The sequence below is a fragment of the Miniopterus schreibersii genome, assembly GCF_964146895.1.
Source record: "Miniopterus schreibersii genome assembly, chromosome: 3".
In the NCBI taxonomy this organism is placed as follows: domain Eukaryota; kingdom Metazoa; phylum Chordata; class Mammalia; order Chiroptera; family Miniopteridae; genus Miniopterus; species Miniopterus schreibersii.
The window spans coordinates 96,241,613-96,510,099 of record NC_138103.1 but is presented as its reverse complement, the minus strand read 5'-3'; the positions used below and the strand labels follow the sequence as shown (position 1 = coordinate 96,510,099).

At 36.5% G+C, this 268,487-nt stretch overlaps 2 protein-coding genes and 1 long non-coding RNA gene across 9 annotated transcripts; 2 read left to right on the top strand and 1 right to left on the bottom strand.

Annotated features, from left to right (window-relative positions):
* Positions 1-4,196: 4,196 nt before the first annotated feature.
* On the top strand, positions 4,197-77,357 carry CPLANE1 (ciliogenesis and planar polarity effector complex subunit 1). 5 transcript variants are annotated; one of them, XM_081133019.1, is made up of 55 exons: positions 4,197-4,336; positions 5,332-5,472; positions 7,757-7,885; positions 9,049-9,184; positions 9,299-9,418; positions 9,798-10,030; positions 10,792-10,898; positions 12,050-12,206; positions 12,621-12,724; positions 13,855-14,037; positions 16,037-16,286; positions 16,462-16,617; positions 16,785-17,554; positions 18,326-18,534; positions 18,730-18,810; positions 19,308-19,472; positions 22,825-22,983; positions 24,144-24,372; positions 25,600-25,739; positions 26,566-26,783; positions 28,326-28,490; positions 29,239-29,377; positions 30,004-30,113; positions 30,269-30,427; positions 30,772-30,880; positions 31,994-32,285; positions 33,840-34,749; positions 36,969-37,117; positions 37,714-37,877; positions 38,383-38,462; positions 39,167-39,246; positions 40,262-40,339; positions 41,788-41,980; positions 44,561-44,851; positions 45,024-45,785; positions 47,109-47,275; positions 48,509-48,641; positions 49,486-49,540; positions 51,679-51,780; positions 53,073-53,144; positions 54,225-54,334; positions 54,663-54,843; positions 55,096-55,206; positions 56,561-56,829; positions 58,530-58,617; positions 63,177-63,350; positions 64,536-64,566; positions 65,022-65,153; positions 67,886-68,051; positions 69,833-69,891; positions 70,343-70,510; positions 71,971-72,089; positions 74,758-74,844; positions 76,240-76,403; positions 76,842-77,357. In XM_081133019.1, the coding sequence occupies exons 3-55, from the start codon at positions 7,805-7,807 to the stop codon at positions 77,013-77,015; spliced, it is 9,741 nt and encodes a 3,246-aa protein (XP_080989145.1). In that variant the 5' UTR covers positions 4,197-4,336; positions 5,332-5,472; positions 7,757-7,804; the 3' UTR covers positions 77,016-77,357. The 5 variants fall into 5 exon arrangements, with proteins under 5 accessions (XP_080989145.1, XP_080989144.1, XP_080989146.1 ...); XM_081133018.1 differs by having other exon boundaries at positions 55,054-55,206; XM_081133020.1 differs by lacking the exon at positions 40,262-40,339 and having other exon boundaries at positions 55,054-55,206.
* Positions 77,358-95,976: 18,619 nt separating this feature from the next.
* On the bottom strand, positions 95,977-266,209 carry NIPBL (NIPBL cohesin loading factor). 3 transcript variants are annotated; one of them, XM_081131107.1, is made up of 47 exons: positions 265,644-266,209; positions 196,271-196,413; positions 194,234-194,399; positions 191,823-191,950; positions 188,977-189,076; positions 188,295-188,446; positions 184,303-184,463; positions 183,269-183,365; positions 179,405-180,031; positions 171,370-172,995; positions 158,414-158,596; positions 153,371-153,568; positions 153,054-153,125; positions 152,870-152,959; positions 150,363-150,466; positions 147,296-147,382; positions 144,584-144,815; positions 143,664-143,815; positions 143,025-143,105; positions 142,514-142,614; positions 140,988-141,126; positions 139,393-139,475; positions 138,680-138,812; positions 137,703-137,846; positions 134,185-134,274; positions 132,232-132,446; positions 132,023-132,125; positions 131,654-131,752; positions 131,410-131,556; positions 129,499-129,633; positions 128,537-128,635; positions 127,411-127,464; positions 117,601-117,709; positions 115,941-116,077; positions 110,815-110,955; positions 110,609-110,702; positions 110,020-110,174; positions 109,455-109,545; positions 107,159-107,332; positions 106,550-106,740; positions 104,558-104,665; positions 102,801-103,001; positions 102,178-102,324; positions 100,633-100,907; positions 99,263-99,437; positions 97,199-97,428; positions 95,977-96,683 (listed from the first exon to the last, which is right to left on the bottom strand). In XM_081131107.1, the coding sequence occupies exons 2-47, from the start codon at positions 196,332-196,334 to the stop codon at positions 96,677-96,679; spliced, it is 8,097 nt and encodes a 2,698-aa protein (XP_080987233.1). In that variant the 5' UTR covers positions 196,335-196,413; positions 265,644-266,209; the 3' UTR covers positions 95,977-96,676. The 3 variants fall into 3 exon arrangements, with proteins under 3 accessions (XP_080987233.1, XP_080987232.1, XP_080987234.1); XM_081131106.1 differs by having other exon boundaries at positions 97,240-97,428; XM_081131108.1 differs by lacking the exons at positions 184,303-184,463; positions 188,295-188,446; positions 188,977-189,076; ... (2 more) ...; positions 196,271-196,413; positions 265,644-266,209 and adding an exon at positions 183,458-183,600 and having other exon boundaries at positions 97,240-97,428.
* Positions 266,210-267,077: 868 nt separating this feature from the next.
* Positions 267,078-268,020, top strand: LOC308554183. The gene is made up of 3 exons (XR_013998362.1): positions 267,078-267,168; positions 267,575-267,687; positions 267,931-268,020. It is a non-coding gene; the product is annotated as an uncharacterized lncRNA (long non-coding RNA).
* Positions 268,021-268,487: the final 467 nt, after the last annotated feature.

Sequence of the window (268,487 nt, the reverse complement as noted above, 5' to 3'; positions counted from 1 at the left end):
AGCCTGCATGGGCACTGCAGCATCATCAAGGGGGACATCAGAGACTAGCTGTACCACATTTGACGCCAGTGCAACAGACGGCGGAGCAAGCAGCAGACAAGCAGTGATGGGTAAACATTCAGGAAACAGTTGAGTAAAACCGCTCTCCACCACTGTTAAGGCACAAAACCTCCTTCCACTCCCGATAAATCTGCTCTGCAGACTAAGTACAATGGTAATAAGAAAACCCACAAGATAGAGCATTTGTTAGAGACTTTACCAAAGGAGAAATGGAAGTGGAACTGTCAAGATAGACTTTCCTTGCTACACAATGAAGTAGAGGCTCATTGAAAATGTTTCATTATAGGAAAAAATTTTAAACTACATGTTCTTTGTAAAATGGGTGTAAATTTGCCATCTTTTCACTTTATCACAAAAGAAGCCAGTCTGAAAAGGGCAGCGTGAAAAGAATTAGGGAAAAATGGAACAAAAATTGATCAAAACTTGTAAGAAATCTACTGAATCCCTATGTTAATGAGCCAATCAAGTTATTTTATTGTTAAATCCAGTAGTGTTTGCTGAATCTGAAATCACTTGCTACTTAAAAGTATGGTCCAAGGACCAGCAGCACTGGCATCACCTGGGCGCTTGTGAAGAAAGATCTCAAAATGCTGAACTCCCTCCCCACTCCCTGAATCAGAGTCGACATTTTAACAAGCTTTCCAGGTGATTTAAATATACATTAAAGTAAGAAATACTGCTTTAAGCCATTCTTTGAGTTCTTACAGCATGTTCCTTATTCATTGCTAGTTAAATACTCATCTCTCCCCTCACCAAACCTGTGACATCTTTAAAGGCAGGAACTATGTATTATTGTTATTTTTATTCTAACCATGTGTGCTAAAAACTACTAACTGGCCAGCCGGCGTGGCTCGGCAGTTGAGCATCAACCTAGGATCCAGGAGATCAAGGTTCAATTCCTGGTCAGGGCACATGCCCAGGCTCGACCCCCAGTAAGGGGCACGCAGGAGGCAGCCTATCAATGACTCTCATCATTGATGTTTCTATCTCTCTCTCTCCTCCTCCCTTCCTCTCTCTGAAATCAATAAAGACATAAAAAAAAACCACACACAAAAAAAACGATTGCCCATCAAAATCATTTTTTTCAGTCTTACTGGGTACATTGCTAACCTACATTTCCCAACCTCCTTTGCAGTTAGGTGTGACCACAGGATTAAGTTCTCTCCACTGCAACATAAGCTGAAATTCTGTGTCATTTCTGGGCCTAGGTCTTGACACTGTGGCCATGCTCTCTTTTCCCCCTTTCCCTTGACCATCTTGATTATGCAACAAGACTCAGAAACACAGATGAGCCCTCAGCAGCCATTTCTGTACTGTGATCCTAGCCATAGCTGACTGATCCAGGAGTGAATCTCTTACCCAGACTGCATCATTTGCATGTTCCCTCCAAGAGATATGCAATTTTGAACTGAGACAGAAGCTGAGAGTAACTGCAGCTGAGTCATGTTGATGGCAAAGCTTTGAAGCTGCACTGTGCAATATAGGAACCACTAGCCACATTTGGCTATTTAAATTTCATGACAACAAAATTAAAAATTCAGTGTCTCAGTTGCACTAGCTACCTGTCAGGTGCTCAGTATCATTTGTAGCTCATGCCTCCGGTACTGGACAGAGCAGACGTAGAACATTTTCATCAGCACAGACGTTCCTACCCGACAGCACTGCTCTAGAGAGCGCGACTATAGTCTCTCCTCGTTCCCATCCCTCCCAAAGACTGGTTGTTCAAACCATTCCTTAGACTCTGTGGGACACACCAGAATCTCTGCAATACATTCCCTCTCTTGCTCAGACTAGTCAGATGTGATTTTACTACCTGCTACCAAAGGACCTCAGTTCTTAGATGCCTGGCACTGTAACTGTAACCACAGAACACCAAATCTGCTGGGGGAATTCTCGGGCTTCTTTTTATTTGCGCTTAACTTGATTTTCACAGGGCTCTCCTGCATCCCTCTCACATTCTCATGAGTTGGCCCTGTCCACTAAACTCTTACCCATCAGCACATATTAAAGAGAGGCGGGGCTTTCAAAAGTGCAGGGCCGGCTGAAGGAGAGGCTGACAATGTTCAGGTTACATATTCTGTATCTAGTCCTCCCACAGGGCTTCTGAACCGTGGATCTAATTGTTCAGCGGGTCGTTCCAGCTGGACGTCGGAAGGCACCACCAGATGCACCTGCTTCAAACTGAACGGCTCTCTGTCTAAAGCCCAGCTTAGCTATTTCTGACTTCCAACCTCTCCGACAGAGAAAATGCTGACTGCGTACTGCTGCCGTGGAATTTAAGGGTCAATAACTCTTTTAAAAACAGGGACAACATTGTCTTCCCCTCTTTATACCTAGCATAGTGTCTCACGCATTATAGACATTTGATGATTTTAGCAAACCGTAGCCATTCCCACAAAATTTAAAGAATAAATGAATGCGACAGTCAGCTCTGGAAGGGCACTGACGCCTCTACAGCAAGTCAGCCAGTAGTGGTTATCCCACTACTATCTCATCAGGACCCAGAAAGGGGAACACAGAAAACTGGAAAGCTGTTAGGATTTCTTAATTCCTGGATTTTTTTTCTGCTTGAGACGTTTTATGCGGACTCTAATAAGATTTATGTAAGCTGTTCATGACTTTGGGTGAACTTGAAGCATCTCAGTTCTCCAACCTTTGAGATAAGTGGTGCCCAGTTGCCAGTATCCGCAGCCCGTTATCCCGCACGCAGGGATGGGTGTAGCTGCTTAGGTCTGGACAAAAGCTTAATGTTCCTGAGGCTCCCCCCACCCCATGCATGGGGATGTAAACCTTAGGTACACTCATTTCGGTAAACTCCCTTCTGTTCCTTATGCCCTGCCTGAGAGGGTATCTCAAGCAACCACCTGTTCCTTCCATTCCCCGGCTTTCTACTCCTGCTAGGGAAAGCCGGGCGGGAGGGCCAAGAAGTTCCCTCCAGACACCCCATAAAAAGGCTTCTTCCCGACCACTGGGAGCCCAGGCCGCGTGTACTCAGACGCCCCAATGAAACCGCCCTGACCCTCCCACCTGGCCCGGGGGTTCCTCCTCCCCGAGCCTCACGCGGCCCCCGAGGCTGGGGGGAGGTCTCCGGCCCCGCCTCCTCCGCTGGCCGAGAAAAACCGCGCGGAGGGCTGCTCCTCCGAGAGCGCTGGGCGACGCGCCCCGACAACGCCCTCACCCCAGCCACGGGGCACGAGCCCGACGCCTCCGACCCCCGGGCCCGGGGCACCAACACGCGAGGCGGAGGGACGCGAGCGCGCCGCGCCGGGGCCGCGAACTCGAGGGCCCGCCAAGCGCTTCTCGGGGCGCGCTCGGCCCGGGGCTGCGAGTCCCCGACCCGCTCGCAGGGGCGCGGCTGCGCCAGGACCCGGGCGAAGCGGGGGCCGCGGCGCGGTGACCACGCGCCCCCGGGGCTGCGAGGACCGACGCGCCTGCCCACCTGGCCTGCGGAGCGCCGGGTTCAAGCCCCTGCCTTTCGGGTCTGTGGCGGTCTTCGCTGGCGGGGTGCCCCCGCGAGCTCGTGGCACGGCAGACGGTTGTTAGACGGTTTCCCGGGAAGCGCTGCACAGGCCCAAGGCGCTCAGAAACCCAGAGGCGGCCGGGCGGCGAGGGAAAACCGGGACGCGCCCGGGCCCTGGAGACGCGGGAGGGCGGGGGGCGAGAGCGGGAGGAGACGCGGGAGGGCGGGGAGTCCCCGGGACCTGGGGGGCAGGGGGCGAGAGCGGGAGGAGACGCGGGAGGGCGGGGAGCGCCCGGGACCTGGGGCGGCGGGGGGAGAGGCGGCGGGGGGAGGGGGCGAGAGCGGGAGGAGACGCGGAGGGCGGGGAGCCCCCGGGACCTGGGGGGCGGGGGGCGAGAGCGGGAGGAGACGCGGGAGGGCGGGGAGCGCCCGGGACCTGGGGGGCGGGGGGCGAGAGCGGGAGGAGACTGGGGGAGGCTGAGACTGGGGGAGGCTGAGACTGGGGGAGGCTGAGACTGGGGGAGGCTGAGACTGGGGGAGGCTGAGACTGGGGGAGGCTGAGACTGGGGGAGGCTGAGGCTGGGCGGGCGGCCGGGCGGGGCGTTGAAGAGGCCGCGCGGGCTCGGAGCAGGCGCCCTGGCGGCGCTCGAGGCCCCGCCCCCGCCCCGCCCCCCGCGGTCTCTGGGGCTCGAGCTCGCGTCTGGGCGGCGGGCTCGGCCAGCTGCCGTCTCCCTCCCGCGTCCCCGGCCCCGCCGCCTGCTGGGCCCTGGGCATCGCCGCGCCGTTCCCGCCCGGAGGAGCCGGGCCCTGACGGAGGTAACTGCCCCGGGTTCCCGCCCGCACGGCCTCCCCGTCCCCCCGCCGCGCCCTGGGCCGCCGGCGTTCTCCGGCTCCTCGGTCCCCACTCACGCCCCGTCCTGCAGGCCCACGACCTCCCGCCCGCAGCTCCCGGCCTCCCGCGCCGCCCCCTGCCCCGCGCTTGGCCCTCCTCTCCCTGGGCCTGCCCCGCTGCGGCCGTCCCGCCGGCCCCGCTCCTCAGGCCGCGGGGGCGCGGGCTCCGAGGGCCGGTCCTGCGGCTCCAGTCGCGCCCCGGGCGCCGCCGCCGTGGCACCTCGCCCAGCCCGGCCCCCGCCGCAGGGTCGGGAGAAACCCCGCAGGGACCCCTGCGTGACTCGCGCTTTCACCTTCGTTGGTGGGTGGTTGGTTGAACGTGGAGGGCGGCCCGCGGTTTCTCAGACTCCTGCGTGGTGGGAACCGCAGAACTTGGAAACTGTCTTTAAGTGGCGTTGGCCCCGGTGTTTTAAATGAAGGTACCGTTTCGGGTCGACTTACTCCACCCCACCTCACGTGTCTAGTGAGTGTCACGGGGCCAACTCTTCTCCTTCCATCCGTGATCGTTGCGCGTTTGGTGCCGTCTCCCGTCGGGAGCGCTGCTGCTTTGAGCGTGGCTGCGGCGGCTCCGCGGGGCGCCCCTCACGCCCTGAACCGCGTAACATTTTAGATGCAAAGCTGACCTCAGAGTACACACCTGGAGTATTTTAAAGCTAAGTCCCTGGTATAAATACTTAGTATATACTGCATCCCACATCTAGGGGAGGTGAGGACCCTTAAAACCAGACCTGCAGGCGGCCGGAGCGGCCCTGGCCGGGCATCTGCGCCGAAAGCCCCGGTGGGGCTCGAGCCCTGGCCGCGGGCTCCATCCCCAGTGGGAGGCGGCAGTTAGATGCTGGGCTCTCGCATCTCACGACATCTCCTTCTCTCTCCCTTCCTCTCTAAAAAATAAAAATTATTATTATTATTTTTTTAAACAGCAAAACTCCAGCCCAACCCAAGTGGCTCAGTTGGCTGAGCGTTGCCCTGTGCACTGGCTCTGTCCCCACTCGGGGCACGGAGGGAAAGCAGCCGAAGGACGTTTCTTTCTCTCTCTCTTCTCTCTCTCAGCATGTCCTTGGGTAAGGATTAAAAAAATAAAACTGGTGAAATCTGAATAAGCACTGTCAGAATTTCCTGGTTTAAAATAAAAGCCATAGTAGAATTACCACCTACCACCAAAAATAACATTAATTCCTTTACGTCATCAAATACCCAGTCTTGTTTTATTTTCCTGTTGTCTTTTTTGAATTCAAAATAATTTCAAGTTTACCGAAAAGGTGCAAGAAAAATATAAAGAACTCCTATACCGTTACCAAGGTTGACCGCTTGCTTGTATATATAGTTGTGTATACACACACACACATTTAAATATACTTAATTTTTTTTCTATTAACCACTTGTTTATATTTTGCTGAGCTTTATCTTTGAGGGTGGGTTGCATACATCATACCCCTTACATCTTAATACTTAGTACCATATACATTTCCGAAGAGCAGTGATACTCTTTTACATAAACAAGTACAGTTACCAAGTTCAGGAAATTTAGCATTGACACTTTTATCTATGCTATATAGTTCATTTTCCGTTTATGTCAACTGTCACAATAATATCCTTTATAGCCAATTTTCTGGTAAGGATATAGTTCAGGATATCATACTGCACTCACTTGTCTTATATCATTAATCTTTTATTTTTTGAGAATTTTTACGAGAGTTATTTGAGCCAAACTGACAACATATGCCGGAGAGCAAGATCTCAGATGCTCCTCATTAATCTTCTTTAACTTGGAAGAACTCTTAAAACTTTGTTTCTCGTGGTATGGACATTTTTAAGGAATAGTATAGACTCATTATTTTATATCATTTTCTTCTATGTGGAATAGTTTCCTTATAAATAAGACAGGTTTGCATTTTGGGGTTGGAATGATATATAAATAACATTAAGTCTTCAAGTTATATGCAACCAGAGGAGCATATTGTCTGCATCTTATAGGTTAAGGTGTTATTTCCTCCACTATCACTAGTATTTTTTTTTTTTTTTTGCAAATTAAGTAATTTATGGGGCGATACCTCTAGATTATGTTAATACCCTGTTTCTCATCCTCTCCCTCTGCCTGCTTTCTGCCTGCTTTAGCATCTATTGATGATGCTTTCCTGAATCAGTTTTACTGTGATGGTTGCAGCGTGGCGATTTTTCACATCTGCCACCATACAGCTGTGGTCTCATGTGTTCTTACTTTATTTAATAGATTGTAACCTATTGCTCATCTTACTTATTTTGATGCTCAGAGTGTCAGATTTTTCTCATTTGACTATTAAGTGGCACATGATTTTCATTTTCTCCTTTGTAATTAATGAGTATTTTGTAGGGAGATACTTTGAAACAATGTAAATATGCCATTTTTCATCAAATGTTCAATTTATTTTTAAAAATTATAGGGAGTCACAGTTTCCTATTTTGTTTCATGGATTTTAATTCCATTACTATACTCTGTTTTGATGCTAAAATTGTCCTCAGTTGGGTCAGTGGGATCCCTTTCAGTATGGCTTCTGTGTCCTCACTCAGCTTAAGCTCCAACACTCTGTACCAGGATGTCCCACAGTGTGAACATCCTCCCAGGATTCTCCCAAGAATGGACCATGCACCCGGGATTATGCTCTCTACCCCCTGCTTGGGCTCTGATGGACTGTCCTTGGCCTCCTGTGGCTCTCCCCACACTGAGCATGGGGACTGGCCAGGCGTCTTCACACCCCTTTCTCTCAGGGCTTCATTTTTACATGGGCTACTTTGGACTTTCTTACAGCTCAAGTGGTGACTGCTGAAGTGGTAACTAAAGGCTTCAAGAGTGATTATTCCTGGGAGTGAGGTAGAAGCTGTATTGCCTTTTGTGATCTAGCCTTGGGAAATGCACAACATCAAATCCATTTTATTCTTGGTTAAAATAGTCAAGATCTAGTCCAGTTTCAAGGGGTAAGGCATAGACCTGAGAGGGGGTCTATGAAGGAAGTATCACAGTCACAGTATCAGAAGAACATGTGGGACGGGAGCTTCCGTGTGGCCAACTTTGAAAACACAGCCTGCCACACTGAGAAAGGCCAGTCACGTAGAAACTGTGTTTTCAAGATCGTTTCCTAGTTCTTGTTTACCTTCATCGCCTGAGAAAGAACTTGTCAAACAGCAAATACAATTTGCCTGACTGTTCAAGATATAAGATGAGAGACTGAATGCATTGTCAGTACCTTACCTTAAAAAGATAATTGAGCTGATAAAAAAGTAAAACTCCAAATCTTTATGAAAATTCTAAACTAAGACCCTCAGTAAATATTATGGGCTACTTATTATCATTATTTTTGCTTTTCACAGCGTCTTGTGACTGTTTTTACTTAATTGGGCATTGCTGTCTCAACAAGCATGGAGATAAGATTAGAAGTTTTGACATCAACAAGTATCAAGCAGAAGAGACCCTGGCCACGAGTCTCCTGGTTGGGACAGGTAGAGCTTTATTCATACAATACCAGATGTAATATGTATTAAATGTATGCTTTTCCTCTAAAATTGAAGAATGTTTTATGGCATTTAAAAATTAAATCCATCTTTAGAAGGATCACCTGCCCACTGAACAGGGTTTTGTGTCTGTGTTTTGTTTTTATTATCGTGAGCAAGTTAGCTTTTCCAGAAAGTTAATAGTCTATCAAGAAGAAATATTTTACTTTCAAAAAAATTGTTTTTTCATATTATGTTTAAGAAGGTGGAGATGGCATATATCAGAAGGCACTATTTAATCTTCTGAAACTTTTCCTACTGGAACAATCAGTGGAGTGCTTCTTCCCAGTGTGGTTTTCATGAGTGTGCAATGACCCGGAGTACAGATAGGTCACAATACACTAACCATCCAGGAACACTTTCACAATGGCTGGAATAGAGTCCTCACCTCAGGGAAAGTGGGAAAACCTAGAAAATCCTCTTAAAATTTATTATGATTATTGAGAAATTTGGTGTTCTCATTTCCTGTGAGAAATTGTCAACTTACCTTCTCTAGAACAGTGTCTCTTGAACTTTGTGTTGGCTCAGTATCATCTGGAGAGCTTGTGAAAACAAGTGCTGGGCCCTTTCAGAGTTTCTGATTCAGTGGGTCTCCAGTAGAAGAATATGCATTTCTAACAGGGTCTCAGGTGTTGTTGATGCTGCTGGTTAGATGGTACTTTGAAAACCACTGCCCTAGAATACATGGAGACAAAGTTCATTCAAAACAGTGTACTTTTTCTAGGTAATAAAAATTATCAGAGTTGGGGCTGCAGAAGCCATATCTATTTTAATCTAAATAAACAATTTTAAAACTTGTACGTACTAGTGTTCAAATTGATAACCCGGTTTTGGCTAGCAGAATTGAAAGACACTACTGTAATTTTAAATTTTAAAGAAATCTAAATTGCAATCATTAGGTCATTTTACCAAGTAATTTTAAATGAGGTATTTTAAGATAGAATGAAAAATCCTTCAGGTTACCTAATCAACCTTATTGTTCATTTTATGATTTGTGGTACAAATGTATAATCTTCCTTAAATGTCACTTTGTGTTCTTTTCTGGGATAATTTGGATAAGAGTTTGAGTGAACTTCTGCACCTCTTAAGTCTCACATTTTTCTTCTCTTAAGGAAAATGAAGCTGTTTTTCTTTTGGATTATAAACTTATAAATGAAATTAATTTGCTATCGGGAAGGACGAAGAAGAAAATTCCTCGTCTGCAGCCGTTCTTGAAGGATGTTATTGTCCTAGCAACGTCCAGTAATGGTTAAGTAGTGCTGATATATTCAAAAGACTAGGTTAACTGCAATTTTTTAAAATGTGGGACAGTATTAAGGGAAATATTAGATTGTAAGTATTGCATTTCCTTTTTGGGAACAGATGCCTGGCTGGCTGGGGTACTTACTACGGGGGAGCTTTTCCTTTGGAACAAAGATCAAGATTGTTTGAAAACTATCCAAGCAACTGAAAAGCCTAAGGAGATGATTAGAGCTGCAGTAGGTGAGAATTTATTTGTTTAAATTGGCTGAACTTGATAAACAGGGAAGGAGGAGGAAACATTTTCCTATTACTATTTAAAAAACCTATGTGTGTATACATATATATTTCCTTAAATATGTATGTATTTTTTTGGTGGTGTTTATTTGTGATACTTAGATTCATCTTGGAGGAGTCTGGTATGCCTAACATCTGATAATGGTGGCTTTCTAATATCACATAAATACATGATAAATGTTACTATTATTTGTACTTTTAATTTATTACTACTGCCTTAGTTTTCCATCATTCAGGTTTCTTCGTCAGAATAGATAAATTATGTAGCCTCTGAAGGGAATTCAGACTTCAAGGTTTAATTATTTTCTTTACTTTTTTTTTTTAGCAAGCTCTTTGAGACTCTATTTGTATGTATCTGGAGATGGAAAAAGAATTCTGATTTTAACTCCTTCTGGATGCATATTTCTTTGGGAGTATTTGGAGTTCAAGAATATCTTTTCTTCTAAAACCCCTTCATTGATGGGCCGGTGGTCCCAGATCACACCTGAAGAAGCAGTTCATTTGCCTTCCACTGAAGAGAAAGAAGCTGTAGTGCACGCTGTGTTCATAAAAAATGAGGTAAAATCCCAATCAGACAAGGTGTTCCAGAAGTTGAGATCTTGGACTCTGAGAACAGACACTGTCTGCAGCTATGAGCAGAGTGGGCAGTGGCATAGCTATAGATCTCTAGTCATCATTGTCACAGTAATTGTGAAATTATTATGGAAAAAATATTTTTATTATATCTCGGTCACATTTTAAGAAATGTTTATTAAAAATGGTTTGAAATTAGAGCTTCCTTTCTCTTTCCCTAGTTTTACTTTTCCGTAGTTTTAAAATAGAACTAGTTTTGTAGTTTAAAATCTAAAATTGGTGATATTAAATAAGCCATTTAATTCCCAGGGAAGTAATACCTCCATGAACTAAAAGACAATTCACATAGCAGCATAGTGCTCTTTGTTTGTATGGACCAACATTTTATACCCAACCCACTATGGTTACAAGTTGCGTTTTGAAGTTTTATTGTTTTCCTCTCCCTCACCCCACCTCCAGGGGCAGCCCACTAATTGTAAAAGAAGAGAAGCATTACTATGTAAGAATCTTTTTAGTTATAGCCCCAGTAAATGGCAGTGGTTTTTTTAGGAGCATTGTGATTTCCCATTTGGGATATGCCTCTGGCTCACATGTAAATTACTTAGTCTTTAACTTAATGTTAAGAATGAAAATACAAGCAGGATCTTGATGTTTCGTTTATTTATGATGAGAATATATGTATGTTTTATATATCTTGATTTGCTTTAGATTAATGATATACTAACATGTATTAAATTTATCTACAGTTATTTGGAGACTGCTGCTTGTGTTCATTTACGTTTTATTCTGGGGAATGTCTGAGGTTGACATTTCTAGCAATTCGGTGGCATGAGAATGTGTTTACACCTATGAGGTGAGGTAAATGTTTCCTTCTTTCTTATTGTCTCTCCCTTTTAAAACATGATCATCTTGCCCTGGCTGGGTGGCTCAGCTGGTTAGAGCGTCATCCTGATGCACCAAGGTTGCAGGTTCAATCCCCAGTCAGGGCACGTGTGAGAATCAACTAGTGCACGCATGAATGGGTGGAGCCACAAATCAGTGTTTCTCTCTCTCTCTCTAAAAAATAAAATCAATCAATAAAAATTTTTAAAAAATCATCTTTGCATTATAAATGCATAACAAGATTAGTAAACAAATTGTGACCTGCAGCTTCTAAGACCTTACAAATCCTTTCTTCCCCTAAGTATTGCTTTGCTTCTTTAGTTTTCATTTTTAAATGTTTAACTAGAAAGTTTTTTTGCTTTTGTTTCCTTTCCTAGAAGTGAAAACATTCAAAAAATAAGGCAGAATATGGTGGTTTGACTTGTTTCAAGACTATAAAAAAATATTTTGGAAAGTAATTTAATTGGATTTAAAAGGGACATAACTTACTTGAATTTAGTGTACCTTTTAAATGTTTGAGAATTTTTTTATTTGAAAATAGTTTTATTCTCAAAAGCCCAATAAAATAGAAAGAATGCATTAAAAACATATACTGCCTAAATAAGCTTTACTAAAATAGTGTGATTTTTTTTTTGCTTGTTTTTCTTTGTTTATTCTCTTTATTTTTTATGCTAACAGTACCTTATTAAGGTGTGATTTATATAAAGTAAAATGAATAAATCTCAAGTGTGCACCTGGACTTTAATGAATATACATGTATGTAGCCATCCTCATATCAAATATAGAACACTATCCGGAAAACACCTTCTCTACCTACTTAATCCCTTTAAAAATGTTAGCAGTAGTATAGAAATGTGTGTAACTAAACTGCTAGTGGAAGCAGATGTATTTGGGGTTGGCTATGGGACATGCTATTACTAACAGAACTCTGATGTTGAGCTTTTTTAACTGGTGACCACTCTTCTGTTACCTGGACAAAATTGCCAAACGGTTGCTAAGAGGTCCCCTGATATATGTGCACATGTAGGAACTTAGTTGGACCCTGTGATTTTTTGTAATGAACTACATGTTTATTTGAAATTTACTGTACTTCCTGTTTTCAGTTATTTCATTACTTCTTAGATCATTACCATATGGTGTCCATTGGGCACAGCAAGATTGCCTTCTGTCCAGTCTGATCCCCTCGTGTGAATCAGTGAAGTCAAGAGGAGCTCTAATTGCTGCCTTTTCAAGAGATGGCCTGACCCTGGCAGTAACTCTTAATCAGAAAGACCCAAAGGTCAGTAAACAGAAACTGTCTTGGAAGTAACCTATAAAAGAGTTTAATCCAGTTTTGAAATGCCCCCCCAAGATAGTTCTTTATGTTCTTTAAATTGGTGTTTTCTGATCCAACTTAACATTGTGGATTAGTAAAGTTATTTAAATTAGCAGCCATAGTTTTCAAAATTTGACCTTCAGAGGCGAAAAGCGGTTAAGGGAAAAGGAAGAAAGAAGGGCAGCGTGGTAACTGATGTTCTTAAAACATAGAATGAGAGAGGAGAGAGAAATAGGTGGTAAGTATTGTTTTGCCAGTTGGGAAAGGACCCTAGATAGTTTACTGAAACAGTAATAGATCTCTGGGTTTCCAGAATTATAAGTAATGATTAAAGTAAAATAATTTGAATGGTTTGTCATCTTTTTTTATTCTTTCTAGGCAACTCAGGTACTATTTATAAACACACTGAATTTTGTTACTCTCTGTGGTAGCCTAAAAGGATGTAGCAATAAGAATCCTGTGGTTCCAGCCACACTTGTCAGGTAAGAACGCTTGTATTTCTAAACAGTGTTTTTGTTTTCTTTTCCAAGAGTTTGATAAGTTTAAGTCTCTGATAACTTCAGTGGGTGTCTAAGTAGGTATTTAGATAGGTAGGTAGTGCTACTTTCAGCATTTGTGTTTGACAGATTCTGAAATTGCTTTATATAAGGAAAGCTGTAAGACTTTAAGGAAGGGTCTGGTTGGGTAGAAAATACATGGGCATATTTTTTCTGTCCTTTCTCTCTTTCTACGTGGTCTGAGGAGGACTGGAATCGTGACTGCATAGAAATATACTGGGCTTAACTGGAGAGGCTGAACTGGAAAAATCTGGTTGGAAGACCATCATGTACACAGAGGCTGAGGTTTTGTAGCCTTTTAAACAAAGTTGGCATTCTTTGCACATGGGTCATTAGCAACATAAGTGGCAATTTTGGATGGCATGTGAGCTACCACTAGGACCTAGGTAGGATTACAGACTAGGAAGACTTCTTGCACCTCCTAATTTCCCTTTATGAACACTTCTGTGCTATTCTCTGAATTTTCAAAGTTTTAGGCCAATCCAGCCTTGCCTCTTCATTTTCTTCCCCCCCTAGAAGTTCCCTTTTGAAAGTATTACTGCTCTCAGTTCAGTCTTTTTGGCTTAGGGTGTCTGTAATTTACATGAGGGGGAACTACCTTTTGTCTCCATGAAACAAGATTATCAGACAGTTAAGGAGTAGTAAAAATGGCTTTGTGAAGAGGGAGTCTGCGGCTGGGTGGAAGGAGCTCCAGCAGGATGCAGACAGCACAGGATGGTGTTGACCTTTAAATCTATCAGGAGATCTTGGTTGTGGACCCCAACAGGATTAAAAATTATTCTGATTAAAATGTGAGTGATTTAAAAAGCTTAACTCTTATAGGGAGTATTTTTATTTTATGATTTGCTTGTGAATCTAAATTCCTATTTGGTATGTTGTATGGATTAGATGTTTATGAGTCAACTCTTTTTCTCTGGGAAACTGTATGTGGCAGTTATCTACTTTCCATTCTTTTGCCCTTGTTTTTTGAAGTGTTTCACCCCTGCTTGACCATTATGAATTGTCAAAGACACTGTCTAGAATCCTTTCTAAACATACTGTCTTATTCTTTCTAGATCCTACTGGGTAGGTGACATCAGCTGGACTCATGACAGTCTTTTTCTGGCTTGTGTGTTAAAACGTGGCTCCCTGGTCTTACTGACTTGCCAGGGTGAATTGCTAACATTAATTACACGTGGCTGCTCTATAGAATTTGGGCCAGCAGAATTCATTCCTCTTCACCCTCTCATAACATACAGGTGAGACATTTGAATTGTTTTAATTTATTTACCGAAGTTTTTCTCTATTGGTATTACTTTACTGTGTTTTTGTTCTGTTTTTATAATTTTATCTTTCAAATTGTCTTAATTTTTTCTTTGAGTGTGTCATCTCAGTATCTGTTTCTTATTTATAGTTTTTTTTTTCTATTTCTTTTTGTGGCTTAATCCTGGTGAAAATTTGACACTGTGACTATGTAAGTATAAGTTATTTAAATATTCAGTAGCACTAAACATCTTATTTTCTTTGATATAAAAGTTAAGAAAAGTGTGTCCTTTATTTTAAAAGGAGAGCACTTAGATAAATTAATAACTCAATATAACTTGGCACATGGATATATCTACTTTTTTCCCAATTGGAAACAATTGTTGGAAATGGATAGAACACTTTAGAAGTTAGCCACATTTAAATTTTTCATTGTGAGATGGGGTAGCAGTTGGCTTTGCAGTCAGATCAAAATTCAAATCTTGGTTCTACTTGTTGTGACTTTGGTTAAGTTATTCTTTGAGCCTCTATTTCTTTTGTTGTGAAATGATAATAATTGGTTGAGGAAATGAAGGAAGATAGCAAAAAACCTAGAAAAGGCCTTTGAAATAAATTCACTCCCCTTGCTTTACAGAGGAGGAGTGTATCTTTGATTATATTTAGCAAAAACTGATGCTTAATTTTTAGCAGTAGAAATTCTAATGGAAAAAGTTGTCATTTCCTTCAGTGAGAGTATTTTTCTTATTTCTTATGGTCTGCTTCATAACTGATTTTAATTTCCTCACATTCTTCTTTAAAATTAATATTTGGGGCCTTTCAAAATGTATTGCTTTTTTTTTTTTTTTTTAAATATATATTGATTTCAGAGAGAGGAAAGGAGAGGGAGAAAGAGATAGAAATATCAACGAGGAGAGAGTCATTGATCAAGCCCGCAACCGGGTATGTGCCCTGACCGGGAATCGAACCCCGATCACCTGGATCCTAGGTTGACGCTTATCCTCTGAGCCACGCCCGGCCGGTCAAAATGTATTGCTTTTTTATTACAAAAGTAATATATATTCATTATTTTTTAAAAACTTAAAAATCAAATGTTACAAAACTAAATAATGTAGAAAGCCAAAGACTCTTGTACTCCTGTTTCTCAGAGATAACAATTAACATTTTATTAGTGTGTTATCCTCCAAATTAAAAGTTATATAATTTATAATAATATTCAATCCTTTTTAAAAACAAAATAAGTGATATATGCTGTTTTCTGTTTTGCTTTTTTGGTTTAACAGTATATCTTATACATATTTCCATGAAGTCATTTTTAATGGTTCTATAGATTTGTGATGTGATGTACATTCTGTAATTAACAGATCTTTTATTGTTGACCATTTGGCCAATGAAACTCTATAGTTGAATACTCTCCTGACCCCCTAAAATCATAATGTATTTTTATTTTCCTCTGTATATTTATAAAGCCCTGAAGTTCATAAGCAACAGTATTAAGTAATCGTAATCAAGTACATCACCTCAACAGTAAATAAGTACAGTTAAGTGGAAATTCAACTGATAAAACTTACTGGTCACCATTCTCTCTAAATATTCTTCTCAGTTTCTTTTTTTCTCCTCAATAACACATATATGCATAGCTCATAGTTATAGTCTTACAAGTATATTCAAGTGCATGGTAAGAAGGAAAGTTAAATATTTAACTCACTTCAATAGTATAAATGAACCGTGCCAATTCTTTTCTGAAATAGTTTCTATAAACTAGATTAGAAACAAAATAGAGTAAATACTACAATTCAGGGAAAATTAAAAAAAAAACATGTAATCACTTATGTTTTCCTTACAGATATTACACACTTAACATTTCTGTGTTTAACTTGCTCGCCTTTTCATCATTCGGCAGCTTTTCATTGTTTTGCTCTTCCTTTGGAATAATATGGCTGTTTTGTGTAGGGTTTTTCTCTTCCTAATTCCTGAATGTTGATGTTTGTTTGCTAGACCACCGCAGTTTACATTTCAAGATTCAAACAACTCTGTAGATTCGTCAGCGTCTGACGGTGACCCGATGAGACAGAGGTTTTCTGTGAAAGCACACTCACGGCTGCCCTACCTCGTAGTTTCTGATGGATACATGGTCACAACCCTTCGATTTCTTGATGGCTTGTCCCCGTCAGTGCTCATGAGATCCCTTCTGCTCGATTCCTCCCAGCGGCTTGAGAAAATATACCAAAGCCTGGTCTTGTCTAAGGTAGAGTGCTTTTTGGTATCATTAGTAAAGGCTGACTTCTTGTTTTCGCAGACTTAAAACTATACTGACATTAATGTCCTTGGATTGTATGCAACTGTCTATAGAATTTTTAACTGCTTGTAATAGAATAGAATTATGGATAAAATTTTGCTCTTGGAAATCTTTTCTTCTGTAGCCAAAAGACAAAGGGCTGAACTTGCGATCACTGGATTCCCTAAGGTCGAGCCTGTTAAAACACCAGGGAAACGAATGTTCAGTTGATTCTACTGTCCCCAGATTCTTGCAGGAAGAAGAAACAATGAAATTACATGAAAAAGCAGCAGATTTGCAGGTACTGAGTGGTAGTGTTCTTGTCATTTTGAACAATTCCATGTTGACTTTATTCCAAGAGAAGTATTTGTTTTTACCTTGTTAAAGGGAAATTTGAGAATCCCACATGATTCTACTTATAAGGTATTAAAACGGTAATAAGTATAATTTTTTTCACTCATGTTTTAGGATTTTGAAGCAGAAGACACTAGCAAAAGCACATACTTTACAAACAACTTATTCTCTTCTTGGAAACAAAGAAATGATCCTTTGTTCAGTAGTGCCAAGGAGGGAAGATTGGAATTTGCATGTATGTTTGATACAATACATGCGAAGGATACTACTGAGGAGACAGACAGAACCATTACAGAACTGCACTCTGTCCAGAGAAACCTCCTTGCAGCATGGACCATAGGAGTTTCAAAAAACGTGACAGAAAAAAATGTAATGTTGAATTACACAGTAGTTTGTATTACTCATTTTTTCTACATTCTTAAATTTATAAAATGTCCTTTCCCAAAACTTGATCTTTTCTTAAGCAAGAGACCAAGACATGATGCATGGGTACTTTGTATCTTTCAACTCTTTCATCAGTGTTTATCAGTCCAGCATTGGGACATGAGATACAGACAAGGCTTGGGACACCTGGTAAAGCTGACCTCAGGCACTGTACAGCTCCTGCTGACTCAGCAACAACAGGGTCAGTCATTCTCAGAGAGGCTTGTAGCCTGTTTCCATTTACTCAGAATGGTAGCCGATAATTTAAATGGCATATATCATCTTCAACCTGAAGTTATCTCAGCATCAACTGATGGAAGTAGAACAGCAAATCAAGACTCATTGGTGGTACCCATTTTTCAAATATTTCAAGACAGTGCTTCTCGGGAAGACTGGTCTTGGAACTCATCTTTCAAGATTCGTCCTCAAGTAGTAAATCTTGTTCAACAGCCAGGACACAGGTATAGTTACTTTAATATTAGGATACCATCAGCATTATAGATTTTTTTCCTTTTTAAGCAATTGAGCTATAGTTCTCATACTATAAATTTCATCGTTTTAAGGTTTACAATTCAGTGATTTTTATTTTTTTTTAATTTTTATATATCTTTATTGATTTCAGAGAGAGGAAGGGAGAGGGAAAGGGGGAGAGAGAGATAGAAACATCAATGATGAGAGAGTCATTGATCAGCTGCAGCCCGCAACCCTGGCATGTGACCTGACTGGGAATCGAATCCCAATCTCCTGGATCCTAGGTCGATGCTCAACCGCTGAGCCAAGCCTGGCTGGGCTCAGTGATTTTTAGTATAGTCACAAGGTCGTAGAACTATTAGCACTAATTCCAGAATATTTTTATCACCCCAGAAAGAACCCTTGTGGATATCCATCAGAACTCAGCATTATAGATTTATTTTACCTAAAAGTATTTTAGGACTTATGCCAAATGTTACTCCACACACATATTTTATTAGTCTTGGGTAACCAGATATTGTTGAGAGATTTTGGTTTAGGTAAACACTATAGAAAAATGACCACAGGTACATAAAGCATTTATGAAGATTTAAAAGATATGCATTTTTTTTAATCAGTGCACTTTGTGCTGTACATAAATCTGATCAGCTGTAAGTATGTTATTACATCAGTGAAGAACGCAAGGCTGAGCAGGAGGGTGTACTGATTCTTAGGATCCTCATCTGAAATTTGGTTTGATGATTGTCTAATTTTGTGCGCAGATTGACGGTTCTCTGGAGAGTGCTATATAGAAAAACTTTATGGTATCAGACACAGTTAAGTAGAAGAGCTCCTAAAAGTGACAGACCGTTAACTGCAAAGATGACACATGAAGCATCTACTGTCCAGTCCCTGTTATGTCACATCCAGGCCAACTTACAAGCTGCCGGAGTCCGCTTGAACCAAACCTTAGAGCTCAAATTTATCAATGGTCAGTACCTTATAAACAACTTCTCACCCCAGGAATAAGCAATATAGCTAACTTGGCTTTGATTTTATTAATTGGTTAGTTATTTGTTTTTAAAAATTTCTGGCTGAGCTATATCCACTGAGTTATAAAACAAAGTACATTTTTATAAAGTAACGCAATTAACTATAACTAATTGTTGGTTAAAAAACTTTGTAGGTGAAGAGTGTTTCCTGTTAGGATCATATGAAAAGTCTGGTCAAGTGTGGAAGAAAGCTCTACGAGAAACCCAAGAGAATGGTAGGGGATTATTAAAAAATGATGTTTGCTATAATATTGGTAGGAATGAATTGTAGCGTGCTCTAGAGCTTAAAAATAATTCCAAATTTGAGTGCCCATAATTTCTTAATGCTTAAATAGAAAAACACATATTGTCGGAACCTTGACTGTCAGAAATATTTAAAATCAGTTTTATTTAAAATTAGTCTTAGTCTTGGAATTTGTAGAAACAATGATTTTTGTTGTCTACAGATAAGGCTTTTTCAGTCCTTTTTTTGGTTAGTGATAGAACCTGCGATTGCTTGTTGATGGGGGCAAAATGAGATTTAGATCATAATAAGATCATGTGTTTTTTTGTCAAGAATGAAACAGACACAGAAAGGTTCACACAATGAGAGTATACAGCTTGATGGATTTTCATAAACTGAACACCCCCAGAATGTCTACCTAGTAAGTTACCCAGGCCAAGAACTGACCTTGCTGATGTTTTTCACGAGTTCAATTCTTTCTGCTTTAAGGAGGAAGGAGGACTTGTTTTCTTCAGATACGCTATTACCTTTCTCTTCTGTACTGCCACCTGTATAGCTATAATTTAAACGACGCTCAAGGATTGTGTGATCAGCTGGTAAGAGAAATTCTGAGATGGTCCCACCTACCTGTAAAAGAAAATGAAGATAGTTCAGGTATGTTTTTCAGAAATCAATATGTTTCACCTTACTAATTTGTAGGTTTAGATATGAAATTGCTTGTACATAAAAGTTGGTTTTTCTACCCTGTTAGGGTCAGTTTTGCACTGGCAGCTTCTCAACAGCAAGAACCTTTTTTTTTTTTTTTAAATCTTTGGATTTCCTGGGCTAAGCAGTGTCTTCCTGTTGAAAGGATCTAATTGTTAGATATAATATTAGCTATTCGAGTATCCTTCCCTAATGTATTTATATTTAACTGTTGTTTAAGCTGGTTTGGTAAAGTGGTGAAAATCACTTACTGAGGAATTGTTTTTTAAAAAAATCTGTTTAAGAGGCTGCAGAGTATTTGGATTGACATTGCTAAAAGGGGTATATTAAGCAACAACCAGAGTGAAAGATATATTTGAAGGAACACACAGTATATTTACAACAGTTATAAGAACACAGACCATTAGATGTTACTGTGCAGATCAGTGTGTCTCAAAAGGTCCATACAGTCCAGGCCAACTTAGTTTTATATGGTTTCAGCCTCTGTTCCTAGATTTCTATTCTTAGTGATTTTTATCTTTTTAAGTTTTGTGTTCATTATGGAAGTAATGCATGTTCATTTTAGACAATTTTGAAAATATGGAAAAATACAAAGAAAATAAAATCACATAATTCTTTCACTTTGTCTGTATACATTTGTACATCTATATTATTAGAGCTGTATATTCTGATTTGTAACCTTTTATTTTTTTTATTGTTATTTTTAAATTTATCTTTATTGTTGAAAGTATTACAGGTGTCCCCTTTTTCATGTTATGATGAATATTTCCAATGTAAATACTCTTTTATCAGACCCATTTACTGTTTTCCCTGTTATTGCACGTTTTAGGTTGTTGCCACCTGTTTGCTGTTTTAAATAGTGCTGCAGTGTCCACAACTTCATGTGAGCGCTACTCATAATTTCTTTAGGATAAGTTTCTAGACATGAGGTTACTGGATTAAAGAGAATCCATTGTCTTAAGACTTTTGATGCTTAATGGCAAATTGACATCCAGAAAGTTCTCCTAGCTGTGTGTGAGCAAAAGGCTTTTATGTGTGATTTTTTTTTTTTTTTTTTAATCCTTGCCCGAGGATAATTTTTTCCCATTGCATTTCAGAGAGAGAAAGGGGGAGGGGGGGAGAGAGACAAACATCAATGTGAGAGAGACACATTGATTGGTTGCCTCCCACACATGCCCCGAGCAGGGCCCAGGATCGAGCCTTCTCCTAAGGTATGTGCCCTTGGTTGGAATCGAACCCGGGACCTTTCAGTCCGCAGGCCGATGCTTCTAACCACTGAGCAAACTGACCAGGGCTATGTGTGATTTTTTTAATTGATTGGATATTCACCTTTTTAGCAGCATTGTCATTACAGAATTTAACTTTCAAGGTAAGCTGAACCTATAATAATTATTTAAGTTCTTGGGGGGGGGTTGTTTTAGTTTTTACTGATTGTTTACCATATGTTAGGTGTATCCCTACTGGGTTGGGGTCCCCAAAACCAGCCCCCCAAGTTCAGTGAATTCACAGGGAGGACTCACAGAACCCAGTACATGGTTGTACACTTGGCTGTGATTTATGACAATGAAAGGATACAAAGCAAACTCAGCACAGGGAAAAGGTGCATGGGGTAGAGTCCAGAGGAAACCAGGCAGGAGCTTCCAAGAATCCTCTCCTGGTAGAGTCACACAGACCACACTTCATTCCTCCAGCCCCAAGTTGTGACAACACGTGTGAGATGCTGTCTACCAGGGAAGCTTGTAGAGACAGTGCCCAGCGTTTTTCCTGGGGCTGGTCAGGTAGGCCTCTCTCCCTTAGCCTACACCAGCTCTTAGAGGGAAAGCAGGTGCTCAGCATAAACCACATTGTTTGTACAGTTAGGCTTACAGTTAGGTCCAGGAGCCACTGTCATCAGTGAAGGTGGTGGGAATCCTCCCCACATCCAAGTCCCCAGGTGCCAGCCATGGGTCAGCCTTACGAGCAGGCCTTTCAAGTAGTCAGGCCCTGTATGTAGCCTCTTTACTGCACACTTCCCCTTACTGAATCATTGTATGTGGTTATAATTTAATTTTTATTGCAGAAGTTTGTCATTATTAACACCATCACTGTACCATACATAGAATTACCCTTTCAGGTTTTTTGTTTTTTTTTAACTCAATTGATAGTTTCATTCTGTGACCATATCTTTTAGAAACAGGTTGTTCCCTGTTTAAGGGGCTTACTCCTTGGATTTTCATGATTAAGATTATTAGAAATCTTGCCTTTGTGTAATTCCTACAGTAAGTTTTACCTGGGAGAAAAGCTCCTTACCCAGGTATGTTTAATTTTAATGTAAAAAAATAGTATGACTTTCTAAAGTTATAGTGACCAAATGAAAAATACTGCTTCAAGGCTAATAAACTTTTCTCAAGATCCCCTTTAAATATAAAAAAAATTTACAATTCTTTTGAGTGCCTGCTATAAGAGTGGAGGAGTGGAGGTGCTGGGGATACAGTGATAAGGGAGAAATGGCCCCCACTCGTGTAGCACTTCCTGTTCTTGTGACTGTGTACCAAGTGACTTCCAGGAGGAAGGGCTTTTGCTATTGTTGGGGCCATAAATTTCATAAAAGGTAACATTAACTTAGTATTTATACATATATATACACACACATATATATACACACACACAATAGTTTTTAACTACCTCAAATTCCTGAATGCCTGTTTGTATTTTGAGTTTTGATTCTCAAATAGGGATGACACATGTTGGCTCCTGTTGGTTTATATCAGAATCACCCCAGGAATCCTGACCTAAGTCCCTCTCCCTGTAGCCCCACCTCCGCCGCAAACCTTTCTTTTCTCCCTGACCCCCAAAAGAATCTTATAGGAGTATATCAGATTCCCAGAGCTAATGGTACAGACAGAAGCATTAAGAATCACTGTTCTGGTGCCTTTCAGATGACCTTTGTAATAAGCCTTGCAGCCTTCATCAAAGAAAACAAAACTGGAAAGGGAAGGAAAAAGGAAAAATAATGAAATGCCAGGCGTGCACGTGCACTGTGGCTGGGTTTTTTGCATAGATCCTCCATGTTTTAAAATAAAACTAATAACTAAAAGTCATAACAAGTTCCTAAGTATATGGGCTTATACTTAGGAGCTAATTATTTTTGTTCCACTGTCTTCAAGAAGTATAGATACCTATCAAAAATTAATTGTACAGGCCATGGGTGTTCATCTAAACAAGATTATAATTTTCTTCCTGTATAATCTTGGGAACTTAAATATTGTTACTTTTTGATGATTTGATCAGAACCTCTGTTGTCCTTTGCTGTGTTCCTTAGTTCCTGAGTTGGGAATGCCTGGGCCAGTTCACCCTGAGGCGGCGCTGAGGGTCATCCAGTCCATGGCCCGGTTCATGGCCGCCTATTTCACCAACCAGCGACTCTTCATTTTGCCACCTCACAATGTGAATATTCTTCCTCCCCTTCATATTAAAACAGGTAATATAGTAAATAAATAATTTTCTCACCTTGTTTCTGCTCATAATATTTAAAATAATAATATGGTAGCAATCATTATTCTATGAAATAACACTGTTACAGCTTAGTGCCTGACACACAGGAAATGCTCAGTGACTGTGAATGAATAAAGTCTGAGAAAGGTAATTGCTGGGGTTTGTTTTTATTGAATATGGATTTTTTTAATCACAAATTTTGGACAAGTTTGTATTTATAAAGTTTTCATTTTTAAAGTAAAAGGGCTGCCACCTTCATTTATATAAAAATTAAATTTTGAGTATGCTAATTTAGAACTTAATTTTATTTGGATAGTTTACTTTTTTTAAAAAATATGTTTTTATTTATTTTAGAGGGAAAGGAAGGGGGAGGGGAAGAGAGAGAAACATCGATTGGCTGCCCACATTTACCAGTTTTACTGTGAGGGAGTGAAAATCTTAGGTATATGCATTTTTACAAAAATAATAGTTCTGTCATCGTATTTTGAAGTTGCTGATTCAAGTTACTTTAGTTAGGGAAAGGTACAGAAAGCCTGGGAGACGGATGTTACCCTTTGTATTTAATCCCAGGCCAGATATGTAATTGGTCAGGAGTATTGAAAACTGTACTTCTCAACTTTCTTAGACAACACTGATATATTAAACAATATGCTCAAGTATTACCTCAAATATGTTTTTTATTGCATGACGTTATGAGCAATACAGGGTCAGATGAAATTCCCTCTCTGCCTTCCAGAGTTCATAGTCTACTAGGAGAAATAGAAACAGTAATAAATTGTACACTGTGACCCAGGACATTTAAATGTGTGTACCTCTGTTTATATCATCTGACACAAAAGTGTTCTTAAACTCTTTACCTTGATTTTGTGTAATGCACTCTCCGTGTCTGTTTCTGCTTCTACTCTGTTCTGTTTCATGCTTTAAGGGTGCTGGCACTTGCTCCGTGACCCACTAAGAGCACATTCTTCCGTGTTAAAAGCAACTATCTAGAGTATGTGAGGTAGTAGTTCAGCCCATTTTGTATGCATCTTCCTTTTTGGGGTTTTGCTTAGAAAATACTGGCTGAAGAGTTAGGTGTATCTATGGAAGGAGTGTGGGTTCTGATACGTGTAGCTGTAATAGCCATTTTCCTTCATTCCCTCACAGAGCATTCCCTGAGATTTATTCCTCTGCAGCACTCTAAGGTGGCCAGGGTTGTTAGAGATCAGAACCTTTCCAATGTGTGGACTGTGGAATATGCCCTGGAATTGTTACTTATTGGCGGCCTCGTTCCGGAAGCAGTATGGCTGGCCCATAAACTCGGAGACTGGAAGATCTCCGTGTCCATTGGCGTGGCCTTCCAGCTGTTCTGCAGACTGGACAGCAGTTCCACAAGGTAGGCATTTTCAGGCAGATGTAAGAAATAGAGTAATAGTGTCATCTAAAGAATTTTCTGTTCCTCTCTTACCCATTCTGTGGAATTCCATTCAGCGTTGTCCAGTAGAACTTCTCTCAGTGATGGAAATGTTCTGTGTGCTCTTCAGCGTGCTCTTGCAGCCACGCACAGCCACTGAGCACTTCGATGTGGCAGTAAGGCCAAGGAGCTGAATTTCCAATCTAATTTTAATTAATTTAAATTTAAATAGCTATATACAGCTAGTGGGTACTGTGTTGGACAGCTCAGTGGCTTACTTATTTGTATTAAAACGTTTCTTTAGAACATTTAATTTGTTAGTAATGCCCTCAAAGAGCTTATAGTCAATGGGAGAGTTTGTCCATCCCAAATAGGATTTGAGTCTTAAGCTAATCAAACTAATTTCTATATTTTAACTTTTCTGGATGCTATGATGTGTCTTTTATATTCTTCAATAATTAAACATGCATTTACTTATTAAGTAACCTCTCTGTACCTATCTATATACCAGGTATATTTGTGGACATAAACTTAAATGGTTCATAGTTTCTATGCTTAAGGTATTTATAATTTTATAGAGAAAACAGGGCACCACGTTGTTATAATTTACAGGCCATGGTAAGAAAGGCCAGCGGTACGGTGGGGAGAGTAGCATCCCACATGGGGGAAGGTCGGAAATATTCCGTGTGGGAGCTGTAATTTGAGATGGGCACTGAAGGGAAGGTTTGGCAAAAACCAAGTCTGGTTCAGTTTGGATAGAGCACATTTGTATGGCAGCAGAGGGAAGTGAGGGTGGGAGATGGTTTAGTGCCGTGATCATGGAGCTTTAATCCTCTCCTTTACTGCAGTGTTTCCTGATTATTTCTATCTTAAATATAGGATGAGCCCTAACCGGTTGCTCAGTGGTTATAGCATTGGCCCACAGATTGAAGAGTCTCAGGTTCAATTCCAGTCAAGGGCAAGTACCATGGTTCCAGGCTCGATCCCGTGTGCAGGAGGCAACCAATCCATGTGTCTCACTCACATCAGTGTTTCTCTCTCTCTCTCTCTGAAAAGCAGTGGGAAATATAGCCTCCAGTGAGGATTAAAAAAGATGAATAAAGAAAGCGAATTTTACTGTTCCTCAAACTTCATGTTTAGTTCTTGATATGCAAATATTTGCTTTTTTCAAAATTTGGAATCATTTCTCCTAATTTGATATGATTTCAGGTTGAAGAAAAAGGGTCAGAATCTGCCATTCAGTGTGACTCCAGTGCAGATTTTCCAGGAAAAGCTCCAGTGTTTTCTAGGTCGGCCAGCCTCTTTGGAAGCCAAAACGGAAATGGGTTCAAAATACAAACAATTCACAGGTGCGTTCCCCACACAGGTCTAATACATGTCTCTGCTTAATGAGTACAAACCTTATGGGATTTCAAAAAGCTTGTAAATACTCACAAATATATTGACACTTTGAAGTAAGCTTATTGAAAATAGAAGTCTGCTATTTATTCTTAATCATGGGAGTGCCCAGAACTGATGCCACTCGAAATGCAAGGTCAGTAACTGAATGATAGTCTGGTTTCCATGAACACCCTATGCTAGTTGTGCTCCTGCATTCACATTATTTCCTTCTGCAGTCACAGCATCGCAGAATCTCCGGCTCAGAAGGGTACTTACAAGTATTTAGCTCAACGCTTGCCTTGCACATAAATCATAGAGATGGTTTTGTTTTTAATCTGAAAAGTTTAATGTGGTATTGAAAAATTAACAATAATGCAATAATGCATATGGTACATATATTTACCCAGGAGCCCTATAAAATTTGTCTTTTATAGATGGAGAAATGTAGACAAAAGTAATGAAGTCAGTTCTTTAAAGTTGTATATTTAGTGATAAAACCAAGTCTACAGTGGACCCTCTGGTTTTATTAGAACTTGTCTGCATTGAGGAGCAACACTTCTAGCTCTGGATCCCTAGAACGTATAACTTCTCTTTCTGGAAAGAACTCATAATACCTGGAGTTCTGACTGAAAACTTTCCAGTGCATGGGACGATGCTCCGACCAACTGAACCACGTCAGCCAGGGCAATATAGTTATTTTTGATGATCAGCTTTTTTAGATACGAAATTTTATCCTACAAAACAGAACGAGAAGTGTAATCAATTTTAATTATTTTACCTAATTTGTGTTTGTAGATCCCATTGAAGAGGAAGATGCAAACCTGCTGTTGGGTTCAGTGCAGGAAGTACTGAGAGCAGCGGTGATGGCTGAAGCGGACGTTCTCTCCGAGACATTTCAGCTTCTGATAAGCTCTGCCAAGGACTTCAGCAGGAGGCTCTGGGGCTTGGTGCCCGTCGGCTTGTATCTTCCAGCTCCTCCACTGTATTGTCCTCAGCCAGCTCTTCTCAGTGAAGTAAGCTTACCCTTTTAATTTAAAGTTGACTTTGTCCAATTTTTAAAGCAATCAACTTGATAATAAAGTTAAAATGCAAGTTCTGAAGACAAACTTCTGGATCCCAGCTTTGCTGTTGATTAATTGTATAATTTCACACAATGTACTTACCTGTTGGTTTCCTTATCTGTAAAATGCAGATGATGATAAGACTTCCAGTAGCATCATTGTGAGGATTAAGTGTAAAAGCTTTTACCTTAGGCCCTAGGACATAGCATTCAACAAAGGTTAAAATTATTGCAATAATAAAACAAAATTAAGAGACATTTCTCTATATCCAGACTTTAAAAGCATAGACATTTATTTAGGGTAACAAAATGATGAATGATTTAAAGTGTTAAGGTACATTATTTGCACTTTAATTATTTTAATATTTGATTTTTTTTTTTTTTTACAATTCTCTTTTCTTTTTAATATGTCTTTATTGATTTCAGAGAGAGGAAAAGAGAGGGAGAGAGAGAGATAGAAACATCAATGATGAGAGAGTCGTCATTGATCGGCTGCCTCCTGCATGCCCCCGACTGGGGATCGAGCCCACAACCTGGTCGTGTGCCCTGACCGGGAATCGAACAGCGACCTCCTAGATCCTAGGTCGATGCTCAACCACTGAGCCACACCTGGCAGGGCTTGATTACTATTTTGAAGTGATTCTGCTATTGTTTCTTTATTACTCATTATTTCAGTATTAGCAGTTTGTATCTGGATCTAGTTTTTTCTTTTTTTAGAGTTACATTCTCGTTTGCTATATTTAGAGTTATGTTTCAGTAGGTTAAAATATTTCATTTCTTGATATTTCAAATGTAATATATTACAAGTAGAAGGAATAAATAGTCTTGGGTATTTCTCAGTAATTCCTCTTTGCTCTCCTGTCTGAGTCTTCCACATATTGGCTTGGAAATTAGAAGTCAGGTTTAAGATATTTTTGGATATGCCCTGCTGATATTAATTTGAGTGGTTACTATCCTTAGTAGTTCTTCATTTTATTATTTTTTGTTAAAAATAATCCTCAGTGGTAGGATTTCTCCTAATCATCACTCTGTATCAGTAAGAACCCTTTGGGTTAGAAGCAAGCAATGGAAAAAATATCCTCAGGTGAAGATTAAAAACAAAACAAAACTTAGTAGCACAGTGGGAGGGCCTCACAGAGGAGGTGACATGAAATATGAGAGTGATTTTTCCAGACAGGTAGGAAAAGGCATCCTCCTTGAAAGGAGCTCTCTCTGTAACGCTCTACTGATGGATTCAGGAGTGGTGGCCTTTAACTGTTATAGGGGAAGAGGTGGGATTAGGGTCGAGTTAGCTGTTACCTTGTTTGAGGGGAGAGAGATGTTTCCTTCATACTAGAAGTAGCTATAGCTGAAATCTCTGAGGACAAGCCTCACAATTTTCCTTATAAATCTCTAGGAATGTTCTAGTTTGAGAAGCACTATGTTTATTTTCACTTTAACACTTTAAATTTTCATATTACTGGCTACGAATCCTGATAGTTTTATTTTTCTTCAGGAAGATGGTGATGATCTTCTTTTAAAAGCTGAGAAGGATAATCGCCAGAAGGTGTCTGGCATCCTTCAGCGGCTCCTCCTGCTCTTCCGGGCAGCGCGCTGCTCCTTCCCTGCAGCGCAGTGGTACATCCTGCAGCTGAGGTGGGCCAGAAAGGTCATGCAGAAGGTGCGCAGAAGTCTGTTATTTATGTGCTGTGAGCCTGCTTAAACATACTAACATGAATTAGTATTGGTAACTGGGACGTTTTTCCAAGGAGTCCTGCCCTATAAGTCCATAGTCAGATTTATTTATAACAAGCAACCTAGACAGACCAAGTTCCCTATGCTGGACTTTACATCCCCAATTAGTCTTGCGAGGTGGGTCAGTGAGTTTGTGTCTTGTCCCACGCACTGTCACGCTCTCCATCAACCATCAGCTTTTTACTAAATTTAGCATTTATTGGTGATCCTTGCGAGAGGTCTTACTTTATTAAGGGTTGCCAGTGGTGACTTTCTAATTCTGTCATTTATGGATTAGTTTTTCAAAAGTTATGCATCTAGGTCCACCTTTTCTTGTATTTGTTTTTAGATACTACACATCATTTTGTTTTAGGTGAAAGATACTTGAATTTCTTTCTTTGGAGAAAGGACAAAAAACATTAAATTCTTTTTATACAGACATAACTGAGTGACAAGAGGGTCATTTGATTAAACCATTTTTTCTCTTTTGAGATTGAACCTAATGAATTACTTCAAATTAATTTGTGAGCTAAGTTTCTGAAAGTACAGCTGACTTCAGGGCTGTTTTCCTCATAGTATAGAAACCATGCTGTGTTTTTCATTCTCTGTGGTTTATCTGCTGCTTGTTGCTTTATAGTTTCCTCAAAAATTGACTTATGCAACTGACAACATATTCTGTCGATCTTCACTTTCAGATTCGGATGAAAGGGTCCCTTCCTTCACTAAGTCCCTTCCCTCAGTCATTGCTGAATTACTGCATAGGGGGAATAGCATTCTTTCGACCTGGAGCAACTGGAGACAACAAGCTTGATGAAGTTTCCATTCAAGCAATAGGTTTGTCCACAATGAACTGCTTGCTTAGAAATTAATAGTGATCTATTTTACACTTGATTTCGGGAAGTTTCCTTACAACAGAATACTGGCAATGAAAAGACTATGTAACCACCATGGAAAGACAGGTGAAGAAAGAAGAAAACAGCATAATATGATTTTATATGCCTTTATATACTTGTATTGCCTTTAAGAAAGAAAATTGTTTGATGTTGGAAATTATGTTTTAGTATTGAAAATTTTTAAACTTATAAGTGATTTTCCAAATAAATTAAGTATACAGTATTAAGTACAACTGTGTGTTGGCTTGAAAAGTATCTACAATATACTATAGAGTTTAAAGCAAGTAAACTACCAGTAAATAGAGTAAGTCATGTACTCTTTACCAATGTGTTTTTGAATATTTTCATGCAACTGGCATGCATGAAATATTCTAGAATAATATACATAAAAATTCTGGAAGGTCCTCTGTGACTTTTATGTAAGGCGTTGATAATGAGCATATGTTTCTTTTATAATCAACAAAATACGTTTATCTTGACAAAAAGGTAGCAAGCAGAGAGAGGTGGCATTGTTGTACCATCAGCTTACATCCTCACAGTCGTCTTTCCCATTTGTTCCTGATCCAGAGTGCTTCCGAGAGCTCTGTGCTCTGTGTTGGATGCTGCATGTCCGTGATAAGTTATCCTATAGTTGCAGGCAGTATCAGAGAGCAAGAGAGAATGTGGAGGGGAAGAAGGTATGTGTCTTGCAGAAGAAGGAAAATGAACATGCATTACTTACGAAATTATTGCTTGATAGATTTTACTGTTGGTAGCACAATTTTCCTTTGAATTTATTCTGGCCTGCCCCTCTGAAGTGAAGAGGACATGAATTTTTTCAATATCCACGTAGGACCCCAAAGTGGAGTTTGATTCTTGCATGGTTGAGCACTGCCTCTGCGCAGCGGAATGGGCTTGCCGAATGCTGCCGTTCTCTCGGTTTTCTAATATTGAAGAACTCATTCAGGACCTAATTTTGAGCCTTATCGGAGAGCTGCCACCAATCAGAAAGGTAATGTGAGTGTAGGTGAGCATTAACTAAATCATAGCCTCTACTTTAAAAGATTTTTATTTTGCCCAGCCGGGCGTGGCTCGGTGATTGAGCGTTGACCTAGGATCCAGGCGATCAGGGTTCGATTCCCGGTCAGGGCGCATGCCCGGGTTGCGGGCTACAGCCGATCAATGACTCTCTCATCATTGATGTTTCTATCTCTCTCTCTCCCTCTCCCTTCCTCTCTCTGAAATCAATAAAGATATATTTTAAAAAATAAATAAATAAAAAAATAATAATAAAAGATTTTTATTTTAATCAAGAATGATGTTGCTCATCAAACTCACTTTTTCATTTTTCTAAAGGCAGCAGAAATTTTTGTGAAAGCATTTCCTAATCCTGAGGACGTAAGGGTTCCTTTGAGAGAAAAGTATCACTCCCTTCAACAGCGACTCAGACACTGTGTCGTGAAAGGTATTGTTTGTCTTTTCTTCAGTATCCAATGGGAAAGTTGCTGAAGAGCCTCGTTTGTTTTGAAAGCGCTAGTTTCCCAGTGCTGTGCATGTTCCTTTCCTGGGGGACAGGAGTAGGAGCAGGCGGAGGCTCTTCCCCACACAGGAGCACCTGTTGCTTTGGAACCAGACAAGAGCTGGCCTACTGGCCTGGCTTTGTCACTTGGTAGCTATGGGACCACAGGCAGGCTGCTCAGCCTCTCCTCCTCATTGCCTTGTTTGTAAAATGACTGTTAATGCCAACTCTACGAGTGTGTATTGAGAGAGGGTTAAATGAGATAAAATATGTAAAGTGAGCCTAAAGGGCTTTGCATAATGTAAATACTTTATTGAAAATGAGTATTCTTCCTTTCATATCTTTATGGTTATTTATGCTTTTACTTTTATCCTGTACATTCAAGATGACCTTGGGGAAATTATTTTTTATTGTGGTAAAACGGTATATTTTATATATGTTTAAGTGTAGAGTTCAGTGGCATTAAGTGCCTTGACCATGTTGTGGAAATAGTTATGTCCTATGATTGCCTATTATTGCATTAATATCCTTATATTGTGTTTGTGATTTATGCTTTTCTTAAGACTTTTTTGACATCCTCTAAAATGTCTTGTTTATGTATTAATGTCTAAAATTTTTTTATAGGCAGCCTCATAAAACTTCCCTTCCTGTTGTTTCCCATTAGCTGAAGTCAGAAGGTGTCCTTTTTCTTTGGCTAAAATTATACTCACTTTCTCTTATTTACCACTCTGTGGGAATAGAAGAAATATTAGTTTCTTTTTATAATCATCCTTCTGATTTCTGAGATGCTTAAATTACTTAATTTTTTTTTCCCAAGTTACACTTTTTTAGTCTGGGTTCTGCCCTTTTATTTTTCAATGGACCTTCTCTGGTTTCTGCTGTTCTACCTTAAAGTATGGACCGCAGCTTTCTAACAAGTGCTGATGAAAGCTGATCTGTAAGAACGGAAATAAGCCTTCTTGTCAGTGGATTTTATGTCCCCAGGAGGGACAGAATTGGGCCCCTTGTCTTGAGCTGAGACATTTAATGAACTGGAAGCCTTTCCTCTTTTCTTCCCAGGCCCCCAAACAGAGGAAATGATGTCTGTTGTCATGCATTCTTTCCACAAAGTGAGGGTCAAAGCCCTCAAACGTGTACAGAGAAACATCGGTTCTTTTGAGGTGAATATATGGGAACCGGCTGAAGAAGACAAACCTGCTGAGGGTCCCGGGTTCGACAGGCTTTCCCTGGGGACGAGTCTGAGCAGGAGCACACTCACAGACCTGGGGATGTCCCTGGTCCACAGCGATGCTGACACCGCCTCGGAGGCTCTGTCGGTCGAAGAAAAAAGTAGGACATGTTTCTATCAAAGGTACAGTTGAGATCTCTGAATGGCAAGTGTTCCCTTCCTTTGAAAAATGTTTTCAATATGTTCATGCAACCGATGAACTGATCCAATCCCAGCGACCTCACTGGTGGTACTTTTAGCAATGTGAATAAGTTAATAGTGCTACCCTTCCTCCGTCCTCAAGGATTCCAGGACTATCAGAGAGACTGAACATTTGAAAATCCATTGAAACTGTTACTGAGATAGGAAATTATCTGTCCCCTGAAAGTATAAAATCAAGTGAGCAGATTAAATTCTAGAGTTTACTGAAGGACTTTTAGTTCTTTTAGTAATCTTTAGACTTAAATAGTTGAGGATTACTGAGTTAGCAATATTATTTTTTCAGTTTTCAAGGAAGGACATTGCACATTCACTTTTGAAACTGCCCCTAAATTGTTGAAAGATTCTTGCCTATCATTTAAACCTCTGTTACTCTCATTTAAGCAGACTTTTTTCTTTCTAATTCTGGTATCTGAAATGTAATTTATCCTTCTGACTGAAAGACTACATAATCAACCCTAATCTTGCTTAAGTGAAGTAATCCCGTCTTCAGACATCTGCCTGAACCATAGTGTAAGTGGTGGGCTTGTTCTACCAAATGGCGTCTGTGTCAGCAGAGCAGAACCCCAGAGGCTGCGTGCTGTGCATTTTCTGTAAGGAGAGACACAGACATGGCGACTTTAGCCTAGTGCTCAGCAGGATCCTTTGATTTCTCGTCCAGGAACTAGGGTCTATGTTCTGCCCTAAGGACCATGTTGAAAGAAAACAAGTTTAAAATAATTATGGTTGGCAGTTAAGGTGCCTGCCCCACAGGTTTAATAGCAGTAGAGAGTGTTTAAAACTTCCCACCTTTTGCCTGGCTGGTGTGGCTCAGTGGTTGAGCATCAACCTATGATCCAGGCGATCAAGGTTCGATTCCCAGTCAGGGCACACACTCAGGTTGCGGGCTCAATCCCCCGTAGGGGACGTGCAGGAGGCAGCCAATCAGTGACTCTCGTCATTGATGTTTCTCTCTCTCTCCCTCTCCCTCCCTTTTTCTGAAATGAATAGACATATTTTAAAATACACACACACAAAAACTTCCCACCTCTTGTGTGGACAGGAGTCTTGAGGGCAGCCCTGCCTGTTCCAGCACATTGTACAGGCCCTGAGGGGCAGATGCAAGAGAAACAAGAAACCACAGACCAAGGGGTGTATTGGTGCCGGGTGATTTTTACTGTCTTTGTAGTCTGACCTATTAGAGGGCTCTCCCTCTGCCCAGAAAATATTTTCTAATCGGGAGATTTTCTGTGAATACGTTTTAACACAGATTTTCCTTTTTAATGTTAATGTGTGGTATTTTTTTAGATTCAGAGTGTTCGGCTCTCGTGAACACTCAGAGATCGTTTAGCCCAACCCCCTCATTGGAAAGATAGGTAATCAAGGCATTAAAAAAAGACATACGAGTTAGTGGAGAGAATTTTTATTGTCAATTTTAAGATAAGTTTTAGTGATTCAGTGATCCTTAATTTTGTCTTTTCTAATTTTGTTTTGCTGTAGAAATGCTCCAAATCACATGGAATCCACATCGATTGCTAAGGCCCATGATAAAAAGAAAACAGGTGATCAGAAAGAAAACCCTAAAAGAAGAGAAGATCATGGGAAGTTACTACAAAACGTGTGTCCTGTAGTAGGTGCCTGGGAATTTGAACGTGATGATGATGAATATGTGAAGTTCCTTGATCTCTTCCTGAGTTATGTTCTCGAAAGAGACCTGCTTGGTTCCAAGGATCCTGGCATCCCATTTCTGACGAGTTTTTCTGGGCATTTTAGAGAACAGGAACTTAACCCTTTACTTTCTGATGTACACACAACTTTGCAACGATGCCAGGGCAAAAGCCTTGGCCGGAGTGTGTTCAGAGCAGGCTCCTGCTTTGTGGCCGCTCCAGAGCCACCCGAGTCTGAAAAATCGGAAAGCCCTGCGCTCTCAGCTTCAGGACTGGCCAGTCAAGGGACCAGACCTCCTTCAGAGAACCCTGTGAATGATATTGATAAAAATGAGGGGAGGAGTGGATTGTTTGGTTTAAAACAAAAGTCAGTTTACAGGACACAAGATGACAACGCAGACAAACTTTTCATGCAGAGATTGTCGAACCATAGTCTGTGGGCTCCCAAGTCCATTAAAAGTAGAAGATGTATTTTCAGAGCAATTCAGTGCAGTGATGTTAACCCTCAAGAAGAGCTCCCCCCAGCGCTGAGTCACACACTGGGCGGCCTGAGAAGGCTGCTGGAGTGGATGGTAAGATGGGCCGATCGCAGGCTGCCCTGCGATCCCGGTCTCACCGAGCTGGCCTCTGAGTCCTGTCCCGTCATTCGTGTGAGGACCTCTGCGGCTGCCATTCTGACATCACTGTGGCTTTTGGAACAACCCTATTTTGCTACATATAAGGCAAAAAATGCCATTATTAAAGTAAGTGCTTGAGTGGTTTATTACATACAAATAAGAATTCTCTTCTTAGATTAAAACTGTATTTACATTTCCCCTTGTACTGAAGGACCACTAAGAAACTAAGTTAATGACAAGATTGTTTGTAATCTGATTATTGATTATAATCACCTAATTTTTTTTCTTCAAGTGGTTCCTTTAAGTCTTAAAAGTCATTACTTGGTGTAAAAGTACTTTCATAGAGGCTGTGAGATTTTGAGGTCTGTGTGTTTATAAAAAGAAGGAAGCAGGCTCGATCAATGACTCATCATTGATGTTTCTACCTCTCTCTCCCTCTCCTTTCCTCTCTCTGAAATCAATAAAGATATATTTAAAAAAAAAAAAGGAAGATGAAAGTAACTCTAAGTGGTGTCACACAATCTGTCTCTGGAGGTCGACCTTGCTTACTCTTGAGAGCACGTTCCTGTGTTTCTTCGCTTTCCTTGCCTCTATTGGTTTCCAAACATGAGATGAAACAGTGCCTCTCCCTTCAGAACAGAGTGGGCTTGTGTAGGAGACTCATCTTGTCAGTCCACCCTGCTCAAGCCTCTGGTTGTCTGAAACCTCTGTGGCGGTCTGAGCCGCCTCCTTTGTTCTAGTGGCTCTAAGTTGAGGGTCTACCGAGACCCTTCAGTGTGAGACCCCTCAGTGTCCCATGGAGTGGGTCACATTTATCACTGAGATGCTGGTTGACTGGGAGGCAGGCCCTCAGACAGCGTGTGTCAGTCTGTGGTTAAGGCCCTTCTGTGGAGAAGCTGGGAGATGGGTGGGTGTCTGCCTGCTCCCCTGGACTGGGCCCGGTATATGGCGACAGTAGAAGTGCTTCACCCTCAGGTGCAGCTTTCAAAGTGTACAGTGGGCTCCTTCCAGGAGCAGATGGGGAGGTAGGGGCCTGCCTGCCTCTGGGTTGAGCCCTGGGGGGGGTAGCTGCAGCGAGGGCTCCCGCAATTGCTGAATCTGCTGCTCCCTTTGCTATGGGTCCATGGGTGCAGTTCTCATTGACATGCACAGAGAGGTGTTCTAGGGTCCAGTTCCTCAAGTGGGAGTCTTAAATGTTGGGATGTTAAGTGTGGGGTCCAAACTGTGCCTAGAGAGAAGCTGGGAGGAAGGCCTGAGCCTGGGCGGGTGCATGATGAGTGTCTCAGCCTTTCCTGCCTGTCAGGGTGGGTATTTTCTCCTTTGCCTCAGGTACAGGAGTTGGCTGGTTTCTGAGTTTCTTTCAGAGGTAGTTGCTGTGTGTGTAGTCATACATTTCGTGTCCGTGGGAGAAGGGGAGCTCAGGAGTCTCCCATCACCATCTTGGTTGACCCCCCTCCATAGTCTCATTCTACATTTGTTCTATTTTAAAGTATATTCATTCAAAAATAATTTATTCTGCCTGGCCGGCGTGTCTCAGTGATTGAGCATCAACCTATGATCCAGGAGATCTTGATTCGATTCCCTGTCAGGGCACATGCCCGGGTTGCAGGCTTGATCCCCAGCAGGGGGCGTGCAGGAGGCAGCCGATCAATGACTTTCTCACCATTGATGTTTATCTCTCTTTCCCTCTCCCTTCCTCTCTGAAATCAATAAAGATATATTTTTAAAAAAAGTTTATCCTAGGATGAAGGGAGTGTGAGTGTATGTGTGAGTGTGTGTGGGTTATTTTTTATGAGGTGGTGTGTTTGTTTGTTTATGTAGTTTTTTTTTTTAGATCCATTTTTGTAATCCTAAGGTCATTTATAAGATACTGTGATATTTGTTGTCACTGAAATTTGTGTTTGTAGGTAGTGGGTACCTAACTATCTAAGAGATGAAAGATTTTCATCCATTGTATTTTTAGCTGTATATATTTTTGCCTACTATGTCATTTTGCAGTAATTACTAGATGTCTTTATCATAGCAAAAAGAATGATGTAAAAGCAACTTTGTGTTTTTATTGCTCTTGTCCGGTGGCCTAACACCATTGGTGATACACCTCACACATTTGTAAGGCTGGTTTCTTGTGAATACTACTTAGGGAGTCAGGTTTGTTCCAGGTAGAATAGAGACTTGATCATTGCTTCAGCATCGGATTCTGAGCTGGAGATGTGCACTCTGTACCTGACAAAGGACTAAGAAACTTAACCAGGAGAGGCTCTGGAGGAAGAATTAACAGTGTAAAGACATAGTGAAAAGCATGGGATTCAATAATGAAATCTAACTACCACAAATGGCTGTTTCAGGTGCGAGAACATCCTCACACTGGGCCTCAGAGTGGACCTCACGTGGAGGGTGAGTGCAGGACAGGTGCCGGCTGCTCGGAGGCAGGATCCACGCCAGGTGGGCCTGAGGAGGGAGATGACCACAGTGAGTCTGGTCAGAGTGTCTTGAAGTAAGTGCTGATTAGATTACTGCCTTCTTTTCAGTGGACGATACCATGTTTGATAGGTTTGGGCTTAAAGGGAAAACTTGAAGGGAGTTAAAGGAGGAAGCCTTTCTTTGCATTAGAGAACCAGGCAGTGAGCACTTTCCGAAGTGCTTTAACAATTCATTGCAGATTATGCTTCTTCTCTGTTAGTCTACCTCTTACCTTCTGAGAGAGGAGCTAATTCATCCGAGCGGTCCATCGTTGTATCAATTGATTTCCTATGTCAGAGGAAGTTGAATGAATCATCCATGTTCACATGTGAAGCCGTGTGATGAGTGATCTATCTTTAAATCCCAAGGCTGAAGCCTTTAGAGCAGGGAGACCTGCAAATTTAGATAAGTTGAAATTAGTCCAATCTTTTGAGTAAATAAAAACAGGGATGTTTAGTCATTCATTGAACAATTTTTTATTAAGCTTTTACTGTGGACCAGACAAGGTTAAAAAACAAAAGACTTTATAAAAACTAAGTTTGTTCTTTTTCAATAAATCAAATCAGTTGCGAGCAAGCTCTTTGTTTCCATGATTGAGTTATAACTGAGCTGCTTCATTTTTGTCAATAGAAAGCCACCTGAAGCCAAAACTCCTGAAATAAAAGAAACCAATGATGAGGTCATTTCTGTCACTGATGATACTGGAAAAGAATTTATAGACATCGATGAGGATCTTCTAGGAGTAGAAATGTTTACCCAGAAGGTGATAGATACATGCCTGTCAGACCATGAAGGTCAGTTTATTGGGCTAATCGTTTTGTTTGGCTTTATTAATTTGAAATTGGTGAATGCTTATCTGTGGTAACTTATTGAGTCTTACCTAAATTAGTATTTTTATAGTAGCCTAAAACCAAAAATGAAAACAATTCAATATTTATGAAAAGTTGAACACATTAACCTATAACCTGGATTTATTAGGCCATATGCCTTGCTTTTGTAATTGCTGTGGGCCTTTCTTTTTCTCTGAACCAGTTCTGTGAACTTTTCCTTGGCCATCTTAACCCAGAAATCTTGGTGCTTTCTGAGGAGTTGTACACACCGAATGAGGCCTCTTAGGGCTTATCTCAGATCACTTGATGAAGAGAGGTTGTCTCCAGGTGTTTTTAAAAATGCTTCTATAAGGAGTCTATAAAATATTCCTGCCATTATATTTTTCCTGTAATACTCCTGAACCATCTAAAAAGTAAAGTGATAATTTTTCAAATGGTCAGTTTTCTCTCCCTCTTTGTTTCCCTATAGAAGAAGCCAGAGGACCTGCTGGAAGTCCCCAAAGTCCCAATGTTGCCATTCACATGCAGACGTTACCAGAGCATTTAGAAGTAAGTCAACAAAGAGTGGATAAAAGTACTTAAATTATACTTACGTGTTTTTACTTAACACACCCAACCAAGGCCATTGTCTCCTAGAAGCACACTGTGGTTTGTAGTGTCATGTGTCCTGCAGCGTTTTCTTTCACTGAAATTCTGTCACTAGCAAGATGTCTTCTAATTTCAGGCATTGAAAGGTGCATTTCATAAACTGTGTAGCAAATTAACATAGTCAGGAGTGATGAAGATATTCTTTACTCAAAATATATAATTCTGCTGTAGTGTGCAGTTTTTGCACAGATGTGCACTTTTATGTACTATTTGTTTTCTCAAAACTGTAGACACTGGATTTCAGGTGAAATGCAGACATTTCTAATTATTGAAATAGTTCCTTTAAAAAGGATTAGTTTTTCCTGACTTGATCGTTGCTCTCACAGTGTACTTATGCAGTGATGGCTGTATATACACGTATTTGTAAAGACACTGTACTTTAATATGCTCAGTGGCTCGGGGACGGGCCAGGAAGCAGCTCAGCCAGAAGCAGTGTAAGATCTGGTCAGAGCAGGACCCGGCCTACGTGTACTGTTTTGGTTTCTCACCGGCTTTGAAACTGTTATTGCTCTGGCTGAGTGGCTAATGTCAAACTCAAGATACCTAAGACAGTAATACCTGTTTGTTTCCCCTCTTTTCTTTTTGGATGCTGTTAATTTTAAAAGCATGCCACGGGGGAGGTTCAGCGTCCCCGGGAAGAACCGCTGGAGACAGGCATTGAGGAAAAATCAGCGGAACAGGACGGGTAAGGGGGTCAAGATGAAGGCCATGGTAACTGCCTTGCTTACCCGCAGTGAGCAGGGCATAAGGCTCTCAAGGCTCATCCGGGTTTCAGCTGATGAAAAGATTTTGTTTCTTGTCATTTACAATATATACTTTATAGTAATATTGTGTTCCTGGTGAAATTGTAACTTCAGTTTATAGCAGTGGTAAATGATTTTTAATAAACGCTATATTCTTAAATCTCAGTAGAGGGAAATAATAAAGATATGTAGCCTTTTGTTCTCTTATCACTCTCAGCCTTATCAAAATAAAATTTAGCTGTACATAGACCAGGGTTTATTTGCAGCTAATTAGAGAGCCACCCTTCCATACTGATTCCATTTTCATTGGATCAAATGAACCATTATGAATCATTTTATATGTAGTCTGTCACCATCATGGTTTAATTATTGTACACTGTTCATAAGGCTGTGGTGTACTTATACTCTGCTTGCCAGTTTGTTGTATAAAGGAGAGCCCAATTTTTGAAATTTTAGAATTACTATGCATAAGAGAGGCAACATAGATTTTCTTTCTCTTCTCAACATACAGATTAACAAAAATATATTTCATGTCATGTACCTTTACAAGTCATATAGATATTTGCATTAATAATGATCCAGTCTTTACAGTTTCGAATGTGAGGATGGCTCTAGTGTTCTGAGCAAAGGGCCAGCCTCTTGCGTAAGTGAAACTTGAGGTCCCAGCTAACCTTATCTCTCCACCCTCATTGGAGATTTTTTTATTTCTGCTGCTGAGCAGTCAACAATGTCCAGGTCGTTATGTTAAGCCATCCAGACATATTCTTTGCTTTTGTTTGACTCTGTTACTAATTGCCATGGCGACAAATGTAAATAGATTGTAATTATGAGCTAACATTACAGAGGATTAATTAGAGGATGTTTAGACTCTGAGATGGCTGTGCAGTAAGTGACCTATCTCTTAGATAATGTGAAGAATATCTTGGTTCCTAATCGACTATTAATCTTTAATTGTAGTATGATCGAAGCCTTTTCAAATCCTGAGCACACCATTCCTCATTCACTTTGTGTAGACACAAGTTCAGAAATTTCTAGGTAAGTATTTGTGCATAGTATACCGTTTTATCCTGTTTTATAAATAGACAAGAGAATGAAATGATGACTACTGTACCATTTTGAAATAATTACTAAACGTATTCACCAAAAACTAAGAGACTAAAATGAAAGCAACATGAGCATTGAAAAAGTGACACAGGTACACATTTCTGACACCTTGAAGTTTATTATTGAAAGATTTGCCTCTAACAGGTGTGTTTTAAAGACATACAGGAACTATTTTAGAACAGGCTCTTCTGAAAATGGTGGTGGCTATATTATCGAAAGATGTGGTTGTTCATTTTCAGCCTCTAACAGATTTCTAGTAGTACATAAAATGCTTTTAACTCTTGTCGAACAGACTCATCCAGCTCTGCCGTTTGAATCTTCGTGGAGGTTGAGCAGTGTTCAGCATTTACAAATTTTTCTGGAAAGGAGGACAGTATCACAGCTTTACTTTAGAAAAATTCTCCATAATTAGAATTTATCTCTTTGCTACTTGTTGAAAGCAGGAGCTAGCGATGTTGCCTTAAAACAGGCAAGTCAGTTGTAATGCCTGTTTTTTGTGGATTTGCCAAATAAAGTTTTGTCTCTGAGTACCTTAGATGTTTGATAAAAGGCAAATACTGCTGAAAGGAAATGAGAGGAAGCCCAAATAAATCTAAATGCAACTGAATACGTTGTTTTCTTTTAAGAGACAATGACCAATTTATTTGGATAAGATAATGCCTGCTCCCTTATTTACTTTATGAAATTGATTTGCTTAGAAAACATTGAGTACCTGCTATGTTTAAGAAGTCATCCCCAAATAATCGTTTTACTTAAAAAAGTAAAAAACATACTTTGATCTTTTGTTGGTTAGGGTTTAATTATAAAGATAAACTCTGTGATTTGTTTGAAAATGAAAAGTTCATAATACTGTTGTTTGACATTTGATGATAATCAGTGGAAGTTTGCTGTAGCCATCTTAGAATTACACATTTTTTAACCCATACATTCCCTATTTTCTTAACTCCATTCTGGGTCATTAAATCTAGTAAAAAATAAAAACAACAAACCACATCTTTTTAAACCAAATTAATATAGTATGTACAGCTTATTAGAATGATTGCACAGGTTTCAAATTCACATGCCTGCAGGGACCAGGCAAGTAAGACACCTGTGTGAACTGTCTGGGTTGCAGGGCCAGGGGAGGGGCCATGGCTGACCAGACAGCACAGATTCTCTTAAAGAAGGCACTGAGTTGGATAACTGCCGATGACCAATGTGTCTGGTGGGTGAAAGATGTTAGGGTACAGAGAGACAGGCATGAAGGATTAAATTCTCTGAAAACTTTCAGAAAGCCCTTAAAGTAGAAGAAAAAAGTAGGATCCAAATATTCAGATTATAGACATCTCATTTGTTTATTGATTAATGTGTGAATTGTATTGATATGCTTCCACGTGTAGTGCTCAGATCTCTGCAGTTAAAGAGAAATCGCCCTCAGATCCGCCTTTGGTGTCAAATGGAATCAATGTTGCTTCACAGACCCCTCTACCAGCCGCCCAGCAGACGCAGAGCAACGAGCCCAGGGCACAGTTACCAGACTCTGTCGACTCTGTTAGGCAGATGCTCCAAGATGAAATGTTTAAATTAGTTCAGGTAAGCACGTCTCCATACAAATATGTAAATCTACACGAGCTGTATGTAAGGTTTTTAAATATGAGCAAACTTCCAGAAGTGGACACATTGAAATTAAACTGCCTGGTTTCTCTGCTTTGGGCACCATGTCATTCAGAAGTTCAGAACTGTAGGGCCGAGAATCTCACGTGACTTCTCTTTACTGAGCATTTTGCGAGCAGAGGTGCGATGATCAGACTTGCAGAGCAGACTCCTGCTCAGAGGTATCCCGAGTTTATTTTCTCACACAGCCTGCCACGTTGTCATTCCCATCCGCAAACCGAATCCTGGCTGGTTTTGGAACTGCCAGCTGCGTTTGGAAGTACTTTTCACCTTGACTTCCATCGTCTTGTTCTTGCCCAAGCATCCTTTTATCTGTCTGCCAACATTTAAAAATCGTCTTCCTTTCCTGCTTATTCCTTGAACGCTCATTTCCCTCATATCTAATCCTCTACTCATGCGATATAATATAATGTACCTTTTTTATTGTTGATTCTTGATGTCTTTGAACTTAGGGGCCCTGATAATACTTTTTCTGCATGTTCCACGGTCCCATGAAACTACTGACTTTGATTTAATTCTTATTCTCCTAGTTCCTTTTCCTTTTCCATTTAATAACATCCCTGTTTTAACAGCTTAAAGTTTTAGAAGCTTTTCTCAAACTTGTCTTTTGGATTATGTAGGGACTTTGCTGGTCACTGCCCTATAGATTTAACCAATTCTGCAAATAATTTGGATGCTTACAAGGGTTAAGAACCACTGTCCCCAAGAGTCATCCCTGCCTGCCTTCTCCACCTGTAGCAGTGTTTTGGGTGGTGCCCTCTTGATATCTTTGCCCTCATGTCAGTACAGCTACCTGCTATTTCTGTAGCTGTCACCAGCCTTAGAGAGAGTCTAGCACTTCATGCTTCTAGTATCTTATATGTGCATTTTCTAGGACATTCTTCTTCAGATGCGGTTTTACTACTACATTTTCCTGTTTAAATTTCAGGTACAAAATTGTATAGTAGTTGATTTTAAAATACAAATAGTGAAATACACAAAAACTGTCAGTACCGGTTGTCTCTGGGGATAGGATGATGAATGATTTTTACTTTTCTGTGTTTTTTTTCCTGTACTAAGCATGCATGCATTTTACAATTGAAGGGAACTACATGTTTTTAACCTGCAGTGCTTCTCTGTTGGTTTGTTTTACGAAGTGCAAATTCTTCTGTTGGGCTTGAAAAGACCCACAACCAGCTTTTACCTTCCCTCTTTTCCTTCTATCCTCTCACAGGCCTGTTGGTTCTCCTAGTGTGGTCCCTGCACCAGTAACATCAGCATCACTTAGATGTTAGAAATACAAATTCCGAGGCCCCCATCCCAGACCTGTTGAATTAGCGACTCTGGGGATGGGGCCCGAGCAGAGTCTGTGACAGGTTCCAGGTGATTCTGGCGCCGTTTGAGAGCCACTGCACTAACCTGCCTCTCACCGCGGCGGCTGTGGATTTCCTGGTCCATCTCAGCCTGTGTGCCAGTGGGTCCCAGGCCTTTCTGCACATTGAAATCACTTGGTGATCTTTCCTTTAAACAACTGGATTGAGCAATGAGCAGTTCTAGTCCACATTCACTGCCTGGTGACTTTTGAAAGTGGTGGAGGGCATGTGAGTGATCAATAGATAGAGCACGTTTGGTGAATCGTCATCATGTTGTCTGGACACCCACACCTGGGTACCGTATGGGACATTCCTTATTCCTCTGGCCCAGGCAGCTCTGTTGAGCCTGGTGTCACTGCGCACATCTGGAGTCCCATCTCCTTCCTGGCAAATCCTGGAGCTCTGAGTGCCCAAGGGGCACGCTTCTTAAACCCCACTCGATGGATGTGCCTGTTGATGTTGATGGTGTGTCCTCTGGTCACAACCTGGTCCATGGCAGAACGGTCCTTCTTCTCACCACCCTCTTCGCTGCAGCCACTCTGCTGGGCCCAGGTTGGAAAAAGCCACCTGGCCATCCTAAAGCATATAATCCTGGCTCTCACCCCCAGATATCCTGATTCTATTGGGTGGGGTGTGGCCTGGCCATTGGGATTTAATGCTGCTCAGGTGATTCTCAGGTGCAGCGAGGTTTATCAGCCAGTGGTGTGCTCTCACCTTTTGCCCAGCCAGCCCTTCCTCTGGGACTCCTCATCCTTTACCTGTCTGCTGACTGCTGCTATTTTCTTTCCTGAAAACCTGCTCTCACACACCCATTTTAGGAATTCTTCTTTTAATTACCCTTGCCTGCCCCATTAGATAGCTCCTTTATGGTCCCTGGGATATTTATGCAAACTGCTTTACAAGTAGTCCCAAATCCCATTCATGAGTTCACAGTCCCAGCTGACAGCGCCTTGAAGACAGGAAGCTAGTCCTTTCCTCTTTTTACAAAAACCTCTCCCAGCTGTGCTTCCTACTTCAGCACTCATGGGTTTCACAGATACTGAGACGAAGGTATGACTGGGGTGGACAACTCAGCTGATCGCTGTTGATTCTTCAAATTTTTTTTATTATATTCTCAGATGTTTCTTTAATTGTTATTTTATTGTAGCTGCAACAGATCAACTTCCTCAGTCTAATGCAAATAGTAGGGTTGCCTTTTACTAACCTCCCGGACATACATCGACTTGCACAGCAGCCTCAGTCTGTGCATTTGGTGGGAAGCCAAGTATCAAACCCCACAGAAGGGACTGGTGGTGTTGAAGACACCAGGGGAGATCCGAAGGAGACGTTGCTCATTAAACCACAGTCCACAGGAGAGCAAGCCAGAGAGCCCAGCAAGAAGAGCGCCCCCTGCCTAACAGGAGCTTTGCAATCCGATCAGAGTCATGAAAATTCACAGGTAACACATTCACAATACCATGAAAGGTGTCTTAGGAGTTCCGTTATTTGAGTAATAACATTTTTGGCAGTTACTACATCCCACCCCCTCCAAAAACATATTGAACATCATTTACAAAATAAGAAGTTTGTAAAACATTCTCAACTTACATAATACCTTTTTTCTCTTCCAGAGTGTTCCGCATGGGAGTATTCCTTCCGTATTAGAAGGTCAACCCCAGAATAGCGGACTGCTCACAGCATCTGCAAGCTTCCCAGCTGCTTTATTTCCCCCAGCCCCTGCTGGAAGTACTCACCTCCACCCCCTGTCCACTTCTTCTGCCCTTCCGAAGATACCTAGACTTCTCCCGGCTATGACTTCCAGGCCTGGTGACGGTTTTCATTTGCTTCATTTCCAGCCTAGGCATGGATTTAAGCCCCTCTTTTTCCAGGGAGAAAGAGCTCCGCCAGTTCCCCACAGGTGTCTGCCACAGCCCAGAGAGGCGTGGGGACCTGACTCCTGTCAGCCTCCTTTGCCGGCAAGAGTGATGCACACAACTTCAGTGTCCCCTTCGAATTTGAGCCACTGTAATACCGAGGCCGAGCAAAAGGCAGTTGATCAGAAGAAAGGGGTGGAAACTGTAATGACAGAAACCCCTAAGCACCTGAACTTGGATCAGTATGTTGGACAAGAAACTGTGACACCTCAGCAGGACTCTTCCATATTTATAAAACCAGAAAAAGCATTTGATGTTAAGCCAGAGCCCCTTGAGTTGTCCCCTCAGAATTCCTTTGGATTTCCTTTGTTGCAACTGCAACTGAGACCTCCTTTTACATTTTCCTCTGTCTCAAGAGCATCGGTTACAGTTCCCTCAATATCTGTCAGAGCTGTAGCAGAAGAAAGAAAATACCCAGGTGTCTCACTACTGCCTTCCCATATGTCTCAGGAAAATATGGTAATTATTTTCCAGAGTGATGCAGAAGCACAGTCCTGCGTTTCTTATAAGTACTGCGCACTCAGCGAAAAGCTTTTATATATTTCCTTTGTTAAAACGATGCTTCTGTTATTGACAACATAAAAATCCAGTTTAAAATAATAATTATTTCAAAGGTTTTAGGTCTTTCTTCTCCATCAATACCAGAATTTGCTAAACTCTTTCACACATATTTCTTCTATTCACAGAAGAAATAAGTGGCAAAATAAAATGACTAGCATTTTTGTTCGTGTGTGTATGGAGAGAGCAAGTGAGCATTGTTTGAGGCTCCTAGCAATTGCAATGTGACTGCCTTCAAATCTGTTAAATAGACCCAGGTCTGTAAAGTTGCACATATAAAAAAAAGGTATCATTTTAAAGTACTTAAAACACAAAGATTGAATCTTAATAAACCCACCAAAACCTTCGATTTATGAAATTCAAATTGTTTAGGTTCTCGTTTTGTAAGTTAGTACCATTGTAGGAAGGTAAGTGAGTAATTCATTCTCCGCTGCACTTCTAAGATTTGAAGATGGGGGAAAGCAGGGTGGGGAGAGGGTAGAAGAGAGTAAAGGGCATAAATGGCGATGTAAGGAGACTTGACTTGGGGTGGTGAACACACAATATACAGATGATGTATTATAGAACTGTACACCTGAAACCTATATCATTTTATTAACCAATGTCAGCCCGATAAATTCAATTAAAAAAAAAATCTAAAGATGGTACTGGGAAAAGAAATGATCATTTCCTTAGAAAAAGTACTTATCATGCCTCTTCTTCTGAACATCTGAACAGAAAAAGTATTAGTAGACATTTCTACTTTGTCTAGAAAAGCAGGCATTCTGAGGAGGGTTTAAAGACAGTTTTTATTAGAATAGTGTCATGAACCCCAAGGCCCCGTCCGCAGCATTGGCCATTACCCACATACTGCTTGTGTCTCAACCGTAGTCTCCACCCCTCTGTACCCTCCCTCTTACAAGGCATTTTAAATCAAATGCTAGACAGATAATTCCATTTATAAGAAGGAAGATTTTTAATACGAAAAAGAAATTAAGAAGATGAGCACTTCTAACTTACTTTTTGAAACAGGCCAGTTGAAATTTCCAGCACTCCAATACCACTCATTCTTGCAGGTCCGGATATTCGTCTTACTCGTCCCAATCAATTTGTTCTATTTGACATGTTACATCTCTTACACATCTCAGTTTAATTTAAGCAAATGTTTTTCCAAAAATTTTATTTACTTACTGCATAACTGAGGTATGTGGTTTTAAATTAACATGCTCTATTTCTTTCTTACAGTACAAATCCCTACAACTTATTCCAGTTGAAAACTTCACTGCCTTTAAGCAAAGCCAACAGAGACCAACACGTGATTTATTTGAACGAGGTGATCCCGGGTACCTTCAGCTTATGAAGGGCAAAACAGACCCTCCCGAAGTAAGACAAGGGAAGGACAGCAAGAAAAGGTAAGTTTTCAGTGAAATTGGATTTGAGAATGTCACGTACCTGCACATTTTTTAGTTACAGTAATAGTTATAAAGTGGGAGTTAACCGGCTCACCTCCTACCCAAACGCGATTGCACACTCAGTTTCTGTCAGGTGTCGTGCATTGGAACACATCTTGTGACGGGGAAATTCCTGTGTTGTGAGACAAATACTATTATTTTTTTCCATTTTACTAAGAAATTCTTTCCTGGCATTCATAGGCTGGAGGACTCCTTTATATTTTCCTGCAACGGGACAAGCAGTCATCTTTGCAGCACAAAACATTTGCTACCTCATGCATTATTCCATGTACTCCCCAATACACTGGACGAATACTGGGTGTCCCCCAAAAGTGTATACACGCTTTCACAGCTGCTAGCTCCATTGGTGTTTCTTTTCAGATTTAACCCATTGGAATTAATAATGGGTTAAAACTGTGAATACATTTTTTTGGGACACCCTGTATTTACTGTTCCCTATCTTACCGTGTCCTCCAGGCTCTTATCTGGGAAGCAGGAGGGTAAGTGATGTGACTGTCAGGACACTGAGAATTTGTGTGAAAAGGAGGCTGTGACTTAGGATGAAGAGCATCTGTGGTGTGGTACTCATAATGGATGTTCAGTACGCGTACTGACTACCAATTACTGAGTCTGGAAAGTACTTTACGATTTTTACATTTAGGATCCTGAATTGTTACCAGTGTTCTCTCCAGAAATGGTCCCGTCCTCCCATCTTTCCCAGGATTCCCCCTTCAGAGCTAGTCTCTCCTTGGCGCTTTGAGCCCTCTTCCCCGCTCCACCCCCTTGCTGGGAAGAGGGGACTAAGTGCACTTAACTTGTTCAAATAGGTGAATGCAGGTCTTCGGCAGGGCTCCTGGGCCAGCTTCAAATCTGCAGAGAAGGGAGTTTGAAAATTACCTACAAGGGTATAATTCTGGCCTGAGATTCCAGTGATTTACACAGAAAGTCAGCTCACTAGTACAGGAGCTAGAAATAGCTCTCATGTGTCCCTGACTTTGGCTTGTATTGTAGCAGAGTGTCTGGCTAATTAAATTAGGTGCCACTGAAAATAATTTATTGACATAAATTTATGACATAATCATAAATTATAATTATTATCATAAATCATAATGGTCTCCCTATATAGCATGATACAAATGAAAAACTGATGTTACTAAAATAGTAAAAATATATTTGATACTGTTGTTTTCACAGGCAAAGACGACGAACTAAGAAAGAGCTGCAAGAAGAAAGATCAGAGAAACTAAGGCGAAAACCAAGTGTGACTTTGCAACCAGAGGGTGCCATCGTTAATGACCATGATTCAGAAATAGCTGTGAAGCCCCAGGTATATAAAACTGTACACTCTCCCCAGTCTGCAGGTATAGAGTTTAGAGTGTCTGTGGTTTATCTAGTCTGCTTGCTGGAGCTTCCAACTGTGACTAGGGCACTTTGCATCATTAGCACAGAGCTCCTGCCATGTGCCGCCATGGAGCAGTGGACACACAGTTGAGAGGTGGAAGCACCTTGGTGGTAAATTAGTCTGTAGTTTAGAGCATCCGTCTGTGACTTTTTTTATTTGACATCACTCTTTGCTTTTTTTCTACGACATCTTAATGCACATTCTATGTTACTTGGTTTCTCCTATTTCAGTTTCCCTTATTTCCTTTAGGTACCTCTAAATATCCCCAATACAGGTTTATTGTGTAACCTATATTTTAAATCAGATCTTTTCAAACATTCCTACTAAATTTGGTGACCCTATTTACCTATTTTTGCAACAACAGATTAAACTGAAACAGTTTCATGTGAACGTTTAAAAGGCACACTTTTTCATGAAGTCCTCAAGAGCATGTCTGGAGGCTTAGTTAAGTCCATGAATAGTTCTGATTCGATGGGGGTATTATCTGAGTGTTAGACTACTCTGCAGGAGAGAATTGTACACCGTAATTTAGTAATTGCATTAAATGCTGCTTTTTTTATTGTTTGACTTGTGACTTTCCTGAACTCCTTTGTAGAGTTACTTTGATAGAGTAAATAATTTGATAGAATAAATAAATATTTCTAGAATTAGGGGATTTGAACCTATTCCTCAGAATTAACAATTCTCATAGCTATTTTATATACATATTTTTTCAAATAATAAATGTCATTGAGTTAATCTTAGATTGATCATTTGGGGATCCATTTAGGAGCAACGAGAGCATCGTGGTTCCCAGACTTTGGATGAATTTGAAATTCCTCTTGGTATGTATGTGCATGATTGATGTAATGTCTAAGTTCAGAGTTAAAATTAGCTTTATCGACTAGATATCTAGAAATATGTACATAAAAATGAGACTGAATTATTTTCACATGATCTTTGACAAGATGTGTGTGTTTGTGTGTGTTGGGAAGGGTGTGTATGTTGTGTGTGTGTGTGTTGGGGGTGTGTGTGTGCATGTGTGTGTGTTGATATCCAATAGAGCACTCCTGAAAAATGGCCCACAGGCCACATCCAGTCCATGCCTGTTTCTGTGAATCAGTTGCTGAAACACAGCTGTGCCCTGTGTTTGCAAATTGTGATGGCTTTCTCACTGCAGCCGGGTCCAGTTGTTGCAAAATGGGACCATATGGTTCACAAAGCCTAAAGTATTTACTGTCTGGTCCTTTACAGAACAAGCTTGCTAACCACTATATAGAGCAATGCAGCTAATTAGAATTTCAAATAACATACTGATATTTAAGGTCTAAAAGGAAATTATGGAAGAACATGCCTAGGGTAGAATTCACCACAGAAGATACATGCACATTAAAGTAAAGGACTCAGTTCAGAAAAGAGTACTTGCTTATAGATAGTAAATTATTTTCTTTCTTCAGTTGGTCAGTTTCTTTCTTGCCACTGAATGTGTGTGTTCCCAGGGCTTTCTCCTCAGTGATTTTCATACAGACACAAACACTCCTGTGCATGGAAAGCCACTCACTCACATGATGTCAGCTCTTAAATTATTGTAAAGACACTTGGGTCTACATCTACCCTCTCTCATCTCTCTTTTCTCCTTTCACTGTAGATTGGACGTGTCCAAATTCTAAACTGGCATCTTCCTGTTAGTGGTATCACCAATCTCCTGACATGTCAAGATTTTTACCTTGAAAAGACCCTTGACTCATCTTTCACCTCTGTCATCCCACTTCTTCATTCAGTCCTTGGCCTGGTCCCTCTGCCCCGTTCTTGATGACCCCACCCTGCATCTGGCCTCTGCATCTAAACCAAGCACTTGTCTCCTGACTGACCTACTTAGCTTCCACCTCTTAATAGCATTTTCTTCCTTCTTTTTTTTTTTTTTTTTTGCTTCTTAAAAGTAATCCATGTTCACTGGAGAAAATATAGAAAATACAAACGGAATAAGAATATTAAAATCTCCCATAATCTTTCTGTCTAGAGATAACTAATGTTATATTCTTTTAAGGTTTATTTTATGAATATCCCTACACACACACAGACACACACATACATAGCATGCTAACCATGTCACTGGACTCGTGTGTGTGTGTGTGTGTGTGTGTATATATATACACACACACACACACACACTACATACATACTTGTTTATGACTTACTTGTTTTTACAGACTAGCATTCAGGTAGATGTCTTTCTGTATCACCAGATATCCTACAATGTCATTTTTAATGACTGCATAGTACTCCAGGAGTGTATATTGTATAATTCCAAACAATAGTAATTCTCCAATTCTCTGACACCAGCTGAATGTCATACAATTCAATTCAATTCTAACACTAATAAGCTAGAGTTAACACAGACTCCACAGGTTAATGGCTCAATCCTAAAAGACTCCCCACTTCAGATGCCAGCTGTAAATGGGGTCCCCAGACACCTGCATTTCTGCCTGGTCAACTGCAAATTTGGGGGTTCTCATGACTGCCCCTTCCAGCTTTGCTAATTTTCTAGAACAACTCCAGAACTCACAAAAGCGCTTTATTTATGGTTACAGTTCTATTCTAAAGGAGTGACCCAGGAATAGCCAAATGGAAGACGTACATAGGGCAAGGTCTAGAGGTTAGGGGCAGAGAGCTCCCACACCGTCTCTGGGTGCACCACCCTCCCAGCACATCCACTGGGATTGCTCATCAACCCAGAGGCCCCCTTAGCCTCGTTGTTTCAGGAGTCTAGGCTGGACACACGAGTCCTCCACAGTTTGGTTTTGATTCCACTGAACTGCCTCTGAGAGTCAGACACCACCTCATTCAGAAAGTCCCTTTTGGTAACATCTTGACACCTCATATCTCACCCCCCTTGAGGTAGCTACTCCACTTCTGCTTCTGGGTTCCTAGTAATATATTGGCTTCTTATAGAGTGCTTCCAATGTTTGTTGTTATATTTAAGAAATGCTACAGGATGATACTACTTCAGCTGGATTGCATTTCATGGCCTCTGTTAGAAAGAAAGCTATAGAATGTCACGATGCAAGTACAAATACAGATCCAGGTAATGTGGTATTTTACTTTAATTTTAAAAATTCATATATTTTGCAACATTTAATATACTTCATTTTTTTCTCAAAAATGATTTAAAGGGAATTTTAAGTTACGTGGTGTTAGTTACTCACCCAGGCTCTTGTCCCCAATCCTGGTATATGCTTTACAAATTTTAAACTTAAAATCAAATTTCAATTTGAATTTATGGTAACTTAAAACATAATAGAGATTTTTGTTCAAAAATGCTGTGGGTTGCATCCTAAGTTGGTAGAAAGAATGTTTTGAATTGGAGTCTTTGTCATTCATGGCCTTCGCTGGAAGGTCATGCCTGCGATTGAGAGGCCAGGTGTGCGGCTGGTAAAGCTGAGGTGGGGAGAGCACCAGGCTGCCTCAGTTCGGGAGGCCGTGTGCAGCTGTGCCCGAGAGCGAGCAGGTGGTGGAGAAGCATTGTTTGGATTGTTGCCTAACTGACACCCTGGTAAATACAAGTTCTCGGCCCTTTGTGTTGTAGTAATTCTTTTACAGGATGTTTGGGAAACGGTTTCTCTTACCTGTGTATGGAACCACATAAGTGCCTTTTTAAAAAACCTCTTAATTATCCACGTATCTACTGATGGGCTTCCATACTTGGATGGCTTCCAGGTCTTGGCTATTGTACATAATGCTGGAGTAAACACGGGTGCACATATTCTTTTGAATTAGTGTTTCGGGTTTCTTTGGATACATTCCCAGAAGTGGAATTGCTGGGTCATAAGGCAGTTCCATTGTTAATTCTTTGATGAACCTCCACACTTTTCTTTAGTGGCTTCCCCAGTCTGCATTCCCACCAACAGTGCACAAAGGTGCCCTTTCCTCCGCACCCTCGCCAGCACCTGTTGTTTGTTGATGGAGCCATCCTGACAGGCGTGAGGTGATAGCTCATGTGGTTTTAATTTGCATCTCTCTGATGATTACTGACATTGAACATCTTTCTTTCCATGTCTGTTGGCATCTGTGAGACATTCTTAAATGTAACTTTGAGAAAGCCCTGGGGGGTTCTTTGCTGCTGGGTAGTCTTCAAAGTCTGCAGCCTGTTTGCTAGGAGTCTGTTATTTATCCTGGTAGTCAGGCCCAGAATATAAATAATAATAAAATACGAAATTATCGTTAATTTTTAAAAATTAAAAATTTAAGCTGTAGTCTACTTTTCTACCTTTTCTACCCAATAATCTAAAAATCTGCATTTATATATTTAATTATTTCTGTGTTTGTGAAATCCTTTTTCTTTGTTTTCTTTTTGCCTCAACTCTCCTAATTGACAAGATAAAGAAGCTGCTTCTCAGGAAGTTGTTTCTGAATGTCGGAAAAATGAACAGGTCATTTCCTCCACATCAGGTGTGATTTCTTTTTTCTGAGAAAGCACAACTATTAAAGATTGTCTGCATGGTGTCAAAACAGGAGTCACCACGCCCATGAAAAAGCTTTTACACCAATCGATTGATTTAATAGAGACAATGCTAATTTAAGTATTTCCACTTCCTATTTTCTGGTTTTATGGTGGTCGGATGGTGTAAATTCAAGCCCTGGTACCAAGTTTCCAACACTCAGTTTGACAGTGAGTTATAGTTTGCATATGAAATTCAAAGTAATGTTCTATTAAAAATAAAATGCTAGGAAATAAGATTGGCGCCTAGGACAGAAGACACCGAGTTAAATTGCCTGCTGACCTATGGTGACAGGTTTCTTTATTTTACTTTTGAATAAGAAGCTAATGAGTTTTATGAAATTTAGATGTTAACTATTTTAGTGGTAAAATTCAGCTATGGACTCTGTGAGTTTACCAAAAACCATTGAATTGTACCCTTTTAAAGGATGTGAATTATATCTCAGTAAAGCTATTAAACAGATAAGGCCCGGCTGGGCGTGGCTCAGTGGTTGAGCATTCGATTCCTGGTCAGGGCACATGCCCGGGTTGCGGACTCGATCCCTAGTCGGGGGCGTGCAGGAGGCAGCCAATCAATGACTCTCTCATCATTGATGTTTCTATCTCTCCCTCTCCTTCCCTCTCTCTCAAATCAATAAAGATATATTTAAAAAATAAATAAAATAAACAGATAAGCAATGTTGAAATAAATTTGTGACTGGTTAATTTCCCAAAATCTGATTTTATTGAAATTCTCCTAAATAAACAAACATGACTTAATATGGTCTGAACTGGGAAATAGGGAACACAGCCTTTTCTTGACATGACTGACTTTTATTCATGTGAATCATTTGTGTGAGAAAAGCAGTAGTCAGTCTCCATTCGGTTAAGAATTACTCTGGAGTAAGTGGTACCTGTGAAACTTCTACTTAGATTTTCAGCAAATACATGTTACGCTATTCATTGCCAACTTGTTCTTACAAAGTTAATAACTTAGAGCTACTTACAGATTTTTTTTTATATTCCCTATTTTCCTTTTTTTTTATTTTCAGAATGTGAACCTTTGGCTGTCCCTCAGGCAGTGGCTCCAGATGTGCATCTGAATCTCAGGCTTCCCACCAGAAGGGCAGAGAGGCCTTCGCCACCTCCAGCCTCTGACATGGTATGAGGTTGGGTTTGGGTCTTATTGGGAGGTTTTAGTGACAGCTTTGTGCTAAAGCCTACTATGGCCCTCAGTATGCAGCCGAATGAATGAAATGAGGCTACAAATACTTGACCTTTCCAGCAAAAAGTAAAAAAATTAAGGTTTAAATATTATGCCCCAAAATATTGTAAACTAAGATTATAACATGTACTTGCTGCAGCTTTCCCTAAAGCAGGCTCATGTGAGCTCTTCTTGCCTTCAGTAGACCTTTTTATGGGGCGGAGGTGGGCAGAGTGGTCACATAGAGTAAAAGAATGTAACCCTCTGATGTCATGTTTCTGCTCAGGTGGGACACACTTACATAAATGTGATTGACATCGAAGCTGATGACCTACAGGAATTACCTGTCAGAGAGCCTTCAGGTGACAATGTCAGACAGCAGGTAGAAGTCCCGTCTTCTGCAGAGTTACATTACATGGCAGCTTCAGTTACTAGTGCTGTTCCCCTGTGCAGTTTTAAGAGTCAAGGTAATAATTTTTGCCTACTTTTTAAATACATTTTAATTTGAAACATTTTTAATATAGCATTGCTAACCCTACTTACATCTCCTAGCTCCCCTGAAACCCCACTGTACTTTTGGATGTTTATATTCCCATTTAGAACGATCTGTTAATCTTCTGAGTGCCTCGTTTAGAAGTTTAGGATCAATCTTTGTATGCCTTTCGTATTCATGATAGAATCTGCCGGCTCTGTGGTAGACTTTCTTCTTAAACCTGCAGAAGTATCATCTCCCTCCTGTCTGGATGGAGGAAGCTGGAGAGCAGGCATTGCAGACATGAAGGAGCCTGATATCCCTTCACCTCCATCATCAGACAAAGAGCAGGACAGAGGTGAGTGCCCTAGACACATGGCATGACTCTCCCCTTCCCTGGATTACTGCTCTATTAGAAACAAGCACTGAAACTTGGTCATTGCGAAATAAACCAGAAGGCAGCTTTTCCCCAGCTGAGAATGGGGACAGACGGGTAAATGGTTCCAAGCTCAGGAACCATGGATATTTTACAAGGAGACTGCAGGTCTACTTGTGCATATGTCTTTTCTTGATTAATGAGGTTAGCAATCAATACCCTGTGGGACTTCATAAGGTTTTTGTGTTAAAAAGGAAGTCTCATATTTAATATTTAAAAGGATGGGAAATTCTGGGATAGCATAGACACAAAATTGTATGTGCTATCTCAGAAATGCACAAGTGTGGTAGCCAATAGCACTTTATTAGTAAAATACTGAGTTTTATAGTCATAAATCAGGGTGCATTATTATAAAATATTTACAAGATTAAGAAGATGATTTCTTCAAAACCTAGTTATTACATCATGTGAATGATTAGCTGAATTGAATATGCACAGTCAGCAGAGACCCAGAGCCTCTTCTGGGCTCCACAGCTGTTAGGAGGTTGGAGGTCAGAGTGATGAGTTCAGTTTAATGTGCTTCTGGGATGACCGAGATGAAATGTCCAGGACAGGTGGGTTTAAGGGCTGGAGCTCAGAAAGTCTGAGAATAAACTCGAGAGTCTCCTGTGCCTCAGGGACGGCACTCGGAGGGAGCAGGCATCGGGAGAAGAAAGGTGAGCTGAGACTGGCACCCAGGAAGGGATGGGGAAAGGAGCAGGTGGCAGAAGAGACGACCATGACGATGTCTAAGGAGGAAGAAAGGTAGAGGGCCGGGGAGACCCAGAAGCCAGAAGAACACATTTAAGGAAGTATTTCAAATTTGGGACAAGAATCAATTGAGTTTAAGAGTGTGACAGTCACTGGCTTTGATACTGGTCTTGGGAGGTTTAATGTTTGCCTGAGATCCCCTGTAGAGTCAGTAATGGCCAGCATTGGGTCTAGCTTTCACTGTGTGGCATCGTTGGTTTTCAAGTAAAGATTTAAAGTCATACAGATATTAAAGTTGCTTTTTGGTGAAGTATAGTTTTGTAGCAGAGGAGAAAAGTAACGCTCAGACCGCCCTATAGGGGGAGGCTTGTGGTCACAGTAACACAGTTTTCTATTCTTATCTCAGGACAGAGACAAATCTCAGAAGTCAGGAAGCTAAAAGGGTATTTCTAAGTATACAGCTAAAACTGATTTGGAAAGGAACATTATGTTGACTTAAATTGAGATCTTCCAAAAAATTAGGTCATCAGCATTTACCTCTCCCTGAATTATAATCAGTTCTTTTATTGCCCTCATTAATATTCAGACATGCCGAAGCCAGATTTTCAATTCAAAGAACAGAGCTCACAGCCAGATGCTGCAGAAAGGGATGGGCTGCGGGATTGCCTGCTGCAGGAGCTGCTGCAGGCTGTCTCTGCTCCATGCGCAGCGCCCAGCCCTGCAGCCTGCCGACTGCAGCACCTCACCTCTCAGCTGCAGAAAATCGACGCACAGCTGCTGGCGATACAGCACATTGCTGACCACATCGAGCAGGACTTCCCCAGGCACGGAATGGAGCCCCAGCACTGTGGCAAGGTAGGCTGATTTTATTTAGTATTCTTGTTTATTACCTAGTTATCAGATTTGTAGTGTGATATAATTTTATAAACATTTGATTTTTCAGAAGAGTGGGAAGCTTAGTTTCTTTAGTTTCTAGGGTCTCTCAACCTCAGCATTCTGACGCTTGGGCCGGATGACTGTATCGCGGGAGGCTGTCCATGCATTGTAGGCTGTTTGGTAGCATCCCTGGTCTCTACTCACTAGCTGTCAGCTTCCCTCAACTGTGGTAATAGAATGTCTCCAGACATTGCCAAATGTCCTCTGGGGGCAAAACTGCCTCCCATTGAGAACTACCGCATTAAGCTTGTAAGAAGTGAATTTATGCCTCTACCAGGAAAAGAAATACCTGAATTTTAAAACTGGAATGTGGTTCGAAACAAACCCTGTTCCTAATTATCATTTTCTTCAGCAAGATTTTTATAACTTTATAATTATTGTTGTCCTTCTATTTGGAATTCTTAGTTTCTTTTAAGTATTTTATATGATGGGTTAGTATTCCTTAGAAGGTTTCTGTATCTTTAAAAAATATTTGTAATACAAAGATTAATATTTATGTATATTGGTATATATGGTAGTTGGACAACTAAAAAGAAGTCTCAAACATTAATTTATGTTCTTTTTTTAGGAAGTGAAATTTATATAAAATAAAGATTAAAGAATAGTGAAAATATTTATGTGTTGAAGCCTATATTGGGAAATGCAGATTGTTTTGCAGGGTAAGAATGCCATCATCCACCATACCTAGCAAGTATTCCAGGTTCCAGCATGTTGACATTTTAAAGATGTATTTATTAGGTTTACAGTGTTTCTTTTTTTTTTTTTAACCTCATCTGAGGATACTTTTTTCCATTGCTTTTAAGAGATGGTGGAAGGGTAGAAAGAGAGAAACATCAATGTGAGAGAGACATATCTATTGGTTGCTTCCCGCATGCGTCCCAACCAGGGCCCGGGAGTGAGCCTGCAACCAAGGTCCATGCCCTTGGCCGGAACTAAACCCAGGACCCTTCATTCTGTGGCTGACGCTCTAACCACTAAGCCAAACTGGCTAGGGCTACAGTGTTTCTTTAATCCAAATATTTAACACATGTTAAATAGTTAAGATTAACCATATGTGCAACTACACTGAAAAAACTATATGAGGTAAGATAGTATACTATTAGGTAATAATACCAAGTACTTTCAAGGAAAGTAATATTGATTTAAATGAAAGGTTTGACTTATTGGTTTAAGATGTTCTCATCTTATTATAAAGCGCACATAAATGCTAAGATTCAGACTTGCCCCTTTTAGTAAAGACAGCAGCTTGTAGGCCTGGAGGAGGCGGAGGTGCACAGTGAACAATCACCAACTAGGAGCCTTGAGGACCTGGGTTCAAGTCCATGTTCTGCCTCTGAGAAAGTCACTGAATGTCTCTGGGCCTTGTCCTCTCATCATTAAAAGGTTTTGTCTAGATGGTAGTCAACATTGCTCCCTGTCTAAAATTAGATGGTGCTCTTTTCCTGAGCCTCTTACAAGGTTAAATCAGTTAAGCTACAAATAAGTAAAAATTCCCATTTATTTCCTTTGTTATATTAATGCAAAGGTTTAACTTAAAACCTACATAAAATTGTTTATGATATTTTGAAATTACCACACTATAAAATTTATAAGTTGTTTTGTGGTGTGTTTCTCTACAGGTGCAATCCGTGCATCACACTGAATTGTCTAATGGCCCTGAATCTGAAAAAACACTGGCTTCAAAAACCATTACCCTTTCCAAAGAAGGTTGGTGGGGAGCCGGGGGTTGGGGGGATGAAGCCTTGCTTGGGAAGAATAAGCATTGCCTTTGGGAATGTCAGAAATATAGATGGTTTTCATGTGGCTCTGGCGCCATCAGCTCCCAGTTTTTAGACTGGGATTATTTGTGTGATGATGTGAGTGGCTCCCACATCAGGCCACTTTTTGTCTGAGCTTTTGTACCAGAGCTGGGCCATGGGGGCTGGGTCTCAGTTCTCGTGCCTGCACCCCCAGCCACACGCTGCTGGGGAATCACAGAGCTTGGCGCTGGGGTTGCTGTTTGTGTCCATCAGCCGAGCTGGAATTTGGGGTTCTGGTTGAATGGCTGGAAAATAGTGAAATGTTAAGTTTCTGCATTTCTTATTGAAAGGAAGAAATTAGGGTAGTTATTTTTAAAATTTATGCTGCATCTATAGTTGTTTATATCTACACTCTCTCATTCAGTCTTGTCAGCCATTTAATGTGTTCAAAAAGCCAGGCTTCGGTGTTCTCTCTACTGTTAATGTTCTTTTTCATAAATTTCTATTCTTAGCTTTATCATTTTTTCTGTGTTAGGGCCTTGTTTTCTCCTAACCTCTTTCTTTTTTTAATACATGCATTTGAGGTTGAGCATATTCCTGCGAGGACCCAGGCAGGGTGTTGATGTATAGCATCTTTTGGTATTGCTCAGGTCTGAGTAGCTTGTAATTTGTATTACAATTTCTTCTTAGCTCATAAAATGGTTTTTTAGCTTCTAAATATTATGAAGTTTGAGCTGCATTTTTGTAATTTATTCCCAATTTTATTGTATTATGAGGAGTATGATATCAGTTCTTAGATACTTATTAAAATGTCCTTTGTGGCCTAGTATATATAGTCAGCTTTTGTAAATGTTCTATGTTTATTTGAAAAGAATAAGCATTTTTTGTTGGTTTATGTAGGATATATCTATAGGTGTAAATATACAGCTAACCCTTAAACAACACAGGTTTGAACTGTGTGGGTCCACCTATATGCGGATTTTTTCAATAAATACTTGTACTGTTTTTGATGCACAGTGGAGAGTGCGCAGATGCAGGGGCTGACCGCAGGCATTATCCACGCCAGTGTACGCGGACTTGAGCGACTGCAGATTTTGTTATCTGCGGGGAGGAGGGGTCCTGGAACCAATCCCCACAGATACCGAGGGACAGCTAAGGTCTGGGAAGTCAGAAGTTATACATGAATTTTTTTACTGTGTGGGGGCTGGTGTCTCTATACCCCGTTGCTGTTCAAAGGTCAGCTGTGTGTGTAGACACGCACGCACACACAGGTTCTCTGTATTCCTGAATTTGTTTGGTCGTCTTGAGCTATTTATTTCTCAGAAGGGTGCAAAGAATTTGCCCACAGTGATTGTGGAAGTGTTTATTTCTCTTTGTAATTCTGTTAAATGTTGCTTTATGTAGTTGAGGCTGTGTTATAAAATGAATAGTATTCATGATTACATTTTTTGTTGAAGTTTGTTCCTTTTATCATTAAGTAATGACACTGTATCCCTAATAATGCTTTTAGATTCAAAGTCAATTTTGTCTAATATTAACATTTCCATTTCTGCTTTCCTCTACCTGGTATATCTTTTTTGCTTCCTTTTTGTTTTTTAAAAACTTACGGAAAATGTCAAACCTATTTCAACAGAAGACAGAATAGTATAATTAACATTCATGTACCCAACCACCAGCTTTAACAGTTATCAACTCATGGCCAGTCCTGTTTCATGCCTTTACCCACCCACTCTTCCCGTTTCTTGGGTTATTTCAAAGCAAATCCCAGACAGCACATTATATTTAATCAGGGTTCGAAAGTCGCCAGTTGTCTCATTTTCAAAAATAGTTTTTTTGTTCTAGTTGGAATCCAAGTAAGATATATTTATGGCAACTGGTTGATGGCGTGTGAGTCTCCTTTGACTTCTGCCTTCCTCCATCCCTCTTTTCCCCCTTGCAGTTTACTTGTTGAAGAAACATGGATGTTTGTGCTCAAGTGTCTTTCAGAGCCTGGTTTTGTTAACTGAGTTTCTGTGATGTTATTCTGTGATGTTCCTTTGTCCCTGTATTTTCTGTAAGTAAGACATCCCTTTAATTTGAAACGGAGGGATTATCTTGTGGCTGTGTTCAGCGTATCACTAGACTTCATTTTTTAAAATAGACAACTTGTGTTTTAATCACCGAGTGTAATCAGTTTCCATTAGTTGTGATCAACACAGGGCGGGAGAAGCAGGTTTGCAGCTGTGAGCACTCCGACAGCTTGCTCCTACGTGGCTGCTGCTGCTCCCTGGTGGTTCCCGCGCTGTGGGCCGCTCCTGCCGCCGTTCTCTGCTGGTCGCTGCAGCCTTACCCTGGCTTCCTGTTGACTGCGCGCTCCTTCTCCTGCTGGGTTGAATTTCCTGTATGTTCTCTCCTCCCTGCAATTATACATTATATTTTAATCTCTTAGTGATTATTCTTGAATTCCCAACACTCAGTTGATTTAAAATTCAAGGTGAATGTGTTGACCTCCCCGACAGTGTCAGCTGTGAACACTGACCTGCCCCTCCCGCGTCTGACGGTTTTGTTTTACTTCCACCTTTAAGTCAATATTTACTTGAATTTATCAGCATGTTTGCCATTTCTTTATCTTCAGTTGCTTCTTTTTCAAAAAATTACGATTCAAGTAATGCAAATGTGCAAAACCAGAACACAGGCCCCGCGCCTGAGCGCCCGCCCTGCCCGCGGCGGGCCTGGTGGTTCACTATGAGCAGTTGGTGCGTGTGCGGTGGGCGCGGTCCCGGCACTGCTCCCTCTTCCTCCTCACGCGTTCTCGGTCGAGCCTCTCAGTGGTAGATTCTCCCAGACTTTGAAAACAGCTTTCATTTTACCACCCTCCCGAGACGGCGCACAGAGAGGGCAGTATCCTGTGCTGAAGCTTACTGTCCTCAGCTTTTTAAACATACTAGTCCATTACTACTAACATTTCTAATTGCGGAGTTTATACGACCTGTCTGCTGTCTTTTTGCTGTTCTTTTAGCTCTGATTTTTTTTAAAAGCTTTTTAAAAGTTTGTTTTTTACTTATTTTGCATTTTTGATAGTGTTTCTAGGTGTATATTTCTTTTTCTTTATTCTCTAAGGGAGTAGGAAGGATTCTTTAATTTGCAGGTTTAACACTGAGAATTTTTCAGCTGGTACTTTTTGGAGTGTTGGTTCCTCCGCATTCTTTCTGTTCTGTTTTCTGAAACACCTGTTTAGAGGTCCGTCGGACCTTCTCCCTCTACTCCGTCTCGTAGCCACTTCGTAATTCCCACCTCTCTCTCTCTCAGGGCTCTCCTCGGTGATTCCCTCAGGTCCCCTAGTCTGCTGTCCTCTCTTCTGCCATCTCTGCTGTAGGACGTTAATCTTGGCGACTACGTTATTGGCGTCTAGAAGTTCTGCTTCCTTTTCAAATCTCTCTGTCCTTTGGGTATACTGTCCTGTTCTTTTATAGTGGTTTCTGTGCCTTTTTAATCTATTTAATGACTAGTCGTTTTTTATGCCCTCTAAGATTGCTTTATTTCATGCACGCATGTTCTCGGTTTTCCATTCTGCACACTGACTCTTCTCTTCCATGCTGTCTTTCTTCGTGTGACCTGTCACTTACCATCTTTAGGGGGTTCTGCTGAGTTGTGTATGCTTGTCTTTAGAGTGGTGAGGTAGAAAATGTTAGGACGGGTTTTTTTAAATGTTTTTTATTGATTTTTAGAGAGAGGAAGGGAAAGGGAGAAACATCTATATTCATCAGCTGCCTCCTGCATGCCCTCAACCGGGGATTGAACCGGTGACCCCTTGGTGCATGGGTCGATGCTCAGCCACCGAGCCACACCGGCTCGGCTAAGATAGGTTTTGTGTACAGTTCTTGGGTTGGAGTTGCTGTGCTATAAATTCAGATTCCACACCTACTTGTGGCAACACAGGGGTTTTGATTCCTCAGAGTTGACTTTTCTTTTTCTTTCGTCCACTATCCAGGCAGATAGAAAACTTCTTTGCTGCTTCTCCAGGGCAGGGTTTTCTTATCCCCATTTTAAGGACAGAGCTGACCTTCAACGCTCTAGGCCACGTGAAGTGGCTCGGTTCCCTCCTTGCAGTCTGCAGAAGCCACACCTCCTATCCTCTGTTGACTCTGCCCCACATCACTGTTCATTTATAACACAGCTTTGCAACTCCTTTCCTTTTCTGGCACCAGGGGATCTTTTTATTTACAGGGTTTTGTTCTGTATTAATCAATTTTTTTAAATTTAGCATTTCTTCTGTGTTTTTATAACAGTCAGGCAGGCGCCTGTCCACTTTAGCCCAGTCTACCATGTTTTCTGAAGTTGGTGATAAATTTAGTAGTTTTTTTCTTTTTTACTATTGGAAAATGTCAATTTTAAATGTCATGTTAAATTATTTCAGTATACAGTAGAAAGCTATCAGAATATGTTGCAAACTTCTGACATATCTGTTGCCATGTGGAAGTGTCCGCTACGTGTTACATCTTTTCCCTGTGGGTCTTCCCTCTACCGTTCTCTTCAATTGTAACACAGGCTCTGGATTAGTGCCCTTCCTGACTCATATGAATAAGGAAGACCAAAGTGACAAAGAGCAGACTTTCAAAGCTGAACTTTCAGAAACAGAAGCTCATTCTCCGAAAACCTATGTGTTCCCTTCTGTCAGTTCGGCCCTCAGCCTCTCCAGTGACCGGAATACAAGTTTCCTTGGTACTGGTCTCCACTTTTTTCACTTACACCCTTATTTTCCAATATACTAAAAGATGTTCTGTAACTGTATGTTCTTGTTACTGAGTAGTATTTATTGGGAATGTAGTTATGAAGGATTTGTGAAGCCACTTTGCAATACTTACAAATTTGGGGGGAAGGGAGTTAAAAAACTGCACCATTCACATAAAGACTATGTTATCTTCCTAGGATACACAGCAGGCAAGCATTGTATCTCTGTAGCTTATTACTGTTAAATATACAACTGGAATTACTACAATATTTTATCTTTACAAAAACTGAGAAATTCAAACACTGCCCATTATGAGAACTTGCAGTTTAATTTGAAAACAAAATAATAGCTGTGATTTACGGAGCCTCTGCCATGGGCCAGACAGGCTGTTTCACATGCATGGCCGCCTGCAAACCTGACAGTGAGGTCGGCATCATTAATGTCCACATTTTACAGTTAAGGATATTGAGACTTAGAAAACTTCATGCTACTTTCACTCCATTTCATTTGGAGCTGGCAATTAAATGCTGGTCTTTAGTCCTAACAAGTAGATTTGGCACATGAATAAAATCATACTAAATGCAGTGGTTGAACCATTGACAGTGGGTTTGAAATGGTTTTTTTGCCCTAGTTATTGATGGTCATTAATGATGATTTTACCGAGTGTTTAGTATTTTATTACCATTATTAAGTAATGTGAGCAGTAGAAAATGCTGTTTTTAAATGGTATTGCTGTCATTTAGATAAAAGAAAGGCTATAAAGAAGCTGTCGTTAAATCTGTAATTTTTTCTCTTAGTAAAGGCTTCTTGGATTTAAATTAGATATTTTCCCAAATGTACCACTTTTAGGTCTCATAGGTTTTTGTTTTTTGTGATTGTTTTAATAAATTGCACTCCAGTATTCTAAACTGTACTAAGAAAAGAAAGTGTGCCTGCTAAAGTGTGTTATTCAGAGTATGATGCATACAAAACTAGTAATCTTAAAGTGTGGACAATATTTACCACCAGAGAGCATATTCAGGGGGATACATATGCTACACACACAGACCTTTAAGCCAGTGTGGAGCTTTAAAGTATTTTAATTTCTGCTCATATCATTTCTAAGTCAGGTTAATAACTAAAAGTAGAAAAATAACTGAGCTGAAATTTTTATTAATAATGTTTCTTTTTTTAAGGTGTGAATAACAGTGATGAGTTATTTGAGAGGTAAATATCTTAAGAATTAATTCACAATTTTACTTAAAGTTGGGTATAAATTATGCATTCTGGAAATTGGGCTGTTCATGTATATGTGAATGTCTGTGCTACATTTTTTCGTGGATTAAAGAAATATAATAAATTCCCACTGGGAACAGGGTGTTAAGAAACTGAGAACTGTTACATCCCTCACTATGTTAGCACAGGCAGTAAGGACACCATAGGCTACATTTTCTTTTACTGCATATGTATTAAATTTCAGGCAGGACAGGTAGAAGTTGTCTCCTGCGCCTTATGTTGCTTTTTTAAAAGCACATACAAAATAACCAATTATTGATGATCAAGTTTTTCCACTGAGGGTTACTATGATCTTGGAGGGCAAAGTTTTATATGTTCGTTTTGCTCACTGTAATACAAGTTGTAGATACTGACTTACATTTCTCAAATTGCATTTGCAAATGAAGCGTCTCAGCAGATCCACTCCAGGTGACAGGGCTGACTGATATTGCAGACATCATTGATGACCTTATCACAAAAGATGGAGTTTCCAGTGAGGAGCTGGGCCTAACAGAACAACAGGCTAGGGCTATCTCCAGGTAAGCATTAAATCATTAACTTTTAACCATTTAAAATGTTTATAGTTCAAGAATATTCAAAATTGGCCATATTTTAATTATTTTATGAAACAAATTCAAAGCTTATAATAGATTTTTTTTTCCATAAATACATTTTGTGGTGTTTATCATTCCTTCCCCTCCCCAGAACATAGACTAGTTTATTTCACTTACAGGGCACACCTGTATTGTGTGAGTTTTCCCAAAGTCTCATTATATTCTGAGTAAAATATAAATTTAATCCTATTTTTTCTTAGAGGTAATTAATGATTTAGTTCATAGTACCTTATTCTAAATATTAAGCCTTGGAATTCATTTTAAGTAGTCTTTCCTTAGAACATTAGGTTAAAATGTTTTCCCTTGCAACCTTTTCTGGGCCAAGAACTGGTTCCTGAGAGAATAAAGGCTGGCACTCCTCCCAGAGCTCCCCTGCAGTCCATACACCCTTTGGCTTGTTTGTGGAAGACAGTCAACATTATGGACAGCAGCCGTCCTTCCGTATTTCCTAGTTCAATTCCACTTACTACCTCAATGGACATGCAGTGTGTTATCGTCGAACTTACAAGGCTATTAATTACCAGGAAATAGTGTATAAAAAACCTGCTAATTTCTATTTATTAGTGGAATTATCTGCTATAGTATGACCTCATATCAAGATCATGTAAACCCTAACTTCCGTTTAGTGACCTTCAGTTGTTTTTTTAAGTTAATGATCATGTTATAAATTGTATTAAGTGTCAAAAATTGGAATGATAATATAGTTTCTACTCTTGAATGGAGACAGAACTATAAAAAAGAGTATGATGTAAGATCAGATTACAGTAGTGTGCCCTGGGGGCTTCGGGTAGGGAAGAGAGTCATTCACTAAGGATCACTAGGAATTCATGTTGCTTGTCACTAGAAGAAAGGATCTTATAGGCAGCAAGAATACAATATGCAAAGGTGTGATGGTCAGTGGAGGTAAGGGTTAGATGTGACTGGAGTTTCTGCATTGGAAGGAGAGAGGGTGTGTTGATTGCTACTGGGGACCAGAGGCACTCTGAGTTACCCTATCTGCAAGCAGTGGGGAAGGGGGGTCAGCAAAGGGCTTTAAACTAGAAACGGGAGCCAGTTAGCAGCCTGCCTTAGTAGTCTCGGCGTGAGATAGCTCAGAATGGACAGCATAGGATACCAAGCTTGAGTAAACTTGGAGACGTCAGGAGGAAGTGGGAATGACCCTCTGCCTGGGTAACAGAGTTGATGGTGATTTCTTTAGCAAGACAGAAAATGTAGTTTTAGATATAAGATGCCGGGAGAATATTCAGTTAGTAATGTTCATTGGTACTTAGTCCTCCCAGAAGCAGATGCCTGAATAAGATGAGCAAGAGACTTATGTGGGGAAACACCTGTGAGGGGAGGAGCTGTAGGAGGTGGGGACAGGCTGCCAGACGTCAGCACTGGTGTGGATCTGACCCTGGGTAAAGGGTCCCCAGGATCAGCCCAGATTCAGTGATTTGCTGGGAGGACTCTGGGAACTCCGCTGGTCATACACACGACTCTTTAACTCATTACAGCAAAAGGAAACTAAGCAAAGGGAGTAGATACATGGAGTAAATTCCAGGGGAAACCAGGCACAAGCTTCCAAGATTCCTCCCAGTGGAGACACTTAATTCCTCCAGCAACAGCTTATGACAGCGGGTGTGAACTGCTGTGTCCCAGGGAGGCTTGTCTAGAGACCCAGTGCCTGGAGTGTTCACCGGGGGCCGGGCAGTAGGCATGCTCTGCCTGGGACACATCGAGCCCAGACTCCCAGGAGGAAAGCTGTGTTCAGTGTGAAGTACATGGTTCGCGTCTGTGACCCACCTTCCACTTAGGGTGCTGCCCTCTGCACCCTGGTGATGAGTCTGCCCTAGATCCCCACCTCACACCACTGTTTTCTTGGACCACTCTCTCTGCTACTTGAGTGAGTTCTGACCCTCTGAGAAGCAGAAGCCAGGATGGGACTAGATGTGCATGAGATTTACTGGGAGAAATGCACATGGGGGATACCGCCAGCAGGAGAGGCGTCAGACCACAGGCAGCACTGACCCCGCCTGTGACACAGGGAAGGTAAGAGGATGGGGCAGGCAGAATCTCAGGGTCTAGTGCAGGTCTAAGAAAGTTTCACCTGGGTCAGGGGGGAGACATTAAGCCAGAGTGACCCATCTGAGGCACCCCGTGTCTCTCATTAGCTTGGGCGGCTGCTAGAAGTGTGGCACAGCAGGAACAGGGGGCTGGATCCAGAGGGCAGCGGACCAGAGCTATCTCTGTCGTCCACGTTTTGGAAATGACTGAGATAATCCAGAAGTAGATTATAGATAAAGTCCAAAGTAGAACCTTTAAAGACATTAGTGGTGAGGGTGGTGAGCACAGAAGAAAGGGGCCAATGTAAGATGCTATGTAGACTTCTTAGAAAAAGACCCAGGTAAGAGAGTTTAAAGCAGAAAGGAAAAGCCAAATTGTATCAGTTCTTCCAGAGAAGTCCAGTGGGATAGACTGGAGAGGCCCCTGGTAACCTTCCTGAGATCATTTCCAGTGGATTTCAGGGGACAGGTTGGAGCAAGCTGACGAGGGATCATAAGTGTATTCTACTTTTTGAGATGGGACAAAATCTTTCCAAATAAACAGTATTTAGTTGTGATACTTGTCTCCACAAATTTCAAATCAAGTGATACCCTGCCTGTTAAATTTCTCAGGATTCAGCATTCTTCTGACAGACGTCCTGGAAGGACTGCAAAGGAGAGAAGAGAGATCCAAGTCTGGATGAAAAGGAAACAAAAAGAAAGGATGGCAGAGTACTTACGTCAGCTGGCGGAGAAGAGGGGGCAGGAGCACGACCCTTTCTGCCCCAGGAGCAATCCAGTGAGTCTGCAGTGCCGGGGTAACGGGATTATCACAGAATGTGTGTGGTTTTTCCCTAGCAAAGTTCAAGAAGAGGAATAACATAATTTGGATGCATTTATTTGACAGGTAGAAAAGTCAGCATTTTACTTAAGAAGTTACCTTAACGGAAGTAAGGGTATTGTATAAACCATGTCCCATTGAACTACCTTAAGTGTTTTTTTCTCCCCCAGGCTAACTATGGCGCTAGCATTTTAAACAAATGAAGAATGTGCGTGGTTGGGTGACAGCTGGAGTTGTTCCCTTAATTTTCAGAGTCAGTGGCAGCTGAACATCTGTGTGTGTGAGAAAGCCATTTAAAAAATCAATTTTCTATCCATACATTACTGACCAAAATTTTTAAAAAAGTATGGTCCAGTCATGTGCCAGCAGAACAGTGGCACTGTGTGTGTGTGCCAGCTGCCCTTCACACTGTCAACATCTATTTACTGAGCTGACTGGACATTACCGTGGCTAGGTCAGAAGTATTTCTTCTAAAGATGGAACAGAGCAATGTTCCCTTAGTAATCACAGTACTATGAAAATCCCATTTAGATTACACTTCTATTACAGTTTACCTTTTACTTTCTAATCTGAAATAAAATAAAATAGTACTTCTTTTTTTTCCCCCAGCATCAGTAGGGGAACACATTCTATAAGTGAACTTCCCAGATAAGATTGTCACATTTAATCACCAGATGGTGCAAAAGTAGGTGAACTGTTGTTTAAAGTGTGGAATTTACTTACCTGTGTCTGGAGAGAGCATGTGATGTCAACATATTTTGTCAGTAGCTCTAGGGGCATGGTGATGACCTTCAGGCTGCTGAGGTACATGACCAGAATCTTCAATTGCACATGTGTATGTGTGTGTTGCTCCATCCCATGGGGGCATCTGACATCACCCTCCCTGTCAGCCAAGCAAATACCAAGAGGGTTAGAGTTGTGTTCAAATTCAGAATCAATTAACTCTTCCGGCATTGGGACTGCTTGGTGTATAAATTTGGTGACATGTCCTTCAAGATCACAGTCCTCATTTTTTTATTTTTAGCTTGTATTTGGGTAAAGGTATGGGATTAGTGAGGTGTTAATGTAATTAAAAGCTCATCATTTGTTACTGACTGCTACTATATAGGATCTTGAGAAAGTATGCCCACAATCTGTGTAAAAAAACTTAACCTCATTAGCAACTTGACAGTAACTCTGAATGTTCTAGAATAAGATGCCTATGGCTGACTGTTTGCTATTTTGCTTCATGGTGCACAAGTTTTGAAGAGTTTAAAAATCACAATGAACTCACTTCAGTAAGTCTCTGGTAAACATTTTGAAACATCAAAAGAACGGTTTTAAAAATCTGGCTCATTTCTGCTCTATCAGCCAAGCTCCTGGTGAGATTAATCACAAGAGAGAGTATGAAGCATAGCTGTCTCCATCCTTAAAATGTTCTTATTTTCCCTTTTAAATGCAGCTGATAAGGTTCTCTCCTTTTTAGAAAATATATTAATTTAGCTACTGAAATAGATTTTGCATCCCATTTATTAAACTGGATTTTACTTAATTACACGATGCTTTTAGTTTTCATGTTTTGCACAGGGGTCAGAAGTTTCAGCAAATATAAGAGTATTTTGCACTATCTCTTAAATAACAAAATTATATTTTAACCTCCAGTTAAAATCAACTAGTGGAATTTTCATGTTTTCCATGGGTCATATGGTTTAGTTATTTGTACTGTACAGTAATGAGCTAACTGGATACTTCTTGTGCAGTTTTACATGACTTCACGGGAAATCAGGCTGAGACAGAAGATGAAGCACGAAAAAGACAGGTGGGTGGTAGCTGTACCCTGAGCATTCTCGCGCTTGCTCACCGGAGGTGTAGAAAGTGCCTAAGGAATTCCGGTTTCCACAGTAGGCCCTTTTGTCACTTGCGGGAGGTAGCTGCAAGGAGAAGAACTAGACTTCACTAGCCTACTTAGGAATTTGCTTTCAAATATTACTTACTCCATTCAGTTTTTATGACTTTTATTTCTGCTATTGCCCTCCCTCTCCCAACCCAGATATGTGTATATTTTGAAACTACCCAAAGGCCATAGCTACAGGCACCTTTAATAATACTGCCTAATGGTCTTTGGACATATGGACTTCGATATTACATTCGAAGTGCATTTGAAAAGCATTGAAAAAAACACACTCGGTGGTCTTGGAACACTGTGTTCCTTCCAGAAATATGAACTGAAAGTGACTCTTATTAAATGTTGTTTAATTCTTTCTCTAAAGATTGCTACTCTCTGACCACTACAGTCGTCGGATCTCACAAGCATACAGTCTGATGAATGAACTATTGTCTGAGTCTGTACAGCTACCAGCCGCTGCACGGAAACCATCGCCTGACAAACCCAGAACTGCTCACACTTCCAGACTGCAGCGCTCCCTCTCTCCAAGAAGGTGAGATAAGGTCTGTTACATCACCTGGCAAGGTAATGTCAGGTGTGATAAGAAATGTAGCGCTTTTGTGACCCAAGTTTACTGTATTTGCATCTACCCTGCTCAGAATTATGATAAAGTGAAGGCAAAAAGGACCCTAATTATGAGGTCTTTATAAATTCGTAGAATTATTAAGGAGAAAGATAATGGCATTAAACATCTAGTAAGATATAAAGCCTTCAGCTTGCCTAATGCAGTTTTGACATCCACTCAGTCCTTTTTCCTGTCGTTTTGTTAATATTTGCCTCTTAACTGCTCTCCACTTGGCTCCACTCTTGCAGAAACAGTCCCACCAGCTTGCCCCTTCTTCCTGTGCCATCTCTTCCTACCCGCCTCGTTGTTGCTGACTGAGCTGTAGATACTGTTACATATTTCTTCTTACAATAATGGCCTACAGTGGGTTTGGATATGAGTTCATTAGGCAGGAATTAAACAGGATGCTAAAGAAAAGTACCCAGGTGTAGTTTCTTACACATGGCAAACAAACATGAAATTATACTTGTTGGCCCCAGCCGGTTTGGCACAGTGGTTAGAGTGTTGGTCCATGGACTGAAGGGTCTTGGGTTCAGTTCCGGTCAAGGGCACACACCTCAGTTGCAGGCTCCATCCCTGGCTCCGGTCAGGAGGCAACCAATCGATGAGTATCTCTCCCATCAATGTTTCTCTCTCTCTCTCCCCCTTCCACTCTCTCTGAAAAGCAATGGAAAAAATATCCTTGGGTGAGAATTAAAAAAAAAAAAATTATACTTGTTGGTGATTTATAAGGTAAACAATTAGCATTACAGTGTTGTTAAAAATTACTACCTTTTGACAAAATAAATAAGATTATAAACATAATCACATAATTTAAGAGGCTAGAGGAAATGTACCCAACGCAAACCTAGATGCAGTCAGATCACTACTGTGTGTAATTTGGAATGTACTCAAAATAACAGATGCCCCTTGAATCTTTTCTAGAATAAAGAGGGGTCTTAAATACACAGGTAACTGCAAAATACATATAGAATTTTTTTTTTTTAATGATTTTAGAGAGAGAGAGAAACATTGATTGGTTGCATCCCACATGCACCCCAACCAGGGATTGAACCTATAACCTGGGTATGTGTCCTGGCCGGGAATTGAACCTGCCACCTTTTGGTTTATGGGACAACACCCCAACCAATTGAGCCACACTGGCCAGGGCGATACATAGAGAATTTGAAATGGATAGAGAACAACAATAGTTTCTTTGAAAGATATGAAGTTTGAAATATGAAATATAAAGAATAACTTGTTGAGAGCTATTACACATTAAATATGTCAGTGAGGTGCAGAGTAAGTGAATATTCATCTGAGGTAGAATCTGGGCCTTTTGGAACACAGTTTTATCACTGATATGAGATTCTAGGAATATTATAATAATAATGTAATTTCTACTCTAGAGAGACTCGACACAGCTTTCCAGTAAATCGACCTGGAAAAGTCAGATATATATCCAAACCAAGTTCCATCCCCAAAGGGAAACCTTTTGGGCAACTGCAAGGCTCACCTTGGCCACATGGTAAGACTTAAGGCTTCTGTATAAATGCTTTTGTATCTTGTGTAACTTGAACCTATTCTTTCTTGTCTCCAAAGTTGTATTTTCATTAGTAAAAGCTGTAAATCTTAGTGGAAAGCAATTCTCATTTCAGCAGAATGCAATGCAAGACATTGATTGATAAAACTTGGCTGTACTGGGATTTTGTTCTTGCTTTGAAATAAGACCCTAGGAATTTTTTTAAACAAATGACCTTTTTGTAATAGAATTTGAATGGTCAGTAAATTAAATACGACTTATTTGAGAATCTGTTTCTTTTGTTTGTTTTGCTAAAGAACTTGATTTTTACAAATCAAGTTTTGCAGAGATGTAAACTACAGCATAGGGAATATAGTTAATATTGTATGGTGTCAGGTGGGTACTAGACCTATTGGGGGGAATCACTTTGTAAATTATATAAATGTCTAACCACTATCTGTTTACCTGAAACCAATATAAAATAATGTTGGGTGTCAACTGTAATTGACAAAAAAAAGTTCTGGTAGATTTCAGGATGGATATAAACCAAGAGGAATTTAAGAGGCTCGGACTGAAATAATACCGTGTTTTTACCCTTTGATTGCCCTTTCCACATTTAAAGACATAATCTCTTACCGCTAATCTTCCTTTTAGTTAGTTTTGCCATAGTTGAGTTTTGATTACACAGTAAAATGTGTAATCATAGCTAAGGTGGTATAAATTTATACAGCTAATAACTAATGTGGCAGGTTCTGATTAAGCTCTCAAGTACAACCCTGTTAGGTAGGTATTATGATGTTCCTATTTTAAAGATGAGAAAACCAGGGTAGAGAAAGTTGAAATAAAATGCTTAAGATCAGACAGGTAGGAAGTGGCAGAACCAAGATTTAAATGCAGTCTGGGTCTAGAGCCTACACGTTAGAACCCACAATTCATTACGCTGCCTCAATTTAGAAAATGGAAATCTCCATAAATTCTAATCCTTTTGATAAATTTTCATAGTTTACTCTTGGTTTTGCTTGACAAATTACAATAAGATACTGCTCTTTTTAAACTAAAATTTCAATAATAACTGTTTTCTTTTTAAAAATTTTACTTTATACCTGATACATATCCCAAAATTCCAAAATATTCAAAAGTGACAAGGATTTCTTAGTATCAGATGGAAGAGTCTTGGGCTATATGGAAATGTCTCTCTCGGACCTGTCCCACATCAGACGTGTTGTTACCTGGCACTTACTGGGTTGAGGCCTTGGCTCTCCTCTGGCCCCTCCCTTGCTGGACTGTGCTCGCTGAGGTGCTCCTGCTGCTGCTGGCCTCAGACGCTCTCAGTGGCCCCACGCGGGCCGATAAGTCCAGACCCTCTCCTTGGCCTTCAGGTGTCCTTCCCTTCTGCTTCCTCAGCCCCTCCCCGTATAACCCGCATAGGCTCATTTTCCAAACACGTGCTGTGCTTCTTGCTCCCATTCCTTCCTCAGAACTCTCCCTTACACCTTGAATGCCTCACCTCCGTGTCTTGGAAGACATCCCTAATCTTAATTCTTTAGTTCTTCCATCCTTGATATAATGAATTTTAACATCCATATTTTCGTTTTTAAATTGGGGCTGATGCTTAACTCGCATAGTAGCTGTGAATATTAAGAGGCAAATGGTACCTGAAATAGTTATGCTTTTGTCCTCTGAACCCCCGGTCACATATTATGTTCCTCTTGGGGTGCTACTGCAGGTCTTAGGTTGTAGTTACTTGTAAACGTGTGCCCCATGCTTCTTTATCTTAGTCCCAGGGATTTGTGAACACATCGACTGTCTAGAAGTGCCTAGACATGGCCTCGGGCACACCCAGAACCCAGCCGTTTCCCCTGGCTAATTCAGAGGCTGTAGGTCCCCAGAGTTGTGGGGAGTGGAGAGAAACCCAGGTCCTCCCCTAGTCAGTGATGCAGACGACCTGAGCACAGATGGGTAAGGGCCCATCAGGACTTTAAACTTCACTACAACTCATCTGTAAAAGAAGAGCTATTTTGAAGATACTTGTGACTTCGACAATATGTTGCTATCTATCTTGTAAAACAGTAGGCAGCTTTCCTGCTAATTTCTTCAGCCCTGCTTACAAACTATTATACTTTGGAGTCCTTTTTGTTTTGTGTTTGGTTCTATGATAAGTAACAGAGGCATCCTAGGCATAGAAAAAGGTCTAGCTTTTGGAGTCATCTAGGCCTCTGTCCCAGCTCTGTTGCTTACTTCGTGCCCTCAGATATGTTATTTAAAACCTACCTTGTAGAGTTATAATCCTTAGTAAGTAAAACATTTTGCATTGCAAACATTAAACAGTTTCTATTAGTTCTGGAATTGAAGAAACCATAGTTAAAATGCAAAGTTGAATTTTATCAAGAGAATGAATGTTTGGGTGTCCACAGCTTGTAGACTCTTGTGCCTGACTTCCAGTCACAAGAGCAGCTGTCACAGAACATGTGCCATTTGGAAAAAGATCACGGTTGTGCTCTAACGAAACCAAGTCTCAAACGAGAGTTTTCCTTCCTTCATCTGCACTTTTGTTTTGCTTTCTTGGTTCAAATCAAGTCCACCTCTCAGATGGTTTCTGCCCTCAAAGGTCTTACAGTATGTCTGTGAATTATCACACACATAGAAGGTTAAAGACAGCTGCCGGTGTTTGCAGGAACTGCCACTTTTACCCAGAAGAAAGGTGGTGGAGCCAGAGTGGGGGCGAGAAACGCCGTGTACTCTCCAGTCACCTTCCAAGAAGGTAGGAGTAAAGAAAGAATAGGAGGTTCTTGAATTTTATACTAAATCTTTAAAAACCAGAAATCACTCTCAGGAATGTCACAAAAAGGTTTCAGAATGAAAAGTGGAGCTTTGTGGTTCAGAGAAGAGGCTGTGGAGTCAGCTAGGAATCCTAGTTCATCACTTACTCCTTAGCGCGAGGCAGTTCCCGATCCATTTGTATGAGCCTCCATTTTCTCACCTGCAAAGTATGGATTGTAATAGTGAGAACGTATGTAATGGGTTTACCACAGTGTGAGCATCACAAGTGCTCAGGAAGGTGCTATGATCACATAGGCATGGAACATACAGGCCTGTAAGTTTGGTATTTCAGGCCTGATTTTGCTCCATCTTTGGATACTTGCTCAAATTAGCTGTGCTCTGATCAACGAGAGGGAAATTATACCTAATGATCTTAATTCCTAATGTCTCCCTCTAGCCCACCCTTGCCCCCATGTTACCCTTCACAATTTGAAAGTACTTTCACATTCCTTCTCCTGTCGGCTGTCTATAACCCCGGTAGACAGAGCCAGGCCAAGTTCAAGGGACTGAATGTAGGTAAAGCACGTAGCCCTCAGTAAATGTCAAAATGTGTGCTCGTTATTGCTTTGAGGGTCCCACTTCTTGGAGGGAGCCTTACTTCTAAGTATATGAGGCTGGTAAAACTTCACCACTGTTACCTCTTCTTCCCCTCTTCAGGGAGCCACATGCCTGCTTGTCAGGGTGTTTACTTCCCATCATACCCCATGTCTTGGGTGTTTCTTCAGGTCACCTTGGTGAGGGGCAGATGTGCTGTAACACAGGCTGTGGATCATAAGTGTGTTAGTGGGCAAGCTCCGCTAGGGCTTGTGCAGAGAGCGCTGTGGGTAATGGATGTGCTAAGCTGCCTCTGGGCACTGACTGGGGTAAGTTGCTTTTCTACAAGTGCTGATGTTCGGTAAGGAGGAAGAGGGCCATGCTGTGTCGTCACTGACCTTACCCTGACACCTGTGCCAAAGGCAGACAGGAGGCATGAAGCCCGAGTGAAGATGCCTAAACATCACTCCTAGGAGCGTCCACAAGGCCCCGCTGCTCAAATTCACCGACTTTGAAGTTGGAACGTCTCCGCAGCTCTGTTCTGTGGCCTCTCCTCCCTGTACTCCTGTCCTGGAGGTTACCGTTTCATTTAAAATCAAAAGAGGTGTCCAGAATTCAATTCCCATCTCTCGCACTGACAAAACAGGAACGGTTAGAACACTAAAGCGAACTATATCCAGAACTTGTGGTTCAAATATTAGGTAAAATGTGACTGCCTTGGATTTGATGACGGAAGTCACAATCAGTGAATAAACTTACAAAGGAATCAGTCCCAATGTACACTGTTCTTTTGCCTTGACAGGCTCTACGGCTCCATGTCTACAGCACACAGGACAGCGTGGACGTGCATCTCAGACCGAGCAGCTGTGTGCAGAGGACGAGAGAGAAGAGGCTGTGGTGAGTCCCTGGCTGGTGCCCTCAGACATCCGCAAGATTCTTCAGGAAAGTCACAGCTCCCTTCTACAAGTAAGCCTCGCTCCAGAGTTCAGTTTGCCTAGTGATTTCTCTCTGTGCTTCAATTTTTTGGTGTTTTTGTTGGGGGGGGGTGGTGGTGGTATTTTTTTTGTGTTTCTCTGGGATGTAGAGATACAGAAAAATTGTTAGGTCAGTTTGAAGTAGTGATTCAAAGCAACTAATATTCAGTGTTTATCTTTCAGAATTTTCCTTGATTTTGTATTTTATTTTTAACTAAAAAAACCCACCAAGATGTAAGAACAATACTTGGTGTAAACACCCATTCTGTCCTGCTCAGCTCATGGCCAATCCAGACATGCGGGGCAACCACAGCCCTGGTTCCCTCCATATTTCCCTCACCATTTGGATGAGCAACTCTAGAATCTTTGGTTCACGTTCCACTTATTCTCAGGCTAGGACTGCCACTTACTGTCCTCCTCAATTTGATAGGACTTGTCACCCACTGAAGATGAGCCGGTGTGCCCTGATGGGGGAGGTGGCATGGACAGCGTGTCTGAGAGCACTGGCAGCATCCTCAGCAAGCTCGACTGGAATGCCATCGAAGACATGGTTGCCAGCGTGGAAGACAAGAGCCTGTCTGTCCACTGGGCCCTGGATCTGTAAGCCTCAATGTCATCCTGTTCCTGGAGCCAGCACCTCAGTGGTGTAGTTCTGAAAGGTGTGTGGGTTTAAGGGAAAGAAGCAGTGAAAGAAGTGATGTGAATTTACCACCTGCAGCAATATTACTACCTGGATAAGCCATTTCAAGAGGGAAAATAAACATTTCTCAGTAATTTTGTCTTCATTAGGAAAGGGTTGTTTAACTGTAGATGTATTATGTTTTTGCATTTGACTTATCTTTAGGTGTAATTTTTTAAATAATGAAAAAATAAAATGTACCTTTCAAGCCAAGTTTGCATCATGTTTAAGCTCTTTTCAATAAAAATCTTCTATCTTGCCTCCTCCTTTACTACCCCCCGAGTTTGAGAGAAAAACCTTATATGGGTAAACCTGATAGGAAGAGGGGGGTGAGCTCCATTTTAGAACACTAAAACTTACCTGTGCAGGGCTTAGCCTCGGAGTGAAAAGACAGCAACCACCTGCCACCAGTCCTGAACGTGTAGAGAAGACTGTCCTCTGCCCTGTGGCCTGAAGGCCTTGGAGGAGGAAGTCGGGTTGGATGCTTTGGGTGTGAAAGGAAGGGAACATCACCCCTGACTGCAGAAGGATCATGTTAACTGTAAACCCACGGGCCAAAGGACTCCGGGTCAAGACGGCGGACGAGGTACACTCTGTCCTCGCCTCCTCCCACAACCTCAATTATAAACCATCATGGAGAACCACCTAAAGACTAGCTGAACACAAGTCCTGTAACTAAGGATATAAACAGCCCTTGAGGCTGGTAGGAGGGGGGAGATTTGGCTGCAGAGGTCCCCCTGAGGAGCAAGGGGGTCCCAGTCCCACACTGCTCCCCCCAGCCCTTGGTGCTCAGACCAGGAAGGGGTTTCCCCATAACATCTGGCTGTGAAAACCAGCAGGGTCTGAAAGGGCCCACACAGACTCACTGGGCGCCTGCTCTGGGCTCCTGTGCGGAGGCAGTGGCTCAGTGAGCGCCAGGGACATAGGGAAGAACTAAACTGACTAGCTCCAGGGAAGGGCTGGAAAGGAAGGCGTTGGGACAGCTTTCTCTGGGGAGGAAGTAGTGGCAGGTGCCATTGTTTCTTTGTTGAACCCTCCCCTCACCCACCCAGCCAGCCCAGCCCGCCCAGCCCAGTCAGGCACCAAATCTGAGCTCTCCATAACCTGGCTGGCTAACCAGCGTCCGCTGGCCTTGGTGTGCCATGTACCTCTTGCCAAACTACTCCAAGCCTGACATAAGCTGTGACTGGTTTCAACTTACATTTTAAGTCCCATCAGGTAGCCCCACACGGGGCATAAAGCAGTGGCCAGTCTTGGCTTGGGATGTAGCATCAACTAAGTGGTCACAAACCTGGCACAAATGGCAGCTGGCCTCAGCTCACGTTCTGGGGCCCACCAAAGGGTGCCCAGCCCGTACTTGTGGCAGCCAGCCTTAGTTCACAGAACAGGCTCCTCTGAGCACAGCAAACCTCAGATTACTTTGTAGCACCTACCAAACAGCCCCAAGCTGGGCACAAGTGATGGCTGACTTGACCTGCACTGGAGCCCCTCTGAAGAGGCTCCAGAACCAATAACCCTAGCGGCCAACTTCAGACCACGCCAGAGCACCACCCATCTAGCTCCACAAACCATACATCCAGAGGGCAGACTTGGCTGGCACGAGCGCCCCACTAAAGCAACGCCTGCTCCATGGCGCCAGCCCTCATAGCCAGTCAGCCTAAGGGTCACTCCCACCCACTGATGTGCCAAAGGCAATCAAGGCTCAGCCACACAGGAGGGTACACACAACCTACATGGAGGGAAGGGGGTTGCACCTGAAGTGCACAGCTTGGGTGATTGTGGAGACTGTGCCACTGGGCCCTACAGGACACCTACTACATAAGGCCACTCAGTCAACACCAGGAGGTATAGCAGGTCCACCTAAAACATACAAACAGGGAGTCACCCAGAATGAGGAGACAAAGGAATATGTCCCAAAATGAAAGAACAGGACAAAACTCCAGAAAATGAACTACACAAAATGGAAACAAGCAGTCTATTAGATACACAGTTCAAAAGATTGGTGATTAGAATGAAATAAACCAATTAAAGACTAGTAAGATCTGAAACGATAAAACTAGAAAACACAGGCAGTAAACTCTAACATTGCTCTCAGTAATATTTTTTTGGATATGTCTCCTAGGTTAAGGGAAACAAAAGAAAACAAACAGTATGACTACATCAAACAAAAGTTTTTGCACAGCAAAGGAAACCATCAAGAAAACGAAAATACAACCTACTGAACTGGGGAACATATTCACAGGTGACATACATGATAAGGGGTTAATATCCAAAATTTATAAAGAACTCCTACAACTCAACACCAACCTCCAGACAATCCAATTAAAAAATGGGTAGAGGACCTGAATAGGCACTTCTCCAAAGAGGACATACAGATGGCAAATACAAAAGATAGATGCTCATCGTCATTAATCATCAGATGTGAAAAGCCACAATGAGATGTCATCTCACACCCGTCAGAATGGCTATCCTCAATAAAGCAACAAACAAGTGTTGGCAAGGATGTGGAGAGAAGGGAACCCTCGTGAGCTGTGGTGGGATTGCAAACTGGTGTAGCCACTAAGGGAAACAGTTTGAAGGTTCCTAAAAAAATTAAAAATAGAATTATCATATGACCCTGCAATCCCACTTCTGGGTATTTATCCGAAGAAATCCAAAACACTAACTCAAAAAGATATATACGTCCCTATGTTCACTGCAGCATTATTTACAATAGCCAACATACGGGAGCAATGTAAGTGTCCATAAATAGACAACTGGATAAAGATGTGGTACTTAGTGAGAACAAGATGGCGGCCTAGATCACAGCTGCACCCGCATCTCCCACAACCACATCAAAATGACAACTAAAATACAGAACCACCGTCACTCAGAGCCTCCTGAGAGCTGGCTGCACAGAAGCCCCACAACCAGGGAGCTGAGGAAGCACGGAGACTGGCAGGAGGGGCGGAGACACGGGCGGATCGGGGCTGAATCTCGGAGACTCGGCCTCGGGCCCACACCTGGTGCCGTGGGTAAAACCCGGTGGGGGAGGTTTCCCGGAGGAGTGAGGGGTCCCAGCCCCACGGCAGGCCCCCAGCCCAGGGCTCCAGGCTGGGAAGAGACGTCCCCACAACTCCGGGCTGTGAAACCAGCGGGGACTGTCCCTGAGGGTCGCGGAGGCTGCGGGAGCCCCAGCAGCTCCTCTCAAAGGGCGGCGCACGGACTCACTCAGACGCTCCCTCTGAGCCCAGCGCCGGGCAGCAGCCTGAAAGGACCTGGGACACTCAGGGAGGAACTAACCTGCTTGGAATCCAGGCGAGAGGCGGAGGGCGGCTTCCTCCCGGGCAGAAGGGCTGGCGGAGGCCATGGCTCCCGTGGCGAGTCCTCCCCGCACAGCCGGCAGGCGGGCGCCATGTTTGAGTCGCCAGCACCTGACTCACCTTTGGCCCCGCCCCGTGATTCCCGGAGGCCCCGCCCCTCCCCACCTGCAGCTCATCCAGGCCATTTCCAGGGGCTTTTCTGTGCAAGTGGCCTCTCGAGCCTCATGCTTAGGTCTTTCCTAAAATCTCTCAAACAAGCAGCAGCGTGTCCCTTACGGTTTGATAAGCGGCCCCAGGCCTGGCACTAGCAGCAGCCTGCATTGGCTCATAGCTTGGCCTCTCCTGGGCACCTCCAAGCCCAGCACAAGGAGCAGCCAACTACGGTTTGCTGAGTAGCTCATGCTGGGTGGCCCTGGGCAAGGCACTGGCACAGGCTGATTTTGCACCTCCCAGGAGGCCCCAGAGACAGTCCACCTGGTGGTCAGACTTGACCACACTGGATTACAACCCTACCACATCCACGAGTGACACTCAAGGGGCACACTTGGTGAACACCAAAGCTCCACTGAAGTAAATCCTGCTCCATAAGGGTGTCTCCAACACAGCAGCTCTTTGGCTGTAGTTGCAGCTGGTTCTCACAGCTGATTGGCCTGGGGGTCAGTTCCTCCCAGGGACGCCAACAGCAACCAAGGCTCAACTACAACAGGACAGTGCACACAGCCCACACAGGGGAGCACCTAGAAGGCCCAGCTCAGGTGACTGGACCCTACAGGACACCTACTACACAAAGCCACTCGACAAATTCCAGGAGACAGAGCAGCTCTACCTAATACATAGAAGCAAACACCAGGAAGCAGCCAAAATGTGGAGGCAAAGAAACATGTCACAAAGGAAAGAACAGAAAAAATCTCTATAAGAGGAACTGACTGAAATAGATCCAAGTGAGCTAACAGATACAGAGTTCAGAATAATGGTTATAAGGATGTTTAAGCAGACTGTTAGGGAAATAACTGAGAAAATCGATAACATAATAAAGTACCAATTTGAAATGAAGGCTACAGGAACTGAAATGAAGAATAACTTACAGGGAATCAACAGTAGAGTAGAGGACACTGAGAATCAAATCAGCAATTTGGAACATGAGGGAACAAAAAACACCCAACCAGAAGAGCAAAAAGAAAAAAGAATCCAGAAATATGAAAATAATATAAGAAGCCTCTGAGACAACTTCAAGAAGCCCAACATTCTTATTATTGGGGTGCCAGAAGGGGAAGAAAGAGACCAAGAAATTGAAAACCTATTTGAAAAAGTAATTACAGAAAACTTCCCCTATTTGGGGAAAGAAATAGACTTACAAGTCCAGGAAGTACAGAGGGTCCCAAACAAGAGGAACCCAAAGAGGCCACAGCAAGACACATCATCATTAAAATGCCAAAGGTTAAAGACAAAGAGAGAATCTTAAGAGCAGCAGGAAAAAAGCAGTTAGTTACCTACAAGGGGGCACCCATACCACTGTCAGCTGATTTCTCAACAGAAACCTTGCAGGCCAGAAGGGAGTGGCAAGAAATATTCAAAGTGATGAAAAACATGGAACTACAACCAAGATTGCTCTACCCAGCAAAGCTATCATTTAGAATCGAAGGTCAGTTAAAGAGCTTCTCAGACAAGGAAAAGCTAAAGGAGTTCATCACCACCAGACCAGCACTACAGGAAAAGTTGAAGGGTCTTCCTTAAGAAGAAGCTAATGAACAAAAGAATCTGATGAACTAAATAGATCCAGAGACACTGACGCAGGCAACAGTCGATCATATTTCAGAGGAAAGAGGGAAGGGGGGTGGAGGGTGGGAAGAGATTAACCAAAGAAGTTATGTGCATAACCCATGGACACAGTTAATAACGGGGTGAAGGCCTGGAAAAGGGGTGGGAGGGAAGTGGAGGGGATCAATTGGGGGGAAAAATGGGATACCTGTAATACTCTCAACAATAAAGATAAATTTAAAAGGTTAAAAAAAAAAAAAAAAGATGTGGTACTTGCCCAGTCAGTGTGGCAATATGCACCGGAAGGTCACTGGTTCGATTCCCAGTCAGGGCACATGCCCTCCCTCTCTCTGACATCAATAAAAACATATTAAGAGAAGAAAGTAAGATGTGGTACATATATACGATGCAATGAAAAGAATGAAGTCTTACCATTTGTGACAGCATGGATGGACCTAGAGGGTGTTATGCTAAGTGAAACAAGTCAGTCAGAGAAAGATAAGTATCATATGATTTCACTTACCTGTGGAATCTAGAAAACAAAACAAACGATCTCATACATATAGAGAACAGGCTGATGGTTGCCAGATGGGAGGGCGGTTGGGGGATTGGGTGAAAAAGGTGAAGGGATTAACAAATACAGATTGGCAATTATAAAAGTCAACAGGGATGTAAAGTACAGCACAGGGAATATAGTCAATAATATTGCAAGAACTATGTATGGTAATAGGTGGGTACCAGACTTATCGGGGTATCACCTCAGTACTAAATTATATAAATGTCTAAGCACTATGCTGTACACCTGAAACTAATATAATATTGTATGTCAACTGTAATAAAAGAAATTGTTTAAAAACTGGTGCCGGAGCTCTGGGTAGTTTCTGGTACTGCATCAAAACAATGTCTCATAATTTTGGAGATAATTTTTATGAGAAGAAACTAGAAACCTTCACCCACTTATCAATTTTTGGCATAGTATCAAAGGATGTTATTATTTGAAAAGAATATTCCTCCTTTTCCAACTGCATACCTGTATAATGCCAGGTTTTTCCTAATACTTTGACCAAAACAACATACACAACAGTTTGAATACAGAAGCTGGTATGAGAATTAAGCTGTCTTCTCAAACATTAAAGAGATTTGTAAAACTATAAAGCAATGCTACTCTTTTCATTAAACTTTTTGGAAAATAGATACATTTATCAAAATGTGTTTGTTATATGTTAACATAAAAAGAGTCACTCACTGCCCTGGCCAGTGTGGCTCAGTCGGTTGAGCACTGTCCCATGAACATCAAGGCTGCTGGTTCTATTACTGGTAAGGGCACATGGCCTGGGTTGCAGGCTGGATACCCAGTAGGGGCATGCAGAAGGCAGCTGATCGGTGTTTCTCTCTCCCTCACCCTTCCTCTCTCTCTAAAATCAATAAAAACATATTTTAAAAATAAATTTTTTAAAGAGTCACTGTAATTTAAAATAAATATTTAAACATTTTTCTCAGCTTTAATTTCTAACGTGATAAATATTAACAGATATACCCACATAAACAAAAGCTCTCCGGGATCCTCAACAATTTTACGAGTATAAAGAGAACAAGAATTTGAGGACTGCTACTTCAGGGCCAACAATATGAACCTTATCAGACCAACATTCTCCCACCTTACACTGTGTAACAGCTCACTCTCAACACTTCACAAAGTGGTTTTACAATAGTATCGTTCCTTTTACCTGCCCACTCCTGATAAAAACATTCCATTGTCTTTTAAGGATGTTACCATTCCTAGTATTTTTTCATTTTTTCTCGTAGACCCAAAACTCTATCGAGGATTTCCCTTCAGCCTGAAGATTATTAGCATTTCTTTCTTTTCTTTTTTCTTTTTAAAAAATATATCTTTATTGATTTCAGAGAGAGGAAGGGAGAGGAAGATAGAAAGAAACATCAATGATGAGAGAGTCACTGATCAGCTGCCCCCCTGCACACCCCCGACTGGGGATCGAGCCCACAACCTGGGCCTGTGCCCTGACCAGGAATCGAACCCCGGTTGCCTGGTTCCTAGGCTGACACTCAACCGCTGAGCCATGGGGGCCGGGCCGTTAGCATTTCTTATGGTGCAGATCTGGCAATCCATTCTCTCGGGTCTCATTGACCAAACATCTCTTTCTTTCGCCCTCATTTTTGAAGGGTATTTTTGTATCCCTTATTCTCAGGCAAGGTCTTTACTTCTAAGACCATCCCTTCTGGTGTTGGACCCGGATGCCTGGAGTGCTGATGAGGCGTCAGCAAGCTCTCTCCACTCCTCTAGCTGGGTGGGGCCGCCAGCATTCCCTGGCTTGCTCGGCCTCTCCTAGCCCTTCTCTCTCAGCCTTGGAGTAACTGCTCCTCTAGGGAGCCTCAAGTACTCATTCTTGTACTGACTATGACCAGCTCAGCTCTTGTCCAGGGACTCACAGGGAACCCCCCCACAGGCATTTGGGGGTCCTCTCTGTACAGCTTCCTTTCCTTTTTGTTCTATTCTGCAGATTCCAGCCAGTGACTACCCTCAACTCTGACCTCTGCCTCCTCAGCTCAGTAGGACCACTGTGGTCTGCTTGGCTCTAGCTCATAATTCTAGTCAGGACCATATCCTTAAGCAGAGAGGTAGGCACTCATGACACTCACCTCCTGAGCTTCCCTTCTCTTGGGGACCTCCGCCTTATGCTGCACATTGTCCAGTGTCTAAAAGTGGTTGCCTCACATATAGTTTGTCCACTTTTATGGTTAAGGCAGGCAGGCAAGTCAGGTACCAGTGACTGTCATAGCTTGAAGCAGAAGTCTTCTCTTAGCCTCAGTGAACTGTACATCCATACAACAAACCTGAAATTGAGGAATGCAGGAGGGCAGAAAATCAGAAGAGCACTGACAATCCTAGGCAGTCTCTGCCCTTAGCTTGGATATGTTCTCATACTCTTTAAAAACTGCAATGTGACAATTTTGCCTAGTGTGTCTGAACACAGAGGAAACACCAAATGAGTGTGCTTCTGACTCTTCTACTTATAAGGAAGGGTCTAGATTTCAGGCCTCCATACATGGATTGAGAGAAGTAGTTTCTGTATATAAATTTTAAGGAGACCATGCTCAGGAATACTGATTATTAAAAGGGTTCCCCCATTTCTCAAAACAATCTTACTTTGCTCACATTTTTATGAGAAAATACATATTTAGCATAGTTTACCACTAATGCAAAGCCATGTCTGCGTGACCTACTCTTTATTCTAGGGAGTCTGGAATCTGTCAGGAAGGAAGCTCATACATAAAGCTCCAGCCAAGAGGTTTTCTCTCCCAACCTGGGTTAAAAACACGGCCTTCAGTCTCACTAACTTCCTCACTTCAGCACCCACGGCTCATAGCCTATAGTATATGCTTGATGTACTCATGACAAACCATTATAGCTCATACCATTTTCTATTTCAAAAATTCAAATGATTACACACATGCTTTGTGTCCTGCTCAGCCTTCCTGTAAGGAAGCAAACCTTGCTGATGAAACAGGAGAAAGGAAGATGCACTTGATAACTGCAGAAGCCACACTGGGAGCCCTCCGGAGCTCCCCTTTCCTGCAAGCACTGCTTATACTCTGATGACCTGTGTCTTGCACATCTGGACTGTGGCCCTGTGCCATTAAAGAGATCTTGATGGAAATGAATGCTTTTATTTTCATAAACTTATTGAATCTAGGGAACACCTAAGGAAAAAATCCTGTTAGCTAGGATTGGTTTATAAGTTAGGAATGAATAGCCCAGCCTGTTCAGATAGATAGATGATAGATAGATGATGATAGATAGATAGATAGATAGATAGATAGATAGATAGATAGATGATAGATAGACAGACAGACAGACAGACAGGTGTGTGTGTGTAAAAAAGGATATCCCAAAAAAATGTGTACACATTTTGAATTATTAATTCCAATGGATTAAATCTGAAAAGAAACATCAATTGAGCTATCAAAACATGTATGTGTATACATTTTTGGAAGCCATCCTACGTGTGGGCCTGAAGCCAACTTCTGTGGCGAGTTGCCTAGCTGAAGGGAAAGGTTTTCATAGTATTTTAAAAACAATAATGCTAATTTTAGAAGTATTTAAAATATATTCAAAGCCAGTAAATGTAAAAACAAACAAATTAAAGTCACCTCAGTACTAAGAGTTTGAAAATGGTTCCTACATAATAGTGTATTGATAAACTATTCCTTCTCTCTTTTTTAAAATATATCTTTATTGATTTCAGAGAGAGGAAAGGAGAGGGAGAGATAGAAACCTCAATGATGAGAGAGTCATTGATCGGCTGCAGCCTGCAACCCGGGCATGTGCCCTGACCAGGAATCGAACCCTGATCTCCTGGATCCTAGGTCGATGCTCAACCACTGAGCCACGCCCGGCCGGGCTCCTTTTCTCTCTTAAGACCCAGGTGAAAGGATAATAAAGAAAATTTTTAAATGTGTAATTCAACATGAATAGAGAAGTGGAGAGGAGATATTACTGGATAAGAGAAGTAGCAATAGGTATATGAGGGCAGAGGAAGCTATAATTTGTGCAAAAGAGGACAGTGATGAATAATAAACTTAAGACCCAGAGCTAAGGAGGCCAAAAAGGGGGCATGGCAAGACAATTGTTGTTGTAGGTCTTACCTAGGACAGTTGAAACTCTTCATCTCTGCACCCTTGTACAAAGAACTCCCAGCAGCCATGTCCCAGGTAAGACTCCAGCTTCCCATCTGATCACCTTAGAGCAAAGCTGGTCCACTCTCTGTTCTTGTAAATAAAGCTTTACTGAAACACAATCTGCCCATCCATTTACATACTACATAGACCTATGAGCTGCAAAGCCTAAAATACTTGTTTTCTGGCCCTTTCCAGAAAAAGCTTGCCAACCACTGACCTAGAGCGGGGCCCACCAGATGAAATTCACCTATATACTCAGAGTTTCAATAAACTTGTAGTTTTGGCATCACCTGACACTTGGAGAAAATCCAAATTAAATGGGCAAAATGAAAGAGAAGACAGGTCAAGCAGGAAATAGAGGAAATGGTATTTTGCCCGGCTGGGCGTGGCTCAGCGGTTAAGTGTCGACCTAGGATCCAGGCGATCAGGGTTCGATTCCCGGTCAGGGCACATGCCCGGGTTGCGGGCTGCAGCCGATCAATGACTCTCTCATCATTGAGGTTTCTCTCTCTCTCTCTCCCTCTCCTTTCCTCTCTCTGAAATCAATAAAGATATATTTTTAAAAAAGAAAAAAAAAAGAAAAAAAGAGGAAATGGTATTTTAAAACTAAAACAAACTGGAATGCTCAATGACAGAGAAGACTATTCTCACATTTCCATGAGGCTATTTGTGTTAAAGAGGATTATATTTTGGGTGAGTTGTAAGAGTTCATCCAACACCAATGAATTTCCATTTTTTAAATGAGTGCAATCCATGTATTAATGTATTAAAAACCAAGTAGATGGGTGACTTCATTCTCTGTCCCCACTGCTGGTGCCTGGTGAGTGAGGGGCCACAGTTTCTCTTTCGGGAGGCTAATTACTTACTTGCCTTGCAGAACACGCCACACAACAGATGGATCTCCAGGCCCAGGTTTGGGACAGACAGCAAGCTTGACTGTAGTCACAGATCCAGGCTACAGTGTTTCCTACTCCAGCTCTTCTGACAATAAAGCTGTTAATTTTGTCTCCATCTGTCTGACTCTAGTATATCATTCTAGTCAGAACTCAAGAGTGAGGAATGTGATTTACAGCCTCCTTAAGTCTGAACACGTGACGACTCGAGAGCTCAGGCCTAACCGGCCAGTGAGAATTCTACTTTTCAATCTGACAGATAAGAGATGCTGCATTCACAAAATAAGACCAAGTTCCTATATGAGAAGAACAACAGGGAACAGGAAGAAACTCTCTGAAAGTCAAATACAGCTGAAATAGGAATTTAATAGAAGAGTTAGAAGATAACGTTGAAACACTTGAAGATAGAGCCAAAGGACCAAACAAACAAGCAAAAAATACAGCTGAGATCAGTCTAGGAAGATAGAATCTGACTAACAGAAAACTTAGAGAATAAAGAAACTGAAGAAGAAATTACCAAAGAAAATTCTTCATAGCTAAGGACACAGATTAAAAGTCTGTAACAAGCCCTGAAGGATGAATTTTACAGAGATCCATTAAGGGACATCATAGTGCAATTTCAGAATGAGAGAAATCCTGAAAATACCTGAAAAAGCTTCCAGGGAGGTAAAACTCAGGCCACAAAGGAACAACAATCAGCACAGCAACAGCCCTCTCAACAGCACCGCAGGCTAGGTTATGGGGAAAATGCTCCCCAAGGGAAAAGTTTCAGCTTAGAATTCTAGACCCAGCTATTGATCAATTATGAGGTGAGAATAAAGACATTTTTAGACATCTGATGATTCAAAAGTTTTGTTCCTATGTGTCCATTCTTAGGAAGCTACTGCAGGATATACTCGAGCAAACGGAACATTTTTTAGCTAAAAGAATGAAGGCATGAGTTCCAGGCACAGGTTCTGGCTCCAACCAAGAGAGGGAAAAGAAAGGCCTGGTTCAGCACCTTCACCGCAGTCCTGGAAAATGAGCCCAGATTGGTGCAGAGGTAAGAACAGCTTCAGGAAGCAGTATCTTGATGGAGGAATTAGAGAGTTGGTTGGAAGTGGGGGACACTCAAATGAATGAATGATACCCTAAAGAATTAAAGATTTCTATGTGGAAATTGTGTGAGTAAAAAAGCAAAGCAATTTCACTAAAGGAAATGCAAGAGTGTATGAGAAAGGTAGTGTATTCATAGGACACGAAATGTTGGCTCTCCCTGAACAATATTTACATAGTTTTATAGACATAAGCGCTTGTTAAATACAATAATCTCCATATTGAAGGAGAGGGGAACAGTATAAGAGCCAAGTCCTTGTCTGTCAAAAAAAAGGTCAATTGGTCATTAATGTAATTCAATACATAAGGCCTTGAATAAATTATAACAGTACATTCTTTAGAAATATGGATATAAGTACCCAAAGAAAGAGCTAAAAGAGTTCAAGTGGTTTCCTTTGTGAACAAGGGATTATTTCTTTAAATAAGAAGTTAAAGTGTTAAATAATAGAAACTTTATTATTGGGTTAATAGCCTGTCCCATTAAAATTTTTAACTTGGAGTTACTTTGTATAAAAGGCAGGATTTTAAAGGTGCGGCTGATATGACAGTCTTACGCTATGCAGAAATCCACCAAGACTACTTTCCCCCTTTTGGGATAATGTCCTATCTTCTGATCCCTTTTCTCACTTCAAACCATGGTTATTCCTCATGGGCCATTCTCCAGATGAGCCAAAGAGTAAGTCATGACTCCTTCCATGTGAATACCCACCCAGAAGACTTTTCTCATGCACCAAATCTTACTAAGGAAACTCACACCTGCTCTTTCCTAATTACCATTTAAACATCTTAATCAGTTCTACAAATGAGGCTACTTCTTTCCTTCCGCTACCATCGCCCTGGCCCAAGTTACCACCTTTCACATGGACCATTCCACCCCCTCCAATCACTGTATAAATTGTAGCCTGTGATCTTTTAAATATGCAAATCTGATGCCACAAATGCAAACCCTTATTCCACTCGCACCCACCTTAATTCCTTTAATGGCTCTCTCTTGCTCCCAGGACACTCTTGCCGTGGCCTACGAAAGCATGATTTGGCCCATCTGTTTCACCAGCTTCCTCATTCCAGTCACAGGACCTATGAAGCTTCTAAAGGTGACATGCTGTTTACTTCAGGGCCTCTGCATATGCTGTGTCACCAATTTCCCATTCTCCTTGCATCTGTCATCTATTTTTTCCCCTCAGACTTCAGAGCTCAACCACCATGTCCCTACAGAATAAACTGCCGGGAGTAATTAAAAAATTATTTTCCATTTCTCATTGGTTCAACCAACATTGTTTGGTATCTATTATATCTGTTCCATGTCAGGCTTTATCTGAGGACTAGTTTCACTTGGAGAAGGAAGGCTTGCTGCTCTGCCCCAACCCTCCAGACTACTTCAGTGCTACATACTCTCATGATGTTACTTTTACTTTCAGGCACTCATTTCAACTCTAATTTAATAACTGAATAATTGCGTACTTTGTGGTTCCTATCCTTACTCTCCCACTAGAACACAAGCTTTATTGCCAATGGGTCCAACACAGTTCACTGCTCATAGTAGGCACCCAACCATTACTTGTCAAATGATTAAATCTGCAAACACTAAAAAACTAATAGAACCACTGTCAAATAATACCAACTGTTCTACAAGACAAATTGTTAGTATGAGAGGAAAGAATCCAATGTTTTAAGTTCAGGAAAGCAGTACAGACTATAGCCTGTGATTTTGTGACCTCTCCAATGCCAAGCTCAACCTCTTCACTTTACTAATTCATTCCTATAGTCACGCTCTGCACCTTGTGTCCAGAACTTCAGAAACCCACATATTCCTTCATCATCCCATTACTCCACTTCTGCTACTCGCATTACACTTGTCTTCTACTTCATGGAGACTCTGAACCTTGATCCTTCCATTTTTTCTTAATCTAGCTCTTCAACGATACCCCCAATCTACTCCCAGTGCTGGATCAATGCCAAATTACTGTTTTTCTCATGCAGCTGAGCCCTATGGAGAAAAATAATACAATCATGCAGTTTGGCATCATCACAATTTTCTACATCGTAGAGAGTGAGTGATCTTTCTGACCATAGCCCTGAGCTTAGTATACCCTATTTAATGCCCCTCCAAACTCTTGAAGGTGGCTTTTTAGGCCCTTTACCATCTGCTTTTCTCTCCAGCTTCAATACCCAGCATTTTAGTTTTCTGTTGTCTCTCTTCCCACTTTCTGGACATCACCTAAACAGCCCCCAGGTACTCATTTTTAACATGTTTAAAATTGAGCCTAGTCACCCAAAGTAGAGAAACCTGATAGTTATCCTGAAGCCTGTTTTCCTTTACAAAATTCGGTCAACTGTGAAGTCCTGCTATTTTAATTTCCTAAGTACACCTGCAATCTCTCCAATCTCTCTCTACCATCATTCTCCTCCTAGTTCAGGTTCTCAGCGTCTCTGAGGCCACTGCATGTGTCCTCTTCTTGATACCCTCAGATCCTCTGCAGAGCAGCCAGAGTGAGCTCTCAATAGTCCCTTGCTTACGTCCTCTCCTGTCTACACATTAAAAAGTAAGTTCTCAAAGATGCATACTTCTCTCTCCTTACTTTCTGTAGCTTCATCTTTTGATACTGCACCACCCACACCCTGGTTCTTCCCCACTGTGCTACTTTCAGAATTCTACCCCCCAACTCCCCACTTAACCAAACATTTTGATGACCTACATATACACAAAAGATAATTACGAATTTTTAAAAATAAGTTCCCGCAAAACATGCTAAGTGGTTTTATTTACCAAACTTCCTATTACACTTATTTCAAAAACATGTCTTCAGACTGTGTCTTCTGACTTCAAAGTTAATACTCTTCACCAATCCAAGTTTGTTTTCTACATCAAGCCAGGTAAAATAGGAGATAATTAAAATGAGAAATAGAACACACAAAATATCACATTTTACCTCTCCATTTGTCAAACAGGAGAGTAGGCCTCTCAAAATCTGAGGATATAAAAGTGGATCTTTTTAAAAGGTGTAAAAGAAAGACAACATTTAGTCATTACATAGTCTATATCCATTCAGATCTTAACAGGTGACTGAATAAGGACTTTCTAGATGAAACCTTCCTAAATAAGAGCAACTGCTCTGGGAGATAAGATCCCATGGCACTGGTACTAAGTAGGTATGTAGTTTGTTGGAGCTTCAATTTCACCTTCTTAAAAAGGGTTCGGCGCTATACTGTACACCTTAAACTAATACAAAATAATATTGAATGTAAACTCTAATTGAAAAAAAAATTCTTTTAAAAGGGTTTGGATTAGAAGGATCACTTAACCTATAGTCCATGGATTTCCAAGTTAAGTTATACATGGAACTGAGGTGTGACCATGAATTCCTTGGAATCGTATGCACAGTTCTGGGTATAGATTTGTTCAGGTATTTTTTGTTTTGGGTTTTAGAGAGGAAGGAGGTGGAGGGAGGGAGGAAGGGAGGAATTTGTTCCGTTCTTTAAGGAGAGATTTCATGGTTTTCATTAGGTTCTCAAAGAGGTTCATGAAATTTGGTGGTTAAGGGCATCTGGTAAAATTTCTCAGCTCCCTCATATTATGATTCTATAAATACAGGGTGGACAAAAGTAGGTTTATAATTGTGAGTACACAAAAGATACTTTATTATTGTATTATTATTTATTGATTATTGTATTATTGTCCATTCAGAAAACTGTCAGACTACTTTTTGCCCCACCTTATATTTTTTTAATCTATGGAGTATGGAGATCCACTACTGGTTTAACTTTTATGACAAACATATAATAATTACTTTTTCCTGTTTTTTGTTCCAGGTCTAAATCTATTAAGTTAAGCCCTAAATTATAAGCACATTACGATCAAGACAAACTTACACTGCGATTTCTCAGCAGAAGAAAGGCTAGTGTCAAGGGTGAAGACACTAGGACTATTTGACAAAGTACCAATTAAACAGTGAAAAAAGTCACAAACATAAACACAAAATTCCATTTTTAAAAAAACCTGTAATGCCTACCAACTATAATCATAGCCTGCAGTCCACTTATTTTAAGCAGTAAACATAAATTTCTGACTAACAGATCTCTAATCACAGGGTAACCTTTTAAGCTTGTTTCCTTACTTTAGTTCATCTCCAATTGCCTGTGTAGCATTTGCCGACTAAAATCATAGGATTAAATGTTTATCACCATCTTTCTGAAAACTGAACCTACCTCACTTCATTATGTCCGTATTGGTACCTCTGTCCTAGTTAATGCAGGCTCAAGAATACATGAGTTTGGAAGAGAGACGATGTCTCTCACACCTACAATAAATTAAGGTAAGAATAAGGATTACAAACCAGAAAATAACTATTGTTCCTCTATTTAAAATCAACCATTTTCTTAAGAATCCAAGGACAAAACAATTCAGTTCATGAAAAATTTGCAGATAAAAGGCAGAAGCAGCCGCCTATGGATTAAGACCCCCCCAAAAAAGACATTTTGACAAAATTGAAAATTTGAACACTTACTGTTTATTTGATGTCAAGTACTAATATTTAAAGATGTATTTATAGATGAAATGCGTCTGGGATTTGTTTCCGAAAAACGTGAGGGAGAAGAGTGTAGAGCTCAGACAAGTTTGGTCAGAGGTTCAGAATGACTGAAACTTCGTGACAGATATGTGGTGGTTCCGTAATAAAAAGCTGAAGTAGTTTAAAAACTTCTAATGAGTTAAAATATAATTGTATGCATACTGCCTCATTCTGAGCAATGAAGCCATATACAACGGAGTCTTACAAAGGAAGGGTGGGTGGTATGCAAAACACATGGCGTAGCATGACCACTTGGCATCAACTCTGTGAACTGGACTCTGTTCGGTCAGTGACCTCTCTATCACACCAAATTAACATTCAAAACTGTTTCTCAGATAGAACCAAGAGGACAGGAAGTGCATTTAGAAAAGTCTTCAAATAAATGAAAATGATATAAATTTGTGTAATAAATATGCTTCCTACGACAAAAACTAGCTAAGGGGTTAAACAAACTTTAGTTTTAAAATGAGTAAGGCAAACGGTGAAAGGTTCGAGCAAGTAGGATTTTTGTAGAATGAAAGTTACTACTGTTTCAAATTACATTGTTTCAAAATGGATGATATGATGGGTTTTATATTTGCAAAAGTAGTGTTTTTTCCAGTTTATAGCAATAGTTCTGAAGATGCAGACCACCTGGACATCAGTATAGTATAGAGAATGAGTTCTTTGTACAACTGGAAGTGGTATGTGGGGAACTAGTTTACTTCCTAAATGAACATGATAAATCTGCTTGCTGTTTATAAAATCTACATTGCACAAAAAAACTTGACTTACCTGTATTCATGATAGACTATAGTCATCAAAAATTGTCTGTGTGCTTCAGTTACCTGCTAACAATTGAAATACTCAACATTTGTACAGAGTAAGCTATATATTATTTGTCTCTAAAATGTCATTTTTCTTCTTCTAGAGGTTAATAAATTCTGTTTCCTACATTTGTATTTTGGTATGAATTTTTTAAACTTCTCACTCTTTCTCAAAATAATTTAAATAAGAAAATACTAAACTTTCATATTAATATATTAAAGAGGTACTTGAAAATTTTTATATCAAATATATCTTCTTTTCAATATCAGTCAATAAAGATGATACGGCTTACTACAGTATCAACAAGCTATACAGTAAGATTGAACTTTGTAAATCTCAAATATGCTTGAATGGCTCAATTTTTTATATTTGATGGCCAAAGCCCTAACTTAATTTTGTGTTAAGACCCAAAAAATCTATTTGAGAAATCCGTTTTTTGAAAACTTTGGTTTGTATATTTAAAGGTTAAGGCTTGTGAGTTATACCAACATTTGGCTTATATAAATAGCTAAAATATTGAAACTTAGAATAGATGGCAAATGTTAAACACAGCAAATCATCTGTGACCATCATCTGTGACATAGCCTTACTACAGTTGTGTGCATACTTCCTAATGCTCACTCTAAGCAGGATCCCCAAGTACATATACTTCCAAGATCCTTCAGGAACTGGTTTCCTTTCAATAAGGATCATCTCCTTTACACCTGATGTTCAATTAGCTTAAGGGTAGTGAGATGTGATTACGCCAACCCCAAATTTAAATCTCTATTATAACATTTACAAGCAAATTACTGAATCCTTCTGAGCCTCAGTTTTCCTTATCTACAAAACAGGGATACAATATTTAACCAGCAGAATTTTTGTAAGAATTAAATGACAGGAAGCATCATTACATGTTAGGCTCACGGCGTTCAAAATTGGCTTTACCCACATCTTTATTCTTTAGTATTCTATATGCTGGACTTTATATTCTTATATTTTTTCTAACTGCTATTTTACTTTTTGATAAATCATATTGTTTCCATAAGCCACTTCAAATCCTTTGCTAATAAAACAAACTCCAAGGGGGAAAAACCCAATCTAGTTTTGTCCCACAGAGTTCACAGTTAAAAAAAATAAATATTATCATCATGACATCACTAGAAAGAAATTGAAGCATACAAGGAATAAACTATAGTTTCTTTTTATATCAAAATGTACTCTTGAAAATGTGTTTGGCACAGTGCTAAATCATATATAGTTAATACTAAATATTGCAGGATACAATAAAACCCTGGAGTTAATTGTTTACACCCTTTTATGGGAATGAAAATAATAGATACCAATTATTCAGAAATCAGCCTATACAAACTGTATAAACAATATTTTATGTTTCGCTTTGAAAACCAGTGATATAATAAACTTTACATAAAAGACTGCAAAATAATATAAATGGATTTAAACAGATCTTTACAATAAGAAATTCAAATGGAAACAGACAAGTAACAAAGAGAAGTAAAAAAATTTATTGCAGTATTCGCTCCACCAGATTGCCTGGGGATCCCTTTTCTTGTATTGTTTTCAGGGTGACCTAATACATCAAAATCTACATTTACAAAAACTCCTTCTGCAGATAGGTCATAGATACTGCATGCTTTTTTTTTTTTTGCTTTTTTTTTCAACAGAATAAATTATATATCCAGGAGATTCTGCCATTTTACAGCCTGGAAAAAACAATGCTTCCCTGGAAACTGGGCTAAGCTAAAGAAAGCCATCCGCTGCTAGGTTAAACTCCAAGAACACTTTATTAAGAACATTAACAGACTAATTTCCAACATTCACTTGTTTATTTTTTAAACAGAAAGTTTTTTCCAAGATATAAACAATTTTTGTTAAACTATAATACAGTGGGAGTAAAAATGAACTGAGAATCTGTTTCTGCTGCACAACAGCGAAGGGAGCTCCCACAAAAATGTTTGCCCAACATTTCCTTCTTTTGTTCCTGCATCCCAGGTTCCATTCTTACTCTTCATAAAACTGATTTTTTTTTTTGCCAGAATGTTGATATTTCAAGTTTTTCTGCCTTTTAAAAAAATTCCTGTAAATTTGGCTGCATGTACAAATTCATTAGCTGGAAGTCCCATCCTTGGCGGCATACAGGGATCGTAAAGTCTGAACAACTTTATTAGTCAGCTTATTAGCACTCGTTAGAGCAATTTTTTTGTAAATAATGTCTGACTCTTTAATAGTGTCTACCCAAGGCACCAGTTTGCGGCCATCACGGCGCTTAGCCTCAGTCCAGGAGCCACTGTAGGAGCCTGCCATCCACTGAACACTGAAGCCATTGCTGGTTTTCTGTACTACTCTTGCAATTTGTGGTCGATCTTTGTACTTTGGACAGCAAATAGCGATGACATCCATGACGTCAACACTTTCATTCATCTGTGCTGCCAACTCCGTAGAGTCTGAATTTCGTTTTGACCTTCTCAATGACTAAAACATTGGGAGGGGGGAAAAAAGACCAAGTGTTATACAAAATAATTTTAGTGAAATTATTGTTTTTATTGCTTTTAATCCCTTGACGCCGGGAGTTGGGATTTCCCGGCACACTTCCATTGCCGGCAATGAGACGCACCGTGACCGCCAGCGCCAAGGGGTTAACATATATTTGTAAAACCATAAAACTCTTAATTTGTACCCGTGTCTTTACTCTTATTGATATATAAAATTATATATACATATAAACCATAAAGCTACATAAAACTTAGCAACAATAAAAAAGGATAACACACATTAATACAATCGAAAGAAAAATTAATAATCTTTTATGCTGAATAAATCTCATTTCTGCTTTTTTTTATTGTCTTTATGTTAAACTTTCTACAAAAGGATGTATAAATGGTTAAGTAGAGAATCTCTATCTACAAAATGTTTTCTCTCGTAAGTATTACATTACTTGATGTACATGTAAAAGACTGACACATATAAGCACATAAAAATCGTTTTACGTAATACGCTGCGAAATACGTTGACTCCTCCTCCGCCTCACCCCTGAAGTGCCTCCTCCTCTATCCTCCCCATCACTCTCATCATCTTCTGTCTCTGCTGCTGCGTTATTTTTAGGGCTGCCTCCTCCAAGCAGCGAGGTAATTGCTTTGTTCCGAGCATTTGTGCTGGCTGACACCTCCCCTTCTTCTTCCTCTTCGTCAGGGTCCAGATGTTCCATGAGAAGTTTGAACTATAAAAATAAGGTATTAATTTCGAATTTTAAGTAAACATTTCAAACAAGACTGTCAAATCCCTAAATGTGTCCTTTTCCTTTAAAATTTTCCCCCCTAAATATGTTTTATGGCCATAGTTTGCTGTGGGTGAAGTATACTTTGGCTACTGTCAAAGTCAGGGGCTGGCAAACATTTTCTGTAAAGAGCCAGAAAATAAATATTTTCGGCTTTGCAGGATATACAGTCTCCTTCACAAGCACACAACTCAGCCATCGTAATGTGAATGTAGCCATAGACAATACATAATGAATGGGCATGCTGTTTCAACAAAACTTTATTTACAAAAACAGGCAGAGGGCCAGATTTGGCCCGTAAGTCGGAGGTTGCCGATCCTGGTCCAAGTCACCAAGCAACCAGGTGATTAACTAATAATGACAGCCATTTTAAAATCTCTGCCCCCTGTGTGCTCTGCTAAGATAAGAGGATACCAGAGGGAGCAAAGGATGAAGAATATTAAATGAGAACTAAAATAATTTTCTACCTTAGAGTATAAGCTTTGCAGTCTATAAATAATATGAAAACTTGTGCAGGTTTCATTCTTGGTAAAAAAAAAAAAAAATTAGTAGTAGTTATGTTCAGCTATCTGCTTTAAGTAGACTAAAATAAAAGCTTTATTTTCATTTTTAAAAAGTCTCTAAGAACATTTTTTAAACATTAAAAATTTTTATTGTGAAAAATGCAGAACATAAAATTTACAATCTTAATCATTTTAATGTATTCAATTAATTGACTGGCATTAAGTATATTACAATGTTGTGCAACCATTACCACCATCATTTCCAAAACCTTTTCAGCAACAGAAACTCATTCTGTGTCCGTTCAATAATTCCCCATTTCTCCCGCCTCAGCCCTGCTAAACTCTATTCTATTTTCTGTCATAAATTTTCCTATTCTTAAAGACAATATAAAAGCACATTTAATAAACACATACATACTTGTTGAGTATATATAAGAGACATACAAACATATATATATGAACTTCTGGTAAGAACACATGAAAAAGTAGTGATCCTGGCTGACAGAAAGGAGAGAAGCAGAATTGTTAAAGCTAAAGAGTGGAGGAAGCCGACTTTCACCGTTTATCTTTTTATGAAATTTAAATCATGTAATAATCCATTGAATTAAAAAAAAATACATAAATGCACGTGGTTTTTTCCTAAAACTTGCCCCAAAACTTTCATTTTCACTAAAATTAGTGGTGAGCTGGCATTTTCTAAGAAAAAATAATTAGGATGCAGTGGGTGAAATGGGAAAGCAAGCTTATAGCAACTCTTTAAAACCAGATAGAAAAATAATCTTGACAGTTCATGAAGCTTATCTTCAATGCAATGGATAGCTAAGTCACTCCCAAAATGTACTTTTAAAAAAAGCCATGCCCAGCCAGGTGTGGCTCAGCGGCTGAGCATCAACCTAGGATCCAGGAGATCGTGGTTTGATTCCTGGTCAGGGCACATGCGGGCTCGCTCCCCAGTCGGGGGCGTGCAGAAGGCAACTCTCTCATCATTGATGTTTCGCTCTCTCTCTCCCTCTCCCTTAAATCAATAAAGATATATTAAAAAAAACCAACAACAAGCCATTATTGCCCTGGCTGGATAGTTCAGTTGGTTAGAGTGTTGTCCTGATACACCAAAGTTGTGGGTTCGGTCAGGGCACATACAAGAATCAACCAATGAATGCATAAATAAGTGGAGCAAATCTCTCAATCAATCTCTCTCTCCCCCCCCTTTCTCTCTCTAAAAAATAAATAAAAGCCATTATTAGACGACAGCACATTTTGGTTTTACTACTCACATCTAGATACTGTTTCACTATACTCCTCTTCACATCTTCAGTGATTTTGGAATTAGCCATATCACTCCGCAGGAAGTCCAGTGTTTGTTTGGGATGAAAATGAACTCCTGTTTTTCGGTTTATCGCTTTATCGTATACTTTTGCAGATTCAGATGGAGAGTATTTCTGAATTTTACTGTTTGGGAAAACAAAATCATTAACTAAAACATTTTCAGGCTTTTACATTTAAATTGCTTCGAGTTAAAGTTTATTTACTAATAATTAAACTTATCCTCACAGAAATTTTAACCAGTGAACTTGTACACAAAATAAATATAATTTTACAAAAGGAAGTAAATACATAAGGGCAAAGATGAAAAAGAATAATATTCTCTTGCTTCTCTCAGTATGTCTTGAATAGAGGCATCATTTAAATGAAAGTAGTATCTCATGCCTACTTTTTAATACCATGATTGTAATAATAGTACAATTTTAATGTAATTTACTCGATACCACCTAACTGGTTTACCTCCTTCTACCTTTTTGCCCCCTACCTATTTATTCCCTACACAGCAGCCAAAACGATTGTTTACAAACCTGTTTCATATTAACAACTTTGCTTAAAAATCTTTCAACTACTTAGCACTGCCCCAAGACCTTATAAGGCTTTAAGTTGCTTTTTCAACACTTAACATCAAAATACTTGTCACAAAAATCTGGATTATATAGCTTCTCTTGAAAAGCTTCTCTTGTTCGTGGAAACAAGGTGATGAATATCTGAGTCCTTTGGATGAAACATGCTCTTTCCAGTTTGCCTCTGACCTTCTACCAGGTCCACTTAACTCATTTCATTATCTGTACCCTATTAACATCTGATGTAGGGTTTCAATGAATGTGGTAAATGACCATGGGTGCAGGCAGAGAAGAGATACCTACAGTGACTAATAGTGAATAAAATTACAGGGCATTCACAATAGTTAGTACTTTTCTCTATCTTACTTTCTAGAGTCCATTAAAGACTATTTGGTTGTGTTAGAGCTTAGTCTAGTTGGGCTGTATCTATTGTTTATTCAAAGCTCTTTAAAAATTTAAAAATTGCAATCTATTTTAAGATTAGCCTAATTCTCTAATAAGATCTTTTTAAGGAAATCAACAAAGTAAGTCCTTAATTCATAATGCATTATTACCAAGTAAAAATACGTTTTTCCTCTGATAATATAATGGACAAATTATGGTATATTACACAACAAAACATTATATAGTAATAAATTAAAAAAACTCCTTTTATAAAAGGGGCATTTTTAATATTAAAGTAAGCATACAATCAAAACTGGATTTCATAGTTTATTATTTGAACAAAGGTTTTTCTCTCCCTGCTTATGTAAGCTTACCTATCAGAAAATCCACAGAGATTCTTCAAATGTTGTTTTAACATCAAAAGCAATAAAATACCCTGGGAGACATTTGCAAACTCAATTAAGGGAGCTGAATTTTCTGGCAAACATTTCATCACCGAATTTATATCATCTTCTGAATCTGAGTCTGAATCTGAATCTACACGTTTCCGGGACTTTCGAGGCCTGGGAACTTCTTCTTCACTCTCACTGGATTCATTTTCCTTACTAGGTGATGATTTTCTCTCTTTCCTTTTGTCTTTTACCATAGACTGAAAAAAAAAAGAGGGGGGGATTATTCTGTTTAAAAACAATAAAAACAAAATACCACTAACAAATACACATATGCTGCATTCAACAGATTCAAAAGGCATCTTCACGTTAATATTTTATATATTGAAACCTTTGCCTTTCCATAATGACTGGAGGTGTAACCTTTGGGAGAAACACTAGGTTCGAAGACTAAATCAAATCATATAATCCACTCCTCCAACAACACCTTACTCTGAAAAAAACTCCTTCTAAAATATCATTCAAAAGGAAACAATTAATAGGAAAGTAATGAAATAAATTAGTTATAGAAGTATGAGTCTGGTATATAGATAGGTGAGCCAACATAGAGGAAAAGCAGTAATTATAAATTTAACTGGGTGGATACAACAGGCTTGAACACCCCAGCTTTTATTAAAGTCTCTCTTTCCACACCCTGGCTGGTGTGGCTCAGTTGGCTGAGTGTTGCCCCATGCATCAAAAGGTAGAAAAAGGCTTGATCCCCAATAGGGGACATGTAGGAGGCAGCTGATCGATTTCTTTCTCTCTCAACCCTTTCCTCTCTCTAAAATCAATAAAAACATATTTTAAAAAATTTTCAGCAATAGGCAATTTTTCTTAAATACTTGAATTCCATTTCTTTGTGTTTTATGAAACTATTATCTCTTAAAAAGAAGGAAAGTCAGCTGGGGTTAAGAGGGGGAAAACGACTAGATTACAAAGCAATTATTCAAAATACAAATGTTAAATAAAACAGGAGAAACAGTTACAAGTATATGCACAACAATAAGTGAATTAAAATAAGATAACGTGATAGCTAAAGTTCCTGGGAAATTATTAAATTCTCAAACTTCAATGTACATATTAAACACCTAGGGATTTTATTAAAAACTGTAGACTGTTTCAGCAGGTCTAGGGCGGGGCCTAAAGTTCTACAATTCTAATCCCTAGGTATTTAAATAATTTTCCTCATTTACTAGTTTGACCAGGCTGAGTTTGAGCAATGTGATTTTGTAATATGAGATCTACTTGTATCATCAGGAATATTAAAATATTCCAATTAATTTATAAAAAACTTACTGGGCACCAACTATGTGCCCAGTGCTATACCAGTGCTTTTACAATTCAAGCAGTGAGCAGATTTCAATTAAGTTCATTCAGAAAGATTTTATATACCTGTGAAAAGAATAAAAAGAACAGGAAACAAAACAGTGAAAATAGTATGCCTGCACTTCAACAGATACACGATAAAGAGTAATGTAGGTAACTTACCTCCTTGAATGACTGCAGGAGGTTACTACCAGAAACTGAGAGTGTAATGTCTATATGATGCATTATAAACAACGGCTCTTCCTGTGTCTGGTATGGAAAACAGGCGAGATTGTCTGCTATATACAAGAGCATATTCACTTCTGTTTTCTGTAAATTTTAAAAAAAGGTACACATTCAGTGGATAATCCAGAAATGCATCCAAAAAGCTTTTTAGAAAAAATATTACAGGGCACTTTGATCTCAGATAATGTTTCAGAGAAAGAGGGGGTTGGGGATGGGTGGGAAGGGAGGTAAGAAAAAGGGAGGGGGAATGGAAATGGATTTTATAAAATAATCTTATACTCATTTTAAGAGATTTCATAATGACTTATACCATAGTACTTCAAGAAGAAAGCAGGTGAAATTTTTTTAGTGCACATAAGTGGAATTCCCTTTATGTTCTTATGGAATTTTCAAAATAAATCTATACCACATCAGAAATTATACACAGAGGACTCAAAGAAACACACATTTAATAGTCACTATTATGTACTAAAACTGTAATATTTAAAAACTGGTAACTACTTTAGGAATAAAATGCATAAAACACTTATTTTCTTAAAATAGTAAGTTTTTGTGCTTACTGCTGTGTCATCAAAGAGGTTGAGTAAAGAAATTAGAAAGGCTCGTCTGTGCTGGCGGTTTCCACGGATCATGGAGTAAAGGTGTGAACACAAAGCACTAGAGGACTCATCTTGTCTGAAACCCCTTACAGGATCTTTTAGGCATGTGTTGATTGCCTGTTGTACCTGGTAAGACATCTTCATACCAGCCACTGCTTTCATCTGAAATAAATAAAAGCCTCATTTTTGTCATGGAAATTAAAAGTCAGATTAAAAATGTACTTTGAGCATTACAGTCTGAGGCTAACTTCATTATTTGGTTTTGCTATATACATAATAAGATCATAGAATGCAAGTGCTGGAAGAACATCAGATAGCATCTATTGAAATCCCCTCATTTTACAGAAGAAAAAGTCGAGACCCAGATGAGCCATTACTCCCAAGGTCACACAATAAGGACTAGAACCCATCCATGCCATTGTGCCTCTGGCTCAATCTTAAGAGTTAATTTTAGCCATTCTGACAGGTGTGAAGTGATACATCATTGTGGTTTTAATTTGTATCTCTCTGATGTTTAGTGACTTTGAGCATTGTGTCTCTTGGCTATCTATATGTCTTCTTTGGAGAAGTGTCTATTTAGGTCCTTTTTAAAATTGGATTGTTTGTCTTCCTTTTGTTAAGTTGTATGAGTTCCTTATATATTTTGGATATTAACCCTTTATCAGATTTGTCATTGGCAAATATGTTGTCCCATACAGTGGACCCCCTGTTCGTTTTGTTGATGGTTTCTTTTGCTGTGCGGAAGCTTTTTATTTTGATGTAGTCCCATTTGTTTATTTTCTCCTTTGTTTCTTTTGCCCTAGGAGATGTATCAACAAACATATTGCTAGTGCTGGCGAGGATGTAGAGAAAAGGGAACCCTAGTACACTGCTGGTGGGAATGCAGACTGGTGTAGTCACTATGGAAAGCAGTATGGAGTTTCCTCAAAAAATTAAAAATTGGCCTGCCATTTGACCCAGTGATCCCACTTCTAGGAATATATCCTAAGGAATCTGAAACACCAATCAGAAAGAACTTATGCACCCCTATGCCCATAGCAGTGCAATTTACAATAGCCAAGATGTGGAAACAGCCCAAGTGCCCATCAATAGATGAGTGGATAAAAAAGCTGCAGGACATTTACACCATGGAATACTCTGCAGCTGTAAAGAAGAAGGATCTCTTACCCTTTGGGACAGCATGGATGGAACTGGAGAGTATTATGCTAAGCAAAATAAGCCAGTCAGAGAAAGACAAGTACCACATGATCTCACTCATATGTGGAATGTAATAAACAAAACAAACTGATGAACAAAATAGATCCAGAAACACAGACACATGGAACAGACTGAGGGATTTCAAAGGGAAGATGGGAGTGGGGGAGTGGGCGGGGAGAGATTAATCAAAGAACTTACATGTTTATAAGCATAACCTATGGACACAGACATTGGTATGAGGAAGGCCTGGGGGTGGGGTGGATGGGGGTGGAGGGGATCAATGGGGAGGAAATGTGGGCATCTGTAATACTTTCAACAATAAAGATTAAAAAAATAAAATTAAAAATTAAAAGAAAAAGTTAATTTTATACAAGAATAAACACTTTGGGGGACAAACTTAGTTGCATGTTTAAGTACTAAGCAAAATATTTTATTCTAATAGGAATATGGGCAGGACAGTCACCAAATAAATGGTTTACTAAAGAAAGATGTCTAAATTTATATAATTTAAAAATACATACATGAATGAATCCAGCATATTTTTTGTCTATTTCCACAAGCTGCTGATCAGCCTTGTTCCGCATAGCTGGCTCTGGGTCTGTGCCCATAGCAATTAAATATGGTACACACTGGAAATAAGAACACAGGATTTATAAGATATAAATATATCAGTATTTATCAGTAAATATATCAGTAGCAAAAGCTCTATATGTACCTTTACATATGTTAAAACTTGATGTATATCTGGGATATATGAATTTAGTTTTATAGGCCCTTAAATGCCTTGTTTTAGTGTTCTTTTAAAAATTAATCTTCCTTAAATTTAGCTTAAAGCAAAACACACTGGAGCACAAGCAAAAGTACTGACGTGGTGAAATTTAAACGATTTCAATGTGAATTTAAGGTGCTTTAAACACAAAGCCCCCCCCAAGAATATCCAATTAAGACTATGATATATACTATAAGACTATGATATATACTATGGTATATATATAATTATATATATTATATATAAATATAATTATATATACTATAATTAATAATCCAATAATTTTTCAAGCTTGACTGCATTTACTATATAAAGATAAATATGGCAAAAAGTATTGTCTTCCATACTCAAAACTATGAAAATATGTTTTTCTATGAAGTTGATTTTATATACTGCTTCAATGATTGGATAGCTAGTATTTTGCTAATAGCCACATTTATTGTACTTCTAAAGTCAAGAAACACCACTACTAAGTTAGGTGAGTATGAATTAGACACAGCAATGAGGACAGAAAAACAACAAACAAACAAATAACTTAAAAAAAGTAGACGTGACACTAACTGAAATGGGCGATCATGAATTAAACCCCAAATCAATGAGAAAAAAAGTCCATTAAAGAATATTATTGGGTAAACTGGTAAAATTTGAAAATAGACTATAAATTAGATAATCATGTTTGAATGTTAAATTTCCTGAATTTGATTACTGCATTATGGTTTTATAATAGAATGCCCTTATTCTTAGACAATATATACTAAAGTGTTTACAGGTAAAGAATTGCAATATCTGAAAAAATTATCTGAATTGTAATTCAGAAAAAATTCTACGTATGAAGAGCAAGAGATAAAGCAAATGTGGCAATAAAAAGGACAACCAGCTGAGGCCACTTAGAATATTAGTTAAAAAGCTATAAGTATCTCAAAAATTCTAGTCTCAATATACCATTGTATATTTTATTAGGTGATATTGATGATGAGAACCCTGAGTCATGAAATACAGGCTAAATATTGTTTAGCATGCTTCATTAGTGTGCATTGTTTCAGGATACAGGGAAGACCATAGCATATTTACATATAGCATATTTTAGAAAAAGTTCCACAAAAAATAGCCAAAATAAAAATGTTGAAGGGTGACAGGTTTTGTTTACTTAATAAATTCACTTCTGTAGCCTATGGCACTCTCCTGAACATGTCAGATGGACACTACTACATCAGCATTTGCTGCCATCAGCATTTGCTGCCAATCCTTAGTAAGACTAGTATGTCTGCATTACATTATTTAGACCTCACATCAATGTTTTGAGGTGTGGGTAGATGATATTACCTCTAATTTACAGATGAAGGAACTGAGCTCAGATTACATAATTTACTTTTCTGTGGACTAAAATCCACCATTTAACAGTGATATTATACTCTTATCCCAGTTAACTCTCTTGACATTACATGTTGTTGGTTCTTTGGGATGAGTCAACATGGATTAAAACAAATCATCCCTACTTAGAAAATCATTCTGAGTACATATTCTGCCATTATGAACTGGAAGCTTGTTTAATAGAGACATTATAAATAATGAGTATTTTGCAGTAATGATAATCATACTAAAACTTTAAATCAAGAGCTTAGGACCAAAAAAAAAAAAAACCACCCAAGAGGAATAAAGAACTACTTATTCTCTCATTACAATGTCATTAAATGCCAACAGATCTGGCTCTTTTAATAAGTTCTGCTTACTAAAACACACTTACCTGAACTGGATGAATAAGACCTTGGTTTAGAGTCAATGCAATGACATTTAGGGCAAAGTGGCGTACACTTGATTGGGTGTGAAAAAACGCCTCAAGCACCTGTTTGAGGTAAAGCTGCATGATGGAACTACTCATCCCTGAGGAAACATCACCCATTTCTTTTAAATCTTCCTGTTTTGCAACTTTCTTCCCTACAAAAGGAAGTAAACATATTAAGAACATGTATACTAAGCTTTACTTAAATACATCAAATTAGACCACAACCAAAAGCACAAAATGTTATAGCTAGTGCTCTGGCTCAATGGCTCCTAATCTATCTTTCTTTCTTTTTTTTTTTTTTGGTCTCTGTCAGAGGTCCCTTTGAGAACCGAATGAGAACTACAATCCATCTTCTCCCTCAAAATGTTAACATCTACACCTGTATTAAATTTTACAAACTATTTTAGGGAGTTTATGAATACCCTTAAGCCTAGCTATGGACTTAAGGACTCCTTCTGAACTGAATTCCTTCATCTAATAGATAAGAAAATTTAGTACCTGGATTAAAAATGAGTCAGAGTATCCTAATTGTAGCCACACTGTGACATTAAAAAATACATTTGCACTTACAGTCTCTATCTGCCTGCTGCATACGTGTATCCTCTTCTTGTAGGTAGGTCTGGAGGTTTTTTAACACTTGTATTTTCAAATTAACTGAGGAGTTCTTATCAGATAAGATACTATTATATAGATTTTTCACCTCTTGCTCAAACATTAGACTTGGATGTTGAATAAAGGCAAATCCTAAAGAAGAAAGAAAAAAATCTCTTGATATATTCATATTAAAATTAAATATAACATTTAATGACAATGTTGATAAATTACATAAAGAGATCCTTATTTCAAAAATCAAAACTTAAAATGACTGGAAGAATATGCTGGTGGCCTTACCTAGAGAAGTATTAGAGCAGGTACTTCTTTCCCCATGAATTAAAAACAAGAAATTGCATTTCAAAGGAGAATTTCACACAAGAGGAAACCTTGAGGAGGGAGCAGGGCCTAGTGGCTAGGGGAGTGGATTAGGAGTCAGGAGTCTTGGATTCTATTCCTGGCTCCACCACTGACTTGTAGTGTGACCTTGGGTGTGTCACATAATCTCTCTGTGCCTCAATTCTCCATCTGTAAAATGGGGACAATAATATTTACCACCCACCTACCTGAAAGGGATGTTCTCAGGATTTAAGAGGTAATGTCTGCAAACATTTTTTAGATCCCTAGCAGAATGTACTCTACTGGCATTATTTTTAAAAAATATATTGAATTATATCCATTTGATGAAACAGAATACTTTTAAAATAAACTAAAGCTAAAAATATCTTCCATTTATTTCTCATATGGCATTACAATGAAGCCACAAAGCTAAATTCTATAACCACAAGTTAATAAGTAGCAAAATACTATTATCCATATTTATATAAAATACATATTTATGTGAAATAAAATGAAGATCCTTGATGATAGCAAGTATTATTGATGCCAAACAACAAACTAAACTCAAAGCATAGAGTGATCAGATAACTAGCCCAAGGTCACACAGGATAACTATGGCCCAGGCAAGATTTCTTTCATTAACTGGCCTAGAGGCACTATTTCCTAAATGGTACTGCTTCTTGAAGTTAAAATGTACATATAGTTGACCCTTGGATAACATGGGTTTGAACTACGTGGGTCCACTTATACACCCATTTCCCCTCAGTAAATATATAGTGGGCCCTGTGAATCCCTGGGTTTCACATCCATGAATTCAACCAATCAAAGGTCAAAAACAGTATTTTCAATCCACAGTTGGGAAATCTGCGGATGTAGAGGGCTGACTGTATGCACTGTTCTATGCCATTTCATATAAGTGACGGGCATCCGTGAATTTTGGTGTCCATGAGGAGTCCTAGAGCTAACCCCCATGGATACTAAGGGACAACTAAGTTTTTTGCGAGTCAAAAGTTATATGTATTTTTGAATGCATGGAAGTGGGTGCCCCTAACCTCCATGTTGATCAAGGGTCAACTGTATTTGTTCTCTGAATCAGATGTAACACTCTTATTTTTGCCACTTTATATACCTATGTCCAGACTAAATATTCAAAGGTACACATCTGGCTTGAAGTTATCAATATAACTTCCTAATAAGCGGTATCTGAATTTTTACTATATTTGCTATATGTAATTTTCTGAAAGCGAAGGAGAAATACAATAATAAAATTTAAATTTATTTAAAGAATCAGTACACATTTAATGAGATTTGAATAACTTAGAATCTTTTATTACTCTATTTTAGTTTAAAAGATTAATATAAATGATTACCCTAACCTCCTGCAAAGGCAAGCATTTACTACATGAATGTTCCTAAAAAAAAATAATATGGGACAGATATACATCCAAATTGTTTCTTTTGGGTTGGTTACCATGTACTTCTATATGAATAAAAGTTTGTGTAGAATGCCCACTATCTTAACTAGAAGTGGCAGGCACATATCATGACAAAGCTTTGTAAAAAAAAAAGAACGTTTTAAAAAATATGCCGCAGCACAAAACTCTTCTAAATCATCTTTCTGAATCAAAGTGCTTTAACGAATGTTCTATGAAACCCTATAAAGTAAGGGAAGGAGACAGTATTGTCATTTCTATTATATTAATGAGGAAATTGATTAACAGAAGTTATGTGACTTGTTCAAGGTCAACAAGAAATCACTGGCTGAGCCAGGAATGAAATCCAGGTGTTTTAACGCCCACTCCTATATTCTATACACCAGATCCTACCGTGAAAAGAAACATACTTAAATAAACCAATAGTTTAGATTCACATTATTTTAAAACTTGCTCAACCTCTCAAACAACTAAAACTAAGATGAAATTTAGACTTAACTTACCTAGACCAATGATGGCTTTTGTTTGTACTTCTTCATCTGAATGTTTTGTAAAATACATCAATAGTTCAAGTACTTTATCCTTTATGTTAACCTATGGGGAAAACCAGTATTATAAACAAAGGTAATTTAGATCAGTTTTCAACTATAAAAGAAAAAAATACTAAAAGCAAACAATGAGAATTTCCACATGCAAACTCGACTAAAGAATAAGTCACCAAAAGTCAATATTTTTTAGAATAGTGACATTCAAAATAAAGGTCTGTGACAAAGAAGCTTGCGCCAGAATGTAAACAATGTACTGCTCCCTCACTGAGAAAGTGAAAAAAATAAAGTCAGCTGCTGACCTAAACAGTGTGCCTATTTATCTTATTTTAGACCAGTAACAAACAGTTCATAGGTCAGAAGCCAGTCTGAGAACCATATTTTGAGCAGCACCGGCCAGACTGCTCATTAAACCAGACTGAGGCTACCTTCATCCTGGATCATTAAAGTCACTTTCCGTTCACAGGGTCACAAAATTCTATTCCATTACAACATACTAAGTAATTAATATTAAGATCTTTACCTTACTGTTGCCCTTAAAATCTTCCAGATCAAAATCAAAATGCCGACATAGTGCTCCAACAGTGAAAAGGGATCTAAGAAGTGCTGGTTTGTTTGTTAGAAGTGAAGTGTTATTTGGATCCTCTTGGTGCTGACTTTTTAATTTTGAAATGGCACCTGATAAAGTTAAGTAATATTATTTATAATAAACCCTTGATCCTTAAATTATTATGTTCAAATAATTATTGCTAATGAATTACAACTAAATTTTACTAATGGTTCTAAGTATTAAATATGTCTCGAATTACGAGGACACTCCTTAGAGCCTAAAAGAATTAATGTAGAAAAAATATTTAAATTTTATTTTACATAGGAGGAAGAAAACTTACCAACATTTACTTATGAGGAGACAAATTTCTGAAGTAATCATATTGGGTAATTAAGAGAATACAAAAGATACTAGAAAATACTCCCCCTGAAAGTGCACCATAGAGGACAATCAAACCTCTTACAATTCCGTAGATGCTACACTTTATCAGATGTATTAAAAAGGAGTTGGACACACTGCAAAATCTAGAATAATAATTTTAAAGCCCAGGCATTGAACTTACCATAGTATCTATTGAAACAGGCCCATACAAACTTAAAATTTTGTGTCACTTTATTTACAACTGCCCCAAGACAGCTCACACAATGTTGCACTACCTAAAAGATACAGAAAAGGTCACCAATTAGACAAAAGCTAGAGAGAAAGGTAAAAACACATGATTAAGTTATAATTTGTGAACTGTATACTAATTAATACAGAGATGCTTACAGTCATGCCATATTTGATGATCAGCTTCATTAGATCTTCTTCAATAGTGGCAAGAAAAGTTTCACTTGGATGCTCCATCAGTGGTACCACCAGCTCTAGGATTTTTGCGACATTGCAGATAACCATGAAATCATTTTGTGTCTACAAGGATAAAATTAGTGCTTTATGAATATCAAAATCTAAAAGGAAACTATATACAGGGGGATTGAAGTATTAGGTATGTAAAATTTCAGTTAAAAAAAAAAAACCACTGGAAAAGAGCTTTTTTAAGGTATGAAGGGAAGAGCCTCAGTGTCAGGAACCTGGACTTTAGCTATGCCACTAACTTACCATGTGATCTTTGGATCACTCAATCACAATGTTACAGTTACTGTCCCCCCCCCCCCAAAAAAAAATGCAATAAAAGAAATTCTGAACAAAGGTATTTAAATATTAACAGAGAGTTTTACCAAGACTGGTACAGTTTTTAAGATTAGTATTTTTCAAACTGGGGTATGTACGTTAATCTAGTAGTTCTCAATTAGGGGTTAAGTGTTTGTCCCCCAAGGAATATTTGACAATATCTGGACACATTTTTGGATGTCACAAAAAGGGCATTGGGGGGTGGGGAGAATACTACTGGCATCCAGTGGATATGGGATGCTGCCAAACATCCTACAATGCTCAGAACAGTTCTTGCCAACAAAAAATAATCTGGCCCTAAATGCCAATAGTGCTGAGGTTGAAAAGCCCTGTATTATCCTTTTGATGATAGATGAAAATGTAGTCTAAGGATTTTTTATTTTAAAATTTAAAATATTGTATTAAAATTAAAAAAAAATTTTTTTTTAAACTTTGATGAAAAAACTAACCAGTTTTTAAAAAAATAGGTAAAGCATTTTTAAAAAATATAAAGGTATTATATGATTTACAATAAAAAGTCTCCCACATCTGTCCTCTAGTAACCCAATTTCCCTATCCAAAGACAATTACAGTTACTTTTTTTTGGTAGAGTAAGGCTTTGAACACATGTTTTTATCTAGCCATGTTACCATTCCATATCCTTAGCCACAGGTTATCCACACTCATTTTGGACTCTCTGAGCTTATTATCTCACTGGTTAAAAACTTTCCCACCTTACATTCATCTTTGCTTTCAGCATACTCACAGGATTAAATTTTTAAAAATAGGTAAGAGGAATACTTCTAAGCAACAAGAAATCCTGTTGTCCCCTGCCGCCTCACACTCCCCACCCCCTTTAAGCAACAGGGGATGGATGAGTTAACGTGGGTCTAGGGATAGAAGAGGTTTTGTCAAATAAGATAAATTCATTTGAATGGGGGGGAAAAAGGGGACATCTGTAATACTTTCAACAATAAATATAAATTTAAAAAAGATCAATTCATTTGAGAATCACTGCTAAAACTTTACTTTTTAAAACAATATAGTAACATTTTTGGAAACTACTCTTCAAATTACTGGCCTGGAAAATCAAGTAAGAGAAGTGCATTAAAATCTAGGAGAAAAATTTAAAGAGACGGAAATCATGAAGGAAAAGAGCAGGAGAATATAATACTAAGAAGAAATATTTGCAATGAATATAACATAAGATGGTTTAATATCTAAAACATTTAAAGAGTTATTTTTTTTAAAGGCCTACAATTCAAAGGTAAAATGGGCAAATGAGATGAACAGTCAAATCACAGAAAATCAAGTCCAAATGGTTAATATTATAAAAAAGATATTCAACCTCCTTGGAAATCAGGGAAGGGAAACTGAGGCAACAATAAATCATATCTCTATACCTGAACAATAAATCATATCTTTATACCTGTTAGACAAAGAGTTCAAAAATGACAGATTGTCATGTACTGGTTTCCAGAGAGGCTATAAAATATGTCCACCACCAATCTGTAGTGGCTATTTAAAACCAAAACTAAAACCTATTCTCTCAACTTAGCAAATCCATTCCTCAGACTCTACCCCCACCCCTACCCCCCAAATAGCTCCAGTATTTAAAGGTACAGTTGATCTTGAAACAACGCAGGGGTTAGGGGCACCAAACCTCACATAGTTAAAAATCTGCATACAGTTTTGACTCTCCAAAAACTTTACAGTTGGTCCTTCACATCTGTGAATTCAATGAGAAAATAGTGTTTTTGATCCGTGGTTGGTGAACAGAGAGAGGCAAAATCCATGGAAACTAAGAGCTGACTATTTATTTATTTATATATTTATTTATTGTTAATCTTCACTAGGGGATCTTTTTTCCACTGATATTTTAGAGAGTGGAAGCAGAGAGACAGAGAGACAGACACATCGATAGGTTGCCTCTGCAACCAAGGTACATGCCCTTGGCAGGAACCAAACCTGAGGAATCAGTCCGAGGGCTGATGCTCTAACCATTGAGCTAACCAGCCAGGGCTATTTTATTTATTGAAAAAAATCCGTGTATAAGTGAACCTATGCAGTTCACACCTGTGTTGTTCAAGGGTCAACTATCTATGAACAGGAATGTTTATTAAGGAATTATTTGTTATCAATAGGAATCAATGTAAATACCTGCAAAAATAAGAAATGGTTAAATAAATCATAGGACATCCATAACACGGCTACAATGTATTCAAAAGAATGAATCAGATATATGTATCAGGTGATCTGAGATTAGTAAATATGCCTAACAGAAATGTATATAACATGACCTAATTTTTTAAAAAACTAGGTCAATCATTTATATATATGTGTCCACAATTATAGAAATATGGATAAATTATGTACGGTACTACAGGTTGCTTATCAAGAGACTAGGAGGAATAAAGATGGGGTTAGGATATTAAAAAAAAAAATCGAAACAGGTATTTATCATATGTAAGGCAGGCTTACAGTAGTCCCCCTTATATGTAGTTTCACTTTCCATGGTTTCAGTTACCTGGGGTCACCTACAATCCAAAAATATTAAATGGCCCTAGCCAGTTTGGCTCTGTAGTTGGAGCATCGGCCTGTGGTCTGAAGGGTCCTGGGTTCAATTTCCACCAAGGGCACGGACCTCCATTGCTGACTCAGTCCCCAGCCCCGGTGACGGCAGGTGCAGGAGGCAGCCAGTCAAAGTTCCTTTCTCTCTCCTCCCTCCCTCCCTCCCTCCCTCCCTCCCTCCCTCCCTCCCTCCCTCCCTCCCTCCCTCCCTCCCTCCCTCCCTCCCTCCCTCCCTCCGCCTTCCACTCTCTGAGGAGCAATGGAAAAAACATCCTAGGGTGATAAAAAAAAAAAAAAAAAATTAAAAGGGAAATTCCAGAAATAGACAGTACGTAAGTTTTCAACAGCATGCTGTTCTAAGTAGAGAGATGAAATCTTGAAATCTTGTGCTGTCTAGGACATGAATCATTCCTCTGTCCAGCACCGTCATGATGTATACATTCCCTGCCCATTTGGCACTTAGCCACCTTGATTAATCACACTGACTCTCCCAGGACCGCAGTGCCTATGTTCAAGTAACCCTTATTATTATTTTTTCATCTTCACCTGAGGATATTTTTTCCACTGCTTCTCAGAGAATGGAAGGGGAGAGAGAGGGGAGAGAGAGGGGAGGAGGGGATGACATTGATGTGAGAGACACACATCAGCTAGTTGCCTCCTGCACAGGCCCAACTTGGGCCAGGGATGGAGCCTGCCCCAGGTACATGGCCTTGGTGGAACTGAACCAGGGACCCTTCAGTCCAAGGACTGACACCTTAACCACTGAGCCATTATTTTACAAGAGTAGCGATGTGATGCTGGAAATTTGGGTATGCCAAAGAGAAGCCATAAAGTGCTTCCTTTCAGTAAGAAGATATGTATGTACAGGAAAAAGCATAGTATATAGGGTTTGGTACTATCTGTGGTTTCAGATATCTACTGGGGGGGTCTTAGAAAGTATCCCCCACAAATATGGGGGACTACTGTACTTAGGTAAAACTTTATATTTGTGTGTGTGTGTGTGTATATATGCATATAAAGTTGTATACCATGTTTTCAAAGTAACCCTGCTTTCAAAAAATGTTGGACCAAATGAGGACTATTTATACAAGTTACATTACAGTCCAGATTCTAGAAGCAAATGTGGTTGAATTTTAGTTTTGGGACTGGTTAGCCATGTGATATTGGGCAAGTTATTTATATTCTCTAAGCTTTAGTTTCCTTATCTGTAAAAGAGACAATAATGGTACCTACTTCACAAAGTAAGTCAGATAATGTATGTAAAATTCTTCACAGTGCTTGACATTATGCTGAGTAAATATTAGCTGTTATTATTACCCAAAAGATTACATATTAATCAATTTATTTCTGGATGTAATACAAGCCCTAAACAGAATTAGGGTCTCAGAGTATTATATGTTGATTTTATTTATTTACCTTCTGCTACATTCCTCAGTTCTTAACATTTCTCAGGACACCCTGAGATTTTCATCTAGAACTTATTTAGAGCACCCAAAAATCTGACCATAGCAGCAAAACAAATTTAGTAGAGAAAACAGTTACAATTAGCTCCTTAGGAACACTGAGAAAACAGTTAAGTGAAAAACTATTTACATTTTAAAGTTTTCAAAGCATGTATTTGTAAAAAGCCACTTAACTCACCATGTTGTCATATAAACTGCTGGATTAGTTTACTTAAGCAATGTTTTATTTAATTCTCACATTTGATTTTAGGAAAACTTGTATGTGTAATATTAACTTAAAGTAATAGCCTAACACCTCTGACATAATACTAGATGATATCCATATTCAATATATTGGTGTATTGTAAAAATAAATGTTTAAAAGAAAATATACTAAAATTGACAAATTAAAAGCAAATTCAGAATCCAAAAGACAGTAAGTTTCTAAATGACAGGAACTCTGCCTCATTCACCTTTGAGGTCTTAACAATAGTTACAACGTTTATTAAGCATATACGGAGAGTTTGGCTTAAGGAGCTTAATAAGAAATGGTGCCTGGACTTAATACATCAGAAAAATGTTACAGCTTGCCATAAATATTAGAACAGAAATTTGAGTACATGACACAGTTGATCTGTCAGTGAAAATGTGAATGACACAATGTGAATTCTAAAGTTAAAATACTCAGTACATGGCTCGTATAAGAGAGAATGAGGACAGTTCTATACTTACACTACATTTAGTGGTAAGGTATGGCTGCATAGTCATGGCATGTTTAACCATGAGCTGGGGTCTTATTTTGCTGAATAAGAACAAAGTGGTTATGCAAGCTACCAATCTTCCAGAGTTCACACCTTTATTGTCAGAGTCTGGAAAAAAACCAAAACAAGAAATAAGATGCTAAAATGATAATGCAGTGGAAATTATACAGACTATTATTTAAATTCCTCAATATTATCCCCTGAATAGATTTAGTACATGCCTCAGTAGAACTGATTAACATTTCTTATGAGAGCAGACTTCCTGCATTTCATTTCTGTCTTTATTATATAAATTACATATATTAAGAATAAAGGACAAAGAGGTTGCACTAGAGCAGGCAAGTTTTACCCTGAGCAGTGAGGGATCGAAGTTAAAAAGCAGAATGGAAGCTGGGAAGTTTAGGGATGGGCTTTTGGGAATAAACATGGTGTTGGTTATATCTAAAAATCGATGAAAGCCAATATGGGAAAGAAAGTTAGCAAAAGGGGACAAAACCAATTTAGCTGAGGTGATACTGTGTTTAAAGACACTGGGGGGGGGGGAATGATGCTGTAGTAGAAGAATGTTAAAAGATGGGAGTGAGAAATTAAGAAGTTGGACTAGTGCTACATTAGAAAAGAAAACAAAATACTGTTCAGGTGAGAGGAAAATGTTGCTAGTTAGAAGATACAATGGTTCTTGGGTGGCAAATTAGTTTTTAGAGGAAATTAGCAGCTTTTTAATATTAAGAGACAACAGTATCACCCTTAAAATCTAGGATAGGGAAAACAGAACAAGGAGATAAAAAGAAAAAGAGGTATACATGGGAAATGAAAAAAAAAAACAAACAAAAACAAAAACATTAAAAAATAAAACTGTATAAAAATATAAAGAGTATCAACAATTTCTTTAGGTGCCATACATGTACCTCTGCAAGAGGCAACTGGCCCCAATACTGGAGAATAACTGAGGCTTACTACTGTTCCTCATTCATAATGTACATCAGGCGAAGGGAAGTAATGTTAGTCTTGTGTACTTTAAGCCATAGATATCAATTTTGATTTTATAGTTTTATATAATTATTTATATTTTGATTAATAATTTCAGACTTGTCATTGATAATGTGACAAATATAACATTAAGTATTTAAGATTTTTTAAAATTAAAAATATTAATAGCTTTCTAGCACAAGAAAGATTAAGCACGTTTTTATATAACAATTAAAAATGATATTAGGAATGTACTACAAATCTTTTAAAAACACTTTAGTTAAAACAATTTCATTTTGAGAGAAAGTTTTATAAGGTTTAAAAGATATCAAACAGTTTTGGATAAGTACAATTAGCTAAGTATGTATTAGCCCTGGACTTCCTTTTATTCCTGTTCAATATGACATCTAAAATTATATGCTATTGAAAGATATGTGAAAGAGATGAGGCCCATACTTTTATTAAACTGCTCTAGATAATCTTAGAGAACTTTAACAATATAATAAAGGCTGCAACATCAAACAAAAAACAGATTTCATTTAAAAGTGAAGTAGTTCAGTATTAGGCTAAGCAGAGCCAGAGGCAAAAATGAGAAATGTGCCCAAACTATTTTAAAATATCTTATAAAATCAACTTAATGACCAATATATAAAATGTCTTACCAGCTAGAGATTCCTCATATTTAAGAATGTGCTCAACTAGGTTATCAACAAGTTGAGTACAAGCTTTCTTCACAGGTTTATATGAGGAATCCTCTTCGGACTTCAACAACTATATATGTATATATATAAAAAAAAAGATCCCAGTATAATTATTCATTAGGCAATAATAATAAAAACGCATTTAATGTGTCCATAACAAGATTTTCAATTTGTTATTTACAATTTAATACTAAAAATGCAAATTAATAAACAAAAATATAAAACAAATGTTTTAAAATAACTTATAAACCAGTAATTTATAAATACTTCCAAATAATTTTAGTATGAAGTATTTAAATTGCTGAATGTAGAAACTGAGATAGAATATGAGAAAAATAAGAAAGGTGACCTTCTTTTAAGAGTACCAACTCAATGCTAGTTGAACTATTTTAAAGAATTAGAATTCTATTCCTCATTATTCCAAGTCCTTTAATGTCTCAAAAACTATATTATGGATTAATTACATGTTTTATATAATCATAACTATATCTGAATTGCACCTTAAATCTTGGAATTATAAAATATAAGGGTAGATTTCGTCTGTGTTATCCTTTGCCAAATTATTAATAAACAATGTTAGAAAAGTGTTATGAATAATGAGACAAGGAAAAAAGATCAGTCTAACTACAGTCAATCCTCCCTAGCCTCCACCAAAGCCTCTAACTAATCCAATCTTTCATAATCATAGCTCAATGCAATGGGAAAGTCATCTGAGGCATATCTATTTTGTTAATAAAGATCAGCTAATAGAACTCTGGGAATATTAAAGTTGAAATGTGTATTTGATTTCTGTGAAGAGCTCCAATGTTGTCTTATATAACTTTCTGCAATCATGGAAATGTTCTATATCTGTGCTGCCCAATATGGTTGCCGTGAGCCACATGCAACTACTTAAACACTTCAAATGTGGCTAGTATAACTGAGAAATTAAAATTAAATAAAAATTAATTTAAATTAAAAAACCACGTGTGGCTAGTACTGGAAAACATACATTTAAACTTTCACTGCAAGATGCATGGATTATTAAACCAACCTAAAGCAATCAGAATAACACAGCAAATACATTAAAAATCATATTAAGAATGTACTACAAACTTAAACTTAAAGCAGTAAATCAAAGCAAAAGACTTCAATTTACCCAGTTTCAACTCTGAACAGTAAATTCTCTTTGTCCTGCTCCATAACTTAATTTCTTAAACAGCTATTAAAATCACATGCTGGCCTGTTCTTTTTCAGGCAGGAGTATAAATCAATCCCCTTATCCCTGGTTTTTCTTTTTCTTCTCCAAGATATTAAGTATACACAAAAGTATTAATCATAAATTTTGGTTCATGACATACCATCAATATTGCTATGTGTCCCTTTAATTTACATCTGACAATACACTGTGAACCCAACTCAAGAACAAGGATATTTCCAGTAATTTACATTTCCCAATGTGCTCCTTCCCTTATGCCATCTTCCTTTTTTACTTTCAAGGTAACCACTATGAGGAATTTGTTAATTTCTTTGCTTTAAAAAAACTGTCTAAGATGTGCACTGTTTATAGTTTTCTACATCTTTTTGCCTTTTTCATTAAACATTATGTCACTAACTGTAATCCAGGCTGTTGCATGTAACTGTATTTTATTTGTTTTCACTACTATACAACTTTAATTTGTCTTCTGGCACACATATGCAAGATTCTATTGGGTACCTACCTCATAGCGAAATTGTTGGGCCATAGGACATATGAATGTTCAACTTTATGAAATCATGCTATTTTGAAAAATTGGTTGTAATATTTTCTAGGTTAGTAGCAGTATTTAAGAGAAACTATTTAATCCATCTCTTCCCCATCATTTATCATCTGACTTCTCGTTTTGCCAATGAAGTGGGTGAAAAACGTGGTCTTCATTTGTATTTCCTGTATTTACTAATGAGGCTGAGCGCCATTTAGGCCATATGTGTTATTTCCTCTATAAAATGCCTATTCGCGACTTTTACCCATTTTTCTACCAGGACTCTTGCCTTATATTGGCTCGTAGGTGAGGAGTTCTTTATATCTTCTTAATAGCAATCATTTCTCAGTTACATATATGTCAAGTATCTTTTCTCGGTGACTTGTGTTTTCACTTTCTTTAAGATGTCTTTTGATTCCTAAAAGTTCTTCATATTAAGGTAGTAAAATTTATCAATCTCTTTTTAAGGTTAATGATTTCTGTTCCCTCCAAAAATTCAAAAATATATTTACATATAATTTTCTTCTAAAAGTTTTTAAGATTTCCTTTAATCTATATTGTGTTGATTGTTGAGCTGAAGTAGGAATCAATAAAAAAAAATTCCTTAAAAATAGATAGCTAATGGTCCCAGCCTCGTTTACTGAAAATCCTTTCCCTATTAACTGCGGTGCCATTTGTTTTATAGTAATTATATCTTATATATGCGGAGGATTATTTCTGGGCTCTCTATTGAGCTTGGGAGTCTTCCCTCTAGAATTTTTTGGAATAGTTTGAGAAGGATAAGTGTTAGTTCTTTAGCACTATACAGTATTATGTACTATATCTTTAAAAATTACTTCGGATGTTTGGTAAGGCAAATCAATATTCCTGCATTTTTTAGAAGTAACAATTATTCTGAGCTGTTTGCTTTTCCACACATATTTTACAACTACCTTGACATGTTTGATGAATATTTTTTGTTCTTGATTTTGATGAGATCTCTTTTGACATTCTCTCATTTAGCATAACTTTCATTTTAGGTTTTGCAGTTCATTCTGTCAGATTTTACTTTTTTTTTTTTTTTAGAAGTTATCATTCAAGGGTATTAAATTTTATTTAAAAATGTCCTGTATCCTCTGAAATGATTATTGAAATATTTCTTCTTTAATGTTAAATCACACACACTGATGTTAAACCATGAGTATGTAAATATGTATGCTTATGAATATGTATACATACACACATCTTATTTGGATGCATTTCAAAGTAAATCGTAGGTATCAGTATACCCTCCATTTTTCTGTTTGAGATAAATTTACATGAAATGTACAAATCTTCAGTGTACATTTGCTCAGTTTTATGAAATGCATTCAGCATTGTAACTCAAACTCCAACTAAGACATAGAACAGTGGTTCTCCATCTTTAGCTTATCAGAATCATCTGCAGAGACAGTTAAAATATAGAATGATGGGCCCCACCTTCAGAGTTACTGTTTCATGAAGTCTGGAATAAAGCCTTAGCATGTGCATTTCTAACAAATCCCAGGTAATCTTGGTAACTGTTAGAACTATTGACAGACTATTACCATTACCCCAAAAGTTCCTTCATATTTCTTCCAAATCAATCCCTGGCCCACTGTAACCACTCTTCTGATTTTTTTTCCAATATAGATTAGTTAGCCTCTCCTAGAACTTCACATAAATGGAATCTGAATATGTACTCTTCTGTGTAAGGCTTCCTTTACTCTGCATAAATGTCTTTATTGTTCATCTATGTTGCTGTATATATCAATAGTTTATTCCTTTATGATGTAGAGTACTATTAAATTGTATGGATATATCAGTTGTTTTTTTAGCCCATTCACTGGTTGATGGAAACAGAGATAGTATTTAATTGTAAAATCAGGCAGGAGAAACCAAGCTGCTCCTTCCACACTTTGCTTAGAAGTCTCCTCAGCTAAATACACAATTTCATTACTTGAAGGCCTACCTTCCACAAAATACTGAAACAAGAACACAGTTCAGCCAAGTTCTTTGCCACTTTATAACCAGGACTACTCTTTCTCCAATAGCAAGTTCCTCATTTCTATCTGAGACCTCACCAGAATGGCCTTTACCATCTACAGTTCTACCAACATACTGTATGTGATATGTATTCTCAAAGACAACAAAGATTTTCTCTACAGCTCTCCTTTTTTCCCTCTGAGACGTCACCAGAACTGCTTTTAAATGTCTTTCCAGAGCAATATCAGCTTTTTCTAGTATGCACCTCAAAATCTTCCAGTCTCTACCGATTACCAAATTCCAAAGCTGTTTCCACATTTTTAGGCATTTGTTTTAGCAGCAACCCACCTCTTTGTATCAATTTCTGTCTTAGCGTGGGCTGCTATAACAAATAAAATATTCCAAGTGTCTTAAAGAACAGAAATTTATTTCTTATAGCTCTGGAGATTGGGAAGCCCTAGATCAAGTTGCCAGCATGATTGGTTTCTGGTGAAGATCCTCTTGCAGCCAGCTTACAGAGAGTTATTGTCTTACTGTGTCCTCACACAGCAGAGAGCAGAGAGATCATCTTTCTCATGTCTCTTTTTTGAAGGGCACTAATCTGATTGATGAGGGCTCCACCCTCATGACCCAATTATCCTCCAAAGGTCCCATCTCCTAATATCACATTGGTGATGAGGCTTCAACATAAGAACTTTGGAAAAACAAAAATATTCAATCCATAGCATTCTTCGAGGAATCCTTTTGAAAATGAAGACCCATAGACTACTGAAAGCTTTTACTATTAATTCCACCCCCACCCCTCAATCTTCCCTAAAGGAACCTACAACATTTTACCAGGTTAACTGTTACTTAGGGAAAAGGAAATTATCAGATCTTTTAGGGATTACTGAAAAGTAGCTCTGAAATGAAGCTAATTCCAGGAGACCCAAAACATCGCTGTACCCCACCAATCAGAGTAGGTATGGAGGTCAAGTGATCCAAGGAAGTATAGCTCAGATCAGGTCTATTTCACAATGAGGTCAGTGGGTCCCCAAACCCATTCTATGATTATTTTCCCCAGTTCTTAAATACGTAACTGGAATAGATGTACGCAGATGACAGAATCTCCACCTTGGCCCTTTGATTTGTGGAGTGAGAGCTATCGCAGGGAGAAAAGCGAAGTGGAAGCCACTATGACTGCTTCTATCTAGAAAAATAGTAAATCAAAAGCAATATTGCATTATTCAAGAGATTGTCGAGATTAGTGCTACCATCAAAGACTTGAAGGATGTACCTATGGCTTCATGGGGAGTTCCCTATGATCAGTTGACAGATGAAGAGAAGACTTGGGCCTGGTTTACAGAGGGGTCTGCCCAATATGCAGGAACCACCTGAAAGTGGAGAGCTGTACCAATTCTGTACCTTTCTGGGACATCCCTGAAGGACAGTGTTGAAGGGAAATTCTCCCACTAAGCAGAACTCTGAGCAGTGCATTTGGTTGTTCACTTTCCTTGGAAGAAGGAAAGTGTAATTATATGCTGATTCATGGGCTGTGGCCAACGGTTTGACTAGATGGTCAGGGACTTAGAAAGAACATGATTGGAAAGTTGGTGACAAAGAACTCTGGGGAAGAGGCATGTGGATAGACATCTCTGAATGGGCAAAAAAGAGACAATATTTTTCACTTGAGTGTCGACTGTTCACGAAAGGGTGACCTTGGCAGAGGAGGATTTTAATAATCAAGTGCATAGAATGACCTATTCTGCAGATAACTTCTCTGAGGATATCAGCCGCTTCCCCCAGCCACTCCTTTCATCACCGAATAGGCTCATGAATAAATTGTCCAGGGTAGCAGGGATAAAGCAGGTTATGTATGGGCTCAGCAACTGGACTTCTATTCATCAAGGCCAACCTGGCTATGGCCACCTCTGAATGCCCAATCTCCCAGCAGTAGAGAACAAGACAGTCCCTGATATAAAACCATTCTCTGGGGGATCAGCTAGCTACCTGGTGGCAGGCTTATCACACTGGACTGCTTCCATCATGGAAGAAAAGCATTTTGTTCTTACTGAAATAAACACTGATACTGGATACAGATTTGCTTTCCTTACAAGCAATGTTTCTGCCAAAACCACCACCTATATGTGCATGTATATATGTATGTATTCACATACACATACTAACAAAATTATTAAGTCAGTGAACAGTTTGGTACATGTATAAATTTGAAGCTATTTCATGTAGTACTTGAATTTTCCTTAGGAAACCACATTCTATGAATTGTAAATCATTGATCTATAAGAAACTGACCCAAGAAGGAAATAGTAAAAAGGAGAAATATCTGAAATTGGATGGAATGAAAAGTGTGTATATGAACTCATGTGGAAATAGTGTGCTTATTTTTGACTCAATTCCAATAACTTCAGTAGTCCATTCTCCATATCCTTCCTAGCTTCTCTTAAAATGTATGTATACATCTTGTTATAACTGCTAAATAGTAATGTCTCTGTCACATGTATTTGTATAAGTATTTTTGAGCTTTCTTTCTTACATTAAATTAAACTCTGCTAGTCTAATGATTATATCACAAAGTCACAATGTCACTGGTAAACTAAATTGTTGACAGGAACTAAAGTAGGAAAGCATAAAATATTGAGAAAAAATTGAATGGATAAAGTAACAAAAGAGAACTACAGAGTCAAGATATAAAAAATATAAAACTACTACTGCTTAGAGATTAAAATCTAGTCATCTCTTTTCTGCTTCTAACTTGTCAATAATGCATAGGAATATTATCTTAAATTCTTACACACACACACACACACACATATTTTAAATTGATTTAAGAGAGAGAGGAAGAGAGAGGGAGAGAGAGAAAAGTCAATGATGAGAAAGTCATTGATCGGCTGCCTCCCATGTGCCCCGAGGGGGACTGACCCAGGTTAAGTGCCCTAACCAGGAATCGAACCTTGATCTCCTGGATCATAGATCGATGTTTAACCTCTGAGCCATGCCAGTCGGGCTAGATTCTTTTTAGTAATACTAAATAATAACATTTCTGGCAGTTACTTTTATTTCTTAATCATTTATTCTAATTATCAGATGAAACATGGATATACTGCCTTCTAGAAATTACAATGTCCCCTTTAGAATAGCAGAGATAAATATAATGAAAGTAGTAATAAAGGTATATAATATAGTTAATTATTTGATTTAGAAGGGAAATGATGCCAAATACAGCACGTAAAATCATGAAATGGTTCATGAAGAGAATCTAAGATATAGATTGAATAATATAAGGACTCATCATGAAGGTGTTTAAAAAGACATCTTAAAATTTTTTTTTAAAGCAACATACTGCTACACACCACCAGAATGGCTAAAGTTAAAAAGACTGACAATACCAAGTACTGGTGAGGATGTGGAGCAAGAGAAACATTGCTGGTTCAGCCATTTTAGAAAAGCAGTTTTGGCAGTTTCTCATTTACCACATGACTCAGCAATGGCACTCACAGAAATTTACTTATGAGATATGAAAACACACATCCACACAACTTGCACACAAATATTCATAGCAGCATTTTTCATAATAGGCCAAAAAGGAAGTAATCCAAGGGTCTATGTATTTATGAATTAATAAAGACATTATGATACTACTGATACCATTTAGCAATAAAAAGGAAAAATATTAATATACCAGCAACATTCTTCTAATTAAGAAAGTCAAACACCAAAGACTACAAGCTATATGATTCCACTGAAACAAAATTCTACAAAAGGTACAACTATAGTGACAAAAAGTAGACGAGTGGTTTCTCAGGGTCAGGGAAAGGGGCTCCACTACAAAGAGGAACAAGGAAGCTTTTAAGGGTGATATTCTATATCTTCATTGTGCTAGAGGATACATCACTATATATATAATTATTAAAATTAATCAAGATGTATACCTAAAATTAGTGAGTATTTTTGCATGTAAATTATGCCTCAATAAAAAAATTTTAGTTGTTAAGATATCATTAAATACTGTTTCATTACTAAAAGTATTGCTAAAAATTTTAAAGCTAAAAATTTTAAAGTAAACAGAAAGAAATGAACTTCACTAGATAGTAAATTGCTGACATAACCAAACAGGAAAAAGTTATTTCAAGACAAGCTTCTAATGGTATATCTTTAGTGAGCTATAGATAAAAAGAAATGCAAAAAAAATCTTACACTGTATCTAGTAATCTTACTGTTAATATAGTAGGGCAAAGCAGATAAAAATTATGTTCACTTCCTTTGGTACCAATTTTTACCCTTAAAGGAAAGAATAAAATAAAAAAAGGAGAATCTCATAATCTTAAATTTGAATTATAAATATCAATATAAGTTCTTGATTTATTTTTCTTTTTCTAAAAAAATACATATTTTAAAAAGGCCCAAAGCTATGATAACTCTTAACAAACAGCCACAGCACCCAGATAATTCCCATTGAAGGGAATTAGGGCTCCTTGGAAAAATGGCTAATTTCAGGTTTGGGCAGGAAATGCACAATATGAGTCTGGGGCATCTTGTAGAGGCAGGAGTTACTCAGGTTACAAAAGAATAACGAGGTTACATCAAAAGGATAAAAGACCAACTTGAAGGGACTAACAATGGGCAAAGATGGTACAATCTGAGCTTCAAAATGAATTACGATTGTAAAAAATTAAAATACATCAAAACACAAAAATCTGTTAGTTCATACTGATATTAAAAAATGAAAAAACTGATTAGTGATCTTTGGAGGATGACATGGAAACTCATTATTCAGAAAAACGATAAGTAATGGAAATGAATCAAGCATTTCCTCTGCCTTTCCTGTACAAACTATATTTCACAGTAATAAATAATCAGGACAAAATTCCTCTTTAAAAAAGAACCCCAGATAATTAATACGAAACAAATAAAATAATTAGGAAAAAAAACACATTTTTTGGACCTTTCTAATGAAAATAATGAATCTAAGTAATCATTTAAAATCAATCCTAAAAAACTTTGTAATAGATGCATCAGGCTGACAACACCTTAACTCAGAGATTACTTAAAATGGGACAACCAAATATTATATGCCTCCTGATGTGATGCAATGATATTCAGCATCGCCTATAAGTATTGTCCCTTACTCTCAAAACTGAACTTAAATATTATTAAGCCTCTAGATCTAAGAGGTACAGGAAAAAAATGGTGAGTAGAGAAACAACTTAAATGACATCAGAAGGAAGAGATCTTTGAAATCCAGAATGTAGGACATTCTACAGAAAAACATGTAAGTGGCATGAAAAAGGAGGTGTAAGGGGTCAACTATTATAGATTATGAGACTTAAGAGCCATACCAACCAAAACAACTGCAAACCAACTATAAAAAAATATTTTTGAGACAATCAGGGAAATGTGAACAATAAGTATTAGATATTAGGAAATAATTTATTAATATTTATTTTGATATAGATGACAATGATATTGTTTTTTTTGAAGCAATTTCTGTTAGAGACAGATACTAAAGTATTTATGGGTGAAATGATATAAAGTATGGGAATTGCTTTAAAAATATTACAGAAAAAAAAGGATGGGCGAGAGATAGATTAAACAAGATTGGGAAAATGTTGATAATTTTTGAAGCTGGGTGATAGGTACTTATATTTATTCAAAAACTTCTGAATAAAAAAATTTATAGGGTGATAAACATTTCTACTTATGAAATTTTATAGGAAATCCTGTATGTTTTATAATATATCAGATAATGTAAGTATATATTTAATGCAATCTGTATATCTATTTATAGATCTCATGTCTATCATCTAGATTAAAGTCATAAGGAAAAAATAATTATCTGGAAGGGAAGACAAAATTTCAATTACTGATTAAAAAAATTTATTTGTAATAAGTAATTGAATAATGGATTAAATAGGGGTATTAACCAAAACAGTCTAATATATTGAAATAAATTGTCCCTACCAAAAGGCAAATATCTAAAAAATAACTAAAAATGTTATATCACAAAGTCTACAAAGAACTTCTATTAAATTTCATGTTATATGTTATCAGGAGTCAAAATAACACTCACGTTTTGAAGTAGTTGCTCAAACCAGTCATATCCAGTATCTCTGCATGCTGCAACCTATGGGGTAAAATATGGTGAAACTATCAAAACTAGAAATTTACTTATTCTAAATAAAATACTATTTTATGCTTTAGCCTTAAGTATATAAATGCCTCATCAATGTCCTCAATGAAAAATTTTATTTATTTTTATTTTTATTTATTCTTTTTATTTTCTAAGTCTTTGAAATCTGGTGTAAATAAACTATTATTTTCAGTAAGCTGATACTTTACCAATGTTGAAGAATTTTATTCTAAAAATATTTTAGAATACATTAAAATTAGAGTAATGTATTGAAATTAAATGTGGTATTACATTTTGAACAATAACTTGAATCTCATGGTGTGAGAAATAACTGTAAGGTCTAAAACAATAAAAGTGGAAATGTTTGCTTCCTATTTTCCTTCTAGATAGCAGATCTAAAGACATCAGTGAAACAGAGATAATCACGTAATTGATAATATAAAAATTCTTATGTTAAAACTGTGAAAAGTATCATGAGTTAAAAAATTTATAGCTTGAGTATAATTAAACATAATGATCCAAGTACCAATCTAACAAAGAATGTAATATCAACACTGTTTACAAGGAATTCTTTCTAAACCCTTTGAAATTGAATTCCTAGGGCTTCTCATGTTTCTAGAGTTAATATTAAGATTTTATATTTCTGACTTCAATATATTGTTAAATGTCTTTAAAGTTTTAATAAATTTATGCATCTTTTTTAAAATATAAATTAAACATAAAGAAACTAATCTTACTTTATGTTTTCTGAAAAAGATAGGAATTACTATCTCATTTCAAATTGCTATCCTTGGACTACTAGTGTACCTATTCATCATTCACTTCTTTCCCTCTCAGGTTTCAATGATTGGAGAAATTTGAAGAATTTCAATATCGGTGCTTAAGTCAATGAATGCCAAAATACGGGGCTATGTAGCAACACCAATCTCATTTTACTTGCATCCCTTGAATATCTCCAGAAATATAAAATAAGGGAAGTAGTATTAAATGTCAAGGTTAACCAAATATCTCAATATTGCCCCTCCCTTTGTAAAATGGACCATCCCCTTGTTGCTGTCCTTCTTACCACATCAGTGATGTTTAAAATTTTCCTTGTCATTGCTTCTTTGTCATTGTGTGGAGTTGGAGTAAACCAGAGTTTTTGGAATGTTTCATTTACTAATTTCTAGAAGAAAGAAAAATTTCAAACTAAGTAATTCTAGGAAAAATATGGCAAAATGCTCTATCCCAAATTCTTATTGAAGCCTAACAGAAAGCTACAAATAACTAATCAAAACACAAGCTACTGGGAAATTTTTTATATGAATTTCTCAGTTTTTAGAAAATCAGGTTTCTCAAAATTCTAATTTTTAAATTTGGTAAATATTTTAAATGGGTGACACTATGCCTAGCCTAGAACTTCTGCATAGTACACACTTACATGTTTTAAATCAACCTAAAAATATATTTTTATTAGATTTGGGGGAGAAGTTATTTAAAACAAATGAACAAAAATATTGGGATAATCATACACACACACATATATGTAAATTCACTAATAAACTCAGGATAAAACTTTCAACAAACTATTTACTAATTCAGAAAACCAAGCATATATCATGCAAAAATATCAAAGTAACTTTTATTTGATAATACATTTCTTAAATATAATGCAATCCCTACAATGCCATTAAATATTATAATTGCTGAATCTGTTGGGAAAGAATCCGCTTTTATTAATTAATACAAGATCTAGAAATAAATATGTATTAAGGTAAGTCTTTTTCTTGAATTTATAATCTTAAAATATTGATTCACTTAACAAAGTTTTATATACATGGATGGGCAAAAGTAGTTTTACAACTGTGAGTATGTGAAACAGTTTATTCTTGTATCCTTATTAATTATTGCATTATTTAGCATACAAACTGTAAACCTACTTTTGTCTACCCCTTATAGTTAAAGCAACATCTAGATATAATAAACATTTAAATTATTTTAACACATTAATGAAAAATGAATTTTAAAGTAGTCAGTGTTTTATCTTACCTTAATGCCCTCTTCATCATTAACTCTGCGAATCATTTTTACACACATTTCTGTAATTTTTGGAAATGTTGGTTGTTCAATACAGATGTCTCTTAGAATCTTTATTACTCTTTTCCTGACACTGATGCCAGTATCCTAAGGACAGAAAGGTATTTTTAAATGCTAAAAAAAAAAAAATCAATAAGCCTAGGTGTATAAAATTTCATATAATAAAATTAGAAAATAAATACCAACAAGCAGGAGAGTCACTATAGAGTGATAAACATGGCCTACACAGTTCTTCTTTATATGCTTTCTTATGTTACTATAAAATATGGGTTATTTTATTATATTGTCATCATTTGAAAGTGTGATATCCAATACATGAAAAAATATTAGTTAGCACTGAACACAATACTAGAGTATCAGCTTGCGAAAATTAAATGGTATAACTAACATGAAGCTTTCAGAATAGCGCCCAGCAATTAAAACAGCATATGAAACACTTTTAGCAAAAATGTCTAACCTAAGTCTAATCGAACCATTGTCACTATCTTGTGGTTTATAGAAAACACAAGAAACAGAAGAACCATTTAAACAAAACAATAAGGAATAATAAGACTCACGTGGTCAGTAAATGTGTAAAAAAGAGTTAGAGAATACCTTAATTTACAAACATGACCAGCAAATGCAAGGTATGATCTTTGATTAGATTGTTTAAAAAAAAAAAAGGGTAAAAAAGAATTTCTGGGTCCAATTTTTGGGACAACTGAAGAATTTGAATATGAACTGGTTATTAGATAATATTTTGGTTGGGTGAGATAATGGTTTTTATTAGCAAGGGCAGTATCCTTAATTTTTGGAGAGTTAAACTCAAACATCTATGGAAGTAGTAAAATGTTTTAGACTAATTTAGCAAAAAATATAGATGACATATGGTGGTGGATACATGGGTGTTCACTGTACTATTTTTCTTTAACATTACAAATTTTCATAAAGCACTGAACACTTAGTGTGTAAAATTATTTTCATTATGCAGTTTAGCAATTGTGAAAATATTGTAGAATATATTCCCAGGGCAGATGCTGTCAGAGTTCATTAGCTCTGAGAATACTGTAGGTTTTGCCCTTCATTCTTGAAAAGACTGAGGCACTAAAATTCCTTTGTTTCAATCAAGATTTTATGATAGTTGAAGCTGAAATTATCTATAATTCTCAATCACACAGTATTCTGGTATTAGGCTAAAGGTGAAAACTCCTGCTACTGCACGTGTCTAATGCATCTCTGTCAATATGCCTGCAATGTGTGGTATGTAGATTCTGCAGATATCTAGTAATGCCGATGTTTCCTTTTATATTCCAGGAAAATGCTTGAGGGCCAGAGAAATCCATGACATACAAGAAAATTAAGTATCTTAGAACAGTATTTAAGTTTGCACTTAAGACACAAATGACTTTCTGGTTAAACTTGCTTATCATAATTCAACTTTAAGGAAACATCATGCAAACAATACACATAAATAATTCAAAAATACTGTCAAATATCAAAGTTTTGTACTTAGCTCTCACTGAAATAATTCTTCCTATTTATATACATACATACATATACACATATAATTACTCCAGATTCCTGTCCAAAATATTTAACTATGCCATGTAGTTCCTAACATTTACTCATCATAAACTGATACAATCAAAAGGCAATGGTAACTGAAAAAAGGAATCCAATTTTCACCAATGATTTGTTTTACAATATTGAGCAGCCCTCCTGAAATACGTCCTTCTTTAGAAACTGCTATAATTCACAGATTGGGCAATATAAATATATAACTGATATTTACTTTTCTAGCTTAACATTAAAAAAAAGATGTGATAGTACTAGGAATACCAAGTTATATTCATGAATCAAATAAAAATGACAAAATAAACAAACCAATATTCTTTCAATCAGCATATCATAATACTGCTCAGCAAGCTGAGGTCGACAAAGGACAAATCGACCTAGTAATTCTACTGCTGCTTCTCGGACACTAGTGGAGTTATCCATCAATCGTCCATGAACTCCACGCTGCATATCAAGCTGAAGAAAAATAAAGAAAATATGCAATTTACACGTAGAGCTAATATTTTAATTTGCATAGAAAGCTCAATTAAGAATAATGTGTGCTCCTCTTTACCCTTGCTAGGATACTGGGGTCCACAGCAACAACCTCAGATAAACACTTCATGGCCTTTGTTCGAACAGCAATTGCATTTTCACCAAGAACTCGAAGTATCTGCCAAAAAAAAAATGGACATTTTCATAAATTTTAGAATACATAACATTTAACAAAATATAGCATGCTAACAAGCAAAAGAACAAAAATAAAAATCGTATTTCTCTCTCTTAATTTTTATATGTGAGTAAAAGACCTATTGTCAACATAGAAACAAATGCTACTTTCATTTTTATCTGTTTTCAATAATGAACAGATATCATATACTACCCAAGTATCTAGAATTAGATAAATTAATATCACTGTATAAGAAATTCTGGTCCAGTTTACCTGTGTCAAATAAATATCAAAGCTCTGGGCAAACGGCCTCATAGAGGCCAAGTATCGAACAATCAAACAAGCATCATCATAGTCCACAGTATCAGAGTTCATCCTGCAACAAAAAGTCATTAAATTTTTATTTATTTTCTTGTAAAGCAGGTAAATAGATTTCAGAGAGAAAACTAAGAAAGTAAAGATGTCTTCTCTCTGGATCTTACTTTAATGTGCTGAACTGAGAAGGCGTGGTTTTGATAATGCTTCTAAGAAACTTTTTCCGGTTTTCAGCTCGATGCATAATTTGACCAGTTGTCTCAACTTCCTTTGCATGATGTGTACCTTCAGATGATTCCTCATCTTTTTGTGATTTCATTGCTTTTTCTGTTTCCAGAGTTGTGTCACGGAACCACTGGGCTATATAGAATTTACGAGAAAACTATAAAGAAATTAGATAAGATGTGAGTTTGATGAAATTGGTACACAAAATCAGGAATACAAATATTAAGATTTATTTTAAAACAACTTCCATTAGATAAAACCAGATTCTAAGAAAGTTGGAATGTTCAGAATATCTAAATAATAGAAAACATTATTTTACTTTTTCCCATTATAATGGTGTCAAAAGATAATTTGATAAACACAATTGTATTAAATCTAGAATACTACTATAGACTACTTTAAGGACAGTATCACATGAGTCAGTAAAATTAGATAGATAATGGGTCAACTAAAAAAGTTCAGAGCAAATGGATAAAATGCTGAAGGCCAGAGACTAGTTATTTTCAAAATTTCAACTTCTTAAAGAAATACACAGCCAATTAGTATTGAAATATTTTAATGCTGAGTCATACCTATAATCTGTTCATTTCAATGACTGAAAACCTTCAGTAGTTGGCTAAATAGCTTAGTTATCTTCAATATCTTTAGATTCCATCAGTTAAAAAAATATTTAAAAGTATCCCAATATATGCATTCTGTTCCCTAATATAGTTATAAATTTTAGAGAAGGAACCATTATACTAATGTTTTTGATACTTAATATAGTATACACAAAAATGAATTAAGGATTATATTAAAAATAAATATACATATAAAATTCTAATTGTTTCTTTTTATATGCTAACAGATCACCTCTTGCACCACCTGGGCCATGACCACTTTGAGGACCAATGATCCAGCCTTGTCTCAAAGATAACCTACAGAAGATTTGCAAATATTTCCCATGTCACACAATTTCAGTGCAGCAAAACCTCAATATAATGGACTAATTCAGGTGAGGGTGTGTCCATTAAAGCCAAAAGTCCGTTATATAATAAAGTAAGTTTTCTGAATGTAAATGTTAAAAAATTGACAAATGAGTTTACCTGTTTTTACTTATGTAGACAGGTTTATTAAAATTAAGTATGTATTAAAGGTTTCATTTCACAGAAAAGTTTTCTATATGTATTACTGTAATTTTAAATTTATACTGAATAGGTCTAGGAAATGCATGAATTCACCAGTCACCAAGAGAAAACAAATGCAACACATCTGCGGCTTGCCTTAGTGCACATCGGAACACTGGCCAGCAGCATTAAAACTGCTGCACACAGTCACAGACCACCCGACAATTAGTAAATGGAACCAATTACTTCTTGAGATGTGGCTAATCATTCCCAGAACATTGTTTATGAGTAGTGACTCTTGGATTTAAATATGGAGACTATAGTTGTAGATATGTAATATTTATTTATGTTGGCGAAATCACTACAGCGTTTTTCCAACATGTGGTCTATTTGCTAATGTTGGTTAAAAATAATGGTGAACTAATAAAAAAAAATAAGCTGTTAATTTAATTATAAGCAAATCTTGGTTAAAGGCATTTTAAAATTAACAGGGTGTTAATTTTCACATATGACACACAGACTGGAAATTTTGTCCATTAAATCTGAAGTCTGTTAAATCAAGGTCAGCAAAATCGAGGTTTTGCTGTACACTATAATATCTGTACCAGAATTCAATATAAGACAAGTCAATCCATAATCATTCTTTGCTGTTTAGATTAGCAACTATCCTTTTGTTTCAAAAACAGATATTCCAAACAATTTTCCTCTTCATGATAATTCCCAAGTTTCTTTCAGACCCAATTTGAATAAACATGGCATAAAAAAAAAAAAAGATTGATAGAATCCTACCACTAGTGAAGGATCTGTCTCAGTGTTTTCTTCCAAGTAATCAAGCAACGCTTTTTGCAACTGCTGGATTTCATCTTCTCCTCCTGAAACCTATAAAATAAGCCAAATAAGAAAAAAAATTACTAATGTACTTTAATAAATTCCATAGTTGTAAATATAAATCTGAGGAAAAAAATGATAAAAATGAAAATATAAATATAGCAAGTAAATGGAAGAAATAGAATAATTTTTTTGAATATATCGATAGCTGAGGTTGGGCTTTTTTCTATGAACTTCATGTCATCTTTCTTTGAGGAAGCTCCTAAGTAGCTGACATAAAATTTATCAGAACAATGTGTTAAATCCTCAGAGGTAGAAAGGTCCTAGCACTGGTTTCCTGTTTGGAAAAAGAAACAACTCCAAACTTTTAATCTAGTAAATGGAAACTGTTATTATCTGTACTATTATGTGTTATAGGTTTCTTTGGGATGTTATTTTAAAAAAGGACATTCTGGAAGGGGTATATTTTTATTTATAATTAATATAAAAATAGTAATTCACTTCATGTAGGATATTAAATATACAGTGGGTGAGCTGTTCACTTGATAAAGGAGCAAAAAGGTACTGAATGATTAGGTCCTGTCAAAAATAATATAGAGAAGAAATTAACTGTGAGTTGACATTCATGTCTATAGCTTATACTATAGCTTTGCCTCAAGAAATGCCAAATGTATGGTTTAGAATACATCTAAGTAGAAAACAAGGATTACAATACACCATGTTCTAGGAGAGTGATGAAATGGATACCTTCAGAAATTCATCATAGAACTTTAAACTAGTACACTGCAAACTTTCAAAAGCAATTTGAAGTATGCCAAGAGCCATAAAAATATTTACAAATGACTCCTCCTACTACTACCATTGTAATTAGGTAGTTTATTAATAGTAAAATAGGAACAGAGCAAAGGGGAAGACAGACATTATAAGCATATGGTCATCTGGGCAGCTTTGCCAGGAAGCTGCAACTTTATACTCCCCAGGGAACCACTGGTCCATTCCCAAAAAATCACTGGGGGAAGGGGTCCAACAAAGGAGAAGATGGGCACATGTGCAGTGAAGTCGGGGTGACGTAGGGAAGGTGCTTGCCTATCAGTCTAGCCTGGGGAACAAAGCAATTGGCTAGGAAGGAAGAGCCACTGTAAGCACATAAAATCCTGACTTAATTGATTAAGCTCCTAGTTATAACCCTGAGACAAAGAGTTCTCACTCTCTTGTTTCTTTTGCTTTGTCAATGCTTCCTTGAACTTGCTTGCTCTGTGACCCATGATAGTCCACCATGTGGCCTTAGAAGCCGCATGGTCATCCCACACACAATGGGCTACAGCTGGGAACACAAGCTAAGCAAGCCAGATGCTGGACTGAACTATGTATTAATATGGAGCGAAGACTCTGGGCAGTGGCTTTAATTCTAGCCCTAGTGAAGACAAGGCTGGACTTCTTCCATGGTGGAACGGAAGGAGATGGGACTTTGGAGGGGAACTCCCTTAATGTTACTTCATCAATAAAGCTTTCCAGTATACCTCATCTTCCCCTGGGGGCCTCATGAAATTCTTATTCCTGTGGCATCCCAAGAGCGCCACTTCCACCAGCAACAGGTGGAGACACAGAGAGCACCCCACTGATAACACTATCCCTACTTTTATAGTGTACTATCTACACAGCCATAGGTGACAAATAAAAGGTCCTAGGTCCACTCTAAGAAACAAGGAAAGTCACCTAGTACCTAGACCTTGATTTCTAAATAACCATTTCCAATAAAAAGAACCAGCAGTACTTGGAGAAATGGCTGAATTTAGGGTTGTGGCAAGGAAAGTTAAAGATGAGCCTGAAACATCTCATTGTGCCAAAAAGTAAGAAAGTCAAGAAAGAAAGAAATATGTCAAAAAGATACAAAAGCCAGGTTACAGGGGCTCTTACTGGTCAAATCTTGGACAACTTGAGCATTAAAATAATAACAAGTTATAACCTATTAAAAAGAACAGGAATGGTAGTATTATATTAATGGTAATGTCTTGTTTTTGATAATTGTACTGTAAATATTAAGAATTATTTGTAGAAAATATACATCAAGTAGTGGTTCTCAAACTTCAGCTTAATCATTAAAATCACAAGGAGAATATAGTATACCACAGATGGCTGCGCCCCACTCCCAGAGTTTCTGATTCAACAGGTCCCAGGAGAGTCCTGAGAATTTGCATTTTAACAACTTCCTAGGTGATGTTAATGGTGCTACCTGTTTAAGGAATTGTGCATTTTGAAATCCAGTGGTAATGGGGGCTTTGTGTCTGCTCAAATAGTTCAGAAAAAAATGCTTAAACAAATGTCAGTTGTCAACAATTAAGGAATTTGGGTAAAACGTTTATGGAAGTTCTTTGTACTTAGTATAATTTTTCTATGAGTTTAAAATTATTTCAAAATACGAAGTATAGTAAAAAAAAAATTAGAGGTATTTTTTTTTTTTAAATATATCTTTATTGATTTCAGAGCGAGGAAAGGAGGGGGAGAGAGAGATAGAAACATCAATGATGAGAGAGTCATTGATCAGCTGCAGCCCGCAACGCGGGCATGTGCCCTGACCGGGAATAGAACCTCGATCGCCTGGATCCTAGGTCGACGCTTAACCGCTGAGCCACACCCGGCCGGGCTAGAGGTATTTTTAATGGTCAACATGGATAAGATTATGGACATTAAAAAAAAAAAAAAAAAAAAAAAGAGTAGAAAAAAATGAAAACAGCAGTATGCGATAGGATTAGAGATCATTTACCTACCAATTTTCTTAAGTAACTTATACTATTACTACCATATCACCCATATTTAAAATAAGCACACTTTTTCCCTCCAAACATTAAAGCTCTCTAATACAATAAAATCAAAACAAGTCTTCCTCACCTTTCCCCACTATAAAAAGATACACAACATTCAAAGGTAGAAAACAATTTGATTGGGTGTGACAAATCATCATCTCAGTAAACTAAAGATTTAAATAAAACTTATGTTAAACCAAACAGAAAATAACATCATACATTCATAACAATCATTTGTAAAAAGAAAGCAAACTAAAGATTTACATAAATCATTTCAATGTTGGACATTATAATTCACCCTATGGTGTTAACTTTCTCTGGTAGGGCTTTTGAAAAATCCACTTTTAAAAGTATAGATCTGGCCCGGCCGGGCGTGGCTCAGCGGTTGAGTGTCGACCTAGGATCCAGGCAATCAGGGTTCGATTCCTGGTCAGGGATCATGCCCAGGTTGTGGGCTCGAGGCAGCCCATCAATGACACTCTCATCATTGATGTTTCTATCTCTCTCCCCCTCTCCTTTCCTCTCTCTGAAATCAATAAAGATATATTAAAAAAAAAAAAAAGTATAGATCTGATTTTGAATCTACAAAATGAAATGCAACACTGACACAAGAATATCTAAAGAAAATACTTAACTATTATTTATTCCCATAATTTTAATCCTTTATCTGAATACCTGTTTTAAAATTCTCTCTATAGATCCTTGATCCATTTTGCTTGTGACGGCATCTTTCCTCAATCGGGCAGCAACAGTTCCAAGGTAATCAAGAGATGCCACTCTTAAAGCCATCTCTGTTGACTTGTTGCTGAACTGATGAACCTAAATATCAAAATAAGGCAATTTTGATATAATTTAATCAGTTTATGACAGTATATTTTTAATAGCAATTTATCATATAAATTCCAAATCCATGTTGTATTCTCTAAAATATACTTTTTTCTTATGATATTTTTCCATAAAGTAATTACCTTGAGTTTCTGAAATCTGATTGAAAAAAAAAATATATATATATAAACTCCTGAAGAATACAGTACATTTCTTTAAATAGGCTCAACTGTTTGTTAAAAATGAGATATCACTAAGAATTTCTTAGGCTGGAATTCTGATGCCTATGAAACATTATCTTGGTTCCAGAATAGTATTAATATATTTTCTAGTTCACAGAAAGTAAAGTCCCATCAGCTTTCTAACAGTCTATATTGCACATGTCCAAATACAGTTTAAAAATAAAAACAAATCACAATACTTTTTTGTATTTCCCTATTGTTACTAATGAGAACTAAAAAGTGTCTTGTTTTTAGAAATACTCTTAAAGATGACCAAGTTTCACGTTAATCAGTTTCATGCTTTGAAATGAATTAACTACAGTAAGTTATGACTCAGTGTTGAGATGCTTTTAACTAACAATATAAGAGTTCCAAACAAACAAAGTACTATTATCTTACGTAATAAAATGAAAGCACCAAAAGTCACATTTCACTTTTCTATAAAGTACTGACAATATTGTGTACAGTTATGCACATGCAAAAATAGAGATGCAATGGTCATATTTCCTTACACATTTTAAAAGAATTCATCATCTGTGAATCAGAGTATATCCTCATTATGTTGTCTTCTAGTAATCTAATAATCTTTAAATGCTATACTCTTACCAACAGTCTCCCTAACAAACTAAGGAGTAGTTCAGCAGCTGGCCATTCAGGCTTATTGACTGTTGAAAGAAGGTCTTGAACAAAATTTTCAAATAGTGGTCTGTAATCTTCTTCACCTTGCTTACTACCACATCTGTTCAAAGATAAATAATGAAAAGGCTGTGAATTTAGGTGACATGTCCACCAATATGACTGAAATTTTGCTAAGTTTTCTCTATATCTAATAACAGGATATCAGGAGAGTATATGAAAACATAGTTTAAAATAAATCTATTTCTCAAACTTAATTTCCCCCCTACTATAGGGAATTCATTTATTGACTAATATTTACATTACTTTCTGACAAGTATAACACATTTTAAAATAACCACTGTTTTTCTCTCTATGAGATTACTATACATTTTTATGAAGGCTAAGTAACCATCTTTCCACAAGTTTCCTATTCAATTAGAATGCCCCAAAATTTACTGAAAAAAATTATAGAATTTCAATCTAGTACTTTCACTTTTGGAGTTCAAAATATAAGTAAGTTCACAAAATTTAAAATTTTTAATATTCCAAGTACCTCATTTTAAAGATCAGGAAATCAAGAGCCAGGGAGATCTACAAAGGTTCCGATTATGGCAGAAAATTGGATTAATCTTTTACTTAAAATAAATAAACTATTCTCTATACTGGGGAAAATAAAAATCTAATTATGTTACTATACTCACTTTTTAAGGAAGATGGAAAGGAAGTTTTGGGCTGTTCGCATGGCTGTTTCGTAAGAGTTGGTAATGACAACATCTTGGTCAACCTGGATGAGAAAAATAAATTTATACAAACATAAGAAATAACCAGCAAATAAAAAGTTAAGCTGCTAATGCTATGTTATTACTGAATATGTGTAATACATTCAAATACTAAAATGCTTAACTATTCTTTTGTATAAAAAGAGAAAAGCTACAATTAGCATATTAAACATATTTCAATACTTTATATAAAAACTTAATACTTAATAGAGTTCATATTAATTTCTTAAAATATGTAAGAGTGACAAATGTGGTTAACAAATACAATATTTAATAACTGCTTATCAAGATCTAGAGATTGAAAGCACAAAAACACTGCAAGCTCAAACTTTATGAAACATGAATGTAATACAAAAGAAAATTCAATTCCTTCATTAGAAATTTAAAAGCTAGGATATAAACAGTCAGTTCAAAGTCTGGAAACCAAAAGGTGAACAATATACGAAAAAACTCATTATTAATCAGGAAAACACAAAATAAAACATGGTATCATTTCACACTGACCAGACTAGGTCAAATCAAAAGGCAAGAATGTAAACTAAAACTAGATCACCGCTTGGTTGCGCAAACTGACAAGTTCCAGTAAAGTTGTATGTACACTGTGATTTAATATTCTACTTCTAAGTATATCTAGAGAAACCCTTGCTCTAAGTTTTGATATAGTTATATGATGTTTAATCAAGTCAAAAAGAATCCAGTATTATTCAGTTACATCTATTAAAACAATGCTGAGTGAAAAAATTAGCTGTAAATGTCAGTATACAATTTATTTAAATTAAAAAAAAAAAATTCTGTATCAAATTTATGCAGATAAATACATAAATGGAACAGTAAACACTCTCATGATACAGGTCACTGATGGTAAGGAAGAGAAGATTGGAGAACAATGGGATTAGGAAAGAATGGAGAAATGAGAGGGAACTAACTTTGTCGATATGCATTTTTTACTTAATTAAAATTTATTACATGTTTCTGAATATAACATAATAAAGATATAAAATTGTCCCTGTTTCTTTTGACCTTTTTTGAAGCAGTACTATAAAAACTTAGAAAAATTATACGCATTAGTGTGTAAAAGCTACAAACCAAAAGCATATCTTAGTTATGATTTATTTAACACTGAGGGCATAAACTTATTTTATTCATGAGTTAATTATAATTACATATGTTATGCATTAATATATTACATATTATAACTGTAACATTGTTTCACATTCAGTATCTCACTGGAGGTTTTCAACTTGGTATGGTAGGCTTGTTAGGTGCTACCACCTTACTTCAGAGCTGAAGTAACAAACTCAGGTCTAAGTGATCTGTGTGGTTCACCACTGGCAGATATAACAGTCAGAACCAGAACTCAAGTCTCCTTAAACTTAGTTTAGTGCTCTACAAGGACCCTAAAAAGCCTAGCCATGAAGCCCTAAATAAGAACCTTCAGTTTTATAAGATTGGCAGAGAATATATGTGCTTTTTCCTATAAAAGTACAAAGTTATAAAACTTATGAAAGAGTTCTTACTTTTTTATTTGAATCCTCTTCTGAATTAGAGTCCTTCTCTGATGATGGTAAGTGTACTACACACTGAATTAATTGTAAAACCAGTGCTGTAACCATCTGAATATACATAGGCTCTCCATCCATATCACTACTGTTTAACCTTTAATGGAGAAGAAAATATTTATTCATATAGAGTATAAAGAGAATTTCATTTTTCATGTCACCTATCATCTGAGTTTCAGGATGCTTTCTTTACTAATACTTCTAGGAATTATCTTTAGTGTTTACAGTAGTATCATGTCTAATTATTTTTAATAAATTAGAAAAATACCAACTAAATCCCTGTGCATACTTATATAATTAAAATAGTCAAAGGAAAATGTAATATTTAATACAAATTTCCATATTCTATGTGTACTACAGATAAAAAATTTGTAATAATAACTATATTTTTCAAAATGATTTTTGAAATGAGAAGTCTTCAAGATTTCTAAATGTCCATGCATCCTGGCATTCATTATTATTAAAATCTGCTACACAGTCAGCTCTATGATCATCTATCTGTGCAGGAGTATAAGGTCAATCTTAAAGAATATAAAAAAAATGAAATTCTAAATCTTTTGTTCTAAAGATACTATAAAAACATAGGAATTCTTATATGCTGATAGCTTTTCTTCAGGTTTAATAGATGTTTATCAATATACAATTACTCTAAAAAATTAAGATTAATATAATTATTTTACAGCAGACAGCCTTGAAAGCAACCTAATTCTATACACCAGATCAACACACTTAATTACTCAGGAATATTATGATAGTTATGATAATGATTAACTATGACAACAAAGACAATAATGCTGACCATGGCAGTGGATAACATTCCTTAATTACTCTGTGTTTAGGATTTAAGAGCATTTAACCTTCATGTCTATTCTCTATACTGCTGTTAGGGCAATCTTTCGACTCTCTTTTAAAAACAGTCTTTAGTGGCTTCCTACTATATAAAGGATTAAGTCCAAGTTCCTTATAGTATGGCTTATAAAATCCTTGAACTGGTCTGACTCCTTAGAGCCAATTTCCTATGGCTCTTCTCACAGACCAGTGGTTCTTAACCAGGGATGATTTTGCTTCTCAGGGGACATTTGTCATTGTCTGGATAAAATTTTGGTTGTCATTCATTGGAAGGAGGGGTGTTGCTCTTGGCATCTAGTAAGCAGAAGTAAGGGATGCTGCTAAGTATGTCACAATGTACAGGACAACCCCACCCCCTCCCTGCACAACAAAGTATTATCTGGCCCAAAATGTCAATAGCACCAAGACTGAAAAATCTTGCAATAGATCTTTACACTTGAGAATCACTGAACTTCTTTAAGTTCCCCAAATGTTCACTGTTATTTCACACATCTAAGCTATTCTTCATGCTATTCTGATGGAACTGCCTCTCTTTTGTTTGATCATTAAAATAAAAAAATTAGAAATGATGAAGAATATATAATGGCTACAATATAATGGAATTCTTTACTATACTTGGCCTTTGCTATAATTACCTGAAGTTCCTTAAACTCCTCTTGCTAGTTGGTAGTCTTGCAAGTGAAGTAAAAATTTCTTCCAAAATTAACTGCCTATGTTTTTCATATCTTGAGAATACCTGTTTAGTAATTAGAAGATTCCAAATTAAGTTTGTTACAATTATTTGAAAACAGAAATACTATAATGTGATAAAAAAAACATAACCTGCCATTTAAATTGAAAATGTTTTCAACATTTTAACTTTCCTTTCATTAATAACATTCTTACAGAAGTCAGAGTATGAAAAGTAAGACAAAATTCAAATGAATTTAAACAATTCTGCTTTCATAATAAGTATCATAGAATTACTAACTGGAATTTTTTTAAGTATTCAGAAGTGCTTAAAATCTAAGGCACACTAAAATAGTCCTAATATTGAAATGAATCTATGGAAAACTCAAATCTGCATTAATTTTTGCAAGTTTGGATGAAATGATATCAATATTTTCCTGGGGGGATAAACTAAAAATACCAACTGATTATACTTACTGCAGTGACTAACTTAATGGCACACAATTGTAGTTCACTGACATTTTCCACAAAAAATGGTGTTATTCCCATTGATGATACCTGCACACATATATAAAAAGAGTAATAATTAGTATACATATCTAGTTGATTTCAGTAACATCCTATCTTACTAAATTCTAAAACATTCACAAACTGACTGGACACTGAGAGGCCATTTACTTCCCCCTCATTAATCAGCATCTAGTTCTTTCTCTGATCCCTTTCATCCTCAAACACATTAGCACATACCTTCCTTCACAGCTGCCATTCCTCTAATCTCTACCTTTTGGATTGATAAATGTCACAATATAAAGAAACAAAAAGACATTGCCACCATTCTGGATGAAAATATCCTAACATATTTTTAAGAAAATAATTTATCTTTCAAAGAATTTAGAGTTTAGAATTTATACTATATTCGTTCACCTGTCTCCTGCACTAAATGTTTCTTTTTAAAACTTCCCTGGAATTTATTTCAACTTAAGATATACTCTGCATGAAAAAACTAACACAATGCTGGTATTACTAACAAGTGAGCAAGGTTATATTGAACTCAGTTAGACCTTCCAGTTTAAATCATTTGGTCTATAAATGTAAAAATGTTTCAAAAAAACTTACCTGAAGAATTGTTGTGTCTGTGAGGAGTTGTATCTCTAGCAATTCTGATAAGCTGCTAACAATGTCACAAACTTTATTATAAAGCATTACTATTACTCTCTGCTTATGTGTAGAACACTTTGCCCGTTTTGCCTTTGAACTTAATAAGCCTCCTAAAAAATTCAAAACAAGGAATATATTTTTAATAAGCAGTAATAAAACTGTTTTATTACTGAATTAAAAGGACTTATTTTCCCTTACATAAAAATACAAGCTGGCAAATAAAGCTGGTTATTTATTAAGAAAGAGGATTACTCTCTAGGTATTTAGTTAGAAAGTAAACATTCTTTTAACAATACTGTATGGCACATTTTAGTGGCTATTCAATTCTTGTATCTAAAATATTCATCTTTATTTCTGTTTTTTTAATTGTAAGATTATAAGATAGTAAGATTATATTACCCTTTAAGTTAATTTGCAATTATTCAATAGGTAACTAAATGTAGGCTATTCATGAACCAAGTTTAACATCTTTTCAACTATATACATGTTAACTATTTCACTGCTCATTTATAAAGGTTAGAAATAAAAGAATATATATTTTAAATTAATCCATTTGTAGATAATTAATATTTTGGGAAAACTTAAGGGGAAGTGATAAATGGAATCAGAAGCTAGTATTATCTGAAATTTTCTCCTGACCAGGAGAAATTACTTTATTATACATAAACAAGTGCTAAAGAAATAACTAAACAATACTGGATTAATTAAAAGCTTTATATTCTAGTCAAATCAAAGGCAGTGTTTATTATAATCTATGTAACCTAGTAATTTTTATGCCATTTTTAAGTCATTCCATTTTGACCCAATATGGTAAAATTATATAACAGGTAATTTTGGTATTATACTAAAAAACTATTAATATAAAAGGGCAAACTAACCTCCATGAGGATCTAATCTGTAAACAGGATCATACTGAGGATAAAGTGTATTCTGCAAATGAAATTTAGTGTACTGTATAACTCTTTCGATTACATCCTCAATATATACAGCTTTTGGCATGTTAGGGGATGTCATGATGTTGATAGTTGTAAGACAGGCATCTGCTGATTTTGTAACTCTCTCCATAATAAGGTCTCTCCATAACCTTTCTTCTTCTTCAGTATCATTATTCTATAAAACAGCACAGTGTTAATGAAATAGAAATAAACACATTTATACCTTAAAATATAAAAAAAATTATATTTGATTTTCATGGGTGGAAAATATGGTAAGAGTTTTGATGTGTGTATATTCTTTAAAGAACATTAAGAATGAAGTAAAAATACTTATACTACTTTGTTTCAACATACATTTCCTAATTTAACCACTAGATGACACTCCAGTGACAAAGTTAGAGTTACCTTCACCTGTGTACTTTATCTAAATCTAAGATTTTTTGCTAAAGACTATAATTATATACATATAAATAATTTTGTGTTTGTGGTATAAACATTATGATAGTAAAAAAAAAACTTTATAAATTCTGCTTGCTGTTGTGAGAACAAAGCAAAAATTAACAAAAGGTAGAGCCTTATTTAAAAGTAGCAAAATGTTACTGACTCAATCATTCCTAATACCCGTTTTGCAACAATATTGTATTTTTGAAACTGAGATGAAAAACAATGATTATGCATACTACTGAAAACTATTTATTTTCTAAAATGGATAATTCAACATTTGACTCAAGACCACATTTTAATTTACACATCAGCAGCCTGCATTATAATTGTGTAGGGGTGGCTTTTAATGTTACTTACAAGGTAAAAACCCTCTGTATCACATCCTTAGTTATGAAATATCAACTTTAGATTCAAGAAATATTGTTATATGCACGCTATTCAAAATTTATACACTGGGAAAAGGAATAAATAAAAGCATATTATATGTAAAGCAGAGAGGGGCTTTCTAATTACTAATGCCTAAAAACTTGATTACCTTTTCCCTAATTTTCCAGCTTTCTTTCATTTTACTGCTTACATACCTACTTAAAAATAAGATAAAGTAACTTTTCTTTCATATTAAAATTGATGTTTGGAAGAGTCAGTTAAGCAGGTTCATCATTTGTGCCAAACATTAAGACTATCTACAACATATTAAACAGTGCTAAGGTTTTCAGGAATGAAAATAATTTCATTAAGGCTGAATCAGCTAGCTTTCCAGAACTCTAGATGCTTGATGATATTTATCACAATTTCTTGCTAAAGTATTTTAAATAAAACTTGTAGACTAAAGATGGAATATATTGCCACTATAGGTTTCTCTAAACCTTTTGTTTCTGATTCAAAAAGTAATCTAGAGGAGGCATTGGAAAAATATGGATATACTTAATAACCTATTGAAATAGCATCTGAGATTATTTTTCTACTTTTTTATTCCATGTAGATCACTTGGCAATCCTGTGGCTTCTGAAAACATCAAGAACATTTCCCTCATGAGATAAAATCTAGTGCATGTATGAAATATGCATAGTATGTATTTACATATGAAAATGGAAGTATATATATCAAAAGTGTTAACAGTAGTTATTGATGGATGGGAATATGGACCTTTTTGTGCTTTTTATGTTTTGGAAAATTTTAAAAGTCAGAATATTCTTTAAAAATAAAGAATATTCTTTCTTTACCTCAAAACCTTTCCCAATTCTTATCTTTTATATTAAATACCTATAAATATTAGTGTTTCTATTCATTAATGAAAGATACCAAGGTCAATTTGAGTGCACATATGATTTTGAACGTCTGCTACAATGCTAAGAAGGCAGATCCCAGGCAATGTACTTTAATCGGTTCATAAACCATTATACTATGTTGCCATTGCTTTTGATATAAACATACTAAAATGTAATCAGCTCCAGTTAACATTATTTTGAGAACTTAAAATTTACCAGACACGGTTAAGGACTTTACATGAATTGACTTATTTAAACCTTTCAACAACCATTTGAGCTGGGTATAAACGTGGCATATAAGAAATGTTTTAGGATACCTTAGGAAATCAGTGTAAGGTTTCTAACCATTTTTCCAAAGGTCAAGAAAAAGAATTACTATCTACTATCATTTCATAAATGAAAGGACATTTTAAACACACACTTATGTAAGGAAGAGCATAATGTAAGATTAAAGAACAGTCCTTTCAATGAATTTGCATCTGTCATTATTATTACTTTATGTCAAAGCTGTGAATTGACAATATGTAAAATTATTATATTTTTAAAATATATCTTTACTGATTTCAGAGAGAGGAAGGGAGAGGGAAAGAGATAGAAACATCAATGATGAGAGAGTCACTGATCGGCTGCCTCCTGCACACCCCACACTGGGGATCAAGCCCGCAACCCAGGCATGTGCCCTGACTGGAACTGAACCGTGAGCTCCTGGATCATAGGTCGATACTCAACCGCTGAGTCACACCTGGCTGGGCTGTAAAAGTATTTCTGAATTGCTAAAAGTGTAACTCTAACAGCAATGCTAATACATGTAATTAGTAAATGGTGGTAACAAGTTCAAATTAATGAAATTTGGAATTTTCCCTATAAATCAAAGTTCCTATGGAAAAAAAAAATATCTTAACAATAGTAAGGGTAAAATTAACAATATGGATTTTAAACTTACATGATTTAACAAAGTGGAAAGCTTTGAACCATCCTGAATATTCTTCTCCAAGATATTTAGGACTTTCACAGTTTTGTCAGTGGAAAGCTAAAATAGCAACAGAAATTACTGTATCCATCATTGGTACAAGTTATAAATTATTCAAGAAACATTCTGTACAATTATCCCCTTTAGGCTATGAAGAATATAACATTACCACCCTCTTGAACAGAAAAGAAACTTTCCTACCTAGATCTCTACTCAAGTCTTAATTATGTAGAGAATTAATCACTTGTTTTTGAAACACTGAAGAGCAAATACAGAATGGGCACATGCATGCTTCTAACTCAACTCTTACTATATAGCTACTCAAGACTAAGTTTGCTCTGATGCTGGGCCCCCTGCTTTTGCGCCAGTGACACTGAACATGCATGTGAAAAACACACAAACGATTTCATTTGTTAATATGACTATAACATGGCTTCCATACTATAATGCTATTCAGAAGATGTCTTAAATTCCAAGATAGTATTTTCAGTAAGAGAAGCATAAAATTGTAAAGAGTTACAACGTAAAATACTGCTTTATTTAGTAAAAAAACCTTTATAATTTTTAATATCTACTATTTCATTTATTAAAAAGATTCTTCCTCTGTTCAGACAAACTAGTAGTCTATTTAGAGGTTCTGCCAGGATGCAACTGTTATTTATATTTTTTTTTACTGAACAGGTCTTCTCTTAGACTCCTAGCATGCAGCTAGGACTCAACCAGATCAGCCAGAAGAGTCAAGTGGGAGGATCAATAGAGTAACTCATGCAAGTACACTTTCATCATTCATGCTGGATTATGCTTTAGATATTTTCACAACAGGTTAAACTGAGACTTTTCGTGAACCTTTGATGCTTTGAAAATACTCAGCAAATTCAACTTTAAAACAGATTATTAGTTACATGTAATTGTGGAACTTCTGAATTAAAATCTAAGATTGGTATTGGCAACTTAGAAAACTGATGCCATATTCCTATACACAAAATAAACCAACATATCCTTACTGCACACAGTAATAGCAATGTAAACAATAGCACATTAATTCTTGGTTAACTATGTGATGTCTCTCTCTTTAAAAATCAAACTCATGAGAACCCTTCTGCACTACTGGTGGGAATGTAAATTGGCACAGCCACTACGGAGCAAACAATATGGAGGTTCCTCAATATATTAAAAACAGAGCTACCATATGATCCAGCAGCTATGTATCTGAAGGCAACGAAGACACTAATTCAAAAAGGTATCTGTACCTCCATGTTCACTGCAGCATTATTTATAGTAGCCAAGACATAGAAGCAACCAAAGTGTCCAACAATGAATGAATGAAGAAAATGTAGCATGTATGTACAATGGAATAATATTCAGACATAAAAAAAGAAGAAAACCTTGCCAATTGTGATAATATGGATGGACCTTGAGGGCATTATGCTAAGAGAAACAGGTTAGACAGAGAAAGACAAATACTGTATGATCTTATTTATACATGGAACCTAAAAAGCAACAACAAACAACTGAAGTCACAGGTACAGAGAACAGACTGATGGTTGACAGAGGTAAGGGGTGAACAAAATGGGTGAAGGTGGTCAAGAGGTACAAATTTTCAGTTATAAGATAAAAAATAAGTTCTAGGAATGTAACGTATAGCATGGTGATTATAGTTAATATCATATTGTACAGCTGACCCCTGAACAACATAAGTATTAGGTCTGCCTATCCACAGCACAGTCCAAATATGCATATAACTTTGGACTCCCCCCCAAACTTAACTATAGTTGGCCCTTCACAGTGAATTCGACAGTGGTTGAAAACAGTATTTTTGATCCAAGATCAGGAATGTAAAAATACTATCTTTGATCAAAGGAGGTGAAACCTGAAGATACCAAGGGCTGACTGTATTTACTAAAAAAAATCCATGAAAAGTGGACTTGTGCAGTTCAAACCAGTGTTGGTCAAGTGTATATCCGAAACTTGTTAAGTAGAATTTAAAGTTCTCATCACAAGAAAAAAACCACTGTAACTGTATGTGATGATGGATGCTAACTGGATTTATGTTATGTTCATTTTGCAATATATACAAAAATGATGTTGTATAACTGAAACTAATATAATGTTAAATGTCAATTATAACTCAATAAAACATCAACTTTATGGCACATTTATTATTTGGAATATAGGCAATATATAAGTGAATAAAAAATGAATAATTATTTTAACCTTGGGAAAACATCAAAATATTTTCCTGTTCACTTAAAAATTATGAAATTGAAAAGGTAAATACGTTTATATTATTTAGAATAAACTCTACAGGTAAACATAATTTTTTATTAATTCTCTTACTATTCTTGAAGGAAAAATCATTATCTCTACATCACAGACTAGGAAACTTAGAGTAGATAATTTTGTGCAGGAGAGAGCCTGATTAGGAAGAGACAGGATTCATTTAGAAATTGTGTTTGCACAGGAACCATGCAGTAGTTTAGGGGGTGAATGGTGGCTCATAAAGATTATGGGAAGCAATTCCTTGATGCTGTCACTGCTGCTTGATGTTATTATCAATGAAAAAATATCCCACTATTTCATTAGTGCAATGAGACTACTGAGCAACAGAGACCTCCTAGGAAAGACAAATAAACAGAAGTTGTTATAAAGCCTATAGGATTGAGCCTATGGACTTAATGTGTTGAAACTGTAGCTTTACTCTTTCACACTGTAAATGATTAAAGCAAATGTCAAAGAAAAATTTGGTGTATTTCTGCACTAAAATAATCTAAATTTTTGAGACAATGAAAAAATTAAGAAGTGAAGAAGTCCAGGCCAATGCCTCTTTCAAGGCAATGATTTTCTTTAGAATAATTTGCAGAATATTTCTTTGATTGAAGGTATATATTTTAAAGAAATAATTCAGTTAGACTCTCAGAAAAGCAACCATGAATTTTCTTTGCATTATTATATTTGTGTAAACTTTGCAATTTACATTGAACACTTTAATTTCAAATATCTGATATTAAGTAAATTCATAAATTTTACTTTAGTAAGATACCTTATCCATTATACCCATTGCTTTAATTTTAGCAGATTCACTGCCAAGTTCATTAAGCTGATGTTTTCCTAAGAGCAGTTCCTGAGGAATTTCATCATCATCACCTGAAAAACCAAACCAAACAAACATAAAAAGTTTAGGTAAAAGAAATAGCTCTAAATAGTAAGCTTAACTTTCAAATAAAATTTCTGGAACACCAAAACTTATAAAACAAATTAAACAACCACCTAAGAGGCCTCTGTAAACCTCAAAAAAAGCCTGAATGAAAGAGGACAGGGGTTAAAATTAGAGTTCTGACTAAAGTGGGAAGAGGAGATAAGTTATCTTATCTTTACTACTTTGGACATACCCTCAACCAAGCTTTCTGCCCCAGAAGGCTAACCTGTACAGACTACATCAACAGTCTCCCATGCCCCCTGGCTTCTGTTTGGGTTCAGCCAGTGGGGTGCCCAGTCAGAAGATCAAAAAGGAGGAGGGAGAGTGAGTGAGGTCAGGTATTTATTTATATCCCTTATACTCCTTCCTTGCAAGGTCGCAAGCTGCCCAGTCTTTGACCAAAAGGTTGCCTCTTCAGCTCACTCTACAACTTGTTTTCCCCTACTGAGTAAGTTCTGGTAAGTTCTCTTTATCCATGTTCCTCTGGGTGTAGAGATAGTAACAGTTCCACGACTGTAAACCCTGGGTTCCAGCACTATTCTGCCCCCACTTTTGTAACTAGTCTCTTTGTAAATAACTCCTCCTCAAATTATCCTCATGTGAGAGTGCCAGGTCTTCCAGTGGGGATCTTAAATGACATGGAAGACAAAGGTTTCTCAGCACAGAATTGGAAATTAGAAATGTACTACTGATACTCTAAACCAGAGGTGGGGAACCTTTATTCTGCCAAGGGCCATTTGGATACTTATAACATCATTCGAGGGCCATACAAGATTATCAACTTAAAAATTCGCTATGAAAAAAGCTCCTAGATTTACTGAATTTCAAAAGTCCCACCTGCGGTTGCCTTGGCAGGGCCAGACCAAATGATTTCTAGGGTATATACGGCCCGAGGGCAGGATGTTCCCCATCTCTGCTCTAAACAATGGGAAATACATTAATAATACTCAGGCAAATAACTCTCACAAAACAAATACTTTTAAAATAAAGGGTAATATACCTTTTGTGGCATTTTCAAATACATAAACTCGTATAAAAATTATCGTATGCAATATGGCTTTTGTATAAATTAGGTACTAGTGTTTGTACCAGCTAAAGGTGGCATAAAATTGTTGAGAGTAACTCTAAACACTATAAGCAGTACTTTATATAAATTTAACATTTTAATATAGTTATGATCTTTACATATTATTATAAAATATATGCCTATTACATTAATTTTGTCATATTGTAATTGGCTTACTATTCTATTTTCCATCTTAGACTATGTATTACAGCAGGTCCTTGAATAACTTCATTTTGTTCAACATCATTTTGTTATAATGTTAATGAGAAATAGAATTGATTCCTGGCAGCATCCACTGTCTGTATGGAGTTTTCATGTTCTCCCCATACTACATGGGTTTTCTCTGGGTACTAGAGTTTCCTCCCACCTCCCAAAGATGTGCATGTTGGGTTAATTGGAGTGTCTAAACTGTCCCAGTCTGAGTGAATGTTGGGGTATGTATGAGTGCACCCTGTGAAGGAAGGGCATCCTGTCTAAAGTTGGTCCTGTCTTGTGCCCCGAGCTGCTGGGATAGGCTCCAGCCACCCACAACCCTGAACAGGAATAAATGGGTTAGAAAATAATTATTTTACTTGTTTTTATTAATCTTTCTTAAATGTATGTATAGCTCACATTTATTTCAATGTTTAATATTAGAAGTGCTTTGGGTATTTAGAAATTTGGTGATGTTTTTGTGACCAGAAATGTGACACAGGATTTTAACTCTTTTCTATCAATTAGTCTATGGTAAAATTGGTTTCATTATACACTGTTGTGTTTGAAGCCACAGTTTCCAAGAACCTATTGAGGACATTAAGTGAGGACTTACTGTAGTTAAAGCCAATGGCTAAGGTATTTATCTTTGCATCTCTAGCACTTAACATACCACTGACAAACAGTAAGTATTCAATAAATATTAGCTATTAGAATAAATGAATAGAGTAAATGAATAGAGGGATAGGTTCCTATTTTTGCATCTTTGCTCATATTAGGTTCCCTCTCTAGGGTCTATTCAAGTCTCATCCGCATAAAGACTCCCCTAATTACTCTAACTTATGGTAGCTACACTCTCAGGACACATAAGACACTATTGGTACTTAATTTTATACTTGATTTTTATACTAAAGTTTTCAGTTTCTTGATAACACAGACTAGACTCCACAACTAGATTTTAAGTTTCCTGAAATCACAGACCATGCCTTTGTATCCACTAGAATAAATGGCAGAAAGCTAGACACATAGGTAAATAAATATATTTTAAACAGATTTTATATTTACAGATAAATATACTTTAAAATTATTTTACCAAATGCAGTAAAATCCATATCTTCTAAATTATCCAAAATATTCTCTATTGAGGCTGTGAATCTCTTAAAAGTTGAAGAATCCATCATTTCTGAAACACAAAAAAAGAAAAAGCTTATTGTGTCCACACTCCAATTAGAAAATGGAAGCTGAAGAATATGAATAAAAACGATCTAAAATGTTACCTTCAGGTGTTAGTTTTGGTTCATAAGCTTTCCTCTTCTTCTGTTTTTCTTTTTTCTTCATTTTTCTAGCAACTAAAATGGACAAAAAGAAATACTGAAATGCAGGAATGACAACTTAAAATATTTCTATTTTTCTAGTTTCTTCCATTAATTAAATACTTAATAATTACTGCTGATCCAAACTAAATATGTACTTTTGTCTTGATTACAAATTAGGAATTGTTAATTTAGTGATATAAATATCAAATATTCTTCAAAGATAAAGCCCTAAATTTAAATTGTCTTATGTAAGAAATCCGTTGACACAGATGAATTACCCTCACTAAGGCTGGGAGGAGGAGAATAATCTTCCATGTCAGTATCTGATGGACTTCGGTTTCGATAACGACCACCACCTGAACTCCTTCTTCCTTCATGAGAGTGGCCACTTCTCCTATGATCCCCAGAGCTTCTTCTGTCACGTTCTTCATATTCCCAAGCTTTATCATCATCTTTTTTATGTCGTTTCCTAGAGGCTAGAAGCAAATCCCCATGACAAAAAATTTACCTCATTTCAAAAAACTATTTAAACTTGTACTTTACAAATGAACCTCGTGGGGGGAAAAATCTACATTAAATGGGACTATGAAATTATGAGTCATTCTGTTTAACTAGAAATATAAATTAGGGTATAGAAATAATATCACTTATTTTAGCATTACCTATCTAGAGTTGAAGATTTTTACATAAACTCAGTTTGCTAATAAATATAGATATGGATGTTGTGAGAAGCCACACTGTTCATTTCAAAGAGGCACTTAGTGTCAGTAAAGACAGTATCTAAACTTTAGGATTAATTAAGGCATGTAAAACAATCTTTACCTAGGATTTGGAAGGAAAACAGAAACACCTTGAAGCATTTAAATTCTTGATGGGGATCAGGGTTTAGAGGGAAAGTAAACTTTTGAGAAAGTGTTACAGAATATGGGTAACCGTGTATACAATCAATTAACAGCCAAATTAAGCCCACAATTTAGCTACAAATGCAACAGACTCTGATAACCTAACATTACAAGCCTATAGAGATAGAATAAACCTGTATAGTTGTAAATACTCTTATGTAGCGTGCCCCCCCCAAAATGTATACACACACTTTGAATTATAAAGGCAGTGTTCATTAAACTACATTTCATTTTCAAAACTGAGCTATTAGCTGTTAAGGTGTGTATATATTTTTTGGGAAACCTTGTATAGTGAATTCAGTTCTCTAGGAGTATGCTTGCTTAAGCCCCAAAAGAAAGCTTTTAAGCTTATGCATGCTACATAAGCATACTTATGTATGTTACCTTGAATCCTTTCCCCATCCTTCCAGAGTTCTAAGCATTCTGCTAAAATCACCAGTACTGATAGAAACCTTTAGGCAGACTGGCAAACAGATTTCATCTGACACATCAATTCTGATCAAGTGGTAATAGCTGCCTAGAGAATTATGTTGAGAATTCTGAGCCCTGCGACAAAGCATCATATTTCAGTAAGAAAGACTGATTAGAAGTATCTGTTCACTGAGAGCTTAAGGGCAGTACAAGTGACAACTAGTTATCATACCTGCTCTAGGGTACAGCACCACCAAGTTAAAACCAAGATAGAGAACTGATGTGTCCTACATCTTGGGATCATACATTGGTTGTTGTAGTGACCACTTGTTGACAGTGAAATACCTCCTCGTCTGTTGATTTAAATTTGACTCCTTCGCTTTCTTGTAACTGGCTTCTGTTCTGACTCCCTGCCTATGATCAATATCCAAATATTTAAGACAAAACTCTTGCCTGAGTCCCTTACCTGGCTTAGACTTAAGGATGCGAACCTTTGGTCCACGCACTCTATCTTTATTTGTACCCGTGTCTTTGTGTGAATAATCAATGTCCATATCCTGGCTAATAGTACCCTTACATGCTGCCCCAGCTATTCCTATTCAAGAATCCAATTTGGTTTCTGGTTCCGGACCCTTCTGTCCAACCTACTGACAACATGACAGAAAAAGATATTTTTGCTTCCTCTTCTTTGTGGTTATAGGCTTGACAGAGCAAGACGGTTCATCAAAAAGGACAAATGTAAATGAATGTACTTAAATCTTCAATGATTTTCTTCATGATTAGGCATAAATCTGACTATAAAATATGTAAGAAAGAGGTAGGATTTCCTCCCCATTTATGATTAGGGTATGCCCCAGTACATTCTCTCAGTGAGGGGCTGCCTTATATATAAATATAAATAGGTGTGTGTGTAGGCCAGAGAAACAGGTCATTTATGGATATCATTCACTAAATGTTTTTACAACAAGTACTAAAACACCTACCAAATCTAAGGAATGACAATTAACAAGCAAACTTGGTCAGAAAGTAGTATTCTATGACCTCAAATATGACCTATTTAGTCTTTTTGAATTTTAATTAATTTCATAACAAATCCATTTCAAGTATTCAATTCTATGAGAAAATGCTTAAAAAATCTTATAGTTGTTAGCAAGTACATACACTACACTTATCAGGCATTGGAAATTTTTGTTAAAATTCATTAAACTTTAGGCTATTTGGATGAAAATGGGATAGAAATTAGGGAAAAAACCCAACTCCTATGATATAGTGATGCAACAGGCTATTAGGATCCCAATTAATTATGACTAGCTTGTTCTTTCTGTTTCTCTCACTACCCTGGAAGTAGGGGAGGAGCTTAATACAGGGTGGGGCAAAAGTAGGTTTACAGTTCATATGGAAAATATAATAATAATAATACAAGAATAAACTCTGTTTTGAATACTCATTATAGACCTACTTTTGCCCCACCCTGTAGAGAGGTACATAAAATATGACTTGGTAGTTTTCCACCCTCTCTTTACAAATTTCACCTATATCTATCTCTTTAGCTTCTTATATCTCTCCTCCTCCTTCCCCAGACCTTATATTTGTGCTATGACTTCCATATTTGTGTGGCCTAGCTTTCAAAATTACCCTTCAATTCTCCCCCATCTCCTTCAACTAAACTATTTCCATAGTTTTAGATTTTTGGGAAACCAGTTTCATTAAACTGCAATAGAACTTTATGTTTCTAAAAGTCTCTCTCACGCCTGGCTGGTGTGGCTCTGTAGTTGAGCATCAACCTATGATCCAGGAGATCGCAGTTCAATTCCCGGTCAGAGAACATGCCCAGGTTGCAGGTTCGATCTCGAGTAGAGGGTGTGCAGGAGGCAACTGATTAATGACTCTCTCATCATTGATGTTTCTATCTCTCCCTCTCCCTTCCTCTCTCTGAAATCAATAAAGGCATATTTATAAAAAATAATAATTAAAAAAATAAAAGTCTCTCACTCTCTCTAAGCAGTATAAGCTTGCTACTTATGTTCATACTACTTCTATATTTTGTATTGCACTATATTTTCATGATAATGTTTTTCTTGTGGTATAATGACAATTTGATTGTCAACTATCAATTATCACTCAAATCAGTGGCCCCAGAGTTGACTTTTCTTTATTATTTGTACAGAAATAAACCAAGAAAAACAGGAAACTGCTCTGAGACCTCTTGAAAAACTCAGAGAAACTGAAGATCAGGTTTTCTAATATTAGTTTTCAATATACTTGATGAGCATAGATATAATGGGATCCAGCACTTCAAGATGAAACTATGTGCTCCCCTAAGATGAGACAATAGCTCTCATAATAGAAACAAGGAAAAGAATAGTGGCTGCATTGATGACAAACACTAGATATGTGTGGCTTGCTCCCCTATTTTACACTTCATGGGCATTTCTGATTATGCTGTCCTTTCTACTTAACTGTGAGGAAGCTTTAAAATTCTCATCAGCTTACTAATGCAGGAAGCCACTCTCAATTAACTGGAGTTAAAGCATGATTTGAAATCAATCTACAATTAAAGAACTTCTCCTTTTTAGCTATTCCCTTTAGAAATGAGTGATGTATTAGGGGAGAGAGGAGGAGTGAGGAAGAGGCATGTATATAAAGGGGAGTGAGTTTCTGGACCACGAGAGCTCCTTTCTCTTCTTTCTTTCCAGAGCATATGTTTCCAAATGACCAAAATGTTTGATTATAATAAAAAGTACTAACTTTAGCCATCGAAATATACTGCATGTAAATACATCTGATGATAATACAAATGATAACAATTACACATATAATTAAATGTCAGATTAACTTTGCTACATATTTTATTTCAATTTTAAAACTTTGTTCAGATTTGTTCAGTATTCATAATCTAATGCTCATAGCTCAAGAGCTCACAATTTTAAGACGATCAGAGTAAATGAACATTGATTAAAAACTTTGGAGGTGAAGGACTTCCATCAGCAATATACATTTAAAAATGGCAGCATGCATCTGTCCTTCCTGCCCTTGCTTATCACACCTCAATCTATGGACACTAGGTAGAAAAGGTAGAACACACTGGTGGTCTTCCCACTTCTTTTGGTCATAATGACTAAGTCAGTTGGCACACAAGTGAAGATCTCCCACAGTCTGTTTCCACTGAATGCCGTTTAAGTCAAACAAGGTTGCTGACCCCTCTTGGCTAGGCTCAATTCTCTTGCTCCAGAAGAAGGAAGATAGGGATAAAAGAGAAGAACTTTTCAGTGGACCAGTAGGAAGACAGGCGAGGTATAGCAAGTCTAGTGCAAAGACAGGTGATCACAGTGTTGTAGAGAGGTAGCTGTGTAGTGAAGAAGCCAGCTCTGGAAAACAGTGAAACAAGGGAGGAATTCCAGGACACAGCTGGGCAAAAAGGAGAAGCCAGGACCAAACCACACAGATAATCGGCTAATCCATTCATAATTTAGTGATAGTATGGTTTTAAATATTTTTTCGCCTGGCTATCTCCTACGTGTCCTTTAAGACTCAACTCAAGTGTCACCTCTTCCAGTAAGCGTTTCCTAACCCCCCCAGTATGATTTCTGGTGCCAATTCAATGTGCTCCCACAGAACCCTGGATTTACTATTATCACTTACTACAACTGTTTACATTCCCGCCCCCCATTTGAATGAAAGCTCTTCAAAGATGGGCCACATCTTCTTTGTATTTTTATTCTCAGTGCTTAGCATCTGCCATAGTAGGAGCTCAACAAATGTTTGCTAAGTGCTTATATACACATATGAGTTATCTGACACTAATTATAGATTAAAAATTTTTTTCTTGGTGCCAACTGATCTCATTTTTCACACATTTTTTTAAGTAAAAAAAAAATTAAAAAATCTTGCTATCTTATTAAGAATTAAAATCACTGTACTCTTGCTAACCCAAAAAATTATAAATGAGACAAACACATCAATCTGCTTTTTAATTCTAAAGTAATAATAAAGTTATGTGATACTTACATTCAAAAGTTCCATCACTATCATTATCTTCATCTGAACTGATTTCAGCATATTTCGGCTTTTCATTAACTGTGCTACGCTTGCGTTTATTCATTTTCACACGTTCACAAAGTGGCATGGTGGATTCAATCTCTGCCAGGAGTTCAGGGGGTAATTCTTTTAACACTGATTGATCTATACTACCTATTAATGAAAGGGAAGAAAAAAATGTCAAACTGAAGATAAAAGGGAAATTGTAACTAAATTACCACAATGAAAATAAAATATATTTACAAAAGTTCTGTAAGTCACTTTTGTATTTTAATAAAACCCATTTATATTTACAACTAAAACAGTCTTAACCTTAAACTGATAATGCAATTTTTATACATATTTCATTATATAACTTTAAAATATGATAATAATAGGTAGTTATCAATTTTTGACATAATGCCCTCTGAAAAAGCTTTCTGAAATTAGAGATCCACTGGCATTATCAAGTGTATCTGTGGTAAGGTAGGGGGTACACACTGCACCTTCTTGGTAGCACCCAGATTTGATTTATAGAGATCTGAAGCAGTTATTTTGAAAGTAATGCTATCCTTTAGTATAAATGAGAGGAACTGGAGGACACTTATAATGTCCTCCTCTTCCTCTATGATCTTGGTGGCCATATATGGTGGCTGGCACAAGAGTTTTATATGCTTTTACCTATCAATATCTATTTGAGAGGCATGATAATGCTTTTAGTATTATGGAGAATTTCCTCACCAGAAAAAACAACATATGCATTTAATTGAAAATAATAGAAACATGAAAGGTAGGATAAATAGAACAAAAATATGAATGTTATAACTGAAAATAATAAATTCAAATCTGTTATGAAATAAATTTATATTTTCCCATGAAAGAATAAAGGCAGGATGAATATCAACATAATACAACATAAACTATTAACATAATACTTGTTACCTAATCATACACACATATACACAAACACACAAACAGTTGTTAGGAAGAAATAAATTATTAACATCCTGTTGAGAGCTAAAAAATAAAGCAGCAAAATCTATTTTTAAGGACATGTTTTTGATGACTATTGAAGACGACAATTTTAACTTTACTTACCCATGAAAATCTTTAAATGCGAGTATAAAAATGATGTCTTACCTGCTAAATTTTAGGGACTGGGAGCAAAGAGTATCATACTGGTTTATAGCAGGGAATATTACTAATCATATAATCAACATAAACACTATAACATTCAAATGATAATAGTGCTTATGTAAAGAATAAAAATAAATCATGAAAAAAATAAATGGCTACTGATTAAGACAATTTCAAAGCCTCAAGAATATACAATGCTAATAACTTAAGAATATTAACCAAATTATTATTCTCAATGAAAGAATAATCATTTTTTTATTTTTCATGAAACTGTTACTCAACATGATAAAGGAGTTATTTCAGTAACTTTTAGTCTCCCAGCCTTTTAAAGATATACAAAGTGCCCTGGCTGGATAGCTCAGTTGATTAGAGCATTATCCCAACACCCCAAGGTTTTGGGTTCAATCTCTGGTCAAGGCCCACACAAGAATCAATGAATACACAAATAAGTGGAACAACAAATCAATGTTTCTCTCTCTCCCTGCCTCTCCCTCTAAAATCAATTTTAAAAATTTATAAAGATATGCACAGCAACAATTTTACTCAACAAAGATGTAATAACAGTGACTGGTAATATTTCAGAAACTACAATACTGAGAATCCTGACATACTGATGTTGAGTATCAAATGTCTGTGTAATTTGCAAATTCTGTAACATTTCTTTGTATTGGCTTTCTTAATTTAACTGTCATTTATTGGTGGTCCGCTTTTTAGAATATTGGCAGATTGGAAAAAAAAAATCAACTTTAGCTTTGGGTTGTCAGTCTTTTCAGTCACAAGGTAAACAAACACACTCCACATCTTACTTAAAAATCCTTAATGCTTTGAATACCTCTAATAAGTGGTTTTCTTGATGGAAGGACCATGTCCTTTTGCATATATTTTTCCCTTTCCATATGACCTATAATAAGTACATATATATAATAGTTAATAAGTGCTTCCTTATTACCTAACTTTGTGGTTCAATTCCTTATGTTCACTTACAGATATATATCCTGTATAGTTTCTGAACTGTTATATTTTGTAGACAAATGAAGAAATTTCCAAACTTTTTTTTTAAAAAAAAAAAGGAAATTCTTTTTTTGTCCTACCTGAAACATTTACATCTTTTTGGTTTATAGATTTGGATAACTCAAAGTATTTGGCCTTTAGTTCATCACAAGATTTTCTTAAAAAGACAGATTTACCTGATTTTGTTCTTAATTCCCATTCACAAAGAAATACTGACTTGACACTAATATTCCAGAATTAAAATTATCTTGCAGATAAATATGCCTAGACAATCAAGGTTTAAGATATGTATTGGTACTTGTATTCTCTTCACTGGTTTATTATATCCCCAGAGTGAAGACTCTGCTCTCTTCTCTTTAAAAAAAAATTCCTCACAAAAGCCAAACACAGAGAACTTGTGTCTTATATTTGATAAAGCAGGCATCAAACTTTATTCAGTTTATTCATTATATTCTACCATCCCTTATTCCCTACATTAAAAAGAACACTATCGAATTTAAGAGCTATACTATTCAAATTAAAGCTTCAGACAATGGAAACCAGTCATGTTCAGAAATAAACCAAGAAAACTCACATAAACCTCAATTTTATAAGCCACAATAAACATCTTAGACAAAATGTAGTTCAGTGACAATTCTTTCAATAACCTACGCATATTACAGAGGAGCAGCATAAAAAAAATCTTTAACTTCAATCAGGGACAAAAAAACATTCAGCAGTGCAGGTTATCAATCTGCCCCTCTTGTGACCTAAGTGAGTTAACATGGTTTGAAGATATCTATTTTTTGGTGTAAACAGTTCCTAAATGCAAGACAACTTCTTTATTTGAAGCCACTGATAGGAAGAGCACAGTCCTGATGACACAGCCTTGAAAAGGGACAACATTCAGGTTGCAGAAACAAAAGGAGGCAACATGAAGAGAAACTGAAAGAATAAGGAGTTAACCTACGTGAGCAAGACATTGAATGTTCTTCCACAGAGAACCAAAGGTTACCTAGCCTGATGGCAGAACTTGGGGTAAAGAGGAAGATGATGTACTGGGGATCAAAATCCACACTGAATATAGGAACATGGAAGATTGGCAACAAGAGTTTTGAGGTCACAAAACACTGACCTCAGAGGAATAACTCTGACATGTATATTTTAGCAATTATTTCGAAAGAGCAACAGCCACCTAGAAGAAAGGAGATACCACTTTCTGGTGCTAAGGCTCCTTAGTGGGGGAAAAGGAAGGGACCGAAATTCACATCATCTAAAACAGATGTTAAGGGGGTAATAAGAAGAGGGATATGTTTATAATTGAGGAGGTGGAGGTCTTAAATGAAAGAAAAAGAGGATGGGGTAGACTACATCTTCTGGAAGAAAAGAGTCAGGAAATAAATAATTGGAGGGTTTTTTTGTTTTTTTAAATGGTTTAGGATAAATGGAAATGATGCATAATGAGATAATCCAGTATAAAGTTGCCTTAATTTTGGTAAAGAGGCAGAAACCCGAGGCAATGGCTAGAAGCCAAATAATGCTTGTTCAGAATTACAAAAAAATTTTAAAAAATTGTTTTTAAAAAAAGACTAGCAGTTATTGATCTGTGGCAAAGGAGGGGTGATCAAGGTCAAATCAATCTACAGCTATTCTCTTTCTGATGCACTCTGAGAAATACTCCTGAAACTAATGCAAAAAACCTTTATATAATCACTATATACTGTTATAACCTAAGAACTGGCAAGTTTCCTTCTGAATTTTAGTCAGCAATTTTCAGGTTGTGGGTTGTGAGCCCTAAGCAACTTATAAAATCGGTTTTGTGGGTCTTGACCAGAGGTTGTGTTTAAATTAAAAGTGAAAATATCAGTGTTTTATCTGTAGTAAGGGTAAGTATTATTATGTTTGTATGTGTGTTATTAGGTATGACATGCATTTTATCTTAGGTTACAATAAAAAAATTTGGAGTCTTTAAGTTTTATGGCTGTCACCTCTCTCAAAATAGCAGAGTCAATTCAGATTTAAAAAGTTCTTCTAAATTAATCTATCCCAATAAATTATGTGTAGACTAGGCCCAATGTATTTTAAGCTTTAAACTTAATGAAAGATAAATAATTTGAGTAACATACTCAAAATTAATCAAATTGATTTTACTCATTATAAGTTGACAGAATATTGACTACCTTGTACAGAGAGCTTAATTATCTATGCCTATAATTCTTATATGAAAGTTGCCAATGTTATGTTTTTGAAGCCCTGTGACAGTAAAACCTTCGATTACTCAAAAATTACTTTTATTGATTTCTGATGTAAATCTTTCTAAAAAGCCCCATAACCACCTCTTTTTTAAAACCAAGACAACTTCTTCATCCATGATCATTGTTAAAAAGCTCAAGTTTTTCCATGATGCTTTACACTGCAATACCTTTAGAAGTTAACGGCTATGCATAAGACTGATTGAGAGGATATGAAATGATCCAGGCTTTGCTTCTGAGTTCTATAGGTCTACTTGTAATTTGCTGAAATGAGTATACCTACACTTTGCTAACAGTATAGAAAATATAACACACAGCAGACGGTGTTCAAATCCTTCAACCCATTTATACCATTCATGGAAATTTATCCAAAGGACATTTATAGAACAAAACAAAAAAAGCTCTATGAAAAAAGATGTTTAGATCAGTTTTACCTCTTGTAATACCAAAATATCCAAAAATAGGGGAATACAGTAGGAGAGCACATGACATTAAGGATAATTATGAACTACATTGATAAAGAAATAGTATATGTAAAGAAAACAGGTAAAGCATGTTGCATCTATGTATTTGTAACAGGAGTTGAAAGAAATAAATGTAAATGTTATACTAACTTAAGAGATGAATTTTCCTAAAAAAATACAAGATACATTTTAGGAAAACAAGAAAAAGGTCAATGATTATGTGTGAGGGATTAGTGGGTTTTCAACAGAGACGAAGTGGAATGAGGTGAGAGGAGTGGGGGATGCAGGACAGGAGCCAAGAAATAGCAGCTGGTAGCCAGGTGGAAAAGCTTTGGAGTATTTTGAGTAGTCTGCTCTAGAAGGAAGAAGATATTTAATAGGGAGAAAAATAGGTAAGCCTGTAAAAGTAGGTGAGGCTCACATATAGTCTTTTTGAGGAGTGACAGAATCAGAATGCGCTTTAGAAATGTTTCCTTAGCAATAATTTTAGATGGGTTGAAAGGGGGAGTCATTAGAAAATCTTCAAAGAACTATTTGATATGTCTTTGTGAAAGAAATGGGAGAACATTATTATGAATTTAACCATTTTTGAAAAGTGTTAATGTCATTATTAAGTATTAATCATCAAACTTTAGGAAGAAATATATAGCTTAAAATACTGTTAACATTTAACATGTTAAGATCATGTAGAAACCAAAAAAAAAAATAGAATCAAGGACACACAAAAATCAACCCAAAGTAAATTAAACACTTGAATGTAAGACCTGAAACCATAAAACTCCTAAAAGAAAACACAGGCAGTAAGCTACTTGACAATGGTCTTGGCAATGTTTTTTTGGATTTGACACCAAAAGCAAAGGCAACGAAAGCAAAAATAAACAAGTGGTGACTTCAAACTAAAAAGGTTCTGCAGAGCAAAGAAAACCATGAACAAAATAAAAGGCAACCTACCAAAAGGGAGAAAATACTACAAATCATAAATCAGATAAGAGGTTAATATCTAAAATATATAAGGAATTCATACAACTCAGTATTAAAAAATGAACAACCCAAAAATCCAATTAAAAAATGGGCAGAGGATCTGAATAGACATTTTCCCAAAGAAGACATATGGATGGCCAACAAGTATACAAGAAGATGCTCCACATTAAGGGAAATGCAAATTGAAACCACGAGATATCACTGCACACTGTTATAATGGCCATTATTAAAAAGAGACAATAAATAACAAATGTTGGCAAGGATGTAGAAAAAAAGGAACCCTACTGCACTGTTTGTGGGAATGTAAAGTGGTGCAGCCACTACGGAATATGGTATAAATGTTCCTCAAAAAAACAAATAAAACTACTATATGATCAAGTAATTCCACTTCTGAGTATATATCTGAAGGAAAAAAAAAATCATTAGATATCTGCACTCCTATGGTCATTGTAGCATTATTTACAATAGCCAAGATGTGGAAATAACCAAAATTGTTTAGTCCATTGATGAATGAATGAGTAATTATATATATATACACAATGGTATATATATACAATGGAATATTCAGTCATAAAAAAAGAAGTAATCCTGCTATTTGTGACAACATGAATGGACTTTGAAGGCATTATGCTAAGAGAAGTCAGTCAGACAAAGAAAGACAAATGCTATGTGATCTCACATGTAGAATGTAAAAAAATTGAATTCATAGAAACAGAAAACAGACTGATCTCTGGCAGAAGTGAGGGGTGGGTGGTTGGTGAAATGGGTAGTCAAAAGGTATTAACTTCCAGTTATAAAATAAGTTAAGTTCTGGAGATGTAACATGCAACATGGTCACTACTGTTAACAATACTGTAATGCATATTTTAAAGCTGATAAGAGAACAAATCTTAAAAATTATTGTCACAGGAAAAAATATAGCTATTGAATATTAACTAAACTTATTGTGGTAATCACTTTGCAATACATATATTAAATCATTATTTTGTACACTTTAATAAATGTTATATGTTAATTTTATCTCAATAAAACTGAAAATAAATGGTGGCAGCAATAGCTTCAAGTATACACTAAATATGAAGTAAATATACATAAGACTTATTTTCAAAAATTACTTTATTAGATAAATTTGATTAAAATTGGATGACTGTATTTCTTTATATTAAAAGAACTGGAAAGATTTTAGCTCTTACTATAATTTATTTTGGCTCTCACAACCATATAAAGCAGGAAGAAAATCGGTTTCTCCATTTTAAAAGGCAAAAGATTTATACGTTCTGAAGAGAAACACTCAAGTGGTTTCTTCATTTTAAAAGTGAATGAACCAAGGCTTTGAAAGGTTACGACTTACCCATGGCTCTGATTCCAGTGCTCTTTGTACTACAATTTATATTGGGCTTAATGAAGAATTTTCAAAAGTTAGTAAAAAAGAAGTCAGAAAATGCTAAATTTTGTGGGTGGGGGAAGGGATCTATATTACAGCTGACCCCCAAACAACAGGTTTGAACTGTGTGGGTCCACTTATACACAAATTTTTTTCAATTGACCAGTGCAATTCAATTGACCCACACAGTTCAAACTCCTGTTATTCCAGGATCAACTCTGTGTCTGGGAATCCATATATGTGGAGGGTAGACTATAGTTATATGCAAATTTTAGACTGTATGGGAGGTGAGTGCTCCTAACCCCCACTTTGTTCAAAGGTCAATTGCATACTGTATCGCAGTATATTATATACTATTATGTTATATACACTGTATATTGTGTATTACATACTATTACTCTAACATAGTAAATTCTCTTATTCTAGAAGTTATTGAAGTCTTCCTCCACAAGAGGTTAATACAGATATTAAAATAATGAATACCTATTTGATATTATACTATACCATGATATATTATACCATATATTATATATACCATGATACATTATACTATATAATATTAACTTATTGTTACAGCAGGAATATACTATTTAATAGTATACTATGATGTTATACTATACTATAAAATCAAATAGGTATTTATTATCTTAATATATGTATCAGGGTCTTGTAGGGTAGGATTTTCATAACTTCCTTTTAGAAAAGGGAATTCAGTATGTTAGAGTCATGACTATTTCTTCATAAATAGGAGCACATTCTCTCAGAATTATCTGCCATCTTCTCAGCCCTCAATCATTTGTCTATTTCTACAAATAGGAAAACCTTATAGAAGCTATGTCCTCAGGCTGGCTTAAGATAGGGAATGGAAAGGAGAGTGAAACCACTAGCAAACCTGAATATATTTAATTTTTATGAAAACATTTCTACCTAATGAATCTCTTTAAGTTAATATTAATATCAATTATCTACTAAGCAAATTTTGGACCAAAAATTTTATGAATGGAAATCATGGATAAACATTTTCAAAATATTACTCTAAAATCACATTCAACAACAGCTAGGTATATATTAAGCCAACTTCTATAATAAAATATTCTCCAAACATTTCCTAAAGATAGCACTGCCAATAAAGTCTTTACAAAACTAAAAACTTGAGTTTTTCAGAAAAGCATTTTATAAAATTAATCAAATGAACCAAAATAAATTTTCATTATAGCATTATTAAAGATTTTGAATATTACAATCATATATACTTTACCAAAAATTCTTCAACTTAGGAATTCATAAACTCTGCCAAAAATTCACTCTCAAAAACAGTACTTTTTCTCAAATTTACAGAAGGCTAGAGTCCAAAACATAATCCAACTAGACTGTTCAGTGCTATTAAAAAAGGCAACTAGCTAATGTATTTTAGTGATCAACATTTGATAGTAACTGCCACAGTAATAGCTGAGGTGAAATAAGTGTCCCTAATAATGACTGCAATCAATAGCTAATCAAAGCGCTATAGTTTAAAGGCCATGATATCAAATAACAGGTGGTATGGGGTATTTCTTGAAAGTAGTAAATGCAAGTGATAAATTATATACTAGTTGGAAGGAAGAAAAAAATGATTTCCTTGGATATTAAGCTATTTTGAGGCACTCAGGAATGTAAAAAATCAAAATCAAATTGTTAATGTGTAATTACTGATACTAAGCTGTTAATACATTTAAGGCATGTTAGTTGATGATCATGAATGTCTTAAAGATCTCATAACTTTATTATTTAATTTGGAGACATACTGTACATTAGGGTATATTCAGATAATATTCTTAGTAAAAATATTTTAACAATAAAGATTTTTTTTGCATTTAACATGTTTTAATGGATAGGTATTTTTTAAATGTTAAAGGATTTTACAAAGGTTATGTTAGTTCCCCACCTTCACTCCTCCAATTGGCAAGGAAGAAACAAAGGTGATGGGTAAAAGGCTGGGAAGATGACAGAATCAAGAGATTAGAACTGATACTGAGTCAAATTTGTAACAGTTATAGAGCAAAATAAAGGTAAAGGATAAATCAGACAGACATGAATATGAGTAGGTCTCCTTTGAATCTTAATAAAAACTAGGTAGTTGACAGGGCGAAAGAGTCATTACAAAGTTTAGGGAATAGGAAGTTGAAAAATAAGTAGCTCTTGAGCTAGGGTCTACTGATGGAAACACAAAGGATGAAAACACAATTTTAATTTACACATAAAAGCCTTTTCTGAACATGGTGGCAATACAGTCTCTATTCATTAAGTAGGCATTTAATATGGTCTTATTATATACTATATATTATGCTAGGTACTAGAGATATACACATATCCCCACAGAAATAAAAACAATTGTAACAATGTCACTTTACATTTAATGTTCACCGGAAAGACAAAAATAAGTAGTCTAATACACCAGGAGTCATAAATCTATATTGCTCCCATTCAAAATTTACCAGCTTAAAGCATATTCAACGAATTTCAAGTTACTCTAAAGAATGAATATTTTATGCACATCAGGTTCAATACTTAATGGATGAAATTTATGGCTCTTCTAAAAAAAAACCAAAAAAACTGCCAAGAACATTGGCCCTAAAAATTACCCACAAAAGTATGCCAGCAATATTCAGCCTACTTTCTTTACTTAGAAAAACACCAATATGTCGTAACAGGTGATTTTCTATGACTCTCCAAAGTAAATCCCAAGTAAAATGTATTACAAAGGGTCAGTAATCTATAACTGTACATGTAATTTTTAAAAATCCACACTATGTAACACTGACATTGCTAACTTAGAGCAGAGATCTAAAATAAAACAAAAATTAATACATTACTAAAAAATAAGAGATAAAAATTTTAAGGTATAAATAATGCACAAAAAACATCTATATGGGATCTTAAATGAATCTAAGCATTGAAATAATATTTTTAATAAAAAGGTCCACTTATAATTGCAGATATATTACTATATGCATGTATATACACATACATGCACATGCACACACATACTCTACTCTCACAGGCAGATACACCTAGATATCATACTTATTCACTAAAAGAACATATCTAGTATATATATTTGTGTTAAAAGTACATTTAGGAGAAACAAGGATTAGTACTAAAAAGTTCACATTCACAGGCAATGAAATTACATGTGAAAAACCATAGGAAATAATATAGCAGTTACTAATTAAGAGCTATATTCATTTGTTGATGTTCAGTTGTAAAGATTGTTTGTTAAAACAGAGCTTAGAAAGCAAGACTAGCATAAGCTGACAGAGGGCAGCGGAGAAAAAGATGGTCCAGATCAAGGGGACAAGAGGGTACCACTTTCCATCTGACCTTTCCAAAATTGCATAATTATATTCTTTACTATATATACATATGCGACTCCCAAACTTTCAGCCAAAATTTTTAAAGACAATATTTATCTAAAAGAAAACAATTTCAGAGCTAGCCACTACATTCTAACAACCTCTTTTACATATAAACAAGTAATTCTGAAAAGATGCACTCAGGTTAGATAATAAAAACTATTCATTAATTAAAACTGAAATGTTAATTATTTTTGTAGGTCTGATTGTCATAATTTAAAATCTGAAAGTTTTGCCCTGGATGGTGTGGCTCGGCTGGTTGGAGCATCATCCCATGCACTGAAGTGTCTCAGGGCACATATCCAGGTTGTGGGTTCGATCCCTGGTCGGGGCTACATGGGAGGCAACCCATCAATGTTTCTCTTTCTCTCTCTCTCTCCCCCTCTCTAAAAATCATTAGAATATATTCTCAGTTGAGGATTAAAAAAAAAAATCTGAAAGTTCCACTGAACTACTATTATTAGTAATTCAAAGGCAATCTTTTTCACTTTTGAAACAACAAAAAAAACAAATTAACAGTGAAAAGTAAATATTTAATGAAGACTCAAGTAAGGCTAAAAATAGATTAGTCATGACAAGTCCCTTTTCTGAATAAAAAGTTCTTAGTAGTAAGTAACAGTATGTTTTCAATAAGATTTTTTAGGTAGATGCGGCACAACAGCTTTTTACAAAAATAACCATTACACCTTCTATATCTCCTAATACACTGCAGCGCTACACAACTTTCTGTGATGATGTAAGTGTTCTCTGTTTGCATTAATAAGGTAGCCTCTTATCACATGTAGCTATTAAGGATGTGAATTTTTAATTTTATTTAGTTTACACTAATTTCAATTTAAATAGCCTAATGAAGCTACTGACTACCATATTGGATAGCATAATTCTAGAGTTTCATACGTTTGTTTGTAAGTATAAATCTAAGTTTTTACTTAATGAACTTCGTTCACAGAATTAGAACTTAAAAATCAAATAAACTTTCCCCTTTATTGCCTTAAGAACTAACTACTGATACTGCATGGGCTAAATACTAGGTCTTGCCACACAGCATCATCCATCCATCCATCCATCCATCCATCCATCCATCCATCCATCCATCCATCCATCCATCATCTTCTTTCTATCATCTATCTATCATCTATCTATCTATCATCTATCTATCTATCTATCTATCTATCTATCTATCTATCTATCTATCTATCTATCTATCTATCATCTATCATCTATCTATCTGTCATCTATCTAAAGTAGTATACAAAGGAACACAAAATTCTACTTTCTGCACAAACTGCCACTATATTTTCAGCACTTGAGATCCCCATTTTTTCCCCTGGAAACAATACAACCTACTCAAGTAACTGGAGAATTTAACTCATCAACCAGGCAAAAAACAAAAACATCTCACAAACGAATGATTTAACCCAAATTGAGGTAAATATCATTCCCTATTAATTTTCCATAGAAAAGAACAAAACTATATATTTTAAAAATAAAACATCTGTAACTGACCACCTCCCCCACAAAAAGAACCTTTTATATAGCTATCTAAACTATATAAATTCAAACTATTAATCAATAATTAAGTCAGAGGTAGGTCTGTAAGAAAATAGTATTGAGACACTGTATATTCTTTAAACATTTATAACAATGATTTCTGTAAACCATATAGCTCAACTGAGATGTTAGAAATTTTAATTTATTTTAATTTTTATTTCAATTTATTACCTCAATATAGAATGAAATCTCTACAGTCAAAATAACTTTTTAGAAAATTGTTAAATACATCCATTCTAATCACTCACTTGATTGAAAAGCAACTTTCAAAAATACCTAAAACAGCCCAGCTGGTATGGTTAAGTGGTTGAGTATCGACCTATGATCCAGGAGATCGAGGTTCAATTCCGGGTCAGGGCACATGCCTGGGTTGCCTGCTTGATCCCCAGTAGTGGGCATGTAGGAGGCAGCCGATCAATGACTCTCATCATTGATGTTTCTCTCTCTCTCTCCCTCTCCATTCCTCTCTCTGAAGTCAATAAAGACATATTTTAAAAAAAACCCCACAAAAAACCTAAAATAACTAAAGAGCAGAACTTATCTCTGTGCACCAAATAGTAAAAATTATGACTATGGTGGGTAATTCAAATAAAACTGGGAGATAAAGAATTTTCATCAAGAACTTTTTATCTATATTACTGAAAAACCAATTCATTATTATTTTATATAAATGCTACATTTTCGTGTAGCAGTGTTTCCATTTTTGTAAATTTCCTTTTTTTTAATCCTTAGTAACCCTAAAACTTAAAAGGAAAACTGGTTAGAACACAAATGACATCAGTATCATTACTCTTACCTTTATTTGACTTTGATGGTTTATTCTTGATAGGTTTAAGGGAACTTCGTGATTTATCCTCTCTATCTTTAATAAGTTTCTGAACATCATCCAAAGACAGTTTTTGCAGGACAACTACAGGCTTAGCTCCTTTATTTAGATCTTCAACTAATCCCATTTTTTCTACTTTGTCTTTCTGTTCTCCTTTCATTTCCATTTTCTTTGTCTCCTGAGTAATATTGCCATCTTTATCCCTCTTGATTTTTGGAATGACAAAATTTTTCAATGCACCAGACCTGCCCCCCAACAAGTAACTTGGAAATTCTGCCTTATTATCAGGGTGTGCTTTATTACTGTCTACTTTACTTTTGTTACCCTCTGTCCTTTTGTCATCTTTACTATTTGGTGATTTGAAACCAGGCTTATCGGGTCTTGATTTATTAGAATCTCCTTGTTTAACACGAGGACTGTCAGGCCTTGATTTTTGCTCCCCAGAAGACGGTCTTTCCCTCGAGTCCCCTGATTCATGTCTGTGTTTTCTTTCTAGTTTATCAGGTTTTGAACCATCAGATTTAATGCCATGTTCATTTCTACTAGAGGATCTCAATGTTTCTGGTCTTCGAATCCTAGACTGATCCCCCCGATGTCGGTCTGATTCACTCCTGTCATCTGATTTTTGTTTATTATCATGGTCACGTCTTAGTGACTCAGAAATAGATCGTCCATCGGGTCTTTGCTTTAAGGCTTCAGCTCTTTCTGACTTTAACCGAGGTGAATCAGATTTAATATCCTGTTTATGTTTAGACATTTCAGGCTTTTTCTCTGTTGATGGCTTTCCAGAATCCCTTCTATTTTCATGCCTATGTTTTGGTGTGTCAGGCCGACCTTCACTTTTTTGCTTTGGAGTTTCAGGTCGGCCCTCACCTCTCTGCTTTGGAGTTTCAGGCCGCCCATCGCCCTTTTGTTTTGGGGTTTCAGGATGCCCATCACTCTTTTGTTTTGGAGTTTCAGGTCGGCTTTCACCCTTTTGCTTTGGGGTTTCAGGTCTTGACTTTGTTGTTTCTGATCTGCCATTATTTTGTTTGTTGTCATTTGGTTTTGTGTCAGACAGTCTATTTTCATTCTGTTTAGGCTCAGCTGTGGTGCTCTCATTTTGTTTGGATTCCATAGTTCTGCTCTCATTCTGTTTAGGTTCTTCTGTCTGTGTCTCAATTTTAGTTTCTAACTTATTTTCACTTGATTTTGTCTCCACCAATCTGTTTTCATTTGGTTTAGATTCTGCCAATCTACTTTCATTTTGTTTTAATTCACTCTTTGAAAGCTCAGGATCAGACTTTTTTTTAGGAGTTTCAGGATGGTTTTCTGGCGTAGATTTAAGATTTCCAATAATATCTTCCTGAAGAACAGAAATAGGTGCATCGTTACACTGTTTGATTTCTTCAGGCTTTTTTATGGAGTCTGAATCCTGAGTTACAGAAGCCTGAGAGTCCACTCTTCCTGCCTGATGAAGATCAATGCTAACCATTAATGCTGGCCTTGACCCATTTCCCGTAGAACCCGTCTCCTGAGAAGCTGGTCTATTACCTCCTGTAGCACCCCCAGCCTCCTGTGGGTAAGAATCTTGTTTTCTTTTTTTCAAAGGCTTATCTGAAATTTAAAGATAAATATTCAGTATCAGTAATAGACATATATTCTTATCTTATTAAAAAACCATATGGAGTTTGACTATTTTTAAAAGTCATAATGTTTTTAAAAGTGTGATGAATGCAAATGTCAATATGCATATATAAAATAAGCACAAGTGACATCATATTTTTAAATCAAGTTTTGAAGGAATATTCATGCTTGCTGTACTTCAATAAATATTAGTGACTATAGCAAAAAAAATTTAACAGCACACTTGTTGAGTATATAAATAAGCCTAAGAATATAAAATAAATGGAACTTATAATACATTAAATACAAACACATATTTTTGTTTGTACATGTTAAAGATAAACCAGATTCTTTATGTATCAATAAGGCAACCAGTTATATATCATGTATTCTCATTTATGATCATTTTAACCATTAGCCAAAAAACCACAGACGTAAGTCTGCCAACATATTAAAAAGAAAATGTAAACTTTACAATATGTAAGAAAAGTATGGAAAAGAATAAAACCCAAAATAAAGTAGAAACCATGCCACTGAAAAAAACATAAATGAGGAGAGTAAGAAAAAAATTTAATAGTTTGTTATTAACCTTTGATCCAGGATTCAAATTCTTGAAGGTGTCAATAGCACAAATGGAATTTAAAAGCTAACACACAGAAATATATTTAAAATAAGGTAACATTGTAAGTATAAAAATGAAAGCATATAAGGACTTTTAGATAAACCCTGCCATAAGCAACTTCCAGGAAAAATGCCTGGGCTCTTCAATGTAAATTTATAGGGGTCTATATCTTGGCTTCAGTAAGAAATTATTTACAGTATTCTGAAATGTAAAGAAAAAAAATACACACAAACACAAATCCATCACCACAATAAAATGTCAAGGAACTTTTAACAGCTATGTGTTTCTATGCATGATTCCACCTGACTTAAGAGGCTGTTAGGTCATTTTCTATAAATTAAATCTCTAATTAGTTCTTGGGAATAGTTACATTATAGCACCCTGAAGTTTCCCTGCTTTAATATTTACTTGCTGAATTGCCTGGCTATGTTTTTAGAGTCTTTTAAAATCATTTTTACAGGAGAACCTCTAGATTCTCTTATATATTCATTAATGTGATATATCATTTGAGCAAAACAGTATGACAAGGATAAAAGTCAAACTGACCACTAAAAAACAGCCCCTACTATTAGGGAATTAAGTTTAAAAAAAAAATTTTAATGGCAATGCTGCTTTTATATACCAAAGTCCCATCATTTTGTTTTCAAGGTAAGAAGTAGCAGTTCACCCAGCTTTAAGTCTAATCAAATATCACTAAAATTTACTTCAAATATCTGTTAGTGATTTTGTAGAACTAAGTTATTCTGCTTCTTCAGTTATTCAGAAGTCAAATCTACCTTCACATGTACTCCATTTGCAAAACAACTACATGATGATGTAATAATAAAAATAATAATAAAGCATATTATCATTAGACTGTTTTCCCTAGTTAAAACTAACCTGGTAAAAACTTACATGAAGCTTTTTGCATCAATACCTAAAAAAAAAGCACTCAGAATAATAAACTTATGTTTACGGAATTTTATTTTTAAATGTTCTGCAACACAAAATAATCTTTATATTTTGCCACAGGGCACACCAAATAATTATTACCTCATAAATAGGACACTTTATCACATTATACTTAATCCTTAAATGTTTATGACAAGAATCTAGAAATTTAAATAGTATGATCTAAGACTTTGATATTTTTCAAAAAATATGCTTTGTGAAAGTTATTAAAATGGTAACCTAAGCATACTTAAAACTATAATGACAGATCTCAGGCATGTGAAGATTTCTCTTAAGAAATCTATAGCTCATCCTTTTATTAATATGAGCAATCTGTCTTTCAGAAAAACATTAAAATATCTTGAAGGCTAAATTTTAAAGAATATCAAAATACTTGAGCATTTATAGATCATTAACCTATTTAGCAAATAGTTTAATGTCTAAGAAATTATCGTGTTTGGTTTAGTTATCTTAAACTAGAGATGTTATAATTATTTATAATAAAAACTTATGAAAGCATTTGCACAAGAGTAATGTGTAGACTGGGAAAGATCTTATAATTTGCTGTGCTATGCATACAATATTGCTAAATAGAAAGTTTTAATTTTTCAACTACTGAAAAGCACTTCACCTCTTCTATAAAACTGGGAAAAATTCCATTATTGCTGCAAGGATTCCTGGATATGTTAAGAGCATGCAGGTTCTGATTCACTTGATCTAATTCAGTTCCAACATGAACTTATTCCTGTAAAGTGGCTCTGAATCTGCTGAGGTCACTTTTGTCTATCCACTTTTATCATCAGTCTTAACCTACATCATAACCTTCATCTAGTGATGAAAAGTCATTTTTAATATTTGGGACACTGATTATCTTTAAGCACTGTTTAGTAATGGAAACCATAAGACTACCCATCAGAATGCATATATTCCTGAAGAAAATGCTTACAAAAAGATAATTTCAAAACCAACACTTCTCATCTAGATGCTAATGTTTTGAAAATAAGATCCAGCCCTTAGAGAAATTCTGAACTTGATTGTTCTTATAAGAAACAAAGTACACCACCACTTGCTTAAATCTACTACAAGTGATAACTGAAAACAAAGTAGAAATCACAACTGTACACACAGTAGCCCATTATGAAAAATGAAAACATCCCATCCCTAAACCACAGTACAATGAACAGTGTTTAATTGTCTAATTCCTGTTCAAAATCCCAGTCTCTTATTCCAAATGACAGTAGGTAATAACTTACTTTTTATGAGGGTTACAGTGCAAGAATATTGTAACATTATAAAAAACATTAGTGTAGCTAAGCCATTCCTTATACTTGCTAACATGGAAAGTGGACCTTGGGAAAAGATGAAATTAGGTAAAGATAAACAAAGAAACCCCTCTTTGACAAAAGAAAGCAGGAATTTTCAGCACACGAAGGAGATATTAATGTCTATGGTAGGTTATTCCAGAAGCAAAGATAGTTTTTAAAAATTAATTTATGTAATTACAGATGTTAAAATAAAAGCAAAAGACTAAGAAAAAGGTCCTTTAGGAATACTATAAAATATTAAGTTACAGAGAGTTAACCTATCAATGTATATAAAACTGTCCAAAGAAGGGAGAACAGGATAAAGGGAAATATCCAGCAGTCAGAAAAGTGTCTCCTACATGTGGAACAGAAGACATGTGTGGTACATTAGGTTCTACCATAGCCTGGGTGAAATATTTCTTGAGAATACTCTATCCCTTTTCTCAAATTTCACAATTATCAAACCATATTTCTAATATTACAAAATACAGATTTTTATATTTCTGGTCTATTGAAGGTAATGCTACTCGTAACAAATGAATATAACAGGAAACAAGCTTGGACCCTAGACTAGAGCTCTCAGTAGACCAGATAAACTAGTCTTGTTTGCGCCTTACCACCACCAATACAATAGTTATAAAAAAGTTCTCAATGTCAAACATTAGAATGCAGTAAATATCAATTTTACAATTTAGTCCTAAAATGTAGTGGTTACTAGCAATAAATTCATTTCAAGAAGTGTTTCAGCTCTCGGGCTGACTAAAAACTACCACTTCAAAAAACTTTGCTTTTATTTATGACCTCACCTGCAATTGTGGAGCAACATAGTAAACATTTAATCTTTCCACAATCTCAAGATAACTGCTTATATATAAAACACTATCCCATCACACAATGCAGAAACAGAATACAAAATGACGTGGTTCAAATCAAAGGTGTTAGGAATGTAGGTATCTAAATTCCAAAGGTTTTCAAATAAAGCCAAGAAATAATGGGAACATGGCTTTTAGAAAACAAGTCAGAAATGTCAGCACTAATATGAGGTCAGTAAAATCAGCATAACCAATTTGGGAAAATATACATATTAAATTCATCTAAAGCAAACTGAAAATCAGATAGCTCTAATAAACATTTTTCCCTTTAATCCTAGAGTACCAGGTTACTGTAAGTCAACTTACAGAGCTCAAAATTCTAAGTCAACTCTGCTCATTTAACTTTTCAATTATATTTACTACAGCCACACCATCACAGATCACAGAGAAAGGTGATTAATTAAAAGTAAAATATACATTACAAAAGTTTCTGAAGGAACTGTATGCTGTTTATTGATTTTGTTATTCTCCCAAAGACGAGTTAGTGGTCTAAAGTAAGTTTGCTAAGTCAATTAGCCCTATTTACCATCCCTATATTCATTCAAGTTTTACAGGTAAAAACTCTGGTTTCAACAAATATGATACAATAAAAGTTCAGGAAAGTTAAAAAACAACAACAAAAAAACAGTTCACCACTTCCTGTTTTTGTTCCTACAAACAATTTAAAAAATCATTTGAAAAATTATACTCAATTTTCCAAAATACAGATTAAATAAAATGTTGTGCAAAAAAAAAATCAGCTCTCAAGGCAACTAATAATTCTTGGTCAAGAAATTACAATTTTATGTTTCTTGCAAAACTGTCATAGGATTCAGGAATTTGTAGTATGTGAATATTATCTAGACAAGCTGAATAATATTGCTCTCTTCATTTGATGTGCATATACTTTTATAAGGGGTTAGAGGAGATATATTTTGGAACCCACATAGTATATTTATTCCCTGAACCCCACATTACTAAGCAGAGAGAAAGAACAAGCAAACACTTTATTTCATCCTTAACGTCAATGATTTACTAGTTAAAAAACAACCCAGCTCCCAAGCTCCCTCTCTTTATTTCCACCTATCTGTGATTTGTATATCTAGCAAATGTTATAATGATTAGTAAATAGTCTATTTTTTCAATAACATTTTAAAAAGCCATCATGATAGGAAATATAATACAAATCTTCAGTATGTTTCTTAGCACAGGAACACAATAATCTAGAAATGATCCTGTCACATATGAACAAAATTATATATAAAAATGAGTTCTCCTCAACATTGTTTTATTTTATAATTACAAGAAGTTATGATAACTGTATATCAATCTAGAATAACGGTAAATTAAATCAAAGTATATTTTGGTTTGGATAGTCAAGTATGTATATGCATCTGTAAAGACAGCAAATTCATAAATTATATTACTAATTTCTATCACTGATTCATCAGTCTCTCTTAAAAAAATAACCAAGAACTTAATAGGGAACTACTTTCATTTGATTATAATTATTTATAAAGCAGTAAAAAAAAAAAAAAAAGGGCATAAACTCATAGAACACATGTCTTGAAACTCCATCCTAATACACTAGTCAGACAAAAAGTAACACTTAACTGTGATCACAAGCAAACAATCTTTGATCCTGAAGGTTTGCTATTTAATATTAACTTAAAATTCTTTTCATAATTTTTTAATTAAAAAAGTCACATAATTAAGAGATGGTAGGAGTAAAAGCCAAGTTAAAAAAATCTAATTGTGTAATAAGCATACATACAAACTTTTCTTAAATGACTGATTCAAAATAATTCTATAGCAGTTAACCTTGTTTTCGCAAAAAAAAAAAAAAAAAAAGTGAGGATGCAAAACTATATTAACCTAAACTTGTGAAAAATGCACGTGATACAGAAATGCTAATGTTTGCTTCAGTAGGCAAGCACAGATAAAATCACTTGGTACATAATAGGTGATGGACCTGTGATACAGAATTACCAAATCTCAGTTGTTTCAGATTAAAAAAATGAAAGAATTTGAGGTGCACTCCCCACTAGAGGAGCACGCCAGCGCCATCTCCATCCCCCTTTTTCCCTCCAAGAGGGATCTCTTGAGACTTGCAACCACGGGAGCAATGGGCAGTGGCAGCTTGTCCCGCGCTTACCCCCTGAATCTGTCTCCAGGGCCCCGTTCTCTCTCTGACTTCTCAGTGAGGCTCTCCTGTTGCCTCTTCTATGCTCTTCCTTGTTTTACTGTCCTAAGTATATTTTTGCTGCCATCATGGATCCAATACCCTTTGACTCAGTGCTATGTAGCCCTTCTGTTTGGATATCCCCTTTCCTTAAATAAATTCAATTTTTCTTCATCCACCATATGAGATGGCTTTTAGCCTGCTCACATACCACCACATAGACCTTTCAAGTACCAAGGCTGCTGAAACCAGGTCTGGTCTGACCCCACTAGGCTAATACCTGGTGCCATTCTCACTACCCTCAACACTTAGATTGGAGTAAAAACTTAAAAAAAGAAGTTAATTTGAAGTATGAGCATTAGTAAAAAAAAATATTATTGAAGAGAGACACAAAGAATTAGAACATATAATGAGGTAAAAAAAAGAGTAACTTAGTTAAAAAAAACCTTTTTTGACATTATAATAATATATTTGCCCAGAGTAAGAAGTGGTAGTAATGAGTTTATTTTACCTTTGTCTTGAACTTCTTTTGAAAAGCGCTCCCTTTCAATAGCTGATTCTCTCTCTATTCGCTCAATTTCAGCCCATGCATCCAATTCCACTTCATCATATATAGGTCCCTGTTGTGATACCTGTTGCTGATTCTGTACCACAGAAGTCTGGGGCTGTTTGGTAGCAACTGAAGTGTTCTGTTGTAAAACAGGCACTTGATTTGCTGGAAGGAATGCTGTTTGTTCTTGCTGCGACAAACACTGAGCAGCATTTAGTGGGCGGTTTACATCCTGTGGAGTAATGGGTGTTTTTGAAGTCTGTCCTGGGTACTGCACATTAAAAGGAATATCATTTTCTGAAACAGTGCTATTTTCCATACCAGAAAGCATATCCTCTTGCTGGTCCATGTCTGAAGACCTTACACGAGAAAGTCTTAATGTAAGTTTAGTAGAGTCCTTGGATGGAGAACTAATGATATCATACATTGCAGCTTTCTCATTCTGGTCTTTTTCGTCCTTGCCTAATTTCATTTTCTTTTGCTTCTTTTGTTTTCTTTCTGGAGAATCTAGCAAGATATCTGGTGGAACATCTCGAGGTGATGAACAAGGTAGAGGCTGAGATGGTAGGATTAATGGTGGTCTTGACCCTAGAAAAACAATTCAACAGGCAGGAATGAACAGCTGAGCTAGTTTTACATTTTCTTATATTGTGATAGAAATAATGACAATATAGTGATGCTAGAAAAAATATTAGGCAATTAAGTAATCCAAGCCACTTATTTACAAAATACGAAAAGAAAGAAAGCCTAAAGATTTGTTGCACCATGGTCTGATAGCTTGCTGGGAGATGATCCAGGTTTGAACTGAAGTATGAGTATAATTTTCCAGACCAGTATTATTTTCTATTTTTGTGCTGATACAAATACTTAGCTTGAAGATGGCAAACGAGTTCAATGTTTCTAAAAATTATACAACAAATATTCTGGGCCTGATAATCATGATAATTTCTATTATTTCACTGACCATCTAGAAAACTGACATATCTGAAGTAAAAGTCAGTCTGTCAAATTAAAAATAATAATTAATGCTACTGACTACACTCATATGAATACTTACTTATGTAAGAAAAAGAAAGTTGAAAAAATTATAATTTGTCTTCATTTACTTCACAAACTGGTAGTAAAGTATTGATTCATACTTTTATGTGGTCTTCTCTTTGTTCCTCCACTTAACATTATTCATACACTCTCATTCACTTGCTATTAGAAAATTATGCAAGTCCAGCAAATTTCAAGGGTCAATAAAAATATCTTCAGCCCAGATCCCATTAAATTAACAAATGTTATGTAAGGAAGTGTTTTAAAAATGCTAATCAAATGCAGAACTTCTCCTAGTTAACTAGCTGATGAGAGAAAATTACATTGTTATGCTTCAGAAATAAAAGCATAATTATATCTGAATTATGTATACAATGTATTTCTTGTCATTAGAATATTTATTAAAAGTTTTAAAATCTGCCCAGTCGGTGTTGCTCAGTGGTTGAACGTGGACCCATGAATCAAAAGGTCTCCAATTCAATTCCTCGTTAGGGCACATGCCCGGGTTGAGTTCTCAATCCCCAGTAGGGGGCATAGAGGAGGCAGCCAATCAATGTTTCTCTCTCATCGATGTTTCTATCTCTATTCTTCTCCCTTCCTCTACCTAAAATCAATAAAAACGTATTTTTTAAAAGGTTTAAAAATCCACAGGAAATTATTTAAGTGGCTTCCATGATACATAAATTTGTACTTTCAATTAGCAATGTTAATATATTTGAAGTGTGATATATAAAGAAACTTTTTAGAGAGTATACCTATTGGATAAAGTGAGATAAAGATGCTATTGGAGCAATTTACTACAAACTAGTTTGAAGTTCTATCAATAGATAGTGTTTTTAGATGAAGCTTATACAAGATATTTTTTAAAAGAAATAAAACAACATTTTTGGACCATTTATTTTGTGTTGGGGCTTGTGCAAGGTACTTTGCACATCAATTCATTTAACTGGTTTACAAAAAATCATGATGAATATCATATCATTACTATTTTGCAGAAAGGAGCATGAAGCTTATAGAGGTTAAAAAATTTGCCGAAGGTTATATAGCTAGCAAATTTGAAAAACTTAAACCCATTAAACCCAGATATATCTAGTCTAGATTATAATATACCACACTGCTTTTGTATTTAAAACTGATGTGGCAAATTATATATATAATACACGCACACAAACCTCAAATTCCAACAATTCACTTAAAAACCAAATTAGGCTAATGATTCATTCAACCTTCAAAATTAGCTGAAACACAGCTCATGAAGAGAAGCAGACTTCTGATAATGTGTTCGTGAAGTTGTTCTTTCTAAAGTTTTCTTTTTTCATCTAAAGCTATCCATCTACCCGCCCATCTATCCACCCTCAAGAATTAGAGGAAAAATGGGCTGATTATCTAAATCAACCAGCTATCCCATTGTTACTTCTCCTTGGCAGTTTGAATAATTTCTCACTCTGAGAATGCTTGTGAGCTAACTACAAATAGAGTTCCTCTGGAAGTTGCTCTCTCTCAGAAGCTGGATTATTTTTATCTCTAAAAATTCAGAGAATTATAAAGTTTGAATGGCTCATAAAAGTTCAACTCTCACCTCATAAAGAATTTTCCTAATCAAAGAGTTGGAACAGAATCTTTGGGGAAAAAAATATTTACATTAATAAGAGGCAGACCAGTCCATGTTTTAGATGGCTGCAATTAGAAATTTTCATGGATAGAGAAAACATTATCAGCTATATTACTATTAATTATTAGCTAATTCTTCAAAGTGGAGTATAACACTCTCTTCCAATAAACTAATAATTCAAATGATCAGACTTTAATTTTAACTACTTAAAAAAATAGCCAAACCTGGACTTAAATTCACAATTTTGTGAATCTTTTATACACAGAAGGCCACACAAGATTCTTTGGTAATTTGAAGATAAACAAAATAAAATTCATGTCCAATAGATAGCACCAATTAAGTTGTTAGAATATAAACTAATTGCTTGAAGACATTACGGAGGGTCCATGGAAGATCACCTATTAACTTAGAAATTCAAGAACAGTTAGGATTTTAAAAACCACAAGTGAAAATAGATGTCAGAGATTTGGGGAGGTAATAAGAACAGGCCAGATTTTGATAAATGACTACCTAAGAGGTGAGAAAACTTTAAGATGATTCAGAACTGGGATAGCATTAAGAAAAACAGGAATGGTAGAAAAAAGTGAGAACAATTTTGAACATGAATTTGAAATACTAGCTAGATATGAGGAAGTTTTGCCTGGAAATGAAAAATTACAACTTGGAAGACAGGACTAGAGCCAAAGACATTGATTTAGGAATTCTGATAGCAGAAGTAATGAATGCTGTTACAAAAACAGTAAAATAGCAAAGAAAAAAAGTAAGGTGAAAGATTAAGTTTAATAATGGAAACCTTGAGAAATGAGAGAGCAGGGGGAAGAGTTAATTGAAGAGAAAAAAATCCATGAAAGAAATAGGAGGAAAACAGTTAGATTCAATGTGAAATAAGGTGCTTTTTTGGGGGGGGGGGGGGGGGGACAGAGAAAGCTGATTGATAATTTCAAATATTTAAGTAAGGCAAGAAGTTTATGGTCCACTGGATTTATCAGTGTGAATGATACTGTATTTATCTAAAAACACTATCAGTAGTTTATAGGGCTAAGTACAGATTTGCTTTTTTATCCAATAAATGAAAACCAATAGAAAACAGTTTTTGGTATCCGAATTAAGAAGTCTGAATTGTTTAATCAAACTGAAATATGAAATGCTGAAGGAAATTTTAGTTACAATAATACCTTTAGGAGTTCCATCACTTCCAGCAGGGGAGCATACTGACTGTGGAGACCTCAATGGAAAAGATGCAGCATTCCTCAATGTTGAAGAATCTCCATCCTAAGAATAGAGTATAAAATTTGTATCTTGAATGATAGGAGAAGCTTTATAGAAATCTTAAAGAGAACCAATAAAAGACATAAATTACTGACAGGTAAAGTGTTGGTACCAATTCAAAAGCATAATTCTTCTGCACTTTCCTGTTTTCTTCGTGGTATATCTTAGAAGAATTGAAATTGTATCCAAAAGAATCAACAGCCTACGCATGGCAATGAATAAGAAAACTGGTATTACTAGTACGCTCCACTTTTGTTTGCTATTTTCTACAAAAGGAGCTGTGAACACCCTACCAGGCTGTAAATATCTCGAGAACAGCATCCACTGTCATCTCTGGTATTACCTTAGATACATGTAAATTATGTGATAATACCACCAAACCACTAACAAGACAAATTTCCATAATGTGGAATATTTTAATGACATGAAAGCAACATTAAATTTTATGTTTTATACATAAAATATGTTTTAAGTTTTATACAGGTCTTAGAGGGAAAAAGAGCTAAGTACTAATAAGTAAAGGTTCATTATTTAAGAGAACATTTTTGTGTGAGCATATATTTAAAAATAAAATTGTATTTCATTAAGAACCTAAACCTCTAGACCAGGGGTTGGCAAATGTTTTGTAAAGAAACAGATAATAAATATGTTACATATTCTAGGCCACACATAGTTTCTGTCACATAATATTCTTTGTTGTTGTTTTCAAACTCTTTGAAAATGTAAAAACCATTCTTAGTTTGTGGATCAGTTTACCAACCCTGGTCTAGACTAAGCTCTGTGGGTACAGGAACCATATTGTTCATAGCTAGATTCTCGCACCTAGTATAATCCTTGATATACAGGAGATATCCTTTAAATTATGGAATTAAAATACTAGGCTATGAGACAAATATTAGAACTACTTTATTACCTTAATGGCAACTAATATATTACATACGTCACTACTTAGCCTGTGCACCATGTGTAGGTAGTCATCACTTGAGCCATGTCTAGGATTATCAGCATGATGATTAGCTGAACTGCCAGACAACGGACCAGAAACTTTACTATCATGTATGTTTCTCAAACCACCTGCAACAATGGGACTTGATACCGATGCTGAAATTAATAAGAATAAAAAAAAGGTTTATAAAAATAAACTGTAAAAATTCTTAGAGGACAATAATTATTAACAAGAAATATTTTAAACATACAGAAATTATAGAAAATAATATAACAAGCACTCATGTACTAACTATTCAGAGTTTGACCAAATCTTAACACTGTGTTACATGTCATTCAGATCCACAGTCATGCACTGCATAACGAGGTTTCAGTCAACAATGGACGGCACGTATGATGATAGTCCCTTAAGATAATAGAGCTGAACAATTCCTATCACCTAGTGATGTGTCACGTTACAGTCATCATAATGTTGTAGTGCAAAGCATTACTTCCATGTTGTGATGATGCTGATGTAAACAAACCTGTATTTACCATTGTTTTAACTGCCTACAGTATTCGGTACAGTAACAAGCTGTACAGGTTTGTAGCATAGGAGCAATAGGCCAGGCCATACAGCTTAGGTATATAGTACGCTATACCATCTATGTTTGTGCAAATACACTCGATGATGAAATGGCCTAATGGTGCATTTCTCAGAAAGCATCCCCACTGTTAAGTAGCACGAGTGTATTTTTAAAACAAAGTAAAACATTAGATATGGTTGAAGGTCTCCATATATCAGCATATTCTTCTCCTCTATTCCCTTCACCTTACTCCCTAAAAATAACACTATATTTCAGAATTCACTCTACTTATATCTTTACGCCTTTGTTATGAATGTATTCCTAAATAATACCTAGCACTATTTTGCACATTAGGACTTTACATAAATGGTATATGTATATATCCTTCTGTAACCTGCTTTTAAATTCAACACTATTTTGAAATTTACCCATTTTAATACATGTAGCTTTAAATTAATTTATTTAAAAATATTATACATATTCTACTGAATAAAGCACATAATTTATCCATTCTTACGTTAGATGTTTAAATTGCCTTTTGTTGTCATAATGCTGTAATGTACAGTCTCATACATGACTTTTTTTTACAAATGCATCAAAAAGTGAAATTGCTGGATATGTCCATTTTTTAAAAAATGTGTTTTCACTGATTTAAGAAAGAGAGTAAGAGACAGAGGGGGGAGGGGGGAGAGAAACATTAATGTGAGAGAGAAACATCAATCAGTTGCATCCTGTACGCACCCTGACCAGGGGTGGAACCTGCAACCTGGGCATGTGCCCTGATAGGAAATTGAACCGGTGACCTTTTGGTGCATGGGACAATGCTCAAACAACTGAACCACACTAGCCAGGGCTCGGTATGTCCATTTTTTAAAACCTACCAAATATTAACAAATAGCTTTCCAAATTACTTATGTCCATTTGTACACTACTGGTAGTATATGACAGTTCCTACTGCTCTATATCCTTGCCAACAATTTCTGTCAATCTGAAGATGGGAAATGTCTCTGACTGTTGCTTATATCTGTGTTCTTGATTAACAGTTAAGCCAAGCATCTTTTCATAGGTATTGTCCATTGAGATTCCCTCCTTAACACAGTATCATAAAAAGATAGTTTCCTATATATTTTTAAAAGTTTTACACTTTTGTTTTTTCACACTTAGGTCTTTAATCCATATAAAATTTACTTTTATGTGTAATGTGAGATAGGAATCCCAATTTTACTTTTCCGTATGGATAACTGCCTCAATATCATTAGTAAAAAAAAAAAATTATTTCTCCACTAAGATATAATACCATATGTATCAAGTTCCATTTGTTCACAGGTATGTTCCTAGGCTCTTGATCAAATTCCACTTCTTGACGTTTTACTCTTCCACGCCTGGACCAATATTACAATAAGTCTTTATTCCTATTAGATCAAGCTACATCTCATTACATTTCAAAATTACCTTGCCTATTCTTGAATTTTTATTCTTTCACATAAATTTCTAGAAGCAGCTTAAATTGCATAAAAACCCTGCTTGGGATTTTTATTAATATGGTATTAAATTTATAGATTTGAAAAAAATTCCAATCTTTACCCTGCTGTGTTCTTCCATCCAGGAAGATGGCATAACTCTCAACTTTCTTAGGTTTTTGATCCCTGGTTAGGGAGCGTACCGGAGGCAAGTGATCGATGTTTCTCTTTCACATTAATGTTTCTCTCTCCCCTGACCCTCTTCTCTCTCTCAAGGAAAAACAAACAAACAAACAAAAACAATAAAAACATCCTTGGGTGAGGATTAAAAAAAAAAAGGTTACGAATGACATAAAATTGTCACGCAGAAATGAAAACTGTCGTGAAAATTGAGTGTAGACTAGATATTAGATGATACAATAGAACTGTTTTTAATAATTTTAGGGAAAATGATTACAGTTGGTGTTCATACAGGAGAATTTCCTTCTTTTTAGCAGGTGTATTTAAGGGCAAAGAGTCACGATACCTGTTGCCGAGCGGGTTCATCTTTCAACTTTTCTGCATGGTTAAATTTATTACAAAGTTGAAAATATGTTTTAAATGCTACCTTGCACATACCCTAAATTCCCCTATATATTTGCCTCATTCTAAATTCTTTTGTGCCATTTATCTACCCATTTGTTTCTTACCACAATAAATTTTCCTATTTATAATAATTTTTATATCTGAGTGGGGCTAACCTCTGAGTTACATATTTAGTTACTCAAGTGTGTGAGAATTTCCAAGAAATGCTGTATTACTGAACAGGCCGTCAAACTATATTATTCTTTTGATTTTGTGATTTTAGCTTATTCCTCTGAAAAAGCTAGTATTATCTTGCTAAAAAACAATAGTATTTAGAGAAAAACCTATGTTCTTTTCTATACATACTTATGTATATATGGACATTTCCATAAGCAACGAATGTGTCCTATTAATTACATTTAAAATGTTCCTCATAGCTATGTGTGCCAGAGTATATGAGTTCACAATTATCAAGAGACTACATACATACATACTTATGTTCAGCACTCACACTAAATTCTATAAAATTTGAAGGTATCTATTCCAAATGTGTGATTTGCCTACTAATTTTTTCCTTGAGTTAGTGTATAAAATAGTTTCAACCTAGTATTTCATTATCTAGCTTTGGGAAATCAGAAGTTGGCTGTTTTGATAGAAGACTAAGTTAAAAGCTTATAGTTAAAAAGTTAGTAAATAAAGAATGTTTTGACCTCATGCATAATAAAAAATAAGAATATACATAGGAACTAATGACTGACTGCAAATGTTAAAAATGTGCTGTTAATTATGGGGGACTAAATCACAGATGTTATATTATCTTTTGCACTTTTAAAAATCTCTTCAAAAGGTACAAATAAATTTATACTAATTATAAATCATTTAGTAGCCATTTCATAATACCAAGGCAATATAATCTTAAAAAAAGACATGATATTATCAACATTTGCCTTCGATTGAGAAGTAGTAATCTAATCCCAGAAATTTTTGCATCTGAGATTATTAATTTTCCTCTTCCTGCATTATATCTACTTTGTAGTAAAATTTTCACACTATATATACTTTACCAATTACAATGTAATTTTTCGTTGGCTTAGTGCCATGTAGAAAGACCAATTAAAAAGCAGTTCCTAATTTCATGACTAGATATACTCAGTTTTATAAAAACCTAATCCAAAGAGTCAAAATGACACTGATCCTTTTATCTCCCAAATGATGGATTTCTAAATGATAAATGTAACACTTTAAAAAAAAATAGTTTAGACTATATCTTAAAAGAAATGTTTATTGACAAATAAGTATACAGTATAGAATTTTAGTTTGTGTTTTAAAAATTAAAAAAGAAATGAATTTGCTTGGAATAACAGGTATTCCTTTAAATAAACAACCAACTTTCTTACCTTGCTGCATCTGTGGATGTGTTGTATAACTTGAAGGATGGGAATATGGCATGTATCCTGCAGGGCTTTGTGGGGCATATGGACTAGGCACTGGGCTATTTTGTTGTGGCATAAATCTGTTCCCAGAGCTTGTCTGTGGTGGCACAAACCGGCTAAAACCCAAAATCCAAATAAACAATGTAAGGAAATGAAATAAACATGGTATTCCTTGAAATTTCACTGTCATAAAATTTTCCAAACTCTAATTTTTCTAAAATAAAATCTATGCAAACAGAAAAAATTTGAAATATACAAAAATCATTCACAAATCATAATCTAAGAGTTATAATAAACAGTTTACAAAAACTGAGATAATTCATTTATTTTACTTTCAAAAAGTATCCATCTGTTTAAGGTATATAAACCCACACTGCCCAAGTTCTAGTCTATAAATTTTCTTATTTATCTCAAACACATTGGCTATTTTAACATATTCTTTTGTCAGCTACTTCAATCAGTATTTTAAAACATTTCCATACATAACATTTTAAGGTAAATGCTCATGTGGGTTACTATTTAAGACTAAGCATTTTAATTTCTTAACTACATATAATTCACCATCACCTAAATGTATATATACACTACATATTCACCATAGAAAATAATACTTAAATAAAATTATATATATACATATATATATTACCTGGAGGGGCTATGTGAGATAGTGGTTTGTTGATAATTGGAAGATGCAGGACTACTGTGCATGGAATTCTGAGAAAGTTTATATTGAGACATCATCATTCCTAAACAACACACACAAAGATGGTAAACATATTATTTTCTTCTAGAAGTAGCCTTTAAATGATTTAAATCGTTTTTCAAAAACATAAATATCCTTTTGGAATACAACTAATTTAGAAGCAGATTAAATTTTAAACTTTTTAGATTTAAATTTTTAAAAAATTGTACTTGCTTGAAGTCCCATGATTTAGCCTTAGAACCGAAAAGAACTTTTAGAAGTCACTTTATCTAACCTCTGATCAAACATTACACACTTCCTTCTACAATAGGCCTCTGGGTGGTTTTCTATTAAATGGAGTACTTTATTACATACATCTCCCATCCTTAGGAGCTTAATTTCACAACACTATTTGTTTCATTGTAATTCACACCTTTGTGTTTTTAAAAATTTTTTAATTATTATTTTTTATTAAAGATCTAGGTTTTTAAAACTACTTTATTTAGAGGCCCAAAGTTTGAGCTGCTGCAATCCATCTGAAAGTCTTTTGATGCAAAACAGAATGTTCCTATTCTTTCTTCCATAATAATTCTTTGTCACATATTAAGGATTAAGTAAATATTTGATTAATGAGAGAAAATATAGGAGTAGCTTTCAGATTCTCACATTTCTTTTCAAGCTAGACATTGTTCCTTCAATTGTTACACAAATGGCATTTTGTTATATAGGAGATAAGAAAAACTCAGTTATTTAGACATCTTAAAATCAAAGATAAAACCTATCATTAACCCTGAACTTTCTCATGATATGCAGAGCCTATCTTTTTGGGAGCTTCAAAGCATCACATTATATTCCCAAATTTAATTTCCTGCTATTGATATGAAAAGTGCCTTTCACCAGAAACATTCAAACAGAAGTTATGAGTTCATTTGCCAGGAACACTACAGAAGGGATTCTAGCTCTAAGATAGTGGTTGAATGAGATGAAGGCTAGAAATCATCTCAAAGTCTACCAGTAATACTAAAGTGTTTTCCTTTGTATATAGTCTAAATTTCAACTTTTGAGCTTTTTCTTCCAATTCAAATTCAATACTAAATCATATTTTTCATAGCTTAATAATTTAATTACTATAATTATTGTTGCTGGATTTTTTTTTAAACAGGGAGGGCAATATTCCATAAGATGGGAGTTAAAAAAAAACACCTGAATTAACAATCATCACTGGGACAAGCTGGAATTACTAGTTTGAAGGCAATAATTTTAAAAATAAAAGGGAAAAATGAAATTCTAATAGTTCTTTGTCATTATCTCAAAGTTCCCAAAAAGTATAAATAAAATGATTTGCATATTATAAATTTTCTCCATATCTGACTCACATTTACACCTAGTAAGAATCACCTCTTAAAATTTTAAAGTCAACTATCACTTGAAAAATGCTTAGAAAAAAATCCCAACATGCAATTAATTTTTAAATGCTGGTTTATGGTTTTACATAATAGGATATGGAGAAATCTAACATTTTGGACTGAAAAATAAGTATATGTGTAGTATGAAACACAAAATGTGACTAAATGGTAAATACTCTACTGAAAGTTTATTAGTGATTTACTACCCAAATTAAATGTTTAAAAATATAAGTTACCAAAATGTAGTAAAAATAGCCTTGGAAGACTTCCTTTATTCAATCGTATATTTACTCACATTATCCTATACCAAATCCTATCCTATTAGTCTTTCTTCCAATCAACAATCTCTCCATATTTTCTTTCATTCCAAGATTCTTCCAGAGCAAGTGTAATTCTAGTTTTCCTTTCACAATTCAGATCTGTCTCCTCCTACAGCAATCTAGCTATTAGTTCTAATGAAGATACAGTCTTGTCCTCCATATCTGCCTTCGATTTGCTACAAGATGAGTTAGGCAGAGAAAATTCTCTTTGGAGAATGGACAGTTAGCTATGCAATTGTTTTAAAAACACATTTCACACACAAATACACAAAATCAACAAAGTAATACTATTAAAACAAAACAAAACTAGGGAATGGGGAGATTCATGGAGGTGCTTCCAATAAATCTGGCAATATCCTTGAATACGATTAATCAATTAAGTAAGTTAAATCTTCTTCAGTTGTCTAAACTATTGTCTTCTGACTATTTTAGTCTTGAGAGCCATCTAAGTACTTGGGCTTGACAAATTCAGTAAGCTTCAGACCCAAACAATGCTCCAAACTCAAAGGTGCTCCTAGACTACATAAAAATTATACCTGTTGGACATCATACTTTTATAACTTTTATAATAGGTTTTTCCTTAATAACAACTTATTATAAACCCATTTTTTCCATTGCTAAGGCAACAGAAGTGTTAAACCAGTTACTACATAACCATAAAGGTAATCACCATCAATAATAAAACTAATACCTGGTATAATTACGCAAGTTGAAAAGCTCTGCAAGTATTTTTATTATTTGATTAATGAAAAGACTTCTTTCATACCAATTATGCAATTTTCCAAAATAAAAAAATTCCTAAAGCTCTTTGAGTAAACTAATACACTCTAAACTATCTAACAAAATACACTTTAAACTTTGTCTAATTTTCAAGAAATTTAGTTGCATATTAAACTGCAAGAATATTAACAACCATTTAATTTCCTTCTTGTTCTTGGCTAGATTCAAGGTATCAATGCAGCATTCACAGATGATAGACTAGCTTGTTAAAGGAGACACTTCAATTTAATTACTGCATGTTAAACAAGTCCTGATATGGACCCATAAAAAATATACTACAAAATTCAATTATTATGAACCTCACCACTTTGTACATATTTGTTCTGCATACTTTTCTCCCTGAAAACGTTAGGACTCCTTGCCAGGACGGCCTGCAGCAAGACTGGTATGTCGCCTTCTGGATCATCACTGCCAAGATTATCTTTCAACTCTCTGGCATTGAAAAAAATATCAAAAATTAAAATAGTGATTGATTGGTTAAGAATTTCCTATTCTACATTAGCTAGATAGCAATTCACTGGTGAAATTCAGAAAAGGCTGAGACATAAATCAAGACTAATGGTACAAAAACAAATCACACAAATATGTCTAACAATTTGATGGACTTTTGAAGATGCTATTACTGGAAGAAACAAAATGATAAAAAAATGACAGAGGAGGATTTTTTCTAGGATAACTTTTTTTTTTTTAAAAAAATATATCTTTATTGATTTCAGAGAGAGGAAAGGAGAGGGAGAGAGACAAATAGAAACATCAATGATGAGAGAGTCATTGATCGAGCCCACAACCCGGGCATATGCCCTGACCGGGAATCAAACCCCAATCGCCTGGATCCTAGGTCAACGCTCAACCACTGAGCCACGCCCGGCAGAGCTCTAGGATAACTTTTTTCCCCCATTTTATTTGAAACTGAAAAAATAGCCCAAAACATATTTTATGAACCTATGAGTTTATTTAAGGATTTTCACATCAGTTTCAAAGCAGGAAATCTAGTCTATCTAAACTATTCAAAACAGCCCTGGTGGGTGTAGCTCAGTTTGTTGAGCATCACCCCATGAACCAAAAGGTTGCGGATTCAATTCCCAGTCAGGGCACAGGCCCAGGTTTCAGGTTTGGTCCCTGGTCAGGGTGCATAGGGGAGGCAACCAATCGATGTTTCTCTCTCTCTATCCCTTTCTCTCTCTCTAAAGTATCAATGAAAACATCAAATAAATAAATAATAAACTATTCAAAATAAGAAAGGTATAGAAGTGATAATTATGCACAGAAGTCGATATTTGGATTGGAATGTATTTTCTCCTTTACATCTTAATATGAGTCAGTCATTTTGAGAATGTCCTCTGAATGAAATACTATTGCCATATTAGTTAAGACAAGACCCAGAGGTTACATAATTTTTCCATCTTGTATTGTTTTCTCAAAGTCATTAAGAAGAAAAAAACTCCAAGCAAGTGGTTAAGGATAGTCACAATTTTCAGTAAACCTGAAAGTAAGTAGCAAATTAAATTCATAACTATGTGAGATAAATGATAAAATTAAATTTAGGCAGTATTTTAAATTTTACACTCTACATGTCACTGCTCCATTCATTACACCTAATAAGAAAGATTTATAAAGATGGTGTTCAATGATAAGATTCAATAAATTTCTGAGGGCAATCTTAAAGTAGCTTTCCATAAAATAAATCATAACTGTATACGTACTGTTTCCTTTTCTCTCTTAAAATATTTGGTGAAAACTTGATTAAGTATGTACAGATGTAGCAAATGATGTAGTATTTAGACACTGTTAAATTTTTGGAGTGAAAAAATATTATTATACATTATTATACATTCTGATTTTAAACAACCATTTCTCAGTTTCTCCAGCAGCAAATTCACATTTAGTATTTCACCTCAGAGTCAGTAGCTTTAAAAACGGCCCCAAAGTATGTACTGCATCTAATGGCAGAGACTTCTCCACTATAATGTGCTTTATTCTCATTTCTCTAAATAATAAATCTTTAAATCAAAAAAAAAAAAAAAATTAAAGGATAGAAAGATACACGAGTATCACTGTATGGTGGGATGGAAAGGATAAGGGTGAGACTTAACTTTTTATACACTTTTTTGTTGTTAAGATATAAGTATGTACTGCTTTTGCAGTAAAAGTAAAATTTAACAAGTATACTTATGTGCAAAAATTTATAACTATAAAATTTGAGTTAATAATATTTTAAAAAGTCTATTGTGTACAAATACACACCTCTGCTTAGGCTGTACAATGAATCCTGGTGAAAATTAGTCCCTAATTCTGCAGTAGCCTTCCGTGGAGCTAGTCTTGAGCTCTTCTTACACTTCCCATGAGAAGTGTGTGAGCCCACCCCAAGTGGAGCCAGCAGCACTGTCCCTAGTGACGGGAATTCCAACCACTCTAACGATACCAGGAAAAAGGAGCAATTTTACACCACTGCACAGATCCATCTTTATGGATATTGCAAGATTATTCCAAAAGTATTGAAAAGATCTTTATAGAACTAAATGAGTCAGAACTATTGTCTCAAAGTAACTATCCTATTTAAATCTCATTAATATCTCATCACAGAGGCTATATTCTCACTTGGATACTGATATATTTTAAAAATAAACTACACATCAAAGTTTTTGAAATAAAAAGCAAAACCAGGATTGTTGATTCTCTTAGTAAGACAAACTTTTTATTTTAGATTGTACTTACATGTGATCTGTTGATACCTGGTTGAGGCTATGGACAAGCTGTGAAACCAAATTATCATCCCTACAGGCCAAAAGGCAATTCACCTCTTCTGCTATTCGGGCATTAAAGAGGAGGCTCTTTGTAGTTGTAGCAGGTAAAGGGGATGGAAGAGGCAGCTGGTTCAGGACTATTTGGAATAAAATGAGATTATTAGACATTGAATGACTGTAATAAGTCTCTTTAGTGCTTATATATAATTTAGAATTAAAAATAAGTTATAAATATCAATATGATATGACATTATTTTTAATGTGAATATTATTAATATACTCCTCTTCTCCCTCAACAAACCCCAATTATCTCTACAAAATTCCTAAAACATTACTTGGACCATAATAGATTATACTACTCTGAGAATAAAACTCAGCTCCTTTATATTCGCACTGATCTTTCCTACTTCAAATTTTTATTAATTTACTAAATAAATAGCCAAAAGGTAAGGTTAAAACTAAGCAATGTCCAAAAATTGAGACTACATTAATTAATCTCACTTACTTTTGCTTAAGATTTATCAAAATCACCAGTACTCTCACATAAATAAACCAAATAACAATACCTGACTCTTCACCAGATAGACAAGTAACATGTTTTTTAAAAGATTAAGTATATACAAACATAAATAGCTCACTTTAGCAGGACTCTGGAGGAAAAAGAATATCTAAGGGTTTATGCTCTAAGTTATAAATTCCTAAATAGTTCTCTTCTCTCTTCATTCTATTCTAAATAGCAAAGAAAAGAACATAAATGTTTTATATGGTACTTTAAATTCAACTATTTAATGTTTCTTCAAAAAATGGAAATTTGTTTATTTGCCTAAACTAAAAGTTAAGATAGTTAATTAAAATGTCTTTGTTTTTGGTTTAATTTCGAAGCGCCTACACAGTATAACTATCATGCTGCTCAGCTCCAATTGGTAATAACAAGTTTTTTATTAATAAAAACCCAGGAAACAAATTATTACTTGCTGAGATAATGGGGAGGAAAATCAATAAGAAATCCCCGGTAGTATATCTGATTTTGCACTCATGCAGATTATACGAGTTTATGCCTTACCAAAAACAAAATGATAAAACTAAAGACAGTTTTAAAAGTTTTCTTACCTGAGTTATACTAAACCCACCAGCTACTTTCTTGTTATCTCAGACTTCATCAACTAGCCTGCTACTTTCCTAACTTCAAAGCTATAGTCTGTATGCTGAACTTAACTGTTCAGAGTAAAATAGGCTGTTGATATCTATGAGATATTTTACCTCCAGCTAAAACCAGCTGGAAATTAACAGAAAAATATTATTTGGGGGATACTGGATACAGATAAAAACATTTCTTGAAGTTATTTCCTCATAGCTTCTTTATTTTAAAGCCCTACATCTTGCATAGCGCTACACAAAGAAAAGTATGCCAACTCCTCACCTTCTATCCTTCCTTCTCATATAATTTTTTCTCTTTACTTATTCAGGTAGGACGATATAAGGACTAATATTGTGGGTAGTTTTTTGCACCATTGCCCAGGGACAAAGAATTAGAGATGCCCACCAAAAGAATAAGTCCCTAAAAAAATGTGTTACACTACATAAATCTCAAAAGAATGACAAGGTTCTTTTAAACTTAACTGTTCAGAGTAAAATAGGCTGTTGATATCTATGAGAAACTTCAACAGATACTGAACATGATATACAAAATAAACCATCACTAAAAATTAGATTGTTGGGCTATCAAATTTTCTTTTTTGAAAGGCATTTCAAAGAAGGGAATTTCAGTTACCACTTCTATGAGTGCTTTTTTGAAAGTAAGGTCTTACCTATTAGTAGCTGACTATACTAGTTTTGTTACTTTCACAAGTATGCCAATGAATCAAAGGAAATAATGATGTTTGTCATTCAAAATCTAAAATCTTAAAAACATTTGTTATTTTGTTACAAATAATTTTTGTTGTCGTCTCTCAAAAAATCATTGTTAACACAGAGTAGAACATAAGTTAGATAAATTAACCAAACTCACGGTCTGTGAGACTTGCAATCCCCGCAAGAGTAGTGATGGGGACATGGGGCATATCCCCATTCATCCTGAAGTTCTGGAATGGTGTTGCCGATAAAAGTACTTAGTTCAGGTGCCAGCTGTCATTACTTCCCATTTCCCAAACACTGCAATGAAAAAGATACAATTATTTGTAACATGTCATATATATTACTATTAGGGAAATGCTTGTAAAATATAATTTTTTTTTTCTTTTCTTGCTTGTTCAACTGACATAATAATAGCAATCATTCACATACTACTTACGGTATGTTAGGCACTGCAAAGTGCTTTGCACATATCAACTTATTTAGACTTCACAACAAACAAGTAAGGTAGGTACTATTATTTTCTGCATTTTACTGAGAAACTTAATATACAGGGAATTTAAAATAATTTGTGGAGCAAAGATTAAAAAACCCAAGCAATCTGGCTCAATAGTCTGTGCTACCAGCAGACTGTAATACTAGACAAGGATACTCAACTTTGACAAGTACTATAATTCTTTTCCACATCATTAACACATTAAAATCTAGCTTCAACTTGCGTTTTCTAGCTGTATCTTTCACTACTTTCCTACATAAACCATTCTTTCCAATCAAACTGACCGAATTCTCTTGAATCCACCTTGTGTTTCCTCAATGTTATTTATTTCTTAATATATTTCCCTACCTAGGTAGCCCACTTATACTTTAGTCCAATTCCTATGGACTAAAGATCCATGGCAAGTTCCTACTACTTCATGAAACCCCATACAAATTCAGCCAAAAGCCATCCTACCTTAATCTACCCTGAATTTACAACATGTATTGCCCAATATTCTTTGTAAATAATTACATATCCCTTTGTGACATTTTTTCAAACGTGTCTTGTTTCATTCTTGTAAAATTATTTAATGTTCATGTACTTATCTTCCTATCACTGCATGCTTATTAATCAATCACATAATCAATATACAAACACATACAGGACAAAGAAAGATGTGTTGTTAACATTTTAATATTCTTATACAATGAACTGACTTAAATATTCAGTTTTCATTATGATGTAATTGTGTGTGTGTATATAGATATTTTATAAAATTCCTGAACACCTCCTTCCATTATTTCTGTTCAATGTCCCCAAATTTTTCTCATCTTAATTTCAACACGTGGTTTTGGAGCATTTATCTTTCCTTTAACAATAAGAACTTTCTTTTTTAAGTACATAAGACAACATTTGTGTAAGAACTTTCTTTTTTAAGTACATAAGACAACATTTTAATGAGTGCACATTTATCAAAGATATGCCTTCATCAAGTAACTATAAACTAATAAGCAAATAGAGATATCCTCCACATCAACTAAGATGTAGTGCTAAAATAGAAAGCTGAATTGAAATTTTCAGTTTAAATGTTGCCCTTTTTTGGGGGGTTGTAAACTTCAAAACAGTGATATAACACTACTAACTCCCATTACTCATACACCTGAATAGAATTTTGCAAATAAGCTTTTTTTTAAAAGTGGAGGTATACAGGTAGTTAAAATTAAGAATCTCCTTTTTCCTCAAACACTTTTATTATAAATATAAGTTAAATTGACAAAAGTTCACAAAACATATATGTGTGGTTTAAAGTAAGTATCCACAGAACCACCATCCAGAAGGCTTGCACCCTAGTTCCTTCTAGAGGGAACAACCATCCTGTCCTTTTGGTAATCATTTTTCCCTCCTTTATAATTAATGACCTTTATAAGTACATTTTTTCCTAGTAGCTGGCCAAGGGAAAAAACACTGCTTTCCTTTGATGAATGAATGACATAAAATTTGCTAGTACAAGCCCAGTGAAAGGAAATGGCACAGGAAATAGTATAGAAAAGATATCCTTGGCTATCCTGTATTTGTCCTTTTGTTTCACTGTGGACTTTACTCTTTGAAGTTATCAATTTGATTCTTTAATCATCACTAAAGAAATTTTTTTTTGAAACTACACATTTAGCAATTGTATCACACACTAAAAAAAAAAAAAAAAAAAAAATCAGAATGTAAAGCCTGATAGAGGTGACCAAAACACAATGAATTTTTTTCTAAGTAAGGCTAATAAGAAAGTTCCAATTTATGCTTAGTAATTGATGGAGAACTGTTGGAAGAAAATTATGTACAGAACAGCACAAAAACATCTTGTCGTCACACATGACTCACTGTTGTACATATAAAATTGCCATACTCAAGCAGATTAAGTAACAAGTTACCATGTTTAATTATTTAATTCGGAGGATAGGAACCCTTAAAGAACATAAAGAAGAGGGCTCTATTGTGGGTTACCCAACTTTATTCTGTTTTCCTAAATCCCAGGTAACATATAAAGCAAACCCAACCCCTACGCTGGAGCTTTTTAGACTAAAAATAACTTACACAATTAGTTACCAATTATGAATTACAAGATTAAGAAACCTAACCACAAGACTGTGCTTTTCTTAGTGACATAACGAGGCATCTGAATACTCTGATGTCAACTCAAAACTGAGAGGAAGGGAAGCAACAAAGCTTGTTTGATTTAAAATGTTTTAAGTATGGACTTAGTAGATGACAATTAACACATATTTTTAGACCTCATTGCTGAACTATGCCGATTTCACTGGAATCCAAGATTCTGAAGAAAAGCAGCAAATTTTGGTAGAAATGGACTTATAATTTTAGCTAAGTCACAAATTTTTGATGATTGTGAGTAATCTGTGGAAATGTTGCTGCCTTATGCTGGAAGGTGACCAGAGTCCATCAAAAACAGCATTCCTAGAATTCTAAAATTGAATATACACATCCCTAACTAATCAGACACGGCATTTCTGGCTCTGCACTGGGCAACGTTTGGTGTACCTGGCTCTGTGAAAGTACACTGTCTTTCATGAAACTGCTGAAACTGAAGCTGAAAGTCATTATCTCTGGAGAACAATGTGTCCAGAATGAAATGGTAACCAAATAGGAAAGATTATAATGAGTCCTTTAGAATTGTCACTTAAGGCAGTTTTTTACTTAAAATCTGTGAGTGGTGACCGAGTAGTAGATTAAAAAATAAATTTAGAGGGTTGAGATCAACACTGAGAGTGATAGAGGGAAGAAAAATAGAAGGGTACACTGCACACTGCTTTTGAGTCAAGGTAAAAGGTTTTTGTGAGTCACCTCAGCACAGCAGTTTGGGAGCTGCTGATTAAAAGAAATGGAAGAGTGAAGAAAGTAGCCCACCTTCTAAGTGGTGATGAGAATGCAATAAATGCATGTAAATCACTTCACATCTAAGTGATCTGGACAAAGTTAGTGATCCAGAAAGTTAACGGTGTTACTGCTAACTGAAAACCACACATTTGGGGGAACAGAGGACAAAGAGAAACACAGGTTAATCAGGGGAAAGGGTTCTTTTCAGTACAAATGATCCCTACTTCTGAAAGAACTATTATAAATTTTTACTTGAAATTCCAGTATATATTTCACCATAGTATTACAAATACATATAATAGTCCTAGGCATGCCCTCCCACATTAATTAAATAATAAGTTAGCTGAAATAAATACCTGCTATAAAAGGCAGGAAAAAATCTAAGTTGCAAATCTTGCACACACATAAGAAATCATTTATAGACTGGCTTGAGGGTTAATTAAATAATGGTTAAGTAGTGAAGATATTATGGTAAATTGTCATTTCAGACCATTACAATGAGTCTGAAGGGAACTTCTAAGCACCTGCCAAGATTTTTAAAGACCTTGGCTCTTTTTTCATCTAATTTCACTTCAAAATTTATAATTTCTTCAAGCAAACAAAAGACAGACAAATAAAATAGTACTGATAGAAGTTATAATAATATTATTACTCAAATTGGGAGGATTTGGAATAAAAGGTACTCTCATAATCTGATGGTAATAAACTTTCCTGGACAGCGACTTTGTATCCTATAGCCAAAAAATGTGTATATTCTTACCTCAACAAACTTTTTTTAGTAGTGAAAAACTAGTAGAAACAATAACACTTGTTGAGTACCTCCTATCTAATAAAATCATTATAAACACTTTAGATGTGCTCTCATTTAATTTTTATATGACACTGAGGTACTAATAATCCAATTTTATTTAATGAGGAAACTGACATAAAGAGAGGATAAGTAACTTGCCTAAGGTCATACAGAAGGGGTCCAACTCAGGCTGTCTGGCACATGGATACTTTATATAACTTAAAAGATTATTAGTTTAACATTATTGGTAGAATGAATGTTACATCCATGAAAAATGACTGTGTACCAAGTAAAAATCATGTTGTACAATCAATACAGATGTACAGATGTGAGGAAAGGAGATAGTCAATATATAGTCAAGTAAAAAAAAAGAACAGCCTGCCTGAATTTGAATCCAAGCTCCTTTACTTACTATGCAAACCTGAAAAAGTTACTGAATCTCTCTGTATCCTAGTTTCCTTATCCTTGAAATATGAGGCAACTAATACTACTGTTCCTAATTTTGTTATAAGGATGAAATGAGTTAATACATGTAAAGTACTTAAAACTGAGCTGAGCCTAAAGTAGGGTTCAATAAATGTGACCTATTATACACTTTCTGCATCTTGCTCTTGTCACTCAGAAATACGTCATATATGAAGATATGTCTAATTCTTTTTCTAATATTATTTTACAGCTTTACTGAAACATCAAATTTAAATGAATGTTATTCAGTAAGGCATACCAGGCAGCTATGAATAAGGCAACGACCTCTTTATAGAATCAGACTCTTTACTTTATGACCACATCTAGTACTTGGTTCAAATTTCTATGGTACCTCAGGTACTCTTCTAGTTTCTTTTTTACCTGGACTACACAGAAGTAAGCAAAACCCCTGAAGAAAAGACAGCTATTCAGTCTACCTTAATTTAATAACTGAAATTCCTTTAAAATTCTACTTTGTGTTTTTCTCCAGAAAAAATCTGCCTTTTTTTTTTTTTTTGTACATAAGTAAAGCATTTTCTTTTTACCTGATAGTTAAATAGTTTTTAATTTTTGGGGGGTTAACCCTCACCTGAGGATATTTTTTCCATTGATTTTTAGAGAGGGAGAGAGAGAAGAAGGGAGGGAGGGAGAGAAGGAGGGAAGGAGAAGAGAGAAACAATGATGTGAGAGAGACACATCTATTGGTTGCCTCCTGCACACACCCCTAATCTGGGCCCCTGGATCAAACCTGCAACCCAGGTATGTGCCCTTGACTAGGAATCAAACCCAAGACTCTTCAGAGCCCCACACTAGTCAGGGCTAAAATAGTTTTTAAATGTCATACTAGGTTAGATAAATAGTTCATGCAACCCCATGTAGGTACTCCTTGACTTATGAATGGTTATCCAAAAGAACACATTAAGTTTCTATAGTATTTAGCCCTTCAGAATGATGCATCCTGCCCCGTCCTCTCCCAACCATGTCGTCTGACAAAATCCGGACGTGGAGAGGAAGCTTCAAGGAAGGCGTCTTCTGAAGAGAGGACGTGGCATGTGGGTGGGAGTAATTGGCTTAATGGGAATATCTCTCCTCCTCCTTGGAGGGGGATTTTGGGTCGTAAAATCAATAACTAACCTGGGAATGGTAAACAATGTTCACTTCTGAAGAAATCCTGATTTCCCCAAGTCCAGTCACTATCACATGTGCCGGATGCTTTAACAAATAGTTATTAGAAGAAGCTAGGAAAACTCCCCCTGGCGCCCCCAAAAAGGAATTTATGGAGGAACTAGGGAAAGCTGAGCTCACACAGCCGCCTATACTCAAGTGCCCCGCCTATGACTGCAGGATTAGTCGAGGACAGGAAAAGGCCATCGCCCCTCGCCTGCTGTACAAGGACCACCCTGGGTAGCACATAGAATAAATGGCAGATTGTGGCATCCCCCTAAAGGGGCTAACAGTATGGAAAGGCTACCAGACCCTCCTCAGCCTTACACAGGTGCTTCCAATGAGAACAGTATCAGAATAGTTACTGTAAATGGAAGGCATGTTCAGTATGAAAACTTGCCCTTCATGAAACGCTTGGCAAGGCAGCAGCCACGCTGGTGCTTGCTCCCAAAGAAACAAAAGCAAAGCATTCTTAAGCAGTTAATCAATAGCTATGGCAAAAGGCACTCTTTTCTTAGAAGAAAATGGCAAGAAGAATATAATAGCTTAAGAATAGGTCCATAGTTAAAATATAACCAGAAGAAGTAGTAACCACAGGCAAATATTATATAAAATTTCTGTCTCACAAACTAATATATTACTGCTGCAAACAAAGCCACATCTATCACTCTATAGGTCACTGATTTTTCCTTTCTCCTCTATTCTAAAAAATAAGTCAAAATTGTTCCGTTCTGATGAAATTGTAACTTGTATTGTTTAACCTGTGAATAATATTTCTTGCTTGCTAACCGAAAAAATGTAATCGTAGCCAAAAAAGATAGTATAAAAGATTATGTTGATTCTCAATAAAGTAGAACAGTGTCACACCACCTCCGAGTCGGGTAGTCTGCTGTCTCCCAGCGCCGACGCCTTGCCCACCTTCGGCACCCCTGACTCCCGCTGCGGCTGGACCGCGGCAGCATCCAATATTTATTTTGTGTCACTGTGCCAGATACTATGTTAGGCAAGCAAAGTGCAGTAGTTAACAAGGTGGAAATAGTTTCTACCCTCAGATATTTGAGTTTGGCCATGGAAATGTTATAAAGGAGGTACATCTTCCAGAGGGAGAAAAGGTAAGAATCAATGACTTAAAACCCACATCAATTTTACTGTGACTACTCCATATTTTAATCCCTACAAAATCCGCATCAAATTAAAAAAACCCCACATACAAAACACCAAATCAAGCTAACTCACCTATAACAAGTAATGACAAGTGCTAGAGGGGTTGTGGAGAAAAGGGAGCCCTTACTCATTGCTGGTGGGGATGTAAACTGGTACAACTATTATGGAAAACAGTACGAAGGTTCCTAAAAAAGTTAATAATAGATTTACCATTTGACCCAACAACCCCCCTTCTGGGTATCTACCCAAAAAATTTGTAAACATTTATTCACAAAGATACATGAACCCGAAAGTTCATTGCAGCATTGTTCACGGTGGCCAAGGCACAGAAACAACCTGTGTCCTTCAACAGAGGATTGGATTAAAAAGATGTGGTACATAGATACTATGAAATACTACTCAGCCATAAAAAAAGATGAAATACTGCCATTTGCGACATGTATGGACCTTCAGAATATCAATGATAAGCAAAATAAATCAGATAGAAAGAGTTAAGAACCATATGACTTCACTCATGTGGGATATTGAAAGCAGCAAATGAACAAATGAGAAAAACAAAACTCGTAGACACAGACAACAGTATGGTGGTTACCAGAGGGAAGGGGGATGGGAAGTAGTAAAGGGTAAAGAGGGCCAAGTAAATGATGATGGAAGATGATTTAACTTTGGGTAGTGAGCACACAATGCAATATACAGATCATGAATCATAGAAATGTACACTTGAAACCTATATAAAGTCTTATTAACCAATATCACCCCAATAAATTTGATAATAAAAAATGCCAAAGATTCTTAAAACCCATGAAAAGATATAGAAGATATATATATATGTATATATATAGCTAAGTAAAAGAATATCAATATATAAAGTTCAAGCCCATTTTTGTTTAAAATACATTTTTATAAATATGACAGCCTTGCCCGGCTGGGCGTGGCTCAGTGGTTGAGTGTCGACCTGGGATAAAGGCGATCGGGGTTCGATTCCTGGTCAGGGTACATGCCCGGGTTGCGGGCTCGATCAATGACTCATCATTGATGTTTCTCTTTCTCTCCCTCTCCTTTCCTCTCTCTGAAATCAATAAAGATATATTAAAAATATTAAGGACATATTTTCAAACCAGTAACAATAGTTGGGGGAATGTATTCTGGGATTCTGAGTCCCATTTTTGTAGTATTTATGTCTGTAATTACTTGGGAATTTTAAAAAACTATTAGAATATTAATTTATTATTCAGAAAAATGATATAAACTATGTATATTTGTAAAAAACATTAAATGAGTCTTCTAATAGTTGCTGTTATTCATACATAAATTTATCTAGGATATTCAAATAGTTTATCTATGAAACCAATATTAAGGATCTATTGTATGAAGGCATTGTGCTAGGTGCTAAGAAAGAAAGAGTAACAGATATGCAGAGTGCATTCATAAACACTTTGGCCAGAAAGGTGAATTGGAGTCTACAAAGAAGTGTGTTATGAAATGATCTTTTTTCCCATATCTTTGATACAAGCCAACTTAAGCTTTCAGTAGGACTAAAGGAAGAGTAATAAGGAGGACGGGGTGGTGAAGAGTCAGAAAATGAAGGCAGAAAGTTACTGGAAGAATACTGTAGTACTGACACGTCATTATGATTTGATTTGGGACTCCTTCAGATTAAAATGCCCATTTAACATCTAGTTGGAGATGAACATAAGTTGGGTATTCTGGAACTGACAAAAGTGGTCAGAACTACAGCTATAGATATGGAAGTGATCCATGGAGGATTGATAACAAATTATAATAATGAAAAAAGCAAGAGACAAGATTATAGGGGATTTTTTTTAGAGCAGTTCTTATGTGCCAGACATTAACACATGCCTTTCCTTAATCATACCAAACTAAGAGGGTTGTGAAGAATATCTCTACTTCACAGATGCAAAAATAAAGGCTCAGAGTCTAAGCGCTCAGAGTCTAAGGCTCAGAGTCACAGCACATAGCAGAGATGGGATTTGATTTCAGGAATTTCTAACCAAATCCTGAATTCTCATGCATACCTAAAGGACATAAAACCAGGAAATATCTACATTGCTATGAAAGAAAGATAAACCCAATAAAAAGTAAAGGAACCTGTTCCTCAGATAAGCTAAAATGTTTGTCCTCACAGCTAGTGATTTACCTATTCAAGATTAGAATACAAATGTTTGGATTTCTAGTTCAGTATTCTTTATACTATATTGTCCTCTTGAGTGATTATAACATTATTTTGAATAAACTGAAATTTTATATATGTGGAGTGTTTAGCTAATTAACACATTCTTCCTTGGTAATGTTATTCTGTGTGTGGGAGGGAATGAAGGGCTTAAAACTGATATATTTTTATTATTTCAGTTTATATCATATTTAATAGTATAAACTGCCTCAAGTTCTTTTGAGAAATAGGTAGAATATAAATCCTAAATAGCCAGATATGTAAGTACATAAATCTATGTTGTACCATTTACTATTTTAAATAGAGACAGTGACTCCCTGGAGAATGGCGCCTCTCCAACCGAATCCTTTCACTTTAGTCAAGCTACCTTCAGATTTCTTTTTGTTGCCTACTATCAAGAGCAAATTCTCTTTAGGACACCTCAAAAAGATCTTCCTCAAATCCTAGCTCAAAAGCAAACAGTTCCCAATCAGTTGCACTGTTAAAATTCTTACTTCTTTTCAACATTTCTACTTTTCTTGAGTTCTAAATTACTCCCATTAAATAAGAAAAATGCAAGTCCTGGCCAGTAGGTTAGAGCATTGTCCCCACACACCAAAAGTTCGTGGGTTCGATTCCCAGTGAGGGCACATACCTAGGTTGCAGGCTCTAAAGACCAATCAACATGTTCTCGGGTGAGGATTAAAGAAAAATAAAACGGAAAAATGCAAATAAAACAAAGCTTTAAAGCTCTCTTTGGTCACATGCTTTGCTTTTGGAATCCTGAGCTCCCTGCTGGATATCAATAATGTGTGTGTGTGTTGTATGTGTTCCAATAATGTAGCTATACATAATATATATAATATGTAACAGAAGGATATGGGTACATTATTGAGTTATTATGAAGAGAAAAAAAGTCACCAATAAATAAATCAAAGTGAGATTTAGGGTGTCTCAAAAACAGTTAACAGAATATGTGTATGTTCATTAAGAAATGAAACAATTAGTAAAACTTTATATTCTATAATAGTTTTCTTCTTTGTTCTTACAATTTATTTCATACACTTTTTTTTTTAATCCTCACCTGAGGATATTTTTTCCATTGCTTTTCAGAGAGAGTGAAGGAGGAGAGAGAGAAACATCAATTGCTTGCCTCCCACATGCACTCTGACCAGGGCTGGGGATCGAGCCTGCAACTAAGGTACGTGGCTCTTGCCGGAATTGAACCCGGAGCCCTTCAGTTCTCAGGCTGATGCTCTAACCACTGAGTCAAACTGGCTAGGGCTCACACACATTTTTATACAAACCAACTTTAACAGAATTTCTCATCACTAAAAAAAGTCCCAGCTGATTACTAGTCAAATTGACTTGCAAAGGCCTGCAAAGTAGTTACATGATGTCTAATCACAGCAAAATATGCCAGACTACAGGCTGCATCAGGAAAAAATAATCCTGAGCCCTGGAATTTGATTATTTAAAATCTTTTTTACAGAAAGGCCATGGAGGATATTTCCAAGTGCTGCTATGAATTGTTTGGGTTCCTACTACACCTCCCCACACCAAAAATTTTCACACCTTCTTTTCCACTGCAAAAGAAACAAGCCTATCTCCAGCCCCTAATAAAGATTAACACTATATCTTATACCATGAGATTATTTCCTATGCAATGGTATTAGAAATGCAAAACAGGTGGAGATTTTATTTCTTTCTAAATGAGCGTTAGATCTTACAAAACTATAACATTTATATACAGACTCAACTTTTGACCATAATATATTTGATGATACCTAATTTAATCTGAGATAGAGAAAACACTTTTATGTAAAATCACTGAATAGTCCACAAGAGGGCGCACTTTCAACTAATGTTAAATATTTAAACACCCATTTTTTTACTGGTCTATCAAAGGTTGGCCAGATTCTTCTGAATTGATTATTCAACACCATTAGAAAGCAACAGATCCTAAGTTTGTCATTTTTTGTTTAAACACAGACAGGGAAACTTTTTTGGGATACATACAAAACATAAGACTGAATAACACCAAGACTTCTATATTAATATTAAACTATAAAAGTATGTAATAGTCTCATCAGTCATCTTGGTTCTCTTAGCTATTTGGATTTTGGCTGCCCTAAGAATCTTCTCAAGAAGTTCTGGCTACTTTTAATTGTTGATCCTCATTATATGACACTGTCCCTAGGAACAATGAATTCTTCAAGACAATACGATAGAACAAAGAGAATATGTTTCAGATACTATAGGAAATTCTTCCAGTTCAACAGGTTAAGATCATAATTAAAGTACCTAAAAGAGCAATTGAGAAAGAGTACATATAAAAGATACCAAAAAAAAAAAAAAATCATGATCACATGCATAATCTGCATTATTGATCCCTTTTCTGCTTTAATACACAAAAAATATCATTCCAGTACCTCTCTTCTCTCTCCTGCATCATCAATCTTCCCTCTTACTGGACCATTCCAATCAGAATATAAACATTTACGCACTGATAACTCCCACTATTCCCACAAAAGCAAAAACTCTTACACCTTACCTTGATCCCTATGTCCCCCTCCAAAAACTGCTTAATTTTTCTGCTTCCTTTCACAGCAAAATTTCTTCAGTTGATTATGTTCATCTCTAATTCTTCTACTTTCTTTTGAAACGAGACTGTCTTCCACTAGATGTCTTAACATGGTTACTAATGGAATCTACATTGCTAAATGCCAATGTACAAGCCTCAGGTCTCATCTGATTTGACCTAGCATTCAATACAGTTGATCACTCTCTCCTGTTTGAACAAGTCTTTGTTTTCCAGAACCACATATTCTCCTAGTTTTTTTCTCATACAACACTGGCCACTCCCGAACCCTATTTTGGATCTTTCTCATCTTCCTGTCCTCATTCTGTCATTGATCTCATTCAATCTTATGTGACGATGACTCAAAAATTTGTATCTCCTACTTTGAGATCTCCCCATACTCTAGACTCATATCCAACTGTCTACTCACATCTCTGCTTTGACATCCCAGTAAGTACAGGGATACACAGGGGCTGGCAATCTTCCTGTTGACTTTTGAAAGTATGACTTATGTGCTTTAAAAATTCTGTATTAGATATGTATTTTGCAAATATTTTATCCTAGTCTTTTGCTTCTCTTTTCATTTTCTTAACAATATCTTTTGAAATTTTGATAAAGTCCAATTATCAATTTGTTATTTTATGATGGTGGTGGGCTATGTAGAAACTTTTTGGTGTGATGAAAATGTTCTATATGATGAAGGGATTACTAGTTGCAAAGTGCACCCATTTGTCAAAATTGTAAAGCTAAAATTTCTGTTTCTCAATATATGTAAATACTACCAAACTCCAAAAAAAAACTGTAAAAGCAATACTGATAATAATTAAGCAGTGGTTGGTGAGTGGGTGGAGGCATAAGTGAAATTAAAAGATAGCATGTTGATTACTGTTGAAGCTGGGTGATGAGCATGAGATATTCATTACACTCTTCTGTTTACTTTGCATGTATTTAAAGCTTTCCATAATAAAGTTTTTTATTGGCTGCAGAATTGTCTCATACTAAGGTCAGCATTAATTAAAGCCTTCTTTTATTTAGATCTATTCCTGCTAAACCATATAACCATATGCTATGGACTGAATGTTCCATCAAGTCCTCCCCACCCCCAACATTCGAATGCTGAAACCTAATCCCCAATGTGATAGTATCTGGAGGTGGAGCCTTGGGGAGGTGATTAGGTCATGAGAGTGGAGCCCTCATGAATGGAATTAATCCTCTCATAAAAGAGACTCCAGAGAGAGCTCCCTTGCCCCTTCCACCATGTGAGGAAACAGTAAGACTTCAATCAATGAACCAGGAAGTGGATTCTCAAAGACACTAAATCTGCTGGGACCCTGATCTTGGACTTCCCAGCCTTCAGAACTGTGAGAAATAAATTTCTGTTGCTTATAAGCTAACCAGTCTACAGTATTCTGTTATAGCAGCCCAAATGGACTAAGCCATCATATTTCCCTTAGCCTCTAATTCTGTAAATGGTTAAAAAACACACAAAAGAATCCAAGAGAACCAAATATCATCATTAAATAACATGGCTAATGAATGGGAAAGAAAATATTGGGATATCTTTTCAGGGAAGATAAACTTTTTATGTCAATTTAAACCAATAACAAACAGCTCCTTACTAAGGAGCTAAATTTCAAAATTATTTTAAGTAGTTCAATTTACAGGGAAAGAAGTACTAAAGAGAGAAAAGTGATTTATGATCCACATTATCAATAGCAACCTTTTTATGACTTACACCGGACCCCACCACTATGTCATTTTATAGGATATAAGTATATAAATTAGAATGTACATTTTTCTAAATAAGCTCATGTTCAACGAACTAATCATAAAATACAAGTTTTGTAACATCAAATGCCATAGCCTTTCTGTATACAGAATGAAAAAAAATAGTTCTTTAAATTCTGTCATTATCAGTCCATCTTTCATTAGGACACATGCATTTTTAAATTTTAAGTGGGATTTCTGATTAACAATGATCACAGTTGTACAAAATTAAACTTCCTACGAAACACAGATTATTAAAAAGAAAATGTAACAGCAACTACAGCCTGAGGTAGAAGCTTAATGAAAATACAGAATCAAATGACTTTGTGTGCTATAAATCTCCAAGATAATGCTATTAAACAGCAAAAGCACCTGAACAAACTCTTTAATTAAATCTTAAATTCTCAAAACAGCATTTTTACTGTTTTCTTTATTTTGTTTCTTGGTTTAGAAAGTCTTGGGATATTAACTAGATAAGTGGTTTTCTGTGACCAGAATATATAATAGCTGACTGATTTAAAAAGTACCTAAAAGAAATGATTAAGAATAGAAACTTTATCACATGTTACAGGGGATTCTTATTGTTGTTTAAGGAATCGAAGTAAAATTGGGTGGGGTGGAGAAAAGCGGAATATAAAAAGAAAGGTTTCTCAAATAATGTTTTAACATAATTAACTATTACATATAAACAGAAAAGCAAACTAGACTTAAGATGGAAATTAAACACTTTCTATTTCAATCAGAATATTGAATTACCTCTACTTGAGGAAGTAGTTTAGCTTCTCCTTACCAGTACAGTATCTGATAATATTAAGTATGCTTATCACTGGGTGATGAAATTTGTGACTAATTTCCTTTTCCTTCCTTACCTAATTTCCTGATTGTTAAAAAAGTAAATCTTTGTGTATTCACCATTATACACTTACCAGCTAACTCCTAGAATAGGACCTGACAGATAATGAATGTTGAGTATACAGTGGTTAAAAACAAACAAACAAAACCCAGACATGGTAATATCCTCATGGAGCTTACAGAGTCCAGCAGGAGTGATATTATGAATAATCACAATGCAACATATAATTACATATTGTGATAAATTTCATAACAACAATAATAAGGGATGATACTTAGCACCTAATATATGCCTGGACTTGATCTAAGGAATTTACTTTTTTTTTTTTTTTTTAATATACCTTTATTGATTTCAGAGAGAGGAAAGGAGAGAGAGACATAAACATCAATGATGAGAGTCATTGATCGGCTGCTTCCTGCACGCCCCACACTGGGGATCGAGCCCGCAACCCCAGCACGTGCCCTGACAGGGAATCGAACCTCGATCTCCTGGACCCTAGGTTGATGCTCAACCGCTGAGCCACGCCTGGCTGGGCAAGAACTTACATATTTAATTTCAGATTAATTTATATTTTGTTCCTTTAATTCATATTTACACATTTTAATTCATTTAATCCTTATCCTATTAAACAGATGCTACCATTGTCCGCATTTTAAGATAAAAACCGAGGCATATAAAGGTTAAGTAACTTGCCCAAGGTCTGATTCCAGAGTTCCTGCTCTTAGCATTCTGAAGTCCTTATTCTTTTCTAAATGAAAAGAACAGGGAATTTTGGAAAGAAAAGAAAAAAAAAAGATAACTAAGGTTATTTGGGGGGGGGAGGCAGTCAAAAATGCCTCGTTAAGAAAATCTCATGAGTCAGAGTTAGGCAAAAGGGGAAGAAGAAACGGGGATGGGAGTAACTAGCAGTCCAAGTCCGTAAAGAAGGACACAGCCTAGCACAACGTAAAAGACTGCGTGGTTGGGACATAACGATGGACTGACACAAGATTAGGGGGAAAAGGTACATACAAGTTAGATCATAATTAATAAAATTAAAAATAGAGAATCAAGAGAAAATAAGCACGTGAAAGCAATTTATAAAGTCCAGAATCACACAACTTTATAGTTGAGAATATCTTAGGGATAAAAGTTAAACTTTCTTATGTTACAGACAAAAAAAACAAGACCTAGAGTTGTTACATATCTTGACTGAGGTCACATAATCAATTATTAGCAAAAGTTAGCAAATTCTCGATTCAACATTCATCAAGTTCTGCTCTTATACTATTTATTCAACAAACACTTATTGAGTGCCTATAATGTAAAATCCATTGTTGTGGCTAGGGATATAGCAGTGCACAAAAGAGGACAATCCTTGTGCTCTCACAAAGCTTAGATCAATTAATCAAACTGACTCAATTTTCCATTTTGGACAACAGACATAATCTGCTAAAGGGGACTATCCTATGGCCCTGCAATTTCACTCTCAGTGGCTTAAAACAATAGTCTCTCAACCTTCTCCTAGAATCAGTGGGCCAGGCTGATGGCAGTGGGCTTGGAGATGGCAGAGGCACAGAAGTGTAAGCACAATCTTGCAAATGCTTTTCAAGAGCTTAGCCATGCCACACCCACTAATTCCAATGGTCAAAGCATGCCATGTCCAAATACAAAGTCAAGGGGAAGGAAAATATTCTCTGCCTCTTTAGGAGTCAGAGGAAGAACCTAGGAAAGGACTTGGATACAGGGAGGGGCAAAGACCTGGGGCTATCAATGCAACCAACCTATTACACTCACCCAACCCAAGGTTTTCAGAAATGGCAGTTGGCATTTTAACAAGCCCTCCAGGTGATTCTGATGCATGCTGAAGTTTGAAAACCACTGGGCTCCACAGATTGCTGGGCCTTACCTCCAAAGTTTATCATTCCGTAGGTGTTGATTAATACCCAAGGATTTGGATTTCTAACAATTTTTGTAGCTGATGCTAATGCCACTGATCTAGGGATCACATGATGACTACTGAGCAAGAAGATAGGGAAAGGCTTCTGAGAAAGATGTCACCTGCAATAAATTTTGAAAGCTTGGTAAGAAATGTCAGAACAAGAGAAAGCTGTTTCAAGTACTTCCTAATAAAAGTGTGGACAGTGAGGAAGCTAAATAGGCATGTCAGATCATGAAAAACTTTATGTGCTAATAAGTTAAGGAGTCCAAACACGACTGAATGCTACAGGCAGCCATAGAAGGATTTTTATATTGAGGAAACGGTATGAACAGATCCATACTCTACAGTAACACTGTGGAGTAGAAGGCACCAGATTGTAGGTGGGAAGAACAGTAAGTTAGGAAAGGTACTAATGAAGCAATGATACCCTGAACCAAGACAGTGCAGGGAAGTAACAATAAGAAAGTACACACATACACAGATAAAGGAAATAAACTAGGTGACAATTAGGATGTGCAGGGTAAGTGAGAGGGAAGCACCTGGAGCAACTTTCAGGTTCTGGCTTGAACAACTAAAGGTATAACATGCACATACACATCACATCCTGCTTCATCCCACAAAGATTTGAGGCAGTTTATAAGAACACCACATAAGATAAAAAATAAATAGGTGAGCCCAGCTGGTGTGGCTCAATGGTTGAGAATTGACCAGGAGATGGTGCCTGGATTCCTGGTCAGGGCACACGCTGGGGTTTCAGGCTCGATCCCCAGCAGAAGGCATGCAGGAGGTAGCCGCTAAATGACACTCTCTCATCATTGATGTTTCTCTCTCCCTCTCTCCCTCTCCCTTCGTATCTCTGAAATCAATAAAAATACATTTTAAATAAATAAATAAAAAGGTGAAAGATTCAGGATGAAGGATACATCTGGACGAAGAAAATACATAAAAGTGGCACAGAGGCAAGCATGTTATATTGCTCTCCAGAACTCCAAGAGCTGACCCTCAAATGTGCCTTAAGCTCCCAGTCAGCAAGGCAAAGAAGAAAATACATAGTGTCTATAAAATAAAAGTGAATCAGTTATTCAGAAGTAAAACAAATCATGTATCTGACATGATCTGTATTCAGAATATAGATGAACTCTCATGACTAAGACAACAAATCCAATTTTAAAACAGGCAAAAGATTTCTGAGAATAGACATTTCACTAAAGAAGACACAAGAATGGCTCTTAAACACAAAAATGTGCTCAACACCATTAGTCATTAGAAATATGCTAATTAAAACCACAATGAGATACAACACACCCACTAAATTGCGTATAATCAAAAAAGTAGTATCAACTGTTGAGAATGTGGAAAAAGTGGAACCTTATATACCACTGCTGGTAGGAAAGTCAAATGGTATAGTCACTTTGGAACACAGTTTGGCAGTTTCTTAAACAGTTAATTTATTGTAGGTCCTAGCAATTCCATTCTTAGGAACCTACCTAACAGAAATGAAAACATATCCCCACACAAAAACGTGTCCATGAATGTTCAAAGAAATATTATTCATAGTAGTCAGAACTGGAAATGATAGAAGTGTCTTTCAACTATTTATAAAAAATAAACAAAATATGGTACATCAATATGATGAAATAAGATTCAGCAATAAAAAGAAACAAAATACTCATACATGCTGTGCTATGAATGTCAAAAACATTATGCTAAGTGAAAGAAGTTAGATGCAAAAGACTACATATAGTATGATTCCTTTTCGATGCAATGTCCCAAAAAATTTACAAAAACAAACAGAACGTAGATGAGCAGTTGCCTAAGGCAGGGGAAGGAGTTGGAGGATGGTGGGGCTGAGAGCTGACCACAAACAGGCTTGAGGGAAATTTTGGGGGTGATGGAAAAGTTCTAAAGCCAGATTGTGTGTTGATGGTTGCACAACTCTACAAATTTACTAAAAACCACTGAATTGTATACTTAAAATAAATACATTTTATATTATGTGAATTAAAGCTCAATAAAGTTGTGAAAATGCAATAAAAAATATTACCCTCCTTTAGGTAGCTATAAACATTTTCCTAGTTCAGTATTTTTTCCTTAAAAAGATAGTAATACATAATAAACTTATTGTACATATTGGTCATATACTAATAATTTCTACGAATTCAAATACAAATGCTACGATTTGGTGGTATTAATTAGCTCCCCAACTGCACCTGACATAAACTTCTGGTGAGGAATAAGGAAAGCAATGGTGTAACTGAAGCAAGCTCACACGTCACCTGCATGTGGTTAAAGACTGTTTCACTTACCCTAGGAAGGCAGTTACATTTAATGTAATTACCTTGTTTGACCAGAATCACAGAGACATAAGAGTAGGAAGGCATCTTATAAGTAATCTAGTCCCATCTCTGTTTTACATGAGAAGCAGCAAAGAGATAACATGATGTGTTCAAGGGCACACTTTGGAAGTTAATTGCAAAGCCTCCCAGTCTTTCCCAGTCTCTTGACTTTCCTGCTTTTTTTGTGCACTGACTTTGGTTTTACTGAAAGAAGAAAATGGTATAGAATTATAAAAAAAATAATCACGGAACTATCCAGGCAACTGCTAAGCAGATGATTCATTTTTCATTCTATGAACATATCTCTTGTAGCCCCAAATTGTTGGTTCCCTTTATAGTCCACAAAAAGGGAAGGAAACTTTAGAGAGTCTTTTACACATTTATTATCTCATTTGGTACTCAAAACATTCTCATGGAAAGAATTACCTTATTTAATAATTGGAGAAATTGAGGTTCAAAATAATTAACTTGCCAGAGTTAGAAAACTTGTAAATAATGCCAGAATTTAAAAAACTAAATGTATCTGATTTCATCATAGCCTATAACCATTTTTCCACACTTCTTTCAGACACTTTAAAGCTATGATCTCCAAAACAATTCTTTTCAATAAATATTACTGTGCTTACATTTCCAATATATAAAAATTATGTTTATTAGAAGTCACAAAATAGACATTTTAAAAGGAAAAATAAAAATGTCTAGAGGTTCTAATTTTCTTTGCACAATGAGCTAAATTATGTTGCGCACCCCAGTCCCATATTACTGCATCTTTTCCAGTAGACATACACCAATTTGGAAACCACTATTCTAGATACAACTCCAGAATTGAACACCATCCTCCTTTGAAATTTCATTCTGTTCTTAACACTTAAAAGCTTTAATCCCTATACTTTCAATTCCATTAATTCCTTTACTAAACTTTTTCTGTTCTTATTCTCTTCTATTTCTAGGCTCTTGAAATTGAAAATATATCCACTTAAAATCTGTAACAGTTCACCAATAAAGCTAGGCATTCTTGCTTAAAATTAGAAGACTATGACGAAACTGTACAAAGAACTGAAAACTATAATGTTTCTGACAGACTAAATGCTTTCTGTCAAAAAGTTTACAGTGTTTAGATAGGGGGGAAAAAACTTAAGAAAAAAGGTAATATTTCCATAATACTAATACTGGCTTTTTAGCAGCGAGTAATGTCTGAACTACACAGAAAGTATAAAATCTGTGTTTGAGCTAAATAAAAATCACTGAGACAATTGTTAATCAGTGTTATATGAAACCAGGAAGGTAGCAATCAGGATGCAGTACATGCTTCATTAGAATTCAATGACTCTACAATATGCTTCATTAGAAGTGTGCCGTAAAATATTTCTATCTAGCATAAAATGCTTAAAAATATCTGGCTTTGAATTACCTTTTACCAATACAAAATCTTGCTTCTCAAATTCAGCTTTTGCTGTCCAATTCCTCCCAGATGTGAGAATCTTTCTCCTACCTAATCAAAGTTGTTCTCTTATAAACTGATGCAGTCACTTCATTATAACCAGTGTTTCTAAACTGTTTAATCTAAGATTCCCCTTTCCCCAACCAACTGTAACCCTTTTGGGGGTGGTATTGCCCGCTAAGAACACATGTTCTAAAACAGCTTTCACAACACTTTATATTAAAGTCACAGTACCATTTTTTTTAATAGCTTGACGAAATGAAGATAAAGAAAGCATATTTCTTTTGCTTAAGAGAATCCGATATCTTCCTGAATGGATTCCTATAGTATTTTTAAAACATGAAAGAGATAAAAGCAAAGTTGGAAAGAACTGGAGTTGGTCAGGATAAGCATCCAAAGAAAGACTGGAAACTCCAAAGGACTCGGGGATTGTAGTAATATTTGGTCCTAACTTCGTATAGAATTTGACTATAAATTGTATAGACATGGAAAACTCAAGACTACTACAGTAGAGGAGGGGGGGAAGAGAGGGGGGAAGAAGGAAAATGAAAAGGAAAGGAAAGGAAGGGGAAGTATAGAGGGAAAGCAAGAAGGGAGAGAGGGAAGAAGGAAAATAAAGAATGGAAAGAAAGACAGACATTGCTGAAGAAGTTCTACAAGCCCAAACCACTGATTTTTCAGATGCCTCTCGCTAACTGGCCTAAATATCTGATTTCAATAATGTTATTTCCGTTTGTACTATAGTTATTTCTACAGTAGACAGGAAAAAACATTGTTAATAATGTAGTTTTAATCTATTCCTGATCATTTTTATTTGAGTTTTTACTATATATGCAATTACCAATCAGGTATCTCCAAAGAGACCTTCACAGGCAACTCCAATTCCAGTGCCACAGTGACAGCCTGGCTCAGCTTTCTCTTGCAATCTTTGTTATCATCTCAAGCTCTAATCTGTGTAACCTCACGCCGCCTCCCTATCAATGCACACTTCCACTTGTGCATTTATGCCACACTGTGATTATTTATGAAATCTGAGTTTCATGTTAAATTATCAACTACTTGATGGCATGGACATTACCATTTATCTTTATATTTCCAGTGCTATTACAATACCAGATCGTTTTACATACTGAATAAATGTTATGCTTACCTGTTCCCGCTAATAAATACTTTACCGTATGGATGTGTGTGTGTGTGTGTGTGTGTGTGTATACACATATATATGATGCACAACCAAACTAACTTTTCAAAAAGGATTTTTCTAATTTTCTATCAAAGTAGGATTATCTAATAAAGAAAAGCTCTTTTCCTTGTGTTATCAATGGTTACAGCCCCTAATACCTGAGGCCTCATTAGAATTAAATGACTCTACTACTAAATGTATAAATGCCTACAGTGACAATGAAGTCATTCTAAATAAGTGAAAGCAAAGATGGATATATTTCTGTCTTAAGATTTTTAAACATCATATATGCTAATGATTCCAGCCTGCACCTCTCTCTTGAACTCCAGATTGGTATATCCAACTGCCTATTTGACATCTCCATTTGGATGTCTAATAGCCACCTGAAACTTGAATATTTTCAAAATGAGTTCCTTACATTGTTCTTCACACCAAGCTACTTGTGCAACATTCCCTATTTTGATTAAAGACAACTCATTCTACCAGTTGCTTTGGCCAAAAATCTTGGTATTATTCTTGACTTCTTTCTTACCCCACTTTTGGGTCATGAGCCTCAACCTTCAAATATATCTTGAATTTGTCCATTACCAAACCACCTTTCTCCCTCATAGCCTTTCTTCTACCCTTGCTACTTCCAAGCAATTTAACATAGCAGCAAGAGATTCTGTTAAAATATAGATCCTAATACACCACACCTCTCTGATCAAAATCTTTAAATAATACCTTTGTCATTCAGAATAAAAGTCAAAATCCTTAAAATGGTCTTTAAGTTTCAAATATGAATTATAATATTTCTTAACCAGAAATCTGCTTTGATATTCTCTTATCCCCACAGTAAAATACTAGCCTGTATCTTATTTTAGGAAACATAATTTATAATATTTAAGTGTTACATAAACTGCTGAGAAAAGATGTAATGTTGACTCAGAAGCTAAGAAATGAAGCAGAGGATTCTTTGTCTTTCCTCAGATCTCATACATCTGCAACTCTTGAACTAGAGACTTGTGAGATGAAAGCATAGGGTTTTATATTGTCAATCAAAAAACAATATAACATTAGAGAGAGAATTATAACAAAACATGAGAGAGAGAATGTACATATTCAGAGGGAAAAGGTTTATAGTTCTAATATTAAAAAAACCCAACTCCTCCTTTTAAATCAAACGACTAAATGAGTTCCAGGAAAAGATCAACTTCAGTTACAGCTGCTCTGATTCTAACAATTGTTTAAGTCTGTTCATGGTAGAAAATATATGAAAACACTTGCCCTCTCTACCACCAATTCATTTTTCATTTAATTTACATGATCTAAAATAACTGGTGAGATAAACTGTGGCAGATTAAAAATGACCACAAATTCTTTCTTAGTCCTCACACTGAGGTGAAGTCTAATTTCCCTCCTTTCGAATCTGGGCTGATATCAGTGAATTTCATGACAAATAAAATTTGGCAGAAATGGCCTGGGATTCCAAGCCTAAGTCACAAGAAACCTTGCAACTTGCTCTCAACATATTATTACACTCTCTGGGAGCCATAATCCACCATGTCAAATGTCAGACTACCATGAAACAGCCATGGTGGTGATTCTGTGTTCTGTGATTCCGGTGTTCTGGTTGATGTCCCAGCTGAGCCCAGCCTTCTGGCCATTTCCACTAAGGTAGCACTCTTTGGGTGAAGCCTTCATACAGCCATACAGACCAGCTAGTTGAGCACCTCCAAGCAATCTCCACCAACACATGAACACAGCTGAGATCTACCTGAAACTCTACCCACAAAATCAGGACATATAAAAAAATGGTTGATCAGTCACACTCTGGGGTAGTTTGTCACACGGCAACAAATAACTGGAACATTCAGTACATTTGTATTAAATTGGCAAGAAAGAAGTTTTCATTTCAGATTTAATACTACCTCTTTTCTTTTCCCTTTCTCCTGGAAACCAAATCTATCTATTATTTTAATCCTATGTTCCACTTTATTCCTTAAAACTTAAATGATAACATATAACTACTTTATCCCTTAACTTTCTGGGATTATGATAGCAAGTTTCAATATGTAATAAACTATTATAAGGTTTTTGTAAGCAGCAAAAGAACCATAATCTCATTTTGTGAAAGGATTGTACTCTGAACAGTTTATAAATTACAACAGGCAACCTCTCACCAAACATTTAAAAATATTTAATGAACTGAAGCCTAAAAACATAACTTCCTTCCATCTAGAAAACATATGATTTATATGTGATTAAGAGAAGTAGCAGTACTGCCCTGGGAAGGGGGTGATATACAGGTAAAAAAGAAAGAGAATACTGAATGGAAAAAAAAAAAATCAGAGTCCACTGTCATAATGCTATCTAACCAATTGGTTTTATAAAAAAATTTTTATTGATTTTTTCAGAGAGAGAGAAACAGAAAGGGAGAGAGAGAAATATCAACGTGAGAGTGAAACATCAATCAGCTGCCTCCTGCATGCCTCCCACCAGGGACAGAGCCCACTACCCAGGCATGTGTCCTGACGAGGAATAGAACCAGCAACCTTTGGGTGCCACAGGATGATGCCCAGCCAACTGAACCACACTGGCCAGTGCTAATCAAACCGTTTTTTTAAAATTTTTTAAAATTTACTTGATACACACCACCTATTAAAATGGCCAAAATCCAAAATGCAGGAAATACCAAATGTTGGTGAGGATGTGAAACAATAGGAACTCTTATTCATTGCTGGGGGGAATGCGAAATGGTACAGACATTTTGGAAGACAGTTTGGCAACTTCTTACAAAACTAAACACACTCTTACTATACATTTCCACAATCACACTCCTTGGTATTTACCCAAAGGAGTTGAAAATTTATGTCTACACAAAAACTTGAACATGGATGATTATAGCAGCTTTATTCATAATTGTGAAAACTTGGAAGCAACCAAGATGTCCTTCCATACATGAAAGGATAAACTGTGGTATATCCAGATAATGAAATATTATTGGGTGCTAAAAAGAAATGAGCTATCAAGCCATAAAAAGACATGGAAGAATCTTAAATGCACATTACTAAGTAAAAGAAGCTAATCTGAAGAGGCTACATATGGTATGATTCCAAATATAAGACATTCTGGAAAAGGCAAAATTATGGAGTAAATATAAAGATCAGTGGTTGCCAGGGGTGGAGAGAGGGAGGAGAGATGAACAGGCAGAACACAGAAAAATTTTAGGGCACTGAAAATGCTCTGAATGGTATTATAATAATATATATATATATATCTCATCACACATTTATCTCAACCCACAGACTCTACAACACCAAGAGTAAACCCTAAGGTAAATTATGTATTTTGAGTGATTATGATATGTCAACATAGATTCATCCCTGGTAAAAAATGTACTATTCTGGTGAGTGATGTTGATAATAGGGGAGGCTATATATGTGTGGGGACTGGGAATATATGACAAATATTTGTACCTTCATCTCAATTTTGTTGAGACTCTATAAAAGAGTCTACAAAAGAGTCTTTAAAAGATTGCCTGACTTAACAACCAAATATGGGAATTAAAAATGACATTACATTGGCAAGGGGAATAGAGATCAAAGAATCAAATGCAATGCACACATACTTATTAATTATGCAGGCCAATTAACTCTTTTCAGGTCCTTTTCTTTACCTGAAAAATAGAGATAGTTCCTACAACCTTCTATGGTCACTGAGTTTTAGAGACAATGTACACAAAACATCTTGCACAGGATGGGCCGTCAGTGGTAGATAGAAGTTTAGTTAAGGGAGCTTTAAAATACTTACCATTATTATTAGGAGGAAAAGCATAAAATAATATGTAAGACTTATAACATAGCTATAAAATGATAAAGAGTTACAAGGCAACCAGATTAATATTCTCTAAAGTGTAACTAATTTAATATGCTGTAATTATTGTCATATTCATTTAACTAGTAATTCCCAGGTAGGTACAATGCTACCATAAGAAAGGCATAAAGTGACAGAAGCATTTTAAGACTAAGCTCAATTGTAGTATAGGTTAATTTTAAGGATAATAGATAATTAGAAGTGGCTCTTTTTTCACTGACAAAAGTGAAATCTTGAAGAAAAAGTAGTTACTAAATTCAACATAAAATCCAAATAATTTTAAACAAAAGAATCAACTCTCATCTACAAAACTTAAAACTAAAAAGTCAGCAAAGATGCATTTAACAAGTGTTCAAAAGTGGTAAGTTGTTTGTGGAGTGAGCTAAAGGGTTTAAATCAGGAAGGTAAGGCCAAGGCGATGATGAGCTCCTGAAATAATTAAGTCATCAATGAGGTCAATTTAGTAATGGGTGTGAGAATGAGAAAACATTCATAAATGATATCTAGCAAAATGAGCAAAGCAGGAGATTAAAACAAAACTATGACCTAGAAGTTAGAGACAGAGTATGGAATACTGTGTTCCTATTCTATTTGAACAGAAGAAAAAAAAGCAGGGAGTTTGAGTGGAACATAGGAAAATGAACAGACAACAGGATATGAAAGTTATGTACTTTCTCTTAGCTCAGCCTCAAGCAGAAATAATCTTCAAACAATATGGAATACTGGCAAGAATAGAGGTTTTAATTCCACCACTTACTAGTGAATGACTTTGGGTTATTTACTTAGCCTCTTTACAGGTTTCCTCAAATATAAAGTGAGGATAATAGTACCTAACCCATAGTTATTTTAAGGATTATGTGAAATAATGCATATGAAATCAATGTAGGAGACATCAATAAACAAATAATATTAATAGGTTTTTGATGCACCATGACATAACAGAAATGAATGTGTTTTAAAATATTAATATCAGCGCCTGGCCAGGTGGCTCAGGTGGTTGGAGTGTCGTCCCTTACACCAAAAGGTTGGGGGTTTGATTCCCGGTTAGGGCATGTACAGGAGGCAAATGATCAATGTTTGTCTCTCACATCACCGTTTCTCTCCCTCTCTCTCTCTCAAATCAATAAACATATCCTCAGGTGAGGATTAATGTGTGTGTTTGTGTGTGTATGCACGCACGCGGGCAGTGCACACGTATGTATTAATATCATACTATTTATAAATAGTATCATTCTTTGGATACTTTCTAGATGTCAGGAATTTGCTAGTTTATTTTTTATTTATTTAAAAAAAATTATCCTGGCAATGAATCTCTCTTTTAAAAAAATATTTTTATTAACTTCAGAGAGAGGAAGGGAGAGAGAGATAGAAACATTGGTGAGAGAGAAACATGGACTGGCTGCCTCCTGCATGCCCCCTGCTGGGGATCGAGCCCACAACCTGGGAATGTGCCCTGGCTGAGAATTGAACCGGTGACCTCCTGGTGCATGGGATGACGACACTCAGCCAACTGAGCCACGCAGGCTGGGTACATTTGCTAGTTTATATAAATTTTAACCATTACTAGATTCTTGCCAGAGAAATAATAACTTAAATAATTGCTTAATAATACTGTAAAATATTTCCCTTTAAAAAATGCAATTATTGTCTCCTAACCTGATGATACTAAGAATATAAAATATATAAAATTACATTAACAAAGATACCAGTATCCTGGAAGGAAGCAAAGAAAAAAGCCTTTGACAGAGGGCCCAGGAAATATCACAGAAAACTGAAGCAAAATGAAACCATTTGGGGTGGGGATGGGGAATGAAAACTTTTAGAGGGAATATAAGACATGAGAGTCTAAAGGAAAAAAATCTATTGATTAGCTAGACTAGGGATGTTCTGTTATTGTTGATAATGACAACAGCTAATAATGTCTGCTTTGAACGTTACTAGCTGCTTTATATTCATGTTGCCATTTATTTTTCATAGCAATCTTCTAACATAGGTATTATTCATTCATCAAAAATTTATTGATTTGGCCCGGCTGGGTGTGGTCCAGCTGTTGAGCGTCAACCTGGGATCCAGGCGATCGGGGATTGATTCCTGGTCAGGGCACATGCCGGGTTGCAGGCTCGATCACTGGTCGGGGGCATGCAGGAGGTGGCCGCTCAATGACTCTCTCTCATCATTGATGTTTCTATCTCTCTCTCTCCCTCTGCTTTCCTCTCTCTGAAATCAATGATACATTTTTTAAAAAAAATTTATTGATTTGGATGTGAGCATACTAAATAGAATATACAGATGTTGTGTTATAAAGCTGCACACCTGAAGTTTATATAATTTTATTAACCAATGTCACTCCAATAAATTTAACTATTTATTGGGTACCTACTAGGTGCCAGACATTGTAAATACAACTATATACAAGACAATAGTGTCCCTGCCCTAACCAGCTTGCAGACTACTGTAGAAACTGAACCTCTTTTCAAAGACATTAAACAATTTGCCTGAATTTGCACAGCTTTAATAAGGGGCAGAGTGAGGATATGGACTCAAATCTAAAACCCATGCTCTAACCACTACGCTTATTGCCTAAACACAATTAAAAAATAAATTCTATAATGCTGACAATCTACGAAACTACAAGAACTTACATAATATTTCTTTAGGAATCAGAAAAAAAATAAGGACCTAAACATTTTAATAATTTATAAATAATTAATAATTTATTTTAATTTAATTCAATAATATTTGTGCTAAGTGCAGCTGCAACACTTAGATTAAAAATGTGAATATTAGTTCAGGAGAAAAATAGCTGTTATACAAAGTTAACAGCTATAGTCATACAGTTCTATATTATCTAATCTAGTTTAATTTATCGCTTAAGCAATCATATTAACAAATCAAAAATCCTAAAGATGAAACAATAATGGATCTTTGTGGAAAGCAAAAACATGAGCAGACAAATTATAACAATGCCATCTATAGGACAATTAGTAGAATGCAGACAACTAACTTGGAACTTGCAAACATAATTCTTAATCACCTTCATTAGGAATTTATAGAATAGAAATGAATGTTCACTAAAACACTCAAAACTAGATCTTCCTCCACACATTATAAGACTAGAAATTGGCAGGACTAAATTTGTGTTAGACACTACTATATTTAAAGTTTTTACAAACAGTAGTGAACACTTTCACAGCTACTGATCAGTGTTAATTGGGTCTTAGCATTTAATATATATCCCTTTAGACTTGTATTCAAGTCAAACAGTTGGTATCTAATACAGACTTTACAGAAAGCCAAAACAGATTAAGACTAAATACTAAGTTATAAGTAACATTTGTGCCTGCAAGAAAAGCTTTTCCTTGATATGAAATTTTATAGGTAAGAATATTTATCAGAATACCTAAGCTGTAAAGTAATATAATAATATACTGTATGTTTCAGGTCACAGAAAAAAAGTAATATGAAAGTGAGAAATTGTTTGATTTCTGAAAAGAATTTTGATAAGTGTCTCAATAAAATCTATTTAGCAACAAAAATTAAAGATTACCCTAGTTATCAAATTAAGACGTAGGAAGAAAGATAATACTCTCAACTTACTCATGAAGGGAAACAGTAAAATTTCTACCTCAGAAAACAGCATCACTGACTCACAAAAGCCAATGGTTCAGTTGTAGCAAATCTTTTCTTTAAAATGTATTTTTCTTTAACTCTGTCTATAGAGATACTACTGGAATATTAACCAGCAAGTACTTAAAGGTGGTAGAAAAGAAAGCTGTAGTTCAAACCTACAAACATATTGCCTGTCCTATTATCACTCACACTTTAAAATTCCCTTTTATCAAAGGTAAGGTAAGGTAAACAAATTTCTAAGGGTTTGCTTTTTGACATTTACCCTCTCAACAAAATTGCCATGGTACATAAAATTATCAAGTTTAGGCATAACAATACTATCAGATAAATTAGGTGATATATATGGGTTAAATCAACCTCAGAGAGGCTGTTACCTGCCCAACTTCATAAAATAAATAGGAACGTCAAATCCAAGAACTTCTGGAATAAAGCCTAATATAGGTTTTATATTACTGTGTAGTAGCTTCAAATGCCACAGTCAAAAAGCCAGGGTGATCCCAGAGAAATTAGACAGAAGTGTGCTTGACACTTCCCACAGTTCATTCTAGGTTAAAAAGTATAATATGGCTAACGGCCAAAGGAAAATCAAACTTGTTTTGTTTCACCCATAGCTCCTATGGATTAAAAAATTTCTAAGCCCAGACGGGTGTGGCTCAGTGGTTAAGCGTCAACCTAGGATCCAGGAGATCGGGGTTCGATTCCTGGTCAGGGCACATGCAAGGGTTGCGGGCTTGATCCCCAGTCGGGGGTGTGCAGGAGGCAGCCGATCAGTGACTCTCTCATCATTGATGTTTCTATCTCTCTCTCCCTCTCCTTTCCTCTCTGAAATCAATAAAGATATATTAAAAAAAACCTTTTTTTTCTAAGAATATACCCTTAAATTGGGTAAATTCAAAATGAGGTATATAGCCTGTACTATAAATAGCATGTTTTCCTTATTCAAAAATCAAACTAACAGATGAGTTTAGAGTAAGAGGCAAGAGTACAGAAATTATAATAAAGACCCAATGTCTGAGAAATGGGTCAAAATCCAAGGTCATTATATAAAAAACAAGGGAGTAGAAAATGGGCAGTAATACAAAGCAGCTGTATACAGGTTGGGGCAAAAATAGGTTTACAGTTGTTCGTAAGAAAAATAATTCAATAAATAAAACAAGAATAAACTGTTTTATGAACTCACAACTGTAAACCTACTTTTTTCTCCCCACCCTGCATTTAAAGAACCATAATGAGGAACACATTGCATTTCAACAATAAAAGATTAATCATTTCTTGATTCCCTTTATTAATTATAATTTATCAAAACTTAATTATAAAATTAAACAAAAAGTTTTTAAGCATTAATTCTGTACTGGTCACATTCATTTTGGAAAGCTGGCATTTTCATTAAAATAGCTTTATAAACTACAGGATTTTACTCCGTGGTAAACTAGTTGTCCTTCACCTAATTAAACACAAACTGAAATCCTGGCTACTTTTTTTGTGAGGCTACAAAATTGGGAAAGTAGTGACAACACGGACTTATCCTGATAAGTTCCCAAGTCCTAATTCATCACTTCTGATTCTGACGTGGGAAAAAACGTAAGGAAAATGACCCACAGTAGAAGAGTATTTTCATGGAATGGTAAGGAAGTAGGCAGGCACAGTATTACAAGGTTAAGATTATTCCAAGAAAAGAGAGAACTTTTTACTTTGCTTTGGTGTGACTATAACAGGATGAATGGTTCTAATGGTAATTTTGCTAGTTTTAAGATTTTAGCCTAGATTTTTACATCTCTCATTCCATTTTCAAAATAGTATTCAAACCAGAAGGAATATATACTTAGGGAAATGAGTTTCTCTTGGTAGGTGTGAAGGGGTAGAAAGGAACTAAAAAATTAGCTAAGAGAATTAAAGTATATTATTTGGTGTTCAGGAAAGAATAAGATAATCTGAAGTTTTTAAAAGATGAGTTAAACCTGACCAATGGTAAAATGTAATTTATAGACCCTGAATGTCAAGATCAAAATAGAAAGAGCAGCCCGGCCGGGCGTGGTTCAGCGGTTGAGCGTCGACCTAGGATCCTGGCGATCGGTGTTTGATTCCTGGTCAGGGCACATGCCTGGGTTGTGGGCTCGATCAATGACTCTCTCTCATCATTGATGTTTCTACCTCTCTCTCTCCTTCTCCTTTCCTCTCTCTGAAATCAATAAAGATATATTAAAAAAACAAATAGAAAGTGCAAAAGATAACTTTGTTGGAAAGAAAAAAACTAGAGTGGAGAGCAAAGTGACTATGGTAGCATTTAGAGAAGAGGTTGGGGGATACAGCTCTCCATTTCTGAGTCGAGGTATCACTTAAACATCTTCAAAGTCTGATTATGACATTATCGTTAAACCTTATAACTAAACGCTATGATTAAAACTTTTTCCAACGGTGCTAAAAACTCATCAAAGTACTTTAAGATGAGAGAAAAGGCTCAGTCTGGAAAAAAAAAAGTATAAGAAACTAACAAAAAGAGGTATAAAGTCCCAGATACAGATTAAAGATGCCAGTGAATAAATAGCTACTAGTTGCAAAGAACATAATACAGTCATGTATCATGTAATGACGGGGGCTATGTTCTGGGAAATGTGGCATTAGGTGATTTCATTGTTATGTGAACATCATAGAGTGTACTTAACATACACCTAGATAGTTTAGCCTACTATACACCTAAGCCATATGGCAAACCATCATAGCATATGCAGTCTGTCATTGACTGAAACGTTATGTGGCACGTGATTATATGCTGTGCCCATTTTTCAGAAAAGATATGAAATAGTCTTGTAATTACCACTTGAGAACATTGTTTCATGTTCTACATTAATGTGTTCTTTATCATAAAAAAAGAGTATCAGTCAATACATTCCCAAGTTCAGCCGAATAAAAAATTAAAGCAGCAACTCTAAACTTATACAGTCAAGCTCAGAGCCACATGTGTCTTAAAACAATTTGCTCACTACGCATTCAAGGTCTACTTGTATGATTTCACTATATCTGACTATCATCTGTGTACTATTATTTACTTAATGCTTTTCTTTAGAATGGCTATTTGTTGAAATGCTTAGAAAAATTGATAGGATGCTCATAAACTGCCATCATCAATTTATGTCTTCCTATTCTTCGAAAATATTTGCATTTGTGCCACTTGAGAAGCTTTTTCTTTATTTTTTTAAACTACTTTTTACCCATGAAATCAGGGGTATAATGTGCAATAGTTATATTTTTTGATATTTGTATCCCTTATTCCTCCCCTGAAAAGCTGCCTGATGTAATAGCTAAAAAATGACGAGAGCCTGAATCCTGGAAATGGCAAAATGGTACTAACATTAAATGTATAAAACAAACTTTAGTGAGTTTCAAATATAACAATCAAAGTTTACTCAAAGTTTCACAACTAGTACGGGACAGAGCTAGGATTCAAACCCAGGAAAGCTGGCTTCAGGGTCCAAGTCATTCACCACAACACTATATGAACTCCCTGTCACAATACATTTTAGAATTTATAAGATAAACTGGAATACCTGCCAACAGGATTTATAAAATAATTTTAGAAGATATCCAAGATAGGTGTGTTAAAGTCTGTATTTGGCTTAATGAGCATTAAGCCTAGTGTTGATGGCTACAGACACCTTTTTGTGTGGTACTTAAAAATTCTATTCCTGTGAGCATTGCAATGAACAAGAATCTATATATCAACGTCATCAAAGGCTTTTCATCATGCATATGGATCAATTGCTATGTCAGAAATAAAGTTGAGAATTCTGTTTATGTACACAAATGTACTTCAAATGAAAATAATCTAGTTTTCCAGGTATGTACTTGCCACATAACAACTTTGCCTACTAAATCAAGAGTTCCTTTTCTATTGCAATAAGCACTGTGAACTTCAGCATAGAATATATTTCAAAAACATGCTTGTCAAATAAGGGTGAAAATAAAGTTTATAGAAGCATGTGGTGAAACAAGAGAAATAAAGATATTGCAAGATATAAATATGTCAACGTGAACCTTTATTCTGAAGTTACAGCTTTTCTATTTTTACTTTACCTATTGTGGGTAAATTGTGCCCACAATTTAGTGCATGGGTGGGGAATGTCGGGCCTGCAGGCCATTTGGTCTGGCCCTGCCAAGGTCTCACCAAAGAAAAGCAGTTTCAGCCATCACATTAGGGGTGAGTTAATTAAATATTTGACCAAATATAGCAGGCTAATTTTTAAGCTGATAATTTTGTATGGCCCTTGAATGATGTTAAAAATATCCAAATGGCCCTTGGCAGAAAAAAGGTTCCCCACCCGTTTTAGTGAAACACTAGTATTAAATAAATATCCTGGCATTTTCAATACAAAAATGAAGAGGTGGCTGTACTTTGGCCAGGTGTTTACTTGTATTTTTTGAAAGTTTCAGAAAAACTTATCAGTTTCCACCCAACTAAAACAAGAATTTAGTAAACAACTTCGAAAATACAGGTCATCTTCACACTTATGAGAAAAACAAATTCAAACATCTAAATGAACTTGTAATGAAGAAGAAAACTTCCAGAAGGCAATTATCTGCTTTTATTAGAAACTTCAAATTTGGATAAAGTGTACTTAGAAAATAAATTTCACTAACTTTCCTTTTATTCAGGAAATAGATGTGGGTTTTTCTGGAGGGAGGCCGGGGAGAAACAAAGAAAAATTACCACAAATGAAATGACAGTGACAATTCATTTGCAACAACTGAGTGCAGTCATTCCACATATATTTTTCCACTGGAGATAATGATGTGGTAAAGAAATGGATACCAGATGCACTTCCTTTTAGTCTGTGTGCTAGCAATAATAAATGATAAAATATGATTTCATTGACTTATAAACTAACAGACAGATCCTTAGGGAATTTGATACAAATGCAAAGAATTTCTGTTGTGCTCAGTTAGCCTTACTTCCACAAAAGATAAAGGCAACTCTGGAGATCCTTAGGCATATGTTACTACATACTACTACTATGTGATAACTTTTATATCATTTTTTGTATGTCAAAACAAAGGTCACAAACAACTTAAGGGTGATGCTAGAAGTAGTTATTTTTAAAAAATTCTCTTTGGACTGTAATTGAACAAAAGTTAAAGGAAGTTATTCAGCTAATGAACTGTTTCAAGCTAGTAAACCTTTATGCATTCTTAATATTAAAATGCTAATTCTCTTTGATTCTAAAGTTATGATAGTGCTTCACTGTTTTTTCATAAAGATATTATTTTTAGAACAAAACTCCCATGAAGCATTACTGAGGCGAACACTCACACCTGCCACAATTACCAATCCTCTTGTTAAAACAGGGGGCCCATATTGTAGGTTTATACCAACATCACTAAAAGGAGAAAATTAGACTGATTTAAACATATGATTGTAATTGTTGAAAAGTTGGCAGTGAAAGTATAAATAAAATTGGCAAATGTAATTATATATGCAAAAACATTCTTTTAAAATAAATATTTTATGTCTCATTAAGTTAAAAAAAAAGAATTACTGAGGCAAAAAGACTATACTGAACCTGTACTAACATCAGAACTTACCTAATAAGTGCTTTTGGCCTATAATTTATCTAATTTATAAAAACAAGAATGTAGAAAGTTGGGACAGGGATCAAGTCAAGTGAGGAGTGTAGTTAACAGATTTTGTCTACAACAGATTTAGAACAAACATTCTAAGATTAAATATTCAAAATGAAGGTTTCTACTGTCTGTAGTTCTACCTAAAATTTTAATATTAGAAATTAATTTTGAGCCATACTTTAGAAATAGAAATGCTACTAAAGTTTATATAGGTTAAATTAACCCATGTAGATATTTCAGATGTACTGAAAATAAGCAAAACATTTAGGGTATTTGTTCAGAAACACATTAGAATACATCTCTCTGAGAAATATCAAACTAAATGTCAAAGAATAAGAGAATGATTGTATACAGGGTTATATACAAGTGGCTGATAGATCATAATCTGAAAAACACTACCAAATGCTATTTCAAGTGTAAATAATGTAAATTTTAAAAATAAAAACTTCCTGAGAAAAATCCCTTTTTAACAATCTCAAGAGTTTTAGGTTAAATTAGCATTTAAAAGTAGCTATCATTAAAATTAAAAGAGCCCAGCAGGGTGTGGCTCAGTGGTTGAGCACTGGCCTAGGATCCAGGTGATCGAGGTTCAATTCCCGGTCAGGGCACATGCCTGGGTTGGGTGCTCCATCTCCAGTCAGGAGGGGGAGGGGGGGCAGGCATGCAGGAGGCAGCTGATCAATGACTCTCTCATCATTGATGTTTCTATCTCTCTCTCCCTCTCCTTTCCTCTCTCTGAAGTCAATAAAGATATATTTAAAAAAAAAAATTAAAATAGCAAAGCAAAATCTTAAAACTCCACAAGCTCTCCAAATGATATACTCTAACTTAGCAAATTACTAAACTTCCCTCAATTTCAGTTTACATTTTCTAAATAGTTTTGAAGGCAATAAATAAAAATGGGTTATATGAAAAATAGTTAATATAAAAATAAGCCACTTCCCAGCACTAAAAATGATAAAAAATTGTCCTACAATTTTTAATGAGCAGAATTATGGCAACAATGGCCATTATCCATATGTTTAAAAACTATCTACACTCAATATTTCTTAAGAACTACAAAATATGACAGACATTTCTTGGTCACCGAATATCCATGTGCTCTCCTATGTCCCAGACCCTTACCAATAGGGCAGGGCCATGTAACTGGTTCTGGTTAACCGGCTATGAGTGAAAATAACCTGTGTGTCATTTCATGACTGAAATATTTGAGAGTCAATGGAAGACCTTCCAGCTCTGTCTTTCCCTGTGGCCATCACTGTGGAGGTCTAAAATTCCAGTCATGTAGTTTACACATTGTCAGAAACTCCATCGATCTGGCTTTTTGACCTATGAGGTAGGACAGGTCTCTTCCCTGACAAACTGTCAGATAGGTAATGTGAGCAAAAATAAATCTTGGTTGTGGTAAGACTGTAGTGTTAACCCACACTAGTGTATTGTATTGAGTTGCTATTGTAATACAGTACTATTAATAATACTAGATCACAATAATTCTGGTTTATTTACTCAGGAGGCTTGGTTTCAAAAAGAACTCCATAGTTGCTTTACTGTCTTAACTATTTCCTATAATCAACAGAGAAAAACACAAACATGTAATAAATATAACCTTATTCAACTTCTAATATTCAACCATACTAAAAAAAATTTATTAAGAAAACTAGACACTTTTATAAAAATAATTTTCACACAACTAAAAAAACCTCTCGTAATACCAACTCACATTTTTTTTATACCTTATTTTTGTTTTATCCCTCTCTCTATACATATACACTTTTTTGTATGCTGAACCACTTGAGCTGGTTGCGTTACGACACTTCGCCCTATGAAAAAGGGGCATTCTCCCACACAATAAATTGTCACACCTAGATTTAACACTGATACAATTATCTAACATACAGCCCATACTCAATTTTCTCCAATTATCTCAATAACATCCTCTAAAGGGGCGATCCAGGATTATGCCATCAATTAATTAAGGATCACATTATATTTGGTTATTATGTCTCTTTTAACCTAGAACAGTTCCTTAATTTATGTTTTTACTCTTTTAAGACACTGACATTCTTTGAAGAGTTAATGTCAATTGTTTTGCAGCCTTCCCCGCTTTGAGTTGCTTTTTCCCCTCAAAATTAGATTCAGGTTAAAAGAGATTGTTTTTATAATAATAAAAAAAATATATATATATATAGAAAGTAAACCATAACAAATCTTAGCTAGTGGGGATATCACAGAAGTCACTGAAAAAGGAATGGGTTTTTAAAAATCTGCAGTACATAATCTCTCGGGTACATACAGATGATTCTCAGTCCTGACCTCTCCCCTAGCTTCTCTCCTGAGGCTTACATAACTAACCAAAGGCTGGACATCTTCAACAGGCTGTCCTACAAACAATTAAAATTTAATATGCTCAAAACTCATCTCAGCCACAAAACTTAATGCTACTCTCCCTCCTCCCATATTCCTTCTCTAATTTAAGAATGAGCACTTAATCCAAACTCTAAAGCCTAGTCAAGACACTTCCCTCTGCCGTACCCCACAATAAATAATAACCAAAAAGACATCAATTTAATCTGTATTTTTTTTTTTTTTAAATATATCTTTATTGATTTCAGAGAGAGGAAAGGAGAGGGAGAAAGAGAGACAGAAACATCAATGATGAGAGAGTCATTGATTGAGTCCGCAACCCGGGCATGTGCCCTGACCGGGAATTGAACCCCGATCGCCTGGATCCTAGGTCAACGCTCAACCGCTGAGCCACACCCGGCTGGGCTAATCTGTATTTCTTAAATTTATTCTCTTCCATCCTACTCTACTGCCTTTGTTCTAGAACTTCACGATGTTTTTTTTCTTTCCTAGACTCTTGCAAATAGCCTAATTGGGTCCCATCTTCCAGTTTTACTATCTTCAGATGTAGCTTCCTCATTGCATCAGACTAAGATATTTAAAACATAAATTTGACCAAATGACTCACCTCTTAAAATCCTTCAATGGTTCCCCTTCAAGAACAGAATACAGTTCAAACTCAGCATCCCCTACAAGGATTTACAAAGTTGACTGCCTATCTACGTCTCCTCACTTCTTGACTTGCACTTGATGCTTTTTTCAGTTACACTGCTTTCCTAACTTTGGTCACTAGATATCATCTTTATAATTTTTGCCTTTTTCCTCTGGGGCAAAAGACATTTCATGGGGATAGAAGAGCAATGATGTCTGAAATTCATTAACTTTTTCCTAAGTAAATTTAACAACAAATAGTTTGACCAGGAAATACTTGCTTAGCTTCTACACTTTGTGCAAGGAGTTGTAATAAGTACCGTGAGAAATACAAGAAAAGTTACATGCATCCTGCTCTAGGAAGTTTCTGGTATAGAATGTAGTGTTTAAAAAAAGGTATACATATAATTATAGGTAAGTAGAAAAGTATGAGGCTAATAAACAAAATCCAAGAAAGTTCAGAGGAGGGAGAAATTATTTCCAAGTGGGAAAGGCTGGAAAGAAATCCAGGAAGATTTCCTACAGGAGGTGGCAGCTGGCAGCCTTGAAGAATATGAAAAGTTTGGGCATGAGCGTGAAAGACATAAGCACAGTGACTGCCAATTCACTTTCTCCACAGCAACTACTCTAATTTCTGCTCCAACACACATGAGGAATATGACACATTCCTTTAGTAACAATGGCTCATTAAAACTGATTCTCAAAAGGAAAATCGGTACTAAGTGGGATACCATCTCAGAATCTGACGAGTGTTGTTTGGTAAAAATCTCTGAGTGTTTTGCCATCTTTGCTACTTCCTCTAAATGGGAACCTCTGCTCTCAAGAGGACACCTGACCAATTTCTAGCGAGCTTCTCCAGATTCCAAATACAATGCAAGTCTTAGACACAGATCAAAAAAGCAAAATCTTTTTTCCTTCTTAGGTAGTTGAAAATTTCTCAAAGGGAAAATGAATGGCATCAAAATAATAAAATAAACCAGAAACATACAGACATTAAAAGAGCAGGCATGCTTTTCCATTATAGAAATTCTAATCCTAAAATACAACTCACCATGCAAGCTCTTCCCATAAATATATCCATTTTAAATCCTGACTATAATAATGTCCTCCCTTCCTGGCTGAGTTTCTTTCTTTATAGAGTGAAGAGGTACAAAGAGCAAAAACAACATTTTTACTGGGTATACTGTCCACAACTGGAAATACAAAGCACAAAACTGCTTTTGCAATGACATGTAAGATAACAGTAATAATTCTGACTACCATATGCTTAGAAGACATTGTTTAGCATGGAAATGGAATGTCCTGAAGCTGAAAGAAGACCAGTTTCATGGGCTACTGTAATAATCTAAGCATAAAGTAATGAGGCTATGAACTACAGTGAAAACACTAAGAACAACAAAGGAATATATGGGAAAGATGTTTTCCAGGTTAGACCCAACAACTGAAGTGAAGAAGACATGGAGAAAAGAGAGAAATAGTCAAAACATGACAAATTTTGAGCCTAGAGTGCCCATGAAAATAGTGCTGCTTATTACCCCACTATGGGAAATATGTTTTCCAGGTTAGACACAACAACTGAAGTGAAGAAGACACGGAGAAAAGAGAGAAACAGCCAAACCATGACAAGTTTTGAGCCTAGGGTGCCCATGAAAACAGTGCTGCTTATTACCCCATTGGTTACTAGATCTTTTTCAAATATTTTTTTATGTAGTGATTCAAGAGGAAGACTTTTCTATCAAGTGTAACTGGGTTGTCCAGAGGAGGAAAAGGGAAATGAAGGTAAATGATGGAGGAACCAACTGTATTCCAGAAGAACACAGTATACTGTCTCTTTCCCAACCTCTGAAAATCTTGGTTCTATTTTTTCATATATTTGTTTAAACAATATAAAAAACCACCTTCCACCTAGCGGGTTTGGCTCCATGGTTAGTGTCAGCCCGTGGACTGAAGGGTCAAAGGGTTTGATTCCAGCCAAGGGTACGTACCTCTGTTACAGGCTCCATCCCCAGCCGAAGTTGGGGAGCATGCGAAAGGCAACCAATCAATGTGTTTCCCTCACACAGTTTCTCTCTTTCTCTCCCTTCCACTCTCTCTCCGAAAAGCAACGGAAAAAGTATCCCCAGGTGAGGATTTAAAGAAAAAAAAAATTTAAAAAACCACCTTCCATGCCTCACACATATACATATGCATGCACACACCTATTTTTATTACAAAACTAGGATCATATTAATCATACTGTTCTAATTTGCTTTTTTTCCTTTAATGATATATTATTTTAAAATAATTTATCTAGCCTATAGGTCCTACTTCCTTTTTAAAAAAAAAAAAAATATATATATATATATATATATATATATATATAGGTAGATAGAATGTACCATAAACTATTTAACCACTATTTATATTCACTTCAGAGGAGGTGGGGTTTTTTGTTGTTAGTTGTTTCTTTAACTTCTATTTATTTATAGTTTGTAATTACCAATAATACTGCAAATGTACATTCTAAAATATGAGTTTTTATGCCCTCCAAGAATTCTATAGGCTAGATTCCTTGAAGTGGGGTTAATGAGAAATTCCTTGAAGTGGGAAATGAGAAACAGGCATGTGCATTTTAAATTCTGATTGACACAGTAGTGCAAATTACCCTCCAGAATGATTGTAGTAAGTACTCTCCTGCATTTGTCTAAGCCATCAATTGTTGGAATGAAAAAGAAAAAGACCCAAATCCCTCCCATTTATTTCCCTAATACCTAAACCCTAACCCTTATCATTTCTGCCCATGTGAAGTTTCAATCTAAACACTATAACATGAAATTAACATCAAAAGAATAAAATATATTTCTATTTTTAAAAGAGCTAACTGGCATTCTTTTAGAGACTAGGCCAATGAATTCTTAATGAAAGGTGGCACTCACTCATCAACACACACAGAAAACTGAGGGCATTTTTGGTATTCACGATACCCGAGGGTTGTAACTGGCAAAGTGGTACACTAAACCACTGAGCAGTCCAGCACAATGAGTAGCTTGGCCAAAATGCCAACAGCACTCATTCGCCTCTGGTTGGGAAATATGGAAGTAGATAATTGGGGTATGCTGCCCGGTTTCAGTTTTAAGAAGTCTGTAAAGACAGTCATCAAGGTTCAAGTGGGGATACAGTTACAATTTCAGGGTGGGATACGCATAAAATAACAGTTCTGTGAAGTATTTGCAACAGTACGTATTTCTTTTCCTTTACCTCCTTTCCTAGTTAGGTAAAGGCTTCAAGTTTCTAAAGAACCTGCATCTAATTAACTACCTCTGAAATCCTCTGCTTAAAATTTTTACTAGTGTGGCTTTTTGGTACAGACTGATTCTCTTTTTGCTCTCCAAGATTTAATGCACATGTTTGGCAGTGGCTGTGCTATTTTGAATGCAGCCTTGGACACTGAAAAGAAACTGAAACCAGAATTTACAGATTATTTTCTAAAAGATGTCCAAAGTTCTTCAGATACTTCTGAAGTAATATCTTTCATACCTTTCTACTTCTTAAATCATAATTTCCCTGTGATTCTAATGCTAGGTTCTCTATATAGTACCTGGACAATAATTGTACCACATACAAGGCCAGCTCAAGAAATTTTGAACAAAAAAGGTTGGCTTTAATATCAGAAGATTTAAAAGAAAATCTCAATGAAGACTGGTTTCTGGTTTAGACAACTTCCATAGGACATAGCCTGAAGAGGGTCCAAAACAAATAAAACCTAAACATCCATAATATATAAAATGTGGTTCTCTTACCTCATAGGAAGAGGACTATCATATGTAAAGTTAATTTAGACATAATTGATTTTTTTTTGGTTGAAAAGTCTGCAAGATTAAAGAATTTTAAAGCAAATACTAAAGTATTCTGTAATCTCATCTCTTTACACTCAAGACAGGACTTCCATTTCAAATAATTCTTTCTGCCCTGGCCACTGTGGCTCAGTGGTTGGAGCACAGGTCTACACATGGAAGGGTTGAGGGTTCAATTCCCGGTCAAGAGCACGTACCTGGGATGCAGGTTCAATCCCCAATTCCAGTCAGGGCAGTGCGGGAGGTAACCAACTGATGTCTCTCTCTCACATCAATGTTTCTCTCTCTCTCCTTCCCCCACCCCCCTTTCCTCCTTACCTTCCACTCTTTCTAAAAATCAATGGAAAACATGTCTTCTGGTGAGGATTAACAAAAATAATAATAATAATAATAAAACATTCTTTCAGCATGTAAACATTTTACATAGTGGCTGTTGAAGTGTATATAATATTTTTTGTATCCTATTGCAATTATATTAAATATAATCTTTGTTAATCATATTGCCTTTTAAAAGGCTGCATAGTGCAACCAAAAATAAATGTATTGCCTTTGCTGTGCCTTGCTAGCATTGGATATTAGCTTGAAAACACTTTTGAGGAAAGGGAGGTACCTAAAACCTCCAGGGTAAATGCCTTATCAGAGTTGTTTTAGATTTAAAAAGTATTTTTCAACTGTTCATTTTCAATTTGTACTTTCATTTGAGTAAATTCTTTGTTCATCTTTCTATTGAAATCTTGATGATTTTCATACGAATTGTCAAGTGTTTATTTAGTTATTGCCTTCCAGGCTTGTTCTTCAGAGGCATTTGTGAGAAGTCTAAGGCATGTTTTTCTTTCTTTTCATTGTAAAGGTCATATGTGCACATTATAAATATTTTAGACTGTAGATAAAAGGAGAAAGTACCTATGATCCTGTCACCCTAATGTAACTACAATATGTTTGGGCATATTTTCTTAGGGTTTTTTCTAAGCAAATGCATTTTAGATTTAATAATATTGCTCCCACAATATTTTGTTTTCTTACCTAAGCTGGAAGACTGCATATCATAAAACACTTTAATTTTTAGAAGTGTTTAGACAAAGCTATAAATATTACTTTAATTTCAAGAAGCTACCTTATTTTATTTTTCTTATCACTTACCTGAATTTTTCATAATAAACATATATGATACTTTGCAGGGGTGTTGTGAGGGTTAAAAAAGAAAAAGTATATGGGACTCACCTAACAAAATATCTTGCAATTATAATACCAAGAAGAGAAAAAAGTTCTTTAAAGACATCAGAACAACTAAAGTCTACCTAGGCAATTTAGTATTCTAGAACCTTGCTACTTTAAACATGAAACATAGACCAGGACTATCACACCATCTGGGAGTCTGTTAGAAATAAAGACTCTCAGAACCTACTCCAGATCTATCAAATCACACTTTGAATTTAAAAAGATGCTCAGTGAGCAATCTCACAGCAGTGCTTTTTAAACTTGGCTACATACTTTAATCACCTGGAAAGTTTTAAACAAGTACTTATACCTTGGGTGCCATACCTGGAAATACAGATTCTGTCAGGACTTAAAGGGCTGGGAATCAAGTTTTTAAAAGTTACTGTCTAGATTATTTTAATATGTAGCATACTTTGAAAACCACTGCTTCAGAATGCAGATAGGTGGAATCCACATCCCACCAGTAACCACCATGTAAAGAAATATACCATAGCATTTTTAGTACCACTTTGAAACTCATTCATATTTCTTGTGGATCAACTTTCCCATACCAAGGCAGTGCTTATAAAGCTATCATTCCTTCAAAGAATATGAGGGTTAAGGTTCTAGAAAAATATTCAAAATCTAGCACACTTCAATTTTGTGTCCTGTTCTCCAGTACTTAGATTTAAAAGCCACTAAGTATTAACTGTACTTGCTACTGAAGATTTAGTGAAAAAGAGAACTACATTTTGACAAGATAAAAACACAAGTTGCAACAAAGTCAATCAACTGTTTTATTTGATCAATGTAGGTTGTTAATTTCAAGGAAAATTATTATGGGAAAAGTCCATGCATTGTGATATTTTTACTTCACTTCTTTCTGTAAATCAACAATTTTAAGCCACTAACAATAAGTAAAACAAAAATCTGTTCAGATAACAAATATTAAAAAAAAAAAAAATAGATGAGAAAACACTGGGTCTGAGACTGTATTAAAAGAAAGATTAACTAGGAGGGCAGCTTCAGCTCCTAAGATAATTTTAAGACCACTGAGGAAGCTATATAGCCTTGTAGTGTATACTGTGCATCCTTCTATGCTGTGAGCCAGGGGTGAGACTTGAAGACTTAAGCCCTAAATCACTTTACCAGCATAAACAGATTTCCCATTGGAGCAAAACCTGGATCTAAATGGAGCAGAATCGGGTAAAACCTTGGTTCCTTGATATCTCACTTTGCCAAAGAATCACTTACTAAATAACTTTTTAAGTTGTTAGTGGAGATGGAGTCAGAATGGATAGCACACTAATAACGTTGTGTGGCCAAGACGACTCTGATTATTTTCACTGATTCATTCAATGAACACAGGCAGAAATATATTTAAAAAGCTATTGCATTAGCAGTTTGATTTTTTTAAAAAAGTCATTCTTAATGAAAAGACTAATAAGGACAACACAATGATTTTAACAAGATGAAAAATTACATAAACATCTGCCAAGATTATGCTTAACATAAAATACATTCTTGTTGAAATTAGTCTTAAAGAGTCACAAAATTTAATATTAGTATCACTGGCATTATTTAAAATTGTTTTGGGAGGTCTAAAATGCAGTTCCTTTATATATTTTATGTATACTTATTACATATTATGTACTATATATTACATATATTATGATACTGATTATGTATATTTAACTTGCAGAGAAAGATTATTAGTAGGATTTATTTTAGGGTTGCTCTGTTTCATTGATTTACCTATAATGATATATTGTACAGTGACGTAGCTATTGTAGCTTGATAATGTTTCAACATATGGTAAGTAATGTCTGCTTTCCCCTCCCCATTTAACTAAGTCTTCAGAATTTTTTTACTTATTTTTTTGAAAAATTACAGAAACATTATTTCAAGTTTCCCCAACATTTCAATGAAATTTTGATTGAAAATATATTAGACTAATAAATAATTTAGAAATAGGCATCTTCAAAATAGTTTCTCAATTTGCCTTTCTCAAAGTTTTAAAGTTTTCTTTTTATGTCACATACACTTGTCATTAAGAAAAAAGCATGAAAAAACCTGCTCTTTTCACACATAAAAAAAAAAATTGAAGAAGGTATTCTATAGTCAAGTCCAACCCTGACCTTATAGGAAAACTGGAGGCTTTTCTGCTCAATCATTCATTATTATTAAGTCCTAAATCTTCAAACAAGAAATCTTCCATTAGTGGAGTTCCTCAAACAGAAAAGGACTTTTATATCAGAACCAACACAAAAATAGGAAGTGTATAGCAAGAGGTGAATTTATTCCATGAAGGCACACATTGTAGTAATATTTTTTCTTAATAGATTATTCAAATTCACTCCTTATAACCTTTTCCTATTAACTCCTGACAAACTACACATTTCTGTTCTTGACTGATAATTTTGTGGAAATTTACCCTTTATGAATTAAAAGTATGTAAAACAAAACAAAATAAAAAACTCAACTTGCCCCCTGCTCTAACTTTTGTTAAATTTTTACTTTTGGAATACTCAATCCTTATACTAATCTCAGAGGACACTGCGATTGGCAGCCTCTAAGATGGACTCCAATGATGCCATCCTCCTGGTACTTTTGCCCTTGTGTAAGCCCCTCCTCCTGAGTGTGGGATGGAGTTAGTGATCTGCTTCTAACAAACAGAATACAGCAAAGGTGTTGGCATGCTACTTCTAATGTTAAGTCACTTCTGAGGTTAAGTGACAGCATTTCACTTCTGAGGTTACTGCTTCTGCCAGGAGTACCCCACTCACTCACTCTTAGGAAAGTCAGCTGTCATATTGTGAGCTGCGACAATAGCAAAGCCCATATGACAAGAAATTGAAGTCTCAGCCAACAACCAGTGAAAGCCTGTAGCCCACCATCAGCCAAGTGAGTAAGCTTAGAAGCAGATCCTTTGCTAACTGAGCCTTATGATGAATGCAGGCCCCACTGATATCTTGAGTGCAGAAAGACTGTAGCCTCAAGACACCCAGAGATTACCAGGCACCCAGCTAAGCTGTACCCAGGTTCCTGGCCCACAGGAATTGTGAGATAAAAATGTTTACTTTTAAGCTGCTAAATTTTGGAGTAACATGGTATACAGCAATAGGTAATACAGTTTTTGAAAAAACTGCTTAGAATCATTTAATTTATAGTACAGTAAATTACATTCCAAGACCCCCCAAGCAGATGCCTGAAACTGCAGATAGTACCAAACCCTATATATACTATGTTTTTTCTTATACATAATACCTATGATAAAGTTTAATTTATAAATTAGACAATGTAAGAGATTAAAAACTAATAATAAAATGGAACAATTATAACAATATACTGTAATAAACGTTATATGAAGGTGGTATCTCTCAAAATATCTTATTGTACTATACTCACCCTTCTTGTGATGATGTAAGATGATAAAATGCCTACATGATGAGATGAAGTGAGATGAATAATATAGACACTGTGACACAGCACTGGGTTACTAGTGACCTTCTGAAAGAAGAAAGGTCAAAACTAGCATGAATTTCTTTTCCTTCTTTACAATTTCATGGATAGAAGATTCATTTTTACTGTAAATCTTAGCAACCTTGGCATATAATTTTTTTTTTTCTTTCCTTGTTAAGAATTTTTACCTTTTCACTTAAAGCAAGCAAGCACTTTTACAGCTTCTCTTTGGCATATCTGAATTGTCAGCATCACTAGTCTTGAGCTCTGAGGCAATTTTTTAAGTATGGGAGAATAGTATGCACAAAGTGGAAAAGCTGGCCAAAGGGTGAATTCATGCCCTGGGCTGGACAGTGCAAGATTTCATCACGCTACTCAGAATAGTGTGCAATTTAAAACTTTTAAACTGCTGCCCGGCCTGTGTGGCTCAGTGGTTGGGCCTTGACCTATGATCCAGGAGAGCGCAGTTCGATTCTAGTCAGGGCATATGCCCAGGCTTCGGGCTCAATCCCAAGCAGGGGGCATGCAGGAGGCAGTTGATCAATGACTCTCATCATTGAGGTTTCTCTCTCCCTTCCTCTCTCTGAAATCAATAAAGACATATGTAAAATAAAAATAAAAAATAAAACTTTTAAATTGTTTAGTTTTGGAATTTTCTATATAATATTTTAGGACTGCGGTTGATCGCGAGTAACTGAAACCACAAAAAGCAAAACCATGGATAAAGGGGGGCTGCTCTATATTAATAGTTTAATGAAATTCCTTTTGCACCAACAAATATTATATCACTATCCTATTTATGAGCACTCCTATTCATATTATCTCTATTGAACTTCATAAACAATCCCAAGTGGTATGAGTAGGAGCAGATATAATTCTGACTTATACCCTGTATTTAAGGATCCTAGACCTTAATCTAAAATGCTCCTTTCTATACTCAAATTCTTAAATAACGTGTTCATTCCTAGACATCTGGCTTATCTATGATAAATCTTTTATTATATTTTTTTCCTCCTTTCTTAAAAAATGTCCCCCAAAGGATAAGGCTATAAGAGAACTTAAAAACACCTAGGAGCAATCTTGAGATGCTATAGGATCTGAAAGAAAGCAGCCTAGAGGAGTGACTTTTCATAATCTAAGGAGTAGCCTAAAATCACAAAGCAAATGACAGTAATTAGGACAGGACAACACTGAACCAGAAGTGCCTCAACACGCTCCTACAATCTCTTTTTAGCTTGTTTGTATGAATTCCCTCAGCTCAAAGATTTAGTGAGCACCTAAAGTGCCAGAAACTGTACTTAATGTTGAGTTTGAGATGAGTAAGACACAGCCCACCACCACCCCTCTCCTGACCTATCGAGAGATCCAAAGCTGGGGGAAGGAGATAATTACTATATGATACAATGGGTATTATAATAAAGATTAAGGAAAAAAAGTGGGAGGATAGAGGGGAACAACAAATCCTGCCTAAATGAGATAAAAAGGCACCACAGAAAATATGGAATTATGTTGGACCTTGAAGACTGAATAGGAACTTGCCAGGTGCCCTGCCAGATAAAGGGAAAATAGTAGCTCAAGGAAAGGAATAAATTATGCAATGCAAATGAGATTTGTGTGGATTCCCACCAGTAGTTTCATGGCTAAGACTAATGAATCAGTCTCTCACGACCTCATTTATTTGCTTAAAAAAAACTAAGCAAATACCATATGCCTGGCACTTTTGCAACACTCAAATCTGTGTTAGGAAATAGAAATAAAACAACAAACGTGACCTCAGGGAGCTTAGAGTCCACGTGGGTTTAGAGAGATGTTTGCGTGCATTTTAATTATGCCAACTTTGAATTGCTTACAGGATTTCCCTCTCTTATCTCTTGGGTGAGTTACATTCTTTTTAAACATCATTTGTAAAGTAGGAATAATATATGTATACCTCAAAAGATTGTAGCAAGGATTAAACAACACAAGTAAGGTACTCAAAATAGTGAGCTCAATAAATACTGGGTGTGGCAAAAGCAGGTTTACAGTTGTGGGTACTCGAAACACAGTTTAGTCTTGTATTATTACTTATTAATTGTATTATTTTCCATACGAACAATTGTAAACCTACTTTTGTCCCAGCCTGTATTAGCCATTATTGCCATTACTGTTATCATCATCTCTAAGAATAAGTCAATTAAAGGTGCTGATAAAGAATTTTTCTGTTTCCTAAATCACAAAGAAAGAACCATAAAAGACTTATTTCTGTTTGGCTCCTAGATTCTAGAAACAAAGTATAGGAAATGTTAGCCCTGGCCAGTGGCACTCAGTTGGTTGGAGCGTCATCCCATATACCAAAAAAGTGGCAGGTTCGATTCCCAGTCCCATGTGGGAGGCAACCAGTTAACATTGGATGACATCAATGTTTCTCTCTCTCTCCCCCCCCTTGAAATCAAATTAAATTAAAAAAATTTAATCAGCAAAGGCATTAAATACTAGTCTGTCATAATGCCCCCCCAAAAAAGGGTACTGAAAACTACACCTGATCTATGAGCAGACAGTCTCTGATGATACAATCTAGAACTGATTTTGAGTATTACCAGGATTTTAAACTGTGTATATGTATACTTAAGAATATTCAGTAACTCAGGCAGAAAGCCTTAATTAATTCACTTTGGGCCTAAAATACAAAAAATAAGAATTAAAAATAAGAAATTGGTATACACTGGAAGGACATGTTCTGAAGGACATGAAGAAAGAGACTTGTGGTTACTGATGGAAGAAGAAAAGGAAAGAGGTATCCAGAAGCAAAGAAACAAGTACACAGTCATAGAAAGGTTAACTCAGACTTAAAACTGAAAAAAGTTCACAAAATCGGAAGGCAAACATGACTCTGACCCAAGATTTAGAAAGCAATTGTTCAGAGATAGTCCATTATTGGTTATTTAAAACCCATTTTAAAAAATCATTTTAAGAAGGGCACACCACCATCCAAAATGCCGGATGATTTCTTAAAGTTAAATTTCTTTGTACAATATCCTACTGTTCAAAACTCAACAAACCAAACTCAATACACATGTTTTCACTGAATGAGAGATTCCTCAAGAAAGGTATAACACAAAATAAGCAAATGATATAAAACTTCCATAGAGAGTCAACTAAAAAGAAAAACAATACATATTCATTTTTAAGTATCTATAAGGCAATTACATTACACTTGTTATTTTGTTATGCTGTTAAGATCTAAGGTAAAACAGAAGTCCTCAACACAGTGACTAGAACTTAACAGTTATTTTATTCTTCTCAACTTTTACCCACCCTCTCTTTAAGCTGTAACTTCATGTCCTAAAATTATTCAAGGAGCTCTCCCAGACTCACTCTTTTACTCAGTCTATTAGCGTCTGGAACCAAAGCCTGATTCTACTGAGTTTCAGGAAGCCAACTTTCCAAAGTGAGGACTCCAAGGAAATGTTTGAAACCAAGACAGTTGGGTAATATAGCAACATCAAAAGAATGGACAAATATCCTACTTGATTTCCAAAAGCAAAGACTTGAGATTTCTCTGAAGTAAAATGAAAATTCAATTTAAAAATTCTGCTTTAAATCTTATTTAATACTCATTTATAGTTTAAGGATCCAAGAAGTATTATGTATACTAATATCAATCTGGGTATAAACTCCTTAATAAAGCAATTAAGAGTTAAAGACAAGGTTTTACAATAAAAAAACCACCAACAAGGGTTCAAATTCTCCTTCCTCCTTTTTCAAGCTGTGTAACCTTTGACTTCCTAAATTTCAATTTTCTCACCTGTGAAACATAAATAATATCTGCCCCATGATTTTTTTTTCTTAGTATTAAATATAATAGATAACATACAGGATGGGACAAAAGTAGGTTTGCAGTTATGAGTACACAAAACAAGTTTATTCTTGTATTATTTATTAATATATTACTTTCTATATAAACAACTATAAATCCACTTTTGCCCTATACTATACAGAAAGCTTTTGGTAAATGTTTGTTTTAAAAGGGGGGCAGGAAAGCCCGGCCAGGTGTGGCTCAGTGGTTGAGCATTGACCTAGGATCCAGGAGATCCCAGTTCGATTCCCAGTCAGGGCACATGACCAGGTTGTGGGCTCGATCGCTAGTCAGGATCATGCAGGAGGGCAGCTGATCAATGGCAACTCTCTCATCACTGATGTTTCTATCGCTCTCTCTCCCTCTCCCTGAAATCAATGACGATATTAAGAAATAAAATAAAATAAATAAAAAGGGGGCAGGAAGAAGTACCCTACCTATTTTTATATCTATTATAATACCTGCAGGTTAGTGGTAAGAATAACATTAATGAGAATGAAAGCCAAAACTTATTTAAATAAGCACACTTTTAGGGTAATTTGCACTTATTTTATCTTTGATGATCAACAGGTCACATCAAAAGCCAACTAGAGTATATACCTCTGTATTTTCCTAACTGCTAGTGGGACTGGTTCTGTTCTGACTTAGATTAAAAAACAGAAGTTTGGCCCTGGCAGGTGTGGCTCAGTTGGTTGGAGCACTGTCCTGTACACCAAAATATCATGGGTTCGATTACCAGTCAGGGCACATACCTAAGTTGTGGGTTTGATCCCTGGTTGGGGTGTGTACAGAAGGCACCCTGATTGATGTTTCTCTCTCTCTCCCCCTCTCTTTCCTCTCTCTAAAATTAATAAAAAACATATTTAAAAAAAATTTTTAAAACCCCATAAAGTTTGTACTTGAGGAGGAATAATCCCTTATCATTGTCTCCTCTTTTGTTCCTAATCAGCAGATATATCTATTTAAGTCGTAGTATTGTCTATATTATCAAAACTCAAGGTATAAATTTTGCCTCTCTTCCCTCTTTTCCTAACTCCCTCTTACCCTCATTGCTTAATTGCTATTTTTTGTTCCCTCCTAGACAACTCAAGCTTTCCAGATGGACTGCTTGATAATCAGTTACTGACTAGTGGAAGATGAAGACTTTAGAAATTAATGACCAATAAAATTTATATTGCATCCATATATACACATTTGTTAGCATAGGCATTTATTTATTCCTGCAACAAACATTTAAAATGGCCCTTACTACAGGTAAAAAGCACACTGCTTTACATACTAAACCAAAATTTCTCAATTTTTAATCCAATGCTACAGTCAAACACCACTAAATGAAAATTTTGACATAATGTGGCCAGAACTTTTCTTCTGAGCTGTCTAATCTTTCTTCTCATATGTGCACAAGTTTTTTTACATCACAAAGGATTGGGAAAACAGGAAAAATTTTATCTTGTAACTACTGTTGGCATGTAGTATTTGGTAGGCTGAAGAAGGGAAGAATGAACATTATTGAAGAACAAACATAAATTATCCCTAGGAAAAAAAAGAGTATGAATTAGAACTAATAAAGGAGTTCAGCAAGGCTGTAGGATAGAAGATCAATATATAAAAATCAATTGTGCTTCCATACACTGGTAATAAACAATCTGAAAATGAAATTAAGAAAACAATTCCATTTTCAATAGCATTAAAAAGAATAAAATGTGCCCGGCTGGGCGTGGCTCAGCAGTTGAGCGTCAACCTAGGATCCAAGCAATCGGGGTTCGATTCCTGGTCAGGGCACATGCCCAGGTTGAGGGCTAGGCAGCTGATCAATGACTGTCTCATCATTGATGTTTCTGTCTCTGTCTCTGTCTCTCCCTCTCCTTTCCTCTCTCTGAAATCAATAAATATATATTTAAAAAAATAAAATAAAATGTACAGGAACAAATTTAACAAAAGAACTGCAACATCTGTACACTGAAAACTACAAAATATTTTCAGTGAAAGAAATTAAGGCCTAAAAAGAGAAATGGCATCCCATGTTCATGGATTGGAAGGCTTAAAATGGCAATAATCCCCAAATTAATCCATAGATTCAACAAAATCCCTATCAAAATTATAGCTGTCTATTTTGCAGAAATGAATAAACTGCTCCTGAAATTCACATGAAAATGCAGGAGATCCAGAATACCAAAACAATCTTGAAAAAGAACAAGTTGGAGGACTTACACATCCATTTTCAAACCTTACTACAAAGCTGCAGTAATCAAGATAATGTGGTACTGACATGAGGTCAGACACATAGATTGACTGAATAAAACAAACTCTTATATTTACATTCAATTGATTTTTAACAAGGATGACAAGACCATTCAATGAGAAAAGAAGTGTCTCTTCAACAAATGGTGATGGCACAACTGGATACATGTAAAAGAATGAAGTTGAATCCTTACCTCAAATCATATGTAAAAAATTAACCTGAAATGGATCAGAAATGTAAATGTAAGAGCTAAAACTAGATAAAGGTGTAAATCTTCATGACCTTATATTAGGCAACGGTTTCTTAAACATGACATCAAAAGCACAAGCAAGTCAAGAAAAAAAAGATAAATCAAAAATTATCAAAATGAAAAGTTTTGTGCCTCAAAAGAAACTATCAAGAAAATGAAAAAACTCACAGAATGGGAGAAAATATATCTGCGAATCATATATCTGGTAAGGGACCTGTATTTAGAATATATTGAACACTTACGATTTAAGAATAAAAAACTATAACCCACTTTAAAATGTGTAAAAGATTACAAGAAACATTTTTCCAAAGAAGATATATAAATGATCAATAAATCCATGAAAAGATTCTCAATATCACTAGTCATTAGAGAAATGCAAATCAAAGCTCCAATGAGATACTGGACACTCAGTAGGATGACTACACTCTGCTGACAACATGGATGTGGAGAAATTGTAAACCTCAAAAGTTAATGGAAATGTAAAAATCATGTATGTAGCCTCTTTAGAAAGTTTGGCAGTTCTTTTTATATATCTTTATTGATTTCAGAGAGAGGAAGAGAGCGAGATAGAAACATCAATGATGAGAGAGTCGTCACTGATTGGCTGCCCGCTGCATGACCCCTATTGAGGATCGAGCCTGCAACCCAGACATGTGGCCTGACCAGGAGTTGAACCGAAATCTCTTGGATCCTCCTGGCTAATGCTCGACCGCTGAGCCACGCCCAGTCGGGCTGACCTAGAAATTTCACTCCTATGTATCGAGGAACTGAAAAAGTGCCCACAGTGAAGCTTGTGCACAATTTTTATAGCAGCATTATCCATAACAGCCAAAACGTGAAAACAACCCAAATGTCCATCAACTGGCAAAAGTTAGGTGCAATGTGGTATATCCATACAATGGGATATTACTTGGCCATAAAAAGGAATGAAGTACTGGTACATGCTATAACATGGAAGACCAAGTGAAATAAGCCAGATACCAAAAGTCCACATTGTATAATTCCATTTATATGAATAATTAAAAAAAAAAGCCATAGCAACAGAAGGTAGATTAGCGATTGCCAAGGGCTGAGGGAAGGGAATAATGGGGAGTGATGGATAATGAGCCTGGGGTTCCTTTTTTGGGTGATGAAAATGTTCCCGAACTAGTTAGTGATGATGGTTGCACAACTTTGTGAATATACTAAAAACCACTGAATTTTACCATTTACACTTTAAAAGTGAATTTTATGGTTTGTGAAAATGCGAGGTATGTTTCAATCCTTTTCAAACTAGTTCAGATAAGCCACATAAGTTATCAGCAAACACTTGCTAAGATAAGAGCCTGCTCTAGGCAAGACACTTTACCAGGTACCACAGGCAGTCCCCTGCCTTTAGAGAGTTTATCATCTAATTAGGGAGATTAATACAAATAATGTGAAAAACTAAAACAAAATAAACCATAGCCTGATATCCAATAAGAAAATGTGGCAAGTCAATATATAACTTATATAACTAACTCCTACACACAGGGATGTATTAGAAGAGCGAGAGATCACATAAATTGGGGTAGGAACAAAGGGGGCATTCATAGGTAGTGAAATCTGACATTACTCTTAGCAATATTTTTTCTGACATACTCCTCGGACAAGGGAAACAAAAGAAAAAATGAACAAGTGTGACTACATCAAACTGAAAAAGTTTTGCATAGCAAAGGATACCATCACTAAACAAAAAGACAACCCACTGGCCCAGCTGGCATGGCTCAGTGGTTGAGTACCAACCTATGAACCAGGAGGTCACGGTTTGATTCCCAGTTGGGGAACATGTCCGGGTTGCAGACTCAATCCCCAGTAAGAGGCGTGCAGGAGACAGCCAATCAATGACTCTCTCATCATTGATGTTTCCATTTCTCTCCCCCTCTCAATTTCTCTCTTTGAAATCAATAAAAACATGAAAAAAAAAAAAAAAAAAAAAAAGACAACCCAATGAATGAAAGAACATATTTGACAATGATACATCTGATAAGGGATTAATATCCAAAATTTATAAAGATCTCACACAACTCAACACCAAAAAAACAAGCAATCTAATTAAAAAGTGGGCAAAGGACCTGAACAGACATTTCTCCAAAGAGGACTTACGGAAGGCCAATAGACATATGAAAAGATGCTCAACATCACTAATCATCAGAAAAATGCAAATCAAAACCATAATGAGATATCACCTGACACCTGTCAGAATGGCTATCACTAATAAATCAACAAACAGCAAGTGTTGATGGAGATGTGGAGAAAAGAGAACCCTGTTGGTGGGAATTCAGATTGGTGCAGCCACTATGCACGGATGTTCCTCAAAACATTAAAAATGGAACTGCCTTATGACCCAGCAATTCCACTTTTGGGTATATATATAAAGACACCTGAAGCACTAATTTAAAAGAATACATGCACCTCTATGTTCATTGCAGCATTATCCACAATAGCCAAGATATGGAAGCAACCCAAGTGCCCATCAATAGATGAGTGGATAGCTGTGGCCAATATGGCTAAGTAAGTTGGAGCGTCATACCGTATTACTGAAAGGTTGTGGGTTTGATTCCCAGTCAGGGCACATACCTAGGGTGTGGGTTCAATCCCCAGTTGGGGCACACATGGAAGGCAACCAATTGATGTTCTCTCTCACATCAATGTTTCTCTCTCTCTTCCCCTCTCTCTAAAATCAATAAGCATTTCCTCGGGTGAGAATCAAAAAGGAACAAAAAAATAGATGAGTGGATAAAAAAGTTGTGGTACATATATACAACAGAATATTATTCAGACATAAAAAAGAATGAAATCTTACTATTTGCGACAGCATGGAGGGACCTAGACGGTATTATGCTAAGTAAAATAAGTAGTCAGAGAAGGATAAATACTATATGATTTCACTTATATGTGGCATCTAAATAACAATATAAACAAACAAAACAGAAACAGACTCATAGATAGAGAACAGACTGATGGTTGCCAGAGGGGAGGGGATTTGGGGAACTGAGTAAAAAAGGTGAAGGGATTGAGAAGTACAAACTGGCAGTTACAAAATGGTCACAGGCATGTAAAGCACAGCATAGGGAATAGAGTCAATAATATTGTAATAACTATGTATGGTGCCAGGTGGGTACTTGAAATACCAGAGAGATCACTTTGTAAAGTATAAGAACTACTATGCTATACAACTGAAACTAATACAAAATCATGTTGAATGTAAACTGTAAAATGAAAAATAAAATTTTTTTACAGATCTTATTAGCTTTATTCAATGACTCGTGAACCAGGCAGCATTCCATTTAGTAGATGAAAAGGAGTTCTGAACTGAAAAAATTTTAAAGTTAAAAGTAGACCTTTAATTATATTTGTAAAGATAATCCTTCATGAGCAAAGTAACAGTTCTCACTAAAAGACTGCATTATGTTTATGAATTTCATCTAAAACTAACTGAAGAAGCAGTCTTCAGATTAAGCTAGGTAAACAAATACACTAGGAAGGCCTTAGGAAGAGCCCTGTACCATAGAAAATAGTCATACAAGAACATTCATTTTGTTATTCTAAATTCATAGTAATATTGTCAATATACTGAAAAACAAAGCCTCAAGAAAAAAATGGTATTATTATCTTCTGGTAATTTAAATCAAGTAAAATTAAAAACAACAACAACCCACAGTATCTATCATACTAAGATTTAATATTTTAACCCTGATTTAAGACTGTATGGAGAGATCTTCTAAGTCAGCCTTGAAAATAATTTTCAAATAACCATAAGTATTTATAAACAATTTGACCAAGCCACTAAATTTTTCAATATCCACTCCGTCCAAAATGTGAAAAATGATAGTTTTTGGTAGACTGTATTCTTATTCATAGGCAGTGAATAGTGATTTAACTTATGCTGGCTTTAAAAGCTATGTGCTACTTCTAATCTGTGTATCTATACCAGAACTATAATAATAAACTGAATATTATCTTGGACATTCTTAGCTGAAGTAATAAAGGGATCTTAGGATTTCAACATGGTTTTAAAGTTAAATTTTATATAGCCTTTTAAAAAAGTCAACACAGATTTAGTAATATCTTCCTCATGAAAATAATCTTCTAATAGACCAATTCATAATTATATGCTTTGCCAAAGAAAAGCCTAATGTCTTCTAAGCTTTGAAAACCTAGTGTTTAAACTCCCATATCCACTGTACACCTATGGATGTCAGTTAAACTCAACATGCCTAAAACTATAGTACAACCTCCCTCGCTTCTTCCATATCCCACTGTCCAATTCTTACAACCTTCTCCTATATTCCTGACCTTAATGAATGGAACTTCCAATACTCCAAACCTGAGAATCAAGGAGGCATCCTTAACTCTTCATTCTCCATTACCCAACCCACCAACATATCAACACCAAACTGTATGCAGGTAATTCCCTAATGTTAAGAGCTTCCTCCTCCAAATTCACGCTTAATTGAGGAGCTCATCAATTCCTAAATGGCCTCCCTAGTCTCCTTTTTCCTGCCTACAATCAAATGTCTACATTGCTGCCAAAAAATATTTTTCAAATACAAAATATACTTCTTTACTAAATAATTTACTTCTTGGTGCCCCAATGCCTTTAGAATAAAATGCAGACTTCTTAAAGGCATATGCATTCCTTCATAATTTGAACTCTGCACCTCTCTATGGCTTCAAATCTTTTGTATACTCATTTTCCAGCCTATACTCCAATAATCTCAGCATCTATGGTTTCCAATATCGATCTGTTGCCCTAGTCTCCCAAGTCTAATTAATGGCCTACAACACTTAGTTTACATACTATCTCCCGTCTAAATTAGATGATCTCCTCCCACCTCACCCCCGCCCCAGTGCTCCTACTGTACCCTCTCATTGTTAATCTGGATAATATAACATAATCTTTGTTTATCTGTCTATATTAGACTGTAAGATGCTTAAACGCAAGGCTGAAGTCTTTTATTTCGCCACTTCTAATGTCTTCCAGTTTCTGAGACACGGAAAACACTCAATGTTTGATGAACAAGAGACTGAACATGAGGTCATGGCCATGTCCACATCATGCTAGATGTTTCATACTGCAAATATTATAACTAAGTAATAGAATCTATGTAAAAATTGATATTTCTTTTTTAGTATGTTCCAATCTAGAATCTACTTACCACTTTTTCCCTACAGATTGACGATCCCTTACCTATACTACTAGGAACTACTCCCTTCTTTCATTTATCTAAATGCTTGTTTTTTTGTCTTTAGTTTGTATTTTTACTAGTCTATAAAAGTTCTGAAACCTGAGAAACACCTGAGAACCCCTGCGGTTTACAGCTGAATAAATAAATGGGCTTAATGACTGGCCTAAATGTCACTTGACTAGCAGTAAGTTTAGATTAGATTACTTGTTAATTTCATTATATAATACCTCCAAATGATATACTCAGTTTGAAAAGTCCAAGAAGTTTAAAAATATATTGATCACAGCCACAATGGTAGAGAAGAGCATTTAAATGACCTAAGGATAACCTTTATAGGAAATGTCCATCTATAATGAAAAAAATGCACTTACTAAATGAAGACATGAATAAAAATAAAGATTATGAAAAGATAAAACTATTTTTGAAAATACATACTAAGAGCTATAAAAATGTTCAAACCTTGTGGCCCACCTTCCACTTATAACTCAAAGTGAATAAAGCCCCCAAAGGGTTTTCTGTACATATAAAGATGTTTCATTGTCTCATTTTTATACCAAAGGGAAATAAAAGGTAAAATAAATAAATAAATAAAATGTCCAACAGTAGAATGACCAAGAAAATCATGGCTCATCCACTGAAAAAATATTGGTTAACATTTTAAATTATTATGAACACTCTACAGGAAATTAGGAAAATCTTTACAATACAACCTTAAGAGAAAACAGGACTATGTACATATATTTCTACCATGAATACATAGTAACCATAATTACATTCATCTAGTTATTTTTTACTAAAAACCTAGTAGGAAAAACATAAAATATGAGATTATAGATTTTTTCCCCTATTTTCCAAGTAGCATGCAGTTTTTTCCACATTCTATCACTGAAAAAAAAAAAAAAGTTAACTATGAGGTTCTTAAAATGTTTTAAGTTCTAAATTATACAATTTAGCCTTACTTATCATACCAGAAAACTGTAAGTGGTTTTCAAGAAAACTAAGGGAATGGAGAGTTGCTAAACTATGAAATTTTATAAAAAACACAAACTAAAATGTGGTGGCTATCTTCTAGTTGAAAACATCAGAATCAATAAAACCATAATTAGTGTAGGTGGCAATATGGCTCAACAGCTAGGTAAAACATTAGAGATTTAGATACTAGGACAGTCACAAACTTATAAATTGTAAGTCATTTTAAATTCTAGTTTTTAGGCTCACTCATCTGAAGACTGAGGACATGCAATGGCACTATGACATACACTACAAACCATCAATAACTGGAAAAAGCTGAAGAACTATAACACCTCTCTCCCTTTCCCACCAATACCTCCCCAATCCTAATATGCGTATCTGGATTATGCAGGTCATTTTAGCCCAGATCCTACAAATGTCCCTTAGCAGTGAATGAAACCCCAAAGGGAATACCTCAAAACAGAAGCAAAGCTGGACTGGGAATAAAAGAGTGAAAAGGATTCAAAACACTTATGTATAAAGATCTTCCTCTTATCCAGCTAAGCAAACCTAGTTGTCCACGTAAAAGTAATTAACCAAATTACACCAATTATTGGCTTTAAATGCTACCTTACCTTTTCTGGGCCTCATGTTTTCTTTCTTCTATCAAACGCACTCAATATTTAGCAAGCCCCACCCATTTTCTGTCACTCCAATTAGCTCTGTATCACCAAACCGAAATAAAAATTCATTTATTCAACAATGTTTTAAGTGCTTACTTATATGCAAGCCACCATAGAGACTCAATAACCAGAAAGGGTTCTCCCATCAGCCTTTGTAAACTGTCTTTGGATTGATCCATTTTCTCGAAATATGGTAATTAGAACCAGAGCAAAATATAGCACCTATTATTTCTTTAGTTATAAACTCTAGTTACAGTGAAGAAAATATTCACTTTCTTTTTCAAGATAGCATCACATTTTAAGAAGCCCTCTGCAAAAGAGATTATTTAAGGTTATTTAAACCAATAACTCTAAGCAGAGCCTTTTGTTCAAACTGGGGAGCAAAGAGGATAACTTCTTATTCTAAGGAAGAAACACTGTAAGGTTATACAAAGCCATGAGCAACAACTTTCAAACCCACAAACAAGTAATACAGTTACAACATATCTGGCTCTTGCCACTAAAAGCTTATGCATGCCTAACAACTGAATGGTATCATATTCCATGGCATTTGTTTCTTTAGTTTTTGTTGTTGTTGTTATCTGTAAAAAAACTGAAAATGCTGTTGAAGTGAACTTGTTTCCACAGAATAGGAAAGTCAATTAAAAAGCCTTTCCTTTACCTAAACCCGCTACCTTCCCATTTTCTTCTCCTCAGACTCTGCTCCTGAACATTTAAGCACACAATACTGTAATGAATGTACACATCCATGAAATGTAGTACTCTAAAAGTAAGGTATGGAAAGATAAAGGCTGAGTTCAAACTGTTCTAGTTGATATAGTAGGCAGTAAGTCAGAAGCCCTCGATTTTAGATATAATGGAAATGTGTACAGAAGACAGCCGCATTCAGGTTATAAAGCATGAGTGTTACTGAAGATTACACTTTATTTTTAAATACCAGAGCAAAAAGTATCCTAACACTATATACATCTTTTACAATTACCTCTAAATCTTTCTTAAAATGCTAGAAATTATTTCATCTGACAAATTTTATGTATATGCCCAATCTGAGTCAAAATAGTAGAGGAGGGATGGATTCAAGAGATGTTCAGGGACGTGTTATGAATGTCAGAACTGGGTGAACAACTGGCTTGGTGGTACAGTAAAGGAGAAGGGTAAAGCATTATCACCAAGTTTCTAGTTTAGGCAACTGAGCTGATGGTGGAAACATTAACCTACTTCACATCGTTGTAAGAATAGTTTTCTTTCTTTTGGGGTGGACAGGGGTAAGAGCACAGAAGAACTGAAGGATGAATTCAGATTTATATACTTTTGAAGTTACAGTATTTATGGAACACCAAGAGTTGTTGCCTAGTAGACAACTGGATCTGTCTCAGAAGAGAACCATATTCTGGAGATAGATTTGTGAGTCATCAGCATACAAGTAGTAAGCATGTAAAAAGTCATGTGAATAGATGAGATCAATAGGAAGGGAAACAGAACGAAGGTTGAAAAACCATCTCGGGAATACCAATGTTTAAGGGGCAGGCAAAGGGAAGAATGGTAAGAGTCTTGCCCGGCTGGGTGTGGCTCAGAGGTTGAGCGTCGACCTAGGATCCAGGCGATCGGCGTTCCATTCCCGGTCAGGGCACATGCCCGGGTTGCAGGCTCAATCCCCAGTCAGGGGCGTGCAGGAGGCAAGCAATCAATGACTCTCTCATCATTGATGTTCTATCTCTCTCTCTCCCTCTCTTTTCCTCTCTCTGAAATCAATAAAGATATATTTAAAAAAAAAAAAGAATGTTAAGTCTTCAAATGGAAGGGCAAATACATAGAGGAGGAACAAGAAGAGACTGATATACATATCCCTGAACTCAAGGGAGAAAACTGTTTCAAAAGGGAGCGCGGGGGGGGGGGTAATATAAAAATGAGTAAGTAAGGTTATGTCCAAAAATAAAGCAGTCAGAAGATCTGAAAGAGATATCTAACGATGTTCAAAATATTTTTGGCAGAGCAGTACCAAAGTTAAAGAGCATATTAACTTCAATTTCAAAATTCAGTCACTGATAAACATGCAACATGGATGAATCTCAAAACCCTTATTCCAGGTGAAACAACCTAAAGCAGAAGCCGACATACTGTAAGATTCCATTTATATGACATTCTAGAAAAGACAAAACTGCCAGGGGCTAGAATAGGTGTAGGGAACTGATTACAAAAGGACATGAGGGGCCTTTTTGGGGTGATGAAAATATTTCATGTCTTGACTGTGGTGGTGGTAGTTGCAAGACTATGTCTGTCAAAACTCATCAAATTATAAATCTAAAACAGTGAATTTTTCTGTGTAGATTATACCTAAATAAGCCTTACTTAAATTAAAAACAAAATTAAGTCATCATAGTTAACTTATCTACAGTATTATACATAATACTTAAATTAGCAAAGAAAATGAAAACTATAATAAATCAATCTTAAGCTTAAAACAAGAGAGTAAATACCTTTCCCTCTTGCAATAAACCCCAGTATCTTACTCCCAATTCTATTGCCTAAGGGACCAAAATAATACAATCCTTACCAACAGCTAAAGAAGGAACTCTGTTTTAAACTTTTCTTTGATTTATTTTTATATACAAGTTTTGTTATGTAGGTATGTAAGGATGTATGCAAACAAAATGTTCTTACCCCCCAAAAAGGCTCAAGGACATAACCTATATCCAAGAAAACTGTATTTTGAAATTAACACAAAAATACACTTGCCCTTACAAATCTCAGATTTAGAAATATATCTTTAAGAAGTATCATATAACTCAATTCCGATTAATCAACTCAACAAAATGTACTGAATAACTACAACACAGGACAAGCACTGTAATGGTGTTACAGACATAAAGATAAAATATAGGGTAGTTTAGGGCTAATGGTTTAGTATGGCTGACAGACATAGGAATAATTTCTTTCATCAAGAGATACAAGTAAATACACTGACAAATGCTATGAAATAGAATGACTGGGGTAAACAAAAAAAAAGGCCATGCCTTTTTCTTTCTCCTTAAAAAAAAATTCTGGTCCTTGACTTGATATTTTGAGAAGTAACACATGCTTACAGAAGAAAGTAGGAATGCTATACAAATACACATTTTCACAGTTTACGTCAACACTTTTTCACCAGTAACATTTTGACCTTATGAAGATCTCAGAATTTGAGGCCTTTCAAACTGCTCAAGGATTGTAATATTTATTGGGGGGGGGGGGGGATCTATGTATAAGTGAATCCACTCAGTTCAAACCTGTGTTGTTCAAGGGTCAACAGTAATACATTACAGGACCATGCACATTAACACCACCACCTATATTCACCATGTCATGTAAAAATTTGCTTAGGAGGAGATAAAGACTGCACGGACATGGATAGAGAAAGGAAGACACATATGAAAAAGGAAAGACAAAAGAGGAAAACGATTAGTAAAAGCATATGTCATATATATCTTTCAAGACAACTTGAAGGTAGGTTATGACATAAATACTAGATTCCTAATTCTTGTCTCAAAACGGAAGGAATGTTAACAGTAGCTTTTAGGCCATTACATTTCAACTTTCAACTTTACAGTTTTGTTAGGCAGAGGTAGAACTCTAGAGGGAAAACTTGTGCATCAATTTTTTAAGAACAGTATTAATTAAAAAGGGCAAGGGGAGAGTTAAGCCCAATTTACACCCAAGTAATATTTCCACTTGGTCATTAATATAGCCTATACTCAGATGATCAATTTCTTTAGGTGGAAATTGGCAACCCACAATCCTATCAGATAAAGACAACTAAAAGCAGTTTTAAAATTCTGAAAGGGTTGCCAAGTAGCAGTGCTGAGAAAACTCAGTGATGCATTGCCCTGCTAGGATTAATTTCAAGGACATTTTTTGTTTTGCAAATAAAAAAATTAAACATGTAGTCATAAAGATTAATATTTTTAGAGTAAACTATTGTTTGAATTTTAATAATTCATTAGTGTTTCAAACACTATTAGTTTTTAAGGTATTTAGAATAACTATTTTTAAATAACAGTACTCATATCAGAACAAGTATGCATTTCATCAGCAAAAGACTAAAGGAGTGAGGAGTATAAATGACCCAAATATGTTAACTCTGGCAAAAAAAAAATCCAGTATTTCAAAATAATGTCAGAGCTCCTGAATTTCTCAGAAGATATAAAAGTATAAACAATTATTTTAATAAATAAATTAATGTTGCTAATTCCATGTTTCTGCATACTGAAAAAGTTTTTTCTTTCTGCCAAAGGGTAAATATGTATCATGGAAAACTTTAAGAGTTTGGTATATGCATGTTAAATGGTATGTTACACACATGTAAAATGGCAAAACAATTTTACTACATATATTATGTTGAAAATCTGATGTACTTTTGGGGATTTTTTTTCATGTTTAACATTTTTATAGAAAATAATTCAAGAATCACAATGACATTATGAAAATTAAGTGGCTTTTCTACATTTTCAAAAGCTATCTATTCCAGAGATACAGCATGAATATACAAGGTGGGGCAAAAGGAGGTTTAGTAATGAGTACTCAAAAGAGAGTTTATTCTTATATTATTATTTTATTAATTACTGTATTATTTTCCATACAATATAAACCCACTTTTGCTCAACCCTGTATTTAAAAATCAATGTCCTATTTAAATTCATGTTATACATACAAACATTTTGTACATTATACGTGGTATAAAATAACAAGGTATTTTTTTTAAAACACTAATCAAATAATGTATCAGCTATAACTGACCAAAACGTTTTACAACTCCTTTATTTAAAATACCTTCAGGATCTCTTTATAACACACACACACACACACACACACATCTCACATCTCTACAGCCAAGCCTAACTTTTGTATTATAAATCTTAAAGAGGCAGTGTGGCAAAATGAAAAGATGTTTTAGAATTAGAAATACCAGGGTTGGAATTTATCTCTAACACTTGCTAGCTTTGCCACCCCAGACACGTTTCTTAAACATGATGAGCCTCCGTTTCCTTGTTTGTAAAATGAGTACACTATCACTGACCTCACTGGATAGTTGGGTGGTTCAAATCACGATACACAGTATAGTGGTTAAGGTTGATGGGTGAAGCATTAACTCGAGTCCTTTCTCCACTTTCTCCACAGCTGTTGTGACCTTGGGCTAGTTGCTTAATCATTCTATACCTGTTTTCTCATATACCTTAGGATAATAAACAGAACCAAACTCATATTATACCTTAAAGAATTGAGAAAAATCCATATAAAGCCCCTGGCACAGTTTCTGCCACATGGAAACCACTTAATACAAATGTAAAAGCACTTAATACAGAGCCTGACACAAAAATATCTTATTAAATTTTAGTTTTCCTAAACTCAGGTCTAAATTACTTTTTACAGTCTCTAAAACTCAAATCCACCCTGAAGATAAAGATTTACTAGCAAGGATAAGAAAAAGACTATCTCGAAATCTCTAAAGGTTGTATGTCACAGCAACAACTCTGGAATAAGTGTACAACTTTTCAAGTTGATGACTTTGAAGGGATCAGGTTCTTCGATTATATAAATACTGGAACTTAAAAAATTACCAGTCATACTAATTTATAGATTCATCTACTATACTACAATTGGTCATAAACATTTCTATGAATGAAATCACTCTCTAAAGATGAATTTTCCCTTTTTAAAAATAGATGCTTTGATAATTTCAACTCAATATAAAAAAACATAAAAGTAAAAAGATCAGATTGCTTAACAACTCAAATTTAAAATATCAGATAGTAAAGATTTGCTGATTTCAAAAACATTATATATATAGTATGAATATATAGTATGAATTCTATTTTCGTTCTCTGCCTAAACAATTTCCTTGACTACATTACTTGAAAGTATTGAATCAGATGAGCAACCAAAGGATAATATTAAGATTTTACTAAAACGAGAAATGTGGAGTACTAAATCCTTAAGAACACACATAAATCAGATTAATTATTTACTAATTATAAGACAATGGACAATTTTCTAACCTTTCCAGCCTCAGTTTCTTAATCTGTAAATTGTGGATGTTAACTATTTCTAATCCATGAGCTTTTTAGAGGAATTAAATAAGATAATATTATGGGGACATATTTAACACAATTTCTGACAAATAATAGGCCCTCAAAATCTTATCTAGCTGACAATGCTAGATAAAACAAAAATGATCTCTACTAATAACAGCACTTTGGGAATAGAAAGGAATATGCCTTAAAAGACAGTGAAATGACAAACTCAATCAGAACTGACTCCAGATTTATACCAAACAAAATGATACATAAAATACCTAAAATCATCTCATTACTTCGATTAGACAAAAAATTCTGAGCACATAAAATATCCTTTAAAATTACAATGATGGCCTTAAATGAAAGACATGGTGTTTAAAGTTGTTCTTAAATCAACTGGAAACACTAAAATTCCACTCTAGTAATTTTAAAAAATAGTGTGAAAATAAAACTTTCAGGAGTCATTACGTATTGTTTACTACAAACATAGTTCATTCATTTACATTTCTTAGGCGGGATATACATAAATAAACTTAATCAACCAGGACTCAGTCGGGATTTCTAACGTAAAAGTACTTATTTTCATACCAGGAGAATACAACTGGAGGACAGGTATCATCTCTCCAAAGGAAGAAAAGCACCTTGAACTCAATATAATTGACAAAGTCAAAAGTGGTTTCAGCGTCAGCACTGAGCAATCCAGAGCACTACAACCAGAGCTCAGGTACTTCTTAAAGCTACATAATCTAATAAAAAACTATTGAGAGTCAGGGAATCCCTTATTCTCCCACTGATTCACTACATGAATCTATACCAATCACCTGGCCTCTGATGTCAAGTTTTTCATCAAAAAATGAAAATCAAGCTGGTCACTTCTTTCACAGGGAAATGAGAATATTTATAAAGAAACTCAGTCACTCTGAAAAAGGACCAATTTAAAAATACAAAGAATAATGCTAAATGGCAGCTGCTAAAAATAGAGAAAACTCTGCTTAAAAAGTATATTTTTAAATGATTTTCAAAAGCTATATAAGATCATAAATTACCAAAGTCAACTTAATATCCTCAAAATATTAAAATAAACACCTTCAACTAAACGGTTAATTGCCAGACTTCTATAAGTTCCTAGTCAGTAATTTCCTATTCATTTTATGGCAAATAAATGCGATAAACAGAACTGAAGTGACATTTCTCTAAAAGGAATTTTTATTTACTTCAGTCTTTCCAATCACTTCATATGGAGCTGAAATCTTATATTTAAAACGCCAGAATTACGTACAAATTATGCTTTTCCTAATAAGTAATGGGGTGGGAGAAGTTAAATGAAATTATATAAAACTCACACTTTTTAATTTTTATTTACTCTTGTATTCTTAATTTTTACATCTTATTTTGAGAAGGTAAAAATACCACATTATGGTATGTTAAAATACAGACAGGTTCAAATGTTTCTAGTATAGCAGTTTAATGATAAATTGATACCCCCAAAAATGAAATATTAAATTAGTTTAGGAAGCCTTAAAAAATACATGTTTGAATTGGTATAGCTTTCTCACAATATTTTTGATATTTAAGAATTTTTACTATGCAGAAAACCAAAACTACATTTACCACCACATCGAAAACTTTTACTTTTCCTCCCCAAAGAGAATCTCAAACAGCCTTTCTTTCTTCAAATATAATTTTTCTCTTCTTAAAGGTAGTATTATACTGATCGCTAGCATAAATCTAAAATGCTTTTGAATAACTAGTAAACAAATGTTGAATGGCTTTTAAAAGGAAGTATCCTATATAACAACATTCAATATTCAATTTTAATTTGATCTACTAACTTTTCATTATTTATTTGAAAAGTGATTTCTTTTCAGGTAATAATGATAAGTTATTAGTAACTCTGCAGACTACAGAGAAACAGTAAACCATAATGTTGAAACTTCCTCTAGGTATATTAGGAAGTACTTCGCCAAATAATATAACTAGCATTGTGAAATTATTGGAACACTGTGGTTGCCTCCTTTCACTGAATTAGAAAAACCAATAATGGAAATGCAAGATTAACCACTGGTGACTATACAGGGGAGGTAGAGCAAGCTATTCATAATCTCTAGGGAAACACAAATTATTCATTCCAACTAAGTTATCAAAAATTTAAACTTCAAGCTTAGGTTTTATTTGAGTTTTATAATGTCTTCTCTTTTAAGAATAATCGCTTGATTAAATAAAAAATATTTTCAATCTACTGTAAAGAAATGTTTATGCTATCTTAATAAAATCTATCACACAATCTATATTACTTAGAGATTGCTAACTATGTACAATCGGGAAAATAAGATCTGATAAGAATGAATTCACTTTCATTTAATTCCAAAGTCACTAGGAAAAAAATCAGTCACATAAACAGATACCTAACACACGGATTCAAACATCTGTGTAAGCAAGCTCCCTTTAAGTATAAAACTCTAAAAGTTCCTTCTGTTGATGAAAACTAAGCAAGCAGAACTCCTTTCCATTACCTTTAACATAAATGTTCATCCCTCATCCCCTTAACATAACTAAATGTCTCCGCATTTTATTTAAATAAAAGTTGTAAAGACAATTACAGGTTCATATAAGGGCCTCTTAAACATTTATATTGAAGCCCTTATCTGCCTCCCCAAACCCGAAACCCTCTGCTTAAGACGTGAAGTGTTTCTCCCTTCTGTATTCTCTGCCCCCAGCAGGCCCCCATTCACATGCCCCCCACCCAGTGTAGGCCTGAGGCCCTGTAGCAAACAGTGTCTAACAGGAGCAGGCAGCACAAAGACAGGAATGGGAGATTAGTGGGAGGGAGGGAGGCCGGGATTGGGGCTCAGCAGGAGCTTCAGGCTTTTTAAAATTCAAACTGCTCCCTGACCAATACAAATCACGGACACGCCACTGACTACTACACGGATTTATAGCATTAAAAACATGCCTAGTACGTGACAGCTATATTAACTTCACTCTTTTTAACATCTTTCCATACGTTTTCAGTAAATGTGGTACAATTTATTTTAAGCAGAATGCTAAACTCAATAATAACCTTCAGAAAAGTTGCTCATTCTACAATGACAATTTAACAAGACACACAAAAAAATTCGAACCAATGTAACGCCCACTAGTAAAATAAAGAGACTTTGTTGATCAGTGTTGCTTCATTTTAACCATTGAAAGTTTCTCTACAGTGAATATGATACAAAATATCAAAAGAGTCTAACCCAGGTACATTTATTTTTCTATGCAATGTGTCATATAAACTTTTAAATTGGCTGCTTTTCCTTTCTACCAATCTGCGCCTCCATAAAGAAACTCAAAACACTTAACTTACACTTGAACTAGCATTTAAGATGGAACTTATAGTTTTCTCCAGCATTTACAGATACATTTGACCTATTAAAATGACACCTCTCTCATTACACAGTCAAACATCACGGGCACAAACAGCCAATGACAATCCTGGGACCTCAAGAAGATCTGCCCTGACATGAAAGGATGGCACCTTCTACATTTTTTTTAACCGCCCAGGGATTTTACGCATAACTTAATTAGTATACTTTTAAAGAAAATTGGTTTTACTTGTGTCTCGGCGCTAGTCTCAGAACATTTCAAATTCTTCTTATGCTTCTACGCGGTGAGATCAGGAAGTACCTGAGCATTTCACGTACAGTCGTCTAAAACTGTCCTTACATAACACGCACAAATACAAAGTGGCAGGGTAAACCTGTCAAGTACTTTACACATGTCTTTGAATAAAAAGTCCATGTGCAACAGACACTGTCAAACAACAACATAAAAGCTCTTTTGGGGGGTTGGGGGGCATATGCAGTGCCTACCACACTACGGTTTTCTGTACTGGATATTCGTGTGAACGACTTAATTCTTTAAAAAAGGAAAATGAGTCTTTATTAACTTTCCAACGTCCAAACAAGTTTTACACAGGGAAAGAATTACCACAGGATCCGTGTCGGAGTATTTACATTTGTCTCACTAACTGAAACTACTTCCTCCCTTCATGGGGTCACAGGGGGAAGGAGGGGGGTTGTTTGTTTCACTGGGACGTTCCCCACTCCGGGACCAGGAAAGTTGTAAATATGGGGACGCCCAGGGCACATTCGCTGTTAGTTGTATTGTTTCCGCCTCCTCACCAGCCAGGGCTCTTCTCCCGGGCGAGGCCTGTCACCGAGCAGCAGCAGCCCCGCTCAGCCCGGAGCTCTCCTAATCCCCGAGCTCAAGTAGATTCCGCTGGCCCGCGGCCTGCGCTCTCCGCCGGGCCTACGCCTCCCCGGCCGCCCGGCAGGAGCCGTCCCCGCCACCGGAGCCGGCCGGGAGAGGATACAAAACCACCGCCAAGCAGGGCGGCTGCCGCCAGAGAGGAGCGAACTCTAGACTCGCCCGTGGAGGAGACCTGGGGCCGCTAAGGAAACGCGGGGAGGGGAGCGACGAGGAGAGACGCTGAGGACCTGGCGCCGCCGCCGCCGCCGCCGCCGAAATAAAGAGCAGGAATTTACCTGGGCGATCGGCGTCTGAATCCGAGGGGAGGCCGAGGCCGCTGTGGCGAGAGACTATAATCCGGGCCGGGAGGGGGGGTGGCTACGGCTCCTCTTCCGTCTCCTCAGTGCGGGGAACATGTAGAGCCGGGGGGAGACCAGCCGAGAAGACAAATCGCTGCTTCTTCTTCCTCCTCCTCCTCCTTCTCCCACATAGAAACACTCACAAACACCCGGCCAGGGGCCCGAGCTACCGGGGGGGCATCGCCGCCGGCCCGGGAACCAATCCTCCTGTCGGCGGGGGCGTCCCTCCCTGCGGCTTGGTGGTGTCGGGTGAGTCGGTACCGACGGAGGGAGGGGGGGGGAGGGCGGGGGGGAAGGAGCCCTGTGTGTGTCTCTCTCTCGTTCCGTCTCTCCCTCTCAGAACAAAATGCCGACCGGAAGTGCAGCTGCAGGAATGACTCCCTCCACCGGCGCCAAACACTAACAACCACCCCCTCTTCCCCACTCCACTTCCGCCACCGCCGCCGCCGCCGCCGCCGCCGCCGCCACCACTTCGGCTCGCGTCCTCGGCCCTTCCGCACGGCACCCGGGCCCGGCCGCGGCTGGCGGCGAGGCGGCGGCGGCTCTCCTCCGCGCCCTTCTCCTCAGGGTGGCTGTGGGTGTTGCCTTTTACTGTCGACCCCAAGGAGCGGCGTTTTCGCTGCGGCGCGGGCGGGCCGGCTCTCCCCGGTCTTTATTTTCCTGGAGGCCGGCGGGAGCGGGGTCCCGGCTCGGCGGTGGTCGTGTGCGTGGGGGGCGCTGCGGCCCGGCCCGGCTTGCAGGCCGCGCTCGCCGCCCCAGCGCGTCGTCATTAGCCTTAGGGAGCCGCGCTCGGGGCGGCCACGTAGAGGACGCCCGCGATCCGACGGCGACGGTGCATTTTGTTAAATGGTATCCCTGCAGCCTGGTGGATGGATGGATCGTACACCTTCTCTCCTTTTGAGAGGCCGGACTTTACTCCCGTTTCTGCTTTATTTCTGCGGAGTGAGAACGCAACCCGTGGAGGTGAAGAAGATTCCCAGCTGGATCGAATTGGAATCGTGTTTGTGATGCATTTATTTCTGGAAATATGCGGTCTTTCCTCAACCTCCTTTTTGTTGGCGATGGTTTTGGTTCTTCCCTAACTGTCGGGATAAAGACCTGTAGGCGACGCTGTTGGAGCGAGCGGCTGGCCCGCGGCAGCTCGGAGCGCGGGTCCGCGCCCCCCTCTCTTGTGGGTGGAGCCGAGCGCGCGGGAGAGCCGCCGGCCGCGACCCCGGCCACCGGCGACCGCGGGCCACGGGTGGGCCTGGGGCCAGCCGATTTCAGACGGCGCTTCCCTCGTTTCGCTTGAAACAGCGAGGTCCTGGACCGGGCTGGAGTACAAATGTGGTTATGTGTAGAGTACCACGCCTCTGCCAGGCTCTAGTAGCACGTGAAACAACTTTCTCCTTCCGCGGTTCTTTATTCAGTGTACTTGTGTAAATTAGAAGGGGGCTATTCTTCAGATAAAAAGTGCAAGTAGGTAAGCGACTTTTACCAAACGGGACGGTATTTGTGTTGTATTTTCATGAACTTAGTTAAATGATAACGTTAATTGTAAATGGGAAATTTGCCTCTTCAGAGCATCGCTGGTGGGATAAGTCGCGTCGCGTCGCTCCTTTGCTCTTGACCGTCCGTGGCGCTGCCTCTGGCCGAGCAGAGGCCGGGCGCGCTGGGGCGCGGGGGCCGCGCGGGCGCCCTCCGCCTGCGTCTCCCTCCGCGGGGTTCCCCGGGCGCCCCGAGGGTTGCGCCCGCGCCTTAGGTGTTGGCTCAGCTGTCACCTCGGGGCTGCCGCGGCCCCTCCTTACACTGCAAGTTGCCCTCCCCCTTTCCCATTTTATCCTTCTGGCATTCTACACATCATACCTGTTATTATGTTTCCCCACTAGAACGTAAGCTCCGGGAAGAAGAAAGGCTATGTTTTTCCCCACCGGTGTTTTGTGGAGAAAATACGGCTAGAATACTGGCCGACACACAGGTGCTGTGTTTGGTTAACGAATGAGTAAGTGCCCTGACCTCCAGCCCTCCCCCCCTCCCCGCACCACACCAATCGCTGAACTGTATTCCTCAATATATAGTTATATATACTTAAATGCTACAGATAACTTTATGAAAGTAAAAACAAAAAAATAAGGAAAAAAATAAGTTTACTACAGTTTTAGAAAAAGGCACTTTCTAGACATTTGAAAAACTCTCCACACCAGAAGCCCACAAACTAGTGACAATTTTTTTATTTTTTTTTTAGGTTTCTGTAAATGGGCTGGCTAGAGGACTGGGTCGATCACATGATCATGGGCCAATTAGCTTTGCTGTCTTCCTGAATCACAAACCGTCGTTCATTCTGCCTTTTTTCTTGCAAAATACATGGTATTTTAACTAAAGTTTGTGAGAATTGGTTATCTTAGCTCAAATGCAGCACTACTGGAAAAGTTCATTCAGCAAATATTTATTGGGCACAAAATGTGTGCCAGTCACAGTGATTCAAAAGGTGCGTGCTTCTGAGGCCTTATATAAAGGAGAACATATGGCTGCTCTGGTTACTACTCAATTATGCTGTCAAGCAAAGCAAATGCTAGTGAGATTTATTTTTACAGTTTCCTTCAGAAGAAAAGGTTCCGTGAAAGCTGAGGTCAGGATTAGTGTGGATATTTTAATTTACCTTTTAGCTTGCTGTTCATTTACATTTACTTTATGATAGCACTAGTTATACCAATAAATTGATAATTTTTGAAAACTATGAAACAAATTGATAACTTTTGTTTCCTAGTAGCTCGAAAAACACACCTTTTAAATTAAGTATAC

Excerpts from the sequence above, each read along its gene's own strand:
- NIPBL (XM_081131106.1), bottom strand. The coding sequence starts at position 196,334 with ATGAATGGGGATATGCCCCATGTCCCCATCACTACTCTTGCGGGGATT. Across the intron at positions 153,126-153,370 it reads TCCTCCCAGCCTTAGTGAGG|TTGCTAGAAAAATGAAGAAA; the intron begins GTAATTCATCTG and ends TGTCCATTTTAG. Across the intron at positions 143,816-144,583 it reads CAGATTAGATCCTCATGGAG|GAGGCTTATTAAGTTCAAAG; the intron begins GTTAGTTTGCCC and ends TGAATTTTTTAG.
- CPLANE1 (XM_081133018.1), top strand. The coding sequence starts at position 7,805 with ATGGAGATAAGATTAGAAGTTTTGACATCAACAAGTATCAAGCAGAAG. Across the intron at positions 68,052-69,832 it reads TCTGCCCCAGGAGCAATCCA|TTTTACATGACTTCACGGGA; the intron begins GTGAGTCTGCAG and ends CTTCTTGTGCAG. Across the intron at positions 70,511-71,970 it reads CGCTCCCTCTCTCCAAGAAG|AGAGACTCGACACAGCTTTC; the intron begins GTGAGATAAGGT and ends TTTCTACTCTAG.